Below are 288,358 nucleotides of genomic sequence, written 5' to 3'. Positions count from 1 at the left end.
GAGTCTGTCATATGCTTTTGTGTCTTGGATTTATGAAAGAATGATTAGATTAAATTGATCAGGCAGACTAGTGCTGTTGGCCAGGAACCAGTGATCAATTTTAGAATACAAATTCCAAACCTTTTAATATGTCTTCCAAGAACATGTCTGGTTCAGAAAATTTGCAAGTGAAAAGAGAATAGAACCCTTGAAAAACCATGAAATATATTGCCAAATTGCTTCAAAATATTGACATTCCTTAGGGACCTGTTTGTAATTTTAATTGGTTGAAAATGAAGTTTCTCATCACCCCCCCCATTAAATAAGGGTTGAACAAATATTTAAAGAATACTCTAGTATTCTTTTTTTGAAAGGTGCCTCACTTAGAATTCAATTGTAAATAACAGATTTCACTATAGCTAATTTAAACAGAAAGATTTTCCAGGAGGTATTAGAGATTTATAAAATCAATGGAAGGACCAGGAGAACAGAGTTGAAACTATGCTTTCAGGAACAACTTCCAGAACTGGTCCACCATGGGCACCATGCTCTTGCCACACTTATAGAGCTGGGAAATCAGGAAGCCATCTCCATAGCTGTTGGCTATGACATTATCTGAATCAGCAAAGTGGATATGCTGCTCTGTCTCTCATCACCTATGAAATTTAGGGATGGAACACTGAGGCCCCCGCTAGAGCTGGCTCAGAAAAACCAATATCTGCCAGTATAAATAACGAAAGTGGTAGAAATATAGCCTCCATCTCAGAATGTTCACTTTTAACTTGCCTATCTCATTAAAGTACATCTGTTTTATGGAAACTAGGTTTCATGATCAAGGAAAAAGTAGGTTTCGGTCCAAGCTGTAAGGACTTCTGGAAAATATGTCTCTAGGTTTCCAGCCTCAAGCAATAAGACTTGCTGGAAGGGAGTTGTAATTGAGTCAAGTGCTTCAATTTGTGATGTCTGCCATAATTAGACGCCAACTTATTAGGGCCAGCCTAGAGCACCCACCCATCTTGTTCCACCCCTGGCAACAGTTTAGGGTAGGAATTCAATTTAAGGGAGCCCACCCATGGGCTGGCCAGTGGTAGGTGACTTGATGAAAAAACATAACTTGGGACCAGATTCTTCCCTCAGGGTTTTGGAAATGGGACACTGAAGGACTGAGCCAATGAGCTGAGGGCTTTATTGATTTTAGGTAAAGTAGAATAGAGTTGGAATGATGATGGGCCATGTGCAAGCAAATAGCAATATTTATACACACATTCACTGAGAAATACGGAGGCAAATACCAAAAGATATGGCATAAAATGTTACAAGTTGTTGGTTGCATGGGAAGAAGGAGCTGAAGAATTACTGTTGTTATGATTTATAATCCTTTCAGTGCTATTTGAAATTGTAAACTCTATGCTTGAGATAAAAATTAAAATTAAAAATAAAAACAGGGGCACCTCAGTGGCTCAGTGGGTTAAGCCTCTGCCTTCTGCTCAGGTCATGATCTCAGGGTTCCGGGATCGAGTCCCTCATCAGGCTCTCTGCTCAGCAGGGAGCCTACTACTCTTCCTCTCTCTCTGCCTACTTCTCTTCCTCTCTCTCTGCCTACTTGTGATCTCTGTCAAATAAATAAATAAGGGACGCCTGGGTGGCTCAGTTGGTTAAGCAGCTGCCTTCGGCTCAGGTCATGATCCCATTGTCCTGGGATCGAGTCCCACATCTCCCTCTGACTCTGCCTGCCACTCTGTCTGCCTGTGCTCGCTCTCACTCTCTCTCTCTCTGACAAATAAATAAAATAAATTAAAAATCTTTAAAAATAAATAAATAACTAAAACCTTTAAAAATAAAAATAAAAACTACAAAATAAATACCTCTAACTTTGGCCTTTAAGCCAGAACAACTAACCTAGATATTACGTGATCACCGGTGAAAGAAAGGGGGGAGCTCCAGACAATCCAGTCCTTATTTGCCACCTTCCCACCTCGGCTTGAGCACCACTCACATAAGGCTCCCTGCTCAGCAGGGAGCCTGCTTTTCCCTCTCCTGCACCTCCTCCTGCTTATGCTCATGTGCTCTTTGACAAATAAATAAAATCTTAAAAAAAAAAAAAAGTTGAAAAATTGAAACCAGTTTAGTGAGAAACATGAATGCCAAGCCAAGGAGTTTATCACCCCAGCAACAAGGATAGCTTTGAGTAAGGGAATAACTTTAATGTGTGTAAATAGAGTGCTTATCTGCATGCAAGATAAATCTGGTAGAGGGGTGCCTGGGTGGCTCAGTGGTTCAATCCTCTGCCTTCGGCTCAGGTCATGATCTCAGGGTCCTGGGATCGAGCCCCACATCAGGCTCTCTGCTCAGCGGGGAACCTGTTTCCTCCTCTCTCTCTGCCTGCCTCTCTGCCTACTTGTGATCTCTGCCTGTCAAGTAAATAAATAAAATATTTTATAAATAAATAAATAAATATGGTAGAGACTGATAGTAGCCAAAAGATTGATTGGGAGATTAATAATATGATCCTGAACTAAATGGATGGCAGTGGAATTGGAGAGAAAAGGTTGGACAAAGAGATATAACAGTGGAGGACTTCTTTGCAACTGATCAGATATGAGGAGCAAAGAGAGTAAATTTAGTGGGTAGTTACTTTTCCAGAATCTCTTTCTTCTAGGGACTACCTCTCAAACATTCCTTGAGATTCTGGTGGTCAATCAGAGTAAATTCATGTTCTCAAAACTCAAGGAGGTAAGTGTCCAAGTTGACCTCTTAGAGTACTCCTTTCCTTGATAGTATTTGGTTCACAGGTATGGCCCAAACAGAATAAAAGACCTTTCCAGAAACCTTTCCCCAGTGTTATTATGGAAGATTCTATCTTTCATCATAAGTTTTGGGATGACAGAGGTATTACACCTGCCATTCAGAGAAGGCTTATTAAAACATAGAGTCCAATAGAGCCCCGACAACATCATTTGAGCCATTGAACCCATCCATACCTGTTCCAATGGACTTTTTAGTAATGTGAGCCAAAAAAATTAACCTTTTCACTTATGGGTTGGATTTCTATCATTTGCAACAGAAAGACGATTTTTCTTAAAGATCTTACTTATTTATTTGACAGAGAGAGAGAGATCACAAGTAGGCAGAGAGGCAGGCAGAGGCAGAGGGGGAAGCAGGCTCCCTGCTGAGCAGAGAGCCCGATGCGGGCTTGATCCCAGGACCCTGAGAGCATGACCTGAGCTGAAGGCAGAGGCTTAGCCCACTGAGCCACCCAGGCACCCCCAGAAAGAGGATTTTCAACAGAGAATTAAAAAGGGCTTGATTTACAATACTTATAGTATGTCTGCCAAATGAACAGTTTTATGTCCAGTACAATGGGAGGTAAAAAGGAATTCTAAGACATGCCCCATACAACTGAAGATCTTATTCCAGTTTTGTCACCAATTATCAATGTGACATCAAAGTCATGTAATAGATCTTGGATTGATTCTTCTTTTTTATGAAATTGAGGGAATTGTCTTATTTTTTAGAAAAGATTTTTGTAAATCAATCAATGTTATAGAATAAATCAATAAGAGAAGAGAGAAGAACCACATGGTCCTCTCAATTGACGCAGAATAATCATTTGACAAAATCCAGCATCTGTTCCTGATTAAAATGCTTCAAAGTATAGGGATAGAGGGAACATTCCTGAACTTCATCAAATCTATCTATGAAAGACCCACAGCAAATATCATCCTCAATGGGAAAAAGCTCACAGCCTTCCCATTGAGATCAGGAACACGACAAGGATGCCCACTCTCACCACTCTTGTTCAATATAGTATTAGAAGTCCTAGCAACAACAATCAGACAACAAAGAGAAATAAAAGGTATCCAAATTGGCAATGAAGAAGTCAAACTCTCTCTTTTCGCAGATGACATGATACTTTATATGGAAAACCCAAAAGATTCCACCCCCAAACCACTAGAACTCATACAGCAATTCAGTAATGTGGCAGGATACAAAGTCAATGTACAGAAATCAATTGCTTTCTTATACACTAACAATGAAAATACAGAAAGGGAAATTAGAGAATCGATTCCATTTACTATAGCACCAAAAACCATAAGATACCTGCAAATAAAACTAACCAAAGAGGTACAGGATCTGTACTCGAGGAACTACAGAACACTCATGAAAGAAATTGAAGAAGACACAAAAAGATGGAAGACCATTCCATGCTCTTGGATCAGAAGAATAAACATTGTTAAAATGTCTATACTGCCTAGAGCAATCTATACTTTTAATGCCATTCTGATCAAAATTCCACCGGTATTTTTCAAAGAGCTGGAGCAAATAATCCTAAAATTTGTATGGAATCAGAAGAGACCCAAATCGCTAAGGAAATGTTGAAAAACAAAAATAAAACGGGCGGCATCATGTTACCTGATTTCAAGCTTTACTACAAAGCTGTGATCACCAAGACAGCATGGTACTGGCATAAAAACAGACACATAGACCAGTGGAACAGAGTAGAGAGCCCAGATATGGACCCTTAACTCTATGGTCAAATAATCTTCGACAAAACAGGAAAAAATATACAGTGGAAAAAAGACAGTCTCTTCAATAAATGGTGGTGGGAATATATGTAGAAGAATGAAACCGACCTTCTCTTACACCGTACACAAAGATAAACTCAAAATGGATAAAAGACTTCAACGTGAGACAGGAATCCATCAGAATCCTAGAGGAGAACATAGGCAGTAACCTCTTCGATATCAGCCACAGCAACTTCTTTCAAGATATGTCTCCAAAGGCAAAGGAAACAAAAACAAAAATGAACTTTGGGGATTTCATCAAGATCAAAAGCAAAGGAAACAGTCAACAAAACAAAGAGGCAACCCACGGAATGGGAGAAGATATTTGCAAATGATAGTACAGACAAAAGGTTGATATCCAGGATCTATAAAGAACTTCTCAAATTCAACACACACAAAACAGATAATCATATCAAAAAATGGGCAGAAGATATGAACAGACCCTTCTCCAATGAAGACATACAAATGGCTATCAAACACAAGAAAAAATGTTCATCATCACTAGCCATCAGGGAGATTCAAATTAAAACCACATTGAGATACCACTTTACACCAGTTAGAATGACCAAAATTAACAAGACAGGAAACAACATGTGTTGGAGGGGATGTGGAGAAAGGGGAACCCTCTTACACTGTTGGTGGGAATGCAAGTTGGTGCAGCCTCCTTGGAGAACAGTGTGGAGATTCCTCAAGAAATTAAAAATAGAACTTCCCTATGACCCTGCAATTGCACTCCTGGGTATTTACCCCCAAAATACAGATGTAGTGAAAAGAAGAGCCATCTGTACCCCAATGTTTATAGCAGCAATGGCCACAGTCGCCAAACTATGGAAAGAACCAAGATGCCCTTCAACAGACGAATGGATAAGGAAGATGTGGTCCATATACACTATGGAGTATTATGCCTCCATCAGAAAGGATGAATACCCAACTTTTGTATCAACATGGACGGGACTGGAAGAGATTATGCTGAGTGAAATAAGCCAAGCAGAGAGAGTCAATTATCATATGGTTTCACTTATTTGTGGAGCATAACAAATAGCATGGAGGACATGGGGAGTTAGAGAGGAGAAGGGAGTTGGGAAAAATTGGAAGGGGAGGTGAACCATGAGAGACTATGGACTCTGAAAAACAATCTGAGGGGTTTGAAGTGGCGGGGGGGTGGGAGGTTGGGGTACCAGGTGATGGGTATTATAGAGGGCACGGATTGCATGGAGCACTGGGTGTGGTGAAAAAATAATGAATACTGTTATGCTGAAAATAAATAAATTTAATTTAAAAAAAAAAACCAAGTTGAGATACCACCTTACACCAGTTAGAATGGCCAAAATTAGCAAGACAGGAACCAACATGTGTTGGAGAGGATGTGGAGAAAGGGGAACCCTCTTACACTGTTGGTGGGAATGCAAGTTGGTGCAGCCACTTTGGAGAACAGTGTGGAGATTCCTCAAGAAATTAAAAATAGAGCTTCCCGGGACGCCTGGGTGGCTCAGTTGGTTGGACGACTGCCTTCGGCTCAGGGCGTGATCCTGGAGTCCCGGGATCGAGTCCCACATCAGGCTCCCAGCTCCATGGGGAGTCTGCTTCGCTCTCTGACCTTCTCCTCGCTCATGCTCTCTCTCACTGTCTCTCTCTCTCAAATAAATAAATAAAATCTTTAAAAAAAAAAAAAATAGAGCTTCCCTATGACCCTGCAATTTCATGACTGGGTATTTACCCCAAAGATACAGATGTAGTGAAAAGAAGGGCCATCTGTACCCCAATGTTTATAGCAACAATGGCCATGGTCGCCAAACTGTGGGAAGAACCAAGATGCCCTTCAACGGACGAATGGATAAGGAAGATGTGGTCCATATACACTAGGGAGTATTATGCCTCCATCGGAAAGGATGAATACCCAACTTTTGTATCAACATGGACGGGACTGGAAGAGATTATGCTGAGTGAAATAAGCCAAGCAGAGAGAGTCAATTATCATATGGTTTCACTTATTTGTGGAGCATAACAAATAACATGGAGGACATAGGGAGATGGAGAGGAGAAGGGAGTTGAGGGAAATTGGAAGGAGAGGTGAACCATGAGAGACTATGGTATGGTCTCTGAAAAACAACCTGAGGGTTTTGAAGGGGCAGGGGGTGGGAGGTTGGGGAAGCCAGGTGGTGGATACTATGGAAGGCACATATTGCATGGAGCACTGGGTGTGGTGCAAAACCAATGAATTCTGTTACACTGAAAATAAATTAAAAAAAAAAAGATTTTCTTCAGCTCTAAAGTTTTATGTTTCTATACCATCATAGAAGAGAATTAGTGAGTCACTGAAGATAATAAAACATAGAATATTGGTATACAAAACCAATTAAATGGAGAGAGACTGGAAGCCAGCAAGACTGTAGTAAAAATTTAGAAGGAACATTTCTGGAGCTTGATGTGGAGAACATGCAAGAGCAATGGAGGGAAGGGAATGCACCTAAGCAACATTCGAAAAAAATAACAATTTTTTAAATTAACATATAATGTATTATTAGCCCCAGGGGTACAGGTCTGTGAATCCTCATGTTTACACAGAAAGTAACAATTTGATGTCTGTATATATGGAGTATGAAGGTGAGTCAAGAGTGGCTACTATTGACTCCAAGTTTGCTTGTAATATTATAAGAATAATAAAATCTTTAACATAAATGAGGTCATTGGGAAGGTACAAGTATTAGAGAGAATTAGTAAAGTTTTAAATATGCTTAGGGGCACCTGGGTGGGTCAGTGGGTTAAACCTCTGCCTTCAGCTCAGGTCATGATCTCAGAGTCCTGGGATCAAGCCCCACATCTGGCTTTCTGCTCAGCAGGGACCCTGCTTCCGCCTCTCTCCCTCTTTGCCTACCCCTCTGCCTACTTATGATCTCTCTCTGTCAAATAAATAAATAAAATGTTTTAAAAAAAATAAATATGCTTAATCTGAGCTGTTGGTATATATTCAAACAAAAAGTCTACAGACTTGAAAATCAGGAACTAAAGATCAAGTGGGAAGTCAGTTATGTAAGTGTTATATTTTGTGAATCATTGAATATAGAAGGAATAGTGAAAGTCCTAGGAGAGAATAAAAGCTACAATAAACATTGATAATTGGCATGATTTGTTTATTAATAGGCAAAATATATTAAAATTGTAAACCCATTTAAGCCTTTAAGCTCAATTTATAAATGTTGTTCATCTATTTATAAATCTCCTCATCTTAGCCTAAAAATATGGACAATCACTTTCACTTATTCTCTATGATTTAATTAATTCACAGGCTTAACAGACTAAATACTTCCTAAATATTTAACAAACTTTGCATGCTCAAGTAGTCAAGTTTTCTTAGCAATTTTAAACTACAATTCGAAATATATCCATTAGGGTGCCTGGGTGGCTCAGTGGGTTAAAGCCTCTGCCTTCGGCTCAGGTCATGATCTCAAGGTCCCCGGATCGAGTCCCGCATTGGGCTCTCTGCTCAGCAGGGCGCCTGCTTCCTCCTCTCTCTCTCTCTCTGCCTGCATCTCTACCTACTGTGATCTCTGTCTGTCAAATAAATAAATAAAATCTTAAAAAAAAAAAAAAGGAAATATATCCATTAAGGGCTCCTGGGTGGCTCCTGGGTGGCTCCTGGGTGGCTCCTAAGCATCTGTCTTTGGTTCAGATAATGATCCCAGAATCCTGGGATCGAGGACTGCATTGGACTCCCTGCTCGTCAGGAACCCTGCTTCTCCCACTCCCACTCCCCCTGCTTATGTTCCCTCTCTTGCTATGTCTGTCAAAAAAACAAATAAAATCTTTAAAAAATACACACACACACACACACACACACACATATCTAATAGCTAGCTGGTGAAATCTTTATAAGCACCCATGTAACTCTTATAAATATAATACCAATAAATCAATCTCTTACATATGGTCATTAAATTCTCTTAAGTGTTCCATACATCTTAAAAGTTGACAAAATACACATCACAATAATGATAACTTTCACAAAAATAATGAAAACTATACTAATTTATCACCTTTATAATCAAGGTTATACACAGTGCCAGACATGGAGATGTACTACTGAGATCCTTTTTAAGAAGGACTTGCTGCCCTGCTCAGGAGCAAGTATAAGATCAGCAGATGGGCCCCAGCTGTCAGCTCACTCAGGCCTGCCTTGGCTGCCATCTTCCCCAGCCAGGCAGCCCATATATACTGAAGAATGGAGGAGTATGATGGGCAGGGGGTGGGACACTCTGACCTACATTACTGTCCAGAGCTTCCTGTCTCATCACACACTTCTGGTAAACCTAACTGCAAAGCAAATTAACTCATGCAACCAAAACAAATAGAATTGCTATCTCAGACCTCTATAGCAACAGGAGCTGCAAATTTGGGGTATCAGTTGAAATTCTTGCCACTGCTTCCAGTGATGATTTTACTTGAGCCCCATGCAACAAACGGAGTTCCTTTTTAACAATAAGGATCTACCTACTTACCCAATATTTTTCTATAGTCTTATTCACTATAGTTTTCTAATGCCAGTTTGCAAGTGCATGTGCACAAACACCATCTAGACCCACAGGGTTATAGTTCCTACAACCAGCATTGCACGTAACCTAAGCTCTGGTACCAATTAGATTTGGGAACTTGAGCAAGTTATTATCAATCTGCTCAATTTCCTTATCTGTAAAATAGGAACAATCATCTGATAGGGTTGTTGTGTGTGAAGAGTAAATGAGTTAATTAACCTTAAAAAATGTGTAGAACAGCCGCTGGCTTGTACTATGTACTCAGTAAATGTTAGCTATTATCATTATTGGTCTGAGTACTACATTGTTTATATATATACTAACCTGACTCATCGACCCACATTACATGATAATTTATTGACTAAGCAATTACAGAAAAAAACTCTTATGTTTCAAGTCCTTAATTATCAGACTCTTCAGATGTTTAAGACATAGGTTAAGTCCTAGACTTTAGTTGAACTTGTTTAAGCGCTATTTTTCCCATCAACTGAATGTTTTAGATTTTCTCAGTTCTTGAAGATGGAAACCAGATGTGAAGATTAAATGAAGAACTTATATGTAAAAGTTTATTCTGAAATATAAAACATATGAAATTATGGGATACTCTTCCAATATTATTATCGAGTTAGACAACTCCTGCAATGACAAAAGGAAACTCTTTGCTCTTAAAATAGACCTGCATCGCCCTTCCCAAAAATGATTCCCACCTTTTTTTTTTTTTTAAGATCTTATTTTTTTTATTTGAGAGAGAGAGCACAAGTTGGCAGAGCGGCAGGCAGAGAGCAGGGAGCCCAATACAAGAATCGCTCCCAAGACGCTGGGATCATGACCTGAGCCAAAGAAAGCCACTTACCGACTGAGCCCGAGGTGTCCCTGATTCCCATCCTACCTTTGACCATGAAGTTCAAACTTGAAACTTTGATTATTTGATTTCACAGAAATAATTTTTTTTAATAATGAAGATACACGGACAGCTTATTATAGGTTAAAAATTTGAAGGCGCTGAATTGGCTTAAAAATATTTAGGACCAAATGCTTTCTTCTATTATCGTCCAGGGAGATCATCTATACTGTCCTCCTGAAAATTTTAAGGGGTAGGCTTCTTCCTACGCCTAAGAGATTTGTTCACATATGGAAGAAGCGTGTTTAAGAAAAACAGAAGCTGGGGCACCTGGGTGGCTCAGTGGTTTAGGCCTCTGCCTTCAGCTCAGGTTGTGATTTCAGGGTCCTGGGATCGAGCCCCACATCGGGCTCTCTGCTCAGCAGAGAGCCCGCTTCCCCCTCTCTCTCTGCCTGCCTCTCTGCCTACTTGTGATCTCTCTCTGTCTATCAAATGAATAAGTAAAAATCTTAAAAAAAAAAAAATTAAAGAAAAGAAAAACAGAAGCTGCCCTTGCTTTTGACCACAAGCCGGGGATTTTGTCTTTGAGAGCAGTGCCTGAAAACATGACCCCAGGGGCACCTGGGTGGTTCAGTGGGTTAAAGCCTCTGCCTTTGGCTCAGGTCATGATCCCAGCGTCGTGGGATCGGGCCCCGCATAGGGCTCTCCGCTCAGCGGGGAGCCTACTTCCTCCTCTCTCTCTGCCTGCCTCTCTGCCTACTTGTGATCTGTCAAGTAAATAAATACAATCTTTTTTTTAAAAAATGCCCCAATATTCACTTAGCTATTTTCAGGGGCCGACAAAGGCAAAAATATTACAGTGGGACCTAGTGTTCAATGCTACTCGTACTTAAACAAATTACCCCTAGACGCGTATATATTTTAAGGGGCCAATTTGGAAAACCCAGCTCCTGGTCTCGCCAAGGGAGAAATAACACAGCCCGCAACCTCTGCTATGCTGTCTTTCCTAACAGCGGAGGGGCGTGGGAGAGCAGCAGGCTTCAAGCGCCCGAATGCGGCAGAGAGCAGACGGTGTAGTCCTGCGGCTGGCCGGCGCGTGCAGGCGGCGTAAAGCCCCCTCCCGGAGGGTGCTAAGCGACCCGCCGTAGGACACAGCGGAGACGCCGCTATCCCTACACACTCCTACACAACGGCCCCGATTGCATCCGGGGTCACCCGAGAGCTCCGGCGCAAGGCTCAGCTGGCCTGAGAGCCCCCTACACAGCAGCGTCGGGAAGGACGGGGAAAGGAGAAAGCGTCTCCTGCCCCACTCCAGAAGGAAAACCAGGGAGAGACGGGGCGGCTGCGAAACCTGAGCCTAGGGTGCGGCTCGGAAAACAAAGAGGTCGTGAAGGCAGCCGCAGTCGCGGGTCCGCGCGCTCCTAGGGCTAACTGCGAATCACACAAATCACCGCCGCTTGGGCAGAACGCCAGTGCTACAAGCATCCAGATTCCTGGAGGCCAGTCCAGCCTCATGGGACAACTAACTCTGTCTGGCAGTACCCGGGAACCTGCATTCTAAACAAGCAACCGGGCTACAAGGAACCCAGGGAAGTTTGAAAACAATCGCTTCACGTCCTGCACCAGCTAAGACTCCCCGCTCGCCCGAACCCAGCACCGCGGCGGGCTCCGGGGCGCGCATCAACCGAGCTTGGTCCTTTCCTTTGGTCCCGCCCCACTGCTCCGCGTGGATTTGTGGCGGAGAGCAGCTCTGGAGCTGATTGGGCGGCAGAGGAGCCGCTCGTGGAGACTGTAAGTTCGTCTGCTCGAGTGCTAAATTTATCTTCAGAGGAACGACCGCGCCAGCCGCGAACCGGATCTCTATGGAGGTGGCATAGGCGGTATCCCTGAGCTGAGAGCATCACCCTGTCCCCGAATCCTTCCTCCCTCTGTTTTGTTTTTCATTCCCCCCTCCCTTCCTCTCCCCTCCCAGTCCGCGACGACTGGCTCTTGACCCTGTTCAGGCCTCGGTGAAGGTGAGGACCAGAGCCGCCACGGCGGCTGAGCGGTGCGCTCTGAAATGGCCGCTGCCTTGAGCTGTTTAAAATGGCGGCCGCAGACTCAGCTGGGGACCGCGGCGCAGCCCAGCAGCCCAGCCGCAGCGAAGACCGGTCTCCATCACTGATGGAGGTGACGTAGAGAGATAGTGTTGGGTGCTGAGGAAACCGCCCGGGGACGCGAGAGAAGAGTTTTGGAGGCGAGGGTGGGCGAGCCCCCAGATGTGGCGGGTCTGCTGGCAGCGCGCACCTGTGACAAGGAGGCGTAGCTGGCCCAGGCAGCACATCGAAGTGACCGTTTAAAGAAGCATGTAGGTGCTGGAAAGGGCAACCGCCCCCACCTTTGCCTGGGTCTTTCTGACTGGACTGCACTCTTAACCCGGCCCTCCTATCCCTGAGGGTGGTGTTCATAGCTGGAACAGCCCGAAGGTGGGGGTGAAGGGATGGTGTTACCTGTCAGTTTAACCCAGAGAAGAGACAAAAGAACAGGGTTTCTCCCCACCCCCCAGCCCCTGCCAGCCTTTTCGGGTAATGGAATAGAAACTTGACTCTCGAGGGAGCCTAGACTCTTTGTCCTCGAGAGATTCGGGAAAGCACCTCTAGAAGAGGTGGGGATGAGGCCTTCCTTGAGGAAAACAAAGCTTCTTACTCCATTGTGCCCTCCTCGGGTAGCCAGGGAGAGGGCTTCTAACCCCAAGCAGCAGCTCCACGAAGTTCTCTGGTGTTAAATTAAAATCGGGTTGTGGAAATGAGAATCTACTGCTCTTTTGCTCCCAGTAATGGAGTAGGGCTTTCTGCTGCTGCAGTTTGAAACCCTCGACTGTCTGGCAGTTGTAATCAATTTCTCTCTGCCACCCGTTAGTGCTTGGGAAATTTATTCAGGCACACACAAGGAATGGCTAGGTGCGTGGGCTCTGCAGCGCCAACTTTTTGGGTTCTATTCTTAGTTATTCACTTACAAGATGTATTAAGTTAGCAGATGACTTCTCAGTCTATTAGTTCATCTCTTAAATTTGGTCAATACTAGTCCCTGACTCTCGAGTTTAAGGATTAAATGAGATAATCTATATGAGGGATCTAGCAGTTACAAGCATAGTAAAACAACGATCATTCTATAAACATTAGTAACCTAACAGGAAATTGGTTCAGGGGACAAAAATGGTTATAGCAAAAATGTGTACTTCATACAACACTTCCCGGTATAACTCTATTTTAGATTACTTTCAATGCTTGGTTTTAGAGACATTAAAATGTGACCACTTTTAAAAGTTAGATTTAGTTTTTGAAAGTGTTACGTGCTTCTGTGAAGTCAGTGATTGGGAGGGTGTCTCAAAACGATGAAAGAACAAGAGTATTAAGTGAGATGAAAATATTAGCATTTTTACTGTGCTAGGCTTCTTCTGTTTTCAGTCCACTGCATTGCAGTGAAGAATCATTTGCCTGGATCTAAAATAAATTGTAATGAAGGATCATCTTAGGGGTTTATAGTTAGTTCTGCTTTTACAGTGTCTAATTTTAATTTTTCTCATTCTAGGCTTTTGGTTACTCCCTTTCCACCCCATCCCTTAATTTTATTCTTTTGAAGAGTCTGCATGTCAAGCTACCAAGGTGGAGAGTGTGATTGCAAAAAGGAATACTCCTCATTTCAGGTATCTTACCATCTAGCTATTAATAGGAAAACCATTTGCTGTAGGATGTGACATGAAAACTCAAAGCTTACGCTGTAGCCAAATCATAAAATAGGAATCAAAAGCAGATATATTTGGATATACACTAAATATGTATGCCTTAGCCTGCAAAGTTACTAGTTATCTTTAAAGGATTTAAAATTTGCATTACCCTTCTTTTAATTATGATTTTTAAAACTGTATGAGGAATAAACCTATTAAAATAAGAGTTTATTTTTTTAGGTCCTGGTAAAGTCTTCACCTATAGTATAACAGAATGTACTATTATAGAATAATCAGTAAAATATACATTACTTTCAATGGGTATTAATTTGGATGATATAAATATTTATGTGATTTTAATTCCAGAGAATTAGTAGTTAACTTTTGGTCTACATTGTATTTTTCAGTGTTAGCACAGTATTTAGGATACAGAATTCGGTGTCTTGCAAAAGTTTGAACTGCGTTTGTGTGTCTTTAATATAGTTTATCAAGATAGTCACTAGTCCTGGTAGGAGGCTTCAGATGTATAATAATATCCATAGTGAATGTATCTAGTGGCAGTAAGTATCCAGAAGCTAAAAGCTATATGCCATGAGGAGTTGGTAAATTATGGCCCATGCTGTCTGTTTTTGTAAATAGAGATTTACTGGACCACAGGTGTGTCCATTCTTTTTGTATTTTCTATGTCTGCTACCATGCTGCAACTACAAGGTTGAATAGTTGCAGCAAAGACCATATGGCCCATAAAGTCAAAAATATTTACTGTATTGCTCTTTACAGAAAAAGTTTGCCAACCCCTGCCGTGGGACGTATTCCTCAAGGACCCTTCGTTAAAAATATACTTACCAACTCTTCATTATTTCTTACCCCAGTGGTTCCCAAGATGTGTTTTATAGAACATTAATACTCTCTACGTTAATAAGTGTTCTGAGAAAAAGATCAATGCTAACAATCGTTTTCTTCATACTTTATTTTCAAATATAAGTTTAAGACTACTAAACTCATTTCTATAGCTTTATTTTTATGTGATAATCTACGTTTAAGAAAAGGTGTGCCATACCTGAGAGCACCAGGAAGTCGCATGAGAAATCACCTGATACACGAACATGTGATGTTCCATCTGCGCATTGATGCATAGGCAGCATTTACAAATTAACTGATGTGTTGCTCTGTATCATCTCTTTGATGATTGCTCATCTTCTGTGTATCCTGTTGTATAATTTCAACACATTTGTGATACTCAATGTTTAACCATGTTTTGTACCACAAACACATTGCCTATGGATCTGTTGTTGAAACAAGGAAGTCTTAAACAAGAAGTAGAATCTTTTTGTTACCAAATTGTGTCTGAATCAAATGATCAAAAGGTTGGAATATTACAAAGCGAGGATGAACAGTTGCAGCCTTCAGTTTCTAAAAAATCAGAAGGTGAGCTTTCCAGGGTCAAATTTATTTCCAATTCCAACAAAATAACAACATTTAGTAAGAAACCAAAAAGAAGAAAATATGATGAAAGTTATTTGTCTTTTGGATTTACTTACTTTGGAAATAGAGATGCACCTCATGCTCAGTGTGTGTTATGTAAGAAAATTTTATCAAATAGTTCTTTGGCCCCTAGTAAACTTCGAAGACATTTGGAAACTAAACATGCTGCCTACAAAGACAAAGACATAAGCTTTTTCAAGCAACATCTTGATTCACCTGAAAATAACAAACCTCCAACACCTAAAATTGTCAATACAGATAATGAAAGTGCTACAGAGGCATCATACAATGTAAGTTACCATATAGCCCTGAGTGGAGAGGCTCATACTATTGGAGAATTGCTTATCAAGCCTTGTGCAAAAGATGTTGTGATGCGAATGTTTGATGAACAATACAGTAAAAAAATAGATGCAGTACAACTATCAAATAGTACTGTTGCACGTCGAATTAAGGATCTTGCTGCTGACATTGAAGAAGAGCTTGTTTGTAGACTGAAAATTTGTGATGGGTTTTCACTGCAGCTAGATGAATCAGCTGATGTGTCAGGACTGGCTGTGCTGCTTGTGTTTGTTCGTTATAGGTTTAATAAATCTATTGAGGAAGACCTACTCTTATGTGAATCTTTGCAAAGTAATGCTACTGGTGAAGAAATATTCAACTGCATCAACAGTTTTATGCAGAAACATGAAATTGAATGGGAAAAATGTGTTGATGTTTGTAGCGATGCTTCTAGGGCAATGGACGGGAAAATTGCTGAGGCTGTCACCTTGATAAAATATGTGGCTCCCGAAAGCACCAGTAGTCACTGCCTATTATATAGACATGCACTAGCGGTTAAAATAATGCCTGCATCTCTGAAAAATGTGCTAGATCAGGCAGTACAAATCATCAATTACATTAAAGCTCGACCACATCAATCCAGGCTACTAAAAATTTTATGTGAGGAAATGGGTGCCCAGCACACAGCGCTTCTTCTGAATACAGAGGTGAGGTGGCTTTCCCGAGGTAAAGTTCTTGTAAGACTTTTTGAGCTTCGTCGTGAACTATTGGTTTTCATGGATTCTGCTTTTCGACTATCTGATTGTTTAACAAATTCATCTTGGCTGCTAAGACTTGCATATCTTGCAGATATTTTTACTAAATTAAATGAGGTTAATCTATCAATGCAAGGAAAAAATGTAACAGTTTTTACAGTTTTTGATAAAATGTCATCATTGTTAAGAAAATTAGAGTTTTGGGCTTCATCTGTAGAAGAAGAAAATTTTGATTGTTTTCCTACACTCAGTGACTTTTTGACTGAAATTAATTCTACAGTCGATAAAGATACTTGTAGTGCCATTGTGCAGCACCTAAGGGGTTTGCGCTCTACTCTGTTAAAATATTTTCCTGTAACAAATGACAATAACACTTGGGTTAGAAATCCATTTACAGTAACTGTTAAGCCAGTCTCATTAGTAGCACGGGACTATGAGAGCCTGATTGATTTAACATCTGATTCTCAAGTGAAACAAAATTTCAGTGAACTTTCACTAAATGACTTTTGGAGTAGCCTAATTCAGGAGTACCCAAGCATTGCGAGGCGTGCGGTTCGTGTACTTCTTCCTTTTGCTACAATGCACCTGTGTGAAACGGGATTTTCATATTATGCCGCAACAAAAACGAAATACAGGAAAAGACTTGATGCTGCACCTCATATGCGGATTCGACTTAGCAACATTACACCTAATATTAAGCGGATATGTGATAAAAAGACACAAAAACACTGTTCTCATTAAAATTAAGAGGGTTTTGCATGTCTCTTGATAACCAAATATAAGATGAAAATAAAAGATGATTTCATCTCTGCTATTTCGGGGTTTTAAATAAAATGATTCATATTTTTTATACTTCTTAGATTTTAAGCTAAAGAATCAGAAGTTTTAAGTATGTATTATTATTGGTATTTCTTCTTCACATTGTGATTTCAAAGAATCCATGGTCTTAACTGTGGGAAAGGTTGATCCACAAGACTTAATGTATATGTCTTAGCATAATGTATCTCTTTAGGATCTAATCACTATGAATCCTGCCAAACCCCCAGCTCTCCAATCACATGGAATGCCTTGCCATTCCCTGAACACATCACACTGTTGCGTGCTTTCAGGTCTCAAAAAATATTCCTTCCCTTTGCTTCCTGACAGACTCCTATTTGCTTTTGAATAGTTTGACCTAATTAATCATTGGTACTTTGATTCTCTATGTCTTTCTGTTTTGGCCCTATTTTTTGTGGTGTCCCAGTTGTGAACTCTTGGTGGCCTCATGATTCCCAGTGTTAAATGGACTAAGCTCTTACAAGGTCTTACTCAGCTCTGTGTGTCCATTGCCTAGCAAAAGGCCTTATTAAAGTAAAATTCCCAGTAAAGGAAAAAATTATGGTGAATCAACAAAAAATGGAATAGGATATGGTAGTTTATATTTGTATATCTGCATTGTAGAGAATGTTAGTTACACTTTGTGGTTTTGGCTCATTTATTCTTTTACCTAGAATTCAGGTCATTAGGCAGAAGTCACTAAATAATATCACATCTTTGATCCAAGCTCAGCTATTGGGGGAGGGAAGTTTGAAGAATGTTACCAGATATTTTCATTGTTTCTCAGTTCCTATGTAGAGTATTTTAAATTCCATATACTGTAGACTAATGAGGTTTTACTGTACTTAAAGAAAGTAATTAGATATGAAACCCGTATCAGTTTATCCTTAGAATTCTATGAAGGAGGTCTGACTTTGCTATCCCTACGATCTCTGCATCACATAACATATCTCAGGTCACCAGCTCAGTGTCTTATATTTTGTGTTTCTCCTATGTAGGTAGCTAGTATATATTTAATCTCACTTATTCAAACCCAGTTTTCATTTTGGAGAGTAGAAGGACCTCCCCTCACAAAGCAGAATGTGGTAGCATGACTACATTGGGGGACTTGCTTCTCTGCATAGCTAGCTATTTAACATTGGGTAGTTTGGGCCTTCCTGTTCCTCAATTTTCACATCTGTAAAATTATGCCTTCTTTGAGGGTTATTAATAGGATTAAATGAGTATGTATCTAAAATTCCTAACAGGTCATAGGAAAAGATACACAGTGTATATTGGTTCTCTTCTATATCCAATCATGTCCAGTTTAAACTTGACTTACACCTTCACTTCTAGTCTGGGTTTTTGTTCTCCGGCATCTTAACAGTCCTCCAGTCCATGGGACCTGACCTAAGCTAAGGCAGCAAGATTAAGCATTTCTAGCCCAGGTTTTGTCACATTATTAATCACCCATTTTATCTTACTGGATGCTTGTATATTCTCAGTAATCTTTATAGCAATCCTGTGGGATTAAGTAATTTTTGAATTTGCCTAAGGTCACACATGAAGTAGCAGAATGTAATTTAAAATGTGGGGGTCCCTGACCGGTTGAGTCAGCACAGCATATAATTCTCGATTTCAGGGTCTGTGAATTCAAGGCGCACATTGGATGTAGAGCCTACTAAACAAAACAAAACAAAGAACAGTGTTTTCCCATAGAAGGTACTTTTTATGGTCATTGCCTTTCAAACTTTATAAAGAGCATCAAACAGTGACTTTGGAGCATAGCTAAAACTCCCTCCTAAAGTCTGGACATTTCTTTGAAATCCTATATTGTATTCTCCAGATTCATCTAAAATTAGCTGTCTACTTCAAAATATGACTGCTTACTTTAATATAAAACTGTCTAAAAATAGGGATTAAGTTGCCGTCAAGGAAAATTATTCTCAAGAAAGATTCATAATTGGTCTTACATGCAGTACTTTTTGTCAACTAATCCTAGAATTAAATCTACCCTAATTTGAGAGGCACACATAATGCCGTAATATCCCTGTCTGGCTGATACCTCAAGTTTGATAATGAGACTCGTGATTACTGAAACCTGAGCCCTTAAGTTATTTATTCAGGGTATCATCCTCTTGAGATATAATACCTCTCTTTCTTTCCGGTTCTTTACTTGGAACCTCCTTCTCTGAGGGTCTAGATCCTTGCATTAAACCCAAGTCTGTTGACTGGGACCCTGCTATCTGATAATAGACCACTTTATTTTCAACCCTACTCAACTTGATTCTCGATGCCAATTTCTCATCTGTTCTGTAACCTCTCAGGCTAACCTATGGATACCATGTATGGCTAGTTGAGAGTGGACTTTTAACACCTGAAGGTGGGCCTGGGACCTGTTGGATGATGGGCAAATGTAGTTCCAGACAGCAACTTCTTTATTACCCTAACCTACCGTAGGTACCATAACTGAATCCCAGAACAGAAGATTCTTATCCTTCATATTTTTTTTTTAAAGATTTTTCTGTTTATTTGACAGAGATCACAAGTAGACAGAGAGGCAGGCAGAAAGAGAGAGAGGGAAGCAGGGCCCCCGCTGAGCAGAGAGCCCCATGTGGGACTCGATCCCAGGACCCCGGGATCATGACCTGAGCCGAAGGCAGCGGCTTAACCCACTGAGCCACCCAGGCGCCCCACTTATCCTTCATATTTAAACCCTACCTACCCTTCAGACTTTGCCTTTCTTAAATAAAAGCAAAGCAAATCTTGAGCACTGTTAATACTCCCTAAGACTCCAGATACTAGAGGCTCTTTCTGGAGCTAGAGGGAAGTCTCATAAATCCTTTCACCCAAGAAAGGAAGAGATTTGGGGACTAAAAAAAAGACTCTTAGGGCATCTTCAGATGACAGCTAACCTTTCTGCCTATGCATGAAACATAGTTCACCTAGTGCTATCTAACCCAAAAGGACTTTTCCACTTTGAATCTAAAGTAACTGAAATTGTAGGGTTCCTACGTGGCTAAGTCAGTAGAGAATGTGACTCTGTCTCAGGGTCATGAGTCTGAATACCACATTGGCCATACAGTTTACTTAAAAAAATACTAGTAATGAAAATTAAGGTAATTGAAATTGCCTTGATTTCTTAATGAGGATTGCTTCCTAGTACCACACACATATAAATCCACTGATTGTCATTTTTTGTTTCTAGGACTTCTTTAGAATCATTCATAGAACTTAGTAAGTTTCTAATCGTACAAAAAGTGCTCAGTGATTGAATTCCCTGTTAAAGTATTAAGTGAAATACAATTTATACTGTAACATTATAAAAATCAGCTTTAAAGTTCTTTGGCTGCCTTAACAATGCAAAGCAATAACTATTCTTTGCCTATCAAAGACTACAGAAGTGACATTTTGTAAGTAAGCTCCCATGTTTCCCTAAAAATGGAGTATTACTTCCAAAAATATAATTTATCTACAATTCTTGAAAGAATCTCTCAGCAGTGTAAATCCAGGTGCCTCTGGAATTTATTCATGTTCAGTACTTTCACTTTTTTAAAGTTGGTATAGCTACACTATTAATTAGTACAATGGAAAGAATTCTAAAGCAGGTGTCAAGAGACTTGGGTTCTGCAACTAATTAACTACCTTAGAAAAGTTCATCCTCTGTAGTCCTTAGTTTTTGATTAAAATGAGCTCTAAAGTTCTTGTCAAATAGGATCTAAATTTAAGCCTCAAAGATTTGCTCAGTTATTTGGAATATGGGTTTTTTTTCCCTAGAAGCCAAGCTTTTTTTTTTTTTTTTTACAGTTATACTTTTTTTTTTATTTCTTTTCAGCGTAACAGAATTCATTGTTTATGCACCACACCCAGTGCTCCATGCCATATGTGCCCTCCATAATACGCACCACCTGACTCCCCCAACCTCCCACCCCCCCTGCCCCTTCAAAACCCCCAGACTATTTTTCAGAGTCTATAGTCTCTCATGGTTCATCTCCCCTTTCCAATTTCCCTCAACTCCCTTCTCCTCTCCATCTCCCTATGTCCTCCATGTTATTTGTTATGCTCCACAAATAAGTGAAGCCATATGATAATTGACTTTCTCTGCTTGACTTATTTCACTCAGCATAATCTCTTCCAATCCCGTCCATGTTCATACAAAAGTTGGGTATTCATCCTTTGTGATGGAGAAGCCAAGCTTTTCAATGAATCTTTAGCCATAATACTTTCTACCAACCAAATGATAAAAATTTATATATTGCCCCACCATGGAAACTTAACTGGGAAGGGAATGAAGTGCTTTTTTTGGAAGGGAGGTATACTTTGAAATTGAGAAAACATTGGAAGAATTAAAATATGCTTGGTTATGACTGTATTGGGATCCAGTATAGATTAAATAATTGTCAGACAGGCTGCAATAGAAATTGCTATCCCCAGCATCTATTTTTCTCTTCCAAACTGTATCAGTTTTCTTTCAGGTATCCATTTTTTCCTTACATAATCAGTGTACTTAAGCGAGAGCTAACTAACTCCACTACAGTTTAGGGAGTGAACCTGCTTTGCCTAAGATGGTGGCTTTCAAACATTTTTTTACCCCAATTCATAAGAAACAGATTTTACATTATGATCCAGATGTGTATGTGTGAGCACCAGTTTCATAAAATAGTATATGTGCAATGCAATCTCAAATCTATTTAATCTTTTAAATGATGATTAGGACCCAAATATTAATTTCATGATGCATTCTTGGGTTACGGTCCACCATTTGAAAAACATTGGTCAGTGTAATGCCATTGCACTTACGAAAATTGTTCAGAAGCCTGGATCAAAGTTTATTAAGGCATAGTATTACTCTGACCGCAGGAATTGGTTCAGAGTATCCTGGGACCCAGTACAGTCTAGTGAAAAGCAAGGGAGATTGTTTATTATAAGGACTTTGAGAAAAGATGTATCCTCAGTTAATAAAGGTCCTATGTACTTGGGAGACCTAAAATTGCATCTCTCTAGCCCAAAGATAAACCCAACACATAGAAGACGGGAGAGCCAGTAACATAGTAAGAAATTAAACCAGAACCCTGACTGAACCATGCTTCATCACTATCCTGCCTGTAATTTTTTTGTTATGTAGGCTAATAAATGCCCTTTATTGTTTAAGATAGTTTCATTGGATTTTCTATTAATATTGGCACAATCATTGTAACATAGTAGTCTAAAGGGAAAGCAATATAAAACTAGAATTTATTGGTCACCTTAACCACAATGATGAGTGCCATCCCAAACGGATAGCCTGATCTCTTGTTATTTAGCCATCTACCATAGTTTTATCATTCAGAATTCTGCCATGGGTAGCATTTTATAGATGAGAAACAAAATCCATGCATATATTGACATTATTAGGTATCATCAAATGCCATTTATTTCTCTCAGTGGGACAGCTTGATAAATGTATTTTACTTACTAGCTAAGATTAGGCTAGTCGTGAATCAGGTATGTGCTTTAAATTAGAAATTAACTTGAGAACAAACTTGTTTATTTTTCCTTTAATTTGTTGAAAACCCTGGTAAATATGGTATGATTTTTTTTAAGTTTAATAAGAGTATTAACTGAGTTAATCTGAGAAGTCTTAAAGAAAGTAACATTTGAGCTGAAGTCTGAGCGATAAGGAGCCTTTCAAATGAAGGATTGGGAGAAGAATATTCCAGATGGAGAGAAAGCAAATGCAATCACCCTGTATCAGAAAGAGGTTGGTATGTTTGAAGAACAGAAAGATTAGAATGTATGGAATAAAGAGCACCATGAGCATGATGGAAGTCAAAGATGTAGGAATGAATCCGATTTCTTAGGTTATTAGAGGCCAGTATAAGGAGTATGGATTTTATTTCAAGTACAATGGGAAGCCACTGTGGTTCTCAAACAGGAGAAGGGGTTGGAGTTAGGTTATCATCTCCAAGGGGTATTTGTAAATATGTCAGAGGGCACTGAGGGAAGAGCTGTTGTCATCATTAGTATAGACAATATCCATTCTGTAGGACCCTATCTTTCGAAGAGCTCAAAGTTAGGTGATACTGGGCACTTAATATACTTCCGAGGAGACCCAGGACTTTAGAGACCCCTTTAGAAAATGTATGTATTTGTTGAAGGATTCTCCATTTCCAGTCTTGAAACCAGGGAACATATGTCAGACTTCTTTTCATCCCATATAACTCCATGCTAGGTTTTCTGGCACAAATTTGCCAACTATCTAAATTTGGAAGCATGTAAAATTTAATGGTGATAATATTTTGTCATAAGTGTAATGCATTAATCAAACAAAGGTCCATGATGTATAAAAGTGCACAGATTTGGCCTTAAATATGTTTTTATTGTGTGAAGAGATGATATTAGGTCTTTAAGTCTCATCTAGTAAACTCTTCATGCTACCACTATGTCCTTTTTGCTGTCACCTTTCCCCGTCCCTCAAGGAAGAGACTTCCAGAATTTTTGGTAGAAGAGCAAAAGGGACTCACCCTTGGGAATTTCACTGTTGGAATTATTTTTAAACTTAATTTTGAACTCCTTCCACCAGATGATTTTAGGATTTCTTATAAAGAAGTAGCGCCTACCTCCCTGCCCAAAATATGCAGGGAAACTCTAGTCTTAATGATAGAGCACTGAATTGGTTTGGGAATAACAGAATAAGATTTTGTTCCAAGGCTTTTCACCATGCTACAAAAACTATATTCTATTTTTAAAGTTTTATTAATTTAAGTAATCTCTACACCCAATGCAGGGCTTGAGCTCACAACTCCCAAGATCGAGTCACATGCTCTTCTGACTGGGCCAGCAAGGTGCCTCCAAAAACAATACTTTAAAAAACCACTGTTGGAGGACACCTGGATGGCTCAGTCATTTAAGCATCCAAATCCTGATTTTGGCTCAGCTCATGATCTCAGGGTGGTGAGATAGAGCCCAAGATTGGGCTCTGTTCTGAGTGTGGAGCCCGCTTAAGATTGTCTTGTTGCCATTTCCCTATGCCCTCCCACTCTTGCGTACGCATGCTCTCTCCTTCCCTCTTTAAAAAAAAAAAAAGTCACTCTGGGGTCAGCAGGCTGGCTCGGTGGTGGAGCATGCAACTCTTGATCTTGGGGTGGTGAGTTCAAGTCCCACATTGGATATAGAGACGATTTTAAAAGAAATTATTTTTTTAAAGATCACTCTTGATGTCAATTTCCCAAGCACTTCATAAGTGTTAAGCAATTCTGTGGTAGGTTATATAACCATGATACAGCTATGGAATAATTAATTGCTAACATAGAGTACTTTGGGTTTACAGAAGGCCCTTTAAAATGCAAATTTTTATTCTACATAAATGAAAAGGTTAGACATCATCTTTTAAAAGAATTAGGAAGTCATGTATATTGTCAAAGCCTCAAATACTTTTGGAAGCTCCCATGTTCACTCAGCAACATTCATTCATTCACTCTTTTTCCCCTTCCCAAGCACCTATTTAAGGAGGCAGCAGTAAAGATCACTCTAGAACAGGTCTACCTTAACAGCAATTGACTTTCAAGTACCCATTCCAGCTTTTAAATATAAATATGGTCTATCAAAGCACCATAAATTGACCAGACAGCTGTCATTGGGAACTAAGCCAATATCCCTTTCCCGGAAAGCTTTGGAAAGAAATTTTTTTCTGACAAACTTTGCACTTGTTCTAGAAAACCAGGTACTCTCAAGGCTTCAGTGTCAAGTCAGGTACAATACAGACGGAGCTCTAGTCTGTTGTGAACTTGAAGTTCTGAGTCTTACTAATTTTATAGTAAATTGATTACCACTTAGGAGGTTCTCAGTGTTCCTGAAATCATCTAATAAGTCCAGCACTCCTTAAATAGTGCGACACCAATAAATCGTACCTGTTTCACTTAATTTTGTACTCTAAAAAAGCAGACTTTTATCAACTAAACTCTGCCAAAATGAGAGATGAATAGAGCTTATGAAAGAAAGGCCTGAAGTTCAAACTTTATTTTCTTAAACCCTGTTATGAAAACCACTGAAGAATTGTTTGGTGTATTCATGGAGCATTTATCTAATATTTAGCCAGTCAAACACTGAAACAACCGTGGCTCTACTCATGGAGATAGTGTGTTAGATTCCACAGTTAAGAGCTCAGTCCTACAAGACGGATCTTCAGACACCAATAGCAAGTCCAGGTTGTCAACCTAGCAGCTGGCTAAAGATCATATATTCCCACCCTCTCCTCCAGTTCAAATTACTTTGCTAGAGCTGCTCACAGAGCTCAGAGAAACATTTACTTACCTTTACCAGTTTATTATAGAAGGATATAAGTAAGGAACGGCCAGATGGAAGAGATGCACAGGGTTGGAGCAAGGAGCTTCCAGGCTCTCTTGCACAGCCCATTCTCCCCACACCTTAATGTGTTTACTTACCCAGAAGCTCAGTTTGTTCACAAGTTTTTACAGAGAGTTAATCTGTAGCCTTCCCCTACTTCTCCCTTCCCAGAGGTCAGTGGGTGGGTGTGAAAGTTCCAATCTTTTGACTACTAGGTCTTTCTGGTGACCAGCCCCATCCAGAGGCTATCTGGGGGCCCTATCTAAGTTACTTCCTTAACATAAACTGAGAAGGGACTCCTAATGAAGGACAAAAAACTTCCTGAGTTTTAGGAACTCTGTGGCAGAAACCCAGGATTGAAACCATGTATTTCTTATGCCACAGTTTTAATCAGGTTCCTACTCTGAGAAATAAGATATGTATGTAGAACCACTATAAAATGCTATAGCATTTTTTAAAAAATCATTATTTTAATGTAAGTAGTGTTATAACAAGACATTACCTGGTAGAGATAAAATTTAGTGGGCTTGAGTTAATAGTTACCTTTTTAAATGTATCTATTATCACACCAGTCAAAATGGCTAAAATCAGTTAAAGTCACGTGTTGGCAAGGATCTGGAGAAAGGAACCCTCTTTTACTATTGATTGGAATGCAGGCTGGTGCAGCCACTCTGGAAAACAGTATGGAGTTTCCTCAAAAAGTTGAAAGTAGAGCTACCCTACAACCCAGCAACTGCATTACTAGGGATTTACGCCAAAGATACAAATGTAGTGATCTGAAGGGACACCTGCACCCCAATGTTTATAGCAACAATGTCCACGATAGCCAAACTATGGAAAGAGCCCACATGTCTATTGACATGAAGGGGTAAAGAAGATGTGGTGTATATATACACAATGGAATATTACTCAACCATCAAAAAAGTGAAATCTTGCTATTTGCAAATGGTGTGGATGGAACTAGAGAGTATTATATTAAGCGAAATAAGTCAACCAGAGAAAGAAAATTATCATATGATCTCACTGATACGTGGAATTTAAGAAACAAAACAGGATCATAGGGGAAGAGAGGTAAAAAGAAAACAAATTGAAACCAGAGAGGGAGACAAACCACATCAGACTCTTAATCATAGGAAATAAACTGAGGTTTGCTGGAGGGGAAGGTGGTGGAGGGATGGGGTAACTGGGTAATAGACATTGAGGAGGGCATGTGATGTAATGAGCATTGGGTATTATATAAGACTGATGAATCACTGACCTGTACCTCTGAATACATGTTAATTAATTGAATTTAATTTTTTGAAAAAAGAATATATGGCAGAAATGGGAGGAAAAAAGTTTAGGACAATAGTTTTTCAAATTTTTAAAAGGGAAACATAAGTTGAAAGTTTGCATTCTAGTGCTGTAATAGTATCTAACCTGGAGAGTAAGTCCTAATACTTAGTAAATGTTAACATACGCTAGACACTCTTCTAAGTATTTCACACATATTTTATGAAATGTTTATCACAAGGGTATGAGTAATGTCCTGGTTACTATTCCTGCACAATAAATAACCCAAAACTTAATGGTGGTAAAATAAATAAATAAAGTGTGTATATATATATATATATATATGTAAATATATATATATATTTTTAAGGATTTAAAATTTTGCTGTTTTTATAGCAGGATTTTGGCTCTTACATGCATTGTATAATTTTAAGAGGATGGTGTGTATTATAGGTCAATTTTCCAGAGATCTTCAACTATAGGACTTTTTTTAAATCTTTTCTTTTTTTAATTATGTACAATTAGCCAACATATAGTACATCATTAGTTTTTGATGTAGTAATCAGTGATTCATTAGTTGTGTGTAACATCCAGTGCACATCACGTGTGCCCTTCTTAATACCCATCACCCAGTTACCCCATCCCCCCATCCCACTCCACCCCCAAAATATATATTAGATGCCAAATGCTTTACATATATTATTTCATTTAATTATGATACCTCTGTGAGGTATGCTATCAACGCCATTTTTAGAGATGAGGAAGCTAGGGCTTTGCATTATCTGCTATATAATAAATGATTACCTCACAATTTCTTTAAGTCAGGAATCTAGGTATAGCTTAGCTTCAGACTTTGCTTCAGTCTTCCACAGGCTGCAGTGAAGTTACTGGCCAGGGCTACAGTCATGTCAGGGGTTCGATGGGGAAGCATCCCTTCCAAACTCACTCATGTTGGCAGGGTTCAGTTTTTCACAGGCTGTTGGACTGAGTGGGAGGCTGCCCTCAGCTTTTTAACACATGGACCTTTCTATAGGGCTGCTTACAACATGCTAGCTGGCTTCATCAAAGTGAGCAAGTGAGAGAGTGCCAGCCAGTGAGACAGAAGTCACAAACTTTTACAATCTAATTTTGGAAGTATTATCCTATCACTTTCCTTGTCTTCTCTCCATTAAAAGCAAGTCACTAAATAAACAGGTTGCAGGCTCTCACCAGTCACTGAATCTGTTAGCACCTTGATCTTGGATTTCCCAGCCTCCAGAACTGTTAAGAAATGAATTTCTATTGATTTTTTTTAAAGATTTTATTTATTTATTTGACAGACAGAAATCACAAGTAGGCAGAGAGAGAGGAGGAAGCAGGCTCCCCGCTGAGCAGAGAGCCCGATGCAAGGCTCGATCCCAGGACCCTGGGATCATGACCTGAGCCAAAGGCAGAGGCTTTAACCACTGAGCCACCCAGGCGCCCCTAAATTTCTATTGATTTTTAATGACCAAAAACAAGTTACTAGATCCAGCCCACATCCAAGAGGAGAGAGTATTAGAACAGAAACGGACTCATAAACACAGAGAACCAACTGGTGGTTGCCCAAGAAGAGGGGTTTTAGGGGAATGGGAAAAATAGGTGAAGGAGATTAAGAGATACAAACTTCTAATTATAAGTCACAGGGATGAAAAGTAAAGCATAGGGAATATATCCCCCACCCTCACCCTCCAAAAAAGTATTACACAGAGGCATGAGTATCAGGAGGCAGAGAGCACGGTGAGCCATTTTAGAAGACTGCCCTCCCACAGGCTCAGAGTGTTTGAGTTGCTTATCCAGTTTGATAAAGCCAGTAAGTAGCAAATGAGTCCAAATCACATCTACCAGACAAAGCCCACAGTATTCTATTACTCTTTTCCCATTGAATACATAATAATAATGTAGGGTTAGCATAAACTTGTCTAGAAATGAATCATTCTCAAGTGTTAAAATTCTCTAAGAATAAGCCATTTCCATCCTAATGGTTTTCCCTAGGATTGTTCATCCTTATCATTTTCTTCATACATAGGACAAGATAAACTTTTTTTCATTTTTGGTCCACTGTACCATAAATTTCAAATTTTAGTAATATCAGAATGTTTATCATCTAAAAAGGACATGAAGTGTAAGTCACCTCTCAAGACTACATAAAGAAAAGAATCTGGGGCTCCTGGGTGGCTCAGTGGGTTAAGCCACTGCCTTCGGCTTAGGTCATGATCTCAGGGTCCTAGGATCGAGTCCCGCATCGGGCTCTCTGCTCAGCAGGGAGCCTGCTTCCCTCTCTCTCTCTCTGCCTGCCTCTCCATCTATTTCTCTCTGTCAAATAAATAAATAAAATCTTAAAAAAAAAAAAAAGAAAAGAAAAGAATCTAGTGGGCACACTAGTGTCTTTGATAGACCTTTGGACAGCATATCTTTTATTCATTTATTCAGTTCAGTAGGAAAGGACACAGACTTGTAAATAGCAATAAAGGTGTATACAAGAAACTGTGTAAGTTCAGAGAAGAAATATGGTTAAAGAATTATGAGTCAAAGAAGAAAATGTACTTTGAGTCTTAACGTATGAATCTCAATTTGCCGGGTGAACCAAGGCACAGAATTGTAAAAACAAACAAACAAAAACCCAATCAAGATTACTGAAGATTTTGGGGCGCCTGGGTGGCTCAGTGGGTTAAGCCGCTGCTTTCGGCTCAGGTCATGATCTCAGGGTCCTGGGATCGAGTCCCGCATCGGGCTTTCTGCTCAGCGGGGAGCCTGCTTCCTCCTCTCTCTCTCTCTGCCTGCCTCTCTGCCTACTTGTAATCTCTATCAAATAAATAAATAAAAATCTTAAAAAAAAAAAAAAAGATTATTGAAGATTTTTGGACCTCAGGATTGCCAGCAGCTTTGGAATTTTGAGGACTCCCTGAAAGTCAGAAGGCATATGAAATAAGAGCAAGAGTCAGGCTTCAGAGACCATGGATAACAGGGAGCTAGGCTGTAGGGAAAGGGCACAGTGTTCTAGAGCAGCCATAAGGGAATGGAATTTGAAAACTCCGGTCGAGTTGGCTTCTCCTTCCACTCATTCTTCAAAGTTAGGGGTACTCTGGAATGGTATTTGCCCCTAAACTAGCTCAGTGACTCTAGAAACTTGTAGCAGATGAACCAGGCAGTACCCCAGGAGGCTATAACCAAGAGAAGACGCCTCATTTCACATCCAGAATATTAGTTACTGTGCCCTCCCTCACAATCACCAGAGCAAACTATGGCAAAGGAACAGCATCATGCACAGAGAACAAGGAATACCAAAACAAAGAACCACCAAATACTGAAGGAAGATGAATACAAAATCAAGAACCACCAAATATCCAAGGAAAACCAATGCTGTGAAAGGTTGACACCAATCAACAGAAGAACTAACACCCAAGCAAATAGTTATTAGACAAAGCAGAGGAGGATCTTAGAAATAATAATTATTTACTGCATAATAGGTGTGGTATCAGGCATTGTTCTAATAAGCACCTTACGGGTACTTTAAAATTTGAATCCTTATGCAGAATATGCCCAGCGAAATATGAGAGCCTATGAGAGAATATTGTGTCTAAATTTCCTGAAAAAAGGTTGAGTTAAAGATTGTTAAAATTAAAAAATTAAAGCATGATCTAAGCTGCAAGTGGACTTTGATGAAAAGCAAATTAGCAAAACTGAAAGAATAAGTGGAAAAATTATTCCAAAAGAACAAAGATACTGAAGGAGAGGTCGTTTAAGATGAAAGAAAAATCCAGAGATTCCAATATTTCTCTCACAGTTCCTAAGAAGAGATGAGAGAGAATTTTAAGGCAGCATTAACTGAAGAAATAATAGAAGAAAATCCTGGTGTAACTAGTGTAATTGAGAAAAAAAATTTAATGATATTTATATTTTTAAAAAAGGTCAAACATTGAGTAAGTGCATCTTATTTTTTATTGCCAGGTTGCATCTAAAATTTTATCACTTTATTATATGTATTTCTAAATTGTAATACATATGTTTTTATGACAGTTGTGCTTTTTAGCTTTTTATTTTGAAATAAATTTAGACCTACAGAAAAGCTGCAAACATAGTACCTATGCCCTTCACCTAGCTTCTTATAACGTTAACATATTCACCGTATTAAAATTACACAAATTAATAAATTAATATCAATACAATACCATTAATTAAACTGTAAATATACCGTATATCAAATAGGATGAAAACATGTCAATGGGTATGATTAATGTATATAGATATATAAAAAACAGAACAAAGGAGATGGGTAGCTACTATATCCTCATTTCTATAACTGGTCTTGAGGCTTTTTTTTTTATAACATCCCTCATTATTTCATATTCATTTTGCCAGCATGTACAGCTGGTTGAGGTTGTCACATGATGCGGTAATTTTCATTCTTCAGGAATGAGTCCTTGGTGCTTCTGCTTGAATTTGATTACTATAGTTTCCTGTTTTCCAGTGTACATAGCAATGCTAGGAGGTGACCCAAAGCATCTCCTGGGTTTCAAGATATTCTCATCCTTGCTCCTATAATGTAGCAGCAGTCATACTTTCCCTTAGTATCAAGGGTAAGTTGTTCCAGCCTACAATATAACCTCTTTTTCCCCCTATTGTTCTGTTAAGAAAAGCCTGAAATAATCAATTTGTAGTATAAACTTCCAGTTACGTGGAACCATTGTTTTCTGGGAAACATATTCCTCCCTTGGATACTGAGCTCTTTAAATGGTCAAACCTCAAAATTATGGCAATTGGAAGCAAAACATTTTATGGGTAGATCAATAGGTATGAGCGGGAAGTGTCTATCCCACTCAAGGCTCCCCAGCTCCTGTGCTGCAGATAAGGGATAAACAACACTATGTTAGTTGCTAGTTTACAATAATACTGTAGAACAGGAGTTGGCAAACTTTCTCCTACAAAGGGCCAGATAGTAAATATTCTAGGGTTTTAGGATCACATATGGTGTCTGTCACATATTCTTTGTTTTTGTCTAAAACAAAAAATGTAAAAGCCGGGGTACATGGGTGGTTTAATCAGGCATGTGCCTTTGGCTCAGGTCATGATCCCAAGGTCCTGGGATGAAGCCCCATGTTGGGCTTCCTACTCAGTGGGGAGCCTGCTTCTCCCTCTGCCCCTCCCTCCTGCTCATGTTCTCTCTGTCTCTCTCTCTCAAATAAGTAAAATGTAAAATGTAAAAAAGTGTAAAAGCCATTCTTAAAACTACAAAAACAGGATGTGGGCCAGGTTTAGCCCTCAGACTCTAATTTACTAATCTCTGCTGTAGGCCAATAATTTGCAAATTTTTCCCTCTCTGATGACACTGGAACTGAGTCTTCAGAAGACCACTCAAGAGTTAAATGCAATCCGCTACTGAATGATGAGGATATACAATAAGACCAGTGAGTCTTGTGTGCATAGTATTCTGGGTCACAAGGGATTAACACCATTGTCCATGTCTTCCCTTTTCCCACCTACCAGTGCAGTTTTATGCTAGGAAATAACTGTATGTCCCTTTGGGGAAAGGCTGAGAGATTCACACATCACTCTTTTGATGTGTGGTCCTTTCTCATAGGTACCTAGCATATTCTGTCTTCAAGGGCCTCTGGGTTTGTGAACTTTCCAGAACTAGGAAATGGGTGAAAGCTACTGCATTACTCTTAGTGGTATCTCTAGCCACTGTTTTCCCAACCTAGGGATTGTTCAGTCACACAAATATGTATGACCTTAGCCAGCTATTCTTCTATTTTAATACTGGAAACTCTATACATAAAGTTAACCACCACCAAAGATCTCTATAGGTCAAAACCTTTCAATTACTACTCTTGGAGTAGTATTATACTCTTTAATTGGTAATTATGCCCACTGTGTCTATAGCCGTTAAGTTCTGCTACCTGATCTTGATTAGAAAACCCATTTGAATGGCAACACAATGCAACCTTCATCCCCAGAAGACAGCTATTACGGTAACATTCAAGGATGCTTGTGCTGGACTCATCAATCTATTTGTTCATGCTGTAGAGTGAAGAGAGGGTGTGCTCTAGGTCCTTTTGGGGTTATAATTAGGGGTGGATGAGCCAATACAAATAACAACCCTTTTCAATATTTCTTTCTTCACAAACCTTTATCTGGATTTCATACTTCTGTCTTTTATGGCCTGCAGTTGGAAGCCACACATCATCATTTCTGTGATCCTCCTATAGGATATAAAAGTCAGCCATATTCATTGTTGGAAGGGACTACTAGGGGCATTTAATACTAACAGGTACAAATCACTGAGATCTTCTTGGAGACTGGTTACTATAAGGTCTCTAGAGTTTCCAAGGAAGATAGACCAGGGCAAGAAGGGAGCTACTTCTCCAGGCAAGGGACACTCAGTGAAGTTTGGCAGTACAGGATACCATTTTTGTTTGGAATACAACTCTCTGTCGGTACTGAAACCTCCACATCAGAGATCAAGTGAAGCTCTTAATTCTACTATATCATAACATAGCATTTTACTAAAGATTCTGTTTCTAATTTTTGGTGTGTTAGGCCTGTGGCTCTAAGAGATTAAGGATATATGGGGTACCTGGGTGGTTCAGTGGGTTAAACATCTGCCTTTGGCTTGGGTCATGATCCCAAGGTCCTAGGATCAAGCCCCACCACAGGCTCTCTGCTCAGCTGGGAGCCTGCTTCTCCCTCTCCCTCTGCCTGGTGTTCTGCCTGTTTGTGTGAGCACTCTCTCTCTCTCTCAAATAAATAAATCTTTTTTTTTTAAGTGATAAAAGATGTTTTTAGGGCAGTCATAGAAAACCCCTGGTTTTTTAAACATATCCTGAGCTAAAAATGTGAAATGTTGAACCTATAATTTTCTTTAGGTTTTTCTAGCACAATTAGACATAATCCCTACCCTTGTGTTCCTTATGCATTTCATAATAATCTGACTTAGCAGCCATTTGGTCCACCAAAGTTTTTCTTTTGATAGGCAGTTCATTCTAGATAACACCAGATGATAATTTTGGTACTTTTTTTTTTAAAGAAAGAGCAAGGGAGGGGCAGAGAGAAAGAGAATCTTAAGCAGGCTCCATGTGCAGTGCAAGCCTGATACAGGGCTCTATCTCAGGACCCAGAGATCATGACCTGAGCTAAAATCAAGAGTTGGATGCTTTACTGGATGAGTCACTCAGGGTCCCCAAATGATAATTTTTTAAAGCAAAAATGGAATATACTTTCTAATGTAACTGAAAAGTCTTCAGATAGACCTAGATCCACAGACTCAAAACATCTGTAAGAATCTGTCCCTTGCCTTCACTTGAGTCTGTCTTCCTCTGTTGTCTTTATTCTCAGGGATACTTTTTCCATGTGATGGCAGAAGTGGTCTTTGCCTTATATTTTACTAGTTTACTAGTCCATAGGTGATAATTTAAATAACTGTTTCTCTTCTGTGTATCTTGGACTACCAGTCTCCGCTAATAGTAACCAGATTCTCGCTGCCTTCAGATACATCCAAGTCAGATAAGGCATCCCACATTCCTATTTCCTGGAAAATCATTCATTAACAACTTTTCTTATTACTGCATTAGTGTTCAATTGCATAACACAGAATCATCTAGTTTTGGCAAAAATAGATTTAAAATGAGGAATTGAGTGCTTACAAAATCATTGAAAAAAGTAGAGGAGCAACTTCTAGGCCCAACTCCTTGGAATAACCTTCAGCATTTACAACCATTCTGTTTCTACCATGATTAGAAATTCCCCACCTTTCATCAAGATTGAAAGCTTTTGCACAGCAAAGGAAACAGTTAACAAAATCAAAAGACAACTGACAGAATGGGAGAAGATATTTGCAAACGGCATATCAGATAAAGGACTAGTGTCCAAAATCTATAAAGAACTTAGCAAACTCAACACCCAAAGAACAAACAATCCAATCAAGAAATGGGTAGAGGACATGAACAGACATTTCTGCAAAGAAGACATCCAGATGGCCAACAGACACATGAAAAAGTGCTCCATATCACTCGGCATCAGGGAAATACAAATCAAAACCACAATGAGATATCACCTCACACCAGTCAGAATGGCTAAAATCAACAAGTCAGGAAATGACAGATGCTGGCGAAGATGCGGAGAAAGGGGAACACTCCTACACTGTTGGTGGGAATGCAAGCTGGTGCAACCACTCTGGAAAACAGCATGGAGGTTCCTCAAAATGTTGAAAATAGAACTGCCCTATGACCCAGCAATTGCACTACTGGGTATTTACCCTAAAGATACAAATGTAGTGATCCAAAGGGGCACGTGCACCCGAATGTTTATAACAGCAATGTCCACAATAGCCAAACTATGGAAAGAACCTAGATGTCCATCAACAGATGAATGGATAAAGAAGATGTGGTATATATACACAATGGAATACTATGCATCCATCAAAAGAAATGAAATCTTGCCATTTGCGACAACATGGATGGAACTAGAGCGTACCATGCTTAGTGAAATAAGTCAAGCAGAGAAAGACAACTATCATATGATCTCCCTGATATGAGGAAGTGGTGATGCAACATGGGGGCTTAAGTGGGTAGGAGAAGAATAAATGAAACAAGATGGGATTGGGAGGGAGACAAACCATAAGTGACTCTTAGTCTCAGAAAACAAACTGAGGGTTGCTGGGGGGAGGGGGGTTGGGAGAAGGGTGGTGGGGTTATGGACATTGGGGAGGGTATGTGCTTTGGTGAGTGCTGTGAAGTGTGTAAATCTGGCGATTCACAGACCTGTACCCCTGGGGATAAAAATATATGTTTATAAAAAATAAAAAATTATTAAAAAAAAAATTAAGTATTGCTCATGTGTTCTCCCCATTTCTTGACATTTCTGCAAAGAAGGCATCCGAATGACCAACAGACACATGGAAAAGGGCTCAAAATCTCTTGGCATTAGGGAAATACAAATCAAAACCTCAATGAGGTACCACCTCACATCAATCAGAATGGCTAAAATTAACAAGTCAGGAAACGACAGATGCTGGCAAGGATGTGGAGAAAAGGGAACCCTCCTACACTGTTGGTGGATATGCAAGCTGGTGTAGCCACTCTGGAAAACAGCATGGAAGTTCCTCAAAAAGTTGAAAATAGAGCTACCCTACGACCCAGCAATCACAGTACTGAGTATTTACCCTAGGGATACAAATGTATTGATCCAAAGGGGAACGTGGACACCAATGTTTATAACAGCAATGTCCACAATACCCAAACTATGGAAAGAGCCCACATGTCCATCGACAGATGAATGGATAAAGAAGAGGTAGTATATATATACAGCGGACTATTACACAGCCATCAAAAAAGTAATCTTGTCATCTGCAACTACGTGGATGGAACTAGAGGGTATTATGCTAAGCGAAATAAATCAATCAGGGAAAGACAATTATCATATGATCTTATGGATATGTGGAATTTGAGAAACAAGGCAGAGGATCATGAGGGAAAAGAGGAAAAAATGAAATGGGATGAAACCAGAGAGGGAGGCAAACCATAAGAGACTCTTAATCTTAGGAAACAAATGAGTTGCTAGAGGGGAGAGTGGGTGGGAGAGACAGGGTGGCTGGTGATGGACATTGGGGAGGATATGTGCTGTGAATTGTGTAAGACTGATGAATCACAGACCTGTACCCCTGAAACAAATAATACATTATCTGTTAATAAAAAAAAATAAAAGTACAGCCACAAAATTTAAAAAAAAAAAAAAAAAGAAAGAAATTCCCCACTACTGTGGCTCTGGGAAGCTGCTGCCATTGTTATGGAGCCGCATTACTATTGTTGCTGCTGCTGCTGCTATTACAAGAAACTGCTAACTCCAGAATCACATACATCCCCTCTGCCAAATCCACACAAGCAAATTAGATTCCATGTTTCTTTCCTTTTTCCTCACATGGCTCAGTTCTGAATTCATTTCTCACAAGATCCATTGAACTGAATCACATCTGGAATCCTAACTGAAAAAGAGTCTGGGAAATGTCACATAATACTAGCTTTCCAGTTTTTTCAGATTAGAAAGAGGTTGAGCATCAAGCCACAGCTCTCATAGCATTTTGTTCACATCAAGTATTATTATTATTCTGTAGAATTGGAAGTTGTGCGTTCATCAGTACCTCCCTCAAACATAATCCCATAATTAAATACAATACTATTTTACAAATTTGCATTAAATATTTGCTAAGAATCTTTGTATGTATGGGTAAAGACTCATCCTTATACAATTCTTCTTTCAGCCAGAGCCTACTCATTTCCCCCATCCTTACCCCTTACTGAAACTGAAATTTTATTCACATCACTTCTTTTCTTATCACACCTTAGAAGACACTGTGGTGATTGGAAAGATCAGAGTTTTGGGGGGGGCAGACAAATTTGGGTTTGAATTTTGGCTTAGCTACTTAGCTAAATTTGGCTTAGCTCCATATACTATCTGTATAACCTCGGGCAAGTTATTAACTCCTCTAAACCTTGGCTATACTATGAGGATAGTAATTTGAAGTTGCTCTAAGAACTAAATGAGGTAATGTTTTTAAAGTACTTGGCACAGAAAATAAATAAAATCTTTAAAAAAAAAGGACTTGGCACATAGTAGATGCTAAGAAATACATATTTAATAATATATGTTATATTAAATATATATATAAATGTCTTCCCTTATCTCATATCTGTAACTTTGGAGTTGAAAGAGTTATCTAGCCCAGCTCCCTAACACCCATGAATAAGCCCAAACCTAAAAGAAGGGGTTTCACATCTGTGTCTGCCTGCCCCAGCTCTCCATGACTTGACCTGTTCATCCCCTATATGTTGACATAGGTGTACTGTAGATCCCTGATAGATACTTGTTTGAGTAGATTTTTATCTTCCTTTTGAGTGAGACTTAGTATGAAATTATCTTCCCTATTCAGTTGGCCCAGAAATAGCCATCCAGTCCTGATCATTGGATATTTAGTCTCAAGGACAGTTGAACCCATAATGTCTCACACTGAAAGGGAAGTTTTTGCCTGGCATTCTGGAGTCCAAGACACTCCTCCTAGATGCTAGAATGTGTAATCTTGATGTCAATTATTTATTTCCTCATGACGGTAGATCAACCCATCTTTGGCTACTGAATCTCCCCTGTATTGCTGAACTTGCATATGCCATGAGCAAGGCTCCACATGGTATCAGGGTCTAATGTAGTGGTTCTCAACTGGAGGGTGATTTGTCCCCCTGGGGACATTTGATAATGCTGGGAGACATTTTTGGTTGTCATAACTGGGGGGAATGTTCCTGCTGGATGTGACAAGTAGAGGCCAGGCTTGCTGCTAAAAATCCTACAGTACACAGGACAACCTCCTATAACAAAGAATTATCTGTCCCAAAATGTCAGTAGTGTTAAAGTTGATAAATCGTGGTCTAATTTTAAGCCCCAGGCTTGTGCTCTAAGCCATGTCTTGAAGTGTCATAACTCACCAATAAGTTCTAAAATAGGACATCTCCACCATGGCTTTAGCCCTTATCATTACTGCCCATAGCAATTTCTTCCTCTGCCTTGGGTAAGGCTTTATTCATTTGTAGTCTTCTGACAAACTGATTGTATTTCTTTCATTTTTATACATTGTCTCTTTAGGCTATGAGCTCTTCTGGACAATAGCCCTGTCTCCCACATTCTATACTCCTATTGCGTATGACAGTTTTAATTAATCCATAAAAATAATAAAAGAGCCTGGATTCAGACCAAATCTTTCAGAGTGCTCCCACTGTCTCTGGACAAAGACCCCCCCACTCCACCCCCCCAAAAAAGGGTTCTTACCTTATTGAAATATTTAACCCACTTGATGTCAAAAGAATAAATCTTAACTTCTTGGATCTCCATCTATTCCCACTTATTCTTGAGAGTTCTTGGTTTTTATTTTGGCTTTTGATTTCTTTCCACTGAGAGTTTCTGTTCTGCTTATGTCTAATTGCTCTATCCGCAAATGCCCCTAGCAACTTGTCCTTCTTCTTTCATAACACATCACATTTGAATTTTGAATTTCTTTTTCAGCGTCTTTCTTCCCCAAAAGACTTTTAGCTACATGAAAGCAGAGACCATTTCTGCCTTCATCATCATATCCCTAGAACTCTTAGAACAATGCGTGGTGTATAGTAGGTAATTTCCTTGTTAGTGCCTTTGAGGTGTTTTGTTTTGTTTTGTGTTTCCCAAAATGAGTTTTATTAAAACAGAATGGGTTCCAAAAGGAAGTTCAGCAAAGAAACTACGAAAAGGAAAATTCCAATTTAGAAAGTACAACCTTGTGTTCTAACACAGGTCAATTGATGACCAGACTCATGGTATCTGTTCCATAGCCTCCTTGAGGGTGCCACTCACCTCCTTTGTCCCCTTCCTTCCTTCCTTGAGGTCTCAGACTTGTAAGTCCTGGGGTTTAAATTGCATATGAATGGCTTATCAGGCCATTTTAGAAGAACTGTTGCCCTTACTCTTCACCTGTCCAAACTGCCCTATCAGTGGTTTATCTGTGCATCTACTTAATAGATTCTGTGGATTTACAAGTAGCAGTTAGACCAAGGGTGATTGCAGGCCCCTTTAGTCAGTGAAGGAAAAAATAAATCACGTACTTACTCTTGTCTACCCAGGACAATTTCTAATTAAGTGTTTCCTTCGATTGTTATACTGCATAAAATTAAAAACTCCAAGTCAAGTTAAATTTCATATATTCCTTCTCCTTCTAGTCTTTCTGTCATAAGATTGATTTGAGGGAGATTGATTTTTTTTAAAAACCAAGTTCATTTTTACTTGTTAGTATTTATATTGTTCCTTTGATCAAAAGGAACAAGGCTTTTTAGGAGCAGAATTTGAGGGATGAAGGTAAGAGGAAGCTTTTGAAACTCCCTCACTTTGAACACAATTATCAACTTCTGGCTCCATCTCCCCTTTCTCCCACCCCAGTTTTTGTTCTTGGCTTCTAAACCCTTTTTCTCTTTCCCTTTCCCTCTCCGCTTCTCTCCCCACCCCACCTTTCCCCCTTTTTCTCTCTCCTTTTCCAATTTCTGTGCAACATAAAAGTGGTCAGACAAGTGGTCTAAAACACCCTTCGAAGATCTAAAATCTACTAATTCACTATCCACTAACCAAGCTGTGGATCTGAGCAAGTTTGTCCGTCCCTCTCGCCATAACCTTGCAGAGGCCCTTTCTGATCCCCAGGGCTTACTATCAGCCAACTCCTATCTATGGTAATTCCCCAGCCTAGAGGCACACTGCCTCCTCTTAGTTCTTGGGTCAGGCTGGTACCTAACTTTGCTTTAAGTTAGCATGGAGTTACCCCGAGGCAATATACGGGGTGGTATAGCTTTTGAGATTTAGAACCCATGCTATCTAATTACAAATTCTGATTCTCCCACCTTCTTGTTTCTCTGTGCCTCAGCTTCCTTCTCTGTGAAAGAGAGAGAAGTATCCACTACCTCCTGGGACTGTTGTACACTTGTAAAATATTTAGAACATAGCTTTGTAGCTTTGTAAGCACAGTGTTGTTAATTACTATTATGACTTGACCCATGGTGGTGTTGGGAAGAGACCTGTGTTACTTGTACCACACTAATAATTCAGCACATGTTTATTGAATGACCACAGTGTGCCAGACACTGCTAGGCAGAACACAGAGTTTAAGCAGAAATTAACATTAAACATTTCATTTGTTTCTCAATGAGCTGCATTTGGTCTACAGATGATAATGATGGAAAAAGGTAGCTGTTCGTTTAGATAGGCCATCAAGGTTTTCTTCATTGACTCTTACATGCAAGAAAGAATATTTATCCTTTGCCTTCTAGTATTGTCTTATATTCTGTCTCCTTTAAGAGCTTAGAAGTGCGTTTTATAATCATAGATCTTGATCTCCCTTAAATTTACCAGGGATTGTCAAAATTATATCTTTTCCTATTTTCCTATAATTAAAAATAAACAATACTTTCTCTTTCCCAAATCATCTGTTCTCCAAGTTCTCAAAAATCATTATTTTGGGCCTTAAAATGACTCTGGTCCTTTTTTTTAACCCCTCTGGTTTTGATTTGGTGGTATGTCACTATATATGTGTTTGCCCTTTGGCTCTAGTGAGATTTGGAAAGGTGAGCTGAATCAGAGAGATGTGAGTGAATTTACCATTGAATAAATGTACTTATTTCTCACCAGTTATTTCCCAGATCCAGCTGGATTTTATCTCTGCCTTGCAATCACAGGGAATGAAGGCAGAAAGCAGACAAACTTAAAATGTTCTGTCTAGAAGAGAGTAAGAATCCTTTCTAAAACAAAATATGAAGTTCTAATTTAAATGATGGTGGGGGGGAGGATCTAAAAAGGGATACAGTGAATTACCTAAAAATAAGAACAATCCCTTTTCTTTCTGGTGTATTATTCTACATCTCGGACCGATTTTTGTTGACTTGTGCACTCCGGAAGTTACTCTCTCTTTTAAGGGAGGGGAGGAGTCATGGACAGGCTCTGAGTTCAGCTGCAGGGATATACAAATGAAGATGTGCAGGGCCATGAGACAGAGTGAAGTCTCTGAGACAGCATTGTGTAACTGGATCAACGTTGGTTCACTATGATACTTGGCTTTCTGTTTTGAGCTCCTTGATTCACAAATGTTCTTTCTCTCCACCCTTGATCTAATCAGCCACAATAAAATATAACTCAACCAGAGAACAGTATATTTATAGCCAAGGAAAGGTAAGTATTTGGTGCAGGAGCAACCAAAATTCACTTTGTTATGCCTAGGTCTACAGCACTATCTTCAAATTTCTTTCCCTTTTATAATTGGCTCTCTATTCTTTTTCTATAGGGCATATCATTATCCAATCATTGAGGATATAAGTTATTTTTAGTAAGTCATTAATATTATCTTTAGGAGCACAAAAACTCTCCTACCAAAAGTATTGATAGTATGGCTACTATACTTTGAACAGTTTTTACATGAACCAGAACAGTCACATTTAATGAATTTATAATTTGATGGGTAAAAATAAACACTTTTACATTTCAATTTCATTGCCAAAATTTAAGTTTCAAAACACACACACACACACAAAGAACACAGCTGGTTAAGCTATAAAAACTCCTTTACCTGACATCCCAAAACTTTCCCATTTCTCATTTTCTCAGATCTTTCCCATATTCACTAATATTTTTAGTCTAAAATCAGAGGCCATGATGAGTACTAGAGTACTCCAGGTCCAGATGTGCTGGAATTCTTAACAGTATTCATAAATCTTTGAAATTTTCACTCCATCTTTGAAGTAGTCCTTCGGGGTTATACTACAGTCTGTGGCAAAATTTCTAGTACTATAGAGTATTTAAACATATAGCAAGTACAGCTCTGGTTTTCTGCCTAAACCTGCAAAAGGATCAGAGATCCTGAATTTCCAACCCAGGAAACATATGAGGCAAACAACTTTAAAAGAAGGAAGAGTACTTGGCCAGGAAACTGAATATCCTAGTTTCTAGACCATGCCTGGGGCAACTTCTGGGGCAAGACCCTAAATATAGATCTTGGAGTGCCTCGGTTGCATCATCTGTAGAATTGTAATATTACTACCTATCCCTTACCATCCCCCTCAAAGATTCTGTGACCCAACTACTCAGGAAAAATAGGACTGCACAGCTATGAAGTATTATTACCATTATGTGTATTGTCATCACACTTATACCGGGTCCTTATCATGATTGGCGCTTCTTTCACCAGAAAAAGATTTAGAAAGAGAAACATTTATTCATATAGCATATCTCTAGGAAAATTCTGTAATTTTCAGTACTTTTAAGTAACTTACGTAACTTTTCAAACAAGTTGGTAGATGAAATCCACTCTAGTACATATAAATATATACACAAGTTCTCAGAGTAACAGCATGAATTAACCCATCCTCTGGCATTTAAAACTCACACCCTAGTAACTGTGTGTTTAAATGTTTTGCATATCTGTAGTTCCACTTTAAAAATTACCTAAGACCAGGTATTCTTTTTAAATGACCAGCTTTTTAAGTTAACCATCAACCTTCCACAGAAAGTAAGAAAATGAGATTGATCTCTAAGAAGACAACTCTACCTGGTCAGGATAGTTTTCCAAATAGCTGCTATATCAGTCAGGGTTCTCCAGACAAACAACCAGCAAAATTTGTATTTATATACAGAGAGAGATTTATTTTAAGGAATTGGGTCATGTGATTGTTGAGACTTGGTGAGTCCAAAATCTGATGGGGCAAGCTGGAGACTGAGGGAGAAGTTGAGTTTGAGTCAAAAGCAGTCTTTTGGCAGAATTCCTTATTTGGGAGAGGTTACTTCTTTTTCTATTAAAGCTTTCAACTGATTGAATTAGGCCCACCCAATTATGGAAGGTAATCTGCTTTACTCCAAGTCTACCACTTGAAATGTTGATTTCATCCAAAAAGCACCTTGACAGAAATATCCGGAATGTTTGACCAAGTATCTGGGCACCATGGCTTTGGCAAGTTGGTACATAAAATTAACTATTACAAGTAGAGTTCCAAGAATTTAGTTCTGCACTAAAAAATTATGAGCAATTTAGTGGACTGAAAGTGACCCCCCACTCCCCCAAAAGATAGGTCCATGTCCTAATCCCTGAAACCTGTGACTATTACCTTATGTAGCAAAAAATGAACTTAAGGATCTTTTTTTTTTTTTTTTAAAGATTTTAAAGCAGGGGGAGTGGCAGGCAAAGGGAGGAGGAGAAGCAGGCTCCCTGCTGAGCAGAGAGCCCTACACAGGGCTCCATCCCAGGACCCTGGAATCGTGACCTGAGCCAAAGGCAGACGCTTAACAAGTTGAGCCACCAGTCACCACTAAGTTAAGGATCTTGAGAGGAACTTATTCTCAGTTATCTGAGTGCAATCATATGTATCATAAGAGAAAGTCAGAGAAGGTTTTTTGACACAGAGAAGGCAATGTGAAGACAGTGCGGAGGGAGATGCAGCCACAAGCCAAAGAATGCCAACAACCACCAGAACCTGGAAAAGGCAAGAGATGGATTCTAGAGCATTCTCTAGAACCTCTCTAGGAAGTACAGTCTTGCCAACACCTTGATTTCAGACTTCAGACCTCCAGAAGTGCAAGGAAGTTAATTTATGTTGTTTTCAACCACCCAGTTTGGGACAGTTTATTAGAGCAGCCACAGGAAACTATGCAAGCATCTTATACATTGCATGCAAAAGTGACCGAAAAAGGGATCCCCGGGTGGCGGCAGTCGCTTAAACATCTGTCTTCTGCTCAGGTCATGATCTCAGGGTCCTGGGATTGAGTCCCCCATGGGGCTCCTTCCTCAGTGGGGAGCCTGCTTTTCTGCTTGCCGCTCACCCTGCTTGTGCTTGCTTTCTCCCTCTCTAACAAATAAATACAATCTATAAATAAATAAGTGACCCCCCCCCAGCCAAAAAAAAAGGAATATACCCCTTTGGAGTTAGAAATGTTGCTGTAAAAGAGTGAGAGAGCTTGGTGTACTTGGGAAAGTATGAAATCCTACCACAGTCTAACTTAATTACATTAGAAAAGTCACCTAACTTTCAATTTCCCTATCTTTAAAATAGGGGAAATGACACTTCCCTACCTACCCACATGATTTGTACTGAGACTCAAATGAGAGGAATATATATTCTTCTATTCAATAAATACTCACTGGTATTTACCATATGCCAAAAACTATTCAAAAGCACTGTATCTAAGGGATATAACAGTGAAAATGATAGGATTCCTATTGTCATTCAGCTTACATAGTAATGCAGTAAACAGACAATATACAAGAAAAATGTAAAATCATTTCATATAGTGAAAGGACTATAAAAAATAAATAGAATCATAATGATAGAATGGCTGGAAAAGACAATATTATGTAGGGTGATCAGGAGGGAAGGCTTTTCTAAAGAGGTGACCACAAGTTGATAAAGCTGAGTCCTAAATTATGAAAAAGAGCCAGCCATGGAAAAAAAACTAGAAAAGAGCTTTTTGGACAGTGGCACTTGAAAAAGAAGTAGCTGTAGCTTTTGCATGTTTGAAGAAAAGAAGACTTTGCAGGAACTTGAAATGTGTGAGGAACAGAAAAAAAGACCAGTTTGACTGAAGTGTAGAGGACAAGGAAAAACATGGTAGATGAAGCCAGAGTGATATTCAAGGGCTGAATCATGTAAAGCTATCTAAGCCACAATGAGAAGTTTGGATTTCACTGTGAATATAATGTATATCCATGACCAAAAGGTTTTAAACATGGAAGGGGTATTATCTGATTTTCAGTTTTAAGAAATGACTGGCCTGGGGCGCCTGGGTGGCTCAGTGGATTAAGCCGCTGCCTTCAGCTCAGGTCATGATCTCAGGGTCCTGGGATCGAGTCCCGCATCGGGCTCTCTGCTCGGCAGGGAGCCTGCTTCCCTTCCTCTCTCTCTCTCTGCCTGCTTCTCTGTCTACTTGTGATCTCTCTCTGTCAAATAAATAAATAAATAAAATCTTAAAAAAAAAAAAAAAAGAAAAAGAAATGACTGGCTTCTGGGTAGAGGATGTGTTAGAGAGAGAGATGAGTAATCCAAGCTAAAGATAATGGTGGTTAGGTTAAAGTGACAGCAATGTAGACAAGCGAAGTGGACCAATTCAAGATATATTTTGGAGATAGTGCCAGTAGAACTTTGATACATTGGATATGGGACAAGAGAGATCAGAATTAAGAATAAGTCATAGGGGGGCGCCTGGGTGGCTCAGTGGGTTAAAGCCTCTGCCTTCGGCTCAGGTCATGATCCCAGGGTCCTGGGATTGAGCCCCACGTCAGGCTCTCTGCTCAGCAGGGAGCCTGCTTCCTCCTCTCTCTCTGCCTGTCTCTCTGGCTCCTTGTGATCTCTGTCTGTCAAATAAATAAATAAAATCTTTAAAAAAAAAAAAAATAAGTCATAGGGTTTTAGCCTTAGCAACTGGCAGATGGTGAACAATGGAGGAAAAACTATTCTGAACATGTTAAATTTGAAATGCCTTTCAGAAACCCATGGGGAAATTTCAGTAGGCAATTTGATTTTTTTTTCTTTTTTTTTTAATTTTTTTTTTATTTTTTATAAACATATATTTTTATCCCCAGGGGTACAGGTCTGTGAATCGCCAGCTTTACACACTTCACAGCACTCACCAAAGCACATACCCTCCCCAATGTCCATAACCCCACCCCCCCTTCTCCTAAGGCAATTTGATTTTTATATCTATAGCTTGCATGGGGGGAGGGCTGAATCAGAGATGGAGTTATAAATGTGGAAATCATCATCATGTAAATGGTATTTGAAGTCATAGGGTAGAGGGAAAGTAATCAGAGGGAAGAGAAGAAGGTCCAGAATAAATTCTTAGGTACTTTAATATTTAGAGGTCAAGCAGAGGAGAAGCCAGAAAAGACAGCTGAATTGGTGAAGGAGACAATGAGGTGGGAGGAAATCCTGGAAAATGTAAAGTTACCAAGGCCAAGAGAAAAATGAATAAATGTCAACAGGATACTATGCATAAATATTTTCTCAGCTCCTGCTGTGTACAAAGAATACTACTGGAAATGCAAAAGAAATGTTCCTATCTCAAGGATCTTTTGATTTTGAAATGGAGATAAAAATAAGCCCCATAAAAATAATAGAGTACATAGCCTTCTAACTGATTTCCCTATCTTCAGGTTTGCCTTTCAATCTATTCTACTCCAGGCACAAGGTTGGTTTCCCTAAAACAACACTCCGATCAGTTAAAACTGATCAGTTTTAAGCTAAAAGTCATCAAAGTTCTGATCAGCTCAGGAACTTTCTTTGCCCATATAGAAGTGCGAAATCATCATCTGACACTCAAGGAAGGATGGCCACAGCCTCATGAAACCTTAGAGCACTTTTTCGTGGTGGCTCCCTTTAGCATTCATTCTATCCTTCCCTGTTCTTGTATGTAATTGGTGTATGTATCTTCTGTCTAGATTGTGAGCTCCTTAAAGACAGACTGAGCCCAAGCTCCAGGTCTAATATGTTAACTCATTAGCTTTTTTTTTTTTCTGCCAAGTTGACCAAGACCTCCAAATTTTTTAGTCATATGATATAGAACACTGGTGTAATAACAAAGCAAAATTTGAGTACCATAGAACTAGTTATGGATAACTAGGAATGGAGGAGGGATATGCCTAGGAACAGGGAAGTAGTCTAAAACAAGTTTGCAAAGGGCCTTTTATGCCAAACTAAGGAGTTTGGATGGTACTCTGTTATAGGAAACCTTACTGAGGTTTTTGAACAGGGCAATTATATACTCCTATCTGTGCTTCAGAAATTAATTGGTAGAGGGGTTAAATGAGGATGGCCTCAAAATTGGAAGCAATGGAGAATCAGGACAGTGAATTTTTTGAGGCAGCAATACCGGTTTAACTGGCTCTATGAGAGAAGATTGGGTGTCCGGGAGTGGTGAAAAATAAAGCCATCAGAGAAGCAGGGTAGGGCCCGAATATGAAAGGCTTGAAAGCTAGGGAAAAGCATTATGAACTGGGATCCTTGAGTTCTAATGCTTGTTTCCCTACTTGGGGAAAGTCCTTTACCTTTTCTAGAACCCAGTTTCCTTTTCTTAGGGTTTTCTTCAGCTGTAAAATTATCATTTCCTATAAAACTCTGACCTGTTATAACAGTAGTTCTCAAACCTTAACTGTACATTGGAATCACATGGAGAGCTTTAAAAATGGTTGATGCTGTGGGTTAAGCATCTGCCTCCGGCTCAGGTCATGATTTCAGGGTCCTGGGATTGAGCCCCGCATCAGGCTCTCTGCTCAGCAGGGAGCCTGCTTCCCTCTCCCCCTGCCTGTCTCTCTACCTACTTGTGCTCTCTGTCAAATAAATAAATAAAATCTTAAAAAAAAAAAAAAAGTGGTTGATGCCTGGGTCCCACTCTGAGAGATTCAGATTTATCTGGTCCTGGAAGCACCTGGACATTATTTTAAAAGGTCCTCAGGGCGGGTACCTGGCAGGTTCAGTCTAGAGTATGCAACTTTTGATCTCAGGGTCATGAGTTCAATACCCCACGTTCGCTTAGAAATTACTTAAAAATAACATCATTAAATAAATAATAATAAAAGGTCTGTGCAGCGAAGGTTGAGATCAACTGATGTAGAAAATAGTGAAGCACTTTTTTTTTTTAAAGATTTTATTTATCTGACAGAGAGAAACATGGAGAGAAGGAATACAAGCAGGGGGAGTAGGAAAGGGAGAAGCACGTGTCCTGCAGAGCAGGATGGCCCATGTGGCACTCAATCCCAGGAGCCTGGGATCACCAATCGGAGCCAAAGGCAGACACTTAATGACTGAGCCACCTGGGCTCCCCAAAGCTCCAGTATTCTTGAGCATGGCTAATATGTTGTAATAAAAAGTGTTTTAAGGAGGACTAATATGAGTACACGGAGTAAAAGACTATAGGAGACCAACTGGAAATTTTCAATAATTTAGGAGAAAAATATACTAAGGCTTACATTAGCATGTATGCAATGACATTGTAAGGAAGAAGATGAATTTAGGGGAAGTAATACAAGGACTTAGTATTTAATTGAATATTCATTTGTTACTTGTGGAAAATAAAAGACATTTTGGAGTAGGGTGAAATCTGTGTTCCTGATTGAAAGGAAAGAGAAAAGGTAGTCAAGTTTCTGGTACAGAATAATAGTGGAATCCTTAGCAAAACTAAAGTACTTGTCAAACAGTTGGTTAATCAATATTATTGATAATATGGACTCTATAAATACTGTTATTCTCATTTTACACATTTAGAAACTAATAGGAGAGAGCAGTTAAATAATTTGCCCAACATTACACAGTAAGAAGTAGAGAAGGTAGCTATACAAGTCTGACTCCCTTTTCCTTATAATAGGATGATGATCAATTACATACCGAATTGAGTTTGAACAAATAAGTCAAAAAAGCAGAATGGCTGTAAAGGGCAGACAGGAACATAAATGAATGGGTCAAGTCAGATTTAACTGTGTAAAATGAAAACATTTAAATGAGGGAGTCACTACTCAGCTATACTTCAATGTTGCCCTGTTGGAATTTCAGGCCCAGTATTGCCATATTTTAAGATTTTTCATGAAAAGATGTATATCTAGACTTCTGTGTAGAATCTCCTAAAATTTAAATGTCAACTAATTCAAATGTTTAAAATTACCATGTGGCCCGGGGCACCTGGGTGGCTGGGTGGGTTGGGCCACTGCCTTCGGCTCGGGTCATGATCTCAGGGTCCTGGGATCGAGCCCCGCATCGGGCTCTCTGCTCGGCAGGGAGCTTGCTTCCTCCTCTCTCTCTGCCTGCCTCTCTGCCTACTTGTGATCTCTGTCTGCCACATAAATAAATAAAATCTTTAAGAAATAATAATAATAAAATAAAATTACCATGTGGCCCAAACGAAATATTGGCTGCAAGTTTGCATCGCTGATCAGTAATAGGCTGTTAGAAATTAAGAGCTGAACTTAGAGATGTGAGCTGGAGATGTATGATTATGGGGAATCCTTAAGCTGTTGTGGAGTTGTATGTGTTGGAATAATAACAAAGATTTGACATGATTAGTTAAAAGAATGCAACAATATATGAGTTAACAAGTCAGTCAGGACTCTAAGAGTTTTGCAGTCTTACAGAAAACTGACATAAAATGGAAATGTTAAAACTAGCAGATTGAAGTGGGTGTATTTAAAATTCAATTTTCTATAAACTAAAAGCTAAATTCCAGATAATGACTTGAATTTTCATACATCTAGGATGTGATGGAAACATTTCAAAACTGTGAATATCTCTCCTACTGATTGAAAGATAATTGAAAAAGTTTATGTTTTATCCATAGTTCCACCTTTTTATATTGGGTTACTTTCTCCCAGCCCAGTTTCTCTCACACACACTGCAAAGTCCATAGCAGCCGGGTTCGCAATGATCAAAGATTAAGTAAAACCTTTTTTTTATTTTTGAGTTTCAGACTCCTCAAAAGACCACCTTGGTTTTAGAGCTCGGTAAATACTCTTTGAAATCTAGTGTTTTTGAACATTATTCCATCAGATTAATGTATTATCAGTTATGAAGAATGTAAACCAGTTATTTAAAAATAAAGTATCACATATATGAAAGCATTTTTGCAAACTGTAGAGTCCTGTAATAATATTATAAATATTGTTCAGGTGTTATTTTGAAGCGAAAGGGGTCCTGAAATTACAAAGTGAAACCTCTCCTATCTGGAACACAATTTTCACCCTTCCCCCAAATGTCTTATTTTCCACATGTAACTAACTCCAAGAATGAGGTACTCAGCTTAAGTTCAAGCTATTAAGTCAATAGCAGTAACTGTAGTAATATGAAGGGTAGTGATCCCCCTCGTATATGACAAAGATGTAAAGATGCTGGAATTGTGTTAGAAATCTTCAGAGACGCACCACACCCCTCTATTATCAGGTTTAAAAACGTCCTAGGACAAACTGCAACTTTCATGAAGACTGTATTACCGGCTAGGTGCTTTCAACACCAAGAGCTGTTTTGACATGTCAAACACAGGTCTGGTCTTTGAAAATCCAGCCCTTTATTGGACACTTTCTTTAAAAGATATGCATGTTAAAACACAGTTTCTTGCTTTTGATACACATTGTATCAAGAACCGCATGTTTAAAATGAAGATGAGGAAATTTCTGCTAAGTATATGGAAATATGACTCCATTTTTGTATAGCCGGGACTCCATTTTTATGTAGCTAAAATGTCGCAAACGATGGAACACTTCATTTTACGGTAGCCCTCCTTTAAAATATTACCTGAGGAGTATAAATAGTTCATCTGCTGGCTTTGAAAAGCCTAATCCTATTTGTTATGGTGGACCTTACATAAAATGGAAATACACAGCTGACAGTCTTCATCGCGCTTAAAAACAAAACCCCAAAAACAAAAACCAGCAGCTATCAATTAAAAAATCCTCCAAATGCCCGCGCTCCGCAGACACTTCTTCCAAAGAAGTCTGGTATTGTCTGGGTATTCCTCCGTGACCGCTGGCCGGACATTCCTTCGGGAAAAGCTGCTTCTCCTGTGAAGTACAAAGACAATAAACCCCTTCCTTTTATCCTTTTCTCATTCACTCTGCAGGGGGTGGAATAAATAGGGAGCTGAATGAAGCCTTCTTTACCCATCTGGGTGCACCGTCTAGTTTCCTGAACCCTATCCTCCCGGCTCCCCCACCTAAAGCTGCCGACGCTGGGCACCTGGAGACTGATAGTTATTCCAGGCACTGCGCCCCGGGGGCGCCAGGCCTCAACCCTACAGGCCCGTCCCGGGGAGGCCCGCCCTGCAAGGGGCAACCACGGCACCTTGGGGGCGCCAGGAAGATCAATGCTCTGACACGCCGCGGACAGGAATCCGGTAGGGTAGGGGAAAGGCGAGTCCCTCGCACCACCCCACCCCCCATGCCCGCTGAGAAAATGAGGTAGGGGAAAGGGGGGGTGTGCAACTCGAGCATGTTGTAGAGTCAGGGAACAAAGACACAGGAGGAAGATGAGACAGCCACACCAACGCAGACTCAGAAGGGCTCTACGACTTTACGCAAGTGGCCCGCAACTCGACCGTGCTCAGCTCCCCTTACGCCACCAGCTTGGCCTCAGAGCCTTCGCGAATATGGCTTTGCGCACTGCGGCGGGGCTGCGCTGCAACCGAGCTTAGCCCTGTGGCTCCTCCCCGCCGCCCTGCGCGGATTGGTGGCAGACAGCAGTCAGGCTGCTGATTGGGCGACGAAGGAGCCATTCGGGGCGGCTCTGGTGGGTTCGGCTGCCCCAGAGTGATAAGTTCGGCTTCAGACACGCCTCAGCGCCAGCAGTGAGTTGGAGCTCTATGGAGGTGGCGGCGAGTACCGGGTGGTGGCTGCAGCAGCGACTCCTCTGAGCTGAGCGTTTCCAAGCCGTTCCGACTCCTTCCTCCCCCTTCCCTCCCCCTTTTTTGTTTTCCGTTCCCCTCTCCCCTCCCTTCCCTGTCCCCGACGACCGGATCCTGAGGAGGCAGCTGCGGCGGCAGCTGCTGAGTTCTCGGTGAAGGTGAGTAGAGCCGCCGCCGCCGCCGCCGCCGAATAGAGCGCTCTAAAATGGCCGCCGTGCCCTGACCGCTTCTTCTCGAGCGGTACAAAATGGCGGCCGCAAGCGGAGACGGGCGGGGCGACTCTTGTTAGCGTTTTTTCCGCTCTTCGCGCACCCAGAAATTCTTCACCTTTGTTTTCCTCTCCCGTTGCTCTCGGAGTAGAAGGAAACCGGTAGCGATGGCGGCCCCCAGCCTTCATCGTGGCTGTCGGTGGCCGGGGTCCGGGCGGGCCGAGGCGCTGGTGTGCTCGGACGGGGAGAGAGCGTGGCGGGGCCGCGCGCGCCGCAGCGGGGAGCTACGTGCCGGCCGGCGGGGAGGGCCCGGCCGTTGGCGCGGGACCAGCCGAGGCGCAGGAGTCCTGGAGACCGGCCTCCCGGCGGGGAGGCGGTATGTTGAGGCCCCCAGTGCCGGCGGGTAGTGGGCCCCGCCTGGACGGGAGAGGGGAGAGAAAACAAGAATTTGCGTCCTTTTGTCAGCTGGGAAGGAAACGGAGAGGCGGCTGTCAGTCCCTCCGGGATTTATGGGGAGGGTGGGGGTCTGCTCGGAGGCGGCGGGTGGGAAGGAGGCCGCCTTCCTGCCTGGAGAACAAAGAGCCGGGCGCTGGGCCGGCGGGGGCGGCCTTCGCTCCTCCCCGCCGAGGCTTGCCCCCAGCAGCTTCGCGGGGAGGTTGTCGGAAGCACTTCCCTAACTCCAGCCTGGGTGGGAGGAATCCAGTGCTCTTTTGTTCCCAGGAAGGGGGAAATGGGGCGGAGGTTCCTGCTGCCATGTTGTTGCCCGTGTCTTCCGCCTTCTGAGTGCCAGCCACTGTACACCCATGTCCCTCTCGCATCTTCTCGGATGCCCTCTGTGCGGGGGAATTGAAAGAATGGGCAGTGAAGAAAACTGCTCAGCAGTCTTCAGTTATTTCTTACTGGTCCGCTGGGCTCGTCGTCGAGGCAGTGAAAGCCTAGGACATTTTACATATAATGTGCTCATGTTGATGGAGTTAGGTTTTGTTACCGCTCTTAGTGCTCAGTTCTCAAGGAGGTAGAATGTGGCTCTCTGAAAAGATTGGTTCGCAGTCAGATGTTCTCCTGTTCCTGTGAAAGGCTCTTTGCATCTTTGAACAGAAAAGATATTTCCAGGTGGCTAAACAAAATTTTACTTGTGTTTGAGTACATTCTATTTTAGTCTTAGGAGATCTGCAATGCAGTGAAAGTTCAGTCAACTGCAGTGCCAAGATCTAAAATAAATTACAGTTGAAGGAAGGTTTATAGGTTCGTTTATTAGCAGTGTCTAATTTTGGTACTCTTTCTCATTCTAGGTTTTTCATTTCTCCCATCCTCTTCCCTCCCCACCCCATCCATTAATATTATTCTTTTGAAGATTCTTCGTTGTCAAGCCGCCAAAGTGGAGAGTGCGATTGCAGAAGGGGGTGCTTCTCGTTTCAGGTATGTGTAGATTTCTTTTTGGCAGTTGTTATGAAGAGTCTAATCACAAGATGAAAAGAATTACTACCAAATAATTCTGAATATATTGCAGGTTTAATGTTTAATGTATAACATACCAAGTAGTTTTTAAAAGTTTTTAAATTTTCATTATTTTTGCCATCTGGAGGATAAATGTCATTTCCAATAGGTCCAAGTGTAGTCTTCATCTGTGGTGGTATTTCTGAAAAAATTATTTCTGAAATAATTAAGGAGATCCGTTAGTAGCCCTTTTTAGGTGAGATAACTGGCATCTACTTTTTAAAAAACAATTTATTATTTTTTTTAATAGTGCTTCTTCGGGCGGAGGAGGAAGTAGGGGTGCACCTCAGCACTATCCCAAGACTGCTGGCAACAGGTATAGTAAGTGTGTAGTAACAATGAGCTTTATAAGGCAGATTTAGATGAAGTCTTCTCATGCATAAGAGTACAGCAATACTCAAAATCCTAATCCTACTGGGCACAGTTTTTGCGACATATCCTTAATTTAGAATATCAGTTCTTGATTATTCTTTTGCTAAGTCATCTGAATTAGTGGTCTCAGACTGCTGTTTTATCTTCTTAACTCTTTGGATTATTTTCACAAATGTTATTTCCGAAATCAGTTATTATCAGCAGTTACCATACTAATCAGTAGGAAAGCCCTATGCATGCAGCATGGTCATAAGACATTAGAGGATATTCTAAAGGTGTGCCTCTTGGGGCAGCAGCATTGGCATCATCTGGGAGTCAATAAGAATGCAAATTATCTGGCCCTTGCCCAGCTCCACTAAAACAAAACGGTGGGTAGGTCCAGCCATCTGTTTTAACAAGCCCTTCAGGTGATTCTGATACACACTGTTTGAGATGCACGGATTATGAGTTGCTTAGTTGTACAGGAAGTTGAAAAAATGTAAACTTTATTTAGAAAGATGTCTGATCGGTATGACATTTGATATGTGACAGTAAGGTTTTAAGTTGTTTCAATTATAAATCTCAATTTTTACTAGCGAGTTCCTGGGGAAAACCCCAGGGCAAAACGCTCAGAAATGGATTCCTGCACGAAGCACTAGACGAGATGACAACTCCGCATCAAACAACTCCGCAAATGAAAAAGAACGACATGATGCAATCTTCAGGAAAGTAAGAGGGTAAGTTTGTAGATCTCTTTTGTCTTTTTACTAAAAGGTGGGGAGATGAGTTGGCTGTGGTTTTCTTGTGTATATGCTATATTATCCAGAAGGCAGTGTTCATGTCCAGAGTGTGTATTTTAATGAACGCCATGTTTTTTTCGGTTTTATTTTAAACCGAAGACTGCAGCATTTAGGTTTAGGTTTCTTGAGGCTTAAGAGTTGCTTGCTTACAGTCATTGGGTTAAAATCCACAAGCCTTTTGTCCTGATGTTTCCCATGCATGGTGTGTAACCCACTGAAACATGGAACATGTGGTATTTAGTTCCTGGAATTTAGCCTTGATGATGAGATTCTTGTTCTCTTGGTTTTGAGGTAGTGAGAAAGAATTTTCAAACAGCTGGGGACCCCCAACCAGGTATAGATGATCTAAATAATAGTGAGAGATTTATTTTAATAGTCAGTGATGGAAGAAAAAATTAACATAATTTAAAAGTTGTTTTTCTGCTCTTAATTCTTTGTTGCCTGACACCTAGTGCAATTCCTTTCTCCCCAGCATACTAAATAAGCTTACTCCTGAAAAGTTTGACAAGCTATGCCTTGAGCTCCTCAATGTGGGTGTAGAGTCTAAACTCATCCTTAAAGGGGTCATACTGCTGGTAAGTTAAAAGTTGGCTTAACTGAAAGAAAAATAGTTAACAGATCCAAGGGTTTTTTGGTACCCTTGCATTGTTGCTTAAAACTCAGGTGTGAGCTAGATAACATTTACTTTTGAATTGTGGTGGTGCTTTTAAAAAAAGAACCACTGAGTTTTGAAAGCATCAGATTTAAGAGGTGGATGTTTATTTTTATATTGAAGTATAGTTAGACATACAGTGGTTTCAGGTGTACAACATAGTGACTTGATAATTTGATATATTACACAGTGCTTATAGCAAGTGTGGTTGTCCTGACATAAAAGGTGCATTTTAAATTGTTCTTGCTAAAAAATACATATATGTTCATACTATGTTTGGAGAGTTAGGGGCTAAGCACAGGCTAATCAGATTTTGGGGGAGGGTGTTGTGTTTTTCTGTGGAAAGCTTCCTTTGGTCTTGGAAATGAATTGTAGGGTAAGTTGATAGTAAGATTCCAGTGTCTGTTTATAGTTTCAATATCCAAGATACTTTCAACTCTGGGTGGTGGGGTGTGACTCATGAAATCTGTACAGTGGGACTTTTTTGGTACCATCTTTGAGCTAATATTTAAGTGCTTGTATTTTTCTGGGGTGTGTGCTAATTATTTTATATGCATAAGGTAGATAGGCCGAAATTTTGTTGGAAAGTTCTTACGACATTTAAGATCCTTAAGACTTGGCACGGAAGTATTAAGTTAAAGCAAGGGTTCTTTCAAACAGTAGTATTTAATTTTAAAAATGTCATTTTCTGTAGATTGTGGACAAAGCCCTAGAAGAGCCAAAGTATAGCTCACTGTATGCTCAGCTATGTCTGCGATTGGCAGAAGATGCACCAAACTTTGATGGCCCAGCAGCAGAGGGTCAACCAGGACAGAAGCAAAGCACAGTAAGTGGTGGTGTTGCTTGCTTACTTTAAAATTGATTTGAAAGATTTAACTAACAAAACCTGCCAAATGTATTTGTTTCCTATAGACATTCAGACGCCTCCTAATTTCCAAATTACAAGATGAATTTGAAAACCGAACCAGAAATGTTGATGGTGAGAGTTTATATTTGTTACGTGGTACTGTGTATTTTCAGCTTTATTCTGGAAGTTGACTTTTTTTCCTTTATTGTATATTTTCAGTCTATGATAAGCGTGAAAACCCCCTCCTCCCCGAGGAGGAGGAACAGAGAGCCATTGCTAAGATCAAGATGTTGGGGAACATCAAATTCATTGGAGAACTTGGAAAGCTTGATCTTATTCATGAATCTATCCTTCATAAGTGCATCAAAACAGTAAGTATGGGAATTTCGGTTTAGATCAGCCACTGGGTACACATCATCGTGTGGGGGAAAGTCCCATTATAATTGCTTCGTGCCATTGCAGAACGTTGGTGGGCTTGTTAAATATTCCAGATGGCTAGCAGAACTTACTTAAATGTTATAAATAGGTATTTAAAGTACACCACAGTGTATTTTGTAAACTAGGGGTAGAATAACCTACCTCTGTTAAAATTGCTTTAATTTGGAAGGATTTCTTTTATAGTGGTCAGATAGTACTGTTCCTAGTACTGTGTATGAGTGTGCTCCATCAGTGCAGACATGAGGACAAGTGTTAAAACTCGAAACCAAGTAAGATTTTGTCAACCTGTGACATTTATTTCTTTGGTAGCTTTTGGAAAAGAAGAAGAGAGTCCAACTCAAAGATATGGGAGAGGATTTGGAGTGCCTCTGTCAGATAATGAGGACAGTGGGACCTAGATTAGACCATGAACGAGCCAAGGTATGTGCGTTGCTGACGAAAGTGCTATAAGTAGCCTGTCTTGATTTTATTTAAAATCAAAAGAATTGTTTTTGTGATGTAGGAGATTGTCCTATTCTTGATTATAAAGCAAGAAGTCTTTAAAAGATTTAAGTAATAGTATACATTTGCCATAACACTTTTTTCTAATTAGGTATTTCTGTTTTATTAGTCCTTAATGGATCAGTACTTTGCCCGAATGTGCTCCTTGATGTTAAGTAAGGAATTGCCAGCAAGGATTCGTTTCCTGCTGCAGGTAAAGCTTGTTTAAATATGTTGATAAGCTTATTTCTTCTCTCTGGGAATATTGAAACTTACTAAAACTTTTTTAAATTAAAGGATACCGTAGAGTTGCGAGAACACCATTGGGTTCCTCGCAAGGCTTTTCTTGACAATGGACCAAAGACGATCAATCAAATCCGTCAAGATGCAGTAAAAGTAAGAGGCTGGTTTTGCTCCCTTTTTTAAAAATTTACTTACTTATTTTTAAAGAATTTATTTATTTGAGAGAGAGAGCGTGCGCATGAGAGGCGAGAGAAGGTCAGAAGGAGCAGCAGACTCCCTGTGGAGCTGGATATGGGACTTGATCCCAGGACTCCGGGATCATGACCTGAGCTGAAGGCAGTTGCTTAACCAACTGAGCCACCCAGGCGCCCTGGTGGTTTTGTTTTTTAATCGAGTGGTTAAGTTTATGAAACTGCAATGATCCTGTTAACACTTGAGTGAGACTCCTCTTACTGGTGGAGCTTAGTGTCTTTAGTTCCTTGTATAGCATTATGGGAAGAAGTCATATATAGAAATTATATAATTAGCACTCTAGTAGTCTAGAAGTTGTTTTTCTCAGTATAGGGATTTTAGTTTCAAGTAAAATAGTGTCTGGAATCAGGTGTTTATTCACTTTATTTTTAAAGGATCTAGGAGTGTTTATTCCTGCTCCTATGGCTCAAGGAATGAGAAGTGACTTCTTTCTGGAGGGACCGTTCATGCCACCCAGGATGAAAATGGATAGGGACCCACTTGGAGGACTTGCTGATATGTTTGGACAAATGCCAGGTGATTTTTAACTGAAACTGGTTTCAGTTTACCAAAAACAAAAAAAACCTTCACCATTTTAATAGTAGCTGGGTTGTAAAGAGTTGTTTGTTCATCTGTGTATTTTAAGGTAGTGGAATTGGTACTGGTCCAGGAGTTATACAGGATAGATTTTCACCCACCATGGGGCGTCATCGTTCAAATCAACTCTTCAATGGCCATGGGGGACACATCATGCCTCCCACACAATCGCAGTTTGGAGAGATGGGAGGCAAGTTCATGAAAAGCCAGGTAAAAAAACATTGAAAATGCTTATGTAACAAGTATTAAATCCAGTAATGTATGTTATTCACTTTTTGCTCTTTTAAAGATTCAAATATTTTACAGTCATGGATGTTTTTCTAGACCAAATACATATGTATGCCAGTTATTTAAAATTGGGTAAGATGCTTTTCTTTAAGGTTAGTAAAATCAAAGCACTTTTATTTGATAGTTAGGCTAGATTTTTATTCTTCCCTTGTTTTCATCTTTTGCTTCCTCTGGGCAAGTTCAGTTTAAACTTTTCCTTATGGCTTGGCTCATCCCTTTGGTACTTGATTACCATAATTGTGGACCCCTTTTTATCTAGACTTTCTTTCTCCCTTTCTAAAATAGGGGCTAAGCCAGCTCTACCATAACCAGAGTCAGGGACTCTTATCCCAGCTGCAAGGACAGTCGAAGGATATGCCACCTCGGTTTTCTAAGAAAGGACAGCTTAATGCAGATGAGGTACATTTGCCTATGTTACTTATATACCAAAGTTTGTCAATTTAGAAACCTATTGCCCGATGATTATAAATAAGACGCGTTATTAAGAGGACTTAATGCTGGAGTTCTTCACCTTCTTCTTTCTTTTCTGTACTTCTTTTTCTTTCTTTGGATGTCCAGCGTCCTATGAGCGAAGATTATGAGATATGAGGGCAAGTCTCTATAAGTCTTGAGTTTAGAGCAAAGAAAATGGTTGTCAAGATTTTGATTGTGATTTTTCTGTAAATGAACAAATTTTCTGATTTTTAATACTTTAGTGATGCTTCGTCTAGAAGAATGCTAGTACGAATATAATTTGTAACAGTATCTTTCTTTCGTATGGATCAGATTTTTAATGTTCTTGCCTGAAGTTCTGTTAACATGGAGCAACGTTTTTAGCCATCAGTTCTCAAATTTCTGTCTTAGGTTCTGGAATGTTTGTTTATGCTGAATTAATTGTAGGATGCTGGATTTAATGTTTGCCATCTTTATGTTGTCGATTTTTTGTTGTGATCTGTTTTTAATTCTAGATTAGCCTGAGGCCTGCTCAGTCGTTCCTAATGAATAAAAATCAAGTGCCAAAGCTTCAGCCCCAGATAACTATGATTCCTCCTAGTGCACAACCACCACGCACTCAAACACCGCCTCTGGGACAGGTAGGACTATAATACAAAAACATTTTCTCTTGTTAGAGTACTTTCTGAAGACTTTTTAGTGTCTTCTTCTTAACTTCATGAGGGTTTTTTTGTTGTTGTTTTTTAAGACACCTCAGCTTGGTCTCAAAACTAATCCACCACTTATCCAGGAAAAGCCTGCGAAGACCAGTAAAAAGCCACCACCATCGAAGGAAGAACTACTTAAACTAACTGTAAGTTTCAGATAATCCCATAGTTTAATTCATGGAGTGTATCTATCTGAACTAGGGAAACACTAAAGATACTTGGATTATATTCTTTTCAGGAAACTGTTGTGACTGAATATCTGAATAGTGGGAATGCAAATGAAGCTGTCAATGGTGTACGAGAAATGAGGGCTCCTAAACACTTTCTTCCTGAGATGTTAAGCAAAGTAATTATCCTGTCACTAGATAGAAGTGATGAAGATAAAGAAAAAGCAAGTTCTTTGATCAGTTTGCTCAAACAGGAAGGGATAGCCACAAGTGACAACTTCATGCAGGTAAACACTTGTCTGATTCTATGAGGACTGTTCTGCATTTATATTTGAGAACTGATAAACTGACTGTTGTGTATTCCTTCTAAGGCTTTCCTGAATGTATTGGACCAGTGCCCCAAACTGGAGGTTGACATCCCTTTGGTGAAATCATATTTAGCACAGTTTGCAGCTCGTGCCATCATTTCAGAGCTGGTGAGCATTTCAGAACTAGCTCAACCACTGGAAAGTGGCACCCATTTTCCTCTCTTCTTACTTTGTCTTCAGCAATTAGCTAAATTACAAGATCGAGAATGGTTAACAGAACTTTTTCAACAAAGCAAGGTCAATATGCAGAAAATGCTCCCAGGTAAGAGAATGCTGGGGATTTTTTTTGTTTTGAATAGTAAGTCTAGAGAGTCTTACTTAGTACTTTGAGTGGATTTATATAAATCTTCACAGTTTTTATTATCCTGTCCAGATAGTGATAAGCATTACCATAGGCTAGAGGTCACCTTTTGTAAAAAGTGATTATGATTTAATGACTATTTGAGCCAAATACTAAGTGTTTCCTTTGCTGGGTTTATTTTTCTGTTAATCTCATACATTTGGGAAATAATTTGTGAAGTTGTTCCTAGACAGGCCAGCTGGCTAAAATGAACTACCTAATGATGGAGATGGCTTTTGTCTCTTCAGAAATTGATCAGAATAAGGACCGCATGTTGGAGATTTTGGAAGGAAAGGGACTGAGTTTCTTATTCCCACTCCTCAAATTGGAGAAGGAACTGTTGAAGCAAATAAAGTTGGATCCATCCCCTCAAACCATATATAAATGGATTAAAGATAACATCTCCCCCAAACTTCATGTAGATAAAGGATTTGTGAACATCTTAATGACTAGGTAAGATAAAGTCCAGAGTTCATGCTTTATTTACCAGAAAAAGTCTTAAGCAAGGGACTAAGAATTGTCTTTCTTGAGCTGGAAAATTTTGCTTTTGGGTTCTAACACCATCTTTCTTTGCAGCTTCTTACAGTATATTTCTAGTGAAGTAAACCCACCCAGTGATGAGACAGATTCTTCCTCTGCTCCTTCCAAAGAACAGTTAGAGCAGGAAAAACAACTGCTTCTTTCTTTCAAGCCAGTAATGCAGAAATTTCTTCACGATCACGTTGATCTGCAAGTCAGTGCCCTGTATGCTCTTCAGGTGCACTGCTACAACAGCAACTTCCCCAAAGGTGAGTGGGAGAAGGACGGTGAGTGGGGGCTGTGTCTCCCAACAGCGCACTGGATAACAGGACTGCATACTGTCTTATAGGCATGTTACTCCGCTTTTTTGTTCACTTTTATGACATGGAAATTATTGAAGAAGAAGCTTTCTTGGCTTGGAAAGAAGATATAACCCAAGAGTTTCCTGGGAAAGGCAAGGCTTTGTTCCAGGTAAATGTTTTGTTAGTCATTTCAGTCTGGGTTTGGTTTTTTGTTTTGTTTTTCAATTTACATGGTATTTTGCATCCTATAGTTCAGTTTTAAAGGCTGTTCATTCTGTAGCTCTCCTTCTGTACTGTTGGAATCTGTGGTAAAGTCGGCAGTTAGCACAGTGAGGGAGAGCCATGAAGGGATGAAAGACTTCAACCTAGTGATATGCAAGAGGTTATTGATGGCTAGCATTTTTTAGAAACATACTTAGAAAGGTTGTGAACGACTACACAAGACTGGATTTAAGCTTTTTTTTTTTTTTTTAATTTTATTTTAGTAAAGGAGCAATGGCTTCTGATTTTTCACAGTTCAGTTTTAGATCTTAGTGGCATTCTAGCCCTAGGCAAAGAACTTTATACTTCTGGGGATTTTATTTTTAAAGATTTCTTTGTTTGACAGCAAGCAAGAAGGGAACATAAGCAGGAGGAGTGAGGAAGGTAGAGGCAAGCTTTCCAAAGAACAGGGGATCAAAGGCAGGGCTCAATCCCAGGGTCCCTGGGATCATGACCTGAGCTGAAGGCAGATGCTTAACGACTGAGCCACCCAGGTGCCCCACTTCTGGGGATATTAAAATCACTGTACATTGATCACCTACAGAGTGGTTTAAAATCGGGTTTCAGAGCGTTAGATTTAGTTTTCCAGAGGATCAGGCTTTGAGAAATAACTGGTCTCTACAGTGTCTTTGTGAGGAGTATCTGTGAAGCATTTATCATTAGCCCTGTCCTTTAGGAATCTGATTGAGCAATCCTGAGGTGGGGCAAGAAATCTGTTTCCAGGAATCTTCTCCCATCTTCCTCCCCAGTCCTGCTAAACTTAGGTTTGGGAGGAGCCCCTGTCCCTTACTGAACCTAAGAGGTAACTGGAAGCAGTGTCATAGAATGACACCCAGGCTCACAGACTGTAAATCGCTTCCCTAGTACAACCCGTCCACACCTTTTTAAAGTAACTCCCAGCCAGTAGAAAAGTAATAATTAGCAATATGTTCTGAAGGCTTTTGCAATCATAAAAGGTATAGACTACTTGAAAGATCTTCGGTGGGTTTGGTAGCTCTGTCCTAAATCAACTATTGGTTTGAGTTTTTCTATCTTGTGTAAGTGTGGCTTAATTTTGTGGAATGACAAATTCACAGGTGAATCAGTGGCTAACCTGGCTAGAAACTGCTGAAGAAGAGGAGTCCGAGGAAGAAGCTGACTAAAGAACCAGCCAAAGCCTTAAATTGTGCAAAACATACTGTTGCTATGACGTAACTGCATCTGACCTAACCACTGCGAAAATTCATTCCGCTGTAATGTTTTCACAATATTTAAAGCAGAAGCACGTCAGTTAGGATTTCCTTCTGCATAAGGTTTTTTTGTAGTGTAATGTCTTAATCATAGTCTACCATCAAATATTTTAGGAGTATCTTTAATGTTTAGATAGTGTATTAGCAGCATGCAATAATTACATCCTGAGTTCTCAAGCAGAGGCAGTCTATTGCAAGGACCTTCTTTGCTGCCAGTTACCATAGGCTGTTTTAAGTTAGAAAACTGAATAGCAACACTGAATACTGTAGAAATGCACTTTGCTCAGTAATACTTGAGTTGTTGCAATATTTGATTATCCATTTGGTTGTTACAGAAAAATTCTTAACTGTAATTGATGGTTGTTGCCGTAATAGTATATTGCCTGTATTTCTACCTCTAGTAATGGGCTTTATGTGCTAGATTTTAATATCCTTGAGCCTGGGCAAGTGCACAAGTCTTTTTAAAAGAAACATGGTTTACTTGCACAAAACTGATCAGTTTTGAGAGATCGTTAATGCCCTTGAAGTGGTTTTGTGGGTGTGAAACAAATGGTGAGAATTTGAATTGGTCCCTCTTATTATAGTATTGAAATTAAGTCTACTTAATTTATCAAGTCATGTTCATGCCCTGATTTTATATACTTGTATCTATCAATAAACATTGTGATACTTGATAGTGTTGTGTCTTTTTAAGTAGCAGCCACACATTTATGAAGAATTACTGTGACTTCAGTTGTGTAGCAACAAACTTGGTAACATTTGCCTAGTTAGATTTCTAAGTCAAAACAGTAGCCTTGGCCTACACTGCCCTACATCTGATCTAGTTGCCCTCCTGTCCTTTCCCAATACCCAGTAAATCTGACCAGATTCTTTTTTTGCCCCTTGTTATTCTGCCTTGCTTCGTGGGATGTACCATGCATTCCTCCCTTCACCCGTAGTCTTCCCTAAGCCTTGGCTCAACTGTCAGGATAATTAGTAAGGGCCTGTCTCCCCTGTGAAAACAGCCCTTTGTTATACCTCTTAACCTCCTTTACATATCGCCATGTCCACCATTATTGTGACTATGTGTTTATATCTGACTCTCCAGGAGGAGATGGGAGGTTTTTTTGTTCACTGTTTACCCAGCACCTAGAACAGGACCTACACACAGTAAGCCTATTTATTGAACGCAACACAAATTAGTAAGTTTATCCTATGGGGCAGGATCTGGACATAGGTGGGGAGGTTTTTTGTGTTTAAGATTTTGACCGATCACAAGCAGGCAGAGAGGGCTAAACCGGCTCCCTGCTGAGGAGAGCCCAATGTGGGGCTTGATCCCAAGACCCTGAGATCATGACCTGAGCCAAAGGCAGAGGCTTAACCAAGCCACCCAGGTGCCCCTGGGCATAGGTCTTAAGTTCTTTTCAAGTTCTAAGACTACATTCATCCCTACTATTACTGTGCAGTGTGATCTTAGGCAAGATAACTTGATTTCATTCCTCTGATTGATTTTTTTTTTTAAGATTTTTTTATTTGGCAGACAGATCACAAGTAGGCAGAGAGGAGGAAGCAGGCTCCCCACTGAGCCAAGAGCCTGATGTGGGGCTCGATCCCAGGAATATCCTGTCTTGAGCCCAAGACAGAAGCTTTTTTTTTTTTTAAAGATTTTTATTTATTTGACAGAAATCACAAGTAGGCAGAGAGGCAGGCAGCGAGAGAGAGAGAGAGAGAGAGAGAGAGAGGAGGAAGCAGGCTCCCTGCGGAGCAGAGAGCCCGATGGAGGGCTCGATCCCAGGATCCTGGGATCATAACCTGAGCCAAAGGCAGAGGCTTTAACCCGCTGAGCCACCCAGGCGCCCCCCTCTGGTTGATTTTTGAAAATGGAGCCAAGGCCTGATAGGTGAAGGTAATAGAAATGGTCCCTTCCTAGCAAGAGAGCCCTCCTGCATGAGGAGGCCTTTGACGCATGTGAACTTGTGCTTTACCTGGTCAGTAGCTTTTCCAACTTCTCAGGAAGAGCCACTTCCATCCTGAGCTGCCAATCAGCAGATGAATCCAATCTTAACTGACCTATCAAAAGCATTCAGCAGTTATTTCTTGGCCTTCCGGCTTCTTCCATCTCCTTTTAAGGCTCTCTTCTAGCGTGCTGCACACATGGTACTGTTCGACTCCACTCCACATTCAGCTCCTAGAGTTCCAGGTCTGTCTACATGCCAAAGACCTCTGTTTTGAGTCCAAACCTTCCCAGGTCACCAATGGATACGTTCAGCCCTTTCTAGACATTCTATCTGAATGTGCCACAGGCACTTCAAGCTCCCCCATACCAACCTGTCCTCTCCTGGCCCTGAATGTTGCCCCTTTTCCCCAACCTGAGCCCTCCTTCCCAACCAGCCCCCACATTCTATCCATTCCCATCATCACTCTCTGGATGAAGTCCGTGGCTTTAATGCCATCTCCACTGCACAGCCCAGTCTAGCCCCCACTGTCTTATGCTTGAACTATCGCGAATGACAAGGGTTGTCCTCTAGTTCATCTTACTCTCCTTCCAGTTCATTCTTCAGATCACAGTTACTAAACTCTGGTCCTTCCTCTGCCCTTCAGTGGCCCCAAGTTTTCCTAGAAGAAAATACAAATTCCTTAATTTAACAATGGAGTTACCTGCTGTTTGCCCCTTTATAAATTTTTTCTTTCCAGCTCCTGTCTGTGGGCCTTCTTTACTCTTCCCACCTCTCCCTCCCTTCATCTAGCCTATTACTCATCCCTTCGGGTATTAGCATAAAATGTCCCACATTTGGAAAGCTTGCCTTCCTCTGCCAAGATGGAGGAATCTGTACCAATCAGAGCTCTTGGTTGCAAAGAGACACATTCTGGACAGACTAAGTAGAAAGGGGATTTACTGGCATCCCACTTAAAGAGATGCAAAGGAAACCCTGAGAACTAGGCTTAGAAGCGAAGGGGGATGAAGGGAAACTGGGTAGGCTGAGTCAGAACTCTGCTAGAGCAGTGTTGTGAGTATTCCCATCAGACCCCAGGGCCTCTTGTGCCAGCGTGGGACTTTTCCAGGGACACCAGGTCCAGGTTCAGAGCTCCAGGCAGAACCCCACAACTGGCTGGGCTTGGATCATGTGTCCACCCTTTACTGCCTTTGTTCACTTGAGCAGAGCACGGATCTGGCCTTTTGGGCCCCTGCTGTGTCAGGCAGGCCCTGCGTCCCATGAAGACTGACCCTGTAGGAGGGAACAAAGAACTCTGGAAGGGAACTTGAGTAGACAGCCAAAGCAGAACTTGGGTAGTCACCCATAGCAGTCTGCTATGAGGCCTCTCCTCTCTATCTCCCCCTCTAGCACCTACCCCACTGCACTGTGACCACCTGCTTACTGCTTGCCTTTCCACTGTGTTGTGAAGGTGGCAGTGGCCCAGAGGGTGGGGGAGGGTCTCTTCTTCATTCCTCCATTCCCAGGGCTTAGCACAGTGCCGGACACGAGTGCCAACAAATAGAGATGGAACGCAACAATGCATCCAGGTTTCATGGGGCCCGAGTTTTCTACAACTGGGGCATGAGGAAGAAGGTCCAATTACAAGTCAAGCCTGTCCATTGTGGTGCTAACTGGCTGAAGTCTGACCTAGGCCTTCAATCTTGCAGAGGAGCAAGCTGGGGGCCACTGTGCGGCCCTCAGAGTCCTGAATTCTTACTAGGTTGGCAAAGATTCCACATACGGATTCCTTGAGGTTATCCTCACTGATCCATTCCATAAAGTTAACAGAGGAAACCCTGACACCCCACGGATCACCAAACTGGTCCACAAGCACAGGGAGATGTGAGGACAGACTTCTGTAGCCCGTGGGAGCCATGGCCTTGGAAAGGATCACAGGTCCTACCACACTTGGCGGTCCTCCCTGAGTGGCCTAGAGAAGCGCATTGCGCTCTGGCTGCACCATTACTGCTGACGGAAGGAAGGTTTGTGGAATTCTTACCTAATAAACAATTTAGGACAGTTAAAAAAAAAGGGGGAGGGGGGTGAAACTCTTAAAGGATACAAACTACAAACTTGGGGTCAGGATCCAGATAGATTCTCGTGTAAGAGTCCAGTCTGGAACTTAGCTCATTGACTCCATGGTGACTCTAGGAAGAAAGGACCACGGCTGACACCCACCTGCCTAACTGTCCTGCTCTGTACCAGATCCGCTTTCAGTCCAATAACAAAGCACTCAGCTTGCCACATTCACTTACTCATTCAGACTTTCAGAATTGAGCACCCCAGCACTGCCAGCCTTGCGCTGGGGGCCAGGACATGGCAGGAGTCGGACACCATCTCCGCCCCCACTCCGCGAGCGTCCACGGTCTAGCGGGGAAGACGGACAGGAGTTGACCATACTGCCATCATGGGAAGGTGATGGGCCACCTCAGCCAAGAGGAGGAAACTGGCTGGAGAAGCTGGGGCTTCAAGAAGTGTCACTCTCCTGACAAGAGCATTTGAGGGGGGGTTCACTAGGCAAAGGCAGGGAACCCGACCTCACCTACACCTGGCTCCGGGTAGTCCCCATCTCCCTCTCCCCCCAGGAGGCAGGCACTTCCAAGCTCCCTCACCACACGATTTAGAGACAGCCTTCCAAGGGGTGTCCTCCAAGGAAGCCCTGGGCCCTGGCCAAGGAGACGTCTGAGCGCAAAGCAGAGAGGAGCAGGAAGAGGACCCTGAAGCCACACAGGCTGCCCAGGCCCACAGACTGTCCTCCCACCCACCTCCGCTGGGCTTTAGTCCAGGAAGACGGGGCAGAACCAGGATCGGGCTTCCTGTCTCTGTTGCGCTCTTGCTGGGCTCCCAGGAGAAGACACCCCACCGCTGTCTGGAGGAAGCTACAAGGGTTACTGGTCTTGAACATCCCAAGAGAAAGAGGACCAAAACCTCCTGGACATGCTCATCAGAAGGTGGGGGAGAGTGAGCATTGGCTTTGGGTTGGTCCTGCTGTCCGCGGCAGATGACACCGCAGTGTGACTGAGAAGCAGTGACTCCTCGAGGGTGGCTCATGCCTGCGTGGGACTCAGAGCCTGGTCTGGTCTGTGACTCCAATTACTAGTTACTTGGGAATCCCGGCTTCCCAAGTGATTAGTCCCATGAGCTTGGGCCAACTGCTTCTCCTCTCTGGGCTTCATCTGCCATATCTATGGAAGAATCCTTGGTTTGGCTACCACCTAGCGTCACTGCCAGGAGCCAGACAGGTAACAAGAAGCTGTGTTCAATGTCTGTGGGATGGCTCTTTTGGCTCAGCAATATTTAGGAGGACCAACTACATGCTGAGCACTACTGCAGAGCTAAGGACGGGAGAGTGAATGAGGCAAAGGCTTTTTATTCTGGCCAATAGGAAAGAGAGAAGAAAGGGTCTATGAGAAAGTGCTACACATAGAGAAATAAAACAGTCCCAGGGAGTGATGTGAATGCTCGCTGAAATGGGGCATTCAGGGAAACCCCATGTGCAAGTGACCCTCTAGCAAAGATCTATAGAAAGTGAGGGAGTGAATTACGCAGTTGTCTGGAGGAAGAACCTTCCAGGCACGGGGGAAGGGAAGTCAAGGGCCCAGAGATGGAAACACATACAGGGTATCTGAGGAACGAGGGAGTCAGTGCAGCTGAGAGCAGGGGCGAGGGCTGGAAAGAGGCTGCGGGACACGTGATCTAGCTAGACACAGTGAGGTCTGTGGCTTGTATTCTAAATGGGATGAACTGCCTTTGGAAGATTGCTAGTATTATTTATTAATAATATTAATCATTCGTGAGTATTATCCATGCTTTGTTATGGAGCATTATTGTGATTATTCTAGCTAACATTGCTTGAGCAGGTAATTTATGCAGGCTGGATCAGGTCCATTAATCATCCCATTTAATCTTCCCAACCTCTCTGAGGCAGGTACTTTCGATCTCCCTTTGACTGATGACGAAACTGAGTCTCAAAAAAGTGAAGGAGCTTGTCTAAGCTCTCTCATTGATTTAACAAGTAGTGATGAGCACCTTCTGGGGGCTCTTTTGATACTCGAGGACACAGTGCTGCCATGGGGCTGTCATTCAAATGCTGCACTCATTTCAGGAGCCGGCACTCATCACTGCTAAGCCTGACTCGGGGGGTGGGGTATAGAAGGAAAAGAACGAAAGGAAGAGATTCACCCAGAGGCAGCGAGCTTCACCTTCCTGGGAGTGTGCGATCAGAGCACCTGAAGGAACAGGTGCCCCCAAAGGTTGTGCCACAGGACCTGAGGTGAGAAACAATCAGCCTCCAGATGCCCCTGTTGGGGGCTGAGTTGTGTCCCACCCAAAAGAGATGCTGAAGTCCTAACTGCAGGTACCTGTGGATGTAACCTTGTTGGGAAATCGGGTCTCGGATTAGATGTAATCAAGATGAGGCCATTAGGGTGAATCCTAGTCCAATAGGATGGGGTCCGTATAAGAAAAGAGACGGGAGAAGGACACAGAGGTGGACATTGGAGTGACGTCTCTACACAAGCCAAGGGAAACCAAGGACCACCAGCAACACCAGAGGCTCAGAGAACAGCCTGGAACACATTCTCCCCTGTAGCCTTCAGGGGTCCGACCAACATCAAGATTTCAGACTCCTAGACTCCAGAACTAGGAGAGAGTACATTTCTGTAGTTTCATGGCACTCGGTTTCAGCCCTTAGCAACTACTGCGCTACACGTGCTCTAGCAGCAGCCCCATGGCTGCCACCATGATGCCTTCTGGTCTCCACTTCCGGTCCCTTCCCCAGAACCTGCCTCACTGCTCCGCTGGATGCAGAAGGAGAGGGAGGCACTTGGATGAACAAATGAATGAACATTGCAGCTCTATTTAAATCTGAGAAAAATCGGGGCGCCTGGGTGGCTCAGTGGGTTAAGCCGCTGCCTTCGGCTCAGGTCATGATCTCAGGGTCCTGGGATCGAGTCCCACATCGGGCTCTCTGCTCAGCGGGGAGCCTGCTTCCCTCTCTCTGCCTGCCTCTCTGTCTACTTGTGATCTCTCTCTGTCAAATAAATAAATAAAAATCTTTAAAATAAATAAAAAAAATAAATAAATAAATCTGAGAAAAATCAACTCTGAAGAAAATGACTGAACATAATGATAATCCATTTTAGCACTGAAAACTTAGAAAATAAAAATAAGTGAAAGATACAAAGTTAATCATATCAAAGGCTTTCTTAATTTGAGGCAAGGTGATCATTCTAAGTAGGATATCGGTGGCAATTCCAGATTCTGTGGGGTCTGAAGTTTAAATCATGTGAGGGGCCCTTTTTGGGAAAAGAATACAAAATTCCAAATACAGAATTAGGTTCAGGGCCAGAAGGGATGGGGGACCCTGAAGCATAAGCTTCTTCAACTTCATGGAAAATCCACCTCTGCATGGAAAAGAAAAATAATCCAGAAACCACAAAGGAAAGTATTGATGGATTTGTCTAGTTAACCTGCTTTTCCCAAAACAAAGGACAAAGAAAAATATTTGCTGTACTCACAACAGAAAGTCAATCAGTAAGAAAAAGGCTAACTTTGGGGAGCCCAAGTGCCTGGCTCACAGCATACATTATTGGGAGTCTCAGAGCAGTCCTGGGGTGCAGATATTCTTACCCCAATTTAGTCAGCAGGAATCAGGGCTAAGGGACTTGAAGCCACCATTCAACTGAAGCCATGATTGAAAGTCACATAGTTGGTCATTGGAAGATTAATCTAAAGTTCTTGTGTCTTTCATCAGACATGGTCAAAACTGGTGCTGATTTCCAAAGGTGGGGAAAATAAAAGATGACAGCCCTACAGTTTTCTATCCCCAGATTATCGCCAAGAGAGGGCGGGCCTGGCATTTTAGTGCTAACAATTTATTTTCAGTGACGCCAGACCCTCTCAGTTTGTGCACAAGGATATACTGTTTGGGGAGGATACATGAACCCCAAATGGTCCCGCCAATGCTCGTTTTTAACATGGATGGAGATCCTCCCTTTGGGCTTGGTGAAGAAAACAAAACCAAACCAAAAAAGCATAGGGAAATTTAACACAGATTTAATCGTTATTCCTGGGGGCCTGATCATACCATCTAAAGAGTTAGCCCCACAGCCAGCCCCCTGCTCAGCAGAGAGCCTGCTTCTCCCTCTCCTTCAGCCACCAGTACCCGCTCTTGCTATCTCTCTCTCTCCCCCTCGAGTAAACAAATAAAATCTTTAAAGATAAATAAAAATCAGTATGCTATATCAGGACAACACACACCTACTAGACAAATACAAAAACCAAAGTCTTAATGTGATGTAAGTGACCATATGGGGTACATTTCCGGCCAAACATAGACAGATTCTCATGCCTGGATCACAAACCATATGCCATGGAAGGGAAAGAAAGCTACGTTCTCTTAAAAACCACATTGGAAGGGGTTTGGACACAGCTGGAGACCAAGACCCTGTCAAACATTTTGTGATGAATTTGAGTAAAATTATTTTATGAAGTGTGAATGGAGAAGAGCACTAGCTCTTTTTACTTTTTTTTTTTTTAAGATTTTATTTATTTTACAGAAAAAGCGCATAAGCAGGGAGAGCAGCAGAGGCAGTGGGAGAAGCAGGCTCCTCACTGAGCAGAGAGCCAGGACATGGGGCGTGATCCTAGGACCCTGGGATCATGACCTGAGCCGAAGGCAGCAGCTTAATCCACTGAGCCACCCAGGTGCCCCAACCAGGCTGTTCCTTGAGCTGATCACTTCCCCTGCTGTCTTCCTTCTCATGCCACTGGCTGCCTTGCTTCGTACCAGCACTTTCCAGCCACTTCTTCCCTCTTTTCTCCCCAGGACCCAGACCCTTAGAAGTTGACCCCATCAGATTACTCCTCTGGGTACGCTCACTCCCCTGCTCTTCCAAGTCATGACTTCCTCCCTTCTCCTGTTTCCCTGAGCCTTCTCGGACTCTTCCCTCTCCTTTCCCTGTCTCTCCACACCACAGCCCCCATGAAACCACAGTGGGTGCTCCCCCAGCAAGGGCACGGTCGTCATGATGGATGACCTGGCTACTCACATGGGAGTTGTTGGACTAGTGTCGTCTGGGAGCCTGTGAGGGTCGCAAAATATTCCATCTCACTCCAGACCTCCTGGATCCGAATCCCCAGGTGATTAGTGAGCCCTGATACACAGCATAACACAGGGTCCCTGACTGACCACCAAGGATTACTCTGCGTCCCTAGGTGTGGTGGCCTGGACTCAGCTTCTACTTCACTGACAAGCAATTCGATCCGCAGCCCCTCCATCCCATGCCTTCCACCTTCCAAAAGACCAACTCGCCAACAACAGCTCTCCCCTCCTTTTACTATGGATGGAGTTCCAGCTCTTTCCAAAGGCCAAACCCTTTCCCCATTCTCAGACCCCATTCCCTGGGGCCAAATAACTGTAGAGCATTTTCTGTCCCCATGACAAGGTGCAAACGGCAGGGCCAGTGGCCACAGCAGAGGTGACTGGGAGTCAGTGGGAGTCCAGGCCAGCTCACAGGACAACTGAGAGCCCCCATTCTACCTTGAATCGAGGTTTTGACAAGATCAGCCATTTATAATGTGAGATGCCAACAGGAAGAGTGCCTGAGTCTTCCTGGAAGAGGATGGGACAGGTGAAAGCTGAGCTCTGTGACTTCTGTGAACCGTGCAAAAGAACGGTGTACACAATTCAAGGCCAGAGTGTTCAGGGTAGACCAACAAGAGGGCTGCTGGCGCTAAAGCAAGGCTTTACCATTCTTCATACCAACCCCAGCACTCATCTCTCACTTAATTGCTCAAGGTCAAGGAATATGGTGATGCTCCTTGGTGCATCAATATGGTGCAATATGGTGACCCCTCCTTGGTCCAAGAGTGCTCCTTCCCATTGCTTCTGCTGCCCCTTCAAGTTGGAAGCAGCAGCAGGAGAGGTAGGGAGGAGCGTGTCTACACACACAAGCGGGCCAGGACAATCCCGCTGCTGCTGAAGGCAGGAAATGAAGTGTCCCCTTCTCTCCAGCAAAGGAACTTAGAGCACTGGCTCCCATTGGAGAAATCAAAGCAGCATTGTTCGTGAGAACAAAACAGCCCTGGAGAGAACAAAGGTTTTGGCATTGATCCCTCTCAGGCAGAAGATGCTATCAGAGACACTCCACCCTGCTGAGATAAACCCAGCCTGTCCTGCACTACAGACCGACACACAGGTTCATTTATTAGGATCATGCTCAAGAGCAGCGATCTTTCATCGGTTTGACGAACATTCGGTGCCTTTACTATTGTAAAAATCAGAACAAAATCTGTTGAGCAAGAATGGTTTCTAAGAAACAACCACCTTCACAACTGACAGACACAGAGATAACCAGGCAGCACCCTGGGCGGCGGCCACCATGTGGGTGAGGGGCACCTGGATGAGGACAAAATGGCTGCCAGTCACAGGTCAAGGGCAAGCAGCACTCCCACAAAATAAATTTGCTGAAACTCTTATACCAGAGACCTCAGAGCCAAGCCCTGTCCTTTTCAGCAACATCAGTTTTAAATTTTTTTAAAGATTTTATTCATTTATTTGACAGACAGAGATCACAAGCAGGCAGAGAGACAGGCAGAGGAAGCAGGCTCCCTGCTGAGCAGAGAGCCCATGCGGGGCTTGATCCCAGGATCCTGGGATCATGACCTGAGCCAAAGGCAGAGGCTTTAACCCACTGAGCCACCCAGGTGCCCCTCAGTTTCAGATTTTAAGAACAAAATATAAATGAGTACCTACTTCTTGTCAAGTCTTAGGTCTGGCTCTTGGGAAATGAAAAAGACAGAATCCCTGCTTTTGAGTTCACTCACTCATGTGGACCTAGGAAGAGATTATTTCAATCCATAGAGTCTGAGGTGGTTTGGGGCAAAGGCTGTTCACAGCCTGAGGTACCTCCCTTTCTATAGGAGCACACAACAATAGCCAATGCTTGAATCATGACCCTGGATCATCAAAAAAGGGGTAAATACCATTTAGAGGTATCATATGCAGGATGGAGTGGGACACAAGTGAGAAAGGGTATATAGGCAGACTCTCCAAGGGCTAGAGGTATTGTGTTTATATTTACTACATCACACCTTCTTCCATATGCATCATACATGAATGAATGAAGCAGAGTTTTTGACAAAATGGTCTTCTGACTGAACTGTCCCTTCCTCCCCCCCCCCCACCCCACATGTCCAGCTCAGGACACAATAATCTTAATTTTTTTTTTAAGATTTTATTTATTCATTTGACAGACAGAGATCACAAGTAGGCGGAAAGGCAGGCAGAGAGAGAGTAGAAAGCAGGCTCCCTGCTGAGCAGAGAGCCCAATGTGGGGCTTGATCCCAGGACCCTGGGATCATGACCTGAGCTGAAGGCAGAGGCTTTAACCCACTGAGCCACCCAGGTGCCCCAATAATCTTAATTTTTAGAACAGTTTGAAATAGCATTTTCTGTGCTATCACCAAAAGCATCCTAACTGCAAAGGACTATAGAATTCAGCGTTTTCCTCTCTTATATGGCTATAGAATTTTTTTTTAAGGAATCTCTTTGGGGACTAGTGTTTCGGGGACGACATGCTGGGGGGCCACACTGGATTAGAGATTTTGGACACAGAATTGACCAGAAGGTGAATTCACTAATTCAGTGACTTCTGGATAAGACATTTCAAAATTCAGCCCCGGTGTCTTGCACCCAGTAAGCGTTCTCTTCACACCTTAGCTGTGGACAACACAAACACGTATGATGGGCCCCCGGAGGGTGACCATGGTAGCAATCTAGAATACATCAGCCAGGTCAAGGAAAATGCATAAAAATTTGAGATATTTTCTAAAACTCAGTACGTTCAGAAGAACAAATGTTACAAAAACATTTTGTCTGTAGTAAACAGCATAAAGAAAAGCAAAAATCAAGAGCAAATATATAATTTCATATGCAAAAAAATATAATCTGTATCTATGGAAAAACTAGGCTTGAAAAACTACTTCTATAGTAGTAGTGGATACTACTTCTAGTGGAAAAACTAGGCAGACATGGTTTCCAGTTCCTTGGAACAGAAAGACCTCATTACCCAGACAGTTGCAGTAGACTAGACAGTCCGTTCAAAATTCTCTGCCATGACCCTAGAATGTGTAACTTAAAAAGGATCTCAAACAACATTATTATTTTTTTTTTTAGATTTTATTTATTTGAGAGAGAGAGAGAGAGAGTATAAGCAGGCAAGCAGAGGGCGAGGGAGAAGCAGGGTCCCTGCCTAGCAAGGAGCCCAATGCAGGACTCAATCCCAGGGCCCCGGGACCATGACCTGAGCAGAAGGCAGACGGTTAACTGACTGAGCCACCCAGGCTCCCTCAAACAAGCTTAGTGTATAGATAGGGCTGCTGATGCTGAAGAGTGAAGTGCTTCGTCCCATCAGTGTGAGTGTCAGAGTGGGGCTGGAAGCCAAGGCCCGATGCCAAGTGAGGCCCCACGACAGTCTGTAGGTTTGCTCCTCCCACATCAGCGGAGGCACTGAGGTCTGGATGAACTTGAGGGGTCTGCAGCATATACCCTTCCCCATGGCCCCGATGTGCGCAGCGAGCTTGTGACAGACCTGTACAGTGCAAACACTCCCAAAAGGCAAAGCATCAGAAACTACCTTTGGGGGGAAAAATGCACCAGGCTGTGCTCCAAATTCTGGTTATAGAAGTGGATACTAGTCTCTTTTAAGAAGGTCTATCTTGACTCTATTGGGTACTTACTTTCCCAGGGAAGAAATTGTTTGTTAGTAAAATCAAAACAAGGGATACTTAGAAAGCTCCAGGAAAGTCACATTTCCTGGAGATTAAAAATATTTTTCTCCAGGGGCGCCTGGGTGGCTCAGTCGGTTAAGTGCCCAGCTCCTGATTTCAGCTCATGTCATGATCTTGGGGTCCTGGAATCTAGCCCTGGATCAGACTCTGTGTTCAACTCCTCTCTCCCTCTGCCCCTCCCCCTACTCATGCTCTTTCTCTCTATTAAACAGAATCTTTAAGAAAATAATTGTTTCCAGAAGAACTAGGCAGAAGCCAAGAATTTGTTTTTATAGATGATCTATGAAAGTGTAGCTGACCTAGTCCCCACTTAGTCTCAACAAGTTCAGCGAGCTTGGCAAACAGGTCAAGACCTTCAGACCCCATTCAGACACAGGGAGGACTTTTCCTCACAGGCTCACTGCTGAACCTGCCTTCATAGTAACTCTCATAGCAATTGCAGGAGCTACGTATAGCTTTTCGCTATAAAGGCAAAGCTGCCCGCTTCAGAAAACCCACGCCATAAAAATAGTAATTTTTAAAAAAGATTTTATTTATTTATTTGACAGAGAGAGACACAGTGAGAGAGGGAACACAAGCAGGGGGAGCAGGAGAGGGAGAAGCAGGCTTCCCGCCCAGCAGGGAGCCCGATCCCAAGACCGAGATCACAACCCGAGCTGAAGGCAGACGCCCAATGACTGAGCCACCCAGGCGCCCCCCAAAATAGCAATTTTAGCAAAGGAAGTGATTGCGATTCAGTCAGAATAACAAAGTGGGTTTTCTTGCCTAAACATAAGCAAAATTTGTTTCAAGGTTTAATAGCTCCAGTAGTTGTGGTACTTCGTCTAGTTCTGAATTAACTTGAAGGCCAATGCCAATCACATTCTCTAATTATACAGAGCCATTTGAAGTTCTCAAAAAACTTACCGTGTAGGAGAGGGGCGCCTGGGTGGCACCATCTGTCAAGTGTCTGACTTGATTTTGCCTAGGGTTTGAGTCTCAGGGTCGTGACATCGAGCCCCGTGTTGGGGGCCCTGCCGTGAGCATCGAGCAGGGAGGCTGCTTGAAATTCTCTCCCCCTCTCCCCACCATGCATGCTTGCTTGTTCTCAAATAAATAAATCTTAAAAAAAAAAAGAAAGAGCAGAGATGGCTTTTTTACAAAATGGAAAGTGACTCAACTGGGAAGTAACTTCCTCAAGGTTACAGGGCTTGTCAGCATCACAAAGGGAGATTCCGTTCGAGGACACCTGGATTGCAGGATTTCTGCTCCTAACCAGCTATCTCTGGCCACCTCTCCTGCTGACAGCCACTCCCACTAAGAAGTGGAAGGCTGAGGTGCGCGCTCAAGATGGCGTCATGGGGGGATTCTGAACTCACCCCCTTCCCACCCCCGCCATGGATACACTAAACCTACAGTAACCCATGGAACGTGCTCTGAAAAAAAACCCCAAAACTAGCAGAGGGACCCCTTCACATCTAGCACATGGGGAAAAAATAATCACATCAAAGTGGGTAGGAGAGGGTGAGAAACCTCACCATTACCCCCCAGCCCCCGACCCCCTCACCTCCCCACCCCAACCTTCTCAACCCCCAACCCCCTCACCTGCCATCCCTCAACAGCAACGGACAATTGGGAGGGAACTCAAAAACCCAGAGCTTCTCCCTGAGTTGGTACCCCATATTGGGCTCCCCAACTTTAAGACCTGCTCCTGAAAGACGAGCCCCCCTAAACAGCTAGTTTTGAAAACCAACAAGGTTTAAGCCCAAAAGACCTGTGGGGTTGCCACAAACTGAGAAACAGCTCTTAGAGAACTCACACGTGGACTCACTCACCCCACACCCCACAACCCCAAGGCAGAAGAGCCTTTGGAAAGTGCTCGGTCCTTCCGTGAGAACAGCTCATTTGCTAATTTTAAAGCGTGGGACCTGAGGACAGGGGCCTGCTGGGGTACCCTCTGGACAGAAGGAAACCAGCGGGCACTCTCTGCTGTCTCCTGGGTATCTTTGGGGCACTGTCTTCATTTCCCCCCTCTGCTCTGCATCCTGGAGACGAGCTTCAACCTGCATCTGGTGCATAGTTTTTACGGTGCCCCACTTTTTACGCTGGTAGCCCAGTGGCTGCCCCTTGATCTCCTGGCTCTGGGTGCCAGGGGCACCTATGTTCCTGGGGCTCGGGAGTCTGTAAGCTTCAGAGCTGTTCTGGCCACTGCAGAGAGCACACTGCAACACAAACCCGTCTTTCTTTTCTTTTCTTTTTTTAAAGATTTTATTTATTTACTTGACAGAGATCACGAGTAGGCAGAGAGGCAGGCAGAGAGAGAGAGGAGGAAGCAGGCTCCCCGCTGAGTAGAGAGCCTGATGTGGGACTCGATCCCAGGACTCTGAGATCATGACTTGAGCCAAAGGCAGAGACTTTAACCCACTGAGCCACCCAGGTGCCCCCAAACCCGTCTTTCTGAGAAAGACGGCCGCTTGCTTGTTCCGGAGCTTGGGTCTGGCCACTGATTGCGGTCTCTGGAATGGAGGCCAGTGGAAGCAATCTTTGTTCTCTCTGCTTGGCTACAGCTGTCTGATATCATAAGTAGCTACCAGCCGCAGGGCACAACAACAGGCAATGGACCCAGAACTCAGTCCTCCTGTGAAAGAGACTTACTAGCTAGTCATCATTGCTGCCACCTGAGGCTCTGGCTTCCAATCAGCCTGAATCTAGGTGTCCTCTGGGATCATCCCCTTTAGGACAGTGACAGGTCTTGGCACATCCCAGCTACTGGGAGCTATGAAACATAAAATAGGTGGCTTGGATAATCAGGAAGGTTTGAGAGAAAACCAAGAACTAGGGCAGGATTCAATGATAAGTTTCAAGAGTCATCAAATATAGTAAACATTTTTTTTTCTTGATGGTAACTTTTAAGATATAGTATTATTATTATTTTTTTCTCTTTTAAAAAGAGTTTATTTACTTATTTGACAGAGAGGGAGGGAGCACAAGCAGGGGGAGTGACAGGCAGAGGGAGCCCAAAGCAGGACTCAATTCCGGGACTCTGGGATCATGACCTGAGCCGAAAGCAGACGCTTAACTGACTGAACCACCCAGGCGGCCTTATTATTATTATTTTTTTTAAAGATTTTATTTTATTATTATTATTTTTTAAAATATTTTATTTATTTATTTGACAGACAGAGATCACAAGTAGGCAGAGAGGCAGGCAGAGAGAGAGAGGGGAGGAAGCAGGCTCCCTGCCGAACAGAGAGCCCGATGTGGGTATCGATCCCAGAACCCTGGGACCATGACCCGAGCTGAAGGCAGAGGCTTTAACCCACTGAGCCACCCGGGCACCCCTAAAGATTTTATTTATTTATTTGACAGACAGAGATCACAAGGAGGCAAAGAAGCAGGCAGAGAGAGAGAGAGGAGGAAGCAGGCTCCCCGCTGAGCAGAGAGCCCGATGTGGGACTCGATCCCAGGACCCTGGGATCATGACCTGAGCGGAAGGCAGCGGCTTAACCCACTGAGCCACCCAGGCGCCCCAGCCTTATTATTTTCTTAAAGATTTTATTTATTCACTTGAGAAAGAGAGACATGTACTAAAAAGCACCTTTGGAACCAAAACGTGAAGTAGGGAAAGTATTACGTTAAATCCCTCCTCTATAAATAGCTCTCTTTTTTTTTTTTTTTTAAAGATTTTGTTTATTTATTTGACAGAGAGAGAGCACAAGCAGGCAGAGAGGCAGGCAGAGAGAGAGGAGGAAGCAGGCTCCCTGCTGAGCAGAGAGCCCGATGCGGGCCTCTATCCCAGAACCCTGAGATCATGACCTGAGCCGAAGGCAGCGGCTTAACCCACTGAGCCACCCAGGCGCCCCATAAATAGCTCTCTTAAGGACTTTCTACCAACATGCTTTCATTACTGCTTGATGTTGAGTCATTGGTTGGGAAATGTTTTTAAATTTAGATTTTTGGGGCACCTGGGTGGCTTAGTGGGTTAAGCCTCTGCCTTCAGCTCAGGTTATGATCTCAGGGTCCTAGGATTGAGCCCTGCATTGGGCTCTCTGCTCAGCGGGGAGCCTGTTTTCCTTCTCTCTTGGCCTACTTGTGATCTCTCTGTCAAAAAAGTAAATAAAATCTTTAAAATAAATAAATAAACTTAGATTTTTGTCACTCGGGGATTAAGCAGTTCACCTTGTTATGCGTGACATATTGGAAAGAGCAGAGAGGCCTGGATTCGGGTTCAAATCTCCCCTTCACCAGCTGCGTGAACTTCTGAATCGCAGGCCCTTCACCTTTCAAAGGCCGACCATCATACCGCCTCTTACATTCTAGTTCCCTTACATTCTAGTTCCACCTCCCATGGCCTCAAACGCCCTCTCTTGACTCTTCACTTGCCTGGTCCCTTGAGTTAGTGAAGGTCTCCCAAACTTCAGGAAATCTTGATTTGACTTCCTCCCTTCTGCACCCACAACCTGCACAAACATTACCTTCACACCATAGGGACAATGAACTTACTTCTTCACTATATTTTTGGCAGGAAAGTCATTTTATCTCTGCATTCTCAATGACCAATATACTTATTGACTAAATTACAGCTTCCTTTTTAAACGTTTTTATTTTTATTTTTTAATTTTTTAAAAAGATTTTATTTGAGAGAGAGAGAGAGAACAAGAAGGGGGTAGCGATGCGGCAGAGGGAGAGGGAGAAGTGGACTCCCCACGGAGCAGGGGCCCAATGTGGGACTCGATTCCAGGATCCTGAGATCATAACCTGAGCCAAAGGTACTTAGCTGATTGAGCCACCCAAGCGCCCCAAAAAGTTTTACTTATTTTGAGGGAGAGGGAGAAAGTGAGAGGGGAGGAGGAAAGAGAGAGAATCTTAAGCAGGCTCCATGCCCAGTGTGGAGCCTGACATGGTACTTGATCTCATGACCCCGAGATCATGACCTGAGCTGAAATTGAGAGTCAGAAACTTAACCCAGGTGCCCCTAATTACAGCTTTTTACAACTATGGTGCAATATAAAAATGTTATTCATAAATTATTAGTCACTGAGTTATTGAAAATAAACTAGTAGTATGAAATTAGTACTAGTATGTATCTTAAAAAAAATGCCACAAATCTATAAAGAATTATAGAAGTTTTAGGGCGCCTGGCTGGCTTGTTCAGTGGAGCATGAGACTCTTGATCTCCGGGTTCTAATTCTGAGCCCCATGTTGGGTTTAGAGGTTACTTAAAAATAAAATCTTTAGGGGACGCCTGGGTGGCTCAGTCTGTTAGGTGTCGGCTTTTGGCTCAGGTTGTGATCCTGGGGTCCTGGGATCAAGTCCCACTGGATCCTTGTTTGGCAGGGAGCCTGCTTCTCCCTCTACTGCTGCTCCCCCTGCTTGTGCTGTCTCTCTCAAATAAATAAAACCTTAAGAAAAAAAAAGAAAAATCTTTAGGGACAACTGAGTGGCTCAGTCAGTTAAGTGTCTGCCTTTAGCTCAGGCCATGATCCCAGAGTCCTGGGATCTAGCCCTGCATCCGGATCCCTGCTCAGTGGGGAGTTTGCTTCTCCCTCTGCCCCTCACCCCTCTTGTGCTCTCTCAAATAAATAAAAATCTTAAAAAAAAAAAAAAAAAACTTAAAAAAAATGAAAGAAATTTCCAGTAAACCTTCAGCTTAGTTCAGCTTAGTTCTTCCAAATATTTGCATAGTTTATGCCAAATTTTCATATACAAATGTACTGAGCAAATACAAATGACACGATGTTACCCATAAAAGTTGGCGAAAGAATTTTATTGTGTGGCTTATGTAGGTCTTTGCATTCTACTAACAGAAAAGCATTTTTCCACATCTTATTCGACCTAACAAATCATATATTTGTGATTTTATCTACATGGCTGCAGCATTACACTACTAAAGAAAACCTTCCTTTCACTTGTACTTTGGTGCAATTATACAGTAGATATCTCCTTGCCCAGAAAATAAAAATATTCTCAATCTCAACTTAAAATGGAACAAAGACATTAATACCAAGTTTCTTGCACCACTCGGTAAAAGATTGCAATAAAAACCAAAAGAGTATGCTGCTTAACATACAAGATGATGAGACGTCTGGCAGTTTCAGTCAAACCTCTGTAGGAATGGTTTAGCATCTGGGTTTATTTTTACTGCAGTTTTCACATATGACAGGTGGAAGTGTACCATAATGAAGAATAGTCACGTTCTTCATTTGCTCAAGAGACTCAAATATTGGACTCCAGCACAGGAAGTTATCTCTTGGGTCTTAGTAATATACAAATGGGTAGAAAAAAAAACTGCCTTAGGAAAAATTTCACAATTGTTTGACTAAACATCTGAAACGTTTTTATCACAGCTTTCATATATTAAAAAAGTTTCCTCCCGAGATGAAGCTTATTTGTGAAATAAAACCTAGTCACTATCATCTGACCCATGTTCTGAGCCCCGATCTGAGGCCTCATTGTTGGATCCCTCCGGTTCAGATTCATTTCCAGAGCCCTGGCCAGAGCCCTCATTATCAGAGCCTCTCTCGGAATCACGCTCGGACTCGGCGCTCGGAGAAGCGGGGCGAGAGTCCACGTCTGAGCCTCCGGAGCGGCTTCTCCCGGACTGCACAGACTCGTTGTCGGATTGTTCTGAACCCGAGGGCCTTCTCTTTCTGGCTGGCTGGTCACTGTCTGAATCCTCATCCGACTGCCGTCTGCGGGGCCTCCGGGGGCTGCCGGCCTCGCTGCCAGACTTGCTCCGGTTCCCATCGGAATCGCTCTCCGAAGAGGCGTGCTTCTTCCGAGGCTCTCCCTCGTCCGAGTCGCTGTTGCTGTTGCTGGTGCGGTGATGTCTGGTAAAGACAAGGACTGGTTAGACTGCCCCATGGGAGACTCAAAGAGCAGAGAATGCTTTGAAAATGTCAGGGCAGTAAATGTTCTATTTATGACCTGCATGGTGTCTACACAGATGTTCATTTTTTGTGTCCTGTTTTGTAAATCTGATCTATTTCACAGTTTAAAAAAAGGATTAAAAGGAAAAAAGAATATGGTACTTTGATTATAACACAGCATTTAAACAGTAAGCAAGGATTCTCAATGGCTTATACCAGGCACCCTTCATCAGAATGAAGCACTTCTCAATTTCATGCATAAAATTATGAAAAGGGATAATTAATTTTTATAAACAAATTCAGAGCAGCTGAAGTGAAACCCAGGATCTTGCTGGCTGTCAACTCAAAGCAATTAACCCTCTCCCAAGGCTGGATGAGTGGGGGTCACGCCATCCCGTCAGACACCTGAAAAGCAAAGGCACCATTCCTATCCATGATCCGCGGATGCACTAGGGCCTTCCACCAGCACAAGACTTAATTCAGAGAAGAAGCTGGGGCTAAAAAGGCTTCTGTAGCTTGCTTACTTCTGCTTGGAGTTCCACCCTACTTATCAGTTGATGGGTCAAAAGGAAAGGGACTTGTACCTATGCTTGGAATGGTGGTGGCACCCAGGAAATCTTGGCTTCCTGGAGGCTCTGAAGCACAGAGCTTTCCCTTAACTGCTGTGACAGGTGCTCACAGTCTAGAGCTTTGCACAGGAGGACATACTTCTCTTGTGGCATACTTCTTAGTTTTGGTTTCCATGACAAATATTCCAGGAAAAGAATATTAAATCCCACAGGGTTCAGTCTTAAGAAGGGAGAATACGATGAAATATATTCCTCTGTTTGGAAATGAAACCATCTCCACGTGATTGAAGAAAGGTTCTCTGTGCTTAAATCTGAAAGAAGAAACCTAGATGTACAATACGTAACTCGGGTCACCCTGAGTGGACATGAAGAGTGACTGAGAGAAGGCGCTGTATATTCATTCTGTATATATGCTAAAGGCCAGTGGGCCTCTCACAATCCAACTCCTATCATTCTACCTGGCCAAATAAGCAAACACTCTGTGATGATCAGGACCAAGTTTAACTGATACAAGGGGCTCAAATCAACTTGGTCTTGACCTCCGATATAGTTTAGCAGTACCTCAGCCTCTCACACGGACCCTTCTGCCTACACATTTTAACAATGCTCATTCTAAAAACACACACCTCATTGCTCTGCTCGTGCATGCCTCTCACCACTGGCTGGGGTAACACTGTGGGCAAAGGGTAAGGCAACCACAGTGTAGGTCAGCCAGCGTTTTCAGAGAAAACAGAACTTTCCAGACGGTTCCCTAGAGCTCGCTACCCAGGAGGGCAGCACCCCGCCAGCATCCTCAGCTCCCTCAACATGCTAACCAAGACTCAATTCAAACAGCCTTCCTCTCACAAAGCCTGTCTCCTACAACCCTCCCCTCAAACTCCAGAGTAGGTATTGTCCCTGGAGAGCAATAAATGAAACCATAAGTGATAACACTTATCCCATGAAAATGTGGTTTATCTGTTATTCTCCACTGCTTCTAAAGCATAAACTTGAGGGCAGAGTCTATGACTCTTTCCTCTGTATCCCTCAGATACAGTGTGCACTCAGCAGACTATCTCATGGAATTTTTAGTGAATGTTCAAGTGACTGTGGAATGAATGAATGAAATGATGGCCATCAGAAGAAATATAGTGTCATAGAGCATTCAGAGTCCCCATCTACGAATTCAAGTTGGGGAATTGAGGGACAAGTTTAGGACAAGTAAACTCAAAGACTGCTCCTCCAGGTGCACCATGAGCTAAAGAAGAGTAGTGGACAAGCGGTCTAGGAAAAGCCCCTCCTGGAGCTGGCAGGGCTGAGTCACCACTGCCCGACAACGAAGGAAACAGTCAAGAAAGTCCCATCTCCACGTGGCCAGAAGCAGGCTACTCTAACAGTTTTAGCTGGCCTGGTAGTGCAGCAAAGCAATACATTTCATTTAGAAGGATGCCATCCAGAGCTAGAACATGTTAAACTAAGTGAAATGAGTCAGTCAGAGAAAGACAAATACCATATGATCTCACTCATATGTGTAATTTAAGGAAGAAAAGAGATGAACATATGGGAAGGGGGAAAAGAAAAAAGGAGAGGGAAACAAGCCGTAAGAGACTCTTAATAACAGAACAAACAGGGTTGATGGAGGGATGTGGGTGGGAGATGAGCTAGATGGGTGATGGGCATTAAGGAGGGCATTTCTGATGAGAACTGGGTGTTGTACCTAAGTGATGAACCGCTGAATTCTACACCAGAAACCAATATTCCACTGAATGTTAACTGCCTAAAATTCAAATAAAAAAAATAAAATAAAACAGCAAAAAATAGTAAGAGTAAAATATTATAAAATAAAATAAAATTTCACTATTAAAAAAAATAGAAGGAGGTAATTCAGGAAATTTCAGCTAATATCCACGGAGAAATAAGATCTCAAAATAGGTTTTCTTCTCTGAGGGACAAACATGTGACAGGACAAAAATAACAGGGTTAGAGTAAGATGTGTGCTGAGGTTTCTGCCAGCTTTGACAGAAAATTCTAAGAAGCTGGAGAGAAAACATTTTGGCACAGCCCACTCTTATCTTTCATTAGGAGAATACATTAAGGGAACAATTCCTACCCTTCATCAGCAATTTTAAGTTTATCTTCGTCTGAAGAATCATCACTTGACGATATTATGGCTTTCGACTTTATTTTGCCCTTCATTGAAGGAGGCAGACGTTCTGGCTTGGGCTGAAGAAAGAAAACCAAACATAACAGATTATTTAAGACTCTTAGGTTACATTACATTAGGATGTCTTGTTAAACTAAGTTTGCAGTGTAATGATAAAACCAAACAGCAATGAAATCTTGCCATCTGCGAAGACCTGGATGGAACTAGAGGGTATTAAGCTTAGTGAAATAAGTCAATCGGAGAAAGACACCCATCATATGATATCCCTGATATGAGGAAGTGGAGATGCAACGTTGGGGGTTTGGGGGGTAGGAAAAGAATAAATGAAACAAGATGGGATCGGGAGGGAGACAAACCATAAGAGACTCTTAATCTCACAAAACAAACTGAGGGTTGCTGGGGGTCGGGGGGGTTGGGAGAGGGTGGTGGGGTTCTGGACACTGGGGAGGGTATGTACCATGGTGAGTGCTGTGAAGTGTGTAAACCTGGTGTGTCACAGACCTGTACCCCTGGGGCTAATAATACCTTATATGTTTATAAAAAAAATTAAAAATTTAAACAAACAAACAAACAAACAGCAGCCATTATACTTCAAAAAGAAGCATTTCTGCTTGAAGACACTGCAAGGAAAAAATGTATTCTGGTGCAGTGTGACCCTTCCTGCTAACAATGGGGATGAAAACCACAGTGTTAGAAACTTACAGCCTTCTTCTTCTCTGCTCTTGGGGGACGGCGCTTTTTCGGTTTGGGGCCATTTTCGGTTTCATCATCATCGGATCCTTCTTCTCCCTTTGGAGGTCTTATGTAGCAGACGGACATCGAGAGAAAGTCTGTTAAGATTTACTCACACCTAGATATTCTAAGACTACTTTGTCATCGCCACATACTCATTCTGAGTACTACTTTCTACACATGCTCCCTCAACCTCACTGTCCTTCCTCAAGGGCAGAGGCCATCATTTACAATTGCTGTACACAGCTCAGGAGTCTGCAAAAACCATGGCTTTATGTGATGTCTACTAAATAATCACGTCTCTGTCGAGTCCTCCTATTAATCTAAGATAACCTTGACTCTTGTACTTGGTGGAGCAATAGAAGATGGGATGAAAGACCCAGGCTCCAGATCTTACATCTTTCCTCTCCTCTTCCTTCCTTCCCAGTTACTCATTCTGGGCCTACTGAGGCCCTATCATAGCTTCCATTCCACAGGTCTGTGTCTGGATGAATTCATTAGGTTCTTCCCCGAGTACAGGTAATGAAGGGCTGAGAGGAACAGGTCTCGCTAACTTCAGGGAAAGAATGTATTTTTAGAATACATAGCATGTATAGCCAACTGGAGGTTCCTGGACAGGGGAGCACCATGAGAGAGGAACAGGACAGCTCAGGGGCACCTCTAGGTGAGGGTTGGGAAGGGTACCACTTATCTCAACAGCAAATGGCACCAGGAAGATTCAAAGGCCCTTCTTTTACATTAATTCACACTTTATATATCTAGCAAAACTTGAGGTGGGCATCGTTACCATTTTACACAAAGGAAACTGAGCTTAGTGACTTTCCTAAGATTGCACGTCGACAGGTAGGGTGGATACACCCAGTTCTCATTCTACATAGCATACATTTTCCCATAAATATTACCATTTTGAAGATATAAAGAGAGGCAGTGATGACTAACTTGCAGCTCTCACAGGAAAGCTGTGGAGATGTGTGGCAACTCCAAGTACTCAGGGGCTTTGGTGATGGGGTCTATCTTAGGATTATTATGATCAAAATAGGAAGTGGGGAACAAAAGGCTTTAAGGTCTGGGTGGATCAAGTAATCACCAGGTTTCACAAATTCTAACACAAGGAAGATTCAGGTGAGAGGTTGTCTGTCACCTTTCTGAGGCTATTCGCAACACCGTGATTAATACCTTCTCCTCTTTTTCTTCTTTCTCTCACCACCCTCCTCTTCTTCGCCTTCTTGTTCACTACCACTGCCCTTTCTTCTCTTCTTCTTTTTGGATATAGGCAGGTCGTCGTCGGTCTCATCATTGACAAATTCATCAAACTCTCCTCCCTTTTTAGAACGCTGAAATCCAAACAAGACTATAATCAGTTCTCTCCTGGCTGGTGGAATGAGGCCAGATCCTATCAGTCATTAGACAAACAAAGGACCTTTTTTTTATTTAACAAGTTGCAAGGAAGGGGTGCTTGATGAGGCCCAGTGTTAAAGACTTCCAGTTAGGAGGAATTGCTCAGATGTCAAAAATCATCAACTACTTAGGCCACTACAAGGTACAGTGTGCTGGACTAACACTGGAATGCATTTTTAAGGACTGGCTACCACTGAAAGCACTGTGTTGGAAGACTATCTCTTCTTAGCAAAGAAGGAAGTCAAACTTAAGAACTGAACACTGAGTAAATACAGACACCGACATCCACTTCTGGGACTCGAGTGCCGACCCGCGGCCATCCGTCTCAGCAGGAGGGCCATCTTACCCTTCCACCACCGCCACCTCTTTTCTTTTCTTTTGTTGCTTCGGTCTCTCCAGTAAACATAAGAATATTTTTGGTCTTCTCTACATACTGGGCCCGCTGTTCCAAAAGTTTCTTTTGCTCTTCCTTTTCTCTGAGACGTTTCTCTTCCTATGAGGGAAAAAGAGTAGGAAAACACTGCATCAAAATATTATGTTGAAAAACACATCCTGATGGCCATTAGAAGGACTTCTTTTTTTACAAGATTTATGTATGCACACAATTCTTAAGTTCTAGTATAACTGCAAACACAATAAATACCTGTTCTTTAAGAAGTTTCTGCCTTAACAGTTCCTTTTCTTGCTCCTGTTTGGCCCGTAACTCCCTTTCCTCTTCATCTTGTTTACGTGCCCGGGCCACATGGTACTGGGCCTGGCTCAGTAAGTCAGAGCACTGCCTACAAAATTTCAGATTCAGAGAGACATGAATGCAGTTAACACAGTTTTTGCTCAGAAACTCGGAACATCTCTTTTCCTTAGACGAACTAAAAAGTCTGAAGCAGGACTCTTAGCTGATATCTAAGGGATATTTTAATCAGCAAAATTAACTTAGTATCTCAAAGTCAAGACTGTCAACTACAGTAACTTTCCAAAGTATAAGCGTCCTCTCCAAGCACAAATGTAAAGATTTTCAACATTATCTTCTCACGTGACTCAAAGAGTCAAGATAGAAAAGTATTTTCTCCACACAACTTAAATACTTGTACAAAATTAACTGTCATATTCCCTGAAAGGACCTTTAGGAAAAAGCCTTGACCCAGGCTGGGGAGCCCCACAGAGGAGCAGGAAAGACTGACCCCTGGAAGGCCACCCAGAGCACACTGATATCACCGCCACCCACCACCCAAAGTCACCTTTCAGAAATAGTAACATTACCTGGCTTCTGTAGCAGCAAGGGCCAAATCAAATCTCATTTTGTCTCCCACTTTACTCAAGTAACTGAAATATCTAAATGGAATGAGAAAATACAATAATTCACTTAAAAAAATTTCTAAGGAAAGGCTTTTTACATTTTTAATCTATTTTACAAAAATAGCCTGAGAATAGGTTTACATGTTTACAAACAAGTTTACTGACTTATACCAACCTGTTTGATACATGAAAGGCTATCATCTCAAGAAACTATATGAAACTCACTTAAAAAAGACTCTCATCAATATAACACTCAATATGTTTAATAAAATACAAGTTCATGAAGTAGTCATCTTTAATATTATTGGTAAACCCAAAAATAACCAAAAATCAGCTCAAGCAACAAATATTTACTAAACACCATTTTTACTAAATATGTCAGCATGGAGATTAGGAGATGCAGGCCATGAAAACACAACCAATGTATCAGGCAAGGCAAGAAATGCCTATATATGAATTTAAATAAGGTTGGACAAAACCTGAAAAGATGTCAGGCTTTGATTTTACTACTAACTGAATTACCAAATAAATCCTATGAAGGTACATAAATTTTGAGCTAAGTTCAATAAACCTAATCAATATTTAAGAGGATAGGACTTAATATTCTTAGCCCAATGAAAATTCATATCCCATGAAAGACACACCAATATAAGTAGAAAACCACATAAGTGAAGCCTAAAAATTTCACGTGTGTAAACTGCAGGGTCATTTTATTGTCAGAGTAATAAAAATCTTGGGGAAGCTTGCAAAGCTCGTCTGCCAGTTCTAGGGGAGGCTACATGATCCAAATCTGGCAGGAACCTGGCTACAGTTTGGCGCCACCTGGTGGCAACTGTCTGCTTTGGCTTGAAAATCAACTAGAATGCTGCTAAATAGAAAATGATTCTCTTGACCAAGTGTTTCTTGGCACCTTTTGAGACGGATGGACAGATTGACTGATTTATGATCTTATTTATTTATTGGCCAGAGAGAGAGCACAAGCAGGGGGAGCGGCAGGCAGAGGGAGAAGCAGGCTCCCTGCTGAACAAGGAGCCGGATGTGGGACTCGGTCCTGAGCCGAAGGCAGATGCTTAAAAGACTAAGCCACCCAGGTGTCCCAAAACAAATGGATTTAAAGAAACAAAGCATTTCAAAAGTTGTTTCTACACAATTCTTTACCTATGTGCAAGCTCCAGTTCTTTCACAGCATTAAGTACTTCCTTCAGATTACTCTTTTCATCTTTCAGAACAGAGGTAGCTAACCTTTGCAGGACCAAGGCCACATTAAACATAAGTACTGTATCACTGGGGGCCACATGTCTAGCCTATAAAAAAGAAACAAAGCAAACACTTCATATGACTGAATGATGTGAAAAGGATTTTAGCCAAATAGAGTGCTAGGTATATATGTATATATATATATATATATATATATATATATATATATATACATGCATAAAAGAGAATAAAAAAAAAAAACCACAATGCAGCACAGAACTAAATGAGAATAATAAGTTTTCCTTTTACCTTTAGCAAAGTCTGTTTGCACTCCTGTAACTTGCCACACTTGAAGAGGGCCCGGGCCAAATACAGCACAACTTCAGTGTTCTGGTGCTTATAGAACTTTCTGAGGCAGTTTTCATACTGTAATAAAAGAAAAAGTTAGTTAAAATACAATAAGGGTTAAATAATGTTGTCATCATGTAACAAGATTTCAGGTGATTTTAAAGCTATGTGAAAAGGTGTTTCACCTTTTGATTAGTTAATTTTAAAGAAAATTTGAGAATAATTTTTGACATCTACCAGGACAGATTTTCACAACATGAAAACCTGGTAAAAAAAAAAACAAAAAAACAAACCCACAACTAGATACTCAAAATAGTTTTTCTATTTGAAACTCAGAACAACACTGAAAGGACAAATAGATCGGATGGCTTTTTTCATATCTCTAGCAATACTATCTAGAATCAGCTGACAACTTATTAAAAGTTACACACCTGGCTCCTTTGGGTTACACTACCACTTTTCCTTAGAATTGATGGAACCTACTGGCAATGAGCATGTGAAGACTCACAGTTCTGGTTGTTAACTTCTTGATAAAACCAGGATATAGCAATACTGGTGTCAACTTTGCCATGAACACTTCACTTTCTGACCATGGAACTTATCCTGTCATAGGTTAGATCTTTTTCATAGAAGGTGGTTAGAGAGCTTCCCCTTGAATCTCCCTAGTAATTAATTTGCATTTTTAAGAGGCAACATTATCATTCTGCAGATCAGGAAGGCCTACCTTCAAAAATATCACCTCTGAGACTACCATAAGCAGTCTGGAGTCTATAAATCTTTGTGACTAATGCCTTCAAATTTTCTGAATTTGATAATAACCAACCTTCTTAGAAAAAAGGTTAACCACTTCTAGGAGCTTGACTGCACTTGCCTTCTACCTCTGGTAAGAATCTTGTTTTTTCTAACCATACTATTTCCCATAGAGCCTAAAAATTCTTTTACTTTTTAATATGCTATAGATGCTAAATATATATATTTTTAAAGATTTTAAACCCATGACCCTGGGATCCAGAGTCATATGCTCTACCTACCGAGCCAACCACACACTGCTAAATGCTAAATATGACTCTTTTACTTCAAGCTCAAGCACTCCACAAATATGAAAAGCCTAACAGAATTTCATAGTGATGAAAACTAATTCCCACGGAGTTTTTCTCTTTCTTTCCAAAATGTCTTTTAACCTTTCTGAAACTCAATTTCTCCCATGAGAAAGAAGAGTGTAAAACAAGCAAATATTAAACCCTCCTATCTTCTGGGTACTTACTGATATACTAGGCATGTTAGTGCCAAGTATGGTATCTAGTACTTTTTATACTGGATCCTCATACAGTTCTGTTGAATTTAAGGTACATGAGCCTCATTTAATAAATGGGGAAACTGGCTCAGAGAGGATGTCCTTTGCCCAAGGCATGTGATTAGGGATGGAACTAGGGTTCATAGGTCTGTCTGGACACCAAAGACTGGTGTCAAATTCAAACATTCCTTTGAAAGACTGGCCTTAACATTATATGATTATAAGTCTCCAAATAGACATAGTATCACATGAGATAGCACAGAACTCCACAACAAGGTCAGAAATGTTAAAAAAACATTTGTTCAGCAATGAACACAATATAGAAATATCTTGAATGATAAACTATTACCATCTGAACAGCACTGATATACTGCTTCTGTTCCACATAGATGTGTGCTAGGTTCAACCACACATCACTGATATCTGCTGTTGCTTCTCTTACTTGGGCAAATACATCACGAGCTTCACGAAAATATCCTTTGTGGGCCAAAACAGCTCCTAAAATTATAAAAAGGTTCACATTTAAGAATTTTCTAATTGGAGCCAGAAAAACAACTGAAGGTCCTGTTTTAAAACAACTACATTTATTACATTCAGGGAGAAATTATGATCTATAAACATTCCTTTGAAAGCACTTATTTCACTACAGATCCCCATGTCTTATAATCACCTATGCCATTAGCAGCATACAGATTCTTTGCATCATTTCTGAGTACTTGTTTATAGATGGCCAGAGCACGATCTTGATGACGCTTTTCCTACAAAATGAAATAAACATTATATAACAAAATTCAAACAGGAATCAAGTGTCAGTTTTGTTTTAAAGGGACAAAACAGAAAAAAAAATGAAGAGACAAAAAGAAATTACCTTTTCTCGATCTCGGGTGGGCTGATGCAAAGTCTGGAGCCAGACGTTGCCAAGAGCCAGCATAGAATAAGTATCACTCTGTGTAGATGGTTGTTTTAATATCCTCTCAAATTTCTTCTGTCCTGGACCCCATTCTTGTTTTGCTAAATGAAGATTGCCAATCAAAGACCAAGCATCTGGATGGTCCTAAAACACACATGTGTAAAGAATCAAAATCTGTAATTTGAATTCAGAGACATCAATCACCTTTCCACGACAGCTGATTACTGAAGAGGTTTACAAGCTACATTTACAAAATTGAGAGTGGAGATGGACTAATGAATTGTTAAATCAATCTAGTGTGTAATTATCAGCATGAGAAATGCAACAGAATGGAATATAGAAAGGTCATCAGTGTACAGCACGTGGCAACAGCATAAAAAGATTTGCAAAACTTACATTTTAGTTGTTTGTATGCACACGTGTGTACTAGGCTATGATGTAAAGGCTATTTCTGTGGGCTATAATCAAAAAGTTTAGAAGACTTCTACTCTCTTACTTTAGCAAGTAAAAATAAAACAGGGAGATGTCAAAATATTAGAAATATGATAGACATTAAAATGAAAAACTGATTTACTAGGGGAAAAAAGGTGAGAAAATTGTTTTTCAAACTTAGGAGTTAATACTACCAACCTGATTAATTTGAAGAGCTTCCTTAAACCAATCTGAAGCCTCATAAAAATTTCCTTTATCTCTAGCCATGGCTCCTAGGCGCAGATAGCCTGAAAATATACATTTAAAAATTTTTACATTTAAAATATTAGCTATTTTAAAGCTTCTGCCTTCAGCTCAGGTCATGATCTCAGGGTCCTGGGATCAAGCCCCATATTGGGCTCTCTGCTCAGCAGGGAGCCTGCTTTCCCCTCTCTCTCTGCCTGCCTCTCTGCCTACTTGTGATCTCTCTCTCCCTGTGTCAAATAAATAAAGTCTTAAAAAAATATATTAGCTATAAAAGATCATTATTTTAAAGTCACACTTTTGAAATGATTGTATTTTGTTAATACATTCATACAATGAACAGAAATCCTACAGATGAAGGGACGCCTGGGTGGCGCAGTTGGTTAAACGACTGCCTCCGGCTCAGGGCGTGATCCTGGAGTCCCGGGATCGAGTCCCACATCGGGCTCCCAGCTTCATGGGGAGTCTGCTTCTCCCTCTGACCTTCTCCTCGCTCATGCTCTCTCTCACTGTCTCTCTCTCTCAAATAAATAAAATAAAAAAATCTTAAAAAAAAAAAAAAAATTAAAAAAAAAAATTTAAAAAATAAAAAAAGAAATCCTACAGATGAAAAAATACTGAGCACCGATAAAATTAATTAATAATCTAACAAGTTAAGGAGCAACTCTGTGACCATCAAGTCTAACTGTTTGAAATCTCAGATTTATCTCTGCCACTCTATTCCTAATGCTAGCACCCTACTCCAAGTCCTGATCTACACCAAAGTTATTTTAAAAAGCTTGGAGCACTTTTTTTTCCAGTTAGTCTCTGATGCATGGCACTGTCACTTTTTCTTAAAAAGCTGCTTGTCATATGGCAAAACAGCAAAAGCATGGACTACTTGGGATTACTAGTTAGAAAATCTGGGCTCTAACTGTGGGCTACCACTTAAAGAACAGTAAGAAAGTGTCACACAAATCTAAGTTGTTACTTTCTCCAGAAAATGTCAACGTCCTCAGGCCAACTAGCAATGGTTTACTATTGCCTATCAAACCAATTCAAGTTCAGCCTGGCATTCAATTAAAATCTTATTTGTTTTAAATCACTTTTGCATCCATAACAGCATGATCAGGGCCAAGTTAATAGCTCCTGATTTAACCAGAGTCAAAATATCATAGCTTTAGGTGCTTTTAAGGGAAGTACAGTATTATAAATTATTTTTAATTTAAAACTTTCCAAATTTTACAATGTCTAGTGTGTAAAAACTCACTATATATTTATTTTTTTAAAATAATAATTATTTTGAAGTAAAATAGTGTTCATTCTTACTAGTACAAACACTGCAAAAATGTTAATATGAAATCGGAGCAGGAGTATCATAAAGGTACATCCATCACCAAATAAGTCAACGAGTTGTTCAAAGTGTAATAAAGGTAGTTGATCCACTAAAAATGGCCTACCCTATGAAATATATGGTTCAACTGGTTTTTAGTTATTTCTTTTAGTTTCTAGCATAAATTTAAGTGAAGCTTCATTGTTCTGTTTTATTTTTTTAAGGCCATAAATTTGCCTTGAAGGAAAAGGGGATGTTATAAACCTTCACATTTTTTTACTATTGGTTCTGAGAAAGATTTTTTTTCAGGCTGAATTTTTGCTGCTGTTGTGGGAATTTTAATTTATAAAAACAGTTTACAGTTCTTTGGGCACGTGTGTGGCTCAACATGTTAAGCATTTGCCTTCGGCTCAGGTCATGATCCCAGTGTCCTATGATTAAGCAAGCCCTAAGGAGGGAGCCTGTTTCTCCTTCTTCCCCTGTCTGCCACTCCCCCTGCTTGTGCTCTCTGTCAAATGAATAAACTTAATCTTTAAAAAAAAGAAGCAGAAGTTTACAATTCTTACAGTCAACATAATTAGGATGTTCCCGTAAGATGTTTTTATATAGTTTTTCTGCTTCATGGAATTCACACATTGCCTCATACAGCCTGGCTAAATTATATGATGTTGTAACAGAAATGGCATTATAATAATGTTCATCATGCTCAGCTTCTGCCTTTGCGCGATCCAATGAGGCCAAAAAATATTTCTATAAGAAAAGAAAATTACATGTTAAAGGACAGTTGATACATCTGAAAAGTGTGCATTCAACTTGATAGTATCTAAGAAGGGAGTTATTTCCAGTTTCCTACCTTTGCTTCCCCTAGATTTCCAAGTCTAAAATGGAGAGCACCCACATTATTCAGAATCTCTGGCGGCACATCAGCCTGCACTTTCTCCTGAAGGATCCGTGTAGCTGTTCCATAGGCTGAAAGGGCACCCTGTATTATCATGGTGGAGACAGTAAGGTGTAAGTGAAAATGAAAGGGAGAAACACTACACCATGCTTTCAAAAAACACATTTGTAGGAGATGAAAAACACTGCTAAAATACCTGTATATCAGTCTGTTCTAAGATTTGTGCCAATTCAATCCAAGCTTCAACGTCATCAGGATACTGTTCTGTGACCTTCTTCAAATGGCCCTGGGATAAAAAGAGATCACTAAGCTGAAGTAGGATTAATTTAGCAACTATAGGCTGTCAAGTAAAAAGTGGTAGCTACTCTACCTTGTTTAATACGTCAACTGTTCGTTATTTCAACTGGAACAAGCTCGGCTAACAAAACTGCTTCCATCATATCTCTACTAGCAATAACAAGAATGAGGCATGACAGTCTAGTGATAACTATGAGAAAATAGCTACAATTTTTTAAAAGTACCTTGGCAATATCTCGTTTTTCTTGATCTTCTGAGGCAGCATATAGCGAGCCAAGAATTTTCATAGTTTCATAATTATTAGGATAAGCTTTCAAAACTTTCTCAAAGCACTGAGATGCATTTTCTTTGTCACCTCGATAAATGTACATTTGTCCCAACCCAAAAAATGGCAGCACAAAAGAGGATGAAGCAAACTGTGTGGCTTGATAGTAGTACTGGAAAGCTTGGTCATAATCTTCCTAAAAAATGAAAATTAAACAAGACCAACAGTATGTACAGAAGTTTATCTTCTTTTCCATGTAGAAAAGTTTTAAAAGACTTGAAAGACTATGAAATAACAGAATTAGATATTTAGAGAAGGTTTAAAATGATCTTACCTGAACGTGGAATGATCTAGCCAGCTGATAACAACTTTCTGCTTGCATAGCCTCCACTTCTGTATTATGGAATGCATGGAGAGCCAAGTGTTGGACTTTGCTATAATCCTGAACAATGAGATCCAGAAATCAACTGAGTCAATTCAAACAACTCAAACAATCTCAAACATAAGGCTTCCTCAAATTTCATTTTTAAAATGTGTTCACTGAATTACCAGTAACAGTGCCATATCCTGAATTACAAATCATTTTTCTCATTCTCCTTGCAGATAAATTCACTTACCTAGAACTTAACATCTACCCATCACATCCATTACTTTTTTTAATCCTGCAACAATCCTTTGAGGTATCAGCCCTATTTCTGTGATGAGAAAACCTAAGAGAGGGTAAGTCTCTTATTACTAGTCAAGGAAGCAGTTACAATTCATTGAGAACTATTATACACTAAGCACTGAGGTAGGTATGATACTTAAAATTCATCAAGCCTCAGTCAAAAACCCTGCAAAGAATATCATTATTACCATCTGATTGATGGGGAAATGGGGGCTTAAAGAAATAAAGTGTATTGCCTAAGGTGGAAAAGCTAGAATCTGGATTTTTTTCTGACTCCAAGGAAATGTTCTAACACACAAGGGCAGTAAGCTTAAGCGACTAGATTTGAATTCAGCTGTCTTCGAATGCATGGGTCATGACTTTCCCATTAGACCTGACTTAATTTGAATTATAGAGCTAATCTAACAGTCTCGAAGTCAGAGTTCATACATCAGGCGTAGGAAACATCTTTCTTGTTTTAATAGGGATATGTTTTATCCCTATGAGAAAATAGCTAGTAATCTGGTCTGGGAAGCCTTTGTTAGGTCAATAGTCAGTTTCAACTTTTTAAAAAATATATTTTTTAAATAATTTTTTAAATATTAGGAATAATAATGTGATTGCTATTTTTAACAGTAACTGTTTTCCATTAGATAAGTATTTAATATGCACACATTTAATCTTAACTGCCACTCCTCAAATCCTGTAAAATAGGTTTTATTACTGTTTTACAAGTAAGTAAATTAAAATTTAGGGGAATTATTTGCCCAAAGCCATAAAACAATAAAATGGTGGTACCTGAATTTTGAACCAAATGATTCAAACTCTACACCTGGAATTATGTTGCAAAGCCTTTTAGCTAAATTTATATATTGCTCCCTGGGATGAGGGTAAAGGTCAAATGTTGGGTTTGGAATATAATTTTTCTATTTTTATTATTCTTTGACTCATGATATATCTTTTAGGGAATAAAATGATTCCATTTTAAAATTTAACATAAAATGTATTAGAGATTACATTCCATTTTAAAATCCTTATTCACATCTCTTTGGTTCCCCCTATTGCCCCAATTTTTGTCCCCAGTTCCCTCTGCATTCTAGCTGCTTCTCTTTCTGGTCAAAAACCAAGCTCAATTCTCAGTTCTTTCTGGAATTCTGTGTTAATTGCTCCAGGAGTCACCATAGCTCCCATCTCTAATCCCACCTCACTACTTACTGAAGTGTCTGGGATGTTAGTAATACCTTTTCTTCCTAGCTAAATGATTCTTCTATAGGGGAGACAATGTAGTGTGGTGGGCAGTTAATTAAAATACTACATCTCAACTATACAACCTGCTAACTGAGTGAATTTTGGCAAGTGATGTTACTTAACTTTGCTGAATCTCAATTTTCTTATCCATAGAAAGGGAAATAGAAATAAGGTGCCTACCTCCTTAGGGCTGCCCTAATGACAGATGAAGAAAACATATGTAAACATGTTCTAAACCTTTAGGACATATATTCAGTGCAAGATAACTTCATGGTGCTGATCACATAACAGGTATTCAGTAACACTAACAGATTGGCTTGATTTACATACTTGATGTACACAATCTAAAAGGTTTTGAACATGTTAAAAAGTAAGGCTTTGGGTGCCTGGGTGGTTCAGTTGGTTAAGCATCTGCCCTTGGCTCAGGTCATGATCCTGGAGTCCCAAGATGGAGTCCCACATCAGGCTTCCTGCTCAGCGGAAAGTCTGTTTCTTCCTCTGACCCTCCCCCGTCTTGTGCTTTCTCTCTCTCATGTTCTCTCTCTCAAATAAATGAATAAAATCTTAAAAAAAAAAAAAAAAAAAGCAAGACTTTATCTTCAGCAGTGGAAGGGAGACTAGCATTGAAAATTAAAAACTAGGGGTGCCTGGGTGGCTCAGTTGTTAAGTGTCTGTCTTTAGCTCAGGTCATGGGGATAATATTAACTACCTCTGACTATTATCTCTTTTACAAAGTCATGGAATGCATTTTTTAAAAATTTTTTTAAAAATTTATTTATTTATTTATTTTTAAATAAACATATATTTTTATCCCCAGGGGTACAGGTCTATGAATCGCCAGGTTTACACACTTCACAGCACTCACCATAGCACATACCCTCCCCAAAGTCCATAACCCCACCCTCCTCCCCCCAGCAACTCTCATTTGTTTTGTGAGATTAAGAGTCACTTATGGTTTGTCTCCCTCCCAATCCCATCTTGTTTCATTTATTCTTCTCCTACCCCCTTAACCCCCCATGTTGCATCTCCACTTCCTCATATCAGGGAGATCATATGATAGTAGTCTTTCTCCGCTTGACTTATTTTGCTAAGCATGATACCCTCTAGTTCTATCCACGTCGTCGCAAATGGCAAGATTTCATTTCTTCTGATGGCTGCATAGTACATGGAATGCATTTTTTCAAGTTTTCTTTTTTTTTTTTTCAAGTTTTCTTTATTTAAGTAATCTCTACCTCTCACGTGGGGCTCAAACTCATGACCCTGAGATCAAGTCACATGCTCTTCTGAAGGATCCATCCAGGTACCCCCACAGGATTCATTTTTAATAATACTTGGTATTTTATAAGTATTGACTGCGTATTAATAGCAATAATAACAGTGATATGCTAACATTAGTAAGGACTGATACAGTTCTGTAACTTTTACCTAAATTGCTATTAAATTAAAGTTCCTGGTATAATTTAGTATCTGGTTTCCGTATGGCAAGTAAAACTTTCATACTTACTGTATAAAAACTTTGCCAATGCAATCTTGGATTTAGTATTCAAGAAATCTAAAATACCATTGCTTCTACAGAATTTGTGGCAACTTTAAAAATTACATCTTGATCAATATGCAAAAATAAACAAAAACTTCAATGACTTCTCGGCTGCCTACGTAAGTAGGTCCAAACTCCTTACATCACACAAGTACCTCGCTATCTGGACCCAATGCATTGTCTAGCACGAGCCCACCACATGCCGTGCTTTTACTACGCACTATTTCCACATCTGTGCCTTTGCCATTTCAACTACCCAAAGACCTCCTCCTAAAAACCTAGTTCAAGAGCCTTTCCTTCTTGGTGAAAACCCTTCTTAACCACTTGGTCACTTCCTCTTTCATTTCTCTACCACAGCAAGATAGAGACTTTTATTTCTACATTTACATTTGTTTACATGTCTGTGTTTTCTATGAAACTGAATGGAGTACAGAAACCACAGTTTACTGATCTCCACATCTCTACTCAGTGTTGGGTACAGAGTATAAAGGGTCAATAAATATTAAATGAGTGAATGACTAAACATACCCACCCCCAATTAACTAATACAAATTTTAATTTGAAAAAAACTACATTTTCAGTGTTTTTCCAAGTTAAAAAAATAAAGTATCAACGGCAGAAGAGAAAAACAATCAGGATTTAAAAGCAAACAACTTTAGTAATTCGACTTCTCTTACCTTTTTGAAGAAAAAGTGATTTGCCAAGTGGTTCAATACCATGGGATTGCTAGGATCAATAGTATAGGCTCTGGAAAGAAGCTGGACACCATTTTTGATGGAATCAGCCTAAAAGAAAAACAACAACAACAGGGTCATTACTTAATTAGCATTTTTCCAAAGTTTTCTTTATAGTCTGAAGAAATAAGGTTATATAAATCTAAGTTGAGACACCAAAATACAGCTCTTGTTCCAGTTAACCTTCAGCAGGGATAAAAAAAAATTTCAAATAGTGAATTGAACTGTTAGAATTTCCCTCACAAATAGCCACATTTGCTACTTTTATAGATCCTGGCTGTCTTTTTGATGCGGCAGATATCTGTGGATTACCCAACAGCCAGTTTACCCCCTTACTCTGTTAATAGAGTCCCGACCGGACTTTGTAGCCTGTGATCTTTTAATTTCAGGAGGGAAAGTTCCCTCTTCCTCTTCTCAAGCCCCAGGGGATGAATAATGATTGATCTAAACCAGTCAAGATAATCTATCCCTTTCTCTCAGGATCAGTCTAAGGCAGTGGTTCTAAATTGGGGGTGATGTCATTTTTCATCATCACGACAGGGAAGACGTTAGCTGGCAGATATCAGGGATGCTGCTAAACATCCTACCAATTTTTTCTACAGCAAAAAATTATCCAGCTCCGTAAGTCAACAAAGCTAAGGCTGAGAAACTCTGATATCCCTGTCTAGACAATTATACACACTTTATAAAGAGAAAGTATGATGGGGATAGAACTGCTCTAAGAGAAATCTGTTTATCCTTTCCCTTTCCTCCTTCTACATAAAGTTGATGAAATAATGAGAGCTTGGAGATACAGCAGCTATCCCGTAACTACGAGGTGAGAGACACAAGGAGGAAAATCCACATATTAGGAAGGACAGAAAGATGTAAAATTCTGGGTTTGAGGATACTGAGGTGCGAAATCCAAGACCTTAGAGGACTGGTTTAGCAGATAATAAAAACCCTCATGTTTAAGTCACAGCAGTAGGCTTTTTGTTACTTGCAATGGAAAGCATTCCAAACTGACACACATCGTGCAGCTCCTTTTTTTTTTTTTTTTAAACGTTTTATTTATTTATTTGACAGAGATCACAAGTAGGCAGAGACACAGGCAGAGAGAGAGAGAGGAAGCAGGCTGCCTGCTGAGCAGAGAGCCCGATGCAGGGCTTGATCCCAGGACTCTGAGACCATGACCTGAGCCGAAGGCAGAGGTTTTTAACCCACTGAGGCACTCAGGTGCCCCACTGTACAGCTCCTTATCTGAAATTCTGAAATCCAAAAACTTCTTAAAAAACATGTTGTTTGGTAATCTTAGAACAAGCTTACACAGGGGCAAAAGTTTACCTGAATTGTGAAGTTATCCTCTAGTGTGAACAGTCACTCATTATTACAGAGAAATGTAAGTTTGCATTTGGGGTGGTGTCCTAATACCGGGGTGTTAATATATTATGCAGTGCAGGCATCATATTGCATTTTTTTAAAGACTTTATTTATTTATTTGATAGACAGAGATCACAAGTAGGCAGAGAGGCAAGCAGAGTGGGGGTGGGGGTGGGAAGCAGGCTCCTCGCCAAGCAGAGAGCCTGATGCGGGGCTTGATCCCAGGACCCTAGGACCCTGAGACCATGACCTGAGCCGAAGGCAGAGGCTTGAACCCAGAGTCACCCAGGCACCCCTCATATTACATTTCTATTCTTTGCAGTCTTGACCTCTAAAACACTCTGGTCTCAAGAGTTTAGATAAGGAATAGTGAGCATGACAGATCAGTCACGAAAGCCTTTTTTTAATTCACATACCTCTTTATTGTTGAGTTCTAGTACAGCCAGTCCAACCAATGCTCCCACACATTTGGAATTGAGTTCAAGGGCTCTGCTGAATGCCAGACGAGCTTTCTCCAGTTTGTTAAGTTTCACAAAGCAATGGCCCATTCCTAAACGAACTTCCGCTAAAAAAAATAGTCCATCTGTCAAACTACGGTGATTTTAGGGTTTAATTAAACAAAATGCTTTAACATTCTCTATGAGTTGCAAAATATCAAAATTAACCTCAGTATTACTAAACTATAAAATCTTTTGGTGTATCACAAATTTGGTTTCAGTGGATAGTATACCATATTGCCCATCCCCTTCCTCGCCATAAACAGAATACCTACAATACTGGTATTTTTCTTGCACTCCTGGCTATACAGTACCTTCAGTAACTAATTTTCAAAGAGCAATTTAAAAAATATATATATATTTCTTTTTTTATTTGACAGACAGAAATCACAAGTAGGCAGAGAGGCAGGCAGAGAGAAAGAGAGGGAAGCAGGCGCCCCACTGAGCAGAGAGCCTGTTGCAGGGCTTGATCCCAGGACCCCGGAATCATGACCTACACTGAAGGCAGAGGCTTTAACCCACTGAGCTACCCAGGCACCCCTCAAAGAGCAATTTTTAAAGACAGCAAAAAGTTTCATGAAGGCCTTCAATACTGTGACTGACTACATTTACAAACTGTCATTCCCTTCAGAGCTGTGCTTATTATACATGCTATCCAACTTCAAGGCAATGCCAAAACTCCACCATGTTCCCATGAAGGGCCAACCTCCCCACTGGACACTGGATTTTACCCCCTTCTCATCTATTTAAGGACACTGCTTCAGCAACTCTCACCTATTTTTCCTGCATTATCAAATTTTCTCTATGTATATATCATTCTAATCCACATATATTCTCCCATCTAAAAAAAAAAATCCTCTCCATTCTTTTCCTCTCCAATTGTCAACCCACTCCTATTCTTCCCTTGAGAGCAAAACTCCTTGAAAGATCTATCTATAGTTGCTGCCTAACTTTCCTCTTCCATTTTCTCTTAAGTGTATCCACCAAGCGTCTCACCCCCACCATTCCAATAAAACTGCTTTTATCAAGGTCACTAATGATTACTATACTGCTGAATTCAGTGATCAGTTTTGGGTTCCTATTTTACTTGACTTAACAATAGAATGTGACAGTGTCTGACCTTGTCCTAGAAACATTCTTACATTTTACTTCAAGGACATTGCCTTTACTCTCTTTTCCTCTTACTTTGCAGGCTCCTTTGTTGGTTCTTCTTCATTTCCCTAACCTCTACAATGTCACAGTGCCCTAGAAGACCATCCCTGAACCTCTTTTCTATCTCTACTCATCACCTGGTGACCTCATAGTCTCATGGCTTTATATATCATCTCTATGTTGATGATTTCCAAATTAATTACTTCAGCTCAGACCTCCTTCCTGAACAACAGCTCTCCTGACCTCTCCACTTGTAGGTCTAAAAGGTATTTTAAAATTTTCATGTCTAAAACTAATTCATCTTGGAACTATATTTTCCAAATGTGCTAAAATGTAACTCTACTCTTACAAGAAGTTACTTTTGATTTCTCCTTTGTCTCATACATCACATCTACTCCATCAGTTCTTCCTTCAAAATATACAGAGATTCCGATCACTTGTACCTCTACTATTACCATCCTAATGCAAGCCACAATTATCTCTGACCTACATGACTGCAACAGGCTTCTACCCGGTCTCCCAATTTCTATACTTGCACCCCACCCCACTCTAGTCTCAACCCAGAGGCCCATATGATCCTTTTAAATATAAGTCAGATCATTACTTCTTTGCCCAAAGCCCTCAAATAGCTTCCTATGTCTATCAGAGTAAACACCCAAGTCTTTTTAATAATCTATGATGCCTGACACGATTGGTCCCTGGTTCTATCTTTGACCCAGTTCTTACTACTTTTCCTCCTTACCTTCTCTCTCCACTCCAGATACACTAGCTTCCTCATTATTCTTCAAACTTGCTAGACCCACTCTTTCCTCAGGACCTTTGTACCTCCTATTCCCTCTCTCTGGGAATAATCTACTCCCATATATTTACATGTCTATTATTTTAAGGTCTTTACTTGTTACTATTTTCCTCATCAACATTTCTTTTTTCTTCTTTTTTTGGAGGGGAGGAGGAGCAGAGAGGAGAGAGAGTATCTTTTTAAAAATATTTTATTTATTTATTTGAGAGAGGGACAGAGCATGAGCAGGGGAAGGGGCAGGGGGAAGAGGGTGAAGCAGGCTCCCCACTAAGTACAGAGCCCAATGCAGGGCTTGATGTTAGGACCCTGAGCTGAAATAAAGAATCAGATGCTTAAACGACTGAGCCACCCAGACTCCCTAAGAGAATCTTAAGCAGGTTCCTTGCCCAGCACAGAGCCCAACGGAGGACTTGACCTCACAACCCTGAGATCATGACCCAAGCCAAAATCAAGAGTCGAATGCTTAACCAACTAAGCCATCCAGGCGCTCCCTGGTCAACCTTTCTAAGTAAGCTCCCAATTCTTTTCATACACCTTTACTGCTTTACGTTCTTTTTGCTAATATCTTACACAGTGTATATTTTACTCATTTTCTCTTCCCCACTGCGAAATGAATTCCATGAGGGAAGGGATTTTTTCTTTTTTTTAAGATTTATTTATTCATTCCAGAGAGCGCGAGCAAGCAGGGGAAGGGATAGAGGGAGAGAGAGAGAATCTCCATCAGACTCCCTGCTGAGCATGGAGCCCGACATGGGGCTCAAGTCCATGACCCCAAGATCATGACCTAAGCCAAAACCAAGAGTCTGATGCTCAATCCGCTGAACCACCCAGGCACACCAAGGCAGAGATTTTTGTCTCTGGGGTTTACTGCTGCATTCCTTCAGTCTGAACAATATCTGGCACATAGTTGATCTCAATAAGATTTGCTAAATGACTGAGATTTTCAATAGAAAAAATAGAAATAAAGCAAACTGAAGAAATAGAATAGTATAGCAAATAAAGAAATAGAAAAATAGTATAAAGCAAAAAGATTATAATATGGTCTAAAAGAGATGCCTGGGTGCCTCAGTTGGTTAAGCTTCTGAATCTTGGTTTCAGTTCAGGTCACAATCTCATGGGTCATGAGACTGAGCCCTGCATCAGGCTCTATGCTCAGCAGGGAGTCTGCTTAAAGATTCTCTCCCTTTGTCTCCCACTCATACATCATTGCTCGCTCTCTCTCCCTCTCTAAATAAATCTTAAAAAAAAATAAGATCTGCTATTCAGCTTTTGGATCAAACATAATATATATTTTTAAATTTCAATTCTGACATTTCAACAACCTATAGCATCTTTTCACAATAACTTCATAGTCAACTGCCAAATCCTCAATATTTTCAGTTGGGTCATATGCAGCTTAGACTTCAGAAAAAAGTTTTTCTCCTACCTGGACATCCTGGGTTGGTACGCAATGCTTTCTTATAGTAAGCAAGAGCTCCTCTGTAATCCTTCTTGTTGAATGAAATGCAAGCTTTACCTATTGTAATTTTTAAAAATAATTATTTTAAAATAATTATTTTTAAAATGATTTTTAAAAATAAACATTCACTGACTAAAGAATACAAGTCTCATATGTTCTACATGAACTCACCTAAATCAAACACATCTCTGAATAAGAAATACTTGAAAACAGTGAAAATAATTTCATATTTAAACTTGTTTTCCATAAAGATATATTAATTTCACCTATAAATAAATAGTCCTATTAAATAAGATAAAATAATTAAAATAGCTTATAGTTGTCCAAATAGACATTGCTTATTGACTCTTTAGAAGTGGATAACAAATTATTAACTGGTGTGTGTGTGTGTGTATTTTAATATTTTGAAGTGACTTTAATGGTAAAAGAAATGCCTTTTTAATTTAAATTCAATTAATTAACATATGTCTTATTTGTGTCAGGGGTACAGGTCTATGATTGGAACTTCAAAAGAAACAATGATCTATTGCAGATAGTTTCATTTTTATAAAGTAAAGCGCTTCTACATTGCTGTCCAGCCCAGTCAATGAAATATACTATAGGCATATGATGGAAGATACAGTTCCCTAAGATGGTTGCCAAAAATGACTTACCAAGAAGGGCCGGAATATTATTTGGAGACTGGTTAAGTACAAAATGAAACTGTGCATCAGCCTGATCCATTTTGTCCCCTTCAAGTAGGCAGAAGCAGGCTCTTCCCAACAAATGATTCTGAAAAAGTAATATATCATCTTAGACTTGACCAAGGAACAACCACAATTTAACATAAATGTGTAACAATAAAATGAAAACCATATAGGAAGGAGGTAGAGTATCACACAAATACCTCTATCAGCTATAATGTGTTACAACTATAAGCTATAATGTGTTACAACTATAATGTGCAAACTACCAATGGGCAATTTTTAATTACAAATCAAGAAATGTGACTTATTTACCTGATCATACATAATAATTTTATCAGCCATGGTATACAACAGGGTTGCCTGTGTAATAAGATCTTTCTTATTGTCCTTATTCTTTTCCTTCCGAGCCTGTTGAACATAATAGGCCGCCAATGTATCCAAGCAAGTCATCTGGTCTTTTTCATGGTCTCTATAGTCCAAATTGCCATCTATACGTGCTGCTTCCAACAACTTTACAAACTCTTCTGTTTTTCCTTGCTTGTAATATTCCAGCTAAAAGGTAAAGAATCAAATTAGAATTATTAAAGCATATGTCCACACACAAAGCTGCACACAAACATCTACAGCAGCTCTGTTTGTAATAGCCAAAAACTAGAAACAACTCAATTGTTGATCAACAGGTGAATGGACAAACAAGCTGTGGTATATCTGTACAATGGCTGTTGCTCAGGAGAAAAAAGAACCACTGATACATGCTACAACATGGGTAAGTCTCAAGGTAATTATGTTGAGTGAGAGAAGCCAGACCAAAAAGAATACATACTATAATGATTCCATTTGTATAAAAACTCTGGAACATGCAATCTTTAGAAATAAAAAGCAAGGGCTGGCTGAGCACTATGGGGTGTGGGGACAAGTTTGGAGAAAGGTTTTGGGGGTGATGGATTTATTCATTATCTTGATTGTAGTAATGATTTCACAGGTGTGAAATATGCTAAAACTTCTCAAATGGTACATGTCATATGTGTGCAGCTTATAGTAGGTGAATTATTGTAAGAGTTGAATTATTAAAGTTGTTAAAAAAGTGATAATCAGGGGCGCCTGGGTGGCTCAGTGGGTTAAGCCGCTGCATTCGGCTCAGGTCATGGTCTCAGGCTCCTGGGATCGAGTCCCGCATCGGGCTCTCTGCTCAGCAGGGAGCCTGCTTCCCTCTCTCTCTCTCTCTCTCTCTGCCTGCCTCTCTGTCTACTTGTGATCTCTATCTGTCAAATAAACAAATAAAATCTTTAAAAAAAAAAAAGTGATAATCACCATAAATGTTTCCAAATTACTACTTACCTAACAATAGGTGATTTCAAACTAAATCAGAGCCCAAGAGAAAAAGCAATAACGAGAGGGATATAGAATTCTAAACTGAAAACTTAGGTTCTGGTTCTAGATCTATGAGAATTATCCATGACTTTGGGCCTGCTGAATAACTTCCCTGGCATCTGTCATTTATTAATACTAAAAAGAAGATCCATCTTTTTTTTTTTTAAAAGATTTTATTTATTTATTTGACATACAAATATCACAAGTAGGCAGAGAGGCAGGTGGAGAGAGGAGGAAGCAGCCTCCCCGAGGAGCAGAGAGCCTGATGCGGGGCTTGATCCCAGGACCCTGGGATTATGCACTGAGCCGAAGGCAGAGGCTTTAACCCATTGAGCCACCCAGGCACCCCAAGATCTATCTTTTTTACCCACCGACTGTGGGCCATACATTATGGTGGAGCTTTATACACTTATTTCTAATCTGCACAATCACCCTTAAAATGAATGCTAACATCCCCACATTTTAGATGAGAAAACAGTCTCAGAAGGTAATCATTTATCGAAGGCCACAGCTAGTTAGCAGCCAAGTAGGAATCTGAAGAAAGGCCTTTCCAGTCCAAAGCCTAGACTCTTTTCTGTTACACTCTAGAGCCCACAATGTTTCATCAATTTTACCACATGTGCCACAATAATCCTTCAATCCTCCATTTTTTCCTGTAAGTGCTGTTAAAAGAGGCATTTATACTAAAGAAAATCTAAATTCCTCTCTGGCTTTAAAAACTGTGCGACAGCGTCAACAGCTTACTCTCCATAGACCAGGAAAACGTAACACTTCAGAAAGGTACTGTCACTAAAAGTATTTTTCTGTAAAACCTTATCTAAGAAATTATTTACAGTTAGGCTTGAGCACTGGATATAAGCCCAATTGCAGATCAACTTCTGCTTTCAAGATAAAAGGAGGAGCCTCCTATGTATCTTTAAACAAAAGTGACCTGGAGCACACCTGCTTAAAAAATGACTTTAGTATATGCTATAATGCATTACCAGAATAATTTATTATCAAGTTCTCATAAAAAGAAAACATTAGGTAAGTGGTGCTGGGGAGAGTAAAGGGTGTCAGAATTTTAGGCTGAGGTGATTCTCCTGAGACTTTCCAGTCCGGTTTATGTTATAGAAGGGACCAACAGGACAAAAAACAAGGCTGAGATAAAATTCACCCAAAAGGGCTTTTGTGAGTTAGCCTGGAATATAATCACCTTCTAGACTGTTTTACTGGAAATGTTTTATTGTTATGGAAAACAATGTTAAGTAATAATGTTTACATGATGGCTCCTTGTTTTTTCTCAGATTATCCACAAATCATAAGCCAGTCTTCACTGAGTAATTAGTAAATAACCAAATACACAGTATAGACTACTATTTAACTTAAATGAATTCTGCCTTTACCAACATATAGTAATACCAGTGGAACAGTACATCATTTAGGAAACTGGCCTTCTTGTTCTATAAATGGTAATACAATTAACTTCCATACATAAGGTACAATTTACTTATCCTGCTCCCAAGCTGGCTACTACTAATCTGAAGACAGAAGCCAAATATTTTTCCTAGTCAATGTATAAAAAATAGTTGTCACATTAACACTAACCGCCAAAGCAATCCATATGTGCAGCTGTGTGTGTTCCTGTTTCAGAATACTGATAACTTCATCTCCCTCCGGTAACTGATCGAAGTCGAGTTCAATGACCTAAAACAGAAAATGCGAGTTCTTCTTATTTCTTATTTTTTCTTATTTCTTCCTTAAATTCACATTTCTTCTTTGCTGCTTTTTGGAATATACATCAATATGGATATACATAGGGTTTGTTTTCACTTGCTATGGGGCTGAGCAAGGATACATTAAGACATGCTTAAGGCACACATGTCAAATAGGCCATATGAGAATATTAAGGTAAAAGCATAGAGAAGCAAAAAACACGTCTAGCTGTCTTCAAATCACCAGAACGATAAAATGTTACAAAAGCTTTGTTAAAAAAGAAAAAAAAAAAAAAAAAAAAAAGCTTTGTCAAAAAAGACAAAACAAAATCGTGCCTAGCATATAATCCTGGTGAAGTGCAGATAAGCATCCCTGAGACTGATGCCACAGGCCTGACAACTTGAGAAGCACCATTCTAGAGGCAATGTGAAGTTCCATGCCACTGTACACATTCATCCAGGGAGACAACATTTGTGTGTCACAGGCACTCCTGAATGTGAGCACAAAAAGTAACAGTAGGCAAATGTTCTGGAATTCGATAGCGGTGATGGTTACACAACTTTACAACAATACTGCTAAAAATCACTGGATTTTATGCTAGGTCAATGACATCTCAATGTTATATCTCAAGTGAACAAAAAGAAGGGTACGCGATTATACTGGATCGAGACAACATCAATGCTGAGGGCTTAACTGAGAGACAAGCCACAGGCTACCCATGATGAGGTGTGGGGAAGGGAGAAGGTGAGTTCTATCAGCACACCCTGGCGGCTGTATCTCGGGGTCTCTTATTTTGCCGATGCAGCTGTGGGGGGGGGACACAGAGCATCACGAGAGACTCGAGTTTCTAAAGGTTGACATCCTATGTATTCCTCAGGGAAAGATAGTTTGAGCAGCAGAGACCACGGCGACATCAGCGCCCACCTCTTTTATCTGTGAGGCGCCTTACAATTTATCCGCACTCTCGCACCCCTGCGCCGACAATTAGGAAGAGAGCAGAGTACTGCCACATACGAACAGGTAGGAAAGGAACTTTCAAGAACTCCTCGAGGTGGCCGCGAGGCTGCGGGGACGTGATGTGGTCAGCCTGAAAAGGGGTAGGGGGTGACTGGGGCTTCGGTCGGGGATTTCGACCTGGGCTCCCGGGGGAAAAGGTGCTCTCGCTTCAGAGGCGAAGTCGAAAGAAGGGGAAAGGGGGGGATCATTCAAGTTCATGGCCCCCACCCTCCCCCATACTCGACACTTACCTCGTCAGTGTCCCGGAGGGGAATCTCGATGGAACCCCGCGACATGATGAGAGCAGAAGGCGAGCGGGCGTCTCGCCCCTCCGCTCCACAGCAGGTACTCCCGGCTTCTGGCTCTTCCAGAGGCTAGCGGCGGCCAGGGCTCAGGTCGTGACTGCCGCCCCGCGGCGCCGCCGGAGCTTGGGCTTCTCCTTCCCGTCAGCCGCTTAAACAACGAACAGCAGACGGCGTCCGGCCACTTCCGGCAGCCCCGCCCCCTGCCCCGGAAGCATTCCCCGCGGGAGGGCCTGTCAGACTACCGGCTCATTCTGTGGCTCTGGCGTTTCCTTGACTAGGGAACGACGATGTCGATGTTTTCTTTATAGTGGGTCTGCGACTTCTGAATCAGACCCGCACTGGCGCAGCGTGAATCGAAGCGCTGAAAGCCTAGCCTTCCGGCCCCGGGCCTGGCCACTGACTGACGTGGGACCTCCGGCCAATTCTGGCAGTTGTGTCGGCGCCGGACTCCGCCTCCGCGCCCCGGACTTGGCGGATCTTTGTTTCTCCTCAAGATTGTTGTGAATAATTCAATCATTCATCCCTCAGCCCGGTTAAGGGCTCTTCGTTTAGCAGATGTGAAGTGCAAGTCATACCTGTGCTACCTTTGTTATCAGTTTAAACATAAATGTTACGATGAATTCTATAACCTTGTGAGTTCCTGTGTGTGTTTGTGTGTGTATTTTCGGTTCTTAGAAGGATATAAATCGGCTAGACTTGTGATTTTAATAAAATGGTTGAACAATTGGATTAAACCTGTAATGAGTGTTTTGATTAAATTATAGAATTTGATTAAATACGTTTTAATTACTGTTTTCATTGTAGAATATGATAAAACTGTAATCAATGTTTTGATGCAATCAGATAATCTGATTAAATAGATTTTTAAACTTTTGTCAGTTTTACGTCCCAAGTTGTCTCTCAAATGTATCTTTTCTTCACCTCACTACCTCCATTCTAGCCCAAACCAATATCATCACTTTTCTGCCCGGTTTACTGCAGTAACCTCCCATTTTACCCCATATCCCAGCTACTCACCCTAAATTCCAATCCAGCTTCAGCATTTACACACTTATTTTTAAAAATGCCAATTCGATGTTTGTATTTCCTCCCAACTCCCTCAAAAACTTTAACTGGAAACTTTGTAAGCCTTTACATAGAAACTTTGTTAAATTCATGCTTTTAATTAGTTGAGTAGTTATTTGGAGCTGTACTGTCCAACATAATGCTAACCCTATAATTAGCCATGTAATTTAAATTTAAAGTTTTATATTAGCCACGTAAAAAAGCAAAAACAAATAGATTAAATTAATTTTTTAACATTTTATTTAACGCAATCTATCAAAAATATAATTTTGACATGTATAACAATTTACATTTTTATACAAGTCTTGGAAATTCAGTATGTACTTTACACTTATACTCTTTATTCTTATTTTTTAATTTAAATTTAGTTAACTAACATAATGTATTATTGGTTTCAGAGGTACAGATCAGTGATTCATCAGGCTTCTATAATACCCAGTGCTCATTACATCACATGCCCTTCTTAATGTCTATCACCCAGTTACTCCATCGTGCCACCTTCCTCCCCTTCAGCAACGCTGTTTGTTTCCTATGATTAAGAGTCTCTTATGGTTTGTCTCCCTCTCTGGTTTTGTCTTGTTTTAGTTTTTCCTCTCTTTCCCTATGATCCTCTGTTTGGTTTCTTAAATTCCACAAATATCAATGAGATTGTATGATAATTGTCTTTCTCTGATTGACTTATATTGCTTAGCATAAAGCTGTCTAGTACCATCTATTTGCTTAATTTCTATTGAAAATACTGGAACTGTATTAGATTTCATAAAATTTGCAGTTGAAAAAATAGATTCACATACTTGAGTTTTTCCAAATGCACTTAAAAATTTCCTGTCACTGAAGAAATTATCAGCTTTAAATTTTAATTAAAAATAAATAAAGTTAAAAATTTAATTCCTCAGTTGCATTAGTCATATTTAAGTGCTCAATAGCCACATGTGTTTAGTGGATACTGTTTTGGACAGCACAGCAAAGTATTTCCAGGAAATACTGTTTACTACATATTACAGTTTATATAGTGAGCTTTAAACAAAAATACACGTAGTGGTGAGTGTTCTCCATGTTCAAAACCTCCCTGGCCTTAAAGACACTAAGAATACATTTGAATTAGTCTTTGAGTTACTGGCAACCAAAGGCATCCTAACTGATGATAAAGACACTATGATTGGTTGAATAATAGTACTGATTCAGATTGGGATTTTTTACATCTAAGTTGCAACTGGGACAATGTGAGTAAAATGTGGCTAGGTAAAAGTTATAGGGTAGTGTGTACCAGAAAGACTGAGTACCGTGCTTGGGAAGAGCTTGTGAACCTGAAAGAAGGCCAAGTGCCTGGAACTTAGAAATGAGGGGAAGAGTAGCATAAGTTGAGGATGAAGACAAAAGAAGTAGCCAGGTCATGCCCGGATTTATCCTTGTAAAGCAAAATCGGCACCTTGCCCTGCTTCCAATATGAATAAGTGTAAATGTCACATACCACAGTTAGGAAAAACAAAACACTTTGTGCTCTTGAGGCAAGCCAAAAAAGAACGGTGTCATACTATCCATAGTCTCCAAAGTGAATGAAACCTTTAGCCATTCTCACATGTTTCTGGTTCCTTAACAAAAACAATTTAATCACTGGGTTTGGTAATGCTGACTTTTGTCTTATGTAAGTCTGATGACACACAATAATTTGGAAGAGTATAGCAATCATATGAGAAAGTGTTATTTTTTCCATCATGAACCATATAAGCTTGGGGTGTGTGTGTGTTTTCTGAACCAGTCCTTCTAAAGTTGAACTCACTTGTAAACTTTTGCAAATGTTTTTCTAAGAGAACTTTTTTCCCCTAAAGTCTCTGAGAATTCTTTTGACATAGGATACGTTAAGGAGTCTGGATTTTATTTTAGGTGCAATGTAATGGAAAAGTTTGAAACGATGTTTATATGCTTCAATCAGTATGAGAGAGAATTGGTTCTGTGGCTTTAAAGGATTGTTTTGGCTACATTGTAAAGAATGGATTAGAGAGTGTTTGAAAGGATGTGGGCAGGCCACTTAGGAAACAGCTTGTCCTGGTGGCTGTCCAGGTGACACATGGTAAATATCTAGGAATAAGGTATTGGAGGTGAGAGAGACATATATCTCCATTTCTCTCCACCTCTGGTACAAGCAATCAAGCAATAAATAAATCTTAATCACTAAGTCTCGATAATCATTGGCTATCTGGGCCATTGAAAAAGTAGTGGTAGGAAGGATTTTCAGAGTTCTGTCATGAATGAAGTGTCATTTTCCAAGATAGGAATGATTATAGAAGAGCACATAAGGGCAAGGCTAGATCAGGTTGAGTATCAGAGTTATGTCTGAGACAGACCTCAGACAGGCATTTGGATATACAGATCTGCAGTTGAAAGACAGTTTCTGAGCCAAGAAAGTCTGAAAGCTGCTGACATGTAAATGAAGTTTAAAACTATGGAATTGTATGAGATAATCTAGAGAGAGTATATAGAGTGATAGCACAAGGCCATGGACCAAACTCTGAGGCATTCTATCATATAGCGGACAGGTAAGGGAAGAGGATCTACAAAGAATCGGAGGATTGGACAGGGAAAAACCACGGGACAACAGTCGGGATGGAAACCGCAACTCAACTCTGCTACCTATAGGCAGCTTTTTATTTTTCCCCAACTGTAGCAGATCTGGATGAAATTAGGCATTTTAAAGCTATAACATAAAGTTTTGGAGTGCTACAAAGATTTTATTTCAGCTGGCATGATTGTGCAATATCTGTTCACAAAATGCCATTCTCAACATTGGGCCTGAGTGCGTGAGTTCCAGGTAAAGCATTTAGTGTATTTGGTCAGTATGGGCTTTGTTGAGTACATAAGAAAGAAAGCTAAGATTCTTTAGTTTTCTGTTACTGATACTGTGGTTGGTTATAGTGTTGGTAAATACACATATTTAGACAATCCAAAGAGTGAGCTATTTTTTTTAAAGATTTATTAATTTGAGAGAGAGAAAGAGAGAGAGAGCATGAGCAGGACAGGCAGAGGGAGAGGGAGAGGAGAAGCAGACTCCCTGTTGAGCCTGGAGCCGAGAAAGATCTCACAACCCTTAAGTTCTTGACCTGAGCTAAAACGGAGTCTGACGCTCAACCAACTTGAACCACCCAGGCACCCCCAAAAAGTGAATTATTTTATTTGTTGATACAATATGCTAACTATTAAGAAGGGATAATGAATATTTGATCTTAACAAAGAACATTTAAGACCTTAAATTAGATATCTTTTAAATAGCAGAACACAAAGGGAAGTGTTTTAAGTAGTTTTGTCTACATTATAAGAAAGAATAGAAAACTGTGTTAATTCGCTAGGGCTACCATAGCAAAGTACCACAGGCTACATGACTCAAGCAACAGGAATTTATTTTCCTATAATTCCGGAGGCTGGAAGTCCAAGATCATGGTGTTGGCAGAGTTGGTTTCTTCTGAGGCCTCTCTCCTTGGCTTGTATGTGGCCCTCATCTCCCTGTGCCTTCCCTCTGTGTGTCTGTGTCCTAATTTCTTCTTCTTACAAGGGAACCAGTCATATTGGATTAGGATCCACCCTAATGACCTCATTTTAACTCAACAATCTCAGGATGCCTGGGTGGCTCAGTTGGTTAAGCCACTGCCTTCAGCTCAGGTCATGATCTCAGGGTCCTGGGATCGAGTCCTGCACTGGCATTCTTGCTTGGCAGGGAGCCTGCTTCTCTCTCAGGCTCTGCCTGCTTGTACACTTGCACTATTTCTCTCTAACTAACTAATAAATAAATAAATAAGATCTTTAACTTAACTATCTACTTTAAAAACCTATCTCCAAATGTGGTCACATCTAGGTAGTGGAGGTTACAAGTATAGCATAGGAATTTTGGGTGGACACGATTCAGCCCTTAACAGAGCTGATCAATAGAATAAGTCTTTGCAGGTGAATTTTTAAATTGTGCTTTTCGCCATGTCTCTGACAAATAAATAAATAAAATCTTAAAAAAAAAAGAATATAAAAAAATGGACATTTGGAGGGGCGCCTGGGTGGCTCAGTGGGTTAAGTCTCTATCTTCAGCTCAGGTCATGGTCTCGGGGTCCTGGGATCAAGCCCCACAGCGGGCTCTCTGCTCAGCAGGGAGCCTGCTTCTCCCTCTCTCTCTGCCTGCCTCTCTGCCTACTTGTGATCCCTCTCTCTCTGTCAAATAAATAAATAAAATCTTTTTAAAAAAATGGGACAATTGGGTGGCTCAGTTGGTTAAGCATCTACCTTCGGCTCAGGTCATGATCCCAGGGTCCCAGGATGGAGTCCCACATCAGGCTCCTTGCTCGTTGGGGAGCCTGCTTCTCCCTCTGCCTGTTGCTCCCCCTGCTGTGTTCTCTCTCTCTCTGACAAATAAATAAATAAATAAATAAATAAATAAATAATATTTTTAAAAAAGAATCAATTGTCCTTTTCCCTGTAAAGTATTAAAGTAAGGCTTCTTTCTGAAACATTAGGATATATGATCCATAGTAAACCATTTTAGGGTTATAATTTGTCATTACATTTGTCTGAGCAGTTGTTTTACAATTTATGCACAGTTTCTTTTGGGTTTTCAACAAACATTCATCTCTAAAACATGAGCTTATTTTTAGGAATTTGAAACTACACTCAAGCTCATAAGCTCAAGCTCATAAAATGCTCCCTTAGGTAAGGACTGAGAATGAAAAGGTAAACAGGCCTAATTTGATTGTCAGTGAAAAACTATGATGGGAATCTTAGTTCTGGCAAAGTAGAATAATAAGACACTCTTCTGCTATAAAACACCTAGATGAGCTGGATTAAAAACCAACAAGAATAACCTAATAAATACCCATATAAATGCATAACTAAGAGATCTAATAATCTTAGTATCAGAAATTTAAGCCTATACAAAGACTGCCCAGATAGTGGTGAGTATAAGAAGGATGTTGTTTTCCATTACTTCAAGCTCTTGAGTTTTAATGTTTACACAGAGACAGAATTAGAGGCTTTGGGCTCATGCTGCAAGTCTTAAAAACTACACCCTCAGTAAAAGGGGCAGTGAGTAGGGCAGACCTAAAGAAAAGAAATATTACAAAGACAGATGATGGTCTGTCCTCTGGATTTACAAGTTCAGAGGGTGGTGGAAGTGGTGTTGGAGGTGGCCAGGAGAGGGTTGGGAGAGTTCCCCTTTAGAATTTGCAATCATGGGTCTGTATCTCAGGTAGGTTTGACATCTGACATTACCTAGTTGGTCTGGGAATTCCCAAGGCAAGAAATTAGCATAGGAAATATCCCTAAGTGTGTGGTATCTCTGGGATGCCCAGGCAACTTAATCTTCTTGATTGATACTTATTTCTCCTAGTAGGAATTAAATACTAGTAACTAACAAGTATTGAAAGATTATTGTGTCTGCACTCTACATGCCAAAACTCATTAATCTTCAGAACATCCCTATGACATGGGTATAGTAATCTGTCAATGCTGTGGGGGCAAAGAGAAGTGTTCATATCTGTCTTCTAGGATTGGTGTGTAAGTAAGATGAGGAGTAGTAGGACAGGTCAATGCTTATGTTACTCTACTTTGGAAACTGTGACCATATGCTTTATCCCTTGGGCTTTTCTCACTTCAAGTAGGAGACAAACTCTCAAACTCTTCTCTTCCTCTCTTTCTTATTGTCCCCAAAGATAAGAAACACAAGATCCCTTCTTATTTTAAGGATTTTATTATTGGTTCTTGTTAAAGGAATGAAAGAAATTGAGGTGGCCTTGAAAGATGAGTGAAATTTGAATAGGGTGAATGTGGGACAAGTGTTTCAAGCAGAATTGATGGTGAGCAAAATCTTAACAGCAGGAATAATACTCTCTAAAGGCCAGTAACAGGTAAGCATTAAAATTTGATAATTCCTAAAAACCAAAAGCAAAAAACAAAAGAAAACAAAAAATCCTTGATAATTCCTTGTTATCCATCAGTGTCCCATCTCCTCCCAGAAGCTTCCTTGTTGGCATCCTTCAAGATACTCTGTCCTTCCCATGTTTCTTATTGCCTCCAAAAGTAGCTTGGTATGGAGCTATATTCAGTTTGGAAAGAACAGTATATATCACAGTATATTTAAAATGCATTTTTGGAATATAGTCTTTTCTTGCCTCTGACTTTGCCACGCCTGAAGGTCAGAATACTTCTGGAATGTTCCCTTCTTCTAGTGTAAAGAAGCTAGAAAGTGCTCAATACATCAGTATATTTGGAATTGCTTTGTCAAAGTCACAGTCAGAAATACAGCAGAAGATATTGCTTCCCAAAGAAAACGTACTCATGGAATTTGTATGCTATTGCTTTGTGTAGACAAAGCTTTCTGCTTAAGTGTTTAAATAAATATTTTGAAGATATTTTCAGAACCTTGAAAAGCGAAGATTGCTCTTCACATTCACTCCTAAAAATTGTGGGAAGCATTACAAAATCAAGAAAAGATGATTTTGACAGAATTAACTGAGGTTTTGTCTATTAAAAGATTTTTGTTTATAAAATGGGTTTAGCACTGTTTAAAAATACTTTTACCTGATTCTTTGTCTGTCTTTATATATGTTATAAACACATCAATGCGCTCTGGGACTTGTTAGGGCAAAGACAAATTAATGTGCGCTCCAGTGAGAATTCTTTTTACTTAACCCTGTGGCGACTTTATGCGGAAACAAGTACGTTATAAGAACTTAGGAAATTCTTTCCCAACTATCCTACTCACTTATTCACCTCTACCACTGTGGAAAATCAGCTTGGCTGCGTAGTTTCTGATTGGTCAAGTAGTGGCTTACACAGTATCACCAACCTTAGCCAAATTATCAGGGCTTTTGGCTGATGACATGATAAGGGCAGGTCAGACTCTTGCCCATGAGGCCTGTTTATAAAGGCAATGGTTAAAAAAAAAAAAGGCATTAGGATCAATATTTCAGCACTATTTTCATTTTAAAATAACTTAATTTCATGGAGGAATACAGGGAAAGCGTTTCAAATTTTGGAGAGATTTTCCATTTTCGTATTTCAGAGACGGGACTGTCCCTGGGAACCATGCGTTTTAAACTTTTTAGTGAAACAAGCATTGCCCAGAGAGCTAGTTGAAACTCAAATCTCTGAGTTTCAGTTTCTGATTCAGCAGGTGTTAGGCTGAGGTGGAGAATTTGCATTTCTAATGAGTTCTTAGGTGATGCTAATGCCCTTGGTCCAGGAGCCACATTTTGAGGACCACTGTTTTAAGGAGCATGGGATTAGGAAGTCCTAGAGTCTGCAAGAAAAGTTTTACTTTCTTGAATACTTACACTGTGCCGCGCGCCCTGTGCAAGTCACTTTGCAGACATTCTGTCTGACCCAGACAATAGCCTCGAAAGTTGGCAATGAGTGTCCCTATTTTACAGATCAAGCTGTTGAGCCTCAGAACATTAATTAAGTAATCCAAGATCACACAGCTAGTAATTGGCAGAGCTAGAGTTTGAACCTGGGCTTTCTGTCTCCAGGTGCATGCTACTTCTGCTAAAGTCTGCTTTTTCATCTGGATTCAAGCTCTAGGTCCATCTCCTTCCTCATGTAGGAATAATTTCTCTAATATCCCAGAACCATGGTTCTTCGGCTTCTGCTCAAACCCATCACAGAGGGGCACTTCAGGAAGAAGACCTGACTGGGGGACAGCTAGAGTGACCAATCATCTGGTTTGCCTGCGACCCAGGGTGGCACTTTTAGTTTTAAAATGTGGACAGTCAAGGGCTGCTTGGGAATCATGGGTCTCTTCACGGATGGCTCAAGCCATATCAAATACATTATAATGAGCCCAACCTTCCTTCGTATAGTTTCCTCTTCTTTTGTCTGACAGTCCTTCAGATATTTGAAGAAGATCTTTCCACCAGTCTTCAGACTGTCTTCATGCCCCCAGCCTTTCTCCATATAACATTTCTCCATATAACATTGTTTACACATTTACAGTGTGTCAGGAACTCTTCCAAGAGCATTATGTTACTATATTATATATATATAATATATACTTAACTATAAATTATATTAGTTATATTAACTAATTAAATCTTCACAAAAGTCCTATGAGGTAGGTATGATTATTATCCCATTTTATGGATGGGGAAACTGGGGCACAGGCAAGTACCCTGCCCAAGGCCATGTAGTTATCAAGAGGTGGTCTCAGGATTTTAGCCTACAGAGCATGACTGGAGAATCCAAACTCAATCACTACACTTTCCTGCTTTCCACTCACTCAATGGGGCTTTACTGAGTACCTATTATGCACAGAGTGAAGAGATACAGAAGAGAGGCAGCGTCCTTGTCATCACGGAGCATATAGTTTATCAGGAGACATAAGCAATAAGTAAATAATAAAAAAAAAAGAAACAAAATAACTGCACATTAGCCTACATGCACATATTCTAGTTCTGGGACCCTGGAGCTGAGGGAGTGGATCCAAAGGGCAAACTTGGATGGGATTCAGCTTTCATTAGGGAAGGTATGGGCCTTAGCTCAGGCCACTATAGCAAAATACCACAGACTTGGTGGCTTAAACAATAGGCATTTACTTCTCAGTTCTGGAGGCTGAAACTCCAAGATCAAAGTGCTGGTTGATTAGATTCTCTAGTGAGGGTTTTCTTCCTGGTTTGCAGCCTGCTGGGTTTTGTCTGCATCCTCACAGTGAGCAGTGAGAGACAGAGACAGAGAGAGAGAGAGCAAGAGGTGAGAGAAAGAGGGAGGGGGGAGAGGGACAGACACTGTGTTCTCTGGAGTTTCTTCTCATAAGGCATTAATCCCATTAGGACAGCCTCATCTTCAAGACTTCTTCTAAATTTAACCATCTCCCAAATGCCCCATCTCCAAATACTAGTTTGTGGGAGGTTAGGGTTTACCACACGAATTCTGGGGGACACAATTCAGTCCACAGCCGTGTGGGTCAGCTATCTGATAGCAGAGAAGTTGGCTGATTTGGCCCTGCTGGAGCTAGTCAGGAGTCACTGGTCAAGCAGTAGGCCACCTTCTGGAATGCTGGAGGGGAAGTAGGCCATCAGCACCTGGCAGTGTGGGTGCTCTGGGTAGTCTGGGTGGTCTGGGGCCCTGGAGTGGGCAGGACATGTGGAGTGCATGAGGCTTAATTAGTGTCTGTGGAAAGGCTGTGGAAAGGTTGTCAGTCGGCTGAGACTGCAGGGTTACAGAGGGCTGGTGCTCCGGGCCCATGGCCGGGGTAGGCTACAGCGTGCATCCTCATACTCTCCCCTCTGCCCAGGAAAATGGCAGGAAAGCCTCCTGCTCCAGCAATGTCTCTCCAGTGCCTTCAGCTGAGAAGTTCACACCTTACCCACTTTAAAGGAGAAATGTATAAAAGAATCCTGTTTAGCACAGGGCGTATTTTGAAAGGTGCATCCAGAGCTGAGAGGTCATAACATGATAATGAATGCATTAGTTCCAAATTTTAAAAAGTTATTGATATGTAAATCAGAAGTAAAATTTCCAAGGTCTTCCACTTTACCCCGGAAAGATACAAAATTAGAGGGAAGAATGTCACTCCTTTCTTTCATATCCCATTTTCTCTCCCCAAAGGTAAAAAGCATAGTTTCCTGTGGTTCCCTCAAAAAAAAAAAAAAAAAAAGAAAAAGCATGTATGCATTTACCCACATACACATCATTGTTACAATTTATACAAAATGGATCGTTTTCCTCTACACTATTCTTTTTTCTCTGATTTGTCTTAAAAATCTTTCCCCATCAGGACATCCAAGTCTCCTTTATTGTCTTTAATCACTGCATAGTATTGTATCATGAGATGACATATAATTTACTTACTTTTAATAGACACTTTGGGTGTTACTTTTATAAAAATTGTGCCAAGAAGAATCCTGTACATATATATGGCTGTATTTTTGCACATATAACCACATGTAAATTCTTTGCTGTGCAAAAGGATATGTGCCTTCAAAACTTTGGAATTTATCACATTAACCTGCAATAAGGCACCAGTCTTTGGCCTGCTCCCATCACAAGTGGACAAGAGGATTGATTCCCTCACAGTCCGGCCAGCTAATATTATAGAAGTCTTGTACGGTCTGATGAGTGAAGAAAAAATGTTTTCTTACTATTTTGATTTGCATTTAAAAAATTATACATGAAGTAGTGCATTTTTCCGTATGTTCATCATCTTTTGAATTTGTTTTTCTACAAACTATTTCTATCCTTTGCACAATTTTCTATTGAGCTGTTCTTTTAAAAAATATTCACTTATATCAATGCTATTAAAGTTAAGTAAAAGAGCTCTTTGAGAAATATGTTTTAAATATATTTTCCCTTTTTTGGAGCTTAGTCTTTTGATTTAAGTTTTAGGTGGTTTTTTTTTCTTTTTCTTTTTTCTATATTAGAGTTACATTATGTAGATTCATTTATCAGCTTTTCCCTTTATACCTTTTGGATTTAGAGCCTTCTCAGAAAAGCCTCTTTCTTAGATTAGTGCTAAATTAATCCACATTTTTAGATATTTTGTGATTTATTTTTTCATTAAATATTTGATCTATCTGAAATTGACTTGGGCATAAGGAGTGTGACAGGAACCTGGCTTTGTTCTTACCTCAGTAGATACTATTACAAGGTCACCATTTATTTATTTATCTCTCTTCCCCAGTGATTTGAAATCTCACCTCAACACCTTTAGGGTATACTAACTTCCCTTGAGCATTACAGTCTATTTTTTATCTTTCTTAGGTTCCATTAATTTCTTCTCTTATATTGAACTTCTTTAATGATTGACGTTTCAAAAATATGTTTGATACTGGAGAGCCCTAGAAGCAGACATGCTTTGGATGAGGTGGACAGAGAGGATCTCGCTGAGAGGTGACATATAGTCTGATATTTGAAGAATAAAAAGTAATCAGATTCATGGAGATGGAGGCAGGAGCCTTCTGGGTAAAGGAAGTTACATATCCAACTTGTTGGCAGGCACAAAACAGCTTGGTGTGTTTGAAGGCACTAAAAGAAGACCAATGTGGTGAGCGCAGTAAACACAGGACAGAAAGGGGTGAGCTAGGGTTGGAAGGATACGTCAGATTTTGTCAGGAAAGCTTGGTTTTGTCCTGAGTACAAAGGGAAGATGAGAATGGATTTGGAGCAGGGAGATGCCATATTCCCATTTTCCTGAGCATAATGTCATCACTCTGGCTCGTATGTGAAGCTGAGTAGGAGGAGGACAAAAGCTGCAAGGAGGAACAGTTAGGGGGTCATTGCAGTGATCCGGGCCAGAGATGGCGGTAGTCAGGCTACTGAGAGACGATGTAGCTGGAGACAAATGCGCAACTCTGAGACTTATTCTGGAAGTAGAACCAACAAATTTGTTGATGGCATCTCGTTGTTGACATAACAAGGTACTCTTGTTGTAGGATAAGTCACCAGAAGGAATCATAGCTGATTCCCAGGGGACTTCTTTTCATTGTGTACCTTTCTGGACCAAAGGGGAGCTCTGAAAAAGTTGACAAAGAAAGGGAACCCTGGTACCCGTTGCTGAACTCCAGGCCTGTGACAGCAAGAGCCCAGTTGAGGGCAGCAGAGGGCTGTCGTTCTGCTTCCTGGGATTTGCGGGGGGATGGTGAGGGGAGGGGTTGGGGAGCAGACCAAGCTGCTAGATCAGAGCCTTTAAGTTTACTGGCCTTATGCACGTAGGCATCATAGCAATGATTGGGGGAAAGTGAGGGACTTGTGAAGTCTATCTGGGCTAGCTGGCGTTACGGAGTCACAGCAAATGGTGCCATTTGCTGAGATGGGGAAGATTTAGAGGAGAAACGGGTTTGGGAATCAAGGTCAGGGGGTTGGAGTTATATCAAGAGTATAGAGCTGAGATGTTTGGTTTGAGACGTCTGACGAATCCAAAGCAGACAGCAAGTAGGCTGTTTTATATGTGGATCTGGAGCCAGAGGAGAGGTCCAGGGGAGCCAACAACCCACATGTGAATGTTGTTAAGAATTGTGGGTTGGACGGAGAAGAGACTGTAGGAAGAGAAAAGAGAGCTAGGACAGAGCCTGGAGGAACAACAGCATTTAGTGATGGATGGTGGAGAGGGGGCCACCGAGAGACTGCCGAGCAGCCAGGGGTATGGCTGGATGAGTGCGAGGACACAGAAACCCACTTCCTAAATCTCTGATGACTTTCACTGTGCTGAGAATAATGTCCAGACTTCTCCCCACCCTCTGCGAGGCTCTGCCCACTCTGACCACGGTCTACTACCCCCATTACACCTTTAGCTACTTCTAACCTCAGGCACCTTCTTTGGGCCTCACAGTGGTCTTCTTGGCTCTCTGCTGGGGAGACTCAGCCCCTGCCCCCCTTATCCTGTTCTTGGTGTGTTGCTTCTTCCTCATAGGAGGAGCTTCCCCTTGTTATATTCTCCTCCAGCATCTTATTTATTTCCTTTATGGGATTTTCTTTTTTGGTCCTTTTTGTATCAACACAGTGTTTAGCAAACAGTTGGTATGTAATAAACATTTGACTCATTAATGGATATATGAGTAAGCCTTTTAATATTTACTGTGGCCTTTGAGGGGAGAGTTTTAAATCCCCTCCACCTCTTTTTTTATTCTTAGTTTTTATAATTGAGCATCTGACTAGCGATAGGTGGGTTAAAAAAGCGGTATCTGTGTTCCAGTGACTGGCCCAAAGGGGAAATCGGAAATAATTGGGGAGAAGAGGCCCTGGCTCCCGTTGTAGAATCCCAGCGCTGTGACAGCAAGGCCCCAGCAGACGGCAGCAGAGGGCTGTGGTTCTGCTTCATTGCGCGGCGGGGGCCCTGGGGTGGAGGTGGGGGGAGGGGCTAGGCAGTAGGCCAAGCAGCTAGAACCGAGAATAAATTTAGTGTTTGGGGAGAAGGGAGGGGAGAAGTCCTTTGTAGAAATCTAAGTGCACTGATGGAGGGCGTGAAGCAACCTTCCTATCTGTGCTTATGTGGTAATGATTCTTAGCACTTAAAAGTGTAAGGAAGCTCCTAATACTGTGGGCCCCTTCTGTTGGGAAGGGCAAAGGGTGTCCTGGAACACTGATGGGGGAAGAGAGAGGGCCCTGAGTGAAGGCTGCAAGGGGACCGGCCTCCTGGAGAGGCAAAGCAGGGAATAATGCTGTGCGGGTTAGAGCCAGGCAGAAGTTCGGGAGCCTCAAAGACAGCACTTTTGGGAAAGAAGGAGCTAAATCCTTTCTTGCTCAGCAATGTACATTGTCAGAAATAACTATATGTTTCTTATGCTTTCTGAATTGATTTCCTTTCTGGCCTCCTTTTTTATTAGCAAAGATTTTTTAAAGTTTGTAACCCATCATCTGTGCTTAGGCGAAAAGGGATTTTGCACAGAAGAAAATAATATTTAAAGCCCCTCGTAGCCTCTTCACCTTCCATAGAAAATGACATCCTTCTAACCTATAGAGGAATAAGTCTCATTTTCTATAGAAGGCAAAGAGGCTACAATGGGCTTTAAATATTGTCAGAATTTCCTTCCTTTTAAGGCTGAATAATATTCCATTGTATGTATATACTACGCTTTGTTTATCCATTCATCGGTCAATAGACACTTGGATTCCTTCTACCTTTTGGCTGTTGTGAATAACGCTGCCATGAACATGGGCGTACAAATATCTCTTTGAGACCTTACTCTCAGTTCTTTTGGGTATATATACCCAGAAGTGTAATTGCAGGATCATATGGCAATTCTATTTTTAAGTTTTGGAGGAACCGTCATACTGTTTTCCACAGTAGGTGCACCATTGTACAAATGTTCTAATTTCTCCACATCCTTATCAACACTTGTTTTTTCCTTCCTCCCTCACTCACTCTCCTCCCTCCTCTTTCTCACTCTTGCTCTCTTTCTTTTGATAGGAGGCATCCTAGCAGGTGTGTGGGTGTGAGGTGGTATCTCATTGTGGTTCTGATTTGCATTTCTCTAATGATTAGTGATGTTGACGATCTTTACATCTAATTATTAGCATTTGTATATCTTCTTTGGAGAAACGTCTACTCAAACTCTATGCCCATTTTTACTATCAGCTTGCTGTTGTTGATTTGTATGAGTTCTTTATATTCTGGATATTAATTCTGTATCAGATATATGATTTACAAACATTTTCTTCCATTCTGTGTGTTGTCTTTTTACTTTGTTGATTGTGTCCTTTGATGCACAGAAGTTTTAAATTTTGATGTTGTTGAATTTATTGATTTTTTTTTTTTTTTTTTTACCATAGTGCTTATCTTCTTTTTTCTCCGTTGAGAGCAAGTTAGTGGGAGGTGACCTTGACATATTCTATCTCTGTTTTTGGCCATTGGTACGAAAAAGGAGAAGAAAGCTTCTTACCACAAAAACCAAAAGATCAGTATCCCTCATGGAGACATCAGGACAGAAGGATTTACATACATCTGTTTGTTGAAGACTCCTGAATTAAGGAATGCTGGCATAGAAGGGTCTGCTCTCAGAGAGCTCCTCTGACATATGCCCGAGAAATCAAGCTGGAGGTGGCAGGAAATCTGACTATTCTGCTGGCCAGGACCTGTTTCCGGGACTGTTAAGGCCGGGGGAACTGTCAAGGCCAGGGTAGGCTTGCAGGGAAGGTCTTCCTTAGGAGTGGGCTGAGACTAAGATGAAGTAAGTGAGACACCAAAGGCAGAAAATTTAAAGAGACACTCACTTTCAGGTGCCAGTCCCACACTTGCATAACTCAGAGAGGGACTATCTCCTACAATTTTGCCCCCAGGCACCTCCCTTGCCTCACCCCAGTCCTGGCTCTGCCTAATATCACCAAGAAGCAGGGCCTGGCATCACAGTTTCTGTGTCTGAGTGAGCGAGACAGCTGTGTGGTGAAGGGCACACAAGTGTGTGTGGCCCACATCACAAGGGAGAGTGCTCAGGCCAGAGTGTGCACATGATGGGTAGGCCCAGTGGATCCTGACTGTGATAGGCCCTCAGATATCTTCCCTTGGATGGAATATCAGACCTCAGGGTATGATACAAAAGAAAGCATGTTTCTTTTCTTTTCTTTACTCACAGAGCAAGCTTGGGCCCAGAAATGAAACCCATGATATGTGAAGGGAACTGTATTAGTTATCTATTGCAACATAACAAATTTTCCCAAAACTTAGTGGCTTAAAACAACATTTGTTGTTATTTCATTGTTGCCTTAGGTGAGGAATCCACGCACAGCTAAGCTCTCTCACAGACCTTACAGGTCTCACAGACCTGTTTCAAGGTCTCTCACAGGCCAGAATCAAGGTTTCACCTGGGTTATAGTCATCTCAAGGCCTGACTGAAGAAAGATCTTCTTATGTCTATTGGCAAGATTTGGTTTCTTCCTAACTGCTGACTGAAGCCTCCCTCAGTTCCTTGCCATGCATCTCCAACATGGCAGCATGCAAGCCACCAAGCTGAGAGAGCAAGAGAGAAAGAATGCAAGATGGAAGTCATAGTCCTTCGTGGTCTAATCTTGGAAGTAACACTCCATAACATTTGCCATATTCTCTTCGTTAAAAGCAACTCTCTTGGTCCCTCACCCCACACATGGGTGCAGAGGCCAGACCATCAGGAACAATTTCAGAAGCAGCCTACTACAGGAAGGGAGTAGAGGTAGGCAACTGGGACTTATTGAGGTCCCAACATCATCAGGACCACTCATAGTGATCCCACTAAGTCTTCACAGTAAGCTTGGGAAGAGACTGGCATGCTATTCTCGGCACAGAAGAGTAGCAAAGAAGGTCTTTGAAGAATGAAAGGCCAGTTGGGACACCCATATATATTCTAATCTGAGGAATACACATGTGTGTGCTGTGAGACCCTACAGGCAGGGCCCCCGAGGTTGAAACTTGAGAGATCAGTCAAGTTGGTAGCATGGCTGGCAATGGACACACAAACAAACTGCAGAATCCAAAGCCTTTGTTTGAATGGGGAAGGTGGGGAACACTCTCTTGACTGATGGGTGGGGCACAAAGCTGAGGTTGCCAGGGCAACTCCCCAGAGACTGAGGTTGGAACTGGACTTCAGAAGCAGTACCATGGATGTTCCAGAGTTGTCTGTGATATTGAAAGAAATAGTGAAAGAGCCCCACAAAAGGAAGGCATCTGAAAAGTAGCCTGTGTGCTTCCAGAAGAGTGGTGGTGGGTGGATCAGCCCAACAGAATCTCACTCTGGATGGAAGCCTCAGGGAGAAGCTGGCAGATGGTGTGGTTCCCGAGGGGATCGGTGAAAGTGAATGTTAGTCGCGATAGGATAAGCTTATGCACAGATGATGTCAAAGTGGAGACCATGCAGAATGTTTGGAATTTCTAATGCATGAACCTGTCTATTTAGCTTTTAACTTGTATGAACTCTGGGAGTTGGGAGTGGGAATTTCCCCTATGTCCTAGGAGGTATCTGTCCTAATGTGACCCAGGAAAATAACTCCTCTACAATAAGCCTTTTTTCCCATACATTTAATATGGTGATAATACCTACTCATAGTGCATTGTAGGAAATTACTTAGTATATACTAGATGCGCAATAAGAGTTAGCTCTTTCCTCCCCTCAGCCTCTCTTCCCCCACTCAAAATAATACGATACGGTTATACATAATAGATGGGCACTCTACCTTCATTCCATCAGCCTTCTGCTGGACTTTCCAGTATTGCAAAGGCTGGAAAGCTAAAAACCACATTTCCCAGACTCTTGTGCAATCAGGGGTTCAAAGGTAAGTAAGGTAAGTAAGGCCCAACTATCAGGTGCGCTGGGAGAGCTGGGTAGAAGCCAGGCAGAGATCACACCTCTGCTGCTCCTGCTGTTTCTGTAGGCATTGCCGTGGAGGGACTGACTGACCTTTCTCTGGCAGCATGAAGAGACATCCTAGTGTCCTGTCATTAGGCTCAGGGAGGCTGGTGGCCTTGTGGCAGGGGCAGCGCTGGTTCTGGAGTCAGCAGCTTCCTCCATGGCCCGGATCTTCTATGGGAAGCTTTTCTGAAAGCTCCACCCAAAGTCCTTTCTAAATGCCTCCTAGTAGTTCTTCAAGACACTTAATATCCTGCCATAAATCCTTTCTCGCTTAATTTAGCTGGAGTGGATTTTGTTCTCTTCAACTAACCAGTACAAGTGGGATGGAGAGATTTCACCTGCTGAATTCCTCTTGGAGAAAGCACTGTGTGTGAGTATGTGTTGGAAGGATACTTTGATAAGCGCTTGAGAGGGTGTGGTCCCCTCCCCACCAGCCATCACCTCATCCCTCCTGCGGCCTACATGTAGGGGAGTTGTTCCTGAAAGACAGAAGTTTTGAGAGAAGACAGAGGAACCCAGTGGATGGTTGAAAGCCAGGTGCTGTATAACATGACTCTTTTATAAGACTCCCTGTCTCACAGTTTATGAAACTTGTGGCGTGATTTAATTTTTTGTGTGTGGAAACCAAAGGAGTGACTGGACTTCATGTTGGGGAGGATGTAGTATGGGGACGGAAGTGGTGTGTGAGGAAGCTAGAATTTTGAGAGGTAGAAGGGCCAGAAGACCAGGGTCCCCACAGGGAGCCAGTAGAAATACTGGAGAGGCGGTGGAAGACCCTAGTCCATGGGATTCAGAAGTCCGAGCCCACCTCTCTTGGACATCAAGGAGCAGAGACCCTCAGCAGACATCCGGTGTACACACGAGTAGCAGCTGGGACTGGGTCCTTCCCATTCTGCTTGACCCTTTACCTGACAGCTTCATCTCTCCCCCAGGAACTCTCAAACCTTACACACCACAGTGGTTCAGAGTACTGGTCATGTTCTCATCTATATTTATATATATTTTTTCTTTGTTTGTTTACCTTCTCTTTAAGGCTGTTAGGTTCTGGAAGGCAGAGGCCTGGGTCTAATTTATCTTTCAGAAGTTATTACATGCATAACGTTGTGTGTGTGAGTGTTCCTGCATGCATTTTCCTGGGGCAGGCTATGCAGAGCTTTAACCATATTCTTTTTTTTAAGGTTTTATTTATTTATGACAAAGATCACAGGTAGTCAGAGAGGCAGGCAGGGAGAGAGAGGAGGAAGCAGGCTCTCTGCAGAGCAGAGAGTGCGACGTCGGGCTCGATCCCAAGACCCTGGGATCACGACCCAAGCCAAAGGCAGAGTCTTTAACCCACTGAGCCACCCAAGCGCCTCTGCTTTAACCATATTCTGAAAGCGGTCCAGGACCTAGAAAATGTTTAGAAGCTATGTGAGGGGGTCTTTTTTTTGGACCCCCCCTTTTATTGTTGCTGTTCAAGAAAGAGGCAGGCAGGGAGAGAGTGTGTGTGTGTGCATGCACATATATATGTGGTATGATATATATATATAGGTATATATATAGGTACACACACAATGGAATACTACTCAGCCATCAAAAGGAATGAAATCTTGCCATTTGCAACAACATGGATGGAACTAGGGGATATTACACCAAGCGAAATAAGTCAGTCACAGAAGGATAACCATCATATGACTTCACTCACAAGTGGAATTTAAGCAACAAAACAGACGAACATAGCGGAAGAGAAGGATAAATAAGCTGAAAACAGAGAAGACAAACCGTAAGAGACTCCTAACTCTAGGAAACAAACTGAGGGTTGCTGGAGGGGTAGTGGGTGAGGGAATGGGGTAAGTGGGTGATGGGCATTAAGGAGAGCACTTGATGTAGTGAGCACTGGGTGTTATAGGCAACTGATGAATCACTAAATTACCTCTGAAACTAATAATATGCTATATGTTTATTACATTGAATTTAAATTCACAAAAGAAAAGAAAGAGTTATCTTTCAAATATCAAATTCATTTCATCCTAATGCTTGTCTTCCATCAAGGGTGTGCACCCATGGAGATCCAAGGCTCGGGGACTATGCAGGAAATGTAGAATAGGTTTCTGTAGAGTAGGACAAGATTCTGCCTTTAGGGGCTCAGCCAAGCAGTGTGTGTTTATTACCTCTTCCCCAGGATGCCTTGCCCTGCACTCAGAGAGATTTACAAGCCAGACAGACACCAGGCAAGTCCCACTGGGGGTGGGATCCATGGTTGTTGTGTGCTTTCCAGCCTGCCGTCTCTTAAGCTATAAATATTTACCAAGTTGAGCGTGGAGATGTCAGTCTCCAAAGAGTGTCTGGGTGGTGTGTATGTAGGGGGTGGTGCTGGGTGAGTGAGAGACGGAGGAGGCTGCCATGTGATGTTGATGCTTTAAAGCTTGAGGATAAGCAGTTAGAGCCCTGCTCAAGTCAGTGTCTTTGCAGCCTAGGGTGGGTGGCAGATGAGTCTGTACAACCAAGCATATCTCAGCCCAGAAACCACAGGCAAATATCAGTGAAGCCAAGTTGGCTTCCCAGCACTGCGGAGTTTATAAACTTTCTCAAGTTCACATCTTTCTCTCTTAAATGAAGCCAGCAACACCTCCATATGGCTGACAGCTTTGCCTGTGGGTATGCAGATGTGTTCAGTGAGGGAAACAGTAAAAATATGGGGAGGTCCAGATTAATTTTTTGTTTATTTTATTTTATGCTAGGTTTATTTTGTCATTTTATGGATTTTATGGAGTAATTTGTTGTTAAAATGAAATGGCTCTCAAATTGCAGTGAAGGCTCCAAGATCCTTTCCTAATTAAGATCACCTCTGAGCTCCTGCAACAGGGTGACCCCTCTTTTGCCTAAGGACAGAAAAGAGTTGAAGTTGAGGCAGCCAGCAGGGAGAGAGTCTGGAGGGAGAGTTTAAGGAAGCTGTCCACGTGCTCTGAGTCTTTCCACCCCAGCTCTAAAAGAGGCTCTGCAAGGTCTGAGCATTTTCTACTCTCAGGAAGTCACCCGTAATTTGGCACAGCTGCCTCCCCAGAACCGCCCACACCAGCCACAATCTCATTAGCACTTCTTCTCTGGACACCCATGAGTCAGTGTCTGAACACAGGGGCCACTGCCATGGGTGTCTCAGGAAAAAACGAACACGTCCATGGCAGACTTTGTGAGCAGAAATGACAGAAGGGATGGGAGCTTAGCCCATGCCTGACTTCTCTTCAAATCTTGCTTTTGTACATCTTACTGGGAAATGAGGTTTTATCTTATCAGCTTTTGAAATACAGGAAGGAGGTTGGAATGTGTTTCACTTTATCTAACACATTCCTACTCACAATCCAAAGCTCACAGCAAATGCTCTTCCATTCAGAGACTCCTCTCCCACTGGCCCCCTTCTCCCAGTAGAAACGTCCTTCTCTGTGCTCCCACAGCTTAGGTAAAATGTTGCTCTCATTTGTTAAGCTGAAAACTTCTTGAGGGGATTTTGTACATCTCTTGCACTTATATAAGGACTGTTAGGTAACAGCTATGTCCACAAATTTTTTGATACCTCTTTCTTCCAAAAGTGGAGCCTAATTCTCCTCCCTTTGAGACTGGACTAGATTGACTTGCTCCTAATGAACACAGTGTGGCAAGTGATGTGTGACTTCTGAGACTATGTCATAAGAGATGCGGCTCAATTGTTTTTTGGATCAGTGGCTCCCAAGGTCATGATGACACTCAAGCAGCCCAAAGGAGAGGTCTAGGTGGCAAGGATCCGAGTCCTTTGTCAAAAATCAGCAGTAACTTGCCAGATGTTTCCTTCTTCTAAGAGGGAGACTCCCACCTGATGTGGGATGCTCCCATTCAAGGGCTCTACCTCCCCAGTCTATTAAAGTGGCTGACAACCACAGCCTGTTGACTTATCATCCTTAGTCCCTGTGAGTTGGGGCATGGTGGACAGAAGGCATTGAGAGAGGACAGGGTAAAAGTGAGAATGGGAGGTCCCTGTTTTCACTCAGAGTTTCTGGTTGGCTTTGGCGGAGTCTGACCCATCCTGCCGAGAAAGGTGAGGAACACCACCTGCAGCTCAAAGCCCCCTCACCTCTCCTCACTGACGTTCTGGTGAACCCTGTTTCCAGCACAGTTCTTGCCAGAGGAAGGAGAGCCACTCAAGAAGGGGTCTTCCAGCACTGCACCCCCCCAGACTACCCTGTGCCCTGTGTGTAGGCGAGTGGTCTGGAAAGGCTGTTCTGCATAGAGGAGAGAGAGGGGCTCTTACCCAGCAGTAATTCCCAGCAGTAATACAAGATCATTAAGCCAGTTCTCCAAGCGATGCCTCCAGCAGCCGGCCTGTTTCTCAGCTTCTTGAGGCAGCTGGGGATAAGTGAACAGCTAGTCTCAAGCAAACTGGCTGAGGATAAAATTGGCTTCTCGAAGAAGGCAGGGCTTGGGTAATGCTTGGTGTGCTTTCCTTGTGCTGGTATTCTACGTCTTTTTTTTTTTTAACGTACATAATTAACACATTTCATTGCAAAATAAAGTTCAAACTACTCCAGTTATATGGAGTAAAACAGAGAATGTTCTCTTTTACCATCCACTCCCTACCTCATCTCATTTCCTCCCCACAGGTAACTAACTACTGCTAAGAGTTGGGCATGTAGCCTGCCAGACCTCATGTGGGGGTCACACGTTATATATTGCCCTGCAACTTGTTTGTTTTTTCATTTGATGATAAATCACCAACATTTTTGATTATGTTAATATGTACAGATCAAATTCGCTGTGTTTTCTAACAGCTATCTAATACTCCATAGTGAGAAGAAAAATGGAAGTATGCTAAGGATAACCACTTTGCACAGCCTTCATGGAGTAGGGAGCAAGGATGTTGACAGGGCACCCAGTGGGTTGAGGGTTAGTCAGGAGTGAGTTATGGAGAGCTGAATTGCTCCTTACGGGAGCAGGGGAGGCCCTTGGAGCCTGTGGCCACCTCAGGTAGAGAGGTGGGAAAGGGAGAGTGAGAGTGGAGAAGTAAGAGGTGTTGACCAGAATATGAGGGCCTGCAAAGTGACCCCTCTGTGCGGCCCTCACATCTTTAAAACGTTTACTAAGTTGATGAACAGATATGTTCTTGAATGTTTCCTTAGCACAGCTTCACAAGAATGCTATTCCTGGGTGAAAGGGTAGGAATTTCTCTATGGCTCTTTTGATATTGTTAAATTGTTATCCCAAAGGGCTGTAAGAACTATGCTGCTCCCCTTGTGTGTTGGGGAGGTAGAAAGGAAGCCCCGTTTAGGATGCACACTTCTAGAATCTGCCAGTTATGATGCTCTTCACAAAGTCTGACAGTTCAACACATAAATATGGATTCCTGCTATGTGCTAGTCCTTGTGCTGCGCTGTGATGGCAAGGAGGCTGAGCTGGCTCAGGTATCCAGCCTGGTTCCTAGCTCCATGGTGTTGACAAGTGTGGGGGTCAGGGCTTGTGTACAGAGAGTGGTCATGAACACTAGGGAAGCCACAGGCCAGAAGTAGTAAATGGGTGGTATCTATGTTCCACTCCCCATGTCCATACTTTTGTCCAATGATTGACCATGAATTTTTCTTGCTGATTCCAAGTGCTTCTTCAGAATTCTTCTCAACACAGTGCTCCTTCAGGCAGCTAGTAATCAATTAGAATGGATTGAATAGGACATACTTTCTCTCTCTTCTATAAGCTTAACCTAAAATGGATTCTGAAATTTCATTTTTAAAAAAATGTGTATTAGATTAGAATATATAACTAATAACATTTAAAATGCTTATCCATGTCCCACAAAAGGTAAGTGAGCACACTTGAGAATATCCTGGAATGGTGTAAAGATGGTTGAGCAGAAGGGAAGCAAGTCCCCTGCCACCAACTTCCTGAAGGCCAGGCTTGGTCCCATCTGCTGAGCTCAGAAGCTCATATCTGAGGCCCCAGACACTTGGGGAAGCAATGGTGGCTGGCTGATAGTTGCTAGGAAACACTCAGGAAGTGGCTGGGGCACATCTGCTAGGCCTGCTGGTACACTATCTGGTAGGAAGTCAGGGCCTGGAATCAGAAAAGAGGAAGGTATGTTGTGCTCAGAGCTGTTAAAGGCCTTTCGTGATCCTTGGGCTTGAATTAGAGATAATAGGGACAGGGGAACCCAAATGAAAGCCAGAATGGCTCTATGTCTATGGCTGGGTGACCTGCCTTGCACGAGATGTTCTACCATTTGCTTCATTTGCATGAGGGTAGTTATTTTTCTGGTGGTTGGGCAAGAAGCCTCTTCTCTTTTCTCCATTGTTCTCAATAAAGTTAGGCCTATGGGAATCAGCTTCAGAAACCAGTTACTTCTGACCTTGGGCAACATCTTTCCTTAGGGGCTCCTGTGACCACTCCCCAGCCCACCTTTTGACTAGCCCTGGGTCCCTTTGACTTTGATTTGAAGCCTTCTTGGTCTCTATGGGTTTCAGATCTTGCATTTCTGCCCCTGTCTTGTCCTTGTTCCTCTCCAGCCTCAATTTCATATAACTGCTCATCTGTTTCCTGCCTATCCTAGATTCTCGTGGGCCTCTCTTAGTGCCCAGGACCACTCACTCTGTAGAACTGTGAAGAAGCCTGCCAGATCCATGAATATTGGCCTCACCCTCAGCCTCCTGCCAGCTGGGCCTCAACTGTCAACGCTTACTGGCCTATTGACTATCCTGGCTCCTGAATGGCCATCTAGGAGCTGCCAAGTGTTGTCTATGCTGAGTGGCATGGCAGGAAGTCCATTGTGTTGACAACAGTGAATTGAGCATATTTACATAGACAGTAAAATAACCAGGCATAGCTCACACAAGCCTGGGACACATTGAGTGTTATTCATGAGGATATCCCTTCTGTGTGAAGCAGGGATGGATGGTGTAGAAAAGAACAGGGATTTCATAGTCAGGCAGCAGAGGTCAAATCTTCATTCTGCAACTGAATAGTCTAGGCAATTTTTTTTAATCTTTCATAGCCTGAGAGTCCTCATTTAGAAAATAAAGATAAATAAAAGTACTTAACTCATTGGGTTGTTTCAAGAATTAACTGAAATTAGTGACCATGATTTATAGTGAGAATTTTTAAATGGTAAATGTATTAGTTTATTAGTACTGTCATAAAAAAGTATCACAAAGTGAATGGCTTAATCAACAGAAATACTGTGTCTCACAGTTCTGGAGGCTAGAAGTTCAAAATCAAGATGTCTGTGGGGTTGGTTATTTCTGCAGTTTGTGTGGGAGGAGGTGTTTAGGCCTTTCTTATTGGCTTGTAGATGACCGTGTTTTCCTTATGTCTCTTTACATGGTGCCCTCCCTGCATGTGTGTCTCTGTGTCCAAATTTCCTTTTTTTTTTTTTTTTTTTTTTTCTGTAAATAAGGATACCAGTCATTGGGTTAGGGCCCATCCTAGTGACCTGATCTTAACTAATTACATCAGCAACAACCCTATTTCCAAATATAGTCACTTTCTGCAGTACTTGGGTTTAGGACTTCAACATGTGAATTTTGGGGTGACACAATTCAACCCATAATAGCAAGCTATCATTATTGTCAGGAGCTCTTATAAAGCCCTGATATTGATGGGATTCTAGTGGAATTAAATGGTGACCATTCAAGCTTATGCACGGAACCAGAGTTTACTTAAAATACATTTGTATCAGTCACTGGAAGTGGTAGGTCTATGGGTGGCCTCACAAGCCTCCAGGTTCATGTGTAGGAGCTAACTGTGAAAAGATTTTTGTTTTTCCTTTCCCTAACCAGTGATAGCAGTGGTCATGGGGTAGTGATGGTAAAGTCCCAAGTGTCAGACAGAGTATACTTGAAACTGGTGTCCATATTGGATCTCTAGGGCTGAGTTCCAGGGCCAGATCCTGACTTTGTTCACTTCCTTTTGTCCTACCTTCAACCCAAGTCAGTATAAAGAACTCCCTGCCTCATAACAAATTCCAAAATCACTGGGAATTCATTCCTCAGGAAGTGGAGGGGAGGGTGGCTCACCACCTTCCCTGCTCTGTAGAAAAGCTGGACTCCTATGGAGGCAGGAGTATAAGCAGTATCCAGCAGCTCACAGCTAGTCCTTCTTTATGTCACACCAATGGAAGTAGGAAAGCTGAAAGCAGAGGGATGTTGAAGCATGTGCAGAGTGGGATGGAAGACCTTGCATGACCTCTATAACTTCTGCACAAATATCCATCTTGGTGCTCTTCACTGGAGCCCAGTATCATGGCTGATTCTCCCTATCCCTCCCCCAAGGGGAGCCATATTCAGGAAGTCTCTGGCCCTGAGAGTGGGATTCCCACTTCTGGCATTGTCATCTCAGTCTCTCAGTACCCCAGGGACCTGTAGTTTGGACAGTTGTCATGTCTGCTTCCTACAAAGTCAAGGCTATGCCTCTGAATACTGTGGTAGGATTTGTATGGCTGGAGAAAGTAGTGAGCCTTTGGGGTGTGACCAAGCCTGGAGATACTGCAACTTCCTCCTTAGTATCATTCTTGAGGGGAGGCTGGCTTTGAAGGGGACACAGGGACAGGTCTCTATCTTTTCTCTCTTCTATTAACTATGCCAGAATTTCCTTTCTAATCTGATCATCTAGCTCAGCTCAGTTTCAACAAATTTTGAATATACACACAATGCTAGCAATTTAATACATGGTACATCCCTCAAAGAGTTTACTTCAAGTAAGGGTTAAAAAAAAAGACAAGCAAAGGAGTGCCTGGGTCGCTCAGCTGGTTAAGCGTCCAGCTCTTGGTTTCAGCTCAGCTTGTGAGATCAAGCCTCATGTCAGGCTCTGAGCTCAGTGGGGAATTTGCTGGAAGATTCTTCCCTCTGTTCCTACCCCCAATCTCACTCTCTCTCTCAAATAAATAAATCTTAAGAAAAAAAAAAAAAAGACGAGGAAAAATTAACTGGAACATAAACAGAGATAGGTATGACTATTTTTTCTATTTTTATTTTATTTTTTAAAATTATGTTCAGTTAGCCAACATATAGTACATCATTAGTTTTTCATGTAGTGTTCAGTGATCCATTAGTTGCATATAACACCCAGTGCTCACCACAATACATGCCACCCATCACCTGGTTACCCCATCCCCCCACCCCCCTCCCTCTGTAACCCTCAGTTTGTTTCCTTGAGTCCAGAGTTTCTAAAGGTTTTTCCTCCCTCTCTTATCTCTTCCCATTCAGTTTTCCCTCCCTTCTCCTGTGGTCCTCCACACTATTCCTTATGTTCCACATATGAGTGAAACCGTATAATTGTCTTTCTCCACTTGACTTATTTCACTTAGCATAATCCCCTCCAGTTCCATCCATGTCAATGCAAATGGTAGGTATTCATCCTTTCTGAACAGTAGGAAAGTTCCTCAAGACGTTAAAAATAGAGCTACCCTACGACCCAGCAAATGCACTACTAGGTATTTACCCCAAAGACACAGATGTAGTGAAGTGAAGGGGCACCTTCACCCCAATGCTCATAGCAGCAATGGACACAATATGGACATTGCCAAGATGTCCTTCAGCAGATGAATGGATAAAGAAGATGTGATTCATAGGTACAAGGGACGGCTATTTAGATGCTAAGTGCTAAGAGGCAGAGAGAAATGAGGATTTACTTCTAACTAGAAAGGCTTCATGGTAGAGGTGGTATTTGTCTTGAGCTTTGAAGAATGGCTAGAATTTCAATGGATGCAAAGAGGGAGGAGGGCTTCAGAGTAGAAAGAACAGATTGAGAAAATGTAGGAAGGTCAGAACATGTAGAGCATTATGGGAGAACAAGTGTGGCTGAGAATGGGGTAGAGAATTTATTTGGGAATAGGAGATGAAGCTAGAAAGTTGTATCTAGATTGTGTAGGATTCTAGATGTCTTACTAAGGGATTTAGCTTTTGTTTTATAAGTGATGAGGATGACACTGAAGATGCTCTGACCAAATCAACAGCCTGATCCAAATTGTATCTTAATAAGACTGATCAGGTAGCCTTCTGTAGCTATGAATTCTTGTGGTAGAGGTTGCAGGTGTGGCGGGGTGAAGGGAATGCAAACCTGAGGCTGCTGCAATGGTCTGGGAAAGAGATGGTTGGGCGGGTTTCACAGGTTAGAAGTCAGAGAGGATGAATGCTTAGTTAGACCAGGTTGAGCAGGAGAGTCTGGGGACCAGGAAAGCCCCTCCTATCCCAAGCTGGGCAGGATTTTGACTGGCATAGGTGGTAAGCAAGGAGTAAGCAGCAATTGTCTCATGTCCTTCAATAGCATGAGTCTAAAGTAAGTTGGTGGTGAGCATAAGGATGGGAAAGCCCAAGTCTATAATAGCTGGTATTCTTGGCAGTTGGATCCTGCCTCATTGTGTGTTTTGACTGGGCACTTTCTCCATTCTTGTCCATACTCAGGGCTCGGTCAGATAAGCAAGTATCTGGGCAAGCTTGTCTTCCATGTTTGTGCTTATTTGCCCTTATTCCGTGTTTACCTTTCTGTGTTTGCCCTTCCATGTTTGCCCTTGGATTAGAGTCCAAGAATTGCAAATTCCACCCTCTGGCCTGATCCCTGTAACCAGAGCTTCTCCCTCAAAGCCTCTCATGTTTTCCAAGACCCAGACTTCACTTGTAAGAAGATATGAAAGTACTGGTACTGTGCCCTTAGGGTCTTGATATCCCTAGAGATTCTTCTTCAGTCTCGTCTAACTCACTTTTCATTGCTCTTTCCATGAGATAGCAGGAATGGGGAGTGGGGTGCAGGGTTGGACAACCTCAGCATACACTTATTACATCCTAGATGCAAGGTCCAGGCACATGGCCCAGGCCAGGGCAGAGCAAAAGAACAACAACCACCCCTTCTCCCAGAGGCCATGGTATCTGGGCTCACACTCTCCCATGTTTACTAGTTAAATGATTGCTGGTTCTGCAGGAATGGCCCTATACTTGTTTACTACCTTTAGCTACTCCACTTTGCAGGGATACCCTACTCCTCAAATGCTCGACATTGGATCAGGTTTTACTTTTGTTTGTTTTTTTTTTTCCTTTTTCTTCACACTGTCTGGAATTTTTGTAGCTCTACTGACAAGCTGCAATATAGAGAGGTCTTGGTTAAGCATTTGGCCTTCTCCTCACACAAGCTTTCCTGGGTCTCTGTAACTCAGTTGTTAGCTGGGGCCTCCTTAGTATTTGAACTCTGGAAAAGTTTGCTCCCAATCCTCAATTCCACAGTCCAGGCAAGTCCAAAGTAAGTCTGCTGGGAATTCTGGTGCTTCTGCCTCTGGGGTCTTGCAACTGTGCAAGCCATTCTGATTCAAGCTGCAGACACAATTTAGCCCTTCACTGGTGTCCACAAGAGATCCATTCAATGAATATTTGTGAACCTAGCAGAGGGAGAAAGGGCATGTCACACATCCCAAAACTTTCTTGTTGGCTTCCTTCTCTTATTCCCATCATGTCTTCCTCCAAAGTATTCAGAAGTCTCCTTTCTTTCTTTTAAAGATTTTATTTATTTGAGATAAATTTATTTGAGAGAGTGTGAGGGTGAAGGAGAGAGGATGAGAGGGTGGGAATGAAGGGCAAAGGGAGAGGGAGAAGCAAACTTCCTGCTGAGCAGGGAGCCCAACACAGGGCTTGGCTCAATCCCAGAACTCTGAGATCATGACCTGAGCCCGAGGCAGATGCTTAACCAACTGAGTCATCCAGGTGCCCTACCTTTCTCCTTTCCTGTGCAGAACTACCCACCATCTGACATTTCTTTTCTAGCTAACACTCATATTTTTGACACTCCACATTCTACCCTGAGTTTTCCACATGTTTTTCCCAACAAAACAGTTCTCACCCTTGAAGGAATTCCCATGCCAGTTCTTACTGTCTGATTTCACATGTATCAAACTCCGAGTGGGGTTTTTAAAAGTTCCCTCTAGCCATTAGGATATTGTTGGTGCAATTTAATGGGAACTAATTCAAAGTGTCCTAAATGTTAAAGACAGTTATTATCTCACAAAATCAGAAGCCAGAGATGGCTTCTGGCTCCATGCTCCAGGATCCCAGTTCTGCCTCTTGGTTTTGTCCCAAACTTGGCCTCAGACTGGTAGCAAATGGCTATTGCAGTTCCAGGCATCATAGCCAGACCCCACAAAGTGCAGAACAAGAGTAGGGTGGTTCTCTTCCCACATCTCTTCCTTTTTAGGGAGGACACTTTTCCCAGAAGCCCTTTAGCCGAAGTGGCCTTCCCATCCAATTGGCTGGATATGGTCACATGCCTAAACCCACACTTAGAAAGAGGAATGGGATCTGTGACTGCTTAAATGAAGCAGAATCATTCCCTGGTGATGGGGTTTGGTGAGAATCTACCAAAGCATGAAGCTGCATGGATGCACAAACAAAAGTGGAGTATCTCCTGCACAGAGTACTACTGTGGCTCTGCTTCCAGGTCCAGAATCCTAGCTAGCTGCTGCCTCCTTCCCCAGCTTCATTCTGCTCCTACAGCTGCCAGCTGGAGAGGCACCTGGTAAAACTGAACATCTCTGCCTTACAGCTCTTCTCCTACTTCTGCACTAAGGACAAACCATCTTCTTCTTGCAATAGAATATTCTTATGTTTTGAGGAATTATTCTCATCTTTGTTTCCTTGTTTAGAACATATTATCAACCTTTAGCAAGTACTTGAATAGACTACCTTTTGAGAGAAGTTATAGGCTTTTGGGGGATTCCAAACCTTCCATTTCACATGAGCTTATTAGAATTGGTTGGGTTTGTGTGTGTGTGTGGGGGGGTTTCTTTGTTTTGTTTTCTTTTTGCCTTTCACTAGTTAGAGGAGTGGTTCTCAGATGTCAGTGGGAATTTCTTAGAAAGCTCATTAGAAATGACAGAGGTCTACATTCTACTACCTCCAATCTAAGAGCAGGATCTAGAAGCCTATTTTTAAAGAAAGCATAGTAGGTGACCACATGTTGAGATTCACTATTTTAGAAGAAGACATCCAGATACAAGCCTGCTTTGACAAGTAACTTGGAGGGGGCCACAATTCCAATTTCATGTCATTCTATTTTTATTTATAAAAGGGATTTTATTGAATGAAAACCAAATGTAATATGAATTACAGGTTGTTGGGAGACTTTTCCATTAAGTAGATTCACAAATCAGAAAAGAAACCCTCTCTTGGTGAAGTGTCTTTCTAATTTTTGGTTCAGAGCATATGGTTACCTTTCTGAGGTTAAATGTTAGAATGCCATTTGTTCAGATGAAATGGTGATTGCTGGCACCAGATGCCAAGTGTGGAGATGCTTAAGACCTTGGACGGTCTGGGCCTGGCTCCTGGAGTGTTTTCAGTGTTTAAAAACTCCTGAGTTGTGTTCTTCACTGACAAGGTTTTGCTCCTTCTAGAAATGGAGATCTCTTCTTATGAATTAGGACAAGTTGGCCTTGTTTGGAGCACTTGTTGCAGGGTCTCCCACTCCTTCTCTAACAGAGCTGTAAGTTCCCAGCGAGCAATGGACTTGAGGCACGGAGGTGGCCATCCTTGGCAGATGAAAAAGGTGCATGAAATTCAGGACACTCCAGAGCAACTTCGACCTCTAGAGCTGGACCTGGGCAGGTTTACATTTTGACTGGAATGTGGAGATGGAAGATGGGAGTCCTTCCCTGGGTAGGCTCTGAGCACTATAACAACAGAGGAAATGTCTAAGAGAAAAATGGACAAAGATATGAAATAGGAAATAGAGTCAAATTAGAAGAGGAAAAGAGATTAAGGAGGCAGGTATCAGATCAAGAGCCCCAGAGGGAGGCAAGTGAATGTGATTTGGGGAGAATTCTGGAGTTATATAGGCTTGGGTTTGAGTCAGAATTTGGGCACCTGCTAGCCATGTATCCTTAGAAAGGATATTTCACCTTTCAAAGTTTTAGTTTCTGTAATAAAAGGAGTAATAATATTACCTACTTAAAAATTCTCATGTGGATTAAAGTAACTCATATGAAGAGTTTACCTGTGCCTGTATGGCATAGTCACTATTGATTGACTGTATACTGTTAAAGCCATAGACTACCTTCTTGATTTAGTTTCTCATCGGTATGAACCGCCTCTACAACTTGGAGTACAACTATAATCACCACCCTTAAAATTTCCAAACACCCACACACATATCTTTTAGCAGGATGTCCAATATTTTCCACTTGAATTATCCACTCCCTTGAATTTTCTAATAACTCCAGTGGCTCATCCAGTCCAAAGGGACAGTCCTACAAACAAATGCTAGCTAGAGAAAGAACTCTAGAATCTCATTGGCCCAATGATGATGATGTTGTCACTGTTTCTGTTGCCATCTTATGGTGTTGTGGTTGAAAACAGGGCCCATGTAGTTGTTGGTCATTGCCACGATATTGCCCTCATTGGTCTAGAACTCTATGTAGTAGATTGTCGCTACTGGGCCCTTCTTGTGAATGGATTGTATTTCTCACTCCACTACAGTCCAGGTTGGGCCAATGACTTGCTTTGGCCAATGAGGTAGAAGTAACTTGTGCTAATTCTAATCAGAAGCTTTTCTGGGAAGGGTTTCTTTTTTTAAATTTAAATTCAATTAATTAACATATAGTGTATCTTATTAGTTTCAGAAGTAGAGTTCAGTGATTCATCAGTCTTATATAATACCCAGTGCTCATTCCATCCAGTGCCTTCCTTAATGCCCATCACCCAGTTACCCCATCCACCCACCCACCCCCTCCAGCAACTCTCACTTTGTTTTCTATAGTTAAGAATCTCTTTAAAAAAAAAAAAACTCTCTTTATGTATTGTAAGATCACATTTCTTCAAGCCCAAGAATTCAGTCTCTTTCAAAAAACAGAAAATCCTTTGGAGGAAAATAACAGGAATAAAAGATGCTTTTAAGAAAAAAAAGTCTCTTATGGTTTGTCTCCCTCTCTGATTTCATCTTGTTTTATTTTTCCCAGGTTTGTTTCTTTTACTAACCTGAATCATGCTGTATGTATCATTCTTTGATGTGCTTTTTGGAGCTGTTCTTAGCACACTCCTTTATCCATTATATATTCCACAGAATTAGTGTCACTATTGGGGCTGTTTCATTCTGCTGTTAGAATTATGCTTACTTTTGTGCCCAAACTTGAGCACAGGGGCTGGAATTTGAGAGAAAGAGTGTCAATTTGAGCCTTTGTCAAACCAAGGTGGAGGCATATTGACTTGACATTGAGCAGGTGGCAGGCCATGCATGCTGACATGGCCAGGAGCGTGGCTGGGGTTAATTTGGGATCCACAGGCCAGTGGCATTGTGTGTGATGGGAATGTGGCTGGTTTTGCTTTTAACTTTTGTTTTTCTGAGAAACTCTACCTCTCCTTCTATTCTGATGAAAACCTTGCTGGACAGAGTATTCCTGGCTGCAGATTTTTTTCCATTTAGCACTTTGAATACATCATGGCCTTTTGGCCTGCTAAGTTTCTGCTGAAAAACTCACTGGAAGCCTTATGGAGTTTCCCTTGCATGTAACTGCTTTCCTTTCTCTTGCTGCTTTTAAATTTCTCTCTTTATCACTATTTTTGACCATCTTATTTTCTTTGTGTCTTGGTGCAGACCTCTTTGGGTTGTTTTCACTGAGGGCTCTCCATGCCTCCTGGATCTGGATTTCTCTTTCCTTACCCAGATTCAGGAAGTTTTCAGCTGTTATTTCTTCAAATAAATCTTCTGCCCCCTTTTCTCACTCTTCTCCTTCTGGGATCCCTATCATGCGACTGTTATGCTTGACAGTTTCACTGAGTTCCCTGGGTCTAGTCTCATTTTGTGTATTCCACCCCCCTCCATCTGCTCAACTTGATTACTGTTCTTTACTCTGTCCTCCAGGTTTCTGATCTGTTCTTCTACTTCCTCTTGTTTGCTATTTATTCCAGGTGGTCTATTTTTATTTTCATTTAATGAGTTCAATATCTCTAATTGATTCTTTTTTTAGATTTCCTATCTCTTGGTAGAAGGGTGTCATGGAGGTCCTGCACTCCTTTCTCAATTCTAGTGAATATCTTTATAAGCATTACTTTAAATTCACTATCAGACATATTACTTATCTCCATTTTGTTTAGGTCTCTTGCCATGATTTTGTTCTGCTCTTTGATTTGGGACATATTCTTCTATCTCCTCATTTTGTCTATTGCTGTGTCTGTTTCTATGTATTAGGAAAGTCAGCTGTGTTTCCTGCACTTGAAAGTAGTGGCTTTATAAAGAAGCAGTCCTGTAGTGCCCCGCAGTGCAATGTCTCCTTTTCACCAGAAAATCATACTTGAGGGGTGTCTCTTATGTGTGTTGCTACAGGGGTGTCCTACCATTGTGTTTGCCTTCAGTCCAATCTGTGATATAGCTGCCTGTTGTGGGCAGAGTCTGGTCCCCGTGGTGTTAGTTGGCTGGTTCAGGGCTGCTTTGAGCTTGAGTTGAGTAAGACCCGGTTTTTGCCAGAGATGAAGTAGAACCAAACTACAGTACACTTCACCTGTGTTGTCTCCTGAGAAGGTCTTATTGTGGGTGAGCACTGCAGTCAGAACAGCTGCCTCTTCCCAGCCCACTGTTAGGGTCACAGTTCTCTTCCCCTCCCCCTAGAACAGGACTCACTTTGGAGTGGGGCTGGCCCTTGTCTGAGCTGCACTCACACTGCCTGGTTTGTGGCACTGCTTTGATGAGATCTTTCCAAGAGTGAACAGAGTGGGTGGATCTGCTTTGCTCTGGCCTCTTGTCTACATCTGGCTGTGGAGAGTCTATTCTGCCAGTTTCTTTCTGGTTTATTTATGCTGATGTGGGTGTTACCTAGGTGGCCACATGGCAAGAAGTGAGCCCAGGGTCCTCCTACTCTGCCATCTTCTCAGTAACCTCTAATCAGAAGCTTTAAAAGCCATTGCAATCTGTCTTTTCCTCTGTCACAAAAATGGCACTGTTCTATGTAGGAATTAATCCCCAGTTTGAGGCTTGGAGTGAAGAGTTCATGGAGTAGAGCTATGGCCAAACCATAGCCAGCATGTAATATGACTAAGACTATTTACTACTGTGAGCCACCTAGGTTTTGGAGTTGTTACTATAGCATGACATTCTTTACCTGGCTGATATACACACCCGCATCACAGGAGAGCCTCATATTTAGGTTCTATAGTTATAGCTGTTTTAGTTCATTCGTTCAACTCAGGCATTACACTCAAAGCATATTACCATGCCAGTGTAGGTTAGTTGAGAGGGACCTCCACCCTCACTACATGCTCTACCATGAAGGTATATTTCTCCATGAACACTTAGGTTCTTATTAAAAGCTGGATTACCAGCCCAGATCCTCATAGTATATTCCCTTCTGGGGCAATTTTGTCTCTTCCTGATTGCACATTCCAACAGGGGCTCACCAAATAAATCAGTGAGGCTCTAATAATAATGTCCCTGCAAAAGGAATCGGTCAGGGGTCAATGCCCATGTCTCCTATGCAGGTTTACCTGAGTAGATAATTTGGTATACTATAGGCATTTGGGAGAGGTAGTCTTTGTTAGGCTCAGGAGTTTCTGTTATATCTCTTTTCTGTATATAAATGCCTATTTGCCTTACCTTTGTTAGGGGAAGTCACTAGTTGATTTTTTTTGTCAAAGTAAGTGCCATCTACCCCAGTGAGATTTGTTACTCCCACTTTTTTCCTACTTTCCCTTTTTCCACTTCTAAAAACTCAAAGAATAAGATTGAACCCCAAGAATTAAAAAAATTATTCCAATACAAAATAAAATGAAAATAAAAGGCAGCATTGCTCAGGCTTTTGTGATGGGATTTGATATTAGTACAACTAGAGAAGGTATGAGGGTCCAAGATCAGCACTGGATCTTGTAAGTAGGAAGGAGAAGGGCTGCCTTTCAGGGCTCAGGGAGGTTTCTTGGTGCAAGGAGTAGAATATTTTCAGTCTCTGGTATCTTGTCTCTCTCTGCCAGAGGGTGTAAACATGAACAGCACTTTGTAAGTATCTCTGTGGCTGCTATGGGAGGATTGGGGATACAAGCAAGAGTAGAGAGAAATGGACTAGTTAGGGGAAGTAGAAAAGATACATGTTTATTGAGTGAATGAATAAATAAATTAATATTAAGCTGTGGATATCAAGCTGTGGTTTTGGGTCCCTGCTCTGTGGCATGTGCCATCTTCCTTAAGGATTGTGGTGGGTCTTCAGACTTCTGGAAGAATAAAACATTTCCTGGCCTACTCTCCTCCACTGACCCTATAGATTCCTAGTCTCTCCCTTCTTGGTAGGACTCTTTGGCTGTATCGCTGAGATCCTAATCTATTTTTCCCTGAGATCTTTGGGATTTTAAAAGTTGGTCACAAGCTGGCATTGAGTCTGATTCTGTGCTTTGGTGCCTTCCACTTCTTCACCTCTGGTAGTCCAAGCTCTGTCTTATTTAATATTAGATACTATCTTTTCTCAGGGCCATTCTGGTTCACAACACATTTTAATCTCACCATAATCCCCAACATTGTATATCCACATTCAAAGCACAAGCAGGTTACTTGTGGGGTAGGGGATGACAACTTAGCTGCCAAAATGTGTGCATTCTAGAGGCTTACCCATTCCACTGAGGCCCTTGATACTCTTGGGTAAGCCATCACCCACCTCCCCACCTGCAGGGTCTATACATCCACCACCAGGTGACTGCCTTGCAGTTTTCCAGTCCCAGAATGCTTTCACATTTACTTTTTTTTTTATTTTATTTTTTCAGTGTTCCAAGATTCATCGTTTATTCACCACACCCAGTGCTCCATGCAATATGTGCCTCCTTAATACCCACCACCAGGCTCACCTAACCCCCCACCTCCTTTCCTCACATTTATTTTTAAAAAGCAGGCAACATTCCTACCCAAGAAAGATGAAGGAAATCCCTAACATTGCTCAAAACTAGTTTTTGGAGAATCTAAAACAGATTTAGATGCTTTAAGAAGTTGTCTTTGGTTTTTAATCCAGAAAAAAGAAGGAAGAACACAAAAGAAGGGCTCAGATCCAAAGTGAATTCTTCTGTCCAGTACATGGTTTATTTTAAATGTAAAAGTTCAAGTTTACAAAAACAAATGGATTGGATGGAGCATTTGTGAATTCTGAAGCACAGACATTTCTCCATGTTTGGAGGATGTGCTCAGATATTTGTGCAATTTTTGCTATTGTTGAAATAAAAGAGATATTGAGACTGTGTAACACTCTACCCAAAATGCTATGAAAAATAAATAAATGATAGTACAGGGCACAGAATCCCAAGGAAAGAAAGAAGAGAAAATATGGTCCTGGTTGGTATTATCCTCCTATGGTCCCAGGAAATTTTGTTGAAAAAACTTTTTCTGACATATCAACTCAAAAATTGGATGAACTCACTGACTGAATGGAATAAATTGAGCAAATATGCTACTATCAAGAAGACTGGTATCTTCTACAGAGGTGTTATTTCTGCTTTTCTTCCATCCTTATCTATTTATTTTTGTTAAAGTCCCTTTTCATGAACATGGTATTGACTTGATCAGGCAGCTTTGAGAAAGGGATTTTCTAGAGGTGGGGGAGAATGGAATTCTTTTTTTAAATTATTTTATTTTTTTTAAAAGATTTTATTTATTTATTTGAGAGAGAATGAGAGCGAGCGCAAGGGGGGGAATTCAAAGAGAGAAGCAGACTCCCTGCTGAGCAGGGAGTCTGATGTGGGACTCTGATCCTAGGACTCCAGGATCATGACCTGAGTCGAAGGCAGTCATTTAACCAACGAGTCACCCAGGCGTCCTGCCTCCCTCCCTCCTTTTTTTTTTTTTTTTAAAGATTTTTATTTATTTGAGAGAGTGAGCGCGCGCACGCGAGAGAAAGAGGACACAAACGGGGCAGAAGGAGAGGAAGAGGGAGAGGTAGACTCCATTGTTGAGCAGGGAGCCCAACGTGGGGCTCAATCCCAGGATCCTGGGATCATGATCTGAGCTGAAAGCAAATGCTTAACCGACAGAGCCAACCAGGCACCCCCCCTTTTTAAAAAGATTTTATTTATTTATTTTAGAGAGAGTGAGTGGGGGGAGGAGCAGAGGGAGAGGATCTCAAGCAGACTCCCTGCTGAGTGCAGAGCCTGATGCAGGGATCAATGGAATGACCCCCAAATCATGACCTGAACCAAAATCAAGAGTTGGATGCTTAAATGACTGAGCCACCCAGGAGCTCTGAGAATGGAATTCTTCTTCAGCAACTGGATTGAAGAAAAAAGCATGGCCTTGGGATGCCAGGTCCAGCTCTTTCTTTTTTCCTTCTTTTTAAAAAATATTTTATCTATTTATTTGTCAGAGAGACAGAGAGAGAGAGAGAGAGACAGCCTAACCAGAGGGAATGGGAGGCAGAGAGAGAAGCAGGCTCCCTGATGAACAAGGAGTCTGATGTGGGACTTGATCCCAGGACCCGAGGATCATGACTTGAGCCAAAGGTAGATGCTTAACTGACTGAGACACCCAGGTGTCCCAGGTACGGCTCTTTCACAGAGCAGCTGTATGATTAGGGACAAGGTACTCTATATCCTAGGCTTTGTTCTTTTACTGAAAATGCAGACTGGACATTTTTGAAGAGTATATTTTGAATATGAGTGATGTATAGAAATTGCTGTGTATGTTACCTATTACAAAGTAAGTCTTAAAAGATACAATCTAACTCTTTTTGAAAAGAATCACTCTGCCTACAGACAATTCTCCAAAGAAGACATCCAAATGGCCAATAGACATATGAAAATTGCTCAACATCACTTGGCATCAGGGAAATACAAAACAAAATCACAATGAGATACCACTTTACACCAGTCAGAATGGCTAAAATTAACAAGTCGGGAAACGGCAGATGTTGATGAGGATGTGGACAAAGGGGAACCCTCCTACACTGTTTGTGGGAATGCAAGTTGGTGCAGCCACTCTGGAAAACAGAATGGAGGTGCCTCAAAAAGTTGAAAATAAGAGCTACCTTATGACCTACCAATTGCACTACTTGGTATTTACCCAAAGATACAAATGTAGTGATCTGAAGAGTCATGTGCACCCCAGTGTTTATAGTGGCAATGCCCACCATAGCCAAACTATAGAAGGAGCCCAGATGTCCACTGACAGATAAATGAATAAAGAAGACACACACACACACACACACACACACACACACACACATATTATGCAGCCATCAAAAATGAAATATTGCCATTTGCAGCAATGTGGATGAAACTAGAGGTTTTCATATGCTAAGTGAAATAAGTCAATCAGAGAAAGACAATTACCATATGATCTCACTGGTAGGCGGAATTTAAGAAACAAAACAGAATGACAGGAGAAGAGAGAAAAAAATAAAACAAGATGAAATCAGAGAGGGAGACAAAGCATAGAAGACTCTTAATCATAGGAAAATCAGTTTAAGACTCAAACTGAAGGGTGCCTGGGTGGCTCAGTGGGTTAAGCCACTGCCTTCGGCTCAGGTCATGATCTCAGGGTCCTAGGATCAAGTCCCGTATCGGGCTCTCTGCTCAGCAGGGGGCCTGCTTCCCTTCCCCTCTCTCTGCCTGCCTCTCTGCCTACTTGTGATCTCTCTCTGTCAAATAAATAAATAAAATCTTAAAAAAAAAAGACTCAAACTGAACATTGCTGGAGGGGAGGAGGGTAGGGGAATGGGGTAACTGGGTGATAGACATTAAGGAGGGCATGTAATGTAATGAGCACTGGGTATTGTATAAGATTGATGAATCATTCACCTGTACCTCTGAAACCAATACCATATTATATGTTAATTAATTGAATTAAAATAAAAATAAAAATAAAAAAAGAATCACCTGCTTTGTGGGGTGGCAGGAGAGTGGTTAGGAGTCAGTGCATTCATGCCACAGCAAGAAGTCACAGCCACCGGGACCAGGGTGGTAGTGGTAAAAATAGTAAGAATTGCTCAGATTCTGGACATATTTTGAAGCCAAGATAATTTTCTGATGGCTTCCCTGTGGGGCGTTTGGGGAGCAGCAAGTGGGGAATTAGGAATGTTTCCTGTTTTGAGCTTCAGCCACTTGAAGGATGGACTTGCCATTTACTGAGATGGTAAAAGGCTGAGTGCAGGTAAAGGTAGTGCAGGCTGGATGGGGTAAGCTAGAGAAGTCTGTGACACACTGAAGAAGAGTTACTGAGCTGGCAGTTGGATGCTGACTTTGGGGTTTGGGGGAGAGGTCCAGACTAGACATAAACATTTGCAAGTGTTCAGAATATAGATAGTATTTAAAGTCATGAGCTTGGATAAGATCCCCTTGGGAGTGAATGAAGGGAGAAGAGAATCCAGGTCTGCGAACTAAGCCCTGGAGCAGCTCTGCGTTACTTTTTGGGGAGGTGAGGGGGAAAAATGCATACCCCCGCTTTCCTCCTCCTCATCTTTCTTCTTCTTTTATGGTTATGAAAGGAAACTGTTCTATTTAATTCAGTTAGCCTTCACTTGAACAAAGCTGCTTACCAAATTTATTTTGGGTTTGCTCAAAAAGCGGTATATGCTCTTTGCAACTTCAAAGTCTTTTAAAAAGGAAAAACACCCAACTCTGGGCTGTGGAAGAAGGCCTTGTTCATGGTGCAGTCATCGAACCAGCAAGCCCAGTGCATCTGGAGATCAAGTTCCTCTTAGGATTAGTGAAATCAAGCTTTTGTTAGCATTAATTTAATGGTGGAATGTCAACTTGAAAACCTCAAAAATCCTTTTCTGCTTCACATCCCTTCCCCTTTTTCATCCAAAAGAAAAACTATGTAAGGCCAGAAGGGAGAATCTGAGAAAGGTTGGACTCTTCCTTTGGTGAGATAAACAATCTGTTGTGTCATGGCAGAGCGCAGAAATCCTGTGTTTGAAGAACAGATTGAGATGACAGTGTTCCTCAGGATAGTTTAGGAAAGGGCAAGGTAAGAATAGATCAGTTTCATGATATAGATCTGGGAGTCTCAGTGGACCATGGGTTTTTTATGAGTCGCGTAATGATGTCATTGTTCCAGGAGCCAATACGATTATAGGTTGAATTCAAAACAAACTGGTGTTCTGGCCATATGAAATCAGAATCCCCTAAATAAAGAGACTATTGGCTGGATAGCCCCCTATATTGTTCTGGGTTTTTTACTGTGAGCCAGACTTTGGCAAAGTTTGTGCTGTTTAGTGGCAAGAGGGACCAGCATGGGACAAAAGTCAGAACAGATGACAGGCTTCTGGCCTCAGCTATCGCTGTCTTCAGATATTGAAGGGCTGCCAGGGTATGACAGAGATTGGCTCTGCAGCTCTCTGTAGGGCACAAGAAGAAGTAAAGGAGGGAAAGTTACATAGATCTTTTTATTGTTGGATAAATAAATAAATGGGCTGCCACAGAAAGTACCGAGCTCTCTCTTCCTCAAGGCTTTCAAGAAGGGAGCGAATAATCAACTCCTGACTAAAGGTGCTAGAGAGAAATTACTCTTAGGTGGAGGCTAAGAGGTCTGCAAATCCCATGAAAGCACATGTCAAATGGAACGGACATGTTCCATGGCTTTTATCAAACCCTCAGAGCTATGGGACCCTAAAAAGGTTAAGAAGGTCTGTCACAGCAAATACCTTTAAGCAGGGTGGGCTATAAGACTGGTTGACATCTGTAGCATTCTTAGACTAAGTTCACTGGTTCTAACTAGCTCCCCATTCATTGACATTGTGGTCTGGTGGAAAAGTATTGATTTCAGAGTTGGACAGAACTTGGTTTAAATTCTAGCTCAGCTCCCCTCTACCTTAGTGACCCTGGGCCAGTGGCTTAACTTCTCTTAATCTCAGTTTCTTCATTTGTAAAATAGGATGAAAGCTGTCTCACAGGTCATTGAATGACAAAACACAGGTCATCCAGCCTGGGTTTGGGCTCATAGCAGGAACTTGGTACATGTGTGGCTTTTTCCTCACTTCTGATACATGACATCTTTTGTTGCCTATCCACCCACAATCTCTGAAGAGGGACACTGTATTTATCACATGGTCTTAGCTATGACTACTAGATCAGACCAGGATACATGCCTCTGGGGTAGTTAATGACTTATGAGAATTGGCTTAAAGAGACAAGCTAGGCCAGTCAGAAGCTTTTGAGATTCTGAAACAAGAGAGTTGTCAGATGGTTGTAGAGAGGAGAGGGCTGGAGCTGAGAGGCTGTATGAGCCATAGCAGGAAGAGTGTGAAAAAAAAAAAAAAAAGAGAGGTGGGGGGAGAAGGAGGATAAAGCAGACATTCAGAGAGGAGGAGAAAGAGGGAGAGAGAGAATCATTTGGTTTGTGGGAGACAGTGGGATACAGACACTCAGAATAGGGGTCTCAAGTTCTGATGGCTCTCTGCTCCCTCAAGTTCTGGATATACTTCCTTTCTTGTCCTTGGGTTCTGTGGGGCTCCGTTCCCATTGGCACAAGGCCCTTATACACTTGAGCCAGCCAGAATGGATTTCTGTTCTTTGCAACTTAAAGAACCTACACTTACCCCATCTGTTCTGCCATTAATTCTGCACACACATTGGCCCAACCTGGAATTCCTCCTTTCCCTGTTCTACTCAGCACTTGATGCCCAGCTGAATTTCTTATTTCTCCCACAAAGCCCTTCCTGACCAACCTCAGGTCCCAGAGGACTCTCCTCCCCTGAACTGCTTCTTTGATGGATGTATGTGAGCTTGGGGTGCAGGGGAGCCCAGAGGAGGGGACAGACTCATTTATGCTTCTCCAAAGAACAATGCTGGCTTCTCTGAAAGGCTTCTGAAAGTGGCTCCTGGTTTCTCTGTGACATCAACATTCACTTTACCTGCGATGAAAACTTTTGAGTACAGGATCCCTGCTTAGAAACCCTCTGGGGCTTCCAGCAGCTAGAGCCAAACTCTAAAGCCTGGGGTTTAAGGCTCCTTCACAGTCCTTCTCACAGACATACTCAGCCAGCCCCATGACAGAACTCCTGCCCCTGCATTCCTGAGCACTTTGCCACTGCCATACTTAGGCCCATACCACTTCTTCTTCTAGGAACATGCTCTCTAACCCACTCTGCATCTCTTGAAACTTTGACCTCTTGAAACCTTGACCTTGCTTCAAATGCCAACTTGTCTAGGAAGCAAACCTTCCTAAATCCCCCACTTCTTCTTCCTTGGAACTCCTGCAGTGACCTCACCCTGGTCCACCCATGTTCCTCCTTTTAGAACAGTTTTACTAATGACATCTCATGTAAGTACGCCAAAGGGTTTTTTGCAAACCAGTTACACATACTTTCCATCATAGGCAGAAATATGAGAGGCTCTCTTAAGTCTCCTACCATAAGCTTCTAGAGGGCAGGAGTCATGTTTTGCTTACTTCTGTAACCTCACTGCCACGCAGAAGGTATGTGTGCAGTGCATTTCCTTGAAAACAATGGATAAGTCACACTCGAGGCAGAGTGAGGAAAGTGGATGACAATTTTCCAGCAGTTTTCCCCTCTAGGACCGACCCAAAGCAAAGTCAGGATGCCAGGACCCTTTCTCTCTCCCGCTCACCCCAGGACCACTTGAGGGGATTTATTTTATTCATGGGTTATCATCATTTATCATCATTAGTTACCTGATGCTCATATTGTCTTTGATTTGGCCAGTGAGAGCCCCTTCCGGTGGCCCTCTGTCCTTTGACATGTCACCATCATTCTGGAAGCAGTCCTTACTATTCAGCACAATCAGATATTCCAGGCTCATCTCGTACTTTCCCTACCCCAGCCCTACCAGTACTCATTTCTCTAAGGAGTTCTAGATCCTTTTATTGGAGAATGGTATTTATAAACCAATCTGTGTACAAAGTGTGCTCATTGCAACCAGAGCACGTTATTTCCGGGCCCTCTCAGTGGACAGAGCTAGGAAGCAGATGTACGTTATGCACACACATCTGTATGTATGTATATAAATAGATATATTTACATACACATGCCCACCCACTTATCTATCCAGACCTTCCCCCTCTCTCTCCCCCTCTATCTACCAATTGCCAATCCAGTCCATGCCAGTACCTACAGTTCCAGCCCAGCAGAACTGTGGTTTATTCTATTTTCGCTCTTTTCTGCGTTCATAGGTCCCTCCTCGTTGCAAGTGAGAAACTTGAATCTCATTATTTATTTTATTAACATATGATGTACTATTCGTTTCATGGGTACAGGTCTGTGAATCATCAGGGTTACACAGCGCTCATCATAGCACCTACCCTCCCTGATGTCCACCACCCAGTCATCCTAATCTCCCCCCGCCCCCCACTGCTCCAGCAGCCTTCAATGTGTTTCCTGAGATTAAGATTGATTCTCATTATGAACAACGTATTTACTAATATGCCCAGTCCTGGAATGCACAGGAAGTACTTTCAGAATTGCTAATCCATAAGAAAAAGATATCTACTCAGTATTTGTTTATAGTTCTTGTTTTCCCTTAGCCTGAAGGCATCAGGCTTCATATGTAGTCCAAACGCTGTGTACAAAAGTTACCCGAAGTAGTTCCTTTCCAGCCCCTTCTCTCTACAGACCTTGAATCATTTGCTTGACTCCATATCTCATTTCTGTATTTGTCACACCTGGCTCTTCAGGGGCATCAGAGCAGTAGACCCCCTTCTCCATGGGTCTTCTCCGCTGGACTGAGGCTGCCCCCTCCCGCCTTCATTAGGCTCCCCTCCATCCTCTTCTTGCCAGTTCCAGAAATGTCTTCCTGTTCTCTTTGTAATTAAGATTTATTCCTTTCTAAGAAGTCCTTTGCTATTATTTCGGTGGGATTCTGGGAAGGAAAGAGACACCTTATGCTCCCATTCTGCTGTCCCTGACCTCCTGGGGACTCTAGAGTCAGGAAGATCTAGCTTTACATACTGTGAGACATGGGCATGGTCTTTGACCTCTTTGTGTGTCTCAGATTTCTCCTCCAGGCAGTGAGGGTGAGAAGCCACACATCATATGGTTTTAGTGAGGATGATCTAGACCTTATGTGTAAAGTGACTGACACAGTGCCTGGCACTGTGGGCAGTAAATGACACCTGTCATTGTCATCTGATTGACACCACTGATTGGCCACTTATTTGTTTGCTTACTCATCCTGGACCTACTAAGTTCTGGGCATACCAGAGTCCCCGAGCATAAAAGGGGCAGGGAGGTCTCAGTTCCCAGTGTGGTCATCCCAGCTGCCAGTCCCTGCGCTGGCAGTGTTTTTGGCAACATGCTGCTTCTCCGGGCTTGGCTTCCTTCAGTCCCAGGACAAAGGCCTGGGACTTTTAAACCTCTTCCCTGGCCTGGAGTCAAATGGTCTGTTGGGAGAGCTTCCCCCAGCTGTGTGCCAGTGTGCCTCTGCTGGGCCACTGCTTTTATGCTGAGGACACATGATTGTCCCTGATGGGAATGAGTGATGAGCTGAAGACTTTGGTAGAGTGAGGCCAAATCCCTGTGTGGCTCCAGGAACGAGGATAAAAATAGCCGGAGTAATTGCTCATGCTCTTTTAAGGATTAAAAGTCAGCTTTCAGGCAAGCTGTGAAGCTCCATGACCAGGACAGCAAGGGACACAGTTCCTTTTTTAGAGGTTTGGTCAGTACTCCCTGTGTACTGCTCGCTCCTGGGTTTCTGTGATATTATTCTCACTTGAGCAAGGGGGTCACCTTCCCTAGTCTACACCCCATGAGGGAGGGATGGGTTTGAGGTGTTCCTACCCAGGGATGGGTCTGAAGTGTCCCTAGTGTGGGTCTGGCACACTAAAGGTGCTCAACAGACATTTTTAAATGAATTTATGAGTTGTGAAAAGGCTATATTTTAAAAATAGCCTTTAGAATAAGATTTGTACTTGAGTCAATAGTAACACACCAGTGCCACCTTCCAGGTTTTCATATTGTGTAACAGCCGTCCAAGATGTCACCACTGGAGGAAGCTGGGTAAAGGATACATGGGACCTTTTGTACTATTTTTGCAACTTCCTGTGTGTCTGTAATTATTCCAAAATAAAAAATAAAAGCAACAAAAATAGCTGTTAGTTAGGCTTTTGTCAATACTCTTTGACACTTAGAGGAAGCAGTGCTGAAAGATGAATTGATTAAATCCTGTTCATAGCAATGCTTTTATTTCATTATTGTTTTTGAATGTCAACATATTATTTATTCATATGATTCAAAGTTTTGAATGTATAAATGAGGCTTACAGTGGATACTCTCTCTCCCAGGCACTCCGTTTCCCTCCCCATTGACAACTATTGTTATTTGTTTCTTGTGCTAATTTTCCTGAGATTGTGTGCACATATACATATACACATGTACTTGTGAACCTGTGTGTGTGAACTTAAGTCTGTGCATGTGTATATTTATAAATTGTTCTGTTATTTTACTTTCCCACTTAACCATATCTTGGAGGCTTTTTATATCACTGTACAAAGAGCTTTCTTATCGTCTGTTATGGCTGTACCACATCATCTTTTTTTTTTTTTAGAGAGAGGGAGGGGAGAGATAAAGGGAGAGGGAGAGAGAGAATCTTTAGTAAGCTCCATGCCCAGCATGGAGCCAGATGTGGGACTTGATTTTGCGACCCTGAGATCATGACCTGAACTGAAATAAAGAGTCAGATGCTTAACCAACTGAGCCACCCAGGTGCCCCTGTACCACACCATCTTTTATGGTCCCCCCATTGATGAACATTCATGTTGTTTCCAATCCTATTGCTTTTAAAGACAAAGCAGTAATGAATAATCTTGTTTATTTGTCACTTCCCAAGTGTGAGAGTGTGTTTGTAGAATAAATTCATAGAGTTGGAATTGGGTCAAAGATCCCGAGTCTTATCATCTTGAGAAGGCTAAACTGTCTTCTATAGAGCTTGTTCCATATCACATACCCACCAGTAATATGTTTTATGAAATGCTTGTATTAATGCAGTGATTTTAAACTTTATTTGGTGTCTCCTTTGTGAGACTGGTGAAAGCTACAGACCTGGATCCAAGAGAAACAAAACCATACAGTGTTTCACATACAATTTCAGTTGGCTCAGAAACTCTGGAGGGCTTTCCATGAACCCTAGTTTAAGACACCCTGCTGAGGCGGGAAGAGTTTTAGGGCCAACCGACCTAAGTTCACCCCTTAATTCTACCATTTCCCAGCTGTGGAATGTCAGTCAAGTGGTTTCACCTCTTCATGTCTCAATTTCCTTTTGGAAGGAAAGGTACAATAATCCTATTTCTTAGGGCACTTGTGAGGGTACATACATACTTTTGTGTAGAGTATCTAATGTAGAGGTTGGAATATAGCAGGGGCTCAATGTATGGTTTGTATACACACCCACACTTCGGTCCCACACACACCCTCATGTGTACCCAATGCCTTCCATTCCTTTTCAGCCTAAGTTTCTAGTTCATCTCTGGATTAACTCCTGCTAGATTCACAAGATCAACCCTTGGAGCATCATTCCCCAAAGTGGGGTCTTTGGACCAACTGCATAAGAATCACCTGAGGGCCTTAATTAAAATGCAGATTCTTGCATTTCCACTGTAGGTCCATGGAATTAGAACTTTTGGAAGAGGGGTTCAAGGAACTTCATGCTTGGGGATTCTCACACACAGAGTGAAGTTAGAGAAGTAGTACTAAACAGTTTGCTAAATTCCTTCTAGTTCCTATACCTGAAATTTTAGTAGTTACCACGATGTATCTTTGTTAGTGGGAGCCTATACCCAGCAAATGGATAGGTGTAGACACATGAGGGAAAGCAGAACTAGTACGTGGTTCAGTCTCTTCTGGTTCTATCTACAAAAATACTATTTTTAAGGGTGTAACAGCACAAACTCTATTCTCATGGAATATTTCTCATAATAACCAGGGAGACCAGGACTAGATGCCTATGGTTTGGGTTAAGATTGAGGCCCAGGGTGTCAGGTTTGTTGGAGAAAGCCTGCCATGGCTGGGATGGCTGACCCATGGCCAGGAGCTGGGAATAGGACTGTATACAGCCAGGCAGTGGTCACCAGGCAGGCTTGAGGGCACAGGCTTTGAAGCACCAATCCCTATAACTCTCAGAACTGGTAGATGATTTCTGGGGTGGCGAAAGATGGTCTAGGGCTGGAGTTGCCAGATTTAGCAAATGAAAATAGATGATGTATAGTTCAATTAACATTATAAGATATATATCTTATAATATTATATATATAATTATATAATAAGATATATATATCTTACCTGAAATGATTTTTATATATTTATTTATATATATATATGAAATAAATGTGTCCTGTATAATATTTGGGATGTACTTACATTACAAAAGTTATGTATTTTTTAAATACATAAAGTTATGAATTTAAAAAGTTATGTATAAATACAAAAGTTATGTATTTTTTAAAGGGTTTTTTAATTCATTTGAGAGAGAGAGAGCGCGCACACGTAAGCAGGGGGAGAGGCAGAGGGAGAAGGAGAAACAGACTCCCTGCTGAGTTGGGAGCCCAACTATGAGGCTCGATCCCAGGACCCTGAGATCATGACCTGAGCCGAAGGCAGATGCTTAACCATCTGAGCCACCCAGGTGCCCCAAAAGTTATGTGTCATTTATCTGAAATTCGTATTTAAGTGGTGTCTTTTATTTTATCTGGCAACCTACCCAGGGCTTCTCTGACCTGCCTCCAGCTTCAGAAGACGGCTGGAGCCTCCATGTGACTTGCACAGAATCTGGAGCTCTGTGACTTTGGCCCAAGGTGGGCACTGCACCCAAGGTGGGTGAGGAGCAAGCAGGGTCAGCGTGTGGACTTCCAGGAGGGAGACAGCCTGTCCTTGCCTGCGTCTGGGCAGGGGCAGGAAATGAATTTGTGCCAATCAACTCGATGAGATGCTGGCACTATGCTAAGGCTTCACTATGGTCTTCTTTAGCCTTCCTGCAACTCTTTGAGTTAGGTGTTATCGCTGTTATCTCTGTCTTGGAGATGAGGAGACTGGAACTCCACAATGCAAAGACCACAGGACTGCTGAGCGCAGGAGCAGGGACTGAAGCCACTGGGGCTGCTGCCAGGTCTGGGATTAGCTGAACCTCCTAGGCCCTTCGCTCTGGTAATCCCAAGGGTTTAAGGTGGGAGCAGCCCCCGCCCATGAATCCCTGGGACAGGAAGTGTTCCCAGTTTCTCCTGGCTTGGGGCCAGGGTCTTGTCCAGCCTCACATGCTTGCTGGGGATTCCAGGCTGGGAGGCAGATCCGCAGTTTCTTTGGTCCCTGTCTGGCCAGGACAGTGCCCAGCAGCACGGGCTGCCCATGGGCACTGCCATCCACTGTGTGGGTGCCTGTAAGAGGCACTGGGGGCAAGCTCCTGACTCACAGGCTCAGCCTGCCCTAAGCTCTGGGGCCAGCCTGGTTAGCTTCCCCTGCTGTCAGCCCCCTGAGTGGGGCCAGAGGGGGCTCCCTGAGGAGCTCCGGGCTCTAAGTCCCAGCCCCTCTAGGAGGAGGCGGTGGCCGCAGCTCAGCAGCCAGAGGCTTCTCAGCTCGGAGCTCCAGAGCCAGATGTAACATTGACCTTAAATGGTAAAAGCTCCCCAGAGTGAAGAGAGGCTGGCCAGAGGAGGAAAGGGGAATAACTCAGTTTTAGGTAAGTCATTGCTAAATCTAAGAATAACCTGCTCTTCAGCTGGGACGCAAGGGAACCCTTCTCCTCCTTAAAGGTACAGGGTGCTGGGATGGGGGCGCTTGACTTTAACTTTCAGGGGAGTTGGCTTTGTTGGGTGCCATTTCAGCTGAATATTTTTACTGTTGCTGTCATGATTTTTAAATAAGAAGTGAATCTTGCCAGTCCTAACTTAATTAAACCGTGCTCTGTCTGCTGCTGTTGGAAAGCATGCACAGGCTAGGGTGAAAATGTGGGTTCTGACTGGAGAGCCCACCCCCAGATTTCCCGTAGGCCCCTCTGGGGAATAGAGGGTCCCCAGCTTATGTAAGCCCCCCCGGCAGGGCTTCCCTCCCACTGCCGGCTACCCCTTGCCCAGCTCTGCTCTGTGCTTACTTGTGTCTCCCTCTGTCTGCTCCCCCAACCCTGTGCCACAGTCCTGTCCACTTAGGACCCTGTGCAGGCCCAGCCCTGTCTCTATCCTTGATCCTGCCCCTGTTTCTGTCCCTGCTCTTCCTGTCCTGTGTTCTGGTCTGTTTTCATCTCTGTCTCCATCTCTCTTTCTGCGTCCAGCTTTGCCCCCTGTGCCCCTTCCCTCCTCCATGGAGGGGGTACCTGTGCCCAAACTGTGCCCCTAGCCCTGCTCACCTCAGGAAGCTCAGTGTCAAAGCTCTCGTACTATAAACGGCACTCAGGCTGGCTTTCTCCAAAGGAAAGGCCAGCAGACAGAAAGCAGAGAAGGGCCTAGATATCTTGCTCCCTCCTGCCCAGGAAATATTTGTGAAAGCCTGGAGATGCTCTGCAGTTCGAGTCAACAGAGTGTAGGGTCTGGGAACCCTGGCCAGTACTTCTTCCCCCCAGAGCTTGGCAGCTGGTGTACTCTTAACTCTCTCAGACTGCTCTTTGGGAGTTGCTGGGTGTGGGGAGTAAAGCAGCCCACAGGCTTGTCCGAGCTGGATCTCCAGCAGGGGAAAGGAGGAAACTTCCCAGGACTGTTCTGGCTGGAAGCACTAGGGAGTCAGAGTCTGCTAAGGGCTCCATCATCCCCACCAGGGGCAATGACATGCTGGTGACACAGGTGGGGTTAACTCCCCTGCAACCTCACCCAGTACTTTTCTGGAGAAGAAATACAGTTTAAATGACTTGCCAAAGGTCAGACCACTAAGGAAGAGCCGTTCTAGGACTCGAACCCAGGTCTGACTCTAACGGCCTAGTTAGCATAGCTATGAGTGAGAGGGTACTCCCATTTCCGGTGATATCTGACCAAATGGACAATACAGTTGTCATCGTCATGTTTGGTTATCCTTGATACAGTGGTGGGTGTGTGTGTGTGTGTGTGTGTGTGTGTGTCTGTGTTGGAGGTGACTATATTCACATCTAATGCACATTTCTTTATGTTTCTAGTAAGTGGGACATTCCTGCATACTCTCAAAGGTCATCTGGGAGATATAAAGAGGTGCTAATTGCTCCAGCATGATCAGTGATCCCATAAACATATTTTCTGGAAGAAGGAAACAAACAAACAAACAAACAAAGATACCATTCTTGATGTGCATCGAACCCTGTTCCAAGCACTTCCCATATAGTAATTCAGCATCCAACACCCTCTAGGGTAGGAATTATTGTTACTGTCCTCATCTTGTAGATGGGGATGTTTTAGTATAGAGATGTCACACAGCTGGTGAGAGGTGACCCCAGGCACCTGTCTCTGCAGGCTCTGTTCCTAACTACCATGCTCTGTTTTTCTCCAGTTGGTGCCACATCTTAGGGGGCAGCGGGGAAGCAACGACTGTCTTCCGATGCTCTGTCTAAGGCTTTCCGTGTGGGATTTCTTGTGCCCTCCTCAGTAGTGCCATCAGGGTGGTATTTTTACTCAGTTTTACAGGGATGACACTAGGACTAGGGCATGTTACATGGCTTGTCCAAGGTCACCCAGCCACCCCCAGCCACAGAGCAGGGAAGTTAGTATCTTGGGTGAGGATTATTAATGCCTTCTTATTGGCACTGATTTCTGGGGGTGGGGAGTCTTAACCAGTGGGCTCCTAGCTTCAGGCTGAGGGTTCTGAGTCTCTGTGACAGGAAGCTGAATGCCTGGCCTGATGGGCTGAACTACATGTATGGTTCTCAGCTCCTCAAATGGCCCTGCCTCTTCCCCCAGTCTTGGTAATGAAGGTGGATGGATGCCGCTCACACCTCCAGCAGGAGTGGAGACTGAGCCCTGTGAGGGCAGAGACCTTGTCTCATTCTCCACTGTGTGTCCCACATCCAGAGTGATGCTGGGTGGTGCTGAGGGTTCAGGATCAATTCGTTTTCCTTACGAAGGGATGGACGTGATGCTCATACAGTGTGCTGCAGTTAAATGGGGCCCTGGCTTATTGTGTATATGCCTGATGATCAGATTCTTTTAGCCTGGCCAATTGGGGTCTCAAGTTAGCTACCTCCCCCAACCTTGCCACCTCTTCCGGGAAGCCCCCATGGGGCCACTGGGCTGGCTCTCAGCCGTTCTCTCTATGACTCAGCTGTCATCTGAGGGGTCTTGACCAAGGAGAAGCAGAGACCTAGATGGGTGGTAGAGGAGAGATTTTGCCCGTGCCACTTGGGGAGTTCTTTGAATCAGGGGAAGGGAGATAGAGAAAGAGTTCTTGTGTAGTAAATGTAAAAACTGATAGAAATTGAGTCCTACTTGATGTCCTGCTAGATTGTTATTTCACTTAATCCTTGTGATAGTGAGGAGGCTGCTGTTGTGGAAAGAGGTATAGCGGTGTGCCCATGACTCAGGTCATGATTCCAGAGCCTTCTAGTGTAGCTAGAAGGTGGTGAGCAGGGATTCAGCTCGGGCTGTTTGGGTCCAAAGCAGGGACTTCCTGTGTTAGATGCCATCCTGCCTCTAGTTTGTAACATGTGTCTTGGGGAAGTTATTGGGTGCCACAGTCCAAATGATGGAAAAATCAAGAAAAGGGGGAAAGGGATATTGTGTTTTCCTTATAGACTCTGGAGGTCAGAGCCTGAGGTTCAGGGGACAGCTCAGGGGCAGCCTCACCGGATGGGATGCAGAGGCAGCAGAAACCTGTGACCTTGGACAAGCCCCGCCTTCTCTGCAAGGGTCTTCTCCAGAGGAGAAGGAAAGGAGGTGATAGCCAGTCAGCCAGAAAACCTCCCCCTCAGTGCGCCACAATTGTAAAAAACAATTTTCAAAGGCTGGGGTTAATCAGTTCTGGTTACTTTCTTCCTAGTACTTTTTAGATGTATAATTTTTATTCAACTTCTTTTTCTGGTAATGAAAGTAATATATGTTCTGTGCTAAAATTTCTTAGAAAATATAGAAATAGATATAAATAAGAAATACAGAAGTAAATATGAAGAAATAAAAAATCCCTCCAGAATCCTGCCACACAGAGATAAATATTGGGTTTTGTTTTTTGCTTTTTAAAGATTTTACCCATTTATTTGACAGAGAGAGAGCACAAGCAGGGGGAGTGGGAGAAGGAGAAGCAGGTTCCCCACTGAGCAGGGAGCCTGATACAGGACTTGATCTCTAGACCTCAGGATCATGACCCGAGCTGAAGGCAGATGCTCAACCAACTGAGCCACCCAGGCACCCCAAATATTGTTAATATTACAGTGTATTTCTTTCTTTATCTTTCTCTGTATTTTAAAAAACTAAGGTCTTACTATGTGTGGTTTTGTAGTCTGTTTTAAACATTTTTTTAGAGATTTTATTTATTTATTTGAGAGAGCACATGCACACAAGCAGGGGTCGGGTGGGGGGAGGGGCAGAGGGAAAGGGAGAAGCAGACTCCCCACTGAGCAGGGAGCCTGACAACGTGAGGCTCAATCCCAGGGCTCTGGAATCATGACCCGAGGTAAAGGCAGATACTTAACTGACTGAGCCATCCAGGTGTCCTGCTTTAAAAATTTTTAAGACTTGGGGCGCCTGCGTGGCTCAGTGGGTCAAAGCCTCTGCCTTTGGCTTGGGTCATGATCTCAGGATCCTGGGATCTAGCCCTGCATCAGGCTCTCTGCTCAGCAGGGAGCCTGCTTCCCCCCACTCCCTTCTCTCTGCCTGCCTCTTGGCCTACTTGTGATCTCTGTCTGTCAAATAAATAAATAAAAATCTTTTAAAAAACTTTTTTCTTAAGACTTAGTTCTTCCAGGGCAGTTTTAGGTTCACAGCTGGAAGGAAGGTACAGAGATTTCCCACATACCCCCTGCTTCGCATATGCACAGCCTTCCCCATTAGCAACACCCCCTACTAGAGTGGTTCATTTGTTACAATGGGCAAACCTACACTGACACATCATTATGAGCCCAAGTCTACAGTTTACCATTGGTTTCACTCTTGTTGTTCATTCTCTGGGTTCAAGCAAATGTATTAGGACATGTATCCAGCCTTTTCGTATCATGCAGCGTAGTTTCACTGCCCTAGAGATCCCCTGTGCTCCAGCTACGCACCCTTCCTTCCAACCCTAACTCCTAGCAACCACCGATCTTTTTACTCTCTCCATAGTGTGGCCTTTTCGAGAATGTCAGATAGTTGGAACCACACAGTATGTGGCCTTTTCAGACAGGCGTCTTTCACTTAGCAACATGATTTGAGTCTCCTGCATGTCTTTTCATGGCTTGATAACTCATTTCTTTTCAGCAGCGGATAATACCCTGCTGTCTTTATGTACTACAGTTTATTTACCCACCCACTTACTGAGGACATCTTGGTCTGACTATTTTTTTTAAACCAGAAATTTTATCATGATCACTTTTCCCTCTCATTAAAGATACTTCAAAACATGATATTTTGATGGTTGTATAATACAGAGTAATTTTAGCTGTGCCACGGCTCATGGTTCCTCTTGTTGGGCATGTACAAATATGGTTTTCCTTGGGGGACAGTCCCAGTTGCGCACACATGATGGCTTTTCTGTACATGTATGTAGTTTGGAAACTCAGCCCTCAGAGGCGGGCTTGTGCGGTGGGGCCCACGGTGGGGCTTATTCCGCAAGATGATAGTAAGTGGGGTACTGACTCAGCCCTAAACACACGTACTCACATCACAAGAATGTTATTCCCTTGTCAGTTATTTTTAGTCTTTGCATGAAGAAGAAAGCCTAGATCTGAGGTAGCCTGGGAATGAGGGGGCTTATAGGACTCTCAGCACTAAAACCAGAAGTCTGAGGCCACTCAGGACAAGATGTTCACCCTGGCTTGAACCGAGTGTGCCTTCAACATCTTTCATACCCAGGCGTGTCTCCCTTTCCTGACAAAGTGAGTGCAAGCCTTGGGCCTGGAAACTTTGTCAGGCAATAACCAGTATTTAGTAAGTGTTTTCACTTTGCTTTTATAACTCTTCTCTTTGTGATATAAGTGGGACAGAGTTGTCCATTTATGGTAGGGATAGAAAGTTTCCTTTTTGGATAAATGTAAAGACAAGGGTAGCTGACACTTTCTGAGACTTACTTTGTGCTGGGTGCTGTGATCAGGCCTTACTGGCAGTACCTCATTTCGTCCACATGGCAACTGGCTGAAGTAGTTGCTCTGATCATCCCTGTTATACAGATTAGGAAACTGAGGCACAGAGAGCGCAAGGCACTTGTCCAGTAACACAAAGCTGGGAAACAGCAGAGTTGGGACTTAACCCTGGTTTTCTAGCTCATTGCTAAGGCAAATTAAAAAATGTTAAACCAATCAACATTTAGGTGGCACATGGACATGGCAAAAAATGTGATGGTGTTATGCGGGTGTCCCAAGTTTAGGAAACACTGGCATGGAGGAAATCAGGATTCTATGAGCAGCGGCACTAGTGAATGCAGGACGTGGGGGACGAGATCATACACTGCTCAGAGAGGCTGGCATGCAGGGCAGAGGGCATGGCGGCTGCCCTGGAAAGAGACACACAGGACCACATGGGGTGCTGCCACTGACTGGCTAACTGGGAGGTATTTCCAGAAGCCCAAGGCATCGGGAGAGGAAGCCTGAAGACACACTTATTGTTGCTTAAACACGTGTGGTCAAGAGTGCTGGCCCCCAGACAGGAGGTGTCAACCACACCTACCCTGATTATCATTGTGGGAGATGTCATCTTGAGCTAGAGGCAGCACTGTGTTCTGGTGGGACGTGTGGCCCCTGGAGTAACCGTGTGGCTCCACCATGGGCCATCTGTCTATCTTGGCTGTACCTAATCTCGCAGAGCTTCAGTTTCTTCTTCTGTGAGATGGAGATAATGATGGTGATTTACAGGGTCAAATTCCTTAGCCAGAGTCTGTTCTTAGCAGCCAATAAACATTAGCTATTATTGTAGCTAGCCTCTGTCTGTCCTCTTTCAGAGATTCCATCAGGGAGATTTCTGTATGGGGTGAGGCTTTGCCCGTAATTCTGAGTCCTATCCTCACCTCCATTAATGCCCCAAGGACAGTAGTGGACTTATTCTCTAGATGACTGTCATTGGCATTTGGTGGGTTCTCTAAGGAGGTCCAATGAAAGCAACTTATTCCTTCACTTAAGCTGTAGGTTTCGTGGAGAAGTCAATCTAACATCTCCTTTATGATGGATAAGGCTGGTATTGGAGAATGGGACTTATACTGGCAGGCAAGCAGGCTTTCTTTATTATTATTATTATTATTTTAAAAACCCAATTCCAGTTTAACATATAGTGTTGTTTTAATTTCAGGTGTACACCCCACCCATCCTTCTACCTTCCTCACCTCTTATAACCACAAGTTTGTCCTCTATAGTTAAGAATCTCTTTCTTGGTTTGTCCCTTTTTTCCTCTTTTCGTTGTTTTGTTTCTTAAATTCCATATATGAGTAAAACCCTATGATATTTGTCTTTCTCTGAATGACTTATTTCACTTGGCATTATTCTCTCTAGATCCATACATGTTGTTGTAAATGGTAATATTTCATTCTCTTTTATGGCTGAGTTATATTTCTTTATACATAGGTATATCACATCATATTTATCAGTTGATGGACACTTGAACTGCTTCTATAATTTGGCTATTATAAATAATGTTGGTATAAACATAGGGGTGCATATATCTCTTCGGATTAGTGTTTTTGGGTAAATACCCAGTTGTGGATCATATGGTAATTGTTTTTATTTCTTTGAAGAACCTCCACATGTTCTACCTCATGCACTCCCACCAACAGTGCTTGAGGGTTCCTTTTGTTCCACATCCTCACCAACACTTTCTTCTTGAGTTTTTTATTTTAGGCGTTCTGACAGGTGTGAGGTGATGTTTCATTGTGGGTTTGATTTGCATTTCCTTGAGGCTGGACATCTTTTCACATGTCTGTCGGCCATTTCTATGTCTTCTTTGGAGAAATGTTTGTTCATGTCTTCTGCTCATTTTTAAATTGGATTATTTGTGGTTTTCTGGTGTTGGGTTGTGTAACTTCTTTATATATTTTAGATACTAACCCTTCATTGAGTATGTCATTTGCAAATATTTTCTTCCATTCAGTAGGTTGCTTTCCAGTTTTATCAATTGTACTCTTCACTGTGCAGAGAATTTTTATTTTGATGAAGTCCCAATAGTTTCTTTTTGCTTTTGTTTCCCTTGCCTCAGGAGACATATCTAGAAAAAATCTTGCTATGGCCAATGTCAGAAAAATTACTGCCTCTTCTATCTTCTAGGATTTTTATGGTTTTGGGTTTCACACTTAGGTCTTTAATCCATTTTGAATTTATTTTTGTGTATGGTGTTAGAAAGTGGTTCAATTTCATTCTTTTTAAAATTCGATTTTGTTAACATATACTATATTATTAACTTCAGGGATAGAATTTAGTGATTCATTAGTTGCATATAATACCCAGTGCTCATTACATCAAGTGCCCTCCTTAATGCCCATCACACAGTTACCTCATTCCCCTACCCATCTCCCCTCCAGCAACCCTGTTTGTTTCTTAAAGTTAAGAGTCTCTTATGGTTTGTCTCCATCTCTGTTTTTATTTTTTTTCTTCCCTTCCCCTATGTTCATCTGTTTTGTTTCTGAATTTCCACATATGAGTGAAATTATATGGTATTTGTCTTTCTCTGACTGGCTTATTTCGCTTAGCATAATACCCTCTAGTTCCACCCATGTTGTTGCAAATTGCAAGATTTCATTCTTTTAGATGGCTGAATAATATTCCATTTGCATGTGGCTGTCCAGTTTTCTCAACACCATTTGTTGAAGAGACTATCTTTTTCCCATTGCATATTTTTACTTTCTTTGTCAAAGATTAATTGACAAAGTTGAGGTTAAGCCAATTTACCCCATCCCTACGGAGTGCCCTCTAGTGGAGGCAGGTCCCGCTTAAATCATAGAGCAAGGAGGAGCAAGTAGAAAGTGTTTCCCCTGCAAGCAGCACATTCCCAAGAGAAAGGGAAGAGGAAAGGGCTGAGCTAGTCAGGATGACTCTTGTCAGAACTCACTATCAGATATCCATTTTCCTGGCAGGTGGAGGTTGGGGGGAAGCCAGGAGTCTTACACTCTTGTGGCTCTTTCCACGTGAATGAAACAATCATGTAGGAGAAGCATTACGCCCTTAATGGGACTACAGTGAGGGCCTAGCCCAGGCTCTGTTGCAAAGCTGGTCTCTCAGGTGATGTACATTTGGCAGATATGTCACACCCTCGTAACAGGTAGGGAGTTTTTCATGTTACAGGGGCTGCCATGTAGTCCCAAGAGGGTGGCCACCCCAGCTCCTCCTTTTTCCCAAAAGATGGAACCCCATCCTTTCTCTTCACAAGTTGCCCAGTGGGCACCTGTTTGAAGAACAGTCTTTCTGGGGACAAGAAAAGCATCCAACCAGAATTGTGTGGTATGAATTTCGTTTCATGCAAATTCCATTTAGGCAGCTCCAGTCAGACAGCAAATGATCTCCTAATCACCCCTTCCTCTGGGATACTTTATATAGATAGACAATGAAAGGAGGAGTTCAGAACTACCATTGTTTGATCATGCTATTCATGCCAGGCATTTTATATGTACTATCTTGTTAAACTCAGACCATAGCCATCTAAGGAAGATGTTTGTGAGCAACCAATTCAGGCCACTAATTCAAGACAACTAAGAGTAACTAGTAAGTAAAGAAAGAGGAGTCGAATTAAAAAACCATCAAAACCCTAATCCACAGCAACTTCCATCTGTTTGGCTCATGCACCCAGGCCATAGGGCAGAGTGAGAATGTTCAGCTCCTGTCCCTGCTCCTATAGCTGGAGCCCAGGTGGTCCTGGCACTGCTGCTTGGAGCAGAGGCTTTGAGCTTTGGGGCAAGAGTCTGGCAACCTACTCTATTTGGACTTCTCTCCTTTGTATCTCTCTTTTGTCTTCTTTCAGTATGTGACAATCCTGATCAGGTCTCATAACCTTGTCTATGGGCAGACCCCTTCTTCTAGTAGGAAAATACAAGTCTAGAATCTCTATTGCAAGAAATGCCATGTACTACACTCTCCAACTCACCAAGACTTGTGCCCTAAAAGATCATAGATCTTGCCATGGTCACCCCGTCTGCATCAGAGGCAGTGTGAGGTAGTGGTTGGGACCTCAGCTTCTCAAGTCAAATGACCTGAATTCAAGTCTCAGCCTGGCCACTTACTGCCTGACCTTGGGCAAATGATCTAACTTTTTCTCCTTTCTTTCCTGATGTACAAAATAGGGCTGACAATAACCACAATATATCTTGCTCAAAGACTTTTTATGAAGATGAAATGGATTGGTGTATTTAAATAAGCCCTGTGTATAGGTACTTAATGAATAATAACTGTTATTCAAGCCCAGGTTAACATCAAGCTCATGAAACTCCTCTATTTTGTGGCCCCAGATGGTTGGGTTTTTCAAAGGGCTGTCCTGTCACGATATTTTCAATCTGTTTGGGGCTTGGGTCCTTGTAGGAAGAATATAATGTTTTCCTGGGCTTCTTACCTAAGTCATATTTCTTGTTCCCCAGCTGGAGTCAAAGTGGTCCCTAATGTAGGTTGAGAGGTGATGGTGATGAGGCTAAGTATGGTCAGGAGGAACCTGTCTCTGGATGCCAAGAGGACCCCCTAAGGAGCATCATCTTGGAGATGTTCCAAGGTCCTAAGCCTGGTCAGTGGCCTGGAGTTGATTGTTCACATGGATATGATAATCAAACTCATTATTGAGACTGAAGTATATAATTCTGAATGTGTGTGTACTAATGTATGGTGAGAGACAACACTTTCCAGTGGCAAAAACAAACAAACAAACAAAAAAACCAACCCTGGAAGATGAAGCTTATGCTCAGAAGGTAGAAAATTCTGAGGGGTGTTTCACCCAGACTATAGTCTGGTCTGCTAACCATCTTTGCCTACAACAGAAGAGACTTCCCCAGAGCACAGGGTCCTGGATGCCTTAGATAAGCATTTCTCTCTGGAGTCCCCTTTTATTTTGTAGAAAGATGGGGTTTGCTCAAGGTAATTCAGAGAATCAAAGGAAAAAGTAGACAGCTAGGCCTCAGGAAGATAATCTCCAGGGCAATGCTGAGGGACCTAATAGCAGGAACTTGCCAACTGTTTTTCTAGAGCAAAGGTTTTCTCTAGGACAAAGGTTTTCTTGATGGTTCATATCATTAATTTACAAAATTATTTTAGCATGTACCTCTGATTTATGTGCATTGTTTTATTTTAAATCATATTCATGAGCTACATTAGTATGCCAGTTATTTTGTAAAACATATAAAACAGAAAATTTTAAGGATGAACAAAATGAGTTTGCATAAGAGATTTTCTCTCCCTCTGTCCCTCCCACTGCTTGTGCGTGCCTCCTCTCTCTTAAACAAATAAACAAATAAATAAATAAAATCTTTTAAAAATTATTTATTTATTGGAGAGAGAGACAGAACATGAGCAGGGGGGAGGAGGCAGAGGGAGGGGGAGAAGTAGAAACAGGGCCTTGTGGCACCTGGGTGGCTCAGTGGGTTGGGGCCTCTGCCTTCAGCTCAGGTCATGATCCCAGGGTCCTGGGATCAAGCCCCGCATCGGGCTCTCTGCTCAGCGGGGAGCCTGCTTCCTCCTCTCTCTCTGCCTGCCTCTCTGCCTACTTGTGATCTCTGTCTGTCCAATAAGAAAAAAAAAAAAAGAAAGAAAGAAACAGGGCCTTGATCACAGGACCCTAAGATCATGACCTGAGCCCAAGGCAGACATTTAACCGACTAAGCCATCTAGGTGGCCCCCAGTCAAGGCTTTAAACCCTTCAGCCATACTTACAGACAATTTCTTGGGTTACTTCCATTTATAACTAATCATATCCGTGGCATGTGGTTTTTCACATGGTTGTATTGGAAGGCAGCCTTATTTCCCCATGTACAGACAATTCTGACAGGTCTGGGGTTCACAGGGCTGTACACTGATAGAGGCAGACAGTTCTCTGGTCAGCTGGGCCCAGCAGAGAAATTGGGGTATGAGGATGGACCTCAAGGATATGGCAAATTAGACCCAGAAACACTTGGCAAGGTGTCCCAGTCCCATGACTCCTACAGTCCATAAGACACAGAAGTTGCTTTCCAACACACAAAGAAAGCAAGCTTGCTTTTAGAGTCCTAAGGGAAGACCCCACGTGCTGAAATTTCTAGGGGGCTTGTTTTGCTTGACAATAACAAGAGTGATAATAATGTACTTATCAGTTACTGTAACCGCTATCATATGTTGGGCACCAGCGACATACTGTGTTAAGTTCTTTATGTATATTCTCTTATATTTTTGTAGCACCCTGTGAGAAGGTAATAATATCATCTCCATTTTGATGAGAAAACTAAAGCTTTCTGAGGTTCATTAGTTAACTCAGGATTTCAGTGGTAAGTGGCAAGATCAAGGCTCAATTGCCATGGTGCAAAGTGCATGCAGCCCAACAACAGATGGAGGTAGAGGCTGTACCAGTAAGACCTTAAAAAAAGTTAGGGGGCTCCTGGGTGGCTCAGTGGGTTAAGCCTCTGCCTTCAGCTCAGGTCATGATCCCAGATAGAGCCCTGCATCAGGCTCTTGGCTCTGCAGGGAGACTACTTCCCCCACCCCCAGCCTGCCTCTCTACCCAATTATGATCTCTGTCTATCAAATAAATAAATAAAATCATTTTTAAAAATTTAAAAAATTAAAAGGTTAGGTCATCAGGGATTTATAGAGCAGTATTAAGGGAAGCTAGAACCTTGCATGTTTATAGTAGGTTCTTGATGGATACCGAGTGAGTGAATGAATGAACAAACACTCCTAGGTTTGAAGACGGTGAATGTCTTCCAATATCCATCCCTGGTGCTGAAATGAAGACAACACAAAATGAAGGGGTGCCAGGTTCTAGGCTTGACTCTGCTTCCAGCTCATTTGTGCCCTTGAGCAAATCACTTCTGCCTTCTGAGCCCTTGGTTTCCTCATCTGTGAGCCATTCATTCTCCAAGCCCTAGTGATTTACCTCCATAGTTGTATGACTGAGGCTGTATTGGAGCATTGATTGTGTTAGTTGCTACATCTGTGACAAGGAGGACTGCAGGTTTGTTAGAAGAGTCAGCTATTATTGTCTGTTTTCTAAAAGCCCATGCAGGGCCTTTGTGGGTAGTCAGAACTGGCGTCAGTCCAGAGTAAAATGGAAGGCTGTATATATAAGAAAAGGTTTACTGCTGAAGGGAATGCTTATTCACTCTCTTTCTTATTAACAAGGCACTTGACTCATGCTTTGGACATTTGCTGTTCAGATCAGAGATGGGTTGTGTTTGTTGCTAACAAAAGCAGCCTCTGGAGCCTGGTTCCTCTTCCTTCACACTGCAGGGTCAGCTGCTCTAATCCCTTCGGCTCTGGGAATAGTTGGGTATGTACTATGGAATGGAGTTGGAGGCAAAAAGACTGGAAGTCCCTTGGAAGAGATGTGGGTCACCAGAATTTGAGGACCTCCAGGAAGCACTGGGTACCCCTTCAGAGCTCCCTACGTGGAGGAGATCTTGGGAACTTGAGGAGACCCCCTGAAATGATTTGAGCAGCTAGCTACCCTCTGCAGAGCATGTTCTCAGACTGTATCTCAGGAGATCCTCCCAGAGGACCACACAGCCACATTATCTGTGTAACCTCACATGGATTATCAGGATTTCATACTATTATGCATTGTATATCGCCCTGCCCCTATCACCTTACTTTTCAGAGCACAGTCTAGGGGCCAACAGTGTCAGCATCACCTGGGAGCTTGTTAGAAATGCAGACTCCTGTGCTCGCTTCGGCAGCACATATACTAAAATTAGAAATGCAGACTCCTGAGTGTTGCCTCAGACTTACTGAGACAGAATCTGCAGCTTAACAAGACCCCTAGGTGATTCATGTGCACATCACAGTCTGAAACATGCCACCTGCTGCACTGTCTGTGGTACTACTGGGAGTATCTGAATCACAGATCACATTGTTACTTCAAATTACAGTAAGAAGTTTCAAGACAGAAAATCCCATCTGGAAGATATACCTGACATTAAATCATTAAATGCCTATATAAATGCCAAGAATTCCTGGACAGTCCTGTCTGCCACAGGCCCCTTCCTCTTACCCACCTGATGGTTTCCACTTTCCTTCCCCCCCAAACTGGAGAAATGACACTTAGGGAGGGGGAACATTTGTTTCTGAGTTGGTTCTTTCAGCTCTCCTATGAAACACATGACTTCCAGAGACATCTCAATAGGGGGAAGAGAAGAATGCAGGAGGAACCCCTCTCCATGCCTCAACCCAGAGGTGACACATAGTCTCTTGGCCAGAGCTAGTGGTAGGGCCCCCAGTCAACTGCAAGAGAGGCTGGCAATGCAGAGGAACACAGGAACACTCAGAGACTGCTAACTGTCTCTGCCAGAGGATGAGGATTAGTGAGGCAACTAACAGCAGAGCCTGAGTCCTCCCAGAGGTGAGAAATTAAAATACTATAATGTGGGCAACCACACAGACTCTGAGCTTGCAGAATCCTAGAAAAGCTGGGAGAATCAACCCAGAGACAAACAGGAGAAGGGCGCACAGTTGGGCAACAGAGGAGTACAGCTTTGGCAGCCAGGGTAATCCAGAGATTCTTGGCAACCACACACCCACCTATATATTCCACACAGCATTTCTTGTTATAGGATTTAAAAAAATATATTTTATTTATTTAGTTGACAGACAGAGATCACAAGTAGACAGAGAGGGGACAGGGGAAGCAGGCTCCCTGCTCAGCAGAGAACCTGATGTGGGACTCAATCCCAGGACCCTGAGATCATGACCTGAGTCGAAGGCAGAGGCTTAACCCACTGAGCCACCCAGGCACCCCGTTACAGAATTTCTTGCTACAAGATGGAGGTGGGTATCTCAACTTGCTTTAGATTTACCTTAGGAGGATGGACATTCAAAGACACTGAGGGATGCCTGGGTGGCTTAGTTGGTTAAGCAGCTGCCTTCAGCTCGGGTCATGATCCCAGCGTCCTGGGATCGAGTCCCGCATCGGGCTCCTTGCTCGGCAGGGAGCCTCCTTCTCCCTCTGCCTCTGCCTGCCATTCTGTCTGCCTGTGCTCGCTCTCTCTCCCTCTCTCTGATAAATAAATTAAAAATCTTTAAAAAAAAAAAAAGACACTGAGATTTGGGGTCTGTTGCAGCAGCTAATGTTAGTTAACCTTTTTTAAAAAAAGTTTTTATTTATTTACTTGAGAGAGGGAGGACACAGTGGGAGAGGGAGAAGCAAACTCCCTGCTGAGCAGGGAGCCCAGTGCCAGGATCAATAAAACCCTCGGATCATGACCTGAGCTGGAGGCAGACACTTAACTTACTGAGCCACCCAGACATCCCTACTATTAATTATCCTAATTCACTACCCAAGCACCCTTGTCATAGGCACTCTCTCCCATTTCCTCAAAAGGGGAACACTCTTACCCCCTGTCACTGGTACTCTTCTCCCTGCTACTTTGCTCTCCAGCCCCTCTTCCTGCCTTAGTGTTCTAGACACACCCTTTTCTGTGTCATGTCCTTGGACTAGAGCCTTGCTATAGGGCAGGAAACTGTGTTATATGTTATCGGGAAGAAAACTTGAGATCCCACTGGAAAATGAGTAAGTTGTGTATAGAATCTGGGTCTTGTGAATCTTACGTGCCTGTCTATAAGGGATTAAAAATTAAGTAGAAGGAGGTCTTTGTGGGCATCAAGTTCAGGAAAGGTTACTCCTAGGGAACTGCAGTTGGCTTTTATGGGGCTTCATGCCATCTTGGCTAAGAGGTTTTATAAACTGAGAGGCTGGTGTTGGCTGGTTGTGGGGAGTGTCAGGCACAGGCTGCTGCTCCTGAGGGAATGTGAGGAATCCCTTTCTGCGAGGTTTGTGAAGGATTCAAAATGCCAGCTAGCATTTAGTGAGCACTGACTATGTGTCAAACCCTGCTCTAAGAAGTTTACATGTATCATATAATGTACATGATTATCACCATCTGTATTTTACAGTTGGGGAACTGAGGCATGGACAGCTGAAGTAATTTGCCCAAGGTCACCCAGTTACTATGTGGCAGGGCTGGGATATGATCTCAGGCAGCACGGCTCCAGAGCCCATGTGCATAAGTGTTTGGTTTCTCACCTCTGGGTCCCACAGGTCCTAGAGGGTCTGGGGGCATCTTTGACTAGCGCTTTGATGAAAACACTTCAAGCTACTCCTTGAAAAAATGTTCATGGTCAAATATTCATTTCCAAAGTTTGGGAAACATTCTATACTGTCTCCTCCTTTTGCAGGTTTGTCCTGAATATTTGCTTCCTACAGGCTGAAAAGCCCATGGTACAGAAACCTCTCTGTCCCCAAATGCACTGAAACTCAGAAACCTTTATTCTCATAGCTACTAACAAAATCACCCAGAACAAGGGTTACTGAGAACACACTTTGGAAAAAGCTAGCTTGGGGCATCCTTGCTTGAGTGCACATGAGGTTGGTCATGTGGCATCTATGAAGCCCTCACTGCTTGTAGAACTGCCAGTGAAGGTTCTAAGTGAGCCATGTCAGCCCCCAAAGCTTCTCCCTGGGGGCATGCGGGTCAGACAGTGGCCAGAATGGGTACAGCATGGACTCTGCTGGTTTCCAGTCCCACTTGGACACAGGACACTAGGATGGGAGGCTTCCAAGGAGCAGGTGGGGTCATTGTGCTTCTTTTTTCTGTTCCCAAAAGGTCAGGGACTCTCCAGTCCAAGAGATGGCCTCCTGAGAAGGAAAAGGAAATGCCCTCGGGTTGAACAAAGAAATAGGGGAGGAAATTTTGAGAACTGAGGTTATGCTTATGGGACATGCTCAGATTTAGCTTCATATCAACATCAAAAGGGAGCATTAACTCGGGATTCCAAAAAGTTCCTGAAGACCTAGAAAAGGCAAAAGTTGATCTTCTGGGTACAGGCAAATATTTAAATATAATGAAAAAACTGTTTTGCTTATACATGAAGTGCCAACTGGCGGAGTGTGGCAGAAGTCTGTGCCAGCTTTGACTGGCCACCTAGCAAAGGAGCATTTCTGAATGATGGTGGATCTGAGAATAAATTTCAGAAGGTGGTTATTTCTTACAAAGACGTTGGACAGAGAGGTTAATTGAGAGAGGGCCTCTGTGGTTGTATGGAAAGGGCACTGGGCTGGGAGTCAGTCTCAGCCTTGTCAGCCTCCTCCACTGAAAAGCAGACATAATAGAATCTACTAGGTAGCAGTGTTGTGAGGAACAAACTAAATAGTGGATCTGAAATAGTTAGACAATAGAAAACTCCAAGTAGTAAGAGGTTAATATTAAAGACTAGGAATGCCCTTTAAGGATTGCCATCAGGAGACAACAATCAAGATGAAATAGCTCCCTTCTAAAAAGCCGACGGACACTTCCAAGATGAAGTCAGCCAAGCAGATCCAGGATGTTGATGAGAGCTGGAGATGGCAAGTGTAGGAGGCTTCCTGGTAAGCACAGAGTTCCCATATGACCCAGCCATTCCACTTCTAGGTATATACAAGAAAGCTGAAAACAGACGTTCACACAAAAACTTGTACATGAATGTTCATAGCAGCACCATTCACAATGGTCAAAAGGTAGAAACAACCCAAATGTCCATCAACTGATGAATACATGAATAAAATTAGGTCTATCCTTGCAACGGAATATTATTCAGTCATAAGAAGGAATGAAGTACTGATACATGCTATAACATGAAGGAATCTCAAAAACATTATGCTTTGTGAAAGGAGACAGTTACAAAAGACCATGTATTGCATGCTTCCATTTATATGAAATGTCCAGAGCAAGCAAATCTGTGGAGACAAAAGGCAAACTAATGATTTTCAGGGCTGGGGGGAAAAGGGAATGGGAAACAACTGCTTGATGGATATGGAGTTTCCTTTTGGGGTGAAGAAAAAGTTCTGGATTTAGATAATGGTAATAGGTGTAAAACATTGTGAATGTACTTAATGCCACTGAATTGCACACTTTAAAATGGATAAAACTTTAAATTTTATGTTACTTGTATTTTACCACAATTTAAATAAAAGGTTTCCTGCTGAAGAGGAAACACGATTCAAATGTTAGGATCCTCTCTCCTAAAGTGGATTTGAAGGGAGGGTGGGGGATTCAGAATTTGTGAGCAGGGAGCTAGGGTGTTGTGTCAATCCTATGGCAGTCCCATGTGTGAGGGCTCCAGGAGGATCCAGAATCAAATACAACATGCTCCCTGCTCTCAAAGTGTTTATACATCATTCTTATGTAAGGACAGACTGACAGGTACTATATATAACAAGGGAATACATTCAGCTGAGTGAGACCTTTATTCTGCCTTGGTCATCTGTGAAGTCTTCTTGGAAGAGAAGATGGTTGAGTAGGTGGGATTTTGGTAGGTAGGTAAGAAGTGGAAGTTCTTCTGGGGAAAGGCAGAGAGTGAGAGAGTATGGAAGCCCTGCGGCGCAGGGGACTGGGTTGATGTCAATCAGGCACAGTACGTGCAGAGCCATGGGAGATGGTCATGAGAGATAAGCTCAAGACGAATTAAGGTTGCTAAAAAAGTAGATCTTAAAAGTTCTCATTGCAAAAAAAAAAAAAGTTCTCATTGCAAGAAAAAAATTTTTGTAACTATGTTTGTTCACAGATATTAACTAGACCTAGAGTGAAGATCTTTTTGCAATATGTACAAATATTGAATCGTTATGTTGCACACCTGAATCTAATGTAATGTTATTTGTCAATTATACCTCACTTTAAAAAGAGCATACAGAAGAGGATTTGGGGTCAGACTGTGGAGGGCTTTGAAGGTAGAGTTGAGGAAGCTAGGACTTGCTCTCCAGTGGTGGTGAGTCAAGGAGTCCTCTAAGCTGAGCAGTATATGACTAAGCCCGTGCTGAGAATGATCAGTGTAGCGAAGACGGACTAAAGGAAAAGAGACTGAGGATGGGGAGATGAGCTGTGGCAAAATCTCTGCAAGGCTCAAGAAAGGCCCCTCCAGACCAATGGCAATGCAAAGGGGGAAGGGTGAACCAAATCTGGTGAGCGTTTCATTAGCCAAGATTCCTGTGTGCATGGAACAGAAACTTATTCAAATTAGATTAGACAATAACCAGAATTTTCTGGGTTACATAACTGACAAGTCTAGCGCAGGCTCAGATGTAGCTGGATGCGTGGGGCTCATCCCCTCTACCTCCCAACTGTCCTTGGTATTGGATCTCTTCTCAGGTGGCCTGTGCCTCATGGTGACCACCTGAAACTTGCAGTCCCCAACTTACATCCTATCCTCTCAGAAACCCTGGCAGCAAAAACTCCCCCAGTCATTCCGGCTAGTTACTGGGATGAATTTATCGCTCAGTCTGGGTCATATGCCCATTCCTCGATCACCAGGGCCACGGGGAATTCTGAGGGGACAGCCCTGTGTGACAGTCCTACTCCCACAATGGGGTCAACCACCCCCACCCCAAGCACAGAGAAAATGAAGATGCTGCTGTTACCAGAAAAAGGGGGACCAGGGTACAAAGCAGGCAAAAACTGCAGGTGTTCCCCCAAAGCACTAACTCTGTGCCAAGTCATTTACACCTCTCATTTACCCTGTCAACCATCCTGAGGTAGAAACAATTATCTCCATTTTACAGGGAGGAAAATGAGGCATAGACTATCTTGTCCTCCCTTCTAACCCTATGAGTAATTTTCTGCTCTGTGCTGCATGGGAATCTCTTAGAGAGGACAAAAGTCAGCACAAGGTTCACAGCTAAGAAAAAATGAGAACATGATCTATAAGCTGAGAGACACTCAAACTGCACTTTGGTCTGAAAGTGCAGTGGTGATAGATCCTGACCTTTTAACTGTTAGGAGATTTGAGGTCAGTCTCTATGAAGTGAGGGACATATTCATGCCCTGCACCTCCCTTGTCCTATGGGCAAAAATCTGGGAATCAGGGTTGATCGGGGTGGGAGGCTGGTGTGTGTGTTTGTGTGCGGCTCTCCACACATGGGGTATAACCTGGTGGTCATACAGAAGCACTTATTGCAGACATTGTGCACAAAACAGAGTTACTTTTCCTGCTGAGCTGAGATTTCCTCCCACGCTGTCAGCATGTCATACTTACAGCAGTAGAGGAGCAACAAGACAGGGAAAATGGGCAACACATGATGCCTTTATTGGGCCAGGTCTGGATGGGATGGAAGCAGAGTAGAACAGATTGTGTTTTGGGAACTTTCCAGCTGAAAGCCCAGAGGAGTAGGGCTGGTGTGCTTGTAATAGATCACATTCTTCTCTATTTCCAAAGCCAGTCCTTTTGACGAAGGGGAAAGAGTAGGAGGAATCAAGGAAGGATGAATCCTTTCCTTGAGCCTCATTTTATAGAGACTTCAGAGTGAGAATAAAATATGCCATTCCCATTTGTGCCCATCATTGTAAAATGCAACATATTTTTATGAAAGTCTTTACTAGCAGAATTTGAAATGCCTCAGGTGAGAAATGGTACCCCTTGCAAAACGGATCTGACTTTTGGGAGTGTTGCATGTGTTGAGTGTGGTGTGGTGTGAGTGCATGTACTCTTGTGTGCACGTGTGCCTACATGCAACCTGTGTACTTCCAGAGCATCTTGAACTATGGCATCTCAACTCTCATTATCCATTGCCTGATTCCTGCTGTGCTTCTAGTTGCTGAGCTCAGTGCCTCGGTCTACCTGGTTTACTCTTGAATACAGAGCTTGGCTCTGTAGGTCCTCAGGAAATTTTTGCTAAATGGAAGAATGGATGGCTGATCTGCCCATGCATTTTGGTGAGTTTCTTTCTCTTTGAGCATAATCTTGCCTCTGTGTCTCTATATATCTGTCTCTCTGAGTTCACATCCCTTGTACCTTCATCTCTATCTCTTTTAGTCTTTTTGTTTGCCCTCCTTCATTTCTCTCCACATGACCCCATCCTAGAAACATATACCCAGACTCCATCTTTTTTCCCCAACCTGTTTTCTTAAATTAAATACACTCAGGAATTTTAGAGATGGAAGGAAACTTAGAAATTAGAAAACTTAGAAAATTCGTCACATTTTCTGTTTGACGAAACTAAGTCCAGACAGATCACCATGTAGTAAGAAGGTAGTTTCTATGTTGTTGTTGAAGAAGTTTTATTTTTAACAGATTATTAAGCTATGGTTCACACGCCCTACAATTCATCCACTTAAAATGTACGATTCAATGGTTTTTAGCACATTCAGAGAATTGTGCAGCCATCACCACTATTTTATTCCAGACAATTCTCATTACCCAAAAAGAAACCCTACACTTATGAATAGTCACTTCCCATTTCCCCCATTCTTCCAGCCCTAAGCAACCACTAATCTACTTTCTGTCTCTACAGATTTCTCTATTTTTGACATTTCATATAAAGGCAATCATGAAATCATAGAACATATGATCTTTTGTGACTGACTTTTCACTTATCATAAAGTTTTCAAGGTTTATCCATATTTTAGCATGTGTTAGTACTTCATTCCTTTTTGTGGCTGAGTAATATTCCACCATATTATTCCACCACATTTTATTCATCTGTTAATTACCTGGACATTTCATTTGTTCTCACTTTTTGGCTATTGTGAATAATGCTGCTGAACATTGTGTGCATGTTTTTGTGTGAACAAACGTTTTAATTTCTCTTGGGTAAATACATAGAAGTGGAAGTGGTGGGTCATATTGCAAATCTATGTTTAACATGTTGAGGAATTGCCAGTGTGTTTCCCAAAGTAGCTGTATGATTTTACATTTCCATCAGCAATGCATAAGGGCCTCAAATTTTCCACATCCTTACCAATATTTGTTCTTCTCTGTTTTTTGCATTTTAATGGATGTGAAATGGTATCTTGTTGTTTTGATTTGTACTTCTCTGAAGGCTAATGATATTGAGGATCTTTTTGTATGTTTATCGGGCATTTGTATATCTTCTTTGGAGAAATGTCTATTTGATTCTTTTGGCCATTTTAAAAGTATTTGTCTTTTTATTATTGATTTGTAAGCATTCTTTATATATTCTGAATACAAGTCTCTGATTAGCTATATCATTCGCAAATATTTTATTATAGTCTACGGGTTGTATTTTCACTTCTCAATGGTATTATTTATGGTGCAAAAGTTTTTAATTTTGGTGAAATCCAATTTATTTTTTCTTTTGTTGCCTGTATTTTTGGTATTATGTCTAAGAAAGTATTGCCTAACACAAGGACACAAAGATTTACTCCCATGTTTTCATCTAAGAGCTTTACAGTTTTACCTTTTCAGTTTAGGCATTGGATCCATTTTGAGTTAATTTTTATACATGGTATAAGGAAGGAATCCAATTTTACTCTTTTGATGTGGATATCCAGTTGTTTCAGAACTATTTGTTGAAGACTATTCTTTCCCCATTGAATTTTCTTGGTACCCTTACTGAAATCGATGACTATAAAAATGGAAGGATTTATTTATGGACTCTTGATTCTCTTCCATTAATATGTATGTGTATCCTTGTATAATATCTAGTGTCATACTGTCTTACTGTAATTTTATATATTAAGTTTTTAAATTGAGAGATATAAATTATCTATTTTTTCCTTCCTTTTTCATGATTGTTTTGGTTATTCTTGGTCCCTTGCATTTCCATATGAAATTGAGGATCTATTTGCAGTTTTTGCAAGAAAAAAAAAAGGCAGCTAGGATTTTAATAGGGATTGTGTTGAATCAGTAAATCAATTTGGGGGATATTTCTGCCTTAACAATGTTAAGTCTTCTGATCCTGGGGTGCCTGGGTGGTACAGTTGGTTGAGCATCTGACTCTTGGTTTCAGTCCAGGTCATGATCTCAGAGTTATGGGATCAAGCCCTGTGTGAGGCTCCACGCTCAGCTTGAAGTTTGCTTGAGACTCTCTCTTCCCCTCCTATTGCCCCTACCCTCTTTTAAAATAGATAGATGAATTTAAAAAAAAAAAAGAAGAAGTCTTCTGATTCATGAACATGGGATGGTGTTCCATCTTTGAGGTCTTCTTTAATTTCCTTCAACAATGTTTTGGTTTTTTTTCCCATAGTATTCATTTTTAATTTCTTTTATTGAATGTATTCCTAAGTATGTTAAGCCTTTGATGCTAGTATTATGTTCTCTTAATTTTGTTTTAAAGTGTTCACTGCTAGTGTATAGAAATATAGTTGATTTTTGTATATCAATCCATATTCTGCAATCTTGTTGAACTCATTTATTAGTGCAAATAGATTTTTAGTGGATTCCATAGGATTTTATATACACAAGTTTATGCCATCTGCAAGTAATAGTAGTTTTACTTCTTCAGAACTAGAATTTTGGAGCCCTAGTCCAGAGCATCTTTATTTCTTCAGAGAGTCCTGCAAGGAGCTTTGTGGTTGTCTTAAAAAATGCTAAAGCAGTTATTCCTGCAAATTCATTGATCCCAATTTCCAAGATTCAGTGTTTGAAAGAGATTTGAATTCAAACCTCATAAAGCTAAGAAATTCTATTAATAGCTGCATTAGTTTGCTAGGGATCCCATAACAAAATACCGTAGACTGGGTGCGCTAACCAACACAAATAATTTTTCTCACAGTTCTGGAGATGTTCAAGATCAAGGTGTTGGCAGATTTGATTTCTCCTGTGGTCTCTCTCCTTGGGTTGTAGATGGCCACCTTCTTTGTGTGTCATACATGGTCTTTCCTCTGTGCGGGCACATTCCTGGTGTCTCTCTATGTGTCCAAATTTTCTCTTCTTATAAGAGTGCCAGTCAGGGGGCACCTGGGTGGCTCAATGGGTTAAGCCTCTGCCTTCAGCTCAGGTCATGATCTCAGGGTCCTGGGATCGAGCCCCACATCGGGCTCTTTGCTCAGCGGGGAGCCTGCTTCCTCCTCTCTCTCTGCCTGCCTCTCTGCCTGCCTCTCTGCCTGCTTGTGATCTCTCTCTGTTAAATAAATAAATAAAATCTTAAAAAAAAAAAGAATGCCAGTCAGATTGGAACAGGGCTCACCCTAAGAGCTTCATTTTAACTTCAATTGATCTTAGCTAAAAGGCTGAGAAGCAATCAGCTTCATTTTAAATCAGTCACCTCTTTTAGGACCTATCCCTAGATATAGTCACATTCTGAGGTACTGGGGAGTAGGGCTTCAATATATGAACTTTGGGACACAGTTCACCCCCAAAAAATAGCCTTATGAGTGTTCCCCTGAGAGATCTGATCTCTGGTTAGCTGCAACTAGGGAAGCCAGCATTTGTTTAAATAACCCATTCACATGACCACTAAATGACATTGGCTTGCAGCCAGAATTAAAAGGCATTGCCTATAGTTCCTGAGATAAAGGATCTTCATGTGTAGTTTTGCATGTTCCTTGAGCTCAGTTAGTCAATCTTCTCTACAGCCACATCAAGGAAGGTCAGTAACCAGCCATCAGACACAGAACACACAGAACCTCCATTTATAATGACAACTGGAAAAAAATAAAATGAACAACAACAGGGGCACTTGGGTGGTTCAGTCAGTTAAGCATCTGCCTTCACTTCAGGTCATGATTCCAGAGTCCTGGGATTGAGTCCCAAGTTGGGCTTAGGAGTCTGCTTGTCCCTCTCCCTCTGCCCTTCCCCCATTTGTGCTCTCCTTTTCTATCTCTCTCAAGTAAATACTTAAAATCTTAAAAAAAAAAAAAAAAAGCAAAAGTAATTCCAAGTTGTGCTGTGTGAATAAATAGTATGGTGATGAACTTGCGTGAGGAGTCCTTCTGTGAAGTAAAATTTGAAGTTCTGAAATAGAAAGACTCCTATGAAGTGAACTTTAAACTTCTTAAAATGTTCACTCTAATTTTATTCTCTTTTGAGTAAAGGGTCCATTTTGGAAGCTCAAGATGTAAGTATTCTTTGCTCTGTACTTCTTATAGTGGCCAAAAGCAAGATGCTACTGATCTCAATCATTTTAGGAACTAAAAATCAAGATTACTCTCCAGATCATCTGAGTTAAGGCATCATCCTACCTTGGCTGGTGCACTTATCTCCCTCTTTCCTTTGCACAGTTTATGTTCCCCTTTTCAGTCTTATTTTTAACACTCTTGCCCTTTGAGTGTTTTTATTGACATCTGGCCACAAACCCTTTTAGGAAGCAGGCAGTTATAAATCACCTACAGAGAAATCAATAAAAACCAGTTCAATCCACAGTAATACTGACTTGCCTCCAGATAACCAAGACCCTTCAGGCTCAGCAGTTATACTCATGGGGGTAGGGTGAAGGATAAGGGGGCATATATTCTGAGAGAGGCAATGAGCTGCCAGCTCCCAGAGGCTCAAGGAAGGGATGGACTTGGCTTCTATCCACACACTTCTCATCCAGCCTCAGGGGAAAGCTCTGTGTTTCCATTTCATCCAGCTCAGATTTTTCCAACCACATCAGTGGCATTTTCTTATCTCCTGAGGATCAGCTTCAGAGCTAAAGTATCTTCTTCGAGCCTCAAGAAAGGGCAGAAGGAATGAATTGTTGCATTTTCAGGGGGAAGTTGGGAGAGTGTGTTACTGTAACACAGAGGCATGGAGGAAAAAAGAAGCTCCATCAAGCTGTCTGTTGTCAGCACACTGCTTTTCATCACTACAAGTTGGGGAGGCCACCCCTCCAGCCAGAACTCCAGGGAGTCAAAAGTCTGAAAGTCATTGTACAGAAGCTGAAAGCTAGGTCCAGAGACAGGCATGACTGGCCCAAGGTCACAGAGTGGTTTCATAACCAGCTTACAAAGAAATAGCCCCACTGCTTTGAAATCCTAGTTCTCCTCCAAGAGGAACTGTGCTCAGAAAATGAAAATTCATTTGTCAAAACAAAACAAACAAACAAACAAAAGTAAATCTGCATAGAAAAGATATCCATAAGTTTATTTATTAAAAATGAGTACATCAAATTGCCCACTGTAAGGACCATGAGGGTCATCGGACCATTTGGACCAACCCAATTATGCCCTCTTGGAAAATGGGACTATACTAAAACCTTCAGAAGAGAATTTCCTAAAAGGGGGTTTCCTCTCCTCTCCGTCAGTGAAAATATTCCAACAGTAAGGCCCAGGGTGCTGGGGTCAGGTGGTAGGAACCAGTGAGACTGTTCATGGTACGCTGAGTGCAGGGCCTCCTTGAACCAGGAACACAGAACCAGGGCTGCAGTGAAAATCTCACAACCCATGAAAGCCTGATTTTACTTCCCAGGAGTACCTTGTTTCTCCAAGTTGTATATCTCTATTAACTCAGTCCTGGTCCTGCAGGAAGTCTGCCCCCCTTTCCCTTCAGGGGTTTTTCTGGAGATGTGTGCCTTTCAGCTGGGTTAAGGAATTATAAACACTAATTATGTTTCAAGTTCCAGGGATACAAAGATGAGAAAGATTGGGTTTTAAAGGATAAGTAAGAGTCACCCATGAAAACTACTGAGTTGCTATCAGTCAAATGGGAAAGACCAACTTGCAAACAAATAATTGCTATTATGTGACAGCAGGGTTGGCAAACCTTTTCCTGTAAAAAGCCAAATAGTAAGTATTTTAGGCTTTATGAGTCAGATAGAGTCTGTCTCAGCTACTCAACGCAGCCCTCGTAATGCAAAAACAGCTATAGGCAATACATAAATGGACGACTGTGGCTATGTTTCAGTAAAACTTTCTTTATATAAAAACAGTCATTTGGTCATATTTGGTTCACAGACCGTAGTTTGCTGAACCCTGTGTTAGAGAAATGTCACGACAATATCCAAAACAAATAATAATAACAACAGTGATAATAATAAAAGCTACCATTTTGATAGCAAATTCTGCTAGAGACCCTACACCAGGCAATGTCTCTACAATTCACATATATTGGCCTGCTTATTTTTCATAACAACTTGTGAGGACACTGAGATTCAACAGCCAAATCACAGAGTTAGGAAGTGACAAACACAAGGTAAAACCCGATCTTGTTTGGCTCTACAGTCTAGGTTCAAATAAACCACTTACAACTCTGAAAAGAAATGGGCAGAAGGAGTTCATCTGGGGAGGAGCCTGAGGATCCTACAGGAGGATCCCTCATCCTACAGGTGAGGACAGTCTTCCTCGGAGGCAGGTGGGAGAAAAAGGTCTTTGAGGCAGAGAGTGGTATGGAGGTTTGAAAGTACATGGAACATTTGGAAACAGGATCATTAGGTGATGCTGGGGTGTGGGATACCTTGGTGATTGTGGCTAGAGAAAAAACAGGAGAAGTTGGTAGCTCAGAGCAGGAAATCTGGCATATGTGCCAGAGAACCTGGACTTTATCTAGGGACCAAAGATTTGCCAGCTCTAGTCTTCTAGACCGGCTGTATTGCACTTCCATGAGGGACTGTCAGCCATACAGATCCTGGGCCCTGTCCCCAGATATTTTGATCCAGTAGATCTGGGATGGAACCAGGAGAATGCATTTTATCAAACACCTCAGATGATTCTAGTAAGCATTCTTGGATTTAGGAATCAGTGCATGAAGAGCCAGTAAAATGTTTTAATCAAGGGAGAAATATAACCAAAGTTGCTTTAAAAAGGCCATTTCTACTTGAAAGATTATTTGTTAGGAGAATGATCACTCTTGGAGGTCCATTTCTGGTTAGTTATCAGCTTTTCTCATCTGAAAGTGCAGACGAGAAATTTCCAGAAGTTTCTGCATTTCCACAGGCTTTTAAAGAATGACTCAGCTTAAACCCTGGGTTGAACTCTATGCTGTTGACCAAACAGTTAATTTAAGAAGAAATAGTATATAAACAACAAACTGCAATTTAGTAGAACATATGTGAATCTGATGTTAAGGAAAATACCTTCTCCATGATGAATCAGTTGGTGAATCCTTAGCCAGAAAAATGTCTTCTGGTCCTGTGTCAATGTTTCTTCTGTGGCGGTGGTGGTTGACAACAGTGCTGCAGGGTTCTGTGTTGCCCTCAAAGCCTCAGCATGGTGTGTTGAGCAGAACCTGGCTTAGAGTTAAGACTACCCTGAACTCAAATCCTGTTGAAAGTGCTTAGTAATTATGACGCCTGGAGCAAATTATCCTTTCTGAGCTTCAGTTTTCTCACCTGTATAATGGGAATAATAATTTCATGCAGGGTATTGTCAGGACTGAATAAGATGAAGCATATAAAGAGTCGGATAGAGAACCTGGCATAATAAATATTGGTTCTCTTCTGATGATGCCTCAAAATTGTTACTAATACTCAAAATTGATGCATTTCCCATCTTTCCATAGTGGAAAGATGACAACTCCCTGGAGAGAAATCCTCTGTGGTTACTTCCTGTCTCATATTATCAAGTAGCCACTGTTACACAAGCCTGTTTATGAGGAACACACTGAAATTCATGTGCCTCAGGCCACCAGAGTTTGCTGTTGAGAGCCATTCCCAAGCTCCTGCCTTCCTCTTCCTCACCACCATTTTGCAACACTGTTTATCATAGCCTGTTCTCAAGTGGTGCCTGAAGACCAAATCCTGTGGCTATCTGCATAGATTTGGTTGCCAAGGGAACTGGTCCACTTTACTTTGGCATGCGGCTTCTTGTGGCCACAGCCTCCATCCAAGTTCTGAGTTGACCAAACTACAAATGCATTTCAGTTCAGATTCCCTTGATGACCCTGGCCAAGATCCACAACTGTTCCCATTCCCTCCACTGGTCTCAGTGTGCAAGGTATAATCTTCTTGGTCCTGCAAACTGGAATCCTCACTCCAAAGTGTGGCGCTGGGCTTCCAGGCAGCAAACCTGTTCACAAAGCCCCCCATTGGTCTGGGGTCTGATTTCCCAGGGAACAGTTAGCAGTCAGATCCCATCCCATCCAATGCTGAGCTGAGGAATAGATGGAGTGAGCTCCTGGTAGTCATCTGGAAGGAAGCAATAATGCTGGAAAATCATTTGAAGGTTGGAGTTGAACTCAATTAACATGTCTTTATATTCACCAGGTATCTTTTAGGCCGTAACAAGGAGGTTGGTCAAAGCTAGTTCCTCATTTGGAACCTGAGTAGATTTTTAAATGTATACATGTATAATGGAAGGTAGGGTGTTGGGCAGGCATTGGAGAGGTGGGAGATTCAGAGGTTTGGGCTGGGGTTTCAGGGAGGACACTGATTCCATCAATATGGGCTGGGAATGCAGAAGGAGAAGCAGGTTCTGAGAAAGGCACAGGGTGATACATTTAGTTAGGGAATAACTTAGGGCAAGCTCATTTGCTCTAGATCTGAGTATTCCAGCTCAGACTCTCATGTTGGCAGCAGAGCAGCAAGGTGAGAGAAGCCTCTGGTGTCCAGAAAGTCCCTGTACAGCCTACTTTACAAAGGCTAAGCTTTGTACCAGTAGGAATTCTTTATTGCAAGTGTCAAAAAAGCCAACACAAACCAGCTTAAGCAAAAAGAGATATTTGTTGGTTCTTGAAACATAAAAGGCCTGGGATATCAGGCATAGCTTGATCAAGGCATCAGATGACAGCCTCGGGGCCTAGTTTCTAGCTCCTTGCTATCTTCTCTTTCACATTGATTTCATTCTTAGACAATAAGGATTCTGTTTTCACCATCTTACGTTTAAGATCTCAGTTAAGACTCTCTTTCCCATGGAGATTCCTCAAGAAATTAAAAATAGAACTCCCCTATGACCCTGCAATTGCACTCCTGGGTATTTACCCCAAAGATACAGATGTGGTGAAAAGAAGGGCCATCTGTACCCCAATGTTTATAGCAGCAATGGCCACGGTCGCCAAACTGTGGAAAGAACCAAGATGCCCTTCAACGGACGAATGGATAAGGAAGATGTGGTCCATATACACTATGGAGTATTATGCCTCCATCAGAAAGGATGAATACCCAACTTCTGTATCAACATGGACGGGACAGGAAGAGATTATGCTGAGTGAAACAAGTCAAGCAGAGAGAGTCAATTATCATATGGTTTCACTTATTTGTGGAGCATAACAAATAACATGGAGGACATGGGGAGTTAGAGAGGAGAAGAGAGTTGGGGGAAATTGGAAGGGGAGGTGAACCATGAGAGACTATGGACTCTGAAAAACAATCTGAGGGGTTTGAAGTGGTGGGGAGGGGTGGGAGGTTGGGGGAACCAGGTGGTGGGTATTAGAGAGGGCACAGATTGCATGGAGCACTGGGTGTGGTGCAAAAATAATGAATACTGTTATGCTGGAAAAAAAAAAAAAAGACTCTCTTTCCCAGCAAAATCACATTGTGTCTCATTGGCTCTGGGTAGGTCACAAGCTCACCAATCACTGTAACTGGGGGGATGTGATGCAAAGATGTTCAAAGGCAGCCTCCAGCCCTGGGGGTCACCAGTTAGATCCCCTCACCTCTGATTGATGATTGCTTTCCATAGGCAACATGGATCCCAAACTCATAGGGTAGAAAGTAGGGCTCAGGCTGGCAAATTAGCCCAACCCACTACTGTGGATATGGGAAGACTGAGGCCTAAGTGGTAAAGGAACCCACTGTGACACAGGTGGATGGCTTCACAGTTTGCTCTTCCCTCCCCCAGAAGGCCTCTGTCACTGAGCCTCTGTAATCCTTCCTCTGGCCTCCTGAAGCACATATTAGGCCATGCTGTGCCCTGATGCCCAGCACCAGGGTTTGGGCCTCTTTCCACAGCTTCTGAGAGCTGGGATTCAGAAAGTAAATAGGGGGCAAGGAATTGAGCCGGGGCACTCCATCCCAGCAGGGAAGAACTATCTCTTCTATTTGTTTTAGCTGATGCAGCTTTTTCCTATGGACTCCAGGGGATGCTGTGAGAAAGACTTTTCGTTCTGTGCCTCAGCCACAGTCCTTGCTGTCCCTGAGGTAGGGCTGTGATCTGGAACAATCAAGATCCTCCATAAGGAGAGCTCTCCCAATATTTCTCATTCTGTCTCTGCTGGGGTTGGAGAAGAACAAGAATGGTTTCTCACTCAAGCAGGGTCAAGGACACCATTTTGGGTATAGGAAACTTGGGTTTTAGTACTGACCCTGTTTCCTGACTGTGTGATCTAGAGCAAATCATTTTACCTCTCTGAGGTTTGGTTCACCTCATCTGTAAAATGGAGATATACCTTCTTCACAGAATGGAGAGGGTTTAAGAGCTAATTATATATTGTGCTTGGAGTGTGGTAGGCCATGTGAAAAGTGAGGTTTGATTTGTAGAGTCTTTGCTTTCAAAGGAGGGATTCACCAGACACTGAACAATTGCTCTGGACCTATGCTATGTTTCCACAGCTTGGGGCACAAAAGAAAGCTTTGTGTCATCAGACTTGGCAGAGGCAATTAATGTACAGGAAACAGAGACCACTGTGTGGCAGATAGGGGGCAGCTGCATCATGCTATCATAGACCAGAGAGCACACAGTATCCTGGAGAGGTCAGGGAAGGCTTCCTGGAAAGGCAGCCTGAAGGACTCAGGTCCTCAGAGCCCAAGACCTAACTTAATACCTGACACTAAGGAGATACCCACTAAGCATTTGTGGAATGAATGAATAAGTTAGGCAGGCACTATGAAGTCCATCTTTTTCTTTGGATTTTCTGAAACCAGTTCCCACATTCAGACTTCTATGGTCACTTCCCAGAACAAAGCTGGGAAGGGAGGGGGAGAAGATGGAGAGAAGGAAGGAGGGACTGACAAAGAGAGGACTGGTATACTGGGATAGTTATTTATCTGTTTATTTAGTCATTCATTCATTCATTCATTCATTCATTTATGTTGGGGTTAATGGTCTTGCTGAGTTAAGAAAGAAGTTTTATTTTTATTTGGAACAGTTTCCAAGGTAACAGGGTTCTGATCTTGTTTTTTTCAGACAGGCTGCTCCTGGGTGGTCCTTGAAACATCTCATGTCTTAGACAAAACACCACTTGTCTCTCTCCATCCTTGTCCTCATCCTGAGGAATGAATGTCTTCAGATACAGAAGCCAGAAGCTCCAAGGAAAAGGTTGTTAGCTGAGATCTGGCCCCACTTTTGGCTTCTGAGAGTCCACATGTGCAGTGTGGGCAGGACTAGCTGTTGCCATGGTCCCATCAAACTGGCCCAATTCCTCTGACCTTCTCCCTGAAATGAAACCACAGTTCCCAGAGGCCTGCCGCACAGAAGTGGGAGATTCCGGGTTCTGGATTCCCAGAACCCCCAACATCAGCATCTGTCCCCTCATCAGAGCAGGAGTTGGGCCACGTGTCCGGGTTTGGCTTCGAGGCTATGACCATTTTGCCAACCCTCGTGGCTCAACTCTTTTGCAGGGGAACTAGTTTCAGGAACAGCAGGGCAGCAGGCACTAGGGCAATGGCATATTTGAGCACATGCAACTGGCAGCAATTTGGGGACCACATTAGCCATTTTTCAAAGTGGAGCTGGAAGAGCCAGTGGGGCTGCTCTGTGGCTTCCTTCAGGATTTAAGTGAAAGCCACAAGTCCCGTTGATAAGTAAATCCTAAAAGTGGCTTTGCAAAGTACTCCCACATGGTCAAACAGAGGCATGTAAGTGGCAGAGGAAGAGGCCCTGCTCTCTGTGATGTTTCAGTTGGTAGAATCCTAAGGGGAAAATTTGCACACCTGTGTGTCAGAGAAGACAGGAAACCCACTTACATCATCAAGAGAGAAAACCGAGCTGTTAACCTGGGCAAGCTCAGTAGGAACGGTGCAGGTAAGGCTGTCTACCTGCAGATGTAGCCGCCTGGGTGATGTATGCTCATATCACTTAAATAAGAGGAAAATGGGGCCTTGTCTTCCTCACGTCTCACATAAGGAACTCCAAGGCCATGATGGGGCCACAAGCAAAATCAGCCCCGGAGGGGTCATTTGACTTCCCAAGGGTTCCTAAAAACCAGGGTTTGGACTCTTAACAACTCTGTATCAGTCTGTGACATATTTCCTTCTACTGTCTCACCTACTCATTCATTTATTCATCTATTCAAGAAATCCTGGCAGATGAATTATATGCTGCCCACTGTTTAGAACATGATTCTTCATGAAGTGTGGCTGAGAAGGGGGAAGATAGGTAGGAGGTGGAGGGGATAGTGTGCCCAATGCAGGCAGCGGGGGGACCCTCATCAGATTTCACTGGAGGACAATTCATGCTTCTGTACCCTGAAGTTCAGTTAATAGTTAATAGATACTTGCCATACGCTTTAGGGGGACTGGGTAGCAGGAAGGTTGAGAACCGCCTGTGCAGTAAATAGATAATTACAAGACAAGAAAAAGAGCCATAAGGCAAGGGAGAACATATGCCTGTTGGGAGTCCAGAAGAGTGGCATCAGAAGATGGAGTCTAGGGACGCCTAGGTGGCTCAGTTGGTTAAGCAGCTGCCTTTGGCTCAGGTCATGATCCCGGCGTCCTGGGATCGAGTCCCACATCGGGCTCCTTGCTCGGCAGGGAGCCTGCTTCTCCCTCTGCCTCTGCCTGCCATTCTGTCTGCCTGTGCTCGCTCTCTCTCCCTCTCTCTCTCTGACAAATAAATAAAATCTTTAAAAAAAAAAAAAGAAGATGGAGTCTAGGAGGCTTTGTGGCAAAAGTGACATTTGAACAGAGTATTAAAGGATGAAGAGTTGGCCAGGGAATTCCCAGATGGGAGAGTCCACAAGAAGGTTCATAGCCTCAACTAGCACATACTGAAACAAGGACTATTAATGCCTAAGTAGTCCGTGATCAGGCATAAACTGTCCTAAGTAATTTTTCAGAACACCTTCAACAATCCTTCATTTATTATGCAAGTAAGTCATGCTCATTGTGGGAAAATAATGAAAAAAGAAAACAGATACAAATATTTAAAGGTGTTAAATTGATTTTAATCATAATTCCTTTTGAAGACGACCACTTTTAACAATTGGGTTTTAACTTTCCAGACTTCTTTCCCTAATATGTAGCCATAATCTATCTGTATCTATTTCACATAAAAATATTTATAATTTTGAAATAAAAGTACAATCATACTACCTATTTTTCCCCTCGATCAATATATTGTGAACAAAAATGATTATGTCTAAAGTGTCAAACTACGCATTTTAACCATCTTGGATAGAACTGTTCTGAAATGGAATTTGCTCTCCTGTCTTTTCTAGGGAGCCAACATCAGAGCTTAGCTTCATTCATGCCTGCTAGCTTCCGGCTGGGCTATAAGCTGGGGCTGAACTCAGCTGAAAGGAAGGCGTCAGAGAGTGTGTGCCAGGCTAAGAGCTTATATCTTCTCTTCAGAATGTAGCTGCTTCCTTCCTGCAGTCAGTTGTCCCTTCTCACTGCTTTTAAGGGCTGGCAAAGCAGAAAACCGAGCCTTTCAAGTGCATGGGAAGGAGTACACCTACGTTGTAAGCCCTGTGTGGCATGAAGCAAAGTGACTTTTGTTAATCGATATTCTCTTTCTCAGAGGCGAGTGAAAGAACATTTCCTAAGTACTATGTGCTGGACACATGCTTTATTTTATTTAAGTCTCCTAACAATCCTTTGAGAGAAGTATCTTAGCTCCATCTTCCAAATGATAGCCTGATCCCAGAGAACATTCATTGCTTTGTCCAGGATCACGGAGCTGTAAGGGCCAGAGCTATCCTGGAACCTGGTCTCTTTCACTTCCAAACCCCTGCTATTTTCACTGTACCCTAGCTCTTGCTTGCTACCAAATGTTGTGCTGAGTCTGAATTGATGACATTGTCAGAGGCATGGCCACTGGACTGGCGGGATGCTTCTGTGTGGAGAGGGCTTGGCCTCCCACATAATTTTTCATGACCTCAGAACTGAATAGTAACTGCTCTCATTAGATGACACCAGTATTCCCTGGCCTACCACACTCCATCTTCCTTAAGAAGGGGCAGGACAGTCCAGCTTATATGTTGGAGGGACTTCTCCGGCATCATGTAGAGTGTGGTTGGAAAGGGCCAGACCAGAGGGAAAGAGAAAGAGAAAAAGAAGGTTTTTGCGGTGACACAGTTCACCCAGATCCATGGCAGGGTTGGTGGCCAGGGAAAGGAGAGAAGCAATCAAAGACATGTCTGAACTAAGACTGACAGGACTCGGAGTCCAACTGATTGTAGGGTGATGGAGAGGGGGTATTATGATGACTTCTGGGTTTTAAGTCTGAATACCATTCACTAGGGTACAGGAAGAGTGGGCTTGGGAGAAGGCAGGGTTGGGGAGGGGAAGAAATGATGGAACTTGTTCAGGACATGGTACACCTAAGCAGCATTGTGCAAAGGTAACTGGCCATCAGATCTCTGTAATTCTGCTATCATGGGGTAATATTAAAGTCATCTGCATTCCTTCTGCACCCTGGCAGGAGCAAGGAGCTGAGCCCAGGACAGAGAGGCTCATTGGTGAGCTGGCAAATGTTTAAGACAAAAAGCCTTGACATGGAGCATTTGCTGATCTGCTGATTTCTGTGACACCATGACTAAGTTCAGCTACTAACTCTACATTCACTGAATGTGAAGTTGGAAAGCGATGCACAGTAGCACATCATTATATAGTGTTTCCCTCCACAGATAAAAGAAAACTAAATCAACAATAAGATGTAGCAAAATAATTAGGATCATTGTGGGTGTTTATTTCATTTTTAGTGTCATTTAGTTGTAACTTAATTCTTTTTTTTTTTTAAAGATTTTTTATTTATTTATTTGACAGAGAGAGATCACAAGCAGGCAGAGAGGCAGGCAGAGAGAGAGGAGGAAGCAGGCTCCCTGCTGAGCAGAGAGCCCGATGCGGGCCTCGATCCCAGGACCCTGAGATCATGACCTGAGCCGAAGGCAGCGGCTTAACCCACTGAGCCACCCAGGCGCCCTAATTGTAACTTAATTCTTAATTAGCAATAATCATGCCTTGGATAAACCTCATTGGCTACAATACTTCCACAGCACAAAGCTATAATTCAATTTTTAGTGATGTCTGTGTTTAACAACCAGCTCACAAAATTCTTGACAATTAGTACGCCACTGGAGAAGCTCCAAGAAAGGACAAGTTGGAAGAGCTACAAATCTACCTCCTTGTCACACAGGCTGAGGGACTTCCCCGGGTCACACATCTGGGAGGGCAGATTCAGGCCCAGGACCTAGGAGGAGGCTCTTGGTCCTTCATGCTTCCTGATGGCCCCTCAGTGCCCTGGTCAGTCACACAGACCCAGGGAAAAACCGTGTGGTCCTTGACCCTAGGGTGATGATTCATGTCACCCTGGAGTGAGTGACTCAGGGAAGAGGCTGCTGGGCGGCCTGGAACAAAGAGAACTGGGCAAGATTTATTTCTGCTGGGAGCTAAATGGGAGGCTCAGATACTTTTTTGCTGTTTCCAGTGCCTTTGAACTGCCTCCGATTGAGCAATTGCACATATTTCCAAGAAGAGAAAATTTTTTCAAGTGGACTTATTTTTAAAAAAGAATTGCTGAAGTGAACAAGCTGGGGAGGAAACCTGGGGAAATGTCTTGGCTGACTTCCTGTCATGGCTGGGGGTTGGGCTCGGCTGGAGTGAGATCCGGCCCTGGCTTGACCATTTTTCAGGGTACTTAGAACCCGATCCCAGGAATTTGAGGGTTTCACCAACCCACTTCCTCCAAAATGGTACCCAAGGTCCAAGGAGCTTCCTGAGTGCCAGGGAGTTAGGGTGAGAAGGGCGCGCTTGTACCTGACGTCATCTGTCCTGGCCTACTTGACAAGATATCCACCATGCTTTCTGTGAGTCGTTGGTCAGTAGACGACCCCCGAATCAGTCTTCTCAAGGCACCTTCAAGTCTGGCAACTTTGCTCCTGGCTACATAGAAATGATTGTGCCATGTGCCCCCTGCCCACACACACCTATCCCCTGGGATGAGAGGAGTCTTGTGAGGCTGTCCGAAGGCCTTGTCTATCAAGTCATTCCAAACAATCATTACTTCTCTTTGGGGTCTTTTCTTCAGGGTTCTGTCTGGGAAACGGGACCCAAGACCTCTCTGCTCTTAGCAATTGGGACTTTCCCCCCATCTCTCCAGGGAAGCAGGGCATAGGCTCTTTTCTAGTAACTCACCAGAGTCCATACTTTCATTGCTTTTACATGGCCTCTCCTGTCTGCTCCTTGCCCCATAATCTTTTACTAGTCCTGGGGATGAGGGGAGAATTATGCTTACTTAGGTGCTTTCCCCAAATCTCTTTTCTGTACCCTGAGCCCTCTTCATTTCCCTAAGGTCTAACCCCTCACTACATATGAGGCAGAGACAGACTCCCTTTTCCATACCCCTTGCTGCTACACCTCTCCCCGAGGCAATGAGCACAGAATGGCCTCCATGTTTGTGTGAGGGGAAAGGCAATGGGGGGCTCGGAGGTGTGAGGGGAAGGGAGGGGTCAGTTACTATTTTTGATATCTCAGGTGTCCCCTACTCCAACCCCCTGCTGAGCACAGTGGCTGCCAAATTTTGCACTCTTCCTATTGGGGCTGGCTCAGCATCTCCTCCTGGACATGGTCCTGACACTGGTCTGAGCAGAAGCTGGTTCACTCCAGGGCTGGAATGGGTCTGAATTGGGGGAGCAAGGTACCCCCAGCCAACAGAACCTATAAGAGATCCTCAGGCCTGGAGAGCATGGCTAGAGGGTGGAGACATCATGGGGTGTTGGGAAGTGCTCAGGACCAGCCTCCCTGAAGCACTGCCTGACTGCAGCCCCTGTTATCCCCCCTGGCTCCGTGGACCAGAGAGATTGTGTTGAGGCCAAGAAGTCATCGGGAAGTCCCTTCCAGCCCCTCATATTTCCCTCTCTCTTGCATCTTTCTTCTGCCCTTCTGTACTCTACCCTTGCTTCCCTGGGACTGACCACAGCACAGATCGAGGGCTGACCACAGCATAGACCTGAGATGACCACAGAGCAGGTTTGAGGTGACCGCAGCACAGATCAATGGCTGACCACAATGCAGACCTGCAACTGACCACAGCATAGCCCTGGGATGACCACAGCATGGACCTGGGATGACCACAGTACTTACCCCCTCTCTCTAACCCCACTGGTTGCCCAACAACAGAGTATGTTTGCCAACAAGAGTAAATGCCAGGGTGTAAAGCCCCTGATGGGTTTAATTCCAATCATGTCTAACTGCCTTTTATCTACAAGTTTGTACAGAGAAGTCCTAGAGAGGTCAGGAATGTATCTCCTTTACCTGCAAGAGTAGAAGCTTGAACTCTGCTATTTAGGATTAATGGCAGACTCTCTGGACCTGCTTGGATTTTGATGCCATGACTCAAAGAACTCAACTGCCCTATTCAGAAAGTGGGAAAGGAACTCGTTGAGTACATACAATGCGGCAGCATCTTGCTTGTATTCTCTAAGTTAATTCTTTTTTTTTTTTTTAAAGATTTTATTTATTTTATTTTGACAGATAGAGATCACAAGTAGGCAGAGAGGCAGGCAGAGAGAGAGGGAGGAGGAAGCAGGCTCCTTGCTGAGCAGAGAGCCCGATGCGGGGCTCGATCGCAGGACCCTGGGATCATGACCTGAGCCGAAGGCAGAGGCTTTAACCCACTGAGCCACCCAGGCGCCCCTCTAAGTTAATTCTTATAACAACCCTAATAGAGTCTCCATTTTACAGACGAAGAAACAGAGTGAGGGGAGACTAATCCAGCAGGGAAGAGGCAGAAGAGAATTAGAATCCAATCTTCCAGGTTCCAAAGCCCTCTTGCAGCATCCCAAGGTTAGGAAGCAGGATGGTTTTTTCCTGAGTTTAATCCTGCTTAGGCTTGCTTATGGGATCTAGGACCCAGTTCTGCAGTTAGCCAGGCCGAGGGACCCACAGAAGTGCCTCTCAGCACTTTAACCTGATCTCTGATGCCCCAGATTTTCTAAGTGTGTTGGGGGACTGCCCTGGGGTGAGATCGGGAACCAGGGAGCACCCTCTCTCTCCCATGAGAGTAACCACAGGAGGAGGAAGATTGGGAGGCACTGCCCAAAGATGCCTGCTTTCATAGCATGGACACATTTGTTTATCATATACCAAAAGCAAGCCCTTCAAAATTAGAGGCAGAAAGCTGATGTCTGTAGCAAGTCCTGGGGAATAGGGGTTCTGGGACCTTCTCTGATGGGCCCTCACTCACAAGTATGGCTTTGATTAAGTCTTTGGCCCTGTCTGGACCTGTGATATGGGAGCAGGAGGCAGGACTGGCTGATCTCCAGTGGCCCTCTCCATCATCCTCTGAATTTGCAGAGGGACTGAGAGAGATGTGTGTGCACTCACCCCAAACAATTTCCTTCATCAAATTCTTCATCTAGAGATAGACCAGTGGTATTAATAGCAACCTAATCTCTTTCAAATTCTTTGTGTTGCTAAAATGAAAGCAAAAAATTCAAAGCTGGAAGAACAAAAAACCTCCCTTCTGAGAATTCTGAGTCACTCCAGAAAGGTCAGTGGAGTCTGGATTAACCCGTTTTTTTTTTTTCCCCAGAAGGGCCTCTGGCTTTTCCCCAGACACCCAAAGATTAACAAAGAAAATGTGAGAGCCACTCAGCTTGTAGACTGTGCTCCTGGGTCACTGTGATTCAGAGAGCAGTATGGTTTCCTCTGGGCTGATGGCAAGGCTCTGGGAGAGGCATTCTTGGGGCCATTATAAAGGCCACTGCTTGCCAAGACCACTACCCATGAGCCAGTGGCCTTGACCAGTTGGGGACTGGGGAGTCAGACAGACCTCATGGGTTTTGTGACTTTGAATAAGTCTTTAGGGCTCTTTCCTCACTTGTAAAATGGGATTAATAATGTTCATAATAATATACTGGGGTACCTGGGTGGCTCAGTAAGTTAAGCATCTGCCTTCAGCTTGGGTCATGATCCCAGGGTCCTGGGACAGAGCCTGGTGTTGGGTTCCTTGCTCAGCCAGGAGACTGCTTTTCTCTCTGCTCCTCTCCCTTGCTAGTGCGCTCCTTCTCTCTCCCTCTGATATAAATAAGTACAATCTTTTTTTTTAAATTTTTTAAATTTATTTTCAGTGTAACAGTATTCATTGTTTTTGCACCACACCCAGTGCTCCATGCAATTCGTGCCCTCTCTAATACCCACCACCTGGTTCCCCCAACCTCCCACCCTCCGCCCCTTCAAACCCCTCAGATTGTTTTTCAGGGTCCATAGTCTCTCATGGTTCACCTCCCCTTCCAATTTCCCTCAACTCCCAACCTTTTAAAAGAAAATAGTACTTATGAGGTTTTTGTAAAGGCCCTTGCTAAATCATGAGCCGTGATGATGCTTATAGGGACACAGGCAACCACCACAGGAAGCCAGTGTCCCTCCCACAGGCTTAGGGGTGCAGGATAGAGGTGTTCTGCCAGCTGTGTGTGGGCATGCCTATGTTTGAATGGCTACTCCATCAGAGCAGTCCTCTCCTGCCCTCCTGCACTCTCCCCACAGTCCACAGGGCCCTACAGTGGTTTTCCAGGGGGGCAGAGCCTGTGCAGCTGATCTAATAAGTGTAGGACTTTCTGGGGTGAAAGTTTCAAAGGCAAACAAATGGACAGCTGTATGAATGGAGAAGTCAAAGCCATGTGGGCGAATATATAGCCTGACAGATAGATGGATAGGTAAATGGGTGCATTTGTTACCCTACAGTGGGAGTCCTGAAACCTCAAACTGTAGGCCCACACCTTTGCCCTCATAAGATCCCTGCCTGACAAGCTGCTGCTTCCTCTGCCCTGCCTCCCCCCCACCACCCACAGCTCCACTGGGAATGTACATTCCAGCTCTCTGTGGGGCAGGTTCCTCTGTTGGGTTCTACTGTACTTTAGCAGAACTCCAGGTGGAGGAGATAGAGGAGAGGAGTGGGGAGATGGGTGTGGGGTCAGACTAGCCTGCATTATAATCCTTGGCCTGGCGCTTATTTGCTGTGGGAGCTCATGCAAGTTACTGAACCTCTCTGATCCTTACTTCTTTAATATGTAAAATGGAAATAATAAAACCCATCTCACAGGGGTTAAGCAAGATAGCATGGTATGTGACACTCAGTAGGCAAACTAGAAATATGTAATGAATGGGAGAATGAAGAAAAGTATAGTAGTTTGCTTTCTTTCATGAGCATGGTTGGGGGCAGATAAAATATTTAAATATGGATTAGAGACGTTTGGCCTTGTCAGTTACACAAATGATTGGAGAGCTATCCCAGCAGAGGCTTAGGTAATTTGCACTAGGTACAAAGGTTACTGGACCCAGTTAAGTTGTTTCCCTCCTTTGCACCTCAGTTTTCCTTCCTATAAAATGGGCCAAACTATATTATTAAGCACTGGCTGGGGACAGAATGAGTAGAATCTAAAAAGCTGACTGGCTCTTGACAATGACCTGTCTAACCCTTTACCCACCAAGCTAAAGAGGTAGTTAGAAGGGCCCTGAAAACAGGTTAAAGAAGGAACAGCTCAGAGACCAAACATTACTAAATATTTTTTCCTTTTATGGGTCGGTGCTCTAGATCACCACTTCCTGCAGATTATATTCCTAACTTTGCTGTGATGGATGCAAGGTCCATGTGCCCACGAGCTCCAGCAGAACCCAGATGTCACCCTGGGGGAAGGACTCTGCTGCTACCTTGCTATTTTAAGCAGAGAGTTTATAATAATGGACGGGAGAGCAAGCAAACAGGGCAGGAGCAGCGTGGGAATGGCATTGGCAGGCCAGGCTGCTGGGGCGCCCCCTGAGGGGTTCGGGGTTCTGTCTTGTCAAACGTGAGGCCACAGCCAGCCTCCACTCTGCTTTGTCCTGCAGCAACTTACATCTCTTAGAGCTGTCTCACTTAATTCATTTCTGTTTTGCTTTGCTTTCTGACCAAGGGACTCACTTAAATTAAGGTCTTTCTTGAAGAGTAGGAGGTGAGGAGGAACAGAAAATGAGATATTTTTTTATGTGACTTTAGGATACCATGATCCCAGAATCATATGAAATGGCACCATTACATTCGTGGTTTCTTGTCGCTAGGAAGAGTCAAAGAATTCAGTGACACCTAGGGTTGAAAATGGCCCCTGGAGTGTTAGGAATCCTATGACCATTACCCTGGACTTTGCTGGAACTCTCCCAGGAGTAGGGAATTTATTACCTTAAAAAGTAGCCTGTTTCATCTCAAATAGTTTCAACCACTAGAGAGGGTTCCCTTGCCTTGATCTGACCTTTCATTCATTGGTCATGCACTTATCCTTTGGGGACAACAGAATTACAGGAATGAATTTCAAGTATCTGAGAAGCACTTTTATTTTTCCCTGCACCATCTATTTTCCAGGCTAAAGATCTTTAGTTCTTTAAAGACAAATTCTTGCTTCCTGCATATTGCTTCCCCTTTTAGGAACATACTCCAATTTGTCTGAATCCTTCTTACCACTCAGAGTGCAATACACTTCGTATAGATTAAGGTGGAAAAGAAAGTAGAACTGTCACCTCCCATGTTTTGGAAACCATATTACTATTAAGACAGGCTGAACCTTCACATAAATCCATCATCACTTAAGAGGTTTCTAGGGGGGACGCCTGGGTGGCTCAGTTGGTTGGACGACTGCCTTCGGCTCAGGGCGTGATCCTGGAGTCCCGGGATCGAGTCCCACATCAGGCTCCCAGCTCCATGGGGAGTCTGCTTCACTCTCTGACCTTCTCCTCGCTCATGCTCTCTCTCACTGTCTCTCTCTCTCAAATAAATAAATAAAATCTTTAAAAAAAAAAAAAGAGGTTTCTAGGGAAGTGCACCAACTTTCCCAGTATAATTAGGGTTTGTGGATAGTCTTTTGCTAATGTCAACCCCTGTGACCATATACTTTGTCCAGCACCACTGATATCACTGCTGCTGAAATCCAAGTAAAGGTAATAGAAATTAATCACAGAGCCAACCTTTGGGTAGATCTGTTGCTTATTTCATCCATACAGTGGCTGGTTGGGAAGAGACACATAGTATGCCCTGGCCTTATATTTTCATTCCCAAGAGACAGGTTGAATCTGTTCAGTAGGGCTTCTCCCTTCCTGTCTCACCTTCCCCTCTGGCAATTCTGTTCAGAGAAATTTCACTCGGCATTTCAGTATTCAAGGTTCAGCTCAAACACCATTTCTAACATGGATCTAGTCTAAAACTTTATCTCACCTGTCCCAATTTTCAGAGTTGGGGATCCTTTTCTGAGATCCTGCCACTTCTCTTACTTTCAAAGTCTTAACAGTTACATTGTTTTCATACTGCCTCCAACCACTGGACTCTCCTCCCCAAGGAGTACCCCAAGGAGTACATCTTCATCATCTTTAAGTCACCAGCACCTGGCACAGGGCCTGGTAGGGACTGTGTAAAGTCAGTGTGGTGAATGAACGAATGATTTAGTTCATGGATTTCCTACTTGAGATGAGACTTCTTGAGTTGACCAGCAGAGGTCACCCCAATTGTTTGAAAGCTGAACTACCATTCCACTGCCGAGACTGATGGAAGTCAAGATGGTGGTCACATTGACCAGCCCCGTGGCTAAAGTTCTCTAGTTCTTTAAATACCAGTCGACAAGCAATTTCTCTTCTAGTTATCAGTGATGAATCAAATCCCTGCCTTCCTCAGGAAGCTCAGTCAATGGTGTGTATGTTGGATAGGGGCATCTTTCAGAGTTGTGGCTGATGTCAGATCTGAGCCTGCCCACAACCCTCTGGCTCTAGGCCCTTGGGCCTTCCTGCAGCCAGCACCCTTACATAGGACCTAGGACATAGTAGGTACTCAGTAAATGACAGTGTTCTTTATTTTTCCTGTGTGTGTCCCAGTAGCCCCTGACTGTGTCTGAGGGCAGGGTCTGCATCTGGTGGCTTTCATCTGCTGACTAGCAGATCAACAACTTCAGGAAATCTCTGAAGTTATAGAACGAGGCTGGTTGCTTGTTCTGCAGGTCCCTGAAGGCTTCTCCCACCCCATTAGGGAAAGAGGACCTGGAGGAATTTAGTGGGGGAAGAGGTTAGGTAAAGGCCTATGGACTCTGGCTGAGCTTCCTGGGCTGAAGATCTCCAATCAGGTGGTCTCTGTGAGCACCTACCCTGTGCTCAGTGCTGTCTATTATTTCATCCTTAGAACATACCTGCTGGGAGACATTCGTATCTCTGTTCCTCTGACAAGGAAAGTGAGGCTCAGAGGTAAAGCCAATGTTCAAGGCCACACAGCCTATGAGTGGCAGAGTGGGAACTCAAATCCAGGTATAAGGTTCCAAGACCTGTGTTCTTTCTACCTTGCTATCCTTCCTCTCCAGACTGAAACTTCACATTACTGGCCTTTTCTAAGAAGAAGCAGAGGAGCCAGGCCCACTGGTTCAGGTCTGTTGGAGAGATCATGGTCCTAGACCTCTGGATTGGTGAGAAACATGAAAAAATAGTTAGTAGTTATAAGTAACAGTAGTTAGTAGTTACAAGTTAGGACAAGTAGTTATAAATTAGTAGGTATAAGTAAAACCAACCCAAATTTACTTAGACACAAAGAAATTTAATTGTTTGTATAACTGGTGAGTACAGAAAGAATTCAGGCTTCATGTGAACTTTGGTCAGAGATGAACCTTCTTTTTTTCTGCAGGTGTCTTGGCCCTACTCCCTTCTTCTATGCGTGTCAGTTTTATCCTTAGTCTGGACTTCCAAATGGAAACAAAATGGCATCAGTAACATCAGGTCTTACATCTGTGTGTTCTACCACCCAAAGCAAGATAAAGCACCTGGGTCCCAGAACACTGCAGTGTGCTCACTGGTTTACAGTGGACCTATTTTAGTTTTAATATATTTTTATCTCCAGGGGTACAGGTCTGTGAATCTCCAGGTTTACACACTTCACAGAACTCACCATAGCACATACCCTCCCCAGTGTCCATAACCCCACCCCCCTTCTACCAACCCCCCTCCCCCCAGCAACCCTCAGTTTGTTTTTGTGAGATTAAGAGTCACATATGGTTTGTCTCCCTCCCAATCCCATCTTGTTTCATATATTCTTCTCCTACCCACTTAAGCCCCCATGTTGCAGTACCACTTGCTCATATCAGGGAGATCATATGATAGCTGTCTTTCTCCGATTGACTTATTTCGCTAAGCATGATACCCTCTAGTTCCATACAGTGGACCTATTTTCTATCCCTGACCCAATCACTATGGTCAGATAAGTGAGATTATGTTGACTGGGTCAATACCAGCTGGGCCTCAAGTTTGCTACACCATGAGACAGGATAAGCCTGGTTTCTGGGGAAGCAAAGAAAGGTTGCTCCAGGTGGGCACTGCAGAAGGCACACAAGATCCACCCTGGCGGAGCCTCCAGAATCACAGGTCTGTTGAGGGTTGTCCTCAAGGGAGAGAGCCCCATACTAAGGGTTAGAAAAGATGTTGATGGACATGAGGCCAGCCATGGGATACAAAGTCCAGAAACAACCTCCTCTTACTCAACCCAGGGAAGGAAGGCTATGTAGTAGAGTGAAAAGAGCCTTCGCCGCAAAACTGGAATATTGGGATTCAAATGCTTGGTTCTTTATATAATTTTGGCAAATGGCTACCACTCTCTGAAGGCATTCTCTCTTCTATAAAATGTGAATACTAATACCTACATCAGAGATCATTATGAGGATTAAATTAGGTGATGTTGGAAATGCTCCTAGGATAGTGCCTGGTATGTAGTAGGTGCTTAATAAATGATACATAAGTACAAATCTGATCCCCATGGAATGTCCTCCATTAGCTATGGCTTTGAGGAGTTTGGAGCAATTTTCTCCCTTCTGGGATAGCTGTGTTTACTCTAAGGACCAAATTAGATGGAAAATCTCTAAGGTCATCTCTGACTTTGTAAACAGAGCAAATGAACAGGAGGAAATGCAATTCCAAATGTCCTCTCCTAGCCTAGTCCAACCTCTGGTGTTGATGCAAACTCAAGCAGGCTTTTTCTGCAGCTCATGGCTCCTGGAAATGGAATCCAGCCTGGGTCAGGGATGGGAGTGGATTTGACTTGTCCTTTTGGCGTCTCCTCAGCCTGCGGAGCCCAGGCCTCTTGGAGCATCTTGGGGCTGACGCCGTGGAGGTTCCGGGCACACGCGGCCACTCCCGCCAGGAGGCTGCCATGCCCCACATTCCCGAGGACGAGGAGCCCCCTGGAGAGCCACAGGCACCCCAGAGCCCCACCGGCCAAGTAAGTGCCCCCTCCTTGCCTGCAGTTAGTCTGGCAGGGGCCAAGCCAAGTACCCTGGGCTGTGCCACATCACTCAGCCTGACTAGAGAGTTTGCTGGCAGCCTGTGCAGGCTGCAGTGGGCACCTGGGGGAAGGTATGCGGCTGCCACACTGAGGAATAAATACCCAGAGTCCATTTGAATTGGCCAAGCCATACTGAGAGTGGAACCTCCATGTCTGACTGAAGTTTCCTGGGAGGTCCAACCACCCTAACCCTGCAGGCACCCTCCTAGAATGGAGAAAGACTTGGAGGAGAACTGTCAGCACAGAGGGCCTTGTCATGTCAGGATTATGGTCACCAGCAAAAGGCCATTTAAACTGAGTCTACTTAAAATGAAGATCCAAATTTTATAGTAGATAGTGGAAAAGATTTTCAGTAAAATTGTATTGCAAAAAAAATGATGAAAAGAAATAAACTTAAAGGGTCTCATTGTGATTGCATTGTACAAATGAAATTATGAAAACAAATTATTTTAGCTGTACATATAACAAAAAATTGATCATGTGATACTTTTTTTGATAATTTGTTCACATGAACCACATCCCTCACATTTTACTTTACAGCACCTCAGTTAAGAGACTATGTGTTTAATATTTAAGGGCTTCATTCATTTTCCCAAGGACATCTATGGATCCTTCAATATGCAAATCATTTTCTCATAAAGAACCTATCTTGTCTCATCATCCTTGTAATTTTTTCTTTGTTATCTACTCCAGCTCCATTTGCTCTTTACTGGTCCAAGACCTTGCATGTGAAGTTTTCCAACTCTGTTTTCTTTGATTTTATGAACTTTGCAGTTGGTTTGCACTTGTACTATTCCCGTCATATCTGACAGATGTCCGAACTGAACTCAGCCTGAAGGGACTTGTTAAGGGAGGGAAGGATGTATGAGTGAGCATTAATTTGGTAAGCAGGCAGACTCTCAGTGAACATTTTCATGTTCGGATGACATTTGTTTTCTTGCATGTCATAATTGTGGGAATTCAGACAGTAAATACTTAGAAAAGAATGGCTTCTTGTATCTCCCTCTCCCAAACTTGGATTGAGATGTTGCAGAACTTGGTACACTTGGTGAGCCCTTGAATTTCTAAGTGGCGGTAAGCCAAGCCCCCATGCATTTGGCCACTGGTAGTCAGCTCAGTGTTTTATTGAACCTCTTCCAGGAATGTCATGGGGCTAGTGTGTGCTGCATGTCAGTTGGTCTCAGTGGCAGGTTGCTCTTCTATGGGTGATGTATGGTCTTCCCCAAATTGGGTACTCTGTTGCTGCTGCTTTTCTACCACTGCTCCTAACCAGGCATGGACAATTCCCTTAAAACACTGGTAATAGTGGGCTATAAGTTTTAGCCAACAAAAAATTTAATACACTGAAAGTTTGAAGATGAAAGAAGGATATGACAGCATAAAGCAAAAGATCGCATCTGGATTCAAATGTGACTGCTCCCTCTTCTCAGTCATGACTTTCCCAGGTTCTGTCCCCTTAGCATCCTTACTTCTTAGCCCTGGGTTCCTTCTTACCATGGCCCTTCCTGACCCCTTCCACCTCACTAATAACAACAGTGTGCTGAAGTCAGATTCTGATGTAAAATCTGGCTCCTGAATCCTAGCCAGCTCCCCCAAACAGCTGTCATGCTATGCTCCCCAAAAATACAAGTGCTCTGAAAGAAAAAAAGAAAGCATAATTAATTGGCAAAGCTGCAACTCCACTGTTAGTGAAGAGATCTTTTTACACTGAGTTTAGTTTACCTTTAGTTCATCATCTCACCTCTCTAAATAACCTTTAAGCCTTCTCAGGAGACTAAGACAAGATAGCACAAAAGCCTGATAGCCCTCTTGACTATTACGACTTTGAACCACACCTAGGTGCAGCTCCAGTGGGTCAGAGGTGAGCATGAATTTCCAGGCACAGCCAAGCCAGGGAAGGGAATCCATGAGCTAATGACACACTTGAGGGTCAGAGAGCCCTAACTGAACAGCAGGAGCTCCAGATTCCAGCTTTCCACAGGCTCATTCTCCTTGTGACCTTGAACCAGAACCAGACTTCTGTAACATGAGGGCATGGACTTCCATGATTTCTGAAGGGCCTTCAAATGCCATGATTCTATCTCTGTGCCTTTGGGAAGTCAAGACAATAAAGGAGATGTTTGTGATACCCGTAGCCTCTACATTGCTGGAGCCCAGCAGGAGAAGAACTCATGAGGACTTCACGTGAACTGATGCCGAGGTCCTTAAGGGAGGACCATTAACACAGGATTTAAGAATGTGGACTCTAGAGTCAGACCAAGCTGGACTCCTCCACATCCCGGTCAAAAGACCTCCTGTGAGCCTGTTAACTTTTCTGTGCCTCTGCTTCCTCATCTCTTCCTCTGGGCAAGTGTTAGTGGCTGCCTCCTAGACTCTGATCAGCCCAGTTCTCTAGTACCTTTTTGACTTGCAGGACCATGGGGCTGGGGCAGATTAGACCCTAAACTGAAGACGACATCAGATGCAATATCTTTTTATTCTCTGCCCTTACTGATAGGCACTAGGCATCCCTGAGTGCTCCAGAAGTCCATGGGCATTGTCAGTGAAGAACACCTCCCTCTTTGACCCATCAGACAATGTACAGTGGGCTTCTCAGGCAGCCACAGCCTCAAGGGAAGGTCAGGCCTTGTGAATAGGGCTGGAGTCTCCAGGGGCTGGAGTGCAAGTTCCTGGGAGCAGCGGAAATCAGGCAGCCAGGAAAGCAGGGTTGGCTAGGAGGATTTGGCTGAAATTCCTAGCACCGTGTGAACTCCTTCTCTGTGAAGCGGGCAAAGAACCAGAGCATCCTTCTGAGTTTACAGTTCCCCCGGGTCCAGTCCTACTTCTAGTTCCTCAAACCCCAGCCCCCATTTCCCATCACTGACATGAACACTAGCTGAGACCTTCTCACACAAAAACACAAAAGCTGCAGACCTAGATCCTGTTTTTCTCTCTACATGCGTGCATACACACACACACACACACACACACACACACACACAACCTTGAGGTCCCTAATCAGAAGCTGTAATCAAGACCCACAAAGAAATAAAGCTTCTGGACAATGCACTCAGTGAGGTTATGTCCTGAGTGTGTTTTCTGGGTTGGCCCTAGAACAGGGAGGGGCTCAAATGAATAAGCTTATAGCCAAGAGGTTTTGGCAGCAATGAAAGCTGTCAGGATACAAGCCTGGGACCTTAAGGAACCACAGAATGACAGATCATCAGAGCTAAGAGCTAGAAGGAATACTAGATCTCATCTGAGACCCTTACCTCCCAGGCAGGCAAAGTTCTGCGTAGTGTGACCCCCCAGAGAGTTACCTGGAAGCTTGTTAAACCTGGATTCCTCTGCCAACCTAGGCCTATCAAATCAGTGTCTTCTGGGTTGGGTCCTGGGAGTTTGTAGAAGTAGCTGTATACAGAGGAACTCCCCACCTCACAAGGAAATCTGTGCTGTGGTTGGCCAGTTTGGCTTGCTGGTCAAGCTGGAACTTCCTCCCTGTGACTGCCCCTCAGTTCTGCCCTCCACAACTGCCTATAGTGGGTGAAAACCTACCGATGGAGGAAGGCAGTTTATGCATCCTTCCAGAGTCCCTTTTCCTCTCTTCCTCCAGACATTGCTCCCAGAACTCTCCTTTGGGCACATACCTACCCTGTCTCCCCTAATCATGGGACACTAGACCTGGCCCTGGGCCCGAGAGGCAGCAAGACCAGGACATCAACCATTTCCTGGCCAGTGACCAGCAGCCATGTCAGGAAGCTGACTTGTTGGAACAGCATGGCTTCCTCAGAAGTGCCTTGTAAACCTGAATGTGCAAAGACTTTCAGGTTAGCTCTAGTAGCTGGCTCTAGTTTCCACCCAGACAATCCCCATCCTCTCTCAGGGCTTTCTGGAAGTCCCCAGGTGCATGTCAATGTGAACTCATAAGCAGACCACCTTTCATATCGTCTGTTTCAGTAGCTCCCCTTCTACCACCCCCTCACGAAATCCCACCCCCGTCTCCATTGTCCACAACACTTAATAAATATGCCAGGCACTATTCTACTGTATTAACTTTTTAAACTTTCAATCAACCTTATGAGGTAAGTATCATCATCCCCATTTCATAGCTGAGGAAGCTGAAGCACAGAGAAGTTAAGTAGCTTCCTTCAAGGTTGTATAACTCATAAGCAGCAGGCCCAGGATTCGAAACCAGACAACCTGGCAGCTGGGGCTTTGCCTCTGGGACCCTTTGTGGGAGCCCTGGGTGCCTGAAGGCACTGTCCTGTTCTTTTGAAGTCCTTGTCTGAGATAGCCAACCTGGGCCCCCCAAACGCACTGCCATGCACACTCCAAAGCACTATAGGGTCTTACTTCTGCTTGCCATCCTCTCTGATGCCTGAGCCCATGGGGCCAGAAAATACAGCTCAGTGTTACACATTCTGCTGAGAAACAGTGCTGCCTATGCCTTCTTCATTCTTTCTCAGCAATCAGACAATAAAACAGCCCAACTCGATGCACATTGACTCCTAGAAACACAGATCACTATGCAATTCCTGGTTCTGGCCACACACGAGTTACTCCCTCTGTACATCTCCCTAGATGCCTACTTTGTACTGCATTTTCTGATCCTCTAGACAACTTGATGCTTATCCATGTTATACAGCAGCATCTTTTTGACTTAAGATTACTGAAGCACTCAACTAACCAGTAGCATCCCTGCTCCCACCGCTATCCCCACCTCCAATTTTTAATTAACTGAAAATTAGGTTGGCATGTGCTCTGGAGAATCCGCCCTTTGTGTGTGGCCCTAACAGGAAGGGATTGGTTGTGGAGCTCCTAGAACCTCTGACCACAAAGCTGCTGGGCCTCCTCTTTTGGCTCAGAATTGGGGATCTTGGTATCTGCTGCCATAATGAATCTGGAATTCTCTCCCTGTTTGTGTCAGTGTAGTGAGAGACCCATCCTAGCTTACCAACATTAGTCAGTGGGACAGACCCAGAGCTGAGCACGCTCAGCTGTCCTTTTAGAAGAGAAAAATACCAAGTAGGCTTCCCCAAGCAGCCAGGGAGTTCTAGAAGGGACAGGAAATGCTTCCATTCCATAGGAATGCAAGGTATAGGTATTATGGCAGTGTGGAAAGAGCTGGGCTTCACATCCTTGAGTGGGACCTGGGGTAAGTTACTCATTTTGCCTGTTTCCTCATCTGTAACCTGAGACTTACAGTAATAGCTGCTAACAACAGTGAACCTTTAAGGAAACTTTCCTATGTTCCAGACACTTTGCTAGGTTTGTGGGACACTTTATCTCATTTGATTTTCAGAAGATCTCTGAGGGATACGTATTGTTGTTATCCCTATTTAGGGATGAAGATTTGAAGCACAGTAAAGCAAAGTAATGTGTGCTAGCTAATACAGCTAAGTCACTGAGCCTAGAGTCAAACCCCAGGCAGTTTGACTTTAATTACCAGAATAATATATATAAAGTGCCAAGCAAGGTCCTCATCCCATAATAGGCTCTCAGTCCCTAATACAGCACAAAACAGTTTTTTAAAAGATTTTATATATATTACTGCAATCAATGCCCTAACCCCACTGTAAGAAGAGCAATCATCACCCCCAGGGAGCTGGAAGTTTGGAGCAGTTAGGTATCATATCCAGATGCAGGGAAAGAAGCTAAACATGGGGCGCCTACCATGTTCTAAACTAAACTCTTTATATTAATTATCTCAGATAACCTTCATGATGTCCTATAAGTTAGCTATGGCTATACCTAGTTTATGGATTAGGAAAACAGGCTTGGGAGGTTAAGTCAGTTGTCCAAAGGGCATAACAAGGAAGTGGCAATACCTGGATTCTATTGCCTCGTGGCTGTAAGCTGAGGAAACAGGGCTAGAATTATTATTTTTTTCTTTCTAGTCCAGAAAATAGTCCACTATACCATAAAAGAATTTGAGCACACAGGAAAGGCACAACTATTCACTCATACATGATAGGCACCCAATAAATATGGAATTGAGTTGAATTTACTTAATACAGTTGACCCTTGAACAACATGGGAGTTAGGGACGCTAACTCTACTGCACAGTTGAAAATCCATGTATAACTTTTGACTCTTGGAAAACTTAACTACTAATAGAAAACTGTTGATTGGAAGACTTTCTGATAACATAAAAAATCATGAACACATATTTTGTTATATTATACATCTTATTCTCTACATTCTTATCATAAGTTAGCTAGAGAAAAGAAAATGTTATTAAGAAAATTATAAAGAAGAGAGAATATGTTTAGAGTACAATACTCTTAAAAAACTCCACATATAATTTCTAACCCACATTCAAGAGTTAATTATAAACGTTTATTGAATTCATTCAATAAATGTTTATTAAGCACTACCTAAGGCCCCACTCTCAAAGAGTTTACCTCCCTGTGGGTTTACAATCTAATGACAACTACTTTCTGATCTAATTTGCTTTGTGTTCTCTTCTCTGATTAGGAATATGAGGATCCTTGGTCTTGCTATCCCCAGAAATATCTAGAGCTTACCAACATGCTTTACCATATAAGGTAGATTGCCAGCTTTTCCCTTCATTTTATCCCCTTGGCTGTCCAGGCCCTGTGTTCACTGGCCAGGAGACTGGGGTTCTATCTACACCTCCCCATAGACCCCTTGGGAAATGTGTGAGAAAAAGGTTTGGGACCCAAAGAATCAATGGTCTGTAAGGAATGGGATTAAGACAAAATAGACAGTGCACATAAAACCCTAGGAACCCAGTGACAGCTGTGTGGAGTGGGGACATGCCCTCACCTCACTTGATGAGAACCCTCATGCCAGGCTTCTTTTGTGATAGGCACTGCTCTAAGCACTTTACAAGCAGTAACCTCACAACAACTCTAGGAAGTAGGTATGATAATTATTTCATTTTACAGATGAGAAAACTGAGGCAGGTAAGGAAGTACACTCCACACACTAGAAACTGGCCAGTACCTTGAATGTCCAATTGAGGGTTTTGAATTCATCCTCTCTGAGCTTATCTTCATTTATCATTATCTTTTGCAAGAACAGCCTCAATTACAATCTTCAATGAAATATCTTCAAATGAATTATCAGTAAAACATTGGGAGATAACGTATGAGATATTGAAACCATCTATTGGGCACCTGCCATGTGGTCCCATTTCCTTAAAGTAGATATTATTTTCTTTATTTTATAGAAGAAGAAACTGTGTCTCTGTGAGGGTAAGTAATTGTCAAAGTCCACATAGTTGTGTTGTGGTTGTGTAGAGATTAAAACCTGAGTTTCCTGTTAAAGTGTTTCTGTTGGCTTTATCTCCTTTCTTGTCCCTACCTGACAATAAAGCCAGTGTCCTGAGTATCAAAGGCCCCATACATGGGGGGCAGTTGCTTGATATCCCATCCTTTATGGAAAAGAAGCTTGAAAAGGGCCAAGAGGACAGTTCCACCAGGATGGCTTCTAGTGGTTCTGGTCACAGAGTAACAATGTGAGATTGTAGCTGTGGAAGCACCAAAGAAAAAGCAGAGAGAGTGTTTTGGGAATTTTGATTGTTACAGAAGGTCAGGAATGTATATTAAAACTACTTGTCTTTATTTCCTATAGTGATCAAAGAAGTAGCTTACTAGTTTTTGTTTTTCTGATTCTCCTGTCTCCTATCTTATGCTACACATAAGCTACTTAGGTCAGAATTGTGTCTTTTATGTGTATATCTCCAGTTCTCAGCATAGGCTCTAGTATGTGGTGGGAGCTCAAGGAAGGATGGATGAATGACAGATGGGCAGGTAAATGGATGAGTGGATGGACAGATGGATGGATGGATGGATGGATGTGTGATAGGTTGGGAGGATAATTGGGTGGATGGATGGATGTGTGATAGGCTGGGTGGGTAGGTTGTGTGGGTACCTGGCATGATTAAATGCCTGGATTGGAGAGAGGAAAAAATGGAGGAACAAAAGAAAAAGAAGGGAGGAGGAGAGGATAGAAGATGGTGATGAGTGAATGGCTCATTGGGTGATACATTCTCCACTAAGTAGGACTAAGAGACATTGCATGTATTTCCATGCTCCTCGGGTCTGTTGTCATGAGAGTGAAAGGAGTGATGAAGAAGGCAGGATTATCCAGTGGTTGTTGATCCCAGGCTTCTAGGAATAGAGTGGACAATGGCAGAAAAGAGCATTCACCAGAGGCAAGGCAGGCCTTGGGTGCACAGGGGGATCCACAGGGTGGGCACTAAGGAACTTAGGGGAGCCAGAACTAGTCCTCAGTGCTTGGCAGGGAAAAGCCCCATGTCCAGCAGACTTCAGCAGAGGAATTTCTGCTCTCTCCCATGGTCTTAGGACTTGTTGCTGGAATAATCATTTTCTCGAGAGTCCCCAGAGTCCTTTTATCCTATCACAAGAGGATCAACTTTTCTCTGTGGCCAGGGCCCCTTTCTACAGAGATAGTCCTCCAGGCTATGAGAGGTACCTGGGGATACAAACCACCACAAGGCCCAACCTCTACCACCACCCTCACTATCTTCATTGTTACCATCATCATCATCACTATTCTTGCTTTATCTTGTCTAATCCTTAAAATAAGTCTGGAAAATAGGAATTATTAGCTCCACATAATGTTTAAGAATATGTAACTCCGAAAAGTTAAGTGAAGTGCCCAAGGTCATCTAGGTGGGATTCTGGCTAGGTTACTCCAACTTCATTACCCCACACTGGCTTCTAGTAGGGTCCGTCTTTCTCAGGCTGTCTGCCAGGGCCCAAGTATAGGAACTAAACTCCCCAGTCCTGCCAGGGCTAGGGCTGGGGCTGGAGCTATTGCTTAGGGCTTCTTAGTCCAGGCCTAGTCATGTGACATTGGGGAAAGGAAGATAATATTCCCGTCTATGACACTGGCCTATATTTATCCCTGCACCCAGGCGGTTAGGAAACTGTTGCACATTCCTGGGAATTTGTGAGTGAAATAAACATTTAAATGTTTCTATAAGGTTTATTTAAGGAGAACAAAATGTGACCTGCTGGCTTATTATAGGATGAACTTGTGGGAGATGGCCCAGGCGCCTACTGCTTGGCTGACTCCTGGGAAGGGAAATGGATCCCTGGGGAGGCTGGGCCCATGGAAAGGTAAGGGGATGACCTCTCTTCCAGCTGTGTGTTCATACTTGTGCTGGCTGGAGGGCTTCCTAGAGGAAGGGGTTTGTAAGGGAGGGAGCAACTTGGAAGAATAACAGAAGAGTGTCAGGGTATCCTGCCCATACCAGGAAACAGGGGAGGTAAGATCAAAGACCAGGGGAAACAACTATAAGAGTAGCATGGTGGAGTGGGAAGGCCAACAGGCCTGGTCTGTAGTCCTTCTTTCCCACTATTTGCCAGTTGTACAGCCTTGGGAAAATCTGTTTTTTCATTGATAAAGTGGGGATTGAAGGGGAGAAAAGAGGGAGGGAAAAGAAATGTATCCATAGCCTATTCCATGCTTAGGGACTTCACTTTCCTCTTCATGATCTGATGACATCAGGAGGCATTATCACACCCAATTTGTGGATGGGTATCTTGTTCATTTGCAGAATTGCTGGAGAGGATGAAATAAGGAAACATATCAGAAGTGTCTGGGACAGGGCCTCACACACAGTAGGTCTAAGAAAGTGTCACTGCCCTCTACCCACATTTGTTCCTTTGCTTCTTGTGTCTTTAACCCACACAGGGAAGCTCTACTTGATCTGAGGGGCAGGTGGTAAGAGAGGAAGTGGAGCCAGGTGAAGGTGGTCTTGGAGATGGGCTTCTCTGAGAGTCAATGATCACAAGACCACTCTGGGAGTCATTGATTACAAGACCACGGGAGCTTGTGTGGTCAGATGCCCTGGGAGATGCTCTGTGGCTTCATGACCAGAGGGTAAGGCCCTCCTAACTTAACTCCAAGTGGTTGATCAGACTCAAAACTAAAAACAACAATCTTCTCAGAACCAAACTCCAAAGTAATTAATTCAACCACAAAGGTAACAATAACAGAATATAACATCTGACACTTAATGAGCAATTTACTAAGTGCCAAGTGCTTCTATGAGCTTTCTACTTCGAGCTATAGACTTAATGAAATGAAAATACAGTTATGTCCATGCAATATTTGAGACACACACAACACTAAAAAAATTATTTGTTGTTTATTTGAAATCCAAACGTAACTGGACATCTTGTATTTTAACTAGCAATCTTATTTCTGTATTAATTCATTTAATTACTGTAACTACCCTGTGAGATAGTTTTTTTACAGAAGAGGTAACCAAGACACAGAGAGGTGAGGTAACTTGCCCAAGGTCACGCAGCTAGTAAGTGAGTAGCTGTGTCATGCATGAATTACTGTGGCTCTCAAGCTCAAGGCCCTTGAAGTCCTAAAGTGAATAACTTCACTGGAAGACTGTGTTTGGACATGCGCACGGCAAGCTTCCTTGAGGCCCTGTCTTCTGTTTGGCAGCTCAGGGTGGGAGCAGGGAGGAGTATTTACACGCATCACTCACACTAAACTCTGGCAGAATTCATTCCAGAGGGTCCCTGGAATCTCCCAAACTCTCCTGGATTCCTGTCTTCCTAGAGCTTGCTGAACTGAAACAGCCCATAGAAGACTGAATGTTCCCCACAAAAACAGTTTTGCCCAGAGCTTATTCAGCCATTCTTTGTACCGATTAGGGAAAGAACACTTTGATTTTATTATTGCATATTCTGCACACGTTGGAAGGAGAGTAAGGAGCATTCCAGGACATTCCGTCAGGGGATTAGAGGATTTCTCCCTGATTGCTTTATGCCTCCTGGTTTTTAAGCAGCTTTGAATTGTGTGTGTTTGTGGTTACATGCTTGGCACTTGCCACCCGTGGCTTGTTTCAGCCTTTCTGTGTGAGGGCCTCTGCCCTTTCTGAGTGAGGATGCCTACAGCCCCATACATGACAGCCACCTCAGGAGAACTTTGCTGAAAGTGGCCTTTAGCCAGGAGGCAGAGAAAACTTCCACCAGAAAGCTGCTCCTCCAGTGTGTTGCAGACCATTTATGTCACAGTCAAAACTAATGGCACCAGGCCCTGGGCGCTACCTGGGGTGGGTGTGGGGGGTACTTTCCTCATTCCCCATCCCACTGTGCTAACTGAGAAGCATTTCAGAGACCTGCCTAATTCACTTTTCTCTTCCCAGGCCCTAGCATAGATCATAGCACATAATAAGCATTCGGAAGTCTGCTGGATGAATGGGGAGAATAAAGCATGATAGTGTGCGAAAGTGTACACAGTGACCTTTCTTAGACCCTAAGATTTTGAAAACTAAGTCAATCATAAGGAGAAAGTTTAGACAATATGTACAATAAGTAAATGGATGGAGCTGGAAGGGTAAGTTGAGGAGGGAGGGAGAAGAAGAAAGGCTTCAGGTGGGGAGGTAAGGAAGTGAAAAGTCAAAGGGCAGGCGTGAGAGTGAAGAATGGAGTTCTTCTATTGCCTTTTTGTATTTGCTGAATAATTCTTTAAAGCAATTTTTCTCAGAGTCTGGACCACATGGATCACAGATTCATTAGGTTTCAGGTCAAACAGTTTAACTTCAGAGTCAAACCATGGATAGTTAGAAGCATGCATTTCTCTTTATCTCCTAGGGATGTTTATAATTATCAAATTTTCTCCCAAAAAAGCCTCCTTTTTAAAAGTCATAGATCTCATTGCTGGTTACTTCAAATTGCTTTGGGAAATAGGCAGTGTGTCAAGAAAATTTAATCAATAAATTAATTATATTCTACTTACTTAGCAGCCTGAATATATAAAATTGTTGGAGGTATATATTATAATCCCCTCAGCACTAGCACAAGTTTTCTTTCAGAACACAACATGAAGAAACTGATGTTTGGTTCTCCTGCCCCTTTTATGCAGACCTACCCCATCTGCATTAATGCCTGCTGGGAATTTAAAAAAGCCTATCCCAAGGGATGGCAAAAACCATATGATATAATAAAATGAAAATGACATGTTAGCCAAAGTACATTTCTTCCTGTTCCCTCATGGATTCATACAAGATAGAAATTCTCAGTCTGAAAGTCACAAATAAGGTAATTTCTAGAGATCAAACAGTCATGGTCAAAATAAACTCCACCCAGGGAAGGAACTTCAAACATACTGTAAGCACAGTCAGTGTTTCAAATGGAATTCTCCCACGAGGCTGTATGGAAAGAAACCTCATCAAGATGATGTCGGAATTATACAAGATGATTAAGTCCTAGAGATCTCTTGTATAGCTTAGTGCCTAGAGTTAACAATATTGTATTGTATACCTAAAAGTTTGCTAAGAGGGTTGATCTTTTAAGTGTTCTTATCACAACAACAGCAACAATAATAATAGTAGTACATAAATAAGAAGGCAGGAAGAAACTTTGGGAAGTGATGGATAGGTTTATGGCATAAATTATGAAAAGAGTTTCATAAGTGTATACTTAGCTCTAAACTCGTCAGGTTGTATACATGAAATATGTATAGCTTTTCATATGTCAATCATACCTTAATAAAGTGGTTTAGAAAAGAAAAGGTGTCATGAGTGGAGGAGGCTTTAAGCATAAACCTCCCGTGCTCCAGAAAGCCAAGATAGGTTAAGAACTGTGCACACAGGGACAGTAACCTGGATGCCTTCAGGGCCAGGCAGGGAGCACAAATGATTGAAGCAAGCCAGCAGAAGCAGACCAAAAGTTACTCTGCAGAAATGTAGACCCAAGATTGCTTGGTCTCTTGGTTTTTTCAGGAAAAGCAGGAAATCCAGAACTTAGGGAATTCCAATTATAGAATGTTAGCAACTAATATAAAAACTTATAAACACTACTCACATCAAACAGCCCTCTATGTCTCTGATTTGTACCACAGGGAATTTGTAGCTCAGAGAAAAGGCTTATTCCCTAGTTGAGATCCGAGAAACCACATCAATAACAAGCCCTTGTAGTGACATGAAGAGAAGCCTCTGGATAAACTTCAGCCCTTCTTTCTGCTCACTGGAGAATCCACACAGTAGAAAACCTCCCCATTCCTCCCTCTTTATCAGTTTTCCCAGTAAAGAGGGACCTACCCCTGGCCCTGCCTACACCAGCTCCAGCCCATGACCTGCCATTTTGACAAGCTGATTCCCCTTTTTGACCCCAGCAGCTCTTCTGGATACTGTTCCACTGTGTGTCATCAAGACCCACATCATGACCCAAGATTCTCCTGCTTCCCTCCTGGCCCCTTGGAAGGCCCCAGCCTCTCTGCTGCTTGCTGGCCTCCTACCAGGGGACAAAAGGTGGGGAGAACTGAGTAGAGCCATTGTTCATTTTAATGATAATTGTGATTAATGGGTTTTTGTATATTATATGAGACTTATCAAAGCATATACACATTCATCATTTCATTCTATTCACACAAACTTCTTTTGAGACAGAGCAGGCCTTTTGATCATTTTATAGTTATGGGTTATGGGGACTAAGAGATAAGGTAACAGAAGGACAAATCAAGTAACCATCAAGAATGATCATCATTAGTTCATCAAGTTTATACAACCCATCGAAGGAGCTGCTGCTTCTTTGGAAACTTCCTGAGGATCTCTTACAAGAGGAGTCCTTGACAGAAGAATGGATATCTGTGTTCTTAGAGGGACTGGAGCTCTGGAGTTATAAGGACAGTCTGGCCAGTTCTGGCTCCAGCCATAAGCATCATGCTGACTCTCTGTCACTGTACCCTGGCCAACTGTGGGTGTCCAGATGGAGAGTAACACAGCTCCAATTTATTGAAAGTTCCTCAAAATTCCTAGAAGGATGATGCTGTAATAACTGGATATTTTCCTCAACTCAACCAATGTGTGCCATGATGATCCATAAATGGAACATCTGTCAACATTTCTATGTTCTCTCTTTTGTTGGTCAAATTAATCCCAAACCCAACCTTCAGTGCTCTCCATCTCCAAAACCACAAAAATCAAACTCACTGGAGTAATGCCCAATGTTAACAGAAGTTGGCTCAACCTTTTATTCTACTTCCATTATTTGCCCCTAAATTAGCTTTCTGGACCTAAGTCCAACATAGGCATGTTTGTATGTGTTGTAGGCTTCCCCCTATCAACAAACAATTATTTGATACCAGAAAGGTGTCCAAGAACTCACTCAATTCTGATGCTATCTACCTGGAGATGGATCCATAGGTAAAGGGTTCCGTCCCCCACATCAGGCACCAGTCACAAGCCCAGGTTATCACCTGTGCTTCTGATGGATTGGCTAGAAATTAGAGGTTCCCATAATCTCCTCGTCAGGTGTGATAATTTGCTAGAGTGACTCATAGAACTCAGGAAAACCCATTTATTCGCTAGATTAATGACTTATTACAAAGGATATTAAAGGATATGCATCAACAGCAGATGAAGAGATATGTAGGATGAGGTCCTGAATAAAGGAGCTTCTGTCCTTGTGGAGCTTGGGATGTGGCACAGTGACATGTGGAAGTGTCTTGGTTCCCCAAAATGGAAGCACTCTGAAACTCCTCCTCTTGGGTTTTTATAGAGGCTTCATTATTTAGGTATGATTAATTAACTCATTGGCCATTGGTGATTGATTCAACCTCTAGTCCCTCTCACCTCCTGGGAAATCAGGGGGTGGGACTGAAAGTTCCAACCCTCTATTCATGGCTGTTACCCCTGGCAACCAGCTTCCATACTTAGGTGCTTTGCAAAAGTCACCTTCATTAGTGTAAACCCAGTTGTGGTGGAAAGGGTTTGTTATAGGTAATAAGTCACCCATTTCACCTTTATGGCTCTGAAGGGAGTTTAAGAACTAAGGAAAGAGACCAAGTATTATAACAAAAAATCTTCCCATTGCTCTTATCATTCAGGAAATTCTAAGGATCTTGGAAGCCATGAGCCAGGAACTGTGGATGAAGACCAAATGTCTATGAAAAATGTATTTTGGTCAAATACATACTGAATACCAAAAACATATAATTTCTTATAAATTATAAGACTACTGAATACATATAATACTGAATGACCAAATACATATAATTTCTTATAAACCACAATACTGCAGCACCCATCCTTGAACTTTCCTATCTTACATACCCCAGAGTCCATGCTCCAATTACACTGATAAATCCCCAATGCCCAGTTATGCCTTTTGCTAATGCTGTTCCTTTTGCCCAAAACCTCTCCCCTAATATCTTTGTCTTACAGGCTCCCATTCATCCCTCAAAACCTAGCTGAAATGTCTTCCTGGAGAGTCTTTTCCAATTCCCCTGAGGAATTTTTTTCCCTTTCCTTTGAGCTTTCACAGAATGTGGTCCATATCTTATCACCTTAAATTTATTATATTTCATTACTTCTCTATATCCCTTGCTTGGCTGTGAGGTCTTGAGGGTCTTCGTTTTTCAAGCTGCGCCTGACACATGATGAATAACTAAAGTGTCTCTGTTGAATGAGAGAGAAAAGTAATCTTACAGCAATATAACTATTGAAAACAGCTAGTCATGTGCTAGGTGCTTTCTCAATACTATTTTTAATCCTTATATCAACCTTGTATATTGAATTTTATGATCATGGGGCCCAGAGAGGTTAAATAATTTTCTCAAGAACACACAGCTAGTGGATGATGAGCAGAAATCTGAGCACAGTTCTGTAGGATTCTTATAAGAGGCAGTGCTGCTTCCTATTGCTTCCTATCCAGCCAAAGTCCCTGTTTCAACTTTCTTTCCATGTGCCCAGGGATTCTGAATGCTTCCTCCTTCTCCAGTCCCTACACCTCCCTCCAGCTGAAGAGGTCTAGACCATAGGGATCTGGCATTCCCTGGTGGGGCTCAGAGACACTTCTCCAGCTTACCCAGCCTTATGTTTGAGGCTAAGCAAGGGAGGAGATACAAATGAAAACAGGAACAGTTGGTTTCACTAAAAATTGTGGGATTTAAGAAGCCTAGATAGCACTGTATGGGACCCACTTAACAACAAGTAATAATGTGAAAAGGAGAGAGGACCTCTTCCCCACCTTGCACAGTAAGTGCTCAAGAACACAGCTCAACCCTGGACAAGGGCAGCTCCCAGGCGACAGCTTTAGCAGGGCCAGTAGAATTGAGAACACTTTGCCCAGAGGCTCCAGGAAGACAAAGTCCACCAACAGAGGAAGTGGCAACGGGGACCTACTGCCCTGAAGCTCCAGGAAGCCACTCCAACTGTGGGAGTTGGTGTGACATGCTTGAGAGTGCTGGGAGACAGGCCCTGGCAGGGACGTTAGGGTGTTCACAGAGAGCCTTGACAATACACGCCAGTAAGGAGGGCAAGGAAGAACAGAAGGAAAATGATGAGAGGACATATAAGTAAACCCCTAGAGAGATTCCAGGCATAACTGGGAATGATTTTTTAAATTAACATATAATGTATTATTTGCCCCAGGTGTACAGGTCTCTGACTCATCAGGCTTACACATTTCACTGCACTCACCATATCACATACCCTCCCCTACGTCCATAACACTGGGAACGATTTTTAAAAGGATGTACTATAGGAGTAGGTGGCAAAAGAACCAGAGAGACTGTGTATTACTGTTACCTAGTCCTATTTTTATCCTCCGTACAGAGTTGTGGGGAAATGCAGACTGATGTACATCTTTATGGACCTTGCTCTATATCCTATATTGCTTTCATTTTATTCTTTCACTCACTCATTCAATCAGCATTTATTACAGCCCTGATATGGTTTTACCATTCACACAGCCATCAATGTGTAATAGTACACCGATTTCACTACAAACTTACTAACCTAGAATGGAATGACTCATGTTTGCTATTATTAGTTTTATTTTGTTTAGTGGTTTTGAAATACCTCAAAAATCTAAGGACTGGCTAATAACATTTGTTCTAATTTCAGAAATGTGTATTTCTTCAGATAAACATTTTTCAAGGTTACACAATCAAACTGCATATTCCGTGACCCATTGAACACATCACCTTTATCCAAATGTCACGATTACCCAAGTGTGGGATCTCACTGTATACCCTGTATACCTCGCTGTAAACTTAATTCATAAAAAGTAGACCACATTAAGCTCACTGAGTGTCTGCTGGGGAATGAAGGAGAAACTGCCCTCTTTCTTTCTCTTTCTCTTTTTCTTTCTTTCTTTCTTTTCCCCTGAACAATCCAAATAAACTGTATTCAACCCTTATAAATATGGTTTTGAGTGCCATAATACTGGAGTAAATGTTCCAACTCTAGGTCCTGGAAGCTTCCACCATCCTAAGCCTAACTCCACCTGTGTTTTGTTCTGAACCACCAGGGCCCTCACACTGCAGGAATATCCTGCAGTCCACCTACCATCATCCTGACTGGGGATGCCAGTTCACCAGAAGGAGAAACTGACAAAAACTTCGTCAACAGGTAAATCTCATGTGCCTAATCTTTGCACTGTGAAGAATAATATTTCCTAGCATATGAGGATTATATGGCTATATATACTTTTTATAAATCTTCTTTCTTGATCATTTTATTGATGAAATAGAATCAAGCAGTTTTTCCAAATGAGAGCAAGAGCTTGAGATTTCTCTGTTATCTTTCCCTTCCTGCCCCCAAATTATTTTTCTTTTCCTGGATTTGGTTCTTGTACATTGCTAGCCTTTAAGCACAAATAATAGCAGGGTAGTTTCCCATAATAACTGCCCAGATAGTTGCAAACAGACCTGAGAGATAAGAGTCTTTGACCAAAGAATCCTGCCCCTGGGCAAAGGGGGTCCTGGGAGGAAGATGACCCCTTGGGAAGGACACTGGCTCATGTACACAGTGATGTCCCTGCCTCAGTTTGACCCAGAACTAACATATGCATTGGTCGGGCTGGAGTAAGACTAAGTGTAATTTTCAAAAAGCTACAAAGATCATTCTCACACAAAAATACAGTGAGCTGGGGGGAGGGGGGTTGGGAGAAGGGGGGTAGGGTTATGGACATTGGGGAGGGTATGTGCTTTTGGGTAAATTGGAAGGGGTGGTGAACCATGAGAGACTATGGACTCTGAAAAACAATCTGAGGGGTTTGAAGTGGCAGAGGGGTGGGAGTTTGGGGTACCAGGTGGTGGGTATTATAGAGGGCACGGCTTGCATGGAGCACTGGGTGTGGTGAAAAAATAATGAATACTGTTTTTCTGAAAATAAATAAATTGGAAGAAAAAAAATACAGTGAGCATGTGTCAAAGATTTATTTAACTCATTGATGAGAAAACCATCAGGATGACAAAGTCAGTTCAAAAGAGGATACAAGAAATGGAAATACATATATAATCAGTGGGGAGGAAAAGAATGCTGGAATAAGATGACTAAGTTTGATATAAAATAGGTTAATGTTCCACAAGACAATGAAACCTTGTTTTTTATCTTTCTTCCCCAACAGAAATAAATCATCTATATCTCTATCAGACAATTATTCATATTTTATGAGTTTTCTACAGTTAGATGTTCATTCAAAGTGGGGGCCCTAATGAAAAGTAAATAACCAAAGTTACATTTCCTTAGAGCAATTTTTCAAAAATGTTAGCAAGCATCAGAATCACCCTGTGGGGGGGGGGGGGCATGTTCAATCACAGATGGCTGGGCACCATGTCACAGAGTTTCTGATCTGTTTGGTCTGGAGTGGAAACTGAGAATTTGCATTTCTAACAAGTTCTCCAGCGTAGGCTTATAAGATGATGCTCTAGAATGACTTTGAAAGAATATACAGGTATCTATTTACCTATTTACAAGCTATGGACAAATTTTCTTAACAAGATGACTCTGTTCTGTCTTTCAGAGCTCACAGTCCCCACAGGAGGCTTTCTCACCGACACCTGAAGGTTTCCACTGCTTCACTGACTTCTGTGGGTAAGGGCTTGTGTAATTATCTTATTTCTGCAACCAGACATAGGGGTCCAGCTGAATGTATGTTTGAGCAGGAAGACCGAGATCTGGCAGCTCAGCCCCTTCCCCTCTCCTAATTCTGAGGCAGGTCTATACCTACAAGCCCAAGAAAGCAAAGTCAGTCTGCCCCTCTGTGTTTGGGCCCAGAAGAAGTATGATATCTAATTTTAATTTATTTTGGTAAAAAAGACAAGGCAAGAGGGTAAAGAGAAGGATGAGGAAGTCAAAGAGAACAGCAGGGTGAAGCTCAATTCTGGGCCATAGGGTGCAAAGTCCTCTACCTCCTGCTAGAAAGGCCCAAATCCAGGTAGGCATGTGTTTGAATGCACAGGTTGCTGCCCCAATCACCAACTCATTACCCAAATGATTGGGCAATGTTCTGGGTCTGTTCTGGACCATTGGAACACAGATATTTTACATATATATATATATATATATATATGATATAGATTTGGTCTCTGCCTTCATGTTGTTCATAGTCTATGAAGAGACTCAGAAGTGAACAGATATAATCAGGACACCATATTATAAGGCCCTTTAAAGAAGTGTTAGGGAAACTGAGGCAAGAAGGGGATCAATTCTGTCTGGGGAGGGGGAAGACTGTCCAGAAGACAGCATATTTGAGTTGTGCCTTAGGAAGTTGGACAGATAGAAAAAGAAAGAAAAATCATTCTGGGTGGAAGAAACAACATAGTAGGGGAGCAGGAACCATAACAGAGTAACTGAATGCTCTGCTGCATGAATTAGTTAGGAGTCTTCCAAATGATAGAAAAACTCAAACTATCTTACACTAAAAGTACATACATACAGAATTTGAGAAACAAGGCAGAGGATCATGGGGGAAGAGAGGGGAAAATGAAACAGGACAAAACCAGAGAGGGAAACAAACCATAAGAGACCTTTAATCTCAGGAAACAAACTTTAATCTCAGGAAACAGCAAACAGGGTTGCTGGAGTGGAGGGGGGTGGGAGGGATGGGGTGGCTGAGTGATGGACACTGGGGAGGGTATGTGCTATGGGGAGCACTGTGAATTGTGTAAGACTGATGAATCACAGACCAAAAGATAAATTGTATGTTAATTTTAAAAAAGAAAGAAAAAATACATACACACATACATACATACAAATAAAGCCAGAGTTTGTGTTTTCAAGGAGTGCTGAATCCAGGTGCTCTAGTTGGGTCATTAGCAATCAGCTCATCCCATCTCTCAAATTTCCACCCATGCGTTAGCTTTCTTTTTGGCAAATGGCTACCAGCAACCCCAGGCTTATATCCCATCAGTGGAAAGAGAGTGATTCTTCTGTGTACTCAACACAATTCCCAGACTTGCCTCTCCTTGGCCTTCTGTGGTGATCCCTGAGTCAATCACTGTAGACAGGGGGATTGAACTCACCTATTGGCCAAGGCTCGGGTGAGTTTGGGGGATAGGGTTTAGCTCCTTCTTAACTAACATAATTGAGACTCAGCGGGGTTTCACCCAACGCAAACTGAGGCTTCACCTAATGCAAATGACTGGAAGAAGGGGGAAGGGGGGCTAGAGAGGCACAGTGAAAGATGTTCACCATCAGGGGGAAGGGGAAGGGCCTTTGGAGAAGTATGTGGGATGGGTAAAGATGCAGGGCCCAGTCTGGCATTGGCACATGACTAGGGACCATGAGGAATCCTGATGATGTGAGGTCAGCAGAGAAGTGTAAGGTCAGATATGGCTCTTAAGAAGGTCACTCTGTGGCAGTGGGAGATGGGAGGAAGGGGATAGTGTGAAGGTAGAGGACCTATGAAGCAGCTGTTGTAATTGTGCAGGTAAGATGTAAGGAACAAGAATGGAGAGGAGACACAAGTTCCAGAGATGTTTCTGAGGCAAATCATGATCAGGACTTGATGATCAGTTGATGGGATATCAAGAGACCGAGGAAGGAGTATGGAGTGATTCCCATGGTTCCAAGCAGCTGGGGAAAGTGGTGTCATTCACCCAGAGAAGCGCTGCTGGAGAAGAGTCAGTTCTGGAGAAAGGTGGGGGTAGATAGTGTGAGTAGAGGAAAGAAGGGAGGGAAGGTGGCCATGATCTTTGGAGTGCTCTTTATCCACACACCTTAAGCTCTCTAGCTTGTTGAAATAGAGACCAGAAAGAACAACACTCTAGGAAAAGATCACATGGAGGGGGAGCTCCTGATGGCCTTCCTAATGGCAGAGTTTAGGACAGTACTGGAAACCTAGGTGGCTTCATGACCATTTGTTACAGAGGACCTGCCACAGCCACAGATGACAGACCTGCTGAGGCAACCCTCAGTGGGCTGAGTTTGCTCTGGGCAGCTTCCCTGGGCTAAGGTGTGAGGGGCCAAGGATTGTGTGGTTCTCGACCTGAGTTCACCCTCCCACTGTAGACCCCGCAGGGCACGTTATTGACCTGGTCAATGACCAGCTGCCGGATATCAGCATCTCAGAAGAGGACAAGAAGAAAAACCTGGCACTGCTGGAAGAAGCCAAGTTGGTGAGTGAACGATTCCTGACCCGCCGTGGGAGGAAGTCCAGGAGCGGCCCCGGAGACTCCCTGTCAGGTAGGATATACAGGTGGCTGCCCTGAGCCCCTCCGAGGTGGGGTAGGGGATAGGGAGGGCCAGGATCCAATTGTAGTGGGAGGCCTGCTTCCAAGGGGTGGCTTTTGATTTGCCTGCCCCCAGGCTAGGTGCCAGGAGGACTGATCCTTGTGAAGATTTTGTTAAGAGAGGGCATCTTACCCTATTTCAGAAGCTCTAAAATACTGATCCAACTCTAACCCAGAAAACTACACTTTTAATTTTTGGGAACTATTGTGGCTTTCTGTTTCACCAAGAAATGTCAGCTCTTATGATACCCATGAATTTAACATGGATTCCCCATCCCTTAATCCTACATAGAGAGAAATCTCTGTGTGAGGCCCACGTGCACAGGCTCTTGGACCTCCCTGCATGGATGGAGTCCTCCTGTGGTAGTCACATGGCAGTCCAGAATCAGCCCCTAACCTGACAAAGCAGTCCCAGTTCCCAGGGGTCAAAAATGCCCGAAAGGATATCTTTGTTAGGCTGAAGTCATAAACCTTCATGAATGCTGGCCAGTTTGTGTCTGTATCCATAGCTGCTTCCCCGAATTTCAGTCCCGGAGCTTCTCCAAACTCCTCTCAAAGCAACTCGCTTATTGTCTCCACACCACCTGGTGAGGTTCAGTACCAGGTTTCCTGTCCTGGCTTCTCCCTTTGGGTGGCAGCTGAGTCCAACCCCTGGTCCGACCAGGATGCATCCCATCTTGCAGGCTTTCTAGTCAGGACCCCTGTTTGGCCTCCTCCCCAGAGGACTCCCAGCTAGGCCTGGTCGGGCTGCCTCTGAGGAGGTAGATGTACTTTCTATTGGGGTTTTGAGCTAGTGTGGGGAAACAGGCCTTGCCCCAGATGAGTCTAGGTAGGTGAGGACAGAGGCCAGGCTGTGGGAAAGGGGCTACAACTGATGTTCTCTGCTAAGAGAGAACTCAGAGAGGGGCTACCCCAGAACTTATTCAAAAAGGTCTCTATTTGAGCCACTCTTTTCTTCTTGGTTTCTTCCCTTTCATTAGACTGTGTACAGGGCCACACCCTTAAACCAGCTCCGAAAGGGGCATGGTGCCAGGGAGAACAGCCTGCCCTTTTCAGAGATGTTGGGCAAACTCAGGCTCTGACCAGGCATCCTGGGTTCAATTCAATTCCCAGTGCTGAGATTTCCTGGCTGTACGGCCTTGATTTCCCTCTGCCTCAGTTTCCTCATGTGGTTTCTGTGCTGATTAAATGAGGGCTCCCCATAGAATGTGACATGTGAAATGTACTTAAAATGTCAGGCATTACTGACAACCAAGGGAGGGCTGGGGAACCAAGGGAGGGCATTCTGGGGAGGTAGATATGTTTTTGCTAAAGGGACAGCTGATGGTCTGAGGGGCTAGACATCACTCACCAGTGTCTGGACTACTCCAGGTTTGGATGCATGCAGCGACCCACAGTCCCCTTTGCCTGGAGCACCACCACAGGTAACAGGGGTCCTGATTGGGGTTTCTATGCCAACTGGTCTCTCCCCTTATCCCTTAACCCCTGAGAGGCCCTCATGACCCACTGAGATGACGGTGCTGGGAGGGGAAAGCATCTATACCACTTCGAGGACATTTAAGAGGAGATATGGTCTCTTTGCATTGCTGTCTGACTTGTGTTCACTTTCTCCAGCAGAAGGGGGATGAGGCCGAAGTCTCTTCACCTCACTTTGGCGAGCCTGTGAGTGTGAACTCTGTCCAATTTGGGTGATTTGGGTGGGAAACACTGTTCCAAAAGTCTAGGCTAGCCCTGGGAAGCCTGTAAGTAAGTGTGAGTGGAGTGTCATGGCTGGGGAGGCTAGAAGTTTCCTCTGTTCAATGATGACTGGAAGTCTAAAGTATGGGGGGGTAAGGAGGCAGGATTCACATTCACTTTAACCCTATAACCTGGCTCCTTCACTAGGGCCACTGGCCATAGACTAGGGAGACTGCTGGGCCCAGGAACAGTCAGACAAGACAGATGCTTTTGTCACTCTAGTAAAAATTAAAGTTCCAGTTCCTGATTGGGATTCCTCTTGGGGGCAGCCTGGAAAATCTCATCTTTGCTGATGAGCACTAGGAGGGTCCCACCTCTGCTCAGAGCAAAGTGCTCAAGGTGATGCTGAGGGCAGCATGAAATACAATCTCATCTAGAACTGGGGCTAGGATAGAGTCCTCTGGCAGAGTTTTGCCACTCAAGCAAGGTAGCCATACAAATCCTCCTCACAAAGCAGGTTTCCCTTGAGAAATGAAATAAGAGTGCAGAATCTTAGAACTTCTAAGTGGTAAGATAATCACCTTTGCAAGAATCACCTGATCCAGAGATCCGTAACCATTTTTGGATCATGGAATTCTATGCAATATTGCTGAAAGCCATGGTTTCTCTTCCCAGAAAAATCCATACCATATGCACACATAAACACACATATACATTGGCAATAGTTTCAGAGGGCTCACAAATCTGATGAGAAATCTGAGTCCCTAAAGAGTTAAGGGCCTTGCCAGGAAGAGTCAAGACTAGAAACTGGGGCAACTGAGTCAAGGCTGAAATTTGTGACTGCCCCCAACCGGTCTACTATTCCACTGTCTTCCACAGTCCCTAGCCCTTGGGAGGTCCTTGGAAGATTGTGAATGACAGGTCCCCTTGTCCTCTGTGTTTTATAGACCTCAGGCTTGTCTGTGCATCCTCCTTTACTGGTTTATATTGGACTGAGAAGCCCTCCCCTTCCACTCAGTGCACACACATACACACAGCCACCTTAGCAGGGTCTGTGGGGACAGAGGCCCCACAGTGGAAGTGGCCCCACCTCTTCCCTCTCCAGCCTGCCTCCAGGGTCCCAGCTCTACCTTGTTTCTTTCAGAATGTCTCCAAAGGGTTAGCTGACCGGAAGCAGAATGACCAGAGGAAAGTGTCTCAGGGCAGGCTGACTCCTCGTTCTCCCACAGTTGAGAAATCCAAAGAGACCGCAATTGACCAGAAGGAAAACTGCGATCCCCTCCAATGCCCTGAGGCCACACCCAAAGGCCCAGCTTCTGGCATAGGCAGTGGTGGGAAAATGGCTCTGAATAGCCCTCAGCCTGGCCCTGCTGAAAATGAGCTGGGAAAGGCACTTCTGAAGACAGCCAAGGAAGGCAACCCTCTGCCTAGAGGTCCAGCCCAGGGCTCTGGAGGGGTGGCTCCCCTGAGCCCCCAGGGAAAAGGTACAGCTGGGGAGCTGACAGGGTCAAAATTTGGCTCAAAAGCAGAGTTGCGGCCCCCTGCTTCCCGGCCACCCCTACAGCGGGGAGTCTCCTGGGATAGCGGTCCTGAAGAACCTGGCCCCCGGCTGCAGAAAGTGCTTGCCAAGCTGCCTTTGGCAGAGGAAGAGAAGCGTTTTTCAGGCAAAGGGGGCAGCAAGCTGGCCAAGGCACCCGGACTCAAAGACTTCCAGATACAAGTGCAGCCAGTACGGATGCAAAAACTGTCTAAGCTCCGTGAGGTAAGTTCCTGGGGGCCAGCTGGGCAGGGTGTGCCCTGGGCTGGAGACCTCTGGGCTGAACTGCTAGGCAGGGCAGCTGTGGCCTGGACTTGGGCCTTATGGGTCCCAAAACTTCCTCATCCTGATAAATCAGGCCCACTGTGCAGCATCTTCTTCTTATATGTTTCAGGTGCTTTTACCTCCCTTCCTAGGGTGAGATCAGTGGGATGTAGTTGCCACACAAAGTCACATTTTAAGGGGAAGGCAGGTGGACGGATGGGCACATGGGCCCTCAGTACTAGGCTGTGTTTTCCCCTCCAGCCAGAGCTGGCAGCTCATAAACAGGAAGCCCTTGATAGAGTGCCTTGTCATGCCAAGGATGGAATAGATTTTCCCTCTGTCAGGTCCCTGAACTTTCCTTCCTCATGCCTGTTAACCAAGGGCTTCAAGTCCATCTTCAAGTATAATGATGGCTATGAGGGGCTGCTCCCCCTGTGGTGAATTTCTTCCGCTGTCCATGATGGCCCCATTTTTCACCGGTCATCAAACCAGGCACAGTAGTCTCTCATGGGGAGACAACCCTACGCAAGGGGTGATTGGGAATATCCAGCAATGTACGGGACCGAGATAGGATGTGAGGGTGAAAAGAGATGAACAGGACAAGGAATTGTTATCCAGTCCCATTTCCCCAGAGGACCAACCCAGGCCACAGGCCAAGGCAACTGGGACTCCATGGGGTGGGCCCTGGCACCCTCACGGCTAGAACTGGACAAAACTTCCTTGGCTCCCCTACGGAAGGCGTGTGAGCTGGGGAAGGAAAAGAGGCATCTGATAGCAGTCAAGCACAAGTGAGGAGGTTTCTGTGTTAGCAGGGACACATTGCAATGTGTCCTATTCAGAAACCTTCATTCCTATTCAGAAACTTTCCATCATGCTCTGAATTGGAGGCTGCAGGGAGCTGCTAAGGGAACAGGTAAAGGGCCATGGCCCATTGCTTCCATTTGGGCCAGGAGCACCCTCTGCTGTCCCCTCCCTTTTTCTTCTTTATCCAGGGGACAAACCACTCAAGTGGCCCCTGCTACATGGGAGACTGAAAATCCCCTCTTACGCACAAGTCACAAGGCGTGAGGAGATCTCTCAAATGTTGGAAGTGCTGGTCTGGTGCTGACTAACTTGTGGTCAGCATCCCCATCTCCCCTGGGCTTCGACTGCCAAGGCCCCAAGCAGCATAGTGGGGCAGCAATTCTCAGGCCTCATTTGTCTGGAGAGTTTAACAACTCTAGGGGTGCCATAGCCAGCCCCTGAGGAAACTGGGGTAGGAGAGGTCACAACTCCTAGAAATGGGCATTCGCTGCCTTGAACAACAGGGCAGGAAGCTCTAGCCAGCTTGAAGCACAGTCATGGGCTCAACAAAATTTCCAGCAGAAGCTCCATACACATCCAGGTGACCATCCTGTCCCCAGAGCCCTGGGCTCTGCTTCTGTTTGTCATATAACTCTCAGCCACAGTGTGGCTGGAAGTCATTTGCCCTGAGGCCCTCAGGCTTACTTAAAAGGCAGACCATGCCACGGACAAGTCTTAACCCAAGAAATGTGGTGCTAATGGTGGGGTTTCGGACACTTTTATGGGCTGGGAGAGGAGAAGTCTTCCAGGTGTCCTTCATATGTCACCATGTCATAGCTGTCCACCCACCTTTGAGGCTGCCCCTAGTACCTCCCACATAAGGCTGGGTGGTCACAGAGGCATAAATAGAACCAAGAGAAGAGCTCCGCCTGATGTTATTGTCTGAAATGTTGTTTTCTTCTTCCCCTAAAAAGGAGCACATCCTGATAAGAAATCAGAACTTAGTGGGGCTCAAGCTTCCAGAACTTAGTGAAGCAGCTGAGCAGGAAAAAGGTAGGTGGGGTCCGGGCAAATGCTCTCCTCAGGCCAGGGCTGGATTCGTTTTTACCAGATAAAAGGAGGTGAATGTGTAAACTGGAGACTTCTGTCAGGGCTTTGGTCTCAGTGGCGAGTATGTGCCAAACACAGAGGAGGCCCAGCAAATATTTGCAGATAAATGAATGAATCAGATCATGTTTCCTGCCCAGAGAACCTCTAAACTTGTCTCCTCCCAACCAGCACCCACTTCCGGATCCTGCCAGCCCTCCCTGAGCCTTGTTAGCACCTAGAAGTCCTGGAAGGGTGACCCAGGCCTCAACTTTTGACACTTCCTTTTCCTCTCACACCCAGGAAGTCACTCAAATAGAACAGTTCCTCTTTTCAAGACATCAGAGTCATCTCTTGCTTTCTAATCTGCTGTCACCACAAAGTCCAGACACCAGCCCTTTCCTCCCTGGCCCTGCAAGTCCCCACCCACCCACCCTGCCAGACTCATCTGGAAAATAAGACTTTGGATCTCCTGCCTCCCTCCTGCCCCCCATCTCCTGGCTCACCTCTTCTCTGGGTCATGTTACCTGTGGTCAGTCATAGCACAGAAGCCTTCTGCTTAAAGATTGTTGTATGGGCAGGACCAGGGTGCCACCAACTTTGTTGGAAGCCCTGATCTGAAATATAGTTAACTAACAGTGTGAATAGCTACCTATTCAACATTAACAAGAGTCCCAGAAGTAAAATTTTCAACAACTTTTTAAAGTACTAATTAAAGAAAATTAACCATCTTTAGAGGAAAACTTCGGGGAAAAATATATTTTTCCACTTTTAATTTTTATTGTGCTTTTTAAAGCAGCTTCAAAACACTAGGAAAAGATTCATCTAAAAATTTGCCCCACAATCCCCTAAATTCTGAAAAAAACAAAACAAAGTGCAATTTTTATTCTTTCCAGTATTTACCTGCATTTATAATTTTTTTCACAATTGATTTGTATAGCTATATCTTCTTGTTTCTACTTTTTAAACTTATTTCATAACTGATTCCATATATTTTGACCTGTCCTGTTGTTTATCATTGAATAAGTGTACCTTTCCACGGATGCATTGACTGCTGGGTATTCCAAATGTTTACAGTTCTCTTAGCTATGATTAACCACCCTGCTCTAAACAACTCTGTACTCATAGTTTTTTTCTTTCTTCCTTCAATTTATTTCCTTGAACAAATTCTCAGGCTTGAGATTCACTGGGTCAAAGTATAGAAACACTTGCATTTGCCAAATTGCCTCCAGTGTAGACTGCTACCGGCAAAGACTGAGGCGTCTTCCTCCTAAGAACTACCAGCACTGGACTTTGCTTTGCTTTCACTCCTTACAGGCCAGAATATAGTAAGAATCAGATAATCAATAAATGCCACTTTGTTATTACTTCAACTAATTTGCTAGCAAGCAAGTTCAAATTTAAATATTTTAAATGTTTATTTACTCTGTTTTTTCTTAGTGGGCAGATTAGCTTTGCATTGCTCTACCCAAGTGTCCATATGGGTATTAGGGTTTTTTGTTGGTTTATTTTTTGTTGGTAATATATGTAAACTCTATAGACATTAACCTTTTACAATATTCTTCTTTTGAAATTTATTTCTAGTTTCGTACCATTATGCTTGGAAAAGATGCTTGATGTAATTTCAGTCTTCTTAAATTTATTGAGACTTGTTTTGTTCCTAACATATTATCTATTCTAGAGAATGTTTCATGTGCGCTTCAGAAAAATATGTATTCTTTCGCTTTTGGGTGGAATGTTCTGTATATGTTTATTAGGTCCATCTGGTCTGATACGTCATGTAAGGCCAATGCTTCCTCATTGATTTTCTGTCTGGATAATCTCTCCATTGATGAAAGTGGGGTTATTAAAGTCCCTTACAATTATTGCATTGCTGAAAATTTCTCCCTTTCAGTCTGTTAATATTTGTTTTATATTTAGATATTCCTATATTGGGTGCATAAATATTTGCAAATGTTACATCCTCTTGTTGAGTTTGTATTTTTCTTAGTACTTTTTCATCCCATCATTTTTTGCTTTTTAACAAGTTTTACTTTAGAGAAATTGTGAAGTTTTTTTTTTTTAAGATTTTATTTATTTATTTGACAGACAAAGATCACAAGTAGGCAGAGAGGCAGGCAGAGAGAGAAGGAAGCAGTCTGCCTGCTGAGCAGAGAGCCCAATGCAGGGCTCCATCCCAGGATCCTGGATCATGACCTGAGCTGAAGGCAGAGGCTTTAATCCACTGAGCCACCCAGGCACCCCGAGAAATTGTAAAGTTTTTATGATAATCTTTGCCTATTTTTTCTTTTGAGAAGTCTTCCATTATTTAAATTGTTATAAAAACATTACTTCTCCCTAATTGGGATGGCAATCTATTTTCTAATAGTTTGATCTATTTATATTTATTTTGCTAATACCTGTGGAATTTATTTTAAGATATAGGTATTTGGAAATTTAAGATCCTTAATAATTTTTTATTAGTATGTATATTCTTATTATTTTGTGGCTTAGACAATCATATACTACATTCTTTTTTATATATACCAAACACTAGTTCTGAGCGCCTGATTTTCTTTTATTCTAATCAATACTGACCCATTTTAATTACTGCTGCCTTAAAATATATTGTATTATGTAAGACTACTTCTCTTCCACTATTCATCTTTTTCAGAATATTCTTTATGTTCTAGATATAAAGATTCAGTGCAAAATAATAGAAAGAACAACTGCACAAAAAGTCAGGAGATCTGAGTTCCTGTCTCAGCCCAGGAACCAACTGACTGAGTCTTTTTTTTTTTTTTTTTTTTTTTTTTTTAAGATTTCATTTATTTGACAGAGATCACAAGTAGGCAGAGAGGCAGGCAGAGAGAGAGGAGGAAGCAGGCTCCCCGCTGAGCAGAGAGCCCAATGCAGGGCTCAATCCCAGGACCCTGGAATCATGACCTGAGCTGAAGGCAGAGGCTTTAACCCACTGAGCCACCCAGGCGCCCCCGACTGAGTCTTTAAATGCATTCTTCAACCTCTGTTCCCTCTTATACGAGCTGACCTCAGAAGGCTCATAGCTCTAAAAAGTAAGATTCAAGGATTACAGGTCTTTTTTGGTTTTGCCTCTTAACTACCCATTTCTTTAAGTGAGATTATACAACATTTTAATTGTGATTGCTCTAAAGCTACACACTGGATTCAGAACTGTCCTAGTGTTGTTTGTTTTATAGTTTATAGACTTTTTTAAATTACTTACTTTGAAAAAATTTAGTTCTCATTCCACATGGTGTGTCCCTCTATAAATCTGGGTTTTCCTTTCTTTTTCCTCTAAAAGATTTGAAGTTCTTTGTACAGGTCTCCTTATCTCTTATTAGGGCACATTCTGTACATTCTTACCTATTCATGAAGAAGACTCTTTTTTTCATTAGATTTTCCTAGTTGACAATCAGTGGCATAGATGAATACTGCTTGGTATTATATGCGTTTCTTTTATATGAAGAAATGATACATGGATTACTACAGTGACTAACTAGCACAATTACTATAACTAGAGTGATTACTGCATGCCAGGTACTGGATTAAGCATCTGATAATATTTCACTTAATGCTCATAGCAAACCTAGGAGGCAGGCCTTACCATATCCCTTTTACAGATGAGGAAATTGAAGCCTGGGGAGGATAAGTTCACATGGTTATTAATTGCTGAAGCCAGGATCAGAATCCAGAGGTGACCAAATCCAAAGGCTCTTGACCACTTTGCACAATGCTTTTTTCACATTCACAATCTGTTATTTTTATTTTATTGAATTCACTGTTTGTCTTGGTTGTGTATTTGTGCATATGTGTGTGTATACTTGTGTATCTGTCCAAGTTTTCTACTTTGGCAACATTCTCTAATACAATAATGGTGATAAGGAGAATACTTGCCTTGTTTCTGTTTTTAATTGAATTGTTTTTGTGTTTTTCTTTGAAGGATCATGTTGTGTCTGATTCTTAAATAGATGTACTATTTTAATTTATTATATTATTTTAATTATTAAATATTTTATATTCCTAAATAGAAAAAGATATGTAATAAATCTATAAAATATAAAAATGCATTATTTCATCATATAGTATACCATTTTACATATTTCATGTTATTTTATGTATACTATATGTTTATATATTTTTATATATAGTGTATTATTTCACTTTTTTATTATTTTAAGGAAATATTCTGGTCTTTAAACCTTCAAGATTTATGTTGAATTTCATCAATTTGCTTATTGAAGAATTACATAAATTCAGTCATTTAATATAGTAATAATTTTCCAAATTTAGAAATAAAGCCTTGTGGTCCTGGAATAAAATTCATTTGGTCATGTTGTATTTTCTTTTATGTGTACTACCAAATTTTCTCCATAAGTATTTCTTTTAAAGTGTTCTGTAACATTCTGGCATTAGTTAAGATAAAATCTACGTTGCTTTAACATAGAGGCCCAGAAGTATGCTAACCTGCAGGGTAGAGAAGAATGTGTCAGCCTCGAGTAATGATTCTAAGGCAAGCTGTCAGGTTAGCAGGTGGCTCTGCTTCACATAATCATTCAGGGACCTTAGTTTCTTCTCTGCATTTGTATACATTCTCCTAGATGTATCTTTATAGAAATACATAAGTTTTGCCATGGGATAGTATCTTAGAAGTGGAACTGCTTGATCAAAAGGCATTTATATTTAAATACATATACATACTGCCAAATTAACTTATAAAATGTATACCAATTTTGGGTCTTCTGGGTGGCTCAGTTATTAAGCATCTGCCTTCAGCTCAGGTCATGATTCCAGGGATTAAGCCCCCCATCGGGCTCCCTGCTTAGCAGGAAGCCTGCTTCTCCCTCTCCCACTCCCCTCGCTTGTGTCTCTCTCTCACTGTCTGTCTCTCTGTCAATTAAATAAATAAAATTTTTTAAAAATATATGCCAATTTAGATATCCACTACGTGCCCTCCCTCCCATTTTTCTGTCATTTCTAGGATCTGGGTGGTTAAGAGTTTAAGCTTCAACACTGATTAGCTGCATAGCCTTGGGCAAGTTTCTTAGTCTCTAGATGGCTCAGTTTGCTCATCTATATTATAGGTATAATAATAGTACTATAGTACCTATTTCGTTGGGCTGATATAATGTTTTTATGTGATACTGATCTTTATTCCAGCAGAAAACTGACATACATTTTTAATTCCTATAATCAAGGTTGTGGAACTCTGTCACATGTGGGATGTTGTCCTGTGTGCTCCACAGTATATGTAGGATGGTGCTGGAGATGTGGTGAACAGCCACACGTGTTTGATTGATATCTGCAGATTTGGGACTTCCTTTTCCTACATTCTGAACATTCTGAATCAAAGAGCTTCTTCCCCTCTCTTATCTAGCATGAAAGACTCTGGGAGTCTCCGTGAAAGCTAAAGAGGCCAGCTCTTTTTGGGAGCTCTAAATACAACAATGTATATGAGCTCATAGGAAAAACTCGAGTCTCTTATGTTAATTGTTGGCTGTCCCTTTGGGAAATGGGAAAGATCCTTATCAGAACATTCTGGAATCTTAAGAACTTTGGCTCTCTTTCAGTTTCTGAGGATTGGGAGGCTCTTTCCTGCTGCATCTAGTCTTTCCAACAATCCAACAAGTTCTCTTCACAGACCATTTGTAGGATGTTTGGGTCCTAATCATTTGCAGGTCATTTCATGCCAAAGATGTGAGGCTGATTGTGGGCTAGTTCCCAGACTGCATGCTGGGAATGCAGAGGTGAAAAAGACTCAGGCTCTCCCTTCAAGAAGAGGGCCTTGTTTTGGCTGTCATTACTGGTTCCTTTAGTTACCTCAACAACATCCATCCCATCTCTCAGCACTCCTAACCTCCTCACCGAGCTCAATTCACTGCCTATACTCAGCCAGAGGAAATCTCTGAAATACAAATCTGGTTCAGCATCTTCAGGGCCCTTTATTCAGCTCTTAAGATGAGCACTAGAATCCTTAGTAGGATGTACAAGGCCCTGTGTAATTAACCCTCCTCCCCTTTCCCACATTTTCAAGGGCCACTCTCCTCACTCTCAATATCTTGGCCTTCCTTCAGCAACTCACTCCTCCTCCTTGGCTTGGCACCGGCACAGAACCTGGAATGTTCTTCCTCTCATCCTCTTTGCCTAATGAACTCTCATTCAGTCTTTTCTGCTCAAATGTCACTTTTCTAGGGAACACTTTTCCAGTACCTCCAGATCCTTCTGTCTTATAAAATCTATCACAATATGAAATGAAATGTTTGATCTAAATGTAATGTAATTAATCTCTGTCCCATGAGGTAACAAGCCCCCAGAGGACAGTAACTTGTTTATTTTGCTCAGCATTATATCCCTAGTTCCTAGCCCATTGTCTGAATCATAGTAAGCACTCAATAAATACTGGATAAATGAATGAGTTCACTTTCACCTTCTAGGAGAGGAAACACAAGGATAGAAAACGTCACTATAATATATTGTATCCAGACTTTACAATACAAAGTACCTTGGAACATAGGGAAAGAAGCAGCCAGCTCAATAGGGGTGAGTGAGGGCAGGATTCCAGGAGCAGCTGCTTTGAGCTGAGGAAAAGAAAGGCACAGGAGGCAGAAGCAACAGCAGGAGCAAAGACACACATGCATCTTCCAGTTCTTGGCATCCTTCAGGAACAGAAGTAATCCTACGTAAACCAAGTGTGGGTCATGTGTTCTAGAGAGATGGATACCAAGGGTGGAGTATGAGTAGGAAGTAGGGAAAGTGAAGGCTTTGAGGGACAATTAATGAGTTTGAACTTCATTCAGGACCCATTGGAAAGCCAGAGAAACCTGCAGATAAGGAAGCATCAGGATCAGAGCTGAATTTGAGAATAATTCTTCTGGACAAATTTTGAAAGCTGGCCTGAAATGGGATAGGCTGGAGGCAGGGAGACTGGTAAAAAGGGTATGGAAACAGCATGGTGAGAGGTGGTAAGACTGTAGATTGAGATGGACAGGAGGGGCATGTGGAGGACAGGTTTGAGAGCTCTCTGGAGGTCAGCTTGCCAGGACTTGATGAGGAGACAGGGTAGAGGGGAAGACCAGAAAGACCACCAACTGTGTGTCTGGATGGCCAAGGTGGGTGACGGCATCATAAATGAGGATGGGGAGAACAGGAGGAAGAGCTCACCTGAGGAGAAAGACATCAAGTTTGGATTTTGATATGCTGAATGCTCATGGAGAGCAGCTTGGATGCCACAGTCTGACAGACCTAGTTTTGCATCCCAGTTCTACTACTAATTAGCTGGAACACTGGGAAATCTACTTAACTTAGGTGAGCCTAAGTTTCCTAGAATGCAGAAAATTAGCTTAGCAATATTTATCTTGCAAGGCTATTGTAAGGAATAAATCAGAAACTACACCTAACACAAGTTGATGTTTGATAAGAGTGGCTGCTGATATTGTTTTCATCATCTTGATCCAAGTGACAACATCTAGGAAGTAGTTGGATATCTGGACATGGAGGTTGAGAGAGATATGGGGAGTCCCTCTAGCTACTCCAGTCTGAGCTCAGAGCCCTCAGATTTCAGACAGGGAAAAGTCCTCCTTGAGAAGATCAATCTGAGGAAAGTTTATCCCCAACCAATAGCTTTGACCTTTTGGGGGTTATTCTGAGTCTCAGAGCATCTTTAATCAGAAGCCCCAGAAGTTATTTTTCTAAGTCTTGGAGATTGCCAGAAACAAATGCTTTCATTGGAATGAGCTAATACAGGCAGATATGTTTAAAACAATTCTACTGTTAAAATGCCTCTTGCATATTATAAAAATATTTAAATAATAATGAAAAATGCAAGAAAGTAAATATAGCTTCTAACAAATGCCCTCTTCCCACAAATACAGGAGGAGGAAGGGAAGAAGGAAGAAGATTATATTAGATTGCTAGATGTACTTATTTTAGATAAAAAGTATGAAAATTTAATTGAACTTGAATTAAGGCAGAGTGAAACTGTAGGAATTGCTGAATTTTGGCATTTTCTTCCTCTAGAAAACAGAGATTCGTTTTTTAAAGTTTAAAATATACATTATGAAATGCATTAAGAGTTTGGAGTCATTGAGGTACTTTTTTTACATTCCATGTTTTAAATTTGGATTATTGACTTCCTACTGAAAAAGATGCAAGTGACCGCATTTCTTCCCACCTTCATATTTCTTCCTATCCTTCCATCTCCACAAATACAAATGATAAATTATACTTTTTGTACTGTCAAGGCTTTACCATCTACGTTCCTTTCTGTAAATATAATTTCCATAGTTAGTTAGCCCTAAAGTTATATGTAAAAGGATTTAACGCTGACCATCATTACCTAGTTTTACGATGGCTCACCATTACCTAGTTTGTGATTTTGATTTATGTTTTGTTTAGCTAGATTTTATTATCCAATAGTTTTTCTAGAAGGGCTCAAAGGTGCTGTTTCCTGAATTTTAGTACGTTTAAAAATGTTATCTTTATTCTTGAAGGACAGCTTGCAAAGTTTTAAATTTTGGGTCATTCTTTTCCTTAGAACTTGGTAGATGCTACAGTGTATTTAATGTTGTAGAGAAGTCTGAGACCAGCTGATTTCCAGCTCCCCTCAACCTCCACCTCTCCCTGTAGATGGCTTACTCTTTCCACAAGGGCAGTTGGAGAAGCACTTCTTTATACATACGTGTGTGTGTGTGTGTGTGTGTATAAATGTATATATGAATTGTTCCTTTTGTTCACTAGTTCAAAGACACCACAATCTGTAAATTTCTCACCAGTATCTCAACTACAGGTCCATTATTTAATCTCTAAATACTTCAGTCTTTCTTTCTTAGTTGTCATGTAGTTTCCATGCCATTGTTCTCATTTTATTTCTTTTTGATATGGACATTTTCACCTGGATTTTCTCTTTACCTAAATATATTGTGAAGGTCAATTTTCATTGACTCCTTCCAACCTTATCTGAGATCCCTGTTCTCCCTGCAGTGCTTAGCTGAAGACTGGATATTTTATGTTTGCTTTATTACTGCTTTGGTAGTAGGGAAAAGGGGAAGTTCAAATGGAACTGTGTGTAGTGGTGTTTGTAGGATTGGTTTCTGCTCTTTTTCTATAACTTTGTTCATAGTCCAACATATGAATTTATTACACTGCAGTATGGGCATATCTTATGCTTTTAGGTGAGTAGTAGTGGATTATAGATTATTCCCCAATTTAGGGTAGAATTGTAGAGACAATCAGCCCAGGTGTTTATGTTCCAGACTTGGCTCAACTATTCCCAGCAGCCATTTTCACTCCTCTGTCAGATAGAGGAAAGGAAAAATAGACAAAAGCCAGGTGGTGGGTATATTAGAGGGCACAGATTGCGTGGAGCACTGGGTGTGGTGCAAAAATAATGAATACTGTTATGCTGAAAATAAATAAATTTTTAAAAAAAGAAGATCTAATTTGGATTTTTGAAAGGAAAAAAAAATCTAAGGATTTTGGCCACTATGCTATTTTTCAAAAGTGGTGGTCAGGGGTAGGGAGCAGCTTCAACTGGGGCTTTCCATGTGTCTCCTGCCCACACTTTATTGGATGGGCTTGTTTTATTTTTTTTTCTTTTGTCTTACATTCTGGTAAATCCCTCCATATTGTTTGAGATAATCAGCTCTGGTAGAATGCTGTGCAATCATTCTGCTTTTCCTCTCCCCTCTTACTCAGTAAGAAAAGCAAATAGTAGCACAGGAAGTTTTTTTCTCTTGTTGGGAGTATTGTTGTAGTAGCATGGAGATCCTTCCTTTCTGAAGAAACTTTCTGAATCTCCTATGGAGGCTGCCTGCTCACTCCCTCAGTCTACTTCCCTTCTCATTCTGTGGTATTACACTCTTGCCAGAATTCTTCCTCTTAACATCGTCCCCTCAGTAATGATTCTTTGAGGGAAAAAAAAAAAGGGCTATCAAGGGTGGGAGCTCTACATTTATTCCTAGCAAGTTCTGTCTTTCTCTAGCCATTATTTTTTTTCTGCATATAACTTTTTATTAAAAATTAACATATCATATAATGTATTATTTGCTTTGGGGATACAGATCTGTGAATCATCTGTCTTACCCAATTCACAGCTCTCACCATAGCACATACACTCCCCAATGTCCATAACCCAGCTACCCCATCCCTCCCCCCTACTCCCCAGCAACCCTCAGTTTGTTTCTTGAGATTAAGAGTCTCTTATGGTTTGTCTCCCTCCCAAGACAAGATGGGAACTCCCTGGTCCTATCTTGTTTCATTTTTTAACCCTCCCTACCCACCACGACGCCCCGCCCCACCTCTCAAATTCCTCATATCAGAGAGATCATATGATAATTGTTTTTCTCTGATTGACTTATTTTGCTTAGCATAATACCCTCTAGTTCCATCCACATCATTGTCTAGCCATTATTTTTAAAGATGATTGCTTTTTCTTATATTTGAGAGTTGCTGGTATATTTATGGTTTTAAAAGTTTTGTAATTGTTGACTTAATGAGGAGGATAACAGGTTCTAGGATCTACAAGTTCTAGGATCACCCTTCAGATAGCCATCTTATCAGGGCTAGAAGGCCTCACTAGTTATTTTTTTGTGGGGCATGGGGGGCTCAACCTAGGCAACTTCTCTTGGCAAAAGCCCCTGGTATGGCTTTCATTTGATTACTAGTTCTTCTTTGGTTCAATTAATCATATGGATTTCTCAGGAGTCCACTGCTTAATTATCTCTGTGCTGGGTGCAGTGTGGATACATAAAGGTATAGCAAGGCCAGAGGGAACACAAGGTTTATCATCTATCACAGTGAAAAGTCAGAGAGCAGTAAGTGCCAGGACAGAACCCAAGAGATGACTGGTAGCTAAGAGAACATCTAGTTCAATCTTATATTCAAAGAAGGATCACTGACTACCCCCATTTCTGACAGATCACCCTCCAGACTTTGCTGGGATACCTTAAGTACCAGCAAACTCCTGAACACTGTTCTGTTTTTGGAAAGCTCAAAATATTTAAATAATCTTTATCTTGAACCAAACTACATAAGTCTTCTTCTCTCTGCATGTTCTCCTTTGGAGAAACTTCTAATTCACATGACTCCCAACCTTAGCTGCACTTAGATGGCTAAAACAAGTATACCTCTAGTCCCAATCTCTGGCCTGGTGTACAATTCTGGAAAAAGAGCTGGGTGGAAACCTGCCCATGAGAGATGGTAGAACATGGATGACTAGAAGTCCTGCATGTGAATGGAAACCAACCATTGTATGGGATGAAGATACCTGATTTCACCCAAGTAAAAGAGATTTGAGGCTTTTAATCCTAAAGGTACCATAAGCCCATAGGAAGGTACAGTGAGTCTATGCTGCATGAATAACAAATGTCAATGCCAGGGACATTTGCCCATGTCTTCCTGAGTTAAGCACTTGTTAGAACGTATCTGGGACAGCAACAGTCAGAACGTGTGCAGGAAGGGAATGATATCTAGAGGGCATAGGCCATAGTGGGTGATAATGAACAGATGGAAAAACAAGGGTAAAGCTTGGAGAAGGGAAGCTTTAGAGAGCTACAAGAGCTGTCTTCAAACAGGAGAAAGATTTATGGGAAGGAGAATACTTGGTTGGTTCTTTCTGCTCTCAGAGCACACACCCAGGATAGTTTCATGAGATTTAAAAAAAAAAAAAAGGCTGTTCATTGGTTCTTTTGGCTAAGAGGCATCTATTTCTGGGATCTGTAAAAGATCTAATGACCCTAACCTTACCCTGGAAAAACACTGTTTCTATTTCTATCTATGGGGATATGGAACCAGATTTCTAGGTAGGACATCAGTGATTGAATCACTGAGTTCATTTGAGAAAGAATAATTGGGCAACAGGCCTCCTGAGAAGCCTGCCAAAGAGAGGGGACTTTTCCAAATATTACAGCTAAAGAGCAACCAGCTTTCAGTTGCCAGAAACCAACCCTGAACCCCAGACACAGGAGCCTGCTTGGTACTGTGGGGAGCAATGGGAAGAACTAGAATTTAAAGCAGATGAAATTGATTTGAAATCTGACAATGAGTTACTAGTTTTGTGACTTTAAGTTATTAACCTTGCAGAGTCTTGACTTACCTACCTGTAAAATAGGATGATTAAGTTCTAGCTCACTGGATCATTGTGAAGATAAAATAAAAATTATAAAGCCCCTAGCATATAATTAGGTTCTTATAAACTGAAGCAAGTTACCAACAGTGCTACTGTGGTTTCAGACATTTTATAAGTTACGCACTTTGGTCTTTTTCAGGGCTCCCTTCTGAACTCTCCTCAGCTATTGAGGAAGAAGAACCAAAGACTGGCTTGGATGTTATGCCTAATATTTCTGACATGCTGCTGCGCAAACTGCGGGTCCACAGGTCTCTCCCTGGAAGGTAAAATGAAGGCATGGGTTGCATAAGACACTGTATTGGGTAGGCCCTGTGTTAGATTCTAGATGGGACATAGGACAGCATGGGCCTTGATTTTTGACCCCAGAATGTTCAAAGTCTAATAGTCCAGTCAGGGCTAATGCAGCAAAAAATAAAAAGAATAATAAAGAGCCATGTAAGGTGGTTCTAACTCAAACAGCAGATGGGTTTCACAGGTGGGCATGAGGTATCACCAGAGGCTCATGGCAGCAGAGGGTGGTAGACTTTGGCCCAGGAGAAATGGTTTCAGTCTGAGATCTATCATTTACCCATAACTGAGAGATTCTAGGTCTGATTTATGCATAAACAGAGATGTAGAACATTTGGAACCACACGAAGAAGGATTGCTTGGGAAATCTACCAGGCTCTTCCACACATGGAGAAAGTGACTTCACTTGCCAAATATCATCCTCCTCACCTACACGACAAAGGTCATAAGTGAGCTGTCATTGGTAGGATGCTGCACTAGCTAAAAGAGACAGTGTGTAAGCAGGCATGTCAGCACATGGTACACCCTTGATAACTGGATTGAAAAATGTATGGAGGAGATAAGAGAGGATATCACTAAGGAATAGGAATTGAGTGGGTGCCTGCAATGGAGGCATCCTGCCAGGCTCAAGTAACCTGGAGACTAAATTGTTGGGGGCCTGAGAAAGGCCATTAGGAGGAGAAACCAGATGTAACAGAACTCCCTGACTTGGGGGAAAGGAAAACAACTTTTGTCCAGGGGATGCGATGTTCAAACTGCACCCTATCATCACCTAAAACACTGTCATCAGGCAATGCTCAGAGGGGCCTAGAAACTAAGCCAGCATCAGGAAAAGTGCCAGAAACAGGTCAGAAGCGGGTTGCATTCTGGAGAAAGGGGAGCCCTCCTACATTGTTGCTGGGAATGCAAGCTGGTGCAGCCACTCTGGAAAACAGTATGGAGGTTCCTCAAAAAGTTGAAAACAGAGCTACCCTATGACCCAGCAATTGCACTACTGGATATTCATCATAAAGATATAAATGTAGTGACCCAAAGGGGCACGGACACCTCAACGTTTATAGCAGCAACGTCCACAATAGCCAAACTATGGAAAGAACCTAGATGTCTATCAACAGATGAATGGATAAATAAGATGTGGTATATATATATATACACACAATGGAATACTAGGCAGCCATCAAAAATGAAATCTTGTCATTTGCGATGACATGGATGGAACTCGAGGGTATTATGCTGAGCAAAATAAGTCAATCAGAGAAAGACAATTATCGTTTGATCTCATGGATATGAGGAATTTGAGAAACAAGACAGAGGATCATAAGGGAAAGGAGGGGAAAATCAAACAAGATAAAATCAGAGAGGGAGACAAAACATAGGAGATTCTTAATCTCAGGAAACAAACTGAGGGTTGCTGGAGGGGAGGAGATGTTAGGGATAGGGTGTCTGGTTGATAGACTTTGGGGAAGGTATGTGCTATGTTGAGTGCTGTGAATTCTGTAAGACTGATGAATCACAGACCTGTACCCCTATAATACATTATAGGCAAATTTAAAAAAAAGAAACAGGTTGCATCCACAGCTGAGGAAGGGCATGGGTGGGGCCAGTTCATCGCAGGGAAGGCAGAGAGAGGCTGTCCAGAGCAGGGAACCAAAGGAGAAGCATGGCAGCTCACTGCAGGTTACAGAGCATGTTTATATGCTGTGCCTTTTGGTGTTTGTAACAACCCAGTGAGGCAGAAACGGAATATTTTGTTTATCTTCAGTGAGAGAAAAGAGGCAAAGCAACATGCTAGTAAGTGACAGAGTCAGGAATTGAACTCAGGGTGGGCTGAGTTGCAGACTCAGTGCCTTTCCATTATACTAGGGGCCTGTTACAAGTACCCAAACCAGCACTGGTACTCTTTTTTTTTTTTTAATAGATTTTTTTTTAAAGATTTTATTTATTTATTTGACAGAGATCACAAGCAGGCAGTGAGGCAGGCAGAGAGAGAAAGGGAGAAGGAAGCAGGCTCTCTGCTGAGCAGAGAGCCTGATGCGGGACTCAATCTCAGGACTCTGAGATCATGACCTGAGCCGAAGGCAGAGGCCCAACCCACCGAGCCACCCAGGCGTTCAGCACTGGTACTCTTGTCTGTAAGGAACAAGGCTGGTGAATAGTATTATTGACTTCTTTTTCCTCAATAAAGCTGAAGATAATTAGTTTCATTACAGCTCACCTCCAGCTAATTAAATTCCCCCAGCTTACCTGGGTGAGGAAACTGAGCAGTTCTATCTTCTATGAGTTAATAGCTACTAGCTACAAACCTTGAGGCCACATTGGACCTGCATGGGCCTGCATGGGTCTGCATGGTCAATGAATTAAGATCAGCATCTGAACCTGTGATCCAGGCTCTCAGATTGTAGTCAGTGGCTCTCATGCATTGAGAGATACATTGTCCATCCCCAAACTTTCTGCTCCAACCACTAAACCAGGCTCCCTCCTCCTGGCCTCAGTAAAGGCTATTTGCAGCTTAGGCTCATGGCTGGGCCCAGAACGCTCTACTCCTGTTTTGGAGCTTGGGATAGATGGGCAAAGAGTTGCCCAGCAGAAGGGGACGCCAGAATTTCAAGAATCCTTCACTTAGAAAAAATATGGGGAAATTTAATTTCCCCATGAGTTTTAATATGAAGTTTTAATATGAGTTTTAATATGAAGGAGTTGGTTTCATGATCTATGTGGGCTATGTGAATTGGGACTGGACCATACCAAGAAGGAGCTCAGGGAGTCAGAAAATTGAATGAATTCAGAAGAAAAATCAGGTCTGGTGATGCCTGGGTGGCTTAATCAGTTAGGCATCTGCCTTCAACTCAGAGCATGATCCCAAGGCCCTGGGATCAAGTCCCACATTGGGCTCCTTGCTCAGCGAGGAGCCTGCTTCTTCCTCTCCCTCTGCCCCTCCCCTGCTTGTGCTCACTCACTCACACTCTTTCTCTCTCTGACAAATCAATAAACAAAATCTAGAAAGAAAGGAAGGAAGGAAGGAAGGGAGAAAGAGAGAGAGAAAGGTAAGGTCTGAAGCCCAAATTAGGGATATGGTCAGTGGTTGATTAACAAGAGTGCAAAAAGAACATATCATTGGATCAAAAACCAATAGGAGCAATAAATAGGCACTTAATCAATAAGTAGTCATTGGAGTGCCTATTATGTGCCAGACATTAGAATGGAGAACAAACAGACACAGTCCCTGTTATTAGGGCACTTACATTCTAGGCAGAGAGACAAATAATATTCAAGTAACTAAATGTACGGTTCCAGACAGCAAAACTGTGAAGACCATAAGACAGTCACATACAGAGAAAAACATAGGAATGGAACATTGGCTAAAGGGTCAAGGAAGGCCTCTATGATAAAGTAGTAATTAATATGAGACATGCAAATGACAAAATGAAGTCATCCATGCAAAGATTTTGGTGAAGACATTTCCAGACAAAAAACACAGTAATTTCAACAAATGGTGTGGATGACTTGATGCAAAAGAGTAAAGTTGGAATAACTTTAACCTCACACAATACATAAAAATTAACTCAAAATGGACCATAGAGCAAAATGTAGAACTAGTGCTATCAAACTCTTAGAAGACAACATAAAAACAAATCTTCAATACTTTGGGTTAGTCCATAGTTTCTTAGATATGACACTAAAAGCACAAGCAATTAGAGGAAAAAAAATAGATGAATAGTATTTCATCAAAACAAAAGTTTTATGATGCAGATAATACCACTAAGAAAGTGAAAAGACAACCCACAGAATGTGAGAAAATATTTGCAAATCATGCATTTGATAAGGAATTTATTTCCAGAATATATCTGGAACTCTCTAATTCAATAAAAAGATAACTAATTTTTTAAGGATAAAGGATTTAAGTAGACATTTCTTCAAAGGATATATATGAGGGGTCAGTAAGCATTAAAAGGATGTGCAACATCAATCTTTAGGGAAATGCAAATCACAATGTTAACGAGATATAATTTCATATCTTCTAGAATGGCTATAATAAAAAAGGTGGATAATAACTAAGTATTGGTGAGGATGTGAAGAAACCAGAGTTCTTAGTAAAATGGTGCAGCCACTTTGGAATAACAGTGTGGCAATTCTTCAAAAAGTTGAATATGGAGTTACCATATGGCCCAGCAATTCTACTCCTTGGTGTATAAAAAAGAGAAATGAAAACATGTGTCTACACAAAAACTTATACATAAATGTTCAGTCACAGTGTTTTTCATATTGGCCAGAAAGTGGAAATAGCCCAAATGTCCAATGACTAGATAGGTAAATTGTGATATATCCATATAATGGAATATTATTCAGCCATAAAGATGAAGTATTGCTATATGCTACTACATGGATGAATCTTAAAAATATTACGCTAAATGAAAGAAGCCAGCCACAAAAAGCAACATGTTGTGTGATTCCATTTTTATGAAATTTCCAGAATAGGGACATCCATGGAGTGAGAAAGGAGATTAGTGATTGCCTTGGCTGGGAATGGGGCTAGGGGAGATGGATCACTAATGGGTACAGAGTTTCTTTTGAGGATGATGAGAAGTTCTAAAATTAACCATAGTGATTGATGGTTGTATAACTCCATATTAAAAATTATTGAATTATAAATTATAAAAGGGTAAATTTTGTGGTATGTGGATTATATTTCAAATAAAGCTATTATGAAAGAAAATGGGGATTAAAAAAAAGGAACGAACAGTAAATGCAAAGCCTCTGGGGCCACATTGAAGTGAGTGTGAGGAGCAGAATGTTCAATGGAGAATCGGAAAAGGAAAGTCTGGTAGAGGCTGGTTCACAAAAGATCCTGATTTTATTCTAAGGTCTACTTAAGGGAGTTTAAATTCTGAGGCAGGCATTGCCATCCCAAATAATCTCATTTTACAAAACCTGCTGGGCTTCCTTCTTTTTTGAAGGCCCATGGCTCTGCCCCCTAGCTGTCTATACCAGTTCATAAGATAGAGCTCTCTGTCTTGGTGATCACAGCTTTGTAGTAAAGCTTGAAATACGGCAATGTGCTGCCCCCAGTTTTGTTTTTGTTTTTCAACATTTCCTAGCAATTCGGGGTCTCTTCTGATTCCATACAAATTTTAGGATTATTTGCTCCAGCTCTTTGAAAAATAACGGTGGAATTTTGATCGGAATGGCATTAAAAGTATAGATTGTTCTAGGCAGTATAGACATTTTAACAATGTTTACTCTTCCGATCCAAGAGCATGGAATGGTCTTCCCATCTTTTTGTGTCTTCTTCAATTTCTTTCATGAGTGTTCTGTAGTTCCTCGAGTACAGATCTTTTACCTCTTTGGTTAGGTTTTTTCCCAGGTATCGTATGGTTCTTGGTGCTATAGTAAATGGAATCGATTCTCTAATTTCCCTTTCTGTATTTTCATTGTTCGTACATAAGAAAGCCACTGATTTCTGTACATTGACTTTGTATCCTGCCACATTGCTGAATTGCTGTATGAGTTCTAGTAGTTTGGGGGTGGAGTCTTTTGGGTTTTCCATATAAAGAATCATGTGATCACCAAGACAGCATGGTACTGGCATAAAAACAGACACATAGATCAGTGGAACAGAGTAGAGAGCCCAGATATGGACCCTCAACTCTATGGGCAAATAATCTTTGACAAAACAGGAAAAAATATACAGAGGAAAAAAGAGAGTCTCTTCAATAAATGGTGCTGGGAAAACTGGACAGCTATATGTAGAAGAATGAAACTCAGTCATTCTCTTACACCGTACACAAAGATAAACTCAAAATGGATAAAAGACCTCAACGTGAGACAAGAATCCATCAGAATCCTAGAGGAGAACATAGGCAGTAACCTCTTCGATATCAGCCACAGCAACTTCTTTCAAGATATGTCTCCAAAGGCAAAGGAGACAAAAGCGAAAATGAACTTTTGGGAGTTCATCAAGATCAAAAGCTTCTGCACAGCAAAGGAAACAGTCAACAAAACAAAGAGGCAACCCACGGAATGGGAGAAGATATTTGCAAATGACAGTACAGACAAAAGGCTGATATCCAGGATCTACAAAGAACTTCTCAAACTCAACCACACAAAACAGACAATCGTATTAAAAAATGGGCAGAAGATATGAACAAACACTTCTCCAATGAAGGCATACAAATGGCTATCAGACACATGAAAAAATATTCATCATCACTAGCCATCAGGGAGATTCAAATTAAAACCACATCGAGATATCACCTTACACCAATTAGAATGGCCAAAATTAGCAAGACAGGAAACAACATGTGTTGGAGAGGATGTGGAAAAAGGGGAACCCTCTTACACTGTTGGTGGGAATGCAAGTTGGTGCAGCTACTTTGGAGAACAGTGTGGAGATTCCTCAAGAAATTAAAAATAGGGACGCCTGGGTGGCGCAGTTGGTTGGACGACTGCCTTCGGCTCAGGGCGTGATCCTGGAGTCCCGGGATCGAGTCCCACATCGGGCTCCCAGCTCCATGGGGAGTCTGCTTTGCTCTCTGACCTTCTCCTCGCTCATGCTCTCTCTCACTGTCTCTCTCTCTCTCAAATAAATAAATAAAATCTTAAAAAAAAAAAAAAAAAAAAAGAAATTAAAAATAGAGGTTCCCTATGACCCTGCCATTGCACTACTGGGTATTTACCCCAAAGATACAGATGTAGTGAAAAGAAGGGCCATCTGTACCCCAATGTTTATAGCAGCAATGGCCACAGTCGCCAAACTGTGGAAAGAACCAAGATGCCCTTCAATGGACGAATGGATCAGGAAGATGTGGTCCATATACTCTATGGAGTATTATGCCTCCATCAGAAAGGATGAATACCCAACTTTTGTAGCAACATGGATGGGACTGGAAGAGATTATGCTGAGTGAAATAAGTCAAGCAGAGAGAGTCAATTATCATATGGTTTCACTTATTTGTGGAGCATAACAAATAGCATAGAGGACAAGGGGAGATGGAGAGGAGAAGGGAGTTGAGGGAAATTGGAAGGGGAGGTGAACCATGAGAGACTATGGACTCTGAAAAACAATCTGAGGGTTTTGAAGGGGTGGGGGGTGGGAGGTTGGGGGAACCAGGTGGTGGGTATTAGAGAGGGCATGGGTTACATGGAGCACTGGTTGTGGTGCAAAAACAATGAATACTGTTACGCTGAAAAGAAATTTTTAAAAAATAGGCAAAAAAAAAAGCGCTCTCTGTATCAGGAGCTGACCATGTTATGTGGCCTTTTTTTTTTTTTTTAACTTAAATCACACCTTCTTGAGTCCTCAGGGCTTTCTTTGCACATTTTGAAAAAAAAATGTGTTCTATAGAAGAAAAGCAGAAACTGAATTAGCAAAATAGTAAGTTTGGTTAATAATGAAAATATGTATATTTCATGTACTATCCAAATAAAGCCAGGAGTCAAAGGCAAGCTGAGCAACATCTGATAAATTCGTTTAAAGCAATATGTGCTCTATATGACAATCAAGATTATGTTGGCTGGCCCACAGAGGAAAGGGCCTGATGGGTGGGGTTGTGACAAGCATTGTAATACAGCATCAAACATCTTTGCAGTTGTTTGTTCCATGCTCTGTACTCTGCTGACTTGATGACCATGGGGTCTTGTTGCCTCATCCTCACAGGAAGGCTCTCACAGTCCTTTGTCAGGGGTGAGAACCAGCCCCTTGCAGAGATAACTGACCCCTACCTTTGCTCTTGGGGTCCCTTCACACCCGTCAAAAGGAGGAAGCTGTGTTTCCTGAGAATCTTATCGATGGCGTGCCCTGTTGCCAAGTCCTATGACGCTGGTAGGACCCCTCCCAGTCCTTCCACCCCAGCACAGGAAAGGGCCTGTGCATTATTTACATTGTCTGAGTTTCAGAACAGGACTAGCTTTAGTCAACAGCAAGAGCAGCAGAGGCAGAGTGAGCATGCAGAAAAAAGGACTGCTAAATGTGCGCATCGCACATGAAAAGGAACCTCTCGGAATGATCCCTGTGTAGGGGCTGGGACTTTCTTGCCTGGTCTCTAATTTCAACCATCAGAGGAGGTTCTCACTGTAGAGAAGGACTCTGGGCACCCTTTCCTACCTTGTATTCTCTGGCCCACACGCACTCTTGTCACAACTCTCAGAGACAGAAGGGTCAGGCTTTACAGACCAGGTAGGCCTGAAAAAATTATGAAGACTACTCAGATGTGTACAGTTTATAAAGTATGTAGCACATGCATTCTCTTACTAAGTCCTCACAATAAGCCCGTGAGTTAGTTATAACAGCAGCTAGCATCTCCTGAATGCCTACTCAGTGTGGATGTCATGTATACACATACACACACATTTACACATGTATGCATACATAAACACATGTGTGTCATATATGTGTGAATATATACACATATATCTATATATATGTATGTATACATATTTATAATGCTCCTGCAAGGTAGATATTATTCCCATTTTACAGATGAGCAAATTTAAATAACTTATCTGAAGTCACAGAGAGTAGTGGGTGCTGATGGAGGACTGATGCCAAGATCTAATATTTTCTACCACCCTTCCTCTGTAGGAGTCCATATCTGGGCAAATGTCTTATGATTACAGAGCTCACACTAAGGGTACCCTACATCTTTTCCAACTCACCAATTCTTCTTACTACTTTCCTGGAAAGACATGGTCTGCTGGTTGTTCAAAGTCACTTTTTGGTTTATTTCATAGGTTGGATATAGTTCATTTGCATGTCTTTTCTTTTTACAGTGCCCCTCCACTCACCGAAAAGGAAGTTGAGGTAAGTGATTCCAGTGCTTTATGAAATTTAGTGCCTGAGCTTGACTGGGTTTATTGAAAACATTCCATTTTCTAGCCTCTGTCCCTGACAATTTTGTACAAAAATGAGAATGTGTGATTGTGGGATAATATGGATATTGCGATCAGCCCTACTGAAATGCTGAGACTCCCACCCCAGGTGATGGAAGATTCTGGCAAATTTGGTCAGAGATGAGAAGGTAGCTGGAAATTCTATACTTCTTCAAGAATGGTTTATGCTCTTTAAAAATATGACTTAGAAATTCGAAGTTACTGAGAAGCTGCAGAATTGAACCAAATTTATTTCAAAATTAATCACAGATGGTCAGATTTCAAGTTTTAAACTTTGGTCCAGAGGAAGAAGGTACTTCCCTTCTGAGGGTTCCAGACATAAGGAAGGTAGCTCAGCCAAGGTGGGAAGCTGTGCTGTCAGCTTATCAGCCTTCCCTGATTCCTCCTTTACTCCCCTTGGGGCCTCCTTGTCTCTGTAGAGATGCTATCCCAATGGGGTTGGTGGGTGAGCTGAAAGGAACTTCTCTGCATTTCATTCTGGTGAAGGGGTAGGGTAGATGGACAAAGACAGTGCATCCCAGGTGAGGTGGTAAGGTAGTGAGGACCTCTGATGCCAGCACCTAGTTTGTTTCTAAGAAATTAGGTTGGAGTTGATAGAAGGAAGAGGGTAAGAACCTGGATGAGTCCAGAATCTTTTACTCCAGGTTGGGAGGTTAAAAGGTTTTAAAAGTCTTTGTAGCATGGTTTGCCACTGACAATAAGAAGATGAATATTCCCTTTCTGAGACCCAGTGGAATGGACAAGTAGAGGAAGACACACAATGTGAAATGTCTCCCAGAGACAGTAACAATTACCTTGTACACAGATATTGCACTTAGTTCATCACACACTCACATCCATCCTTTCAGCAGATCCTCCAATCAGCTCAGTGAAGTTGGTAGAGCAGGATTTAGAACAAAGGACAAAATCAAGTGATGAACTAATTTACCCAAGGTCCAGACCCAGTGCTTAGCAGAACCAACATTTAGACCCAAATATTCTAACCAAATACAGGACTCTCTATATCACACTGCCATGAAGGGGACAACTCAGGTATAGAAAAATAAACATTGAACATTATTGATAAACTTGACTGGACTGAGGCTTGGGTAGGACAGAAAATCCCCACCCACTGATACCGGTGAAGATGGGCTATGGGCAGTTTGTTTAATGACCAGCTTCTATCTGCAGGTGTGTACTGACACAATTAGTGTTCAGCATGGTGACAATAGCACAGGCTTTGAAATGAAGTAGTGTGAGATTTGAATCCTGGTTCTACTACTTCATGTCACCTTGAACAAGTTAATGACCTCTCTGGTCTCAAGTCTCTTTACCCACAAAGTGGCCACAATAGTTCCTACTGCAAATGCTTTTTGCGGGGTAAATGAGTCAAGGTGCACAGAACTCATAGCAGTGCTAGCGTATTTGTACATGCTTAATGCGGAGTAGCTTCCAGGGTTGCCATCCTTGTTGTTATTGGGTCAGTTCAAGACCTTTAGTTCTGTCTGAAGATGTCTACCCACTGTGGGTCATATTACATGAACTCAGAAGATCAGACAGTGTTAGCTCACCCCAAGGGTGTAAATCTTCTACCACTTGACTCAGGGCAAACGAATGGCGTAAAAATGAAAGCCATTGCTTCTTCCTGTGTAGAGTCCATCTGTTTATTTCTCCTCCCCAGTAGTTTCCTATCATGCCAGGAGTTTCATGTTTGCTCAGTCCACCTTGCAAAGTTTCATTCATGCATCCCGTATTTTTGGCATGGAATATTTGTTCCAGAAAACTTCTCCTAACAGAATCATACCTCGATGTCTAATATCCTGGCAGCTTCTTAAAGCTGCTTTCTGTGCCGGATTTATAATACTCAGACAAGATGCTGGTTGAAATTTGCTTTAAGTCAACAATGCTTATATTTTAAATGGAGTTTCTTTAAATACAGTGGTTCCATGCAAAACCTCCAAAACGCATGTGTAAGAAATCCTAGCATGAATCGAAACTGCTTCACAGTCAGCTATGTTGGGCTGAGTTTACCCAAACCTAAATACAGGATGTTATTTTCTTGAAAATAACAGGAAAAAGCAAAGTGTTATTCTTTTTCAGTAAAATGTAAGTAAATTTACTGTTTTTCAGTAAAATGCATTTGGTCTTCTGGTTCTGGAAAGACCTAGCATGGACCTCAGGTTACTATTTCATCATCTTTTGTGCAGTTTACTATGAAAGGAGAATTTCACTTGTATGCAGCTGTTTTGGTGACTGGCTCCAGGAGCTGATGTAAAACGCTCATGCAAGAAACACACCTGTGACCTTGTTCCCTATAATAACTCCTCCTAGCATCTCTCCTACACTCTTGTTCCCAACAGAATGTGTTTGTACAACTGTCCTTGGCCTTTAGAAATGACAGCTACACTCTGGAATCTAGAATTAACCAGGCTGAAAGGGAACGCAACCTAACAGAGGAGAACACAGAGAAGGAACTGGAAAACTTCAAAGCTTCCATCACGGTAATTGTGGATCCTGATGGGGGGAGTCCTTGACTGTCTCCCAGGGCTATGCCAGGTGTCCTGATTTACTCAGTCCACAAGTAGAGTATCCTGACATGAGAAATCAGGCCAAGGCTCTGAGCCAGAAAGAGTCTTCCTCAGAGAGCTTGGAGGAACTAAGGCAGCGACCTGAAGGCCTGGTTACCTTGGGGGCTGTGAATAAGGCCTCTGATTCCTGGAAGCTTCTCAAGAGTAGGCTGGGTGACCTGGGATGGCAGAAGGAGCTCCTTAGGAACTAGAGACCTGGATGTGATTCCCTTCTTTCATGTCAGTCAGGTATAGAGTATCCACACTGGGCTTTTCAATCCCCAGAAGGTGTAGGCCAGACCCTACAGAGGCCACTCTTTTCAGCCAGGATGAGGACCAGGGCTTGTCTTGTGACAGCTCAAGTCAAGTCTTGGTATGGACCCGAGCTGATGTTCCTTCTCACTTCCCAGTCCTCAGCTTCACTATGGCACCACTGTGAGCACCGAGAGACCTACCAGAAGCTGCTGGAGGATATTGCTGTCTTGCACCGCTTGGCTGCACGCCTCTCCAGCCGAGCTGAGATGGTGGGGGCCGTCCGCCAGGTGAGCCTCTTCAGCTCCCAGCCATCTGACTAGCTCAGCTCTGCCCGCAGTAACTAGAGCATGAATGTAAGCAATGACAACTACAGATCCCACTTACTGACGGCTTCCTCTGTGCCAGACATCCTGTGTACATTATTGTGTTTTATTAAGGTATTTCTGGTGGACCTCTAAACCCTTGAGGTGTTCCTTGGGAAAGGCTTTCTGTGAACATGTAAGTTTGCGAACTGCTGCGTACTGCCTTCTTTTCTTGGAAATTTCTGACACATATTGGCACCATCAAGGCTTTGAGAACACCTATAGCGAAGAAGCCTATTTATGTTTCCTAAATGTATCTGACTGAAGAACCACAAAATAACCTATTCAACTCCCATGGAACTAGTATTTGGCAAATATGCTTTTAGGAAAAACTGCTTTGTTTCATTTAATCCTCCCAGCAACTCTGTAAATATCTTTTCCCCACAAAGACACGAAGCTTCAGAAATGTAATAGTACTAGTGTGTGGCACAGCTGGGATGCAGACCCAGGATTTGCTCCCTCTTAGCCACTTTGAAGTCCTGAAACACACAGGGCACCACCCTGATCCAGGATGGTGTCATGAGATCAGACTGCCTAAGCCCAATCTTGGCTCCATCAGGATTCACTGTGTGATCTCAGGCCATTTATTGAGCTCTCTGTGTTCCAATTTCTCCAGCCAATGCAGATGATGATAGCGTCTGTTATATTGGCTTGCCATAATATTTGCAAAGCGCCTAGATGTTATTATCACTGCTGCTAGGACGGTGCTCACCTGTTATGCTGCACTGGTTACATCAGCAGCGTGTTCCTGGGACAGAGCCTAGAGCAGTTCTTGTCGAATGAAGGAAGAACAAGCCACTGGGCCGTCCCACCCCTGTGTTCTTCCGGGGAAAGGGCACCTGACTCAGCAGCACACCCAGGAAGTCACTCTGGCTGGGAGAAGCAACAAAGGGAGAGCTCAAGGGAAGTGGCTACCTCCAGGAAGCTTCCCTGACCCATTCTCTCAACATAGAGGACGTCTCTGCCTCTCATCTTCTGAGGCATTGTGGCTGTGCTTATTCTTGTCCTCTGTGAGTGCAAGTGCCTGAATACCCCCCCCACCCCCAGCTCACATCACAGACAGCAAACCCTTAGAGGGCAGAGCTGCATCTTTTAATTGTGTCCTTTTAATTCTTCCAGCCCACAGGTTAGCTCAGAGCAAACAAGTGCCAACAAGCCTTTCCTCCAATTGCCCTGTGTGCTCACGCTCTCCTTTCCTGCAGGAAAAGCGCATGTCAAAGGCAACAGAGGTAATGATGCAGTATGTGGAGAATCTGAAGAGAACGTATGAGAAAGACCATGCAGAGCTCATGGAGTTTAAAAAACTTGCAAATCAGAACCCAAGCCGCAGCTGTGGCCCCTCTGGTAAGGAACTGGGCTCCTGCCCCCATCTTGGCCCCGCAGTGTGGGTCCCTGATGGCTCTAGGCCAGCATCACATCCATCAATGCAACCTGAGGAGTTCTAGTTGAGCAAGGCTCATTGTCCTTGCCCAGTGCTGCCCATAAGGGCCTCACAGCAGCTGTTCAGGTGAGACTAGGGACCAAGAACCAGGAAACAAGAATAGTCCCAAAGCAACTCCTGACACAATAAACCACAGCAGTTGACCACTGATATGAAGCCGTAGGCTACAAGAGCTCTCTCTACTTTATGAGAAGGACAGACCCCAGACCTTACAGTCTTTGTGCTTTGGAATACATACTAAGGAATTTAGGCCTTATCCTAGAAAGTATTAAGTTCACATACGGAGTTTAGAATGTTCCCTCATTACAGTGTGGCAGTTACATTAGTGGGACAGAGCCAGAGACAGGGAAACCCACAAAGCTGCTATTACAATAGTCCAGGTGAGAGATGAACCTGGGCAGTGGGGATGGCATGAGATCCTGGCTAAAAGAGATATTCCTGAGATAAATAGCAGACTCATGGGCAAGACAAATGTTTTAAAGAAATACTCTTTAAAAAGTGTTCTGTACAATTGCTATAGGAGCACAGAGATGATTCTGCCTGAAGGAGTCAAGGATGGTTTTACAGAGGGATGGCATCTGGGCAGTTTTTCAAAGTAAAAATAGGCATTCTCCAGGCAAGGGGGGAAATAGACCCCAAGTAGAGGAAACAGTGTGTACAAGGATGTAGGTTTGGAATGGAAAGGGTATGGAACAAAGAATTTGATGTGGTTACAGTGTTGGGAGTGTGATGATAACAGTTTGAAGGTAAACCTTGGTAAGCCAGGGCCATATGCCAGGTCATTCTAATAATTTGGGCCTTTGTCCTCGAGGCTATGAGGAAGCGCTGGTGAGTTTATACCATCTAACATGGTCAGATTCTATTTTCAGAAGATTTGTCTGACTTCAGAGTAGACAATACATTGGGAGAGTATAGATACTGAGGTCTGGAGAGGCAGGTCAGGAGGCACTTGCTGCCGTCCAGCATGAGGAAGATGGTGCCTTGGACCAGGATCTCTCCTTGAGAGCCAGGGTCTAGGCTCTGGCTGATGAGGATGGTTTTAGCAGGAGAAAACAGACCTTTTAGTGACAGGAATCCCTGTGGAATGCAAACATCCGTGTTACCAAGAGCAGAAGGAGGGAAAGTGTAACAGATGGAGGAACCTTTATAAACAGGAGGTTTCACAAGTTTCCTGGGGAATATCAGTGACACTTTCCAGAGTCCAAAGGCAGTGTACATATGCTCCCAACTGTCTGCTTTTGATCTTGGCAGCAAGACTCCTGACCCACATGCATCTGGGCCTACAGCAAACTAGTTTCTGTCAGTGCTGGGAGTTGGGGAAGTTGCCACCAAAGAAATCCTAATGTGTGAGCTCTTGCATTATTGTTCTGGAAGGTGCAAGGTCTGCTGTAAACTGTCCTATCCAAGATTTATGAAAGGAACAGTTACCCATGAGTTTCATTCATTCATTCTAAAGATATTTATTGAACTCCTTTGCTGTCCCCCACATGATACTAAATATAGAAGTAAAGGGCACATGGTGACTGAGATCCAAAGGTACTCCCAGCCGGTGCAGAGGGCAGAGGAGTATAACCAGCCCAGTGACAAAAGTAAGCAGATTTTTATAGGGAGCATACCACAGAGTCCCACATTCAGTCTGGGGACATGAGAAAGTACTTACAATACGTAGGGAGATGGTAGCTGAGTCTTAAATGGTGACTAAATATTTTTCAGACATTTGTTCCCATACCACTCTTTCTCAGCCTGGTCTGGTGTAGCGGGTCCAGCATCCACCTAACAGGTGTGTCCATTGGATATCCTGTGACCATTCCCAAATAATGTTAGTTTTTAAGCCTTTACATGACTTCTAGCAATCTTTGTCTATGCCTGAGGCTCTGAATACTACAGTGAAATAAAAATAACTTTGATTTAAAGAAAGGTTATACACATTTAAAAATATCCATTTTTTTCCTGAATATGAAACACTGATCGTTCACACTTTGAATTATTTCCTTAAGATGGATTTCTAGATGTGTAAATACTGGCTTGGGGGAAAGAAATTTTTATAAGGCTCTTAAAGCAAACTATTTTCAAATAACTCATTGATATTCCCATTTAATGGGTAACAGTATCGCTCAGTTCATTGTGCCATTGAGATTCTTGTCCTTTCCTTTAAAAATATTTTTTACTTTAATGGGCCAAGATTCTATCTCATCATTTTAATTCGTATTTTTTTACCTGTTCAATTGTTTCCAGGACATTTGTAGTTCCACTTTTATAAATTCTCTAGTTATATCTTTTGCCCACTTATAAAATTGGCATTTTATTCATTTGTATGAATGCTACAATATATAAAAAATATTTTCTGGTTCTGCTATTTTGGCTGACTGGAAAACTTGAAACTCCTTGACCACAAGTACTTAGACATTTCTGCTGGATAAAATAAAGCAAGCTTTAGTCTAAAAGAATAGCTGAATCTACAGGAAAAGAAATTGAAATACTCAGATACAAGAAAAGAAAAGAGAACTGAAACCTGCAGCTTCCTTGGGGACACAAGTCAGCTTCAGTTATCTGGGTGCTGAGCTTCTGCACTTGCATGCAATCTGAGATATCTCGGACACCTATGACAGAGAGTTGACTTGAGACTCCCACAGTTAAGATTTTCCAAGGACTGCATCTTTAGACAGAACTTAAACAAGAAAAAAACAGTTGCCAAACAGCAGAGACACAAATCAGGGAAGTCCGTTTCACCTTGTCGTAGGAAAAATACTTTCTGCTTTCTCGTAGGAAAAATGTATGCCATGACAGAAGTTGTGGTGCAATACGCAGAGACTCTGTAAAGAACATCACAATGATGTCTGTAGGAACACTGTCAGAAACAAACATAAAGCCACTGTGGAGAGGCACACCCTTCTCCCAGGGCACACAAGATTCCTCTAACTGAAGCCTCACTAAAGGTGATTTTACAGTATAGAATTATAAAATACACAAGAAAACCATCCACCTTGAACAAGAATCATCAGACACACTAAACAATAGGGTTCTATCCTAAGGACTGCAGAAAATAAAATAATCTGATAATTTTTTAAAGATGTGTTTAAAAACTACTAAAGGCATCAAACAATGAATCAAAACATGAGTATAAAATACAGTTATCAAAAAAGAATAAAATAGAACTAGAAATGAGGAACAGAATCATGAAAATTAAAAACTCAGTAGTTTAGGTGTGGTAGGTACTATAGTGGTGGTAATTATTCTAGGGAGATTCCAAATTTCTCCTTTCAGGCACACTTCTCTATTCCCTTGAAGTTAGGTGATGCCATGTGATTTGGCAAATAAAATGTGAGCAGAAGGACATGTGTCACCTTTGAGTTGAGGCCTTTAAAAAACTAGTGTGCAGTGGCACCTGGGTGGTTCACTTGGTTAAGACTCTGCCTCAGCTCAGGTCATGATCCCAGGGATCTGGATCTGGATCTGCTCCAGAATGGACATGTAACATAAGGAAGAACTAAATCTTTATTGTTATAAGTGACTAAAACTTTGGGGCTGTTTTTTATGGGGCTGTTTATTAATAATCATAACCTAGCTTACTGGTATAACATTTAAATCAGATTGGGCACAGTTGAGGGGAAAATTTAGTTAGCTGAAGATAGATTTTCAGAAGTTGCCTAAAATGCAGTTCAGAGGGATAAACTGATTAAAAATATGAAAGAAAATATTGTATTATAAGATATGGGTACAGAGTATAAAATGAGAAAGTTCCAAATGCATCTATTAGCAGATCTACAAGAGGAGGGAAAGAGAAAATACTCAAAGATTTTCTAAAATCTGAGAATTTCCCAAAACTAAAGACAGACATTAATCATTGGATTCAGAAAGAACAGTGAATTCCAAGAAGAAATAAAAACACATTGACGCAAAGTGAAAAGTTTAAAAGTAACCAGAGAGAGAGGAGAGAGGATTTACAAAAGACTGATAATTCTCAATAGCAATAGTAGTACCAAAAGACAATGAAGTGGGGTAGGGGAATGGGATAACTTGATGATGGACATTAAGGGGGTCACATGATGTAATAAGCACAAGGTATTATAATAAGACTGATGAACCACTGAACTCTACTTCTGAAACTAACAATACACTATATGTTAATTAACTGAATTAAAAAAAGAATGAAGTTAAAGTCTTCAAGCAGCTGTGAAAAAAATAACTGTCAACCTAGAGAAAATATAACCAACTAAACTATGATGCAAGCCTGAAGTCTAGGTAAAAATATTTTGAGAACAACTGAGAAAATTTACCTCTCAAAAATCCTTGCCAAAAGAACAAGTAAGGATGGACTGGGGGGGGGGGAATTAAGATTAAAAAAAAAAAAAGATGGGGCACCTGGGTGGCTCAGTGGATTAAGCCACTGCCTTCAGCTCAGGTCATGATCTCAGTGTCCTGGGATCGAGCCCCGCATCAGGCTCTTTGCTCAGCAGGGAGCCTGCTTCTCTCTCTCTCTCTCTCTCTGCCTGACTCTCTGCCTACTTGTGATCTCTCTCTCTGTCAAATAAATAAATAAAATCTTAAAAAAAAAGGGTAGGATGCAAGAAGAAATGATCAGACATTTGTAAATGTAGGTAAATCTAAATAAGCATTTACTATATAAAACAGTCATAATAACATGGGATTACCAAAACAAAGTGAAACAAAAATACTGAAAAGCAATATAATTTGAGATTCAAAGGAGTTATTGTTTTAAGGTTTCATTAAGAAAAAATAGAAATCTTGATTAATTTAAAATTTAAAGTCACATAACATAGTACAAATTTAAGTGGGCACATTAAAGATTAGAACTAAATAATAACAATGAAATACTACTCAGCCATCAGAAAGGAAAAATACCCACCATTTGTACTGACATGGATGGAACTAGAGGGGATTATGCTAAGTGAAATAAGTTAAACAGAGAAAGACAATTATCATATGGTTTCACTCATATGTGGAACATAAACAATAGCTTGGAGAAACCATAGGGGAAGGGAGGGATATCCAAAGGGGGAGAAATCAGAGAAGGAGATGAACCATGAGAGACTATGGACCCTGAGAAACAATCTGGGGGTTTCAGAGGGGAGGCGGATAGGGGAAGGGGGTAACAGGGTGTTGGGTATTAAGGAGGGCACATGCTGTGATGAGCACTGGGTGTTATACTTAATTAATGAATCACTGAACACTGCATCAAAAACTAATTATGCACTATACAGTGGCTAGCTGAACATAATAAAAGAATAAATAAAATTAAATAAATTTTTAAAAGTAAATAAAGATTGGCAATTACTGTATGGTTTTAAGAAAAGCAAATAAAAAATTTGTAGTTTAGTGTAAAAAATTGAAGATTAGAATTAAAATGTACAACTTCTAAACCAATGTGCAGGGTGGGAAGGGGAAAAAAATCAATGCAGTAAGATAAATAAAAAGGGAAAAATTAGCTATGTGTTTCTTTCTTTCTTTTTAAAGATTTTATTTATTTATTTGATAGAAGACACAGCAAGAGAGGGAACACAAGCAGGGGGAATGTGAGAGGGAGAAGCAGGCCTCCCGTTGGGCAGAGAGCCCGATGCGAGGCTCTATCCCAGGATCCTGGGATCATGACGTGAGCCGAAGGCAGACGCTTAATGACTGAGCCACCCAGGCGCTGCTAGCTATGGGTTTCTTAAGAAACACATCTAATATACATGGATAAGAAGGATAAATAGATATATAAGCCAAATGATATTCATCAAACTGAAACTGAGCTTTTAAAAATCTTTCTTTGTACATATTGGTGTTTTCTGGTGGCAGTATTATCCAGATGTGGTGCAAAATTTCTTATTAATATTAATATTAATAAGAAATATATATTTCTTATTAATATATAATGTATTCTTTGTTGCAAAACATTTCATATAAATTAATGTATGCATAAAGGAGATTAAAATCCCAGGGTGTTGGTTTCCTTTGTTCCAAATTGTTTTATAGATGACTTATTGAAACCACTCTGTCAACAAGTTTCCATTCTCTACTTATACTGTACCTTCCCTGCTCATAATTTCCCTGACTGTACATCTCTTAAATGAGCAAGAAATGACCCAATAAGCCTTGGTATTGCTACAAGTAGTTTTTTGCACACTCTCCAGGTTATAACCAGAGACTGTGCAGTGGGGTCAGGTGGATATGAGGTCCAAGATGGGCTTCTCATAGTGCACAGAGGAGTTAAGATAAAAGTTCTGTACAGAAAGCCCACTTTGCAGATAATTGTCTCAGGGGATAGTGGGAAACTTAGTGTTCCCAATACCTAGGCTCTTGGATTAACACTTGAGGGTCAGTTCTGATGAATCACTATCTCAGCTTAATTTTGGGATACCTGTTTTTTGTTGGAGCCTACTCTGAAAACTTACCTGAGTTCTCTTCTCTGTTCCTTCTTGCTGCAGAAGACGGGGTACCTCGAACAGCGCGATCCATGTCCCTCACACTGGGAAAGGTATGCACGTTCAAGGAATACCATGGCTCCCCTGGGATTCCAACAGAAGTTTCCATAGTCACCAGAAAGCCATTCATCCTTGAATCCACAGGTGTCATGAGAACCTCTAGACAGATTCTCTAATTTGACTTACCACACTTGCTAGTTCGTCTTTCAGCCTTCCCTTATTCATGGTTTCCCTGCTCATACCATCCCCCAAATGAACATGGAATGATGCATAAATCTTGGTGTAGTCCTATCCTTTTCATATACTTTCCAGGGTGTTACCCAGAGACTGGGGGTCATTTCTGTTCAAATTTTTTCAGCTATAAGCTAAAATAAGAACATTTTGAGAAATCACTCACCACTAACAGAAAGCTTGCATCAACTCTGGCCAGTTTTTTCACATGAACCCTCAACACCATCACTAACCCAAAACCAAAATATCCAGTGAATGTAATTATAGCATCAGAAACTAGTAGGCATTTTCCAAACCTTTCTGAACTGTGGCTGCTGCCTCCCTGACAGTGAGCCTGGTCACTTCTTTTCCCACAGAACATGCCCCGCCGGAGGGTCAGTGTTGCAGTGGTTCCCAAGTTTAATGCCCTGAACATTGCCAGCCAAACTCCCAGCTCATCACCCATCCCCTCCTTACCCACCATGGTGAGTATGATGATGCCTACCTCCCAACCCTTTTCAACCTCTCCCTCAGACTCACTACTATGGGGTAACCCAGGTGGGGGCAGGGTCAACAAGGTGATGAAATTCCCAGCACAGATTTTGGAATATGGGCTCAAAAAAGCTCAGTATAGACCAGGCCCCGTGTCTTCTATTGCCCTGAGAAGACTCCGTATCCTTGAGAAAGGAGCTGGCATCTCAAAGACTGTTCTTTAAAAATGTTATCTCCTTCCATGCTTAAACCAAAATCCTCCAAGATGGGTTTAGTGGGTTTTTTTCCCCACTCTGCAATGGATTTAAATATCTGAAGGTTGCATTGTATAGTAAGTGGTAGGGCGGAGCTTTTAACCTTAGGGTTTCTGATTCCAGGGCCTGAATTCTTAAACCCACTGTTACCCTGCATCAATTCATTGCAGCATTTAGAAATGAAACTACTAGACTGCCCATTAATAAGAGCTTGGTTAAATATAGACAGCCCTAAAAAGGGCTTTCTGTGCAGTTGTTAAAAATAACATGAAAAATGTCCATAATTTATTATTAATAAAAAGGAATTAAAAACAATATATGCAGTAGAATTGTTTTGTAGGGTTTTTTTGAAGAGTATTTTTTCTATGTGTAGACATAGCAAATTCTGGAAGAATATATGTAAAACTATTAATAGTTATCTCTGGGCAATGGTAAAGCCATGGGTGATTTTTATTTTCTTCCTGATGCATTTTTATATTTGTATAATAATCTATCACCAATAATCAGAAAAAAATTTTCATTTCAATTATTTTAAACATACATGGTTCCTAAATAGCAGAATATTTTCTACATCCCAGTCTTTTGTGGATCTGGTTAATATTATTTAAAACTTTTCTAATCCTTTCTTCAGTTACTTCTCTGTTCTCTGTCCAGGAGCAGCACTACTCTATAAGCCAATCTGATTGTGAAAGCAATAGGTAAGGTAGATTCAAGCTCTGTTGTTCCAGTAGGTAGCAATAGCTTCTTTCACCTCTTTTTCAATCATCTATGAAATTACTCACTAATCAAGCCAACTTAAATCACTCAAATCACTCACTAAATTCCCAAATCACTCACTAAAACAAGCCAACTTAAAAAAAATTTTTTAAAGGAGCTTAGGAAGGGCTAGCTAGTATGTTTGATAGATCTATTTCCAATACTATGCTACATATAAGAATATTATTTTCAAATATGCAGTTGGCCCTTGAACAATGCAAGGGTTAGGGGCACCCACCCCCAGGCAGTTGAAAATCTGCATATAACTTTTGACTCCCCCAAAACTTCTGATGATCAGAAAACGTACCAATAACATGTCAATTAATACATATTTTGCACGTTACATGTATTATATACTGTATTCTTATGATAAAGCAAGCTAAAGAAAAGAAAATCATAAGGAAGAGAAAATACATTTATAGTATTGTACTATATTTAAAATCCGTATATAAGTAGACCTACATAGTTCAAACCCATGTTGCTCAAGGGTCAACTGTTTATTCCTTTAGACTAAAAGTTGGCAACCAGGGATATACATTAAAATCACACAAGTTACTTCTAAAACATTGCTCAGGCTTCACCCCAAGATTCTGAATTGGATCGGTGATTCTAAGTGATTCTAAGGTACAGCCAGAATTGAGATCCATTTCCTAAACCAAATCTGTTGTAAAAAAAAAAATGTACCTCATTGTTTATTTCTTATACTTATATATTATATTCATAAATATAATATTACATATTATATTTATATAATCTATTATAAAGACATTTCTTATGGCTTGGGGTTTTAATAATGACAGGCTTCTCCTGAGGATTGTGTTTGGAGCTACAGCTCGAAGGCAGCGATGGGCCTATGTTTGCTAGGAGGTCTGCTGGTATTTAGTCCAAGTCAGTAAACCTGGGACTGAGGAAAAACTCGAGAATAGGGCGTCAAAATACAAATTCTTCACTCAGGGAAACTTAAGAGAGGAAGGAAAAGGTGCAAGCTTTATGGGCCTCAAGGGGCACTAAGGAATGGATGACAGGGAAGGCCCCACGCCTGGGTTCAGAAGCAGATCAGAAACTATGGTGGTGGAGAAGAGCTCAGATAGCAGCAGTCCCCTCCCCGTATCATTAGACACATAGCAGCTCTGACTGCTTCCTTCCTAGCCAATCTTCAATCGTCTGTCTCCTGTTTTTCATCTAGTCAGAATCACCCAATGGGAAAGGCAACCTACCGGTCACCTCAGCACTGCCTGCACTTTTGGAAAAGTAAGTTGGTTTATCTTCCTCTTAACTTTGGGGATCTCTGAGAAAACTATTTCTAAGTCACTTTTCCTCCCATCCTCACTCCCAAAATGTGATGGAAAGCAAATTAAGTTCTAAGGGAAGGAAATAAGAGGAACTCTGAGACCCACAAAGATTTCAGAGTCAGTTTACTGTCTGGACCAGGAAGATGCTACAGCTGAGTCCAAGTGTACCTCAATCTCAGAAGAGCCTAGAGGAGAGACACCTTCTCTGTTGGTTAGGATTCTTTGGGCTACAGATATAAGAAATCCCCAACTTGAAGGGGCTTAAATAGTAAGTTCAGAGGTAGGGCTTTCCCAGGTATAGTATATCAAGGCCCCAGCTTGGCCTCTATGATTTCCTTGCTTGCTTCTGCTCACTTTGTATGTTGACTTTATCAGCAGCTTGTGGAAAATGGTTACTATTTTCAAGTATTCTATCCAGACATGAAGTATTTAGAAGAGGGCTATCTCTTCCCATGCTTCTTTTTTATGAACAAACGCAGAAACTTTTTTTTAGACTTCCTTATCTTGTTAGTAAATTTGGAACCTAATTCTTTTCTAAATCAAACACAGACTTTGGAAATGGGATTGTCATCATGGGCTTACACTGTACCCTGGAGATGGGGAAAGATGGTCAGCTTCCCATGAAGCAAAGTGATACACTGAAGAAGAGTAAATTCTTGAGCAAAATTATAATCTTGTAAGGGAACAGGCAGGAGATTGAGCAGGCAATAAATAGTGTCTGCCATGCCTAATTTTTCTAGGCATCTGTGCAATTTGTAGGTCTTTTCATCCTCAGCCAGAGCAAGGCAGGCTGTTTTTATACGCAGAAGAGTTTATAACTTGCTTTTCAGATTTTTTCATTTGTTTGCTGGGAAACATCTGGATCACAGCTGTCACCTCTCAGAACTTTCACCTTGTGTCTTTTCTCACTTGGTAGAACATACACCTTTATTCTTCCTTCTTCTTTGCCTTAAGACAGCTTTAGCCCTCCATTTTTCATTGTTGTTAGAATAGTTTTGCTTGACCTGACCAGGAAACTCTATGTGGGTCCCTTTTCAGTAGAGACAATCTCCCAAGCCTCCATCCGCACCCCTGCCGACTCAGCCTGTTTAACTCACCTCTCAGTATACCCAACCACCCACCTATCGCTCACTGACTCACCCACTTTAGTCTTGAAGTTTGTCCAGAACTCCTTACTTGGACATCTCACTCTGTGAAAATTTCAAGGTCCTTCGTGTTGTGTAGGGCATTTTTGTTTCTATCTTTGTTTCCTTATTTTTTTCAAGCATTACAAAGAAATTGTAAAGGGTACAAACTAAAAACCATGTGGAAGTAACCAAGATTACAAAGACATATCAAGTCCTTAGAGCCATAATGTCTACTCCATGATCTCTGAATCTCTCCAGTGATGGTTAATTGTTGCCCTGAGTGAAAAGCATGCTAAAAGTCTCCCTTCTAATTCTGCCTTTGGATGCACAAACCCCATCTTCAAAAAGGCCCTCAACAAGGCCCCATCCTCTATTCTTGGCCTACAGAAGCAATCAAGGACAATGATCTCTGTCCTTACTCTTTGAAAAAGACTAATCATGATGGAGCTGGGTCTGGGCTCTATAGAACTATTGCTCATGCCAGCTGAGAGCTTCCCTCTCAGGCAGTGGAGATTATCAAGAACCTGAGTTATCCTTGGTAGGAGAGAGTGAGATACAAAATTAAGGACAGCAAGCATTGGCCCCAAATCAGAAGTGACAATGAATGAGGATCAATAATGGCATCACCATTCCAAGAGTTTAGAACCAGGAGAGACAGGGACAGAATGAGGATTGAGACAAGTCAAGGAATAAGCTCAAGGAAGGTATCTGTAGCTCACTTTTTTCTACCCAGAGGGACCACCATGATATACTACCCATGCTGTGGCTGACTTGCCTATTGGGAATGCACCCAGCCTATAAAAATGGCTACAAAAGGGGGAGGACATATTCAAAAGAGGAGGATTCTAACACTAACAGTAGCTTCCCCCTCCTGGATTTATGAAAGGCCTAAGTGACTTTCATCTGAATTCATGAAACTGGAAATATTAATAGATTGCCAAGAGGCTAACAATGAGACAATCTGTGAATTAAAATAAATTCATATCTTGTTTTAATACAAGTACAATAAATTCTAGCTACCTTCTCCATACTGTTAAGGAGGAAAAAAATGCATTATAAGTTAATATACATTGCTTTCTAGATTGTTATATTTAGCTAGATTTAAAGTGATTTCACATTTCCCTAAGCATATGATAACTAGGCAGGAAGGGAACTGGCTAAGCATGTGAAAGATGATCAGAAGATCAAATTACCTGTGGCTAGTTCTCAAGCAAATACCTGAGAGCTGATTGCCCAACGTGATTTGAGAGAATTCTGAGTGTTGCTGTTGTAGGTTACTTCATAGTAAATTGTTCTTCACTCAAGGAATATTTAGGTCTAGGTTTAGGGATATTTAGAATTATAGGAAAATATGCAGAGTAATATTTGAAGTTAATCTTAAGGATTAAAACAGAATAAAGCTCATGATGAGTTCCGTAAGTAGGAAAAGCTATTTATAGACTTATTCTCTCATTCCTTCAACAATTAATCACCAAGGTATAGGTATCTAGAATACACTCAGGAGTTCACAGTGTAATGGAAAAGGCAGATGGGAAACAGCCCATTATAATACAATGTGATGGATGATAGATAGCATAAGGAAGTATAGGTTGCTAAAGCAATAGGAGAGAAGAAAATGAGTACCTTAACCCAGACTGGGTGTAGGTGGGGGAGGGGAGCCTCAGAAAATGTTTCCTCTAGGAATTTACTTTTAAAGTGAAACCTGAGAGACACCTGGGTGACTCAGTCAGTTAAGCATCTGATTTTGCCTTAGGTCATGATCCCAGGGTTCTGAGATCGAGTCTTGCATTGGTCTCCTGGCTCAGTGAGGAGCCTGCTTCTCCCTCTGCCTGTTCCTCCCCCTGTTTGTGCTCTCTTTCTCTAACAAATAAATAAGTAAAATATTTTAAAATAAATAAATAAAAATAAAATGAAACCTGAACGTTATATAGTTTAACCAGGTGAACTGGAGGTTAACAACATTCCAGGCTCTGAAGCAAGGAAGTATGGAATGGTCAAGAAATAATAATAAGATGATAGTGATACTTACTATTATTTACAGTATGCTTCTTCATACCAAGTCCTGTTCTAATTACTTTACATTAATGATCTCATTTAATCCTTATAACATACCCAAGAGGTGGGTATTAATATCAATATTAACTACTAATATTAAATATTAACTTCGCTTTTTTATAGATGTGGAAACTGCAACTCAGAGAAATGACTTGCCTGAGGTTACACAGTAGTGGGTAACAGAACTTATGCTCTTAACCTCTTAACAGACACTCCAACTAGAAGAAAGGAAAGAAGTGCAGTATGACTGGAGACAAGAGGATGCATTTAAGCGCTATTTTTATAAGATGTCTTATGAACTATTTTGAATGACCTGTTGACCTTTATGGTTGGCCATGAAGCAGAGTGTGGGATGGGAGCAGCATGTGTACACAGAACAGTGCACTGAGGAATTAGCAAAGCCATGGATGTAAATGATGCACAGTATTGGTTTCATAAAAGGGGCAATTTAATGATAATTAAAAGGGGCAATTTAATGATATATCACTGAGAAATTTTCACTATAATCTCTAAAATAACCATTTTCCTACTTTTTAATTTTTCTTTATAAACATATAATATATTTTTATCCCCAGGGGTACAGATCTGTGAATCACCAGGTTTACACACTTCACAGCACTCACCATAGCACATACCCTCCCCAATGTCCATAACCGCGCCCCCCTCTCCTAACCCCCTCCCCCCAGCAACCCTCAGTTTGTTTTGTGAGATTAAGAGTCACTTATGGTTTGTCCTCCTCCCGATCCCATCTTGTTTCATTAATTCTTTTCCTACCCTCCAAACCCCCCATGTTGCATCTCCTCTTCCTCATATCAGGGAGATCGTATTTCTCCAATTGGCTTATTTTGCTAAGCATAATACCCTCTAGTTCCATCCACGATTTTCCTACATTTTTGAAGCAGCCAGGGTAAACTGCTTAAAGGCTTTGTATGACATCAAATATTTATAGCAAATAACTCCCCTTTGCTGATATTCTAGAATTAATTAGCCCTCCATCAACTAGCAGTGTATCCCAGGCATCTGAGACTGAGTAACACGAGTAAGGAAGGTCTTCTAGCTCAGTTCCCCTGGACTGGACTTCTCCGAGGGGTTCAAGGCAATGGGAGTGGTTTAGAGACATCACTGAACCCAAAAAGGTAAGATCTGTATACTAGAAAGAATTGCAGTCACTTTCAAATATTGTTTACCACATGGGAAAAAATAGACTCTAACATAACTCCCAATTAAACAATACATTTTGACTGAAGGACCCCTCACATTAATTAGAACTAAGCACAATGACAAACAATTTTGACCTGGTGGACATGAGAAAACAATGAACTTCATTTTAATGAATCATCCCAGAAAGAAGCATGCAAGATTTCAAACTGGGAATAGATGCCAAGATCCATCTGTGTTTGGCCCAGAAGTTTCTAGGGTGGGCACAGGCTGTGCTCAGCTCCATGTTTATAGCCATGAATAGAGACTCCTGTAGCTCAACCCAAACACTGGGTCCTCAGGAAATAGCCATTTACAGAAAGGACCTGCCCACTTCACAAAATTAATACGCAGACTGGATAAGCCATAGTAAAGTCAGCGCAACTCAGCAAACGCTTAAAGCACTTACTCTATGCTAAGCATCATCATAACTCAAGCAGTCTCTCCCTATGATCGCAGTCATGGAAGGACGGTTAGGTATATAAAACATAAAAATGCCCTCTCTCAGAGTTATGCTGAAATGAGGAGTGCAATGAGGACATGATGGGTAGGAGTGATCAACTTTAACCAGAAGATGTGGGAATGGGGAGAACACTGGCAAATATTCCACAGAGGAGAAGGTATTTGAGCTGAGTCTTAAAGATACACAACAAGAAGCTTCCAGGTAGTTAGAGATTATATATAAGGAACTATTAGCTCAGTCTAGGGATCAGGAGATAACAGCAAATATTTTACAGATTGTGTGTCCCCTACTTCCCCACCCTACTTCTAGTATTAAACCAAAGGCTGTCTCAGCCTACCTTACATTCTAAATAAGTACCCTTTAAAAGAAGACAGCATCATAAGCCATGGCCCAGCTGAGCGGCCAGAATGGCTTCACTCAGCAGATACCCTGGAGCCCCACGCCACTCAGAGCCCCAGAAAAAGACTTCTATTGAAAGGGAGGGCTCAAGGAAATGTGAAAAATGCATCTTGACATGAATTTAGAAGACCATGAGAATCCCAGCCAGGCCCACTACATATCAATAATGTGAACCTAGGCAAGTCACCTAATCAATCTGAGCTTGGGTTTCTCGTCTCACAGATGGGATAACACCCTGCCTGGGTGGCAGTTAGTGCAGTCAAGAGCATGGGCAAGTGTCAGACTGCACACCGTCAAAGCCAAACTCAATCACACATAGATTGTGTAATCTTGGGCTGGTTATTTAACCTCTCTGGGCCTTGACTTGTGGTTAACTTGACCACAATAGTATTGCCTATCTCATGGGTGATTCATGAGTGTTAAGTGAAATCTTACCACAGAGTCTGATACATAAGATAAATATTAGCTCTTCTTATCATTGGGAGGATCAAGTGAGGCAATATATGTAAAAGCACTTTAAGAACTGAAGCCCCACTGGTGAGTGAGTTGGACAAGGTGATCAACACAACCTGGGACAGTTAGACCCTGGACAGAAGATCCTTATGTTAAGGGGCCACTGAAATAGCTCTACAAGGGAAATGTTTTAGTCTCTAGAGAGCGGTGACCTGAGGATAGTGAAAGTCCGGTTCTTCTGATTCTAAAGTGTCAGAATAATATAAACCAAGTTCTCCTTTAAAAATATAAATAACCACCTGGTAATTTATTAGCTTGAATTTTTTTTTATGGATCAGTTTTGGAAGAACCTCAGATTGCTCCCCAACATAACTGATAGTGATGAACATCATTTGTTGAGTACTATAATTCCAAAACATTTACTTATATTTTTCATTAATTCCTACACTACCATCATCAGGTCCATATTATTACCCTCATTTTACAGTTGGGAATCTAAAGTTCAGGAAGGGTTAAGAATTTGCATGCTCTGCAGCTGCAATTTGAACCCTAGTTTGCCTCAGGCAGGTTCTTTTCCTCTATACTCCACTGTCGTCCTCCATACTATTTGTCACTAACCTCTTAGGTTATCAGCTATAGATAAAAGAAACTAAAAGCCTGATACCAATATTTCATTTCTAACATAGAAATGTACTTCATTAAAGAATTGTTTCCCTATCCTGGGCTGTAGCTATGTTTTTCTGCTCTGTTCCAATCATTTAGACAAATAGGAAACTGCACATTAGGCAAGGGTCACATGGAAGGGAGTGGATAATATAATTTGCAAAAGAAGAAATGTTATGAATAGCTGATATTTTTAGAGTGTTATCTTTCTTGTTCACAATGGGTTTTGGTTTCCAGCCTGATGAAATGTAAATTTTACAAGGTCTGAGGAAAAACTAAGGGATGAGAAGCTGATGCCAAGAAAGAGAAAATATAAGGCTCACTGATAGAGCCTATCTGAGTGGTTGTAGAGGGTAGCAGCTACAGTCTTTCAGAGTCCTGGGTGAAAAGCTTCTCTCACTGTTTTGCCTTGTTCAAGGGCTCTTCCATGGCATGACTCCCAGTGGGATGTCAGACACCTTAGGTGGGCTGCAGGATTTTCAGGGAAGGCATGGCCATCAGGATCCTTCCTTTAAACTCATGCTTGCATTCTTCAAATGGACTCCCAGAAATGCCTAGCTATCCTACTATGATTTTCTAGCATTTTTGATTCCCCGCTTCTCACATGACTCATGCACACCTTCTCCTCTCTTCTCAAACCTTCCTAGGTTTATCTACCACTCACTCTCAGTGTATGATCTTGTCTTCCATTTTAAAGAGAAAATTTATGCTATTATATAGGAGCCCTCCTCTTCCTTCACCAGATCTCCTACCCACCGTCTTCACCTCCATCCCCACTTTGTTCTCACTGAGAAGTTTCTCCACCTTTCTTTTCTTTTTTAATTTATTTTTTATTTATTTTCAGCATAACAGTATTCATTATTTTTACAACACAGCCAGTGCTCCATGCAATCCGTGCCCTCTATAATACCCACCACCTGGTACCACAATCTCCTACCCCCCACCCCTTCAAAACCCTCAGATTGTTTTTCAGAGTCCATAGTCTCTCATGGTTCCCCTCCCCTTCCAATTTCTCCACCTTTCTGGGTCTATCCCTACTTCCCTTTTCAAAGAATTTATTTCTTTGGTCAACCCTTTCTCTCATCCCCTCTACTGGATCATTTCTATCCACATTCAAATGTGCATTCATCCCTCCACTTCAGCTATGTATCCCAGAACACACTTTTCTACTTCCCTTTCTAGTCAGATTACTGTGTCTAGATCTTCTTTTTCTTGCCTCTCATTCTCTACTAAGTCCATTCTAATCTGTCTTTGGCTCCCACCATTTCACCAGAGCTCCTCTTGACTTTCATATTATCAAATCTAATAATCTATAGATCTCTGTACTCATCTGACTTGGACTCTCAGAAGTGAAACTGTGATACAGTTAACTCCTCCTTGACATGCTCTCCTCTATTGGGCTCCAGGAGTCCATATTCTCCTGGTTTTCCTCCTACCTTTCTGGCTTCTACTCCTCTGTAGGTTTCTTCTTCACCTGAGCTAAGGGCAGAGATGTCCAGGGCTTGGTCCTAGGTCTTCTTTTCCTATTTCCTCATACTGTCTCTCTAGACATTATCCATCCCCCTGGCTTTAAATGTCATACATATTCTGATGATGCCAAATGTTATCTCTAGCCTCTAGAGTTCTTCTCCAACTCACTTTGGTGTATCCAACTACCTATTTGACATCTCCATCTGGATATTTCACTGGCATTGAAAATTTACTTTGTTCAGAAGTTAACTCCTGCTTCATTGCCTCTTTCAGTTCCTCAAATATATCTGCATATTTTGTGTCTTAGGGTCTTCACACATCTGCCTCCTCCCCCTAGGATGATCTTCCCTCTACTACAGATATGGCTGACTTTTCATCTTTCAGGTCTTTGCTCCAGTTAAACCACCTCAGAGAGGTCTTTTCTAACCACTCAATCAAAGTAGATTCTCCCCTTGTTACTTTCTACATTGCACAGAGTTTATCTCTTTCAATAAAGTTATCACAATTTGTAACTACTTATTATTTTCTTTCCTCTTTTTGAGCATTCTCTCCTGCTAAGCTCCATGTTGGCAAAGACTGTTTCTTTCATCATCTAAAGTATTCCCAGTACATTATAAGGTACCTGTGACTTAGTCAGTACTCAGTAGATACTTAAATGAATGAAGCAAAAGATGGACTACTGGAATGGAATGAATCCAACTGAACATTTGGCCCACCTCCATCTTCCTCATCTTAGTGCTATGAAGCTCCCAACAGCTGCCTGTCCACTCATAGAATCTCCTGGAATAAGAATAAAGATGGATTTAGGTGCATGAAGAAAAAGAGAGCTAGCATATTATTTGATGTTTAGAGGTCTGAGGAGGATTCTTGGACCAGGGCCTTTGAAAAATCTTGTCTCAGGGTAGAAGGATTGAAATGAACACCGCCTAGAATGAGTTTCCTCACTTCCGAAAAGGAATCAGGCCAAAGACATGGTTCAGTTTTCAGACACCCAATCTGGCTGAAAGGACACCCTGTACTTCCCTCTTCTCACTAGTGGAAAGACAAATGGGGACCCAGATTGTGAAGCCTCTGCTCCCATGCCGACTTTGAGTTGCCTGGAGGAGATTAGCCAGGAGACCAAGGCCAGGATGGAGGAGGAAGCATACAACAAGGGGTGAGTCAGACTTCATCCACCCTGAGGTCACCTGGTAGGTCTCAGAAGATACCTTCCCACGGGCCTTTCCTGTTCTTAAGAGGATTTAAGGAAGCAACCAATGGCCCTAGGACCGCCTCACCTCAGTAAAGAACTACATAAGAAAGAACAGTACTGTTCCACAGGAAGGAAAAGAGGAAGCAGGGTGAGAGGGTGTGGTTGGGCAATAATTAGATTGCCCTCTTTTTAGGCAGAAAGCCACAGAATGCCACTGCCCAGAATGGTCTGGAAATAAAGCCCCTGGTTGGGTTCCTCTTGGTGGTGCCTGAGGCTTACTGACACATGCTCAGAGGAGTGATGTTGCTATCAACAATGCCCAGGAGTAGCTGTAACCCTGCTCCTTAGAACTGCCCCTGCCATCCCTTCCTTCTGTAAACTGGAGGCCCCCTCAACTTCCAACTGTCCCCTTTTTTGATTGAGATTAGATAACACCTTTGGCTCAATGTCAGTCACTAAGGGGACAGAGTACTGAGCAGGGCCCAACCCTAGACTGGTAGAAAAGTATTTCTGACCAGCCATAGCATCCTGAGCTTCTCCTTTCTCCACAGCTCCTAAGAGAGACACAGCTTCCCATTATAGAACCTGTGGGCTTCTGCGTAGCAGCCGTATATACTACGGTGAGGTTGTCCTAGCCAAACTATGCTTGTCTTAAACATTCAGCTATAGGACAAGCAGAAAGAGTACTGATCCTGGGCAAAGGACATCAGAAGGGTATCTCTTGGGATGCCTATCTTTTCATCCACAACTATCTTTGATACTAAGCATGCACAGAAGTAAACACCTCCATTGGCTTTGTAAACATTTACTGAGTACTTTTCTAAGCCTAGTATGTGACTCCCACTTCCATAAAACTTCCCAACAAGCCAATGTGATAGGTGTCACCCTTCTTAGGTCAAGCTACATGCCTGGCACTTCCTCAGAACATTCACATACCCTGTGAAATAGGGTATTTCAAAATGCCACCATTTCCACTTTATAGGTGAGAAGCTGAAGCACCCAGGTTACACAGAAAGCAGATTTTTCTCTCTGCTGAACATTTTGTAGGATAAGAACCCAGTCAGGACTCTGTACTCACATTTTTTCCCTGTCAGTTTTGTCACACATTCACATATAAACAGGAAGGATGACTGAGGAGTGAGGGGAAATTGTACTGACATGAGCCACCTTGGGATTCAGTAGAGCCTCCCAGCTTTTTCCTGTTGTGTAGAACCACAGGAAGTGTATAATTATTGGAGGTGTTCGAGTCCCCACCTCTAAGAACTCAGGAAAGGATGCTCTGTGCCTGGCCTTTTTAGACTCAACTGTTCCTTTTTGCCCTGCAGATACCAGGAAGGTCTAAAGAAGACCCAAGAGCTTCAAGACCTGAAGGAGGAGGAAGAACAGAAGGGTGAAAGCCCTGAAGAAGCTGAAGAGGCAGAAGAAACTGAGGAAGAGGAAAAGGACCAAAGAAGCAGGTTGGAGCCCTTGCCATTGCTGAAATGGGTCACAATTCATTTAATTGCACAACATCCCTAGAGGTGCCAACTCCAGGGCAGCAGTGGGTCTGGGGCCCAAGCGAACAGCTAACAGCAACTAAGGAGGGCACTCATGTTGAGGGAGGAGGCAGAGGAAGGAGCCAAAATAGTTAACAAGAGGATGTTTGCAAGATCTGGGAGGTCAGAGGTGGTCAAGAGTGAGGTCAACAGCAATCAAGAGCTCGTAGGAACTGAGAAACTACAAGGGCCCTTACTGGAGTACCCCCTAGCCCAGCCACAGTTAGCTCATTTCCCAGCTATCCCCAAGAGCCAAGAGTCAAGGTCAAGGGAGCTGGTCTAAAGCCCTAGAGGGGGTTTATTACAAGAACAGGGGCAGAGAGAATATATGAAAGTAGGGGAGAATTCAACTTGTTGGCAAAGGAGAATTTCCAACAGGTTCCATGCTGACCAGATGTTTGGATTTTCACTTGGATTAGAAATATCTGGGCTTTTCTTTTTTAATGTACTTTATATTTCAAGTGTTTTTTCCCTCAATAGGGGGAAATATATAACATGTAGATAAAGGTAGTATACATTCTGCATTTTGTCATATCTGTACCCTCATGAGTGTCTTGGATTTTAACCATTCCCTCAATTCCATACATTCTGCCTTATTGTCTCTTACTCGTTTTTAATTTTGATTTTTTAAAATGTGGTTATAAAAAACTTGGAATACCACCAAAGTCTTTGTTTTTAGGTCCCTAGGCTATCTTGAAGCCCAGTGTGACCCCAGCCAAAATAATTTTCTAATCATCTGTTAAACTTCAAACAGGGTATGTGTCTGTGCCTCATTGCTAGCAGACTCAAAATCACATGCATGCAGTGAATAAGGTAATAAAATGAAGATTAGAGGTGAGATGGATATACTTCAAAGCACATAGGAAGCCAGTAGAGCCCAGCTGGAGGAAGATTCAGCCAGAGAGGTCTCAGCCTACATGGGTCAACCCTAGTGTTCAAGGGAAAAGTGGTCTAGGAGAGCTGGAGAAAATGCTTCACTGTTGAAAGCAAACCTATGCTAGGATGTACCGCCTCTTCTAGTGAAAGAATTCCCAAGTTTTAACAATGAAAGTACAGTCGCTACTCCAAGCAGCTGAATCCTATTCTCCTTACATCTTCCCTCCCTCTTGGGGGTCCTCTGCTCTTATATTTTAGAGGTCACCAAAACTGTCTTCCTCCCCTTTAATGCAGTCAAGCCCAGACCTGGACAACAGCTTTTTCTTTGGCTTCTTTTCATATAGCCAAGACAGACTAGCACTTATAAAACTTCCACGTACTGAGAAAGAACAAAAGAGAACTAAACAGAGTACATGGAATATAAACAGTCTGGTTTATAAAGCACAAGACTGGAATCCTTATCTAGCTAACTCTATCTCAAATTTGAGCTGCTAACAACAACTCCCTCCCATTTTGTGAAACCGCAGGGAAAGTAAGGCTATGCCTGGGTTGCTCCCTGTCCAGCTCCTGGTCAGCAGCACATAACAATGGCTGCCTTTCACATCCATTGTCCAAAAGTATCCTCCTGGTCCTGCTGATCCTGAGAAGCCTCATTCTCTCTCCTAAACTTTGCATCCTCTCAGATTTACTTTTTGATTTTGAGAACATGCCTATACCTCAGGTGGTGAATACCAGACATCAGCACAGCCCTTAGAAGGGTGCTTGTCCTTTATTACAGGGGTGTAGCTCTCCCTTTTCAGGCCCAGTAGTGAGGCATCATCTTCTCAATAACAAGTGACACTGTTAACATATGAACTGTTCGCTCACAGTGACAGGGTCCCCTCCTCTGTCACCAAAGCCAGGTTGGTCCTAAGAGCCTGTTGTCTTTAATTTCAGGCAATCTTCTCATTCATTCCTGCGTTCTGTAGACACACAGTTGCCTGCAGGCACCTGCACTCAAACATGATTTTCCCCCATTAAATTTTGGCATTGCTGCAACTGACTCCTTATTTAAGAGATTCCACATCAAGCACCAGAGTCTTTTTGTCTGAATTTCTCCTCTGTTATAATAATGTACAGTTGACCCTTGAACAATGTGGGGATTAGGGGCACCCACCCACCACAGTCAGAAATCTAAGTATAACTTTTGACTCCTCAAAAACTTACCTACTAATTGTATACTGGTAACCTGAAACCTTACCAATAACATAAACAGTTACACATATTTTGTATGTTATATATATTGCATACTATATTTTTATAATACATTAAGCTAGAGAAAAGAAAATGTTATTAAGAAAATTATAAGGAGGACAAAATACATTTACACTACTGTATTATAATTTCTGAAAAAAATTACATTAAAGTGGATCTGCACATTCAAGCTCATGCTGTTCAAGGGTCAATTGTATAATAATGTTATCTCTTGTAAATATTACTTTCTGGAGGATCAGCTTATTTTTTAAAATGAACTTTGGGTGAATCAACCCAACATGTTTTAAGTAATACATTAAGAAATACATTAAACAAGAGAGACTCACGAAGTGCAACAGAAAACTTTAGCCCTTTCTGCGCATTCAATTCTGCTCTATGGAGTTTAGACAATATTAGGCAGATTGCTTTACTTTTCCAGTAACTCTCAGAAAGCAGAAGTCCTCTGGTCATGTTTAAGTCCCAAGAATAATCTCATTTCATTAATTAAAATGGTCAGTTCTCTAAAATAGTAAAAAAAACCCTGAACTTTTAAAGTTTAACCTTCTTTTGTCCTGCAGGTCATCTGCTTCAGGAAAGAAGCCTATAGTAGGCCTGGGGAGTGTGGCTTCTTTCCCTCTATCCCACTTGCACTTCTACCTTCTCCAGTTTTGCCAGTGTAGCATCTGACCTCTCTAGGATCAACACTAGGAAAGGGAGTTGAGATGAAGGGGTCGGGAAGGTATTAGCTGAATAGTATTATGAGCAATCTGTAGGGCTTGGCAGGGGTTTGAAGTTGACTTGCTGACTTTAGTTAGTGTGTTGCTTTATGGGACCTCTAGAGAAAACCACTCCTCCCATCTCCCACCATACACACCATTGCCCAGGTCCTCTCAGCTGCTGGTCCCTTAATGAGGTCAAATGCATGTCTCCTAACTAGTCGCTCAAAATCCCTCTCACTCCTTGGGCAACTGGAAGTATACCTTCACTGTTCAGCTTCTAAGTAGCATTTCTGGGAAGAATCTGTGACACCCCATGTCAGCTCTCCTTCTCCTGACTATAACCAGTTGAGGTGAAATGTGCACCTTTGGCTCACTATTGGTAGAAGGACAGCTTTCCATATCATGTCCCACCACTCTGATGCTATCAAGCATGTCAGCAAGATTCTTGCTCATCTAACTGCTCATGTGTGAGGCACACACCAGTCTACTATGTCCTCCAAGCCTCAATATATCAAGCTCTCCAAGCAGCATCTCTGAAGCCCTTCCTCCCTAGGTGAGAGAGAAGCCACCTCATTCTCCCTTATGGAAGGTCAAAAATCAAAAGCTGATTTCTACAGAGATTCTATTTCTAATCTAATTCTATTTCTAACTCCTTCATAGGCTATAAATGGGGGACCAGCTAAGAGTCACAGAGCCAGATGTTGACCTCCTGCTCTTAAGTCCCACTTCAGAGTGGGATGACAGTGGGATTCTCCCCACTCTAGAAGCTTATTTTGGAGCATGGAGACACAGCCCCAAAGAAAGACTGCATTTTAGCATCCAATTATATCTAAATAGAACTAAAGAATCTAAACAAGGCTGAAAGAAGATAAGCTTCCATTTCCAAGATGTCCCTTCCCAACAGTTGTGAAAATAACTAATTTGCACCTCAACTAATGTGCTCACTTTTTTGCTTTGCCTAACTGTTCCTGAAACAACCATCAGATGGTTCCTATGAGAACGAGAAACCAATCGGTACCTTAGCATCTGAGGCAGGCACTCTCAGCCTCTGGTCCCTTTCCAAGGAAGGTATTGTTGAGTCTTTCCAACAGTCATAAGGAATCTTTTTTCTACTAACTAAATTAGAGCTGTCTACTTCTCAGCAAATGGCCTGCATATTACAGTGTTTATGTGTGCCTCCAGATCTTCACAAAGCCCTCCTGTCATTTTTCTTACCTCCTTCATTTGGTGATCCTCAGTATCCTTACTTTTTATATTATTTTAAAAAATAGATTAGAAATAGATTAGGGATTAGAAATAGGAAAAAATTCCAACCTAGTGAATGTGTCCAGGATTTCACTAGAAAGCTAGAAGAATGGACTCTGCAAAGAAGGTCATATGACCAAATGTCTTTTCACTAGGCCACAAAGAGAGAGGGGAAAGTTGAAAAGCAGTTGGGAAGAGAGGAAGAGGGAAAAGGGGAATGAAGCAGCCAAAAAATGGTGACGGGGGAGAGGAAAGGAAGAGAGAGAAAAAAAGGGAGAGTGAAGAGGGAAGAAAAAGGAAGAAGGGAAAATAGAGAGTGAAGATTACTGGGGTTGAGAAAACATCAGCCACTGAGAGGTTGCTGGAGGCTACTAGTCCTCTGGTTGCCCCTGGGATGGTTTGAGGTGAGCTCCTGAGGTTGATCTGGCTCCTTTTCATTTACCATTGAACATGGAGAGTCTTCTAGGGGTTTAGCACAGTTCTTCTACTCTGAACGCAGTCAGATATGGAACTGAAGACAATAAAATATGCATCAGAACATGAAGGCAGGGGACAGATTATAACTTGGAACTGATCACTAAATATCACTAAGTACAGAAAAGATGCTGGTCCCATCTGCATGCATGGGAGTGTGGGTCAGCCAAACTTGTATCCTGGGGATTGAGAGAGAGTTCAGGTACCAATGAACATCTAATGAATACATGAGGGCATGTATGAATGACTGAATGAATGATCAAACAAGAAGAAGGAGGGTTCTAGCCCAGTAGCTCCCAATATCAAGGCTATGGACTGGTAGCATTAAAATCACCGGGGGAAAAATTTTAATGTTCCTAATATACTAAACCCTTCTCCTATTTTTTCATTTGACAGCAAACTTGAAGAATTGGTTCATTTCTTACAAGTCATGTATCCCAAACTGTGTCAGCACTGGCAAGTCATCTGGATGATGGCCACAGTGATGCTGGTCTTGACTGTTGTACTGGGGCTCTACAGTTCCTATAACTCTTGTGTGGAGCAGGCTGATGGGCCCCTTGGGAGATCCACTTGCTCAGCAGCCCAGAGGGACTCATGGTGGAGCTCAGGACTCCAGCATGAGCAACCTGCAGAGCAGTAGGAAACCTGACACCCAGTGGGTGCCCTGCTCCAGCACACAGCTGACTACCCTTTCCCCAAGCATAGTGTTTCAGGCCAGGTGCGGGTATGCTGCCACTAACCCATCAGGAAATGAGCAGGGTTCTTTCACACTCAGCACCCGTGTGGGAGATGTGCATACACAAAAACTGATGTTCTCAGAAGATCAACCAAACTGCCCTTGTAAAGCATCTTGTGGATGAAGTCACCTTTACGAAGGAACTCGAACAGAAGGGAAATTCATGTGCCCCTAGCTCAGATGACTGGGGAAAATAAAACACCTTCACTGCAGGAGATAGTAAGAAGCTCACTCTCCCTCCCCTTTTTCCCTCTCAGTAGTCAGAAATCAAGAAGAATTGATTATGTCCACAGGCTAACACTCACTCTAATGATCAGACCTAGAATTTGGAGTCACAACATGAATATCATCCCATTTCCTATTTCATCCTCACTGACTCTCCTCCAGCCTCCCCTTCCCCCTTTGGAACCAGAGTTTCTCTTTACAGAAGTAGGAAAGTCTTCTCAGAAAAATATTTAGGCTGAATTTAGACCAGTGCTTAAAATGAAATGGGAAGATATGAGTTAATATATATGCATCTGTATACACACACAACACATACATACATACACACAGCATGCATGTGCATGAAGTCATCAACCCTCCAAACATGTGCTCTCAGTGTGTGTTCTGTATAATGCCAACCCACAGAATTTTCACTAGGTGTGGGGCAGTCACTAGGCACCTGTTCAATGAGCTCTCCACATGGATTTAAGATGTTTGAAAAACACTGAAAACTCATGATTTCAACAGTGAACTTGCTGGTCTCCATTTCAAGTGCTAATTCTAAGTTGTTATACAACACAGTCTATTCCCTATTTGTCCTCTCCTATTGAGAGCAGTTAACCCACCCTCTCAAGTGAAGGAAGAGACACCGTATGCTTTCAGCTCCTGTGTGCCCACATGCAAATGTGCTGCCACACCTAAGTGCTTTAGTTCAAATGGGATTTCCAACCCAAGTATATTTCAGAGCATTCCCAATTGTTTAGCATAAAACTGAAGGAGCACATCCCATCTCCAATTTGACTTCTTGTTCCACCTTTAAAGCCATTGTTTTCATTCATCCCTCATCTGTTGTGTGTGTAGGGTAGGGGGGTATTGGTTTCTTGTGGGTTTTTATTGTGGTTGTTCTGCTCTTGTTTTTGTTTTGTTGTTGATGTTGTTTTGTTGCTAACACTCACATAGAACTTACTGTGAGTGAAGCACTGTTCTAGTTATTATATAGGTATTAATTCATTTAGTCCTCAAAAAAAAAAAAAAAAGGAAAAAGTATAAGGTGTGTACTAATCTCCCATTTTCAGATAAGGAAATTGAAGCCCCAAAACACAACTTGCCAAGTACATTCAGTTAGTAAATTATGGACCTGGAATTCAAATCCAAGCATACTGGCACCTGCACAAAATTGCCTTTTCCAGTGGCCTCCTAACTGCATACCTTACATTTCAGTCCCACTTACCCCAAGTAGCCCTCCAGCCACTCCAGATTATTTCTGGTTCCCAGACTAAATCATTTTCTCATAGTTCTGTTCCTCTACTCACTCAGTATTTCTACTGCCATTCTCCTCTTTTTTACTGGTAACTCTTCAGAACCAAGTACAAAAATTATCCCCTCCATACAGGCTTTGATTACCTCTCTCCAACTCCCCACCATACTCCACATAATGGGCCACACCCTACTTTCTGACACTTTTTAAACATCTTCATTATTGACAGTTGTGACAGTATATCACAATAACTCTGTGTGTGTGTGTAACTCCCCTACTATTTTTCTTCAAAGACAAGAACCATATCTTACCCATTCTCTGGGGTAAGTACCTAGCATGGCGGCAGATACATGGGAGGGTGTCATTGAATGGTGGCCAAAAGAACAAGTGAGAATTTAAGGTGGTAGAGAGTAGCCTAGAGACAGCTGACATTTTGCACACTTCTCAGTCCCAGCACCACCACTGCTGCTATCTCAATAAGAAAAATATCTTTATTAGCCTCGACTTACTCTATTATTTTTCAGCCTATACTATGAAAGAGCAGAAATGAGACCTAATTGGCAACACCATTTCCAAGCTCAAGGACTGGGCTTGATGCAATCAGTCCTTTCAAAAAGACCCACCTAGATCAGCCCTTCTGTAAAACAGCGTGTTGTTTTAAGGTAGGGTGGGGGGCATCCTTTACAGTGGCTAGAAAACCACTGTGAGAGAAGCCCAAGTCAGGGTTGACCAAGAATGTGCCATTAAGGTAAAGAGGTACAGATCAAGGCAGAGGGACTTTGGCGTCCTGGAAGAATGGTTTTCCCTGCTGTACCAAGGGGGACTGGACACACTGAAAAATCTTTTAGGCCTTCAGAGTCACAGGCAGGATGCAAATGGGGCCCCAGAGACAATAGCTGTGGGGCAAAACTCTATGCTGGTAATGTCTAGTCTCAGCCTCCTTAAAGAAGGATCAGGCTGAGCTGGCCCACACTCCACTTGGCCACAGGGTTCCCGCCTTTGTTACCATTTAAAACAAAGGCCAGGAGAGCAGCTACAGTGAGCTCCTGAACCTCCAGCTTCTCCACAGAAAAACCTGCAAGAGTACTTCCAGACATAGGTCCTCACTCAAAGTACACTATGAGTAAGAGAGGTTGAAGAAAAGAAGAACTGTAAGAGAAATCACATTTCCAAGGGCATTCCTGAAAAAAGTACTCTTTGGCATTTCTTTTCTGAAAAGCAAAGTTAGATCAGAAGCAGGTGGAACATTACCAAGGCTGGTGAAATGGAGAGAAATAAGCCCTGCTTTCCAACAGTGATGTTGATCTAAAATAAAAGTTGCCCTCAAAATGCCTCTGGTCTGACGTTTCTGCTTAGCCCTAGGACTCTGGTGCCTATCTTGAGTTTCAGTGATGTGTAGTTTGTGTCATTGTTGATATCACCTCCTAAAAGGGCCTTCACCTTCTGGCTGCCACAAAATCCATATATATCATCCCATGTGTATAAGCTGGCAGAGTAAATGGAGAGGGAGATGCTGGATTTGTATATCACTGGCTGTCAGTTCTTAATGTTGTTAAACCTCACACAGGTGTGTTAGCATTGAACTATATAGTGTCACATACCTGAGTTTGAAAATAAAAGCACATTTCCAAACCTCTGGCAGTAGCCAAATGCCTTCTCATTTTATGTAGCTGAGCCACAATCTTGCCCTAAACCTGAATTAGATCCCCTTAGATATTAGTGCTTCCCAGAACCAAGCCCAAAGTCCCCAGGCCTTGGGTCATTGTACTATAGGCTACCTCTTGGGGGTTGGATTGTTTCCTTTCTTTCTCCTTCATCCCTGACTAATCTTAGTTTCCTATAACTCCTCAGCCTACACATTTTTTCCAGGTATACAATATAATGATTCAACAATTTTCTTTTTTTTATGATTTCCTTTTTAATTTTAGAGAGAGATGGAGCATGAGTAGGAGGGGCAAAGGGAGAGGGAGAGAGAACCTCAAGCAAACTCCCCACTGAGCACAGAGCCCAATTCAGGGCTTGAGCTCACAATCTTAAGATCACAACCTAAGCCAAAAGCAAGAGTATGATAGTCAACCCACTGCACCGCCCAGATGCCCCTGATTCAATAATTCTATAGATTTCTCAGTGCTCATCAAAATAGTGCCCTCTTAATCGCCTTGATCTATTTCACCCATCCCCCTACCCACCATTCTAGTAACCCCCCGTTTGTTTTCTGTATTTAAGTTTTCTGTCTCTTTGAATTTTTAAAATTAATACACTTTGCTATACTGGAGACTGCTGTATTTCACCAACATGATTTCCACAGCTAGACTATATTTTTCAGTCTTTCTTGCAGCTAGATGTAAGGGAATGGAGACCCTTCAGATGTAATGCCCTAAAGTATACTCTCCTGCCCAATATTTCACACTGTCTTCATTTCCCCACTTCTTACCAAATTCAGAGGATTTAGTTGAAGACCTGCAACCTGAGAAGATGGCAGAACCACTAGATGGAAGCTGGATCTTTGAATGGGCACTCACAGAATACAGCTGTGTGCCATGAGCAAGAAATAAAATTTTAGTGTATTAAGCTACTGAAATTGTTATATTTGTTATAGCAGTTAGCCTACTCTGATTAATACATAGATTTGAACCATAATGGGGTGCTTCAATAACAAGTTTTCAAAATGCAAGGCACTGGCTTAGCAGTCAAGCAGCAGAAAACAAGAAAACCAATTTCAGGAGCTAGAAATATGGTGACTCATGTGGTGAATAAAACAATAAAAAACTTGGCAAAGTATTTCCCATGATAACTTGAAAGGCAGCCCATAGGCAGCCTATAGTCCTAGGAGAAGTGGCTGGAATAAATCCATGTGAAACTTTATTGGCAACCTTTGGCACATATTGTAAGAAAAAGAAGCACTTGGGAAAGAATTGGCTTTTTGGCAGTAGAAAGAAAAAAAAATAGAGGGTTCAGACTGAAGACTTAGAAAGCCTAACTATTTCTAAACTCTAAACAGAAAGAATAAAAAGAGCTTTCAAAAAAAAAAAAAAAAGAGCTTTCAGTGGGAAAGAACCAATAAAATTTTTCAGTTGAACTCAGATCAACTCAGCCTATGGGAAAACCAGATTAAGGATATGTGTGGTTTGAAATGAACTCAGTGTAGGCACCATTAAATTAGAGAAAGAGAGAGAAGAATGGAGCTGAGAAAATAAAGAAATATATCTTGATAATTATGACTCGGAAAGGATTTGGAGTATGATTATTGTCACATGGAATCAAATAGAAGAAAATAGGTCAGAAATCTAGGTTTGTGAGGGAATTGTATTTACAAAGAAACATAAGCCAAAGTGAAAAAGTTCAACTGTTCAAATTAGAAAATAGCTTTTGGGATCTTCAGCTTTATACTAACAGAAGGCGGACTGCAAAAGCTGTACTACTCTCCAGGAGGGCATATTCCTTAATTCCTACTCCAAATGTGGCCAAGAAGATTGTAGAAAATGAAGACCTACAGAGATCAGTGGACACATGGGACATGGGAGTTTTTCCCAGGAAGCAGATTCAAGATCTAATCAAAGGTAAGTAATTGTAGTAGGAAGAATTTCAAAATACATGCCTCCAAGATGTCCCACCCCAATCCCTGAAGCCTTTGAATATGAAATATTACTCCTGTTATATTATATAGTAAAGTTGACCTTAAAATAGGGAAATCATCTCAGTGGGCCCTGTGTAATCACATCAGCCCTTAAAAGCAGAGAGATTTCTCTAGCTAATGGTAGAAGTAGAAGTCAAAGAGATCAGAGGTATGACAAGGACCCAAAGTGTCACTGCTGCTTTGCAAATAGAGTGAGTTACATGAAAAGAAAAACAGGCAGCCTTTTGGAGAAGAGAATAGACCCCAGTTGACAGCCAGCAAGAAACAAGGACCTCATTCCTAGAGCTTCAGGAAAATGAATTCTGCCACTAACCTGAGTGAGCAAGAATGTGGACCTTACCAGGACCTCCAGGTAAGAGCACACCACTGCCTACACATTGATTTTAATTTTGTGAGAACCACAGCAGAGAACCCAGTTGAACCCACCCAGACTTCTGACCTACAGAACTCCAAGACAGTAAAAAGATATTGTTCTTTGAGAAGATCAACAAAATTAATAGATAAGTAGCCAGACTGAGAGAGTGAGAGAGGACTCAATATCAGAAACAAAAGAGGAAA

The 288,358-nt window shown here is 42.2% G+C and overlaps 4 protein-coding genes and 2 non-coding genes across 6 annotated transcripts; 4 read left to right on the top strand and 2 right to left on the bottom strand.

Moving 5' to 3' along the window:
• The first annotated feature begins 11,711 nt into the window (after positions 1 to 11,711).
• Positions 11,712 to 16,953, top strand: ZBED5 (zinc finger BED-type containing 5). The gene is given in 4 exon segments (XM_044258832.1): positions 11,712 to 11,929; positions 13,485 to 13,599; positions 14,401 to 14,863; positions 14,866 to 16,953. Coding segments are annotated over 2 exon segments (2,073 nt in total). The 5' UTR covers positions 11,712 to 11,929; positions 13,485 to 13,599; positions 14,401 to 14,805; the 3' UTR covers positions 16,881 to 16,953.
• A 35,568-nt stretch (positions 16,954 to 52,521) lies between these two features.
• On the top strand, positions 52,522 to 63,090 carry EIF4G2 (eukaryotic translation initiation factor 4 gamma 2). Its single transcript, XM_044260252.1, has 22 exons — positions 52,522 to 52,594; positions 52,960 to 53,086; positions 53,415 to 53,480; positions 54,112 to 54,252; positions 54,788 to 54,890; positions 55,662 to 55,793; positions 55,880 to 55,946; positions 56,034 to 56,185; positions 56,562 to 56,672; positions 56,863 to 56,946; positions 57,030 to 57,128; positions 57,602 to 57,743; positions 57,853 to 58,013; positions 58,377 to 58,490; positions 59,039 to 59,164; positions 59,272 to 59,376; positions 59,469 to 59,684; positions 59,769 to 60,027; positions 60,354 to 60,558; positions 60,682 to 60,893; positions 60,974 to 61,095; positions 62,264 to 63,090. The coding sequence occupies exons 1-22, from the start codon at positions 52,522 to 52,524 to the stop codon at positions 62,327 to 62,329; spliced, it is 2,883 nt and encodes a 960-aa protein (XP_044116187.1). The 3' UTR covers positions 62,330 to 63,090.
• On the top strand, positions 58,543 to 58,685 carry LOC122914913. The gene has a single exon (XR_006385974.1). It is a non-coding gene; the product is annotated as a small nucleolar RNA SNORD97 (small nucleolar RNA).
• A 17,802-nt stretch (positions 63,091 to 80,892) lies between the features above and the next one.
• Positions 80,893 to 109,990, bottom strand: CTR9 (CTR9 homolog, Paf1/RNA polymerase II complex component). Its single transcript, XM_044258831.1, has 25 exons — positions 109,775 to 109,990; positions 108,420 to 108,518; positions 105,774 to 106,013; positions 105,429 to 105,546; positions 104,743 to 104,832; positions 101,285 to 101,433; positions 99,453 to 99,560; positions 95,679 to 95,786; positions 95,304 to 95,540; positions 94,979 to 95,068; positions 94,738 to 94,866; positions 94,451 to 94,634; positions 92,528 to 92,616; positions 91,856 to 92,041; positions 91,658 to 91,745; positions 91,337 to 91,485; positions 89,655 to 89,771; positions 89,307 to 89,452; positions 88,113 to 88,184; positions 87,499 to 87,634; positions 87,202 to 87,348; positions 86,634 to 86,791; positions 85,428 to 85,524; positions 84,672 to 84,784; positions 80,893 to 81,974 (listed from the first exon to the last, which is right to left on the bottom strand). The coding sequence occupies exons 1-25, from the start codon at positions 109,817 to 109,819 to the stop codon at positions 81,548 to 81,550; spliced, it is 3,522 nt and encodes a 1,173-aa protein (XP_044114766.1). The 5' UTR covers positions 109,820 to 109,990; the 3' UTR covers positions 80,893 to 81,547.
• A 49,072-nt stretch (positions 109,991 to 159,062) lies between these two features.
• Positions 159,063 to 285,495, top strand: IRAG1 (inositol 1,4,5-triphosphate receptor associated 1). Its single transcript, XM_044258830.1, is given in 21 exon segments — positions 159,063 to 159,209; positions 204,511 to 204,537; positions 204,540 to 204,667; positions 221,983 to 222,083; positions 223,480 to 223,550; positions 225,969 to 226,142; positions 227,561 to 227,613; positions 227,804 to 227,851; positions 229,011 to 229,628; positions 231,425 to 231,503; positions 243,797 to 243,920; positions 252,712 to 252,742; positions 255,171 to 255,311; positions 255,788 to 255,919; positions 257,197 to 257,338; positions 263,864 to 263,913; positions 264,448 to 264,555; positions 266,759 to 266,823; positions 275,728 to 275,847; positions 277,209 to 277,340; positions 282,362 to 285,495. Coding segments are annotated over 21 exon segments (2,655 nt in total). The 5' UTR covers positions 159,063 to 159,142; the 3' UTR covers positions 282,606 to 285,495.
• LOC122914727 lies at positions 194,321 to 194,465 on the bottom strand. Its single transcript, XR_006385828.1, has one exon. It is a non-coding gene; the product is annotated as a U4 spliceosomal RNA (small nuclear RNA).
• Positions 285,496 to 288,358: the final 2,863 nt, after the last annotated feature.

The sequence above is a fragment of the Neovison vison genome, chromosome 7, assembly GCF_020171115.1.
Source record: "Neovison vison isolate M4711 chromosome 7, ASM_NN_V1, whole genome shotgun sequence".
In the NCBI taxonomy this organism is placed as follows: Eukaryota; Metazoa; Chordata; class Mammalia; order Carnivora; family Mustelidae; genus Neogale; species Neogale vison.
This window is presented reverse-complemented; position numbering and strand designations above follow the sequence as displayed.

Excerpts from the sequence above, each read along its gene's own strand:
- EIF4G2 (XM_044260252.1), top strand. The coding sequence starts at position 52,522 with ATGGGCAGTGAAGAAAACTGCTCAGCAGTCTTCAGTTATTTCTTACTG. Across the intron at positions 59,377-59,468 it reads AAGAACTACTTAAACTAACT|GAAACTGTTGTGACTGAATA; the intron begins GTAAGTTTCAGA and ends TATTCTTTTCAG. Across the intron at positions 59,685-59,768 it reads CAAGTGACAACTTCATGCAG|GCTTTCCTGAATGTATTGGA; the intron begins GTAAACACTTGT and ends ATTCCTTCTAAG.
- CTR9 (XM_044258831.1), bottom strand. The coding sequence starts at position 109,819 with ATGTCGCGGGGTTCCATCGAGATTCCCCTCCGGGACACTGACGAG. Across the intron at positions 99,561-101,284 it reads TAGAACTCAACAATAAAGAG|GCTGATTCCATCAAAAATGG; the intron begins GTATGTGAATTA and ends TTTTTCTTTTAG. Across the intron at positions 85,525-86,633 it reads AAGAAGAAAAAGAGGAGAAG|ACCTCCAAAGGGAGAAGAAG; the intron begins GTATTAATCACG and ends CTGCTACATAAG.